The sequence below is a fragment of the Trichomycterus rosablanca genome, chromosome 18 (assembly GCF_030014385.1).
Source record: "Trichomycterus rosablanca isolate fTriRos1 chromosome 18, fTriRos1.hap1, whole genome shotgun sequence".
NCBI classification, from domain to species: Eukaryota; Metazoa; Chordata; class Actinopteri; order Siluriformes; family Trichomycteridae; genus Trichomycterus; species Trichomycterus rosablanca.
Window position 1 is genome coordinate 18,799,373 of NC_086005.1, and position 243,793 is coordinate 19,043,165.

General features: G+C 40.6%; 6 protein-coding genes across 13 annotated transcripts; 2 read left to right on the forward strand and 4 right to left on the reverse strand.

Moving 5' to 3' along the window:
- The first annotated feature begins 5,483 nt into the window (after positions 1 to 5,483).
- zfyve16 (zinc finger, FYVE domain containing 16) lies at positions 5,484 to 50,595 on the forward strand. Of its 6 annotated transcripts, XR_010015220.1 has the most exons (20): positions 5,484 to 5,602; positions 9,770 to 9,868; positions 13,555 to 15,527; positions 15,689 to 15,785; positions 23,896 to 24,072; positions 26,916 to 27,061; positions 30,143 to 30,353; positions 31,703 to 31,828; positions 31,930 to 32,085; positions 34,202 to 34,426; positions 35,646 to 35,728; positions 38,640 to 38,744; positions 38,856 to 39,006; positions 39,959 to 40,039; positions 40,482 to 40,647; positions 43,789 to 43,894; positions 44,003 to 44,170; positions 46,356 to 46,635; positions 50,177 to 50,246; positions 50,323 to 50,595. XR_010015220.1 is itself a non-coding variant. In XM_063013673.1 (18 exons), the coding sequence occupies exons 2-18, from the start codon at positions 9,799 to 9,801 to the stop codon at positions 46,512 to 46,514; spliced, it is 4,200 nt and encodes a 1,399-aa protein (XP_062869743.1). In that variant the 5' UTR covers positions 5,484 to 5,602; positions 9,770 to 9,798; the 3' UTR covers positions 46,515 to 46,667. The 6 variants fall into 6 exon arrangements, 5 of the variants coding, with proteins under 5 accessions (XP_062869743.1, XP_062869744.1, XP_062869745.1 ...); XM_063013673.1 differs by lacking the exons at positions 50,177 to 50,246; positions 50,323 to 50,595 and having other exon boundaries at positions 46,356 to 46,667; XM_063013674.1 differs by lacking the exons at positions 50,177 to 50,246; positions 50,323 to 50,595 and having other exon boundaries at positions 31,706 to 31,828; positions 46,356 to 46,667.
- Positions 50,596 to 56,594: 5,999 nt separating this feature from the next.
- ankrd34ba (ankyrin repeat domain 34Ba) lies at positions 56,595 to 58,142 on the reverse strand. The gene has a single exon (XM_063014610.1). It carries the CDS (start codon positions 58,140 to 58,142, stop codon positions 56,595 to 56,597), a length of 1,548 nt encoding a protein of 515 aa, XP_062870680.1.
- Positions 58,143 to 72,250: 14,108 nt separating this feature from the next.
- On the reverse strand, positions 72,251 to 80,865 carry ube2l3a (ubiquitin-conjugating enzyme E2L 3a). The gene is made up of 4 exons (XM_063013999.1): positions 80,777 to 80,865; positions 77,409 to 77,504; positions 75,143 to 75,329; positions 72,251 to 73,085 (listed from the first exon to the last, which is right to left on the reverse strand). Exons 1-4 carry the CDS (start codon positions 80,801 to 80,803, stop codon positions 72,931 to 72,933), a joined length of 465 nt encoding a protein of 154 aa, XP_062870069.1. The 5' UTR covers positions 80,804 to 80,865; the 3' UTR covers positions 72,251 to 72,930.
- Positions 80,866 to 97,385: 16,520 nt separating this feature from the next.
- Positions 97,386 to 99,050, forward strand: hic2 (hypermethylated in cancer 2). Its single transcript, XM_063014484.1, has one exon. It carries the CDS (start codon positions 97,386 to 97,388, stop codon positions 99,048 to 99,050), a length of 1,665 nt encoding a protein of 554 aa, XP_062870554.1.
- An 18,057-nt stretch (positions 99,051 to 117,107) lies between these two features.
- pi4kaa (phosphatidylinositol 4-kinase, catalytic, alpha a) lies at positions 117,108 to 209,056 on the reverse strand. 3 transcript variants are annotated; one of them, XR_010015219.1, is made up of 56 exons: positions 208,957 to 209,056; positions 200,991 to 201,107; positions 199,272 to 199,365; positions 199,094 to 199,182; positions 195,354 to 195,426; positions 194,952 to 195,214; positions 193,370 to 193,436; positions 192,088 to 192,239; positions 190,262 to 190,327; positions 190,091 to 190,187; positions 185,975 to 186,166; positions 183,257 to 183,357; positions 182,746 to 182,875; positions 182,529 to 182,658; positions 181,160 to 181,255; positions 179,616 to 179,799; positions 175,886 to 175,986; positions 171,944 to 172,112; positions 168,959 to 169,009; positions 168,752 to 168,860; positions 168,167 to 168,303; positions 165,978 to 166,111; positions 165,784 to 165,866; positions 164,325 to 164,395; positions 164,008 to 164,132; positions 158,238 to 158,319; positions 156,993 to 157,076; positions 156,776 to 156,865; positions 156,535 to 156,654; positions 153,655 to 153,747; positions 153,392 to 153,548; positions 152,300 to 152,427; positions 151,981 to 152,139; positions 147,508 to 147,659; positions 147,281 to 147,388; positions 146,894 to 147,114; positions 144,737 to 144,898; positions 143,670 to 143,749; positions 141,140 to 141,339; positions 139,823 to 139,913; positions 136,017 to 136,184; positions 134,006 to 134,059; positions 133,790 to 133,910; positions 132,248 to 132,377; positions 132,074 to 132,144; positions 130,548 to 130,620; positions 130,362 to 130,432; positions 127,906 to 128,006; positions 127,710 to 127,814; positions 125,827 to 125,952; positions 125,587 to 125,707; positions 122,864 to 123,023; positions 122,077 to 122,166; positions 120,672 to 120,755; positions 118,843 to 118,974; positions 117,108 to 118,335 (listed from the first exon to the last, which is right to left on the reverse strand). XR_010015219.1 is itself a non-coding variant. In XM_063013669.1 (55 exons), exons 1-55 carry the CDS (start codon positions 209,050 to 209,052, stop codon positions 118,923 to 118,925), a joined length of 6,288 nt encoding a protein of 2,095 aa, XP_062869739.1. In that variant the 5' UTR covers positions 209,053 to 209,056; the 3' UTR covers positions 117,108 to 118,922. The 3 variants fall into 3 exon arrangements, 2 of the variants coding, with proteins under 2 accessions (XP_062869739.1, XP_062869737.1); XM_063013669.1 differs by having other exon boundaries at positions 117,108 to 118,974; positions 146,987 to 147,114; XM_063013667.1 differs by having other exon boundaries at positions 117,108 to 118,974.
- Positions 209,057 to 214,247: 5,191 nt separating this feature from the next.
- Positions 214,248 to 243,452, reverse strand: slc25a1b (slc25a1 solute carrier family 25 member 1b). Its single transcript, XM_063013652.1, has 9 exons — positions 243,187 to 243,452; positions 231,505 to 231,612; positions 228,825 to 228,924; positions 227,432 to 227,570; positions 226,846 to 226,930; positions 223,779 to 223,883; positions 223,544 to 223,659; positions 222,249 to 222,322; positions 214,248 to 215,079 (listed from the first exon to the last, which is right to left on the reverse strand). Exons 1-9 carry the CDS (start codon positions 243,296 to 243,298, stop codon positions 214,965 to 214,967), a joined length of 954 nt encoding a protein of 317 aa, XP_062869722.1. The 5' UTR covers positions 243,299 to 243,452; the 3' UTR covers positions 214,248 to 214,964.
- Between the last annotated feature and the right edge of the window lie 341 nt (positions 243,453 to 243,793).

Sequence of the window (243,793 nt, forward strand, 5' to 3'; positions counted from 1 at the left end):
TCACTCAGTAATGTGAACCGGTTCACTTGAGACCAATCCCCCCACCCGTCCAGAGGTGGAAAGTAACAAATTACTGTAATTGAGTAGTTTTTTTGTGTACTTGTACTTTTTACAGTAGATTTTACGACCAGTAATTTTCATTTTACTTAAGTATGTTTTGTATTAGGAATTGTTATTCGCTACATTTTAAATAACATCCGTTACTGAGTAAAAAAAAAAACGCTAAAAAAAATAGCGTCTGGGAAACTGCTGCAGTAAATTCTGCGATGGAGAGTCGGATCTTTTGGCTCGGTTCCTTTTAAAGAGCCGTTCAAAAAAATGGCTCTTCATTCTTTTGTTCAGGCAGCGAGAGGCGAAACTGTAACTATAATACAGCCCTGATATTAATATCAATGATGAACAATCATCTAATTTAAACAACACTTAAATGAGAAAAAAAGATTGTTGTCAAAAGTATACAAATTTACAACAAGTATATTTTAATAACAAAAATAGTTTAAAATAATTGCAATAAATCATCTGTTGTAAAACTTGTAGCCAGACTGGGCTTACATTTCATTTCATAACATTCCGCTCGGTAATACGTGATAGAGAAAAAACTACAGGGAAGAGACATACTCGAATTTCCCCCATGGGGATCAATAAAGGAATCTTATATTATACTGTGTTTGCATTGCATTTAGTTTCAGAAAAATCCTCTCATTTCTGCTAAGGCCCAATTGGTGGATAAGAAGTGCACACAAATAATATATATATATATATATATATATGGTCTGTACTAAAATGACACATTACACATCCCTAAATGTTGTATCAACATGTTTTTTCTACTATGTTTAAATAAAAAACAACTATTGTGCGATTTATATCCACTTGTCACCCTCTCCTGTTAAAAAAAGTACAAAAAAAAAAGAGTACATTTTAAATGAGTTACTTTTTACTTAGTAGATTTTTAAACTAGTAACTTTACTTGTACTAAGTAAAAATTCATTAAAGTAATAGTACTTTTACTTGAGTATAATATTTTAGTACTCTTTTCACCTCTGCATCCGTCCAATAAATAAAATAAATTCCAACTGTAAGGATCCACAAACACAATATTAGGTTACAGATATTTATTTAAAATTTTAACTTTTATTTAAATTCCACTCACCAAAAAAACAAACAAACAAAACTTAAACACAAATAACAACACATGGAAATATGCAATTCAATTATAAATTAAAATTCTCATTAAATTAGATTAAAATATATTAAATGTAGTCAGACGACTCATAGGATTCCTGATTCAGTTCGAAGATTCGAATCATTAACCCGGGTGATTCAGGAACCGCCCAGCTCTATTAGACAAGACTTAAGGCCCAAAGTGAACATACATGATACGTTATGTACACGCAACATAAAAGGTTTACATGTATTTAAATGTGTTCACCTTACCTGTAAACTGTTATTAATACAACAAATAACTGCAACCCCAAATCAGAAAAAGTTGTGACAGAATGGAAAATGCAAATAACAAATGGCAAAAAAAACACACAGAGTTTCTTACACTTACTTTAACTTTTATTTCATTGCAGACAGTACAAACATGAGATATTTCATGTTTTGTCTGCTCAATTTCATTTCATTTATTAATAAACATCCATTCCTGCATTTCAGGCCTGCAACACATTCCAAAAAAAGTTGTGACAGTAAAGCATTTACCATTTTGTAATGTGCAGCGTGTGGTTTTGCATTGTCTTGTTGAAAAATGACATCTTGAAGGCAGCATCTGTTGCTCTAAGATCTCAATGTACTTTTCTGCATTAATGCTGCAATCACCGAAGTGTAAATGACCTTTGCCAAGGGCACTGACACAGCCCCATACCATGACAGACCCTGGTTTTTGGACTTGTTACTGATAACAGTATGGATGGTACTTTTCGTCTTTGGTTCGGATCACACACCGTCCATTTTTTCCAAAAAAGACCTGGAATGCTGATTAATCTGAGCACAATACATGTTTCCACTGTGTGATGGTCCATCCTAGATGCCTCCAAGCCCAGAGAAGTCGACGCCACTTCTGGACATGGTTAACATAAGGCTTTTTTTTGCACAGTAGAGTTTTAAGTGGCATTTGTGCATGTAACTCTGTATTGTAGTGCTTGACAAAGGTTTGCCAAGTTTGCCCATGTGGTTATATCAGCTATTGTTGAGTGGCGGTTCTTGATGCAGTGCCGTCTGAGGGATCGAAGATCACAGGTGTTAAGCTTAAGCGTGTGCCCTTGGCCTTTATGCACTGGAATTTCTCCCAATTCCTTGAATCGTATGCACTGTAGAGGGAGAAATATGCAAATCCCTTCCAATCTTTCTTTGAGGTACATTGTTTTTAAACATTTCACTAATGTTCTTACACATTTGTTGACAAACTGGAGATCCTCTGGCCATTTTTACTCAACAAAGACTCAGCCTTTCCTGGATGCTGCTTTTGTACCAAACCATGATTACAATCACCTGTTGACATCACCTGTTTGTAAATACATCATTATTTGAGTTTTTTCACCTAATTACTAGCCCTCAATTGTCCAAGTCCCAACATTTTTTGGAATGTTATGCAGGCCTGAAATGCAGGAATGGAGGTATATTAACAAATGAAATGAAGTTGAGCAGACAAAACATGAAATATATCAGGTTCATCCTGTCTGCAATCACATAAAAGTCAAAGTAAATGTAAGGAACACTCCATTTTTATTTTATTTGCGTTTTCCATACTGTCCCAACTTTTTCTGATTTGGGGTTGTAATTTCACAAGCTTTTAGTTACTGAGAATAAGAGAATCAGTGTTGGACATCGTTCAGATAAAAACTTGTTTTTTGCTTTATGTTAACCCTTGCGTTTTGTTGATATTGACTGCACTGCCTTGTTCTTTTGGGTTCTAGAGACCCCAGTGTTGTGTTGTGTAATTAAATTACATTGATCATTTATTTATTTATTAGGATTTTAACATCATGTTATACACTTTGGTTACATTCATGACAGCACCGGTAGTTATTCGTTTCACAAGATTCATCAGTTCACACGTTTTTAATGTCATAGACAGTCACGGACAATTTTGCATCTCCAATTCACCTCACTTGCATGTCTTTGAACTGTGGGAGGAAACCGGAGCTCCCAACGTAAACATGGGGAGAACATGCACACAGAACTCCACACAGAACTCCACACAGAAAGGACCCAGACCGCCCTACCGAGGGATCGAACCCAGGACCTTCTTGCTGTGAGGCAACAGCGCTACCCACTGAGCCACCCTACCTCTTTTCTTAAATCCATAAAATTAACTCAGTGACTCAGATTAACCCGAGTCCATAAAATGAACCGAATTTACCACCACTAGTTTGCACTGGTTTGAACTCAAGTGAACCGGATCACATTAGTGAGTGACTCAGATTAACCCGAGTCCATAAATGAACCGAATTTACCACCACTCGTTTGCACTGGTTTGAGAGCCTAACGATTACGTTTGTGGATGTGGGCGTTCCATAATCCAGAACCAAAATAGGACGGTACAGTAAAAGAGATAAACGAATCTTCACAAAGAGGATTGTCATTGACAAAGATTACGTGCAAGACTAAAAACTTTGTTTGCTTTAGCTGTTACAATTGTGTCCCATTTTTACGTAGCATGTTGCACCAACATCTGTGACCGTCAAATTATGAGGGCACTTTTCGTGATTTTTGTGTAGGAGCATTTTATGCATATTACGTGTGGTCATACACATCAGGTTATGTGGATGCGCTGTTTGGGTTCATTGCAATTCCACGAATCACTGATGAGTTGCTGTTTTTGATGTGATTCTCCTGCTTTAAATTGCAAATGGCGGAAAGGTAAACAACGTAACTAGGATGACGTTAGGTTTCACCCCGCCCATCGGCTGCTTGCGTCACAGGTTCGCTGGTTCCAGACAAGCAAGATTTTAGAGCCAGAGCGGCTCCAATGTTTTGACCGAGAACCTGTGATTTTGCGTTTTTTTCTGTTTTATATTTATACAACCTAAAATCAGAAGTTAGGACAGAATGGAAAATGCAAATAATAATTAAAAAAACACAGAGTTTCTTACATTTCCTTTTCTTTCTTGATTCTTTCATTTATTAATAAACATCCATTCCTGCATTTCAGGCCTGCAACACATTCCAAAAAAAAATTGGGACAGTAAAGCATTTACCACTTTGCAATGTTGCCATTCCTTTTCACCACACTTAAAAGACATTTTGGCACCAAGGACACCAAGCGATTTAGTGTTTCAGGTTTTATTTTTTTATTTTGTCCCATTCTTCCTGCAAACACGTCTTAAGATGTGCAACAGTACGGGGTCGTCGTTGACGCATTTACAGTTTCAAAATTCTCCACACATTCTCTGCAGGCAGGCCAGTCCAGTACCCGTACCCTCTTCTTCCGCAGCCATGCCTTAGTAATGTGTGCAGCATGTGGTTTTGCATTGTCTTGTTAAAAAATGCATGGACATCCTTAGAAAAGATGACATCTTGAAGGCAGCATCTGTTGCTCTAAGATCTCAATGTACTTTTCTGCATTAATGCTGCAATCACAGAAGTGTAAATGACCTTTGCCAAGTGCACTGACACAGCCCCATACCATGACAGACCCTGGCTTTGGTCCAAAGCACACAGCATCCATTTTTTCAACAAAAAAAAAAAGACCTGGAATGCTGATTCTTTTGACCACAATTACACGTTTTCACTGTGTGATGATCCATCCTAGATGCCTCTGAGCCCAGAGAAGTCGACGCCGCTTCTGGACATGGTTAACATAAGACTTCTTTTTTGCACAGTAGAGTTTTAAGTGTTTTTTTTTTTTTTTGGTTATATCAGCTATTGTTGAGTGGCGGTTCTAGATGCAGTGCCGTCTGAGGGATCGAAGATCACGGGCGTTCAGCTTAAGGGCGTTCCTTGAATCGTTTATTGATATTATGCACTGTAGAGGAAGAAATATGCAAATGTCCTCCAATCTTTCTTTGAGGTACATTGTTTTTAAACATTTCAATAATTTTCTCACACATTTGTTGACAAACTGGAGATCCTCTGATCATCTTTGCTCATCAAAGACTCAGTCTTTCCTGGATGCTGCTTTTGTACCAAACCATCATTACAATCACCTGTTTGAAATCACATAATTATTTAGTTTTTTCACCTCATTACGAGCCCTAAATTGCCCCCGTCCCAACAAGTCTTGCAGGCCTGAAATGCAGGAATGGAGGTATATTAACAAATGAAATTAAGTTGAACAGACAAAACATGAAATATCTCGGGTTTAAACTGTCTGCAATCAAATAAAGGTCAAAGTAAATAAATAAGGGGTACATTTATTTTAATGAAGATGTACAGTATAAAGTCAGAGAACGTTTAAATCTCATTAAAAGATGTACTGTGTCTTTAAGAGAGTTTTAGCAGCGTACACACCGGCGCACAGCGGCAGTACTGGGCTCGAATATTGTCGTGGAAGAAAATGATTGTTTAGACTTGCTTTCGAATTCTTCTCAGTTCAATAAGCCAACTGGATCAGAATAACACCCTAAAGAATGAAGACCGAACTATGAAGCTTTTTATGGTAGATAACACACACAAACAGACATGTCTGCTCATTTTACTGGGATTTAGTTGTTAGCTATCCAGTAGAAGCGCCTGAGCTGCTAGGCTAGTTAGCCTTTTACCCACGGTTAAACTGTACAGAAAACATTTAACTGGTTCACCAGCGGCAATTTATCTTAACCTATAGCTCTGTGTATTTGTAAATGTTAAGCTAATAAAGATGATACATTGTGCTACATTTGTTAGATATATCTACTCTTAGCAACTAACTAGCTACTAGAAGGTCCTAGCGATCGGAATTATTCTTATCCTAACCGCACAGCAGTGTTCCATAACACCAGGTACAGGAATACAGACTGGCTAGGTAATGGAAAAAACATTAATTGAAACTACAGTTTCGTGATAAAATGTTAACACTTTAAGGGTACCCAGTAAAAAGTCTTTAGAACTCAGCTGCCAACTAATTTCGGTGTTAGTGTAATGTTTACTTTTTTGCATGGCAGCATCTTAATTGACTGTAGACAGTGTCACTTGTGTTTAAGCAGCTCATTATTAATAACAAAGCTATTTTCAATGGTTAATTTTACTATCTTGTCAAATATCTTTAAAACACAAGGTCACAGTTTGGGTTTTCTTCTCTACCTTTGCAAGATACCACTGTTCCATGTACTATTTTGTAAAGGTATGCAGAAGAAATATACACAGTCTAGGACATTGTGTATATGGACATTTGAGCTTTCTTTGAACAGTATTGAGAGATGGATCGTATGTAACTAAACAAAAACATGTTAAAAATGACTTTTAAACACAAGTTGTAAAATGTAATGAACAAAAATGGAAACGTATTGTGAGGAAAAAGTTAGGACACCCCCACATTTATTACCACATCAGCTGCAATGATTAGACCATCGTTAGAGGACATTGGAGTTTTATTTAAACCTCAGACATTAGTTTGGTTTGCTCTTGATTGTTGAAGTGAGTGTTATCACCATGGTGAGATCTAAAGAGCCCTCTGAGACCTTCAGAAACAAGGTTGTAGATGCATATGAGTTTGGGAAGGGATTTAAAAAGATATCAAAACAGTTAGAAATCAGCCGTTCCACTGTCCGGAAAATCATTTACATGTGGTGAACATTTAAAACAACTGCCAACATGGCCAGGTCAGACCGTCCTAGCAAGTTCAGCCCGAGAGCAGATCGCAAGATGCGTAAAGAAGTCTCCAATAATCTTACAATGTCATCACGAGACCTACAGGTAGCTCTTGCCACAGTTGATAGCAAGGTACATGCATCTACCATCAGAAAGAGACTGCACAAGTTTGATTTTCATGGGAGGTCTGCAGGGAGGAAACCCTTGCTGTCGAAAAAAAAAAAAAAAACATCAGGGCAAGACTAAAGTTTACCAGAAAACTCCTAGACAAAGACCAGGACTCCTGGAACAATGTGCTTTGGACAGATGAATCCAAAGTTGAATTATTTGGGCACAGTAACAGAAGACACACAAACCAAACACAGCATTTGAGCACAAGAACCTCATACCAACTGTGAAGCATGGAGGTGGAAATGTCATGGTTTGGGGCTGCTTTGCAGCAGCAGGGCCTGGCAAGCTCTCCATTATAAAAGCCACAATGAATTCTGGGATGTATCAGAGAGTGCTTAAGGAAAATGTAAGACCATTTGTCCAAAAACTAAAACTAAAACTGAAGCGGAAGTAGACCATGCAGCATGACAACGACCCAAAACATTCCAGTAAATCCACCAAGGAATGGCTCAAAAAAAAAAATGGAGAGTTCTGGAATGGCCAAGTCAAAGCCCGGATCTTAATCCTATTGAGATGCTGTGGTGTGATTTGAAACGGGCTGTGCATGCAAGAAACCCCTTAACCTTACACAGCTGATGAAACTCTGCATGGAGGAGTGGGAAAAACTTTCTCCCAGTCGATGTCAGAGACTGGTAGATGGTTATAGGAAACGTCTAATTGAGGTTATTTCAGCCAAAGGGGGGAAATACCAGCTATTAGGGCATAGTGTGTCTTAACTTTTTCCTCACAAAACATTTCCATTTTTGTTCATTACATTTTACAACTTGAGTTTAAAAGTTAAATTTTTAACATTTTATTTGTTTAGTTTTATAAGCTCCATCTCTCAGTACTGTTCAAATGAAGCTCAAATGTCCATATGTTTAAATATGTTCAAAAAGACAACGGTTCTCATGGGGTGTCCTAACTTTTTCACATGACTGTATATGAGCCACTATGTTAAAATAGTGTCACTGCTTTAGAAAGTTTAACAGTTACTATATACCCGACTCCCTTATTATACAGAGTGGTGAGTGAGCAACCTTTAGAAAAAGAGAAAGATGTGGAACAAGATGCTGTGCCATGAAGTTTATTTTCCACTTTACTAACCTCATTAACTTTTATTGTTTGTACTTGTTGTGCATGGTCTTTAGATTGTTGTCTTGTTGCGTTACCCAGTTGAGCTATAGCTTCAGGTTGCATACTGACAAACATTTCCATCAGGATTTTATGATAGAATTAATGGAATTTATGGTAGAATTCAGTCACTCATGCTTTAAATCAGCAAAGTATTGCCACACTGTCATTAACACCACCATATTTAGTTGTTGATCTGATTTTCTTAGTATGTTTTATAAAACAATTTAACCAAATACAGTATAAACTATTGTTAGGCTCCATATAGGCTGTGGAACTATTTATTCAACTAAAAATGTCAAAATATTCCAATTTTTGGACACTTGTCTAATGAGTATAAACCCAGTTTGACCCCTCTCCCCCAGACATGGCCAACTGTGTTATTTCAATGACCTACCAGGTCTGTAGCATTGCTTAGATAGATACACCTTATATATATATTTTTATGATTAGTTAGCAAAAATCAGTTTTTGGCATTAATAATGATGCATGCATAATTAATATCTAATGACTGCCAATAGGACAGGTTCATTTCACACGTTTAAAAAAGCTTAATGCAGCATTTAGCTCCAAAACCTGAACAATGTTATTGTCTGTGAGTTTGTGGCAAGATTGTTAATAAACTAGTTTAAAGCATTTCTGGTGTCTGCATTAAGTGTTAATTAATTAACTTAAATTTGAAATGTCTACATATTTATGCTGACTTTATGCTCCATTTTATTTACAACCCCAAATCAGTTGGGACAGTATGGAAAATGCAAATAATAAAAAACACAGAGTTTCTTACATTTACTTTGACTTTTATTTGATTGCAGACAGGATGAACCTGAGATATTTCATGTTTTGTTTGGTCAACTTCAATTTACGGTATTTCATTAATGCTGCATCACAAAAGTGTAAATGACCTTTACCAAGGGCACTGACACAGCCCCATACCATGACAGACCCTGGCTTTTGGACTTGTTGCTGATAACAGTCTGGATGGTCTTTTTTCGTCTTTGGTCCGGAGCACACGGTGTCCATTTATTCCAAAAAAGACCTGGAATGCTGATTTATCTGACCACAATACACGTTTCATGTGTGATGGTTCATCCTAGATGCCTCCGAGCCCTGAGAAGTCGACACCGCTTCTGGACTTGGTTAACATAAGGCTTCTGTTTTTGCACAGTAAAGTTTGAAGTGGCATTTGTGTATGTAACTCTGTATTGTAGTGCTTGACAAAAGTTTGCCAAAGTAATCCTTCACCCATGTGGTTATATCAGCTATTGTTGAGTGGCGGTTCTTGATGCAGTGCCGTCTGAGGGATTGAAGATCACAGGCATTCAGCTTAAGCTTGCGCCCTTGACCTTTACGCACTGAAATTCCTCCTGATTCCTTGAGTCGTTAAAAAAATGATGATATGCACTGTAGAGGGATAAATATGCAAATCCTTTCCAATCTTTCTTTGAGGTATATTGTTTTTAAACATTTCAATTATTTTCTCACACATTTCTTGACAAACTGGGGATCCTCAGACTCAGCCTTTCCTGGATGCTGCTTTTGTATCAAACCATGATTACAATCACCTGTTTGGAATCACATCATTATTGAGTTTTTTTTACCTCATTACTAGCCATAAATTACCCCCGTCCCATTTTTATTGTATTTGCTTTTTCCATACTGTCTCAACTTTTTCTGATTTGGGGTTGTAAGAAAACATAGCATACTTCTATATAAGTATTTTACCTTAATATTTCTTTCTTTCTTTCCACAGGGGTAGGCAAAGCATATTTTACCCCTAGGATGGACAGTTACTTCAAAGCTGCTGTATGTGACTTGGACAAGCTCTTGGATGATTTTGAATCAAATACAGGTAAAAGCATTTACCTTTTTGTACTACGGCTACATTTGCACCCTTGGACTACTGTAATAACTGATCAAATTATACAGCAAGGCTTTTTTGCAGTGTCTGTGATCTTGTTACGAGAATGCATGTATTTGCATACGTATATTTGCATGAATTGTTGGAAGTTTCACAGTTAAACAACAATGATGATAAGAGTTCCATTGGGAGCGGCGACCTGTTGGTGAGCGAAAATCAGGGTGTGAACTAGGCATTATACACCGATGAGGCATAACATTATGACCACCTCCTTGTTTCTACACTGTCCATTTTATCAGCTCCACTTAACATAAAGAAGCACTTTGTACTTCTACAATTACTGACTGTAGTCCATCTGTTTCTCTACATACTTTTTTAGCCTGCTTTCACCCTGTTCTTAAATGGTCAGGACCCCACAGGACCACTACAGAGTAGGTATTATTTGGGTGGTGGATGATTCTCAGCACTGCAGTGACACTGACATGGTGGTGGTGTGTTAGTGTGTGTTGTGCTGGTACGAGTGGATAAGACACTGCATTGCTAATGGAGTTTTTAAACACCTCACTGTCACTGCTGGACTGAGAATAGTCCACCAACCAAAAATATCTAGCCAACAGTGCCCCGTGGGCAGCGTTCTGTGACCACTGATGAAGGTCTAGAACAGGGGTGTCAAACTCATTTTCACCGAGGGCCACATCAGCATTATGGTGGCCCTCAAAGGGGGCCTGTAACGTATCCTGCTGTGATTTCAGTCACATTGCTGTTTTTCTTGGAGGCTGAATTCTGCATTTATATTGTTCTACTTTACCACAGACACGGCCTCATAACACAAGAGACGCACCGGTTTCTCTTCCTGAAGCACAAACTTGTTTTCACTTTCATTAAATTTCCTCCTCATGCTTAATTTTCTTACTTATCTTCTTGTACATTTTAGGATCATGTGTAAATATGTGTAACATCATCTACTGGCGGGCTGTGTCACTTTGCAGGTCACAAAATCAGCCTGCATTTTGAAAGATGCAGTTTATTTAGGATTTTACAGTGTATTTGTAAGACAATCATTCTGCCCTCAGTAATAGTTTATCCCCCTTTCTCAGCTAGCTAGACAGACAGACAGACAGACAGACAGACAGCTCCCTTCAGAATACAGTCGGTTTATTTGCTCCCCAGCTGTGTGCATCAAAATGAAGTAAAAATACAAACAATAAAAACAATAAAGAACTTAATACAGTAAAAGCACACAGCTGTAGTCAAGTGTTACATCTGGTACAATATGAGATTTAACCAAACGTAAAATAACGAGTTAAAATTGTGTGTAAAGATACTAATTGCTATAGTAACAGTAACAACAGTATTTAATTACGGTAAATTTGTAACTAAAACGCTGTGATATACTCACTAAACATTTACTAACAACTGAGAATATAAACGCCACTACTTACAGACAATGCTTGGGTATTATATTGCAATATAATTATTTGTATTTATTTATTATTGTTTACATTACTGACTACGCTACCCCGCGTTCTTTTGCCATAAAAGTCACATGGCTTCTTAGCGAAGGTTAAAGTTAGTTGCCATGACTACGATGTCACGTTGTCTCTTAAAGGCGCAGGAGCGCATTAAATTATAAGCGCGTCTCTGTAACGACTCGAACCATCACAACAATCATAGTCGTTTAAGCTCTCGCGGGCCGGATCAAATGACGCGGCGGGCCGGATCTGGCCCGCGGGCCGTGAGTTTGACACCCCTGGTCTAGAAGATGACCAACTCAAACAGCAGCAATAGACGAGCGATCGTCTCTGACTTTACATCTACAAGGTGGACCAACTAGGTAGAATTGTCTTAATAGAGTGGACACGGTATTTAAAAACTTAAATAATACCTGCTCTGCGGTGGTTATGTGGGGGTTTTGACCATTGAAGAACAGGGTGAAAGCAGGCTAAAAAGTATGTAAAGAAACAGATGGACTACAGTCAGTAATTATAGAACTACAAAGTGCTTCTATATGGTAAGTGGAGCTGATAAAATGGACAGTTGAAACAAGGAGGTGGTTTTAATGTTATGCCTGATCGGTGTATGCAAAAAGTTCTCTAGGCTTGAGCTTATCTCAGATGGACCAACAGACGTCAACATTCCTTTGTCCCAACTTGTGTTGCACGTATCAACATTTAGATTATTTGGAAATGTCTTGCTCTGGTGCTCAAAGGCAGATGGTTTTGCCCAGTTTTCCTTAAAAAATATTCAGTAGCCCAGTTTTAGCATGTATTCATATAATATATTAAACGTTTTGTACGCCAAATTAATTAACATTTTATTAATTTTCTCAAGGCTAATTTAAAAAAAAAAAAGACATTTATCATTCACCACAGATTACATTGATATATTTTGCTAGTTTGTCATAGGTGGAAACATGACCAATATTTATGTAACATCTTGCAGATTGATACTAATAAGCAAAGATTGTTACCATGATAGACCTGGACACACATTGATTGTGTGCCAAGCTGAGGGTAACTGAGTTGTCGCTATAGATTTTTTTAGCACTGGATTGTGCAGCTTTAGATGTCAGCTGAGAACTCTGATTAGTTTCTTAGCCATCTCACTTAACATCAATGGGATTGACTAAAGCCCAATCCAGACAATGCCCAAGTTGACTGATAGTCTGGTTATTTGGAGATCTGGGTATTTCGATCCAAGGTAATTCTTTTAAAATAATGTGTCTTTTCTATTAACTGTTTAGACTGGAATTAGTGGTAAGAGTTCAGTTTTGATGAGTGCTAAAATGTTCTTGTAAATGCTGCCTAAATCATTCATATACGCCAATCAGCCATAACATTAACACCACCTCCTTGTTTCTACAGGCACTGTCCAGTTTATCAGCTCCACTTACCATATAGGAGCACTTTGTAGTTCTATAATTACTGACTGTAGTCCCATCTGTTTCTCTGCATGCTTTGTTAGCCTCGTTTCATGCTGTTCTTCAATGGTCAGGGCTCTTCCAGGACCACCACAGAGCAGGTATTATTTAGGTGGTGGACTATTCTCAGCAGAGTTTTAAACACATCACTGTCACTTCTGTACTGAGAATAGTCCACTAACCAAAAATATCCAGCCAACAGCGCCCCGTGGGCAGCATCCTGTGACCACTGATGAAGGTCTAGAAGATGACCCAACTCAAACAGCAGCAGTAGATGGGTGATTGTCTCTGACTTTACATCTACAAGGTGGACCAGCTAGGTAGGAGTGTCTTATAGAGTGGACAGTGAGTGGACACTATTTAAAAACTCCATCAGCTCTGCTGTGTCTTATCCACTCATATCAGCACAACACACACTAACACACCACCAGCATGTCAGTGTCACTGCAGTGCTGAGAATGATCCACCACCTAAATAATACCTAATCTGTGGTGGTCCTGTGGGGGTCCTGACCATTGGAGAACAGGGTGAAAGCAGGCTAAAAAGATATGCAGAGAAATAGATGGACTACAGTCAGTAATTGTAGAACTACAAAGTGCTTCTATATGGTAAGTGGAGCTGATAAAATGGACAGTGAGTGTAAGGAGGTGGTTTTAATGTTATGTCTTGGAATTGTACTATTATACCATTAGATCTAATTAAAATTATCTCTTGTGACTATTGAAATTCATACATTATGTTTTTGCTTTGTTTCCAGAGGAGGCTGAGAATACAACATTTTTTAATTCTGCACATCAGGACCAAACCTTGTACCCTTATCATGGTTTGAACTCCAAGCACTTTATTCCAGAGCCATCCACAGTTTCACAAACTCCTCCTGATGTCAATGCCCTGCATTATGGTCCATCTACATCTAGTCATGATCATGGCCAAATAGCCCAAGACACAACAGAAAAGCTATTGACTGGTGTTGATCTTCTGTCATCTGTCGATAATAGAGCTTCAAAAAGTTTGACACCACCTTGTCCAGACAGATCTTTGAAACCTGTATGTGACCTTGTTAATGACACAGGAACCGCTAGTCTTCCAACAACAAACAGTCATCATGATTTTAAAGAACTAGAGAATGCTGAGGAAAAGGTTGAAGAAGAGCTTTTGGTAGATTTTAATAGTCCGGCTGTATCATCTCCAGGAAATGTGTTTAAACATGTTCATGAGGAGTTACAGGAGTTGGACTCTAGTGGTCACTTTGATGGCCCCTCAAACTGCCTTAGTTTGCTGGATGTCATATTACCTGCAGCTGTGGACAGGACTGTTGAAGGTTTTTCAAATAACCTAAAACCTTTAGAGAGTAATGAAGAGACGCCTTCAGTTCCAGAGTTAACTGACTTATCTCAACTTCACAGCATTTCCCACAGCTCTTTTGAAGCTGAAATAACCCCTGATAGTTTAAATTCCTCAAGTTTAACAGAGGAAAAAGCAACTGTTGATGTCGGTCCAAGGTTTCCTACCTCAGCAAATGTGGAGTACTCTGAGGATGACAAAAGCAGTGACCACAAAGAGCCCTCCATCGTTCCTAAAGGCGAGTCTTCTCTGTCCTGCTCCCCCTTAGCCGTTTCTGTGAATGGATCTTTTGTGCCATCTTTAGATTCTCAAGAGACCACACAAGTTGAAACCAAAGACAAGATTGAAACACATGAAGTGACAGAAGACCATATTGTTGCAGATGATGAAATTAAATCGTCCCTATGTACAAAATCAGATTTGTCTCCAGAGGATGACCCTGAACTGGTACAAATATTGTCAAACCCAGACGGGCCAGCTGCACTTTTGACTCAGCCCCCTGAAAAAAACTTTGAATGCACTTTATCTGTTTCAGACGTTACCCCTTTACCTGATGGTAGTCAGTCTCCCAGCTGTGCAAGGAGCCCTGACTACCATGTAGAGTTTGACCTTACCAGTGATTACCTTCCTGAAAGTGAGCAAAATATGATATCGGTGACTGATGAAGAACTAGATGCATATTTAATGGGTCAAACAGAAACGAATACATCTGGGATGTCTGCTGAAAAATATGTAGACAATGGCTTTTCAGAACTCCATGAGACATTAGAGGGAGAGTTACAGAGCTGTCCAGTAGACTCATTTGCCTCACCTGAAAGTGATAGATCTTTTTGCATGTTAGAAGAAAGTGAAGGTTCCAGTGTTTCCTCCTCATCTCAGGATAGTAGTCCTCTGAAAGCAGACAGTACTACACAGTCAGTTAATACACATGACATACCCAGTCCCACTGCAATACAGTCACAATGCAATTCAAACCAACTACCATATTACGGAGGAGCACGTCCAAAACAGTTGTCCAGCCACACAAGAAGACCAATAATCCAACAGCATACTAGCCAATCTAAAGAGAATTTGTCAAGTTCTGAGGATGAGAATGCTTCTCCAGTATCTCCCATAGTCAGACTGGCTCCAAGTCAGAGTGATAGTAACCCTGAATGTCCTGCCAGTGAGCATTACAATGACATTTATGACCATGAAGAATTATCAGAGCCACCTCCTTACCCAGGGGAAGGAACAGCTACACTTGATCAGTCAGGAACAGATGATGGAGGTCTTGGTTCAAAGCAGCCACCCTGGGTTCCTGACTCTGAGGCTCCTAACTGCATGAAATGTGGACAGAAATTTACTTTTACCAAAAGAAGACATCACTGCAGAGCATGTGGAAAGGTAAGTTAGTTTCCAAATTGGCCATATTTGCCTGTTGTGGTTCCTCCAGTGTAACTTCATTAATGTAAATAGCCTGAACATGCACTATGTAAAACTCTTAGACAGACCAAAGTTTGAGTGAGTATTGAGTATCATTTACTGACTAGGCTGTTTGATTTTAGGTGTACTGTGCCAGTTGTTGCAACCGTAAATGCAGATTGAAATACTTGGACAAAGAAGCCAGAGTTTGCGTGGTCTGCTATGAAACCATACAAAGAGGTAAGTGCTTCCCATGTCATCATTTACTTCCACGGAAGCGAGCCTGCATGACCTGCGTATACAAGTACTTGGATTGTTTAAAGGTCTAAATTTAAGTTGTATGTAACTTATAAAATTGCTTTTTGCTGAAATAGAAAAAAAAAAAACTTTTGTTTGCTGTGAGTATGGTGTGGAAGGAAAAGTGAAGTGTATAATCTAAAAGAATGCTCATATTATTTATTCTTATTTAGTCAATACGATCATTTTATTGAATTTTATTAATGGGAACATTTTAATATGCTTGGTTCATGCATGGTTGTGTGTAATCAAGAAAAATCAATGTTTTTCTTGATTACTAGGGTGAGAAGAATAGGCATTTATATCTGTCATTTATTATTTTACTGATTATCTCTTCATCATGGCACCTGTTAGTGGGTGGGATATATTAGGCAGCAAGTGAACATTTTATCCTCAAAGTTGATGTGTTAGAAGCTGGAAGAATGGGCGAGCGTGAGGATTTAAGCGAGTTTGACAAGGGCCAAATTGTGATGGCTAGACGACTGGGTCAGAGCATCTCCAAAACTGCAGCTCTTGTGGGGTGTTCCCGGTCTGCAGTGGTCAGTATCTATCAAAAGTGGTCCAAGGAAGGAACAGACGATCCAACAGACGAGCTACTGTAGCTCAAATTGGTGAAGAAGGTAATGCTGGTTCTGATAGAAAGGTGTCAGAATACACAGTGCATCACAGTTGCAGGGCTGTTTTGGCAGCAGTCCTATGACCACCGATGAAGGTCTAGAAGATGACCGCCTCAAACCGCAGCAACAGATGAGCGATCGTCTCTGACTTTACATCTACAAGGTGGACCAACTAGGTAGGAGTGTCTAATAGGGTGGACAGTGAGTGGACACGATATCTAAAAACTCCATCAGCGCTGTTGTGTCTGATCCACTCATACCAGCACAACACACACTTACACACCACCACCATGTCAGTGTCACTGCAGTGCTGAGAATGATCCACCACCTAAATAATAACTGCTCTGTGGTGCTCCTGTGGGGGCCCTGACCATTGAATAACAGGGTGAAAGCAGGCTTTAAAAAAGTATGCAGAAAAATAGATGGACTACAGTCAGTAATTGTAGAACTACAAAGTGCTTCTATATGGCAAGTGGAGCTGATAAAATGGACAGTGAGTGTAGAAACAAGGAGGTGGTTTTAATGTTATGGCTGATCGGTGTAAAAGGAGCAACAGAACAGTTTTTAGGTGGCAACGAATAACTAAGCATAATTTACAATAAACATTTTGTATACATGAGCTTCATAAACTGTTTACTGGCCAGAAATCCATGTACATTATTTGGATTACTCATAATCTGATTATGATTATCCAAATTAAGAAATATGAAGTATGCTGCTGGCATTTACATTTAAATGGGCAAATTGCAGCAAGAACCAATAATAAGAAATAATAAGATTATTAGTGTGTGTGTGTGTGTATACGTACTAAGTGAAGCCAGTTTTCTTTGGAGTTGTTTTGTAAAATGGGTTTGCACAAAAAGGAATAAAATAAAAAATAATATGTACCCTCTGCCCCCTAATTAAACAGCATTTACTGCATAAAAAATCTAATAGAACGGTTTCCTTTTAAATGTAAATAGGGACGGGGAGGAGTTAGTGCATGAGGTCATTTGCACATAAAGGCAACTCATCATCAATGTGTCAGCATCAGAGAGAAAGAGGCAGGGACTGATTTGTTGGTCAGATCCTTCGGGCACAGGTTGTCCTTGACTGTGTGTGTGTGTGGCGAGCACAGTGTTCTCAGACACAGCTTCGACTTTGAGCACAGATGTATGCGCGCTCACTCACACACACACGTTCACCGCTCTCTTCAGGAGGCATACGTCACCTCTTTCTGTATTCTTCGATCTCCTCTCAGTCCTGTGTGGCCATTTCTAGACACACGTCTATTTTTTGGTGTGTATTTCATGGACAAAGAAAGGTGGACACTTGTTTGTTTTCGTGCGAGATAGAGCTGAAACAGACGGGAGCACGGCATGAAAGTGGTCTGCTCCCTATCTGAAACAAGAGTCCTAAGGCGTAAAGATGCCTGCTCGCTCCCTCACTTTCTCGTTCTCGCTCAAGCCTGGCTCTATTCAGGCTGAAAAACTCCAAGGAGATTGAATTTACCACATGAGACTTTGCTAAGATGAGAGGAATTTTAGGCTCATGTTTAAGGTAAGGCAAATTGAATAGCATCAAAACAGTTGGTAAATCGATTCTGCTGTTTGCTATTTGCATTTGTAATAGGCAGATCTAGGCTTTATGACTAAATCTTATCCAAACGTCTTCGGTTACTGATTGAGTTTGGGACACTGTCAGATTTATACCAAGGCTGAAGGACATGCAGAGACCTTTAGTAACTCTGACTTAGCTCGTCATCACTATTAGTCATTTGGCTGGCTGGCTGACTGTGTGGTAAACCTTGTTGTGTTTTCATTCGTACACCTGGCTTTACATGTTCACTTGAATCAAAACCAGTGCCACCATAATCAATCAATGAGGTTCTGTGATACTTAATCAATAAACCGCAAGGAGAGACTTACTCAGCATTTTTCTTAGAGTCAGCAGCTATGGGGGCCACTGCTGGCACTCTGTGTTCTCTTTGAACTTTTACTTACCTTAATGCATAATCAAGTGCTGCGGTCTGCAGTGGTTTAATATACTGTACAGTCTGTACGTGATGTCTGTCAATGTGTTGAAGATTTAGGGTAACTGTTTACACTAAAGGGTTACAGTCAGAGTAAACCATCTTTATTGGGATTTATAGATCATTGATGGAAAGCCAGTTCTGACATTACATACAACTATAAAGCAGAAAAGGTTGGGACAGTATGCAAAATGCAAATAAAAAAGTATCGCAGTGTTTCTTGCATGTACAACCCCAAATCAGAAAAAGTTGGGACAGTATGGAAAATGCAAATAAAATAAAAATGCAGTGCGTTTTTTTTTTATTGCAGACAGTTTGAACCCGAGATACAGTATTTCATGTTTTGTCTGCTCAACTTCATTTCATTTATTAATATACCTCCATTCCTGCATTTTAGGCCTGCAACACATTACAAAAAAAGTTGGACGGGGGCAATTTAGGGCTAGTAATGAGGTGAAAAAACAATGATGTGATTCCAAACAGGTGATGTCAAGAGGTGATTATATCATGGTTTGGTTACAAAAGCAGCATCCAGGAAAGGCTGAGTCTTTGATGAGCAAAGATGAACAGAGGATCTCCAGTTTGTCAACAAACGATGGCACTGCATCAAGAACCGCCGCTCAACAATAGCTGATATAACCACATGGGTGAGGGATTACTTTGGCAAACCTTTGTCAAGCACTACAATACAGTTACATGCACAAATGCCACTTCAAACTTTACTGTGCAAAAAAAGAAGCCTTATGTTAATCAGAAGCGGCGTCGACTTCTCGGGGCTTGGAGGCATCTAGGATGGATTATCACACAGTGGAAAAGTGTATTGTGGTCAGATAAATCAGCATTCCAGGTCTTTTTTGGAAAAAATTGACGCTGTGTGCTCCGGACCAAAGATGAAAAGACTCCAGACTGTTATCAGCAACAAGTCCAAAAGCCAGGGTCTGTCATGGTACGGGGCTGTGTCAGCGCCCTTGGTAAAGGTCATTTACGCTTCTGTGATGCAGCATTAATGAAATGAAATGAAGTTGACCAAACAAAACAAGAAACTTTTTTTATTATTTGCATTTTCCATGCTGTCCCAACTTTTTCTGATTTGGGGTTGTACTTAGATTTTTATTTTGTGGCGGTCTGTAAGAAATTTGCATATTTCTCCCACTACAGTACCTCTATAATACCATGAAATGGTTCAAGTAATCTGGGGGAAAGGCAAGGCAAGCCTTAGCTGAACATCCATAATCTCTGATCCATCAGACAGCATGCATCAAAAACTGTCATTTATCAATAGCTGATATAACCACATGGGCAAGAGATTACTTTAGCAAACATTTGTCAGGCACTACAATGCGAAGTTACAGTCACAAATTATTGACATTTCCTTTGGGATTAATAGACTGATCTATCCAAACGTCACTTAAAACATTGCATAAAAAAGCCTTATATTAACTATGTCCAGAAGCAGTGTTAGGTTCTCTGGGCTTGAGGCATCTGGGATAGACCATGACACAGTGGAAACATGTACTGTAAAAAATTAAAAGGACCATCCAGACTTTAACCAGTAACAAGTCCAAAAGCCAGGGTTTGTCATGTTGTTGGGTTGTGTCAGTGCCCTTAGCAGCGTATATGCAAAGAACGCTGTGACGCATTAATGCTCTGATGGTAGCATTAATGCAAAGAAGTACATTGAGATTTTAAAGCAGTATGTGCTGCTGTCAAGACGTTATCTTTTTCAGGGACGTCCATGCATTTTTTTTAACACGAGAATGCAAGACCGTATGCTGCTTGCATTTCAAAGGCATGACTGGAAGAAGAGGGTACAGGTACTGGACTGGGCTGTCAGAGAGGATGTGTGGAGAATTAATAAGCAAAAAAAGCGGCAATGACAACCCTGTACTGTTGCACCCCTTAAGATGGGTTTGCAGACAGAATGGGACAAAATAACATCTGAAACACATCATTGCTTGGTATGCTCGGTACCAAAACATTCTTTAAGTGTTGTGAGAAGGAATGGCAATGTAACAAAGTGGTGAACACTTTACAGTCACTACCTTTTTTGGGATGTGTTGCAGGCCTGAATGCAAGAATTTATTCCAAGTTGACCAGACAAAACAAATTAATTAATGGGACATTCTAAGATTGTTAATTATTGGTTAACCATTGACTAATGATAGCCAGCAATTGGGTGAAAGTGTGCATCTTTATTTTATTGCCATGCACTAAAATAAAATTAGATTCTGTTTTTCTGTTTTTCAGGATTGAGTTATACACCGATGAGGCATAACATTATGACTACCTCCTTGTTTCTACGCTCACTGTCCATTTTATTAGCTCCACTTACCATATAGAAGCACTTTGTAGTTCTACAATTACTGACTTTAGTCCATCTGTTTCTCTACATACCTTTTTAGCCTGCTTTCACCCTGTTCTTCAATGGTCAGGAGCCCCACAGGACCACCACAGAGTAGGTATTATTTAGGTGGTGAATCATTCTCAGCACTGCAGTGACAATGACATGGTGGTGTGTTAGTGTGTGTTGTGCTGGTATGAGTGGCCACTATTAGACACTCCTACCTAGTTGGTCCACCTTGTAGATGTAAAGTCAGAGACGATCGCTCATCTATTGGTGCTGTTTGAGTTGGTCATCTTCTAGACTTTCATCAGTGGTCACAGGACGCTGCCCATGGGGCGCTGTTGGCTGGATGTTTTTGGTTGGTGGACTATTCTCAGTCCAGCAGTAACAGTGAGGTGTTTAAAAACTCCATCAGCGCTGCTGTGTCTGATCCACTCATACCAGCACAACACACACTAACACACCACCACCATGTCAGTGTCACTACAGTGCTGAGAATGATCCACCACCCAAATAATACCTACTCTGTAGTGATATTGTGGGGGTCCTGACCATTGAAGAACAGGGTGAAAGCAGGCTAAAAAGTTATGTAGAGAAACAGATGGACTACAGTCAGTAATTGTAGAACTACAAAGTGCTTCTATATGGTAAGTGGAGCTGATAAAATGGACAGTGAGTATAGAAACAAGGAGGTGGTCATGGAATGTTATGGCTGATCGGTGTATCTGGGAATGTTGCAATTTTTTCTGTTATCGTCGTAAGTAAGAGGTATTTGGGGTGAAAAATGAGTTGAGAATGTACTCATTTGAAATTAAGTAATTGTTCCTTGTTTAATTTTGTAATACTTTTTTAGATGTTACAACTACATAAATTTTAATGTTTGAATTAAATAAAGGGCAAGAAATGAAAATAGTTTTCATATAAATATAATATGTACAAGTCCACTTCCAAAAGTTGATCTGTAATTTAAAACAATACAAAAATTATACATAATCAACTTTTTTGTAGATACAATAGATATAAAACTCTACACACTCCTGTTATTATTATTATTATTATTATTGTTATTATTTGAAATCTTCTCTGGGTGCGGAGTAAATTGGGTTGTGTGTTTTCCTACATTTATATCATTGTTCTGCTTAAAGTTTAAATTGATAAAAACCAAATTAAATATACATTTTGTGACGTAAAAAAATGAGACCAGGATCATTAGAGAATTAGAGAAATGTTTACTAATAATGATCCTTAAAGAAAGATTGAAAGGAATTTGCATATTTCTCCCACTACAGTATCTCTATAATACCATTAAATGGTTCAAGGAATCTGGAGGAAAGGCAAGGGTGCAAGCCTTTCAGTCAAGCTAAAAAACTAATTGGAATCCGTTTTTGGCAAAAAAATAAGAACATTGAGATTTTAGAGCTATGAGATATGACAGCAGTCTTTTTGGGTAGGAGTCTATCAGCATGGCACATCCTGCCTTGGCACTCTGCCCACTTTTCCTTGCAAAAGTGCTCCAAATCTGTCAGATTGTGTGGGCATCTCCTGTGCACAGCCCTCCTCAGGTCACCCCACTGATTTTCAGCTGGCTCTGGCTGGGCAATTCCAAAACTTTGATCTTTGAAACCATTCTTTTTGTTGTGTTGCTGCCATCCTAAAAGGTGAAATTTCTTTTTAGCAGAGATCTGAAAGGTTTGTGCCTAAATTGACAGATTAATCCACAGCTGAGGGAACACAGCTTGAAAGCATAACCCTGCCACCACCAGGCTTCACTGGGTATAGTGTTCCTTTGGTGATGAACAGTGTTGTTTTTACACCTAACATACCTTTTGGAATTATGGCCAAAAGTTCAGTCTTGGTCTCATCAGACCATAAAATAGGGAATAGGCATAAACATAGTGCAGTTGTAGCCTAGTGAAAAAGGTACTGGACTAGTAATCAAAAGGCTGCTGGTTTAAGCCCCACCACTGCCAGACTGCCACTATTGGGCCCTTGAGCAAGGCTCTTAACCCATAGTTGCTTAGATTGAATACTGTCACAGTACTGTAAGTCGGTTTGGATACAAGCATCTGCTAAATGCCGAAAATGTAAATGTAAAATAACACTATGAGAATATTATTATTATGAACCGGTGGCACACGAGACTGGCGGAGGACGCGGCAGGCATCCGCGATTGAGCTGTGGTCCACTAAGGGGAGGGGCGCGTGGCGAAAGCCGTGCTTGGCATCCGTGCTCGAGCCGTGCCTTATCCAGGGGAGGGGGAGTGGCGGAAGCAGCGCTTGGTACACGCGACCGAGTGCTGTTCTACCAAGGGAAGGGGGGCGTGGTGTGAGGGGGGGCGCAAGTCGTGCTCGGCACACGAAGCGGGGCGCATGCCTAAAAAGGTTGAAAACCCCTTGTCTAGAAGATGACTATCTCAAACAGCAGCAATAGATAAGCGATCGTTTCTGACTTTACATCTACAAGGTGTACCAACTAGGTAGTAGTGTCTAATAGACTGGACAGTAAGTGGACACACCACCACCATGTCATTGTCACTGCAGTGCTGAGAATGACCCACCACCTAAATAATACCTACTCCGTAGTGGTCCTGTGGGGGTCCTGACCATTGAAGAACAGGGTGAAAGCAGGCTAAAAAGTTATGTAGAGAAACAGATGGACTACAGTCAGTAATTGTAGAACTACAAAGTGCTTCTATATGGTAAGTGGAGCTGATAAAATGGACAGTGAGTGTAGAAACAAGGAGGTGGTTTTAATGTTATGGCTGATCGGTGTATGTTGCTGCAAAATGTTCATGTTCTGGGGTCATTGGACAACTAACTCACACCAATACGTGATAGGCAATTAAACTTAAATATGCTGGTACTATTGTATGTGCGAAACATTCTATACTAATGCAGTTTCTGTGATAACACAGTGTAACTGTTTGCCTCTAGTTTCTATGTTGTACATCACTTGTGAATTTTTTATTTCACCTAATGTCTTAGCTACATTGACAAAGCACTCACATTCATGTATGTGTTTTTGGTCTTTTTTTTTTTTCTTTTTTTTTCTTTTTTTTTTTTTCTTTTTTTTTTTTTATAGCTCTGGCCCTTGAGAGAATGATGAGCCCTACCGGGTCTAGTCCTAATCCCAATATTCCATCAGAATACTGCTCTACGATACCTCCTATGCAACAGGCGCGAGCAGCTGGCACCCTCAACTCTCCACCACCTACTGTCATGGTGCCGGTTTCCGTTCTTAAGCATCCTGGCAATGATGGTATGCACCTAGGTTTATTTACTTTTAATAGGCAGATAAATTAGTGTTGGGGATTGTGTTTACCAGAGACCTCCTGAACCTTTTTACATTTTCTAAGTTAAAATCTCAAACACACTGAACACTGCACATAATTACCTTAATTTCAGTTCCAAGTTCCAACACTAAAAAATGTGAAAAAGGGGGTAAACGTTGTATTGTATACATTGTACAGTTCTGTGTATGTAACTTTCAGTTGCATGTGGTTATGAACTTTGCCAAGAACAGATTGCTGCGAACCAATATGATATACACTGATCAGCCATAACATTAAAACCACCTCCTTGTTTCTACACTCACTGTCCACTTTATCAGCTCCACTTACCATATAGAAGCACTTTGTTGTTCTACTATTATGACTGTAGTCCATCTGTTTTACTACATGCTTTGTTAGCCCCCTTTCATGCTGTTCTTCAATAGTCAGGACCCCAACAGGACCACTACAGAGTAGGTATTATTTGGGTGGTGGATCATTCTCAGCACTGCAGTGACACTGACATGGTGGTGGTGTGTTAGTGTGTGTTGTGCTGGTATGAGTGGATCAGACACAGCAGCGCTGCTGGAGTTTTTAAACACCTCACTGTCACTTCTGGACTGAGAATAGTCCACCAACCAGAAATATCCAGCTAACAGTGCCCTGTGGGCAGCGTCCTGTGACCACTGATGAAGGTCTAGAAGATGACCAACTCAAACAGCAGAAATAGATGAGTGATCGTCTCTGACTTTACATCTACAAGGTGAACTAGGTAGGAGTGTCTAATAGAGTGGACAGTGAGTGGACATCCAGCAGCGCTGCTGTGTCTAATCCACTCACACCAGCACAACACACACTAACACACCACCACCATGTCAGTGTCACTGCAGTGCCGAGAATCATCTACCACCTAAACAATACCTGCTCTGTGGTAGTCCTGTGGGGGTCCTGACCATTGAAGAACAGGGTGAAAGCAGGCTCAAAAGTATGCAAAAAAACAGATGGACTACAGTCAGTAATTGCAGAACTACAAAGTACTTCTATATGGTAAGTGGGTCTGATAAAATGGACAGTGTGTAAAAACAAGGAGGTGGTTTTAATGTTATGGCTGATCAGTGTATGATATCAATATTTGTTTTAATTTAAATGTCTATATAAATTACTCAATTTTTTAGTTTTATTAAATTTTTTAAGGCCCACAGGCACTGCATGGTGACTAAATGTAATTGCCTGATTTACGTTTGACAGATCTGCACTGGAGCAGAAAGGCATGTGATCAAAATGATGTAATGCTCCATGTGATCGGTTGCTTTTTGTAACTTTTTCCAACCCCCTCAGCTGACAAACCACAAACCAGTCAGAATGGCCACTCTTCCCCACTCCTAAGTTGTGGTTCTAGCAAATCCATTATTTGCTTTATTTTTGCCCAAACAAGGTTGAAGTAGTAATTAATTTCCAACATTGTTTCAGTTTAAATAGACTAGTTCACTGTCTTTTTTTCCATTTCTAGAGCAGCCAAAACCTCGGACATCATGACAGCACTAATTATTCATTGAACTCACTGCTAAATATTAAACTGCAACTGCTATTATTTGTGAACTGTTTGTAATTTTTTTAAATCTAAAGACATGTAACTTTAACCCAGGGGTTGGCAACAGCAATATGAAAGCACTGTTAGACAATCAATTGTGCTGCCACATAATGTTTATAATTCTGGCAAAGTAAACAAGCTATTTGGGTATGAACGGCACCTGAAAACCTGTCTGCCAGTGAAAAACACTCTTTACCAAAACACAAAATATGAAATTGCCAGCTGCTAAGCATTACCTACACTGATCAGCCATAACATTAAAACAACCTCCTTGTTTCTACACACACACTGTCCATTTTATCAGCTCCACTTACCATATAGAAGCACTTTGTAGTTTTACAAATACTGACTGTAGTCCATCTGTTTCTCTGCATGCTTTGTTAGCCCCCTTTCATGCTGTTCTTTAATGGTCAGGACTCTCCCAGGACCACTACAGAGTAGGTATTATTTAGGTGGTGGACCATTCTCAGCATTGCAGTGACATTAACATGGTGGTGGTGTTTTAGTGTGTGTTGTGCTGGTATGAGTGGATAAGAACAGGGTGAAAGCAGGCTAAAAATATGTAAAGAAATAGATGGACTACAGTCAGTAGTTGTAGAACTTCAGAGTGCTTCTATATGGTAAGTGGAGCTGATAAAATGGACAGTGAGTGTAGAAACAAGGAGGTGGTTTTAATGTTATGACTAATCAGTGTATAGTCTCATTATAACAGTTTTATCTGATTAGATAATGCTATGTTAGTTGATGCTATGTGGCATCATGATGGCACTCTCAATACTGACTGCAAACTAATAATGGCCTGGGTTTTTACTACTGTATTGACAGTTAACATGTGCGTCGGTTTAACCAATGGACTAGGTGCGGTTTTTTGTTTTTAAATTATTTTTTATTTTTGAATTTTTACCTTTTCTCTGAATTTTTCAATTGTAACTCTCATGCATCCTCTCCAACAATTGCACATTTACCTTTTCTTTTCACCTGCCAGAGATTGGGTCATACATCACATATGGCGTATCGGCCATTTCTCATCCAAGTGCCTTGTCCAGCCAGTATAGACCATAATTGCCGCAGCAATTAGAAACCCATTCAATCAGCTCTCTCCTTCACACATGCAATCATGTCAGTGTAGGTGCCTGGCAAGTTGATAGCACAGCTAATAATGTCCTCTTAAAGTAGGTGTTTCCTTTAAAACAGCTACGTCACTTTTGTAATATACATTTGTTTGTGTGTTTTTGCAAATAGGATTTCCAAAAGAACAGAAACACGTCTGGTTTGCTGATGGAATTCTACCTAATGGTGAGGTTGCAGATACCACCAGACTCTCCAATAAATCACACAGATCCTCACAGGAGTTGAGTCCAGTTTCGCCAGACCCTCCAACGGTACAAGTAAAGCAAGCTGTGCAATCCTACAACAATTGTTTTTTTGGGGGGTGTTAAGAGAAGTTAATACAATCTCTGCGACAAACAAAACCAATATTTATGTAAATCTTAATTCACACATAATTATATATAATAGTTTTTTAGCATGTACAGGAATTGTGGCATGTACAAATGTCTGGACAAAATTTTTGTTGTTGGCCCTCAATTAATTCATCATTATTAGAAAAACGTTTGAAATAGATTAGGGCTGCCACTAACGACTATTTTTCTGTTGATTAATCTATAGACTATTTTATCTATTAATTTTCCTCCAAAAAAATGTAATTCAGAATCTCATTTAAGCTTCTTTTTTTTAACAACGAACTGTATGGCATAATTATATGGCACAAAACTAAATGTAAACAGAGTTTATGTCCATATTATTAAATTCTCAAGTGCTACATATTCAACAAAGTGCAACATGTGTTTATGGCAGTCCATACACAAAGCAAAGTGCTTAAACTAATAGCAGAAATAAAATAGTTACAGGTGGGCACGTCTCATTAAGTCAAACGTACACTAACGACAGAATGAGCCCAGATTCTAACCTACACATTAACTCAAAAATTACTTCACATTCTAAGTGATGTAAACAAAGTGGTAAGTGTTTCACATGAGACGCTTTTTGTGTTTTGTGCGCTGCGGCAACTGCAAAAATTGCAAACCCAATGCAGCAAAGTGCGCAGCGTCTAACTGAACGTGCTAAGGAATACAGTATTCCAAGATCTCCGCGATTAAGAAGCGTAATGAAACAATATAGAAGTAAAAGTTTTGCCATGTCTCATGCGCCTGAACTGAACTCGGTATTCCAAGTTCTCCACAATTTGTGGTATGACATCAAAGCTTTGCACAGTGTACAAACCACCTTTTTGTTTTGTGCCAGTTTTAAGTATTCCCAGACTTTTAATGATTTGGGTCTTGGAAAACTTTTAGCTTTTCTTTGAAAGCTCTCTTCAATCGGCCTCTGACTGCTGCAGACGGCATTTTTAAGACTGCGCTTAATGTCGCCAACCAGTAACTGGACCAAATACGACTTAGGTCATGCGGCGTGTAGCAAGTAGTGCTGAGGGAATCATATGAACGGTTATATGAATGGAAACACTGTAGAAATGAAAAAGGATCTTTTATAAACATCGACTTAAAATATTGATGTCGACGTCATTGACTAGGTCGACCAATCGCGGCAGCCCTAAAATAGATTATCATTATTTTAGGATCAGTAGTTGCACAAGCCTCTGCAATTCTCTAAGATGACAAAAATCTTAAATTTTTACAGCATACACCTGTGTCTTCAGGAACTGGTCAAATGCGGTGTCCAGAGTTTTAAGTGCACATAATTATTGTTCCCCCAATATTAGTGCTTTCCTTCTAATCCACTGATAAGGTAATGTCATCAAACCAGTGACACACCAACTGTTAATTGAGAAATGTTGTCTTGCACTTACCATTTGAATGGTTCCTCATTTTTTAAAGGGAAAAGTTAAATGACTTCTGACCTATTCCCCACCCCACAATTAAGTCTGGTCCTTTTAAATGCAGTTTATTTTTCATTGATCAGTGTCTGAATTTCTGCTTTAATTTACAACCCCAAATCAGAAAAAGTTGGGACAGCATGGAAAATGCAAATAATAAAAAACACAGTTTTTTACATTTACTTTGACTTTTATTTGATTGCAGACAGTTTGAACCCAAGATATTTAACGTTTTGTTTCTGCTCAACTCTATTTCATTTGTTAATGTACCTCCATTCCTGCATTTCAGGCCTGCAACACATTCCAAAAAAAGTTGGGACGGGGGCAATTTAGGGCTAGTAATGAGGTGAAAAAACTAAATAATGATGTGATTCCAAACAGGTGACGTCAACAGGTGATTATAATCATGGTTTGGTACAAATGCAGCATCCAGGGAAGGCTGAGTCTCAACAAATGTGTGAGAAAATGACTGAAATGTTTAAAAACAATGTACATCAAAGAAAGATGGGAAGGGATTTGCATATTTCTTCCTCTACAGTGCATAATATAATTAAATGATTCAAGTAATCGGTCGGACTTTCAGTGCATAAAGGCCAAGGGCGCAAACTTAAGCTGAATGACTGATCTTTGATCGCTCAGACGGCACTGCATCAAGAACCGCCACTCAACAATAGCTGATCACATGGGTGAGGGATTACTTTGGCAAACCCACTTGTCAAGCACTACAATACAGAGTTACATGCACAAATGCCACTTAAAACTTTACTGTGCAAAAACAGAAGCCTTATGTTAACCATGTCCAGAAGTGGCATCGACTTCTCTGGGCTCGGAGGCATCTAGGATGGACCATCACACAGTGGAAACGTGTATTGTGGTCAGATGAATCAGCATTCCAGGTCTTTTTTTGAAAAAATAAATGCTGTGTGCTCCGGACCAAAGACAAAATCATTATTTCACAAATCATATATAGCCTAAATTGCCCCCGTCCCCCGTTTTTTGGAATGTGTTGCAGGCCTGAAATGCAGGAATGGAGGTATATTAACAAATGAAATATCTTGGGTTCAAACTGTCTGCAATCAAATTAAAGTCAAAGTAAATGTAAGGAACACTGCATTTTTATTTTATTAGCATTTTCCATACTGTCCCAACTTTTTCTGATTTGGTGATGTCATCAAATAGAATTGCAGCTTAATAGATGTTTTAATAAAGCAATAAGCCACGAGAGACCGTGCGTTACTGTGATTTTTAGCATGGGGAATGACGTTTGTACAATAAATACAACAATGTTTAATTCATAAATGTATTTATTGTGTATAAACTTACAATAAAGCATTCTTCCGCGACGCCAGGTAGTTCGATTAACAGTGTTGCTAGGCAACATGAGGGCGAAAATAACATTAACTTTTTCTTTTCAGTGGCGTAATAATATAGAATGATGTGAGGTGGTCCTGGGTGTGCGTTTATCGGGGATTTTACAACGGCTTCGAACGCGGCTCAGCCAATCAGATTTTAGGACCGGAACTATCCGTTTTATGAATTATGTTTAACTCCAAAAGAAATTTTTTTTTTTCTTTAGCCTAGTGGCAAGATCCCAGAATGCAGCGAGGGTTTGATGAGTAATCCAGAAGGTTGTGCAGAGATGAGACACAAGGCACTCAGTGGGCCCTGGGACTATGCACTGCTTTGTGGCTTGGGCAGCTATGTGCCGAGAACAGCATCTCTTTTGCCTGAGGATGATGAGGGTCTGCCGCCACTGCTAATAGCTACTGGAGACGAAGATGACAGTGGTAGGGAAATCTATTTTTAAGCCTGTCGTGTATTTTTTTCTTTACATATTTTTAAATTTATTAACTAAATTCAAAGACCTTAGTTTAAAAAATATACATTATATGAGCAAAGGAAAGGCTCATTTCAGTCCCTTCCCATCTCTTGCAGCTTCAACAGTCTCCATTCTTCTGGTAATCTTTTTAATTAGTTCAGTACAAAGTGTAGTTGAGGTCAGAGCTCTGTGCAGACCACTGGGTTCATCCCCACCAAAAATAATGTCCACATACTTTTGGCTATATAGTATACAAATTTAACAATGCAAGCATGAGTCTCCTGCAATTAGGGACTGCCATTTAAACCATGTCATACTATTTCAATAACCAATTCATTAAAGGCAAGCGGCACGGTGGCTAAGTGGGTAGCACTGTCGCCTCACAGCAAGAAGGTCCTGGGTTCAATCCCCAGGTGGGGCGATCCGAGTCCTTTCTGTGTGGAATTTGTATGTTCTTCCCGTGTCTGCGTGGGTTTACTCCGGGTGCTCCGGTTTCCTCCCACACTCCAAAGACATGCAAGTGAGGTAAATTGGAGATACTAAATTGTCCATGACTGTGTTCGATATAACCTTGTGTGAACTGATGAACCTTGTGTAATGAGTAACTACTGCTCCTGTCATGAATGTAACCGAAGTGTAATAACATGATGTTACCTGACAAAAGTAATGGAATTATTTCAAATGGGTTTTCGGCCATTCTTGCTTGAAACTAGAACTTACACATACACTGTCTGTTGTTGCTCATGCAGAATGAGGCCTGGCATAGTCTTGCAGAAATAACTGTGGGCATAACAGGAAACCCCTTTGCTTTTTGGGCAGCATATGTTTTCATAAAATTTCATAAAATGTGGAAGTACTCCCAAGCTCATGTGGCAATTTTTTTTATTTTTATTTTTTTTTTATTTTTTTTTTACAGAAGCATTTTAAGTTCTACCAAAGGAATGTTCACATGGGTTGGTCCTCTGAGGAATGTTTAACTGAATCCAGGGTTTAGTAATAGCGCTTTTAACAAGCACTGCTTGTGTCAATACTGTATACAGAAAGCAAGTTCTTCCTTTAAAACAGTGGTTCTCAAACTTTTTCTGTCATGCCCCCTCATGGAAGATGAAACATTTTCCCGTATATCCCCCCCCCCCAGTCCCAACAAAAATTGGCCTAGTTTAACTTTGTAGTTGAAATAACGGAAAGGTCATGCAAATTTTGTTTTTTGCCAGGACTGAGGCTGCTAAATATTCCTTAAGGCATCTAATCAGATTTTTGTAAATTTAGCTATTTATTTCTAGGGTGTGTAAATGTTTATGCTTTACCCTTATATAGCAGATCTGTTAGTGGAGGAGCGCCCAGCTGCTTGCCAGATAATGCTGCTTTTGGAAGAGGGAGGTCCGAGACCCTTGACGTTCGTGCTCAATTCCAACCTATTGGTCAATGTCAAGCTGGCTTCTTGTAAGCGTTCTGATAACTAAAATATAAATGCTATTATGATTTAACCAATGTTGGTTTAACATTTGTGTGTGTGTGCGTGTGTGCCTGTGTATCCATGTTAGATTGTGGACAGAAATGCTGGTGTTTGAGCTCCAATGGTCTGCAGGCCGTAGGTCAGAGAGAGCTGGTGTTTATTATTGAGCGACTTCCTGAGGAGAACGTTTTGCCTAAAGATATCTTCGGTCTCTATATAAACATATACCAAGATGCTCAGAAAGGTAATTCAGGAGACTCGGATAGTGGGTGGGAATTCAGCTAGGTTTGAATAATTGAAAAAATTGATTAGTAGTATCAGAAGTATTAGAATCTTTATTATTCGCCAAGTACCGTATGTACAAGGAATTTATTTTGGTGCAGGTGTCAACATATATACATTATATATATATATAAACGTATAATATGAACAGTACAGCATCAGGCAAAGTGTGCAATGAGGATGTACAGTACGGTACACTGACAGATTAAGTAAAAAATAAAAAAGGTATAATACATATAAACAGAATAAAATAAACAATATAGCAGCAGCATGAACAGTACAGCATTAATGTGTTCAATGAATGTGTACAGTACGGTACACTGACAGACCTCAAGTAATTTAAAAAAAATTGTGCAATAGAGATTATTAGGTAAGTAGGTAAGGTGCATATGTGCATTGACTGTATAAGGAAAAAATGGGAAGTAGGAAGCACTATTAAAATGGAGGGATGTGGGAGTAGTCTTTGTTTAGTATGCTAATGGCCTGGGGAAAGAAGCTGTGGAGGTGGCGGTTGGTTCGAGTCTTTAATGCTCTCAGTCTCTGTCTCCGCTGAGATGAGATTCTCTGGAAAAATGAGTGACCGGGGTGTAAAGAGTCTACCATAATCTTCCCTGCCCTCTTTCTCATCCTAGAGGAGTTTAGATCTTCAAGGGTGGAAAGACGACAGCCGTTAAGTATATTAAGTATAAAAACTAAAAAATAATTGAATAGACATCCAACAGTCATGTGTAAAAAAAAAACCTACATTTAACAGCACTAATGCAGTAATAGAATCACATGAACTGTTTAATAAGCCTAGGAATAAGTGGTTTAATAAGTCTGAGAAAATTGTTTTGCACATTGTACTAGTCAGTTAGGTGGTTGCTCAAGTACTTGTAGGGCCTGTCAGGATCTTAAGTCAGTTTGTTGTTAAATTATTGAGTTTGTGGATTTAAATGCTTGAGTCATGTTTGTGTTTACAATAATATTTTTATTTTGTAACCAAAATTATGTCTGGGAGCTGATCGGCTCTGCTTTTATCGGCTTCACTTACCATATAGAAGCACTTTGTAGTTCTACACTTACTGACTGTAGTCCATCTGTTTCTCTGCATGCTTTGTTAGCCCCCTTTCATGCTGTTCTTCAATGGTCAGGACTCTCCCAGGACCACCACAGAGTAGGTATTATTTGGGTGGTGGGTCATTCTCAGCAATGCAGTGGCACTTACATGGTGGTGGTGTGTTAGTGTGTGTTGTGCTGGTATGAGTGGATAAGACACAGCAATGCTGATGAAGTTTTTAAACACCTCACTGTCACTGCTGGACTGAGAATAGTCCACCAACCAAAAATATATCCAGTCAACAGCGCCCCGTGGGCAGCGTACTGTGACCACTGATGATGGTCTAGAAGATGACCAACTCAAACAGCAGCAATAGATGAGCGATCGTCTCTGACTTTACATCTACAAGGTGGACCAACTAGGTAGAAGTGTCTTAATAGAGTGGACAGTGAGTGGACACGGTATTTAAAAACTCCAGCAGCACTGCTGTGTCTGATCCACTCATACCAGCACAACACACACTAACCAACCACCACCATGTAATTGTCACTGCAGTGCTGAGAATCATGTACCACCTAAATAATACCTGCTCTATGGTGGTCCTGTGGGGGCCCTGACCATTGAAGAACAGGGTGAAAGCAGGCTAAAAAGTTATTTTGAGAAACAGATTGACTACAATCAGTAATTGTAGAACTACTTCTGTGCTTCTGAAGTGCTTCTGTATGGTAAGTGAAGCTGATTAAATGGACAGTGAGTGTAGAAACAAGGAGGTGGTTTTAATGTTATGAATGATCAGTGTATAATGTTTTGAATTGCATTGCTTTAAATACAAATATTTGTTAGCTATTGTTAGCTACAGTATGTATTGTAAAAGTATATTCAAATGTAGTTAAAAATGTAGTTGTAAATTGGCAACCCACTTTTCTAGAGTGATTGTTAGTCTTACCTTACACACTGATATGATCACATCAAGTATCTCATATTTTCTAGACCATATGTACTAATAAATGTTGTTCATGTTTTTATCCCAAAATTGCAGGAAAATACATTGAAGAACTTGGCAACGTGACATTTTCAGACAGTTTTCTGGGCAGTAGGGATCATGGTGGCTTCCTCTTCTTCTCTCCAAGCTTTCAGCCTCTGGATGAGCTTGCTCTGCCTCACAGCAGCTTTTTGTGTGGTATCCTTATTCAAAAACTGGAGGTACCCTGGGCCAAAGTGTTTCCCCTCAGGCTGTTGCTTAGTATAGGCAGAGAATACAATGGTAAGTTTCCTGGGTTTCCCATGTTGACTTTTCATTTTGGGTGGAATTTTTTTATAATGTTTGGATATTTTTAATTGTTATTTTAAGTTTGTAATTTCTGCTGCACGTCTAGTTTTGATCCAACACTTTATTGCTGGAAAACAATGTACTGTAAAATAGAAAAGTGGATTGGAGAAAGACATAAAGCCACCAAATTCACCATTTCTCATGCAAATAATGGGAAGAAAACAAGTTCATATTGACAACCCCAATTGAAAAAAAAGTTGGGATAGTATGGAAAATGCAAATAAAAAAACAGTTTTTACATTTACTTTACTTGTGTTTAACTGACTTATTTTATTGCAGAAGGTGTGAACCCAACTTCATTTAATTTGTTAATATACATCAATACTTGCATTTCAGGCATGCAACGCATTCCAAATCATCCCTCTGGACATGTTTTACATAAGGCTCCTTTTTTGCACAGTAAAGTTTAAGTGGCATTTGTGCATGTAACTCTGTATTGTAGTGCTTGACAAAGGTTTGCCAAGTAATCCCTCACCCATGTGGTTATATCGGCTATTTTTGAGTGGCGGTTCTTGATGCAGTGCAGTCTGAGGGATCGAAAATCACGGGTGTTCAGCTTAAGCTTGCACCCTTGACATTTATGCACTGAAATTCCTCCCGATTCCTTGAATCGTTTAATGATATTATGCACTGTAGAGGGAGAAATATGCAAATCCCTTCCCATCTTTCTTTAAGGTACATTGTTTTTAAACATTTCAATCATTTTCTCACACATTTGTTGACAAACTGGAGATCCTCTGATCATCTTTGCTCATCAAAGACTCAGCCTTTCCTGGATGCTGCTTTTGTACCAAACCATGATTACAATCACCTATTGACATCACCTGTTTGGAATCACATCATTATTTAGTTTTTTCACCTCATTACTAGCCCTAAACTGCCCCTGTCCCAACTTTTTTTGAATGTGTTTCTGGCCTGAAATGCAGGAATGGAGGTATATTAACAAATGAAATGAAGTTGAGCAGATAAAACATGAAATATCTTGTGTTCAAACTGTCTGCAATCAAATAAAAATCAAAGTAAATGTAAGGAACACTTTTTTTATTTTATTTCTGATTTGGGGTTGTATATCTGTACATATGTTGTTGGTGACTTTTAACCTTGCTTTTGACCTCAAACCTATTCTTAATTTTGTTTTGTTTTGTACCTCCAGTGTATCCCTGTCCCCTGGTTAGTGTCCGGTTCAGTGAATCTGTCTTCAGGGAGACTGGCCATACCATCATGAATCTACTTGCTGTATGTAACACATTGACTGCTTATTACCTCACATATTTGGTGTTTTCACATTACACATCAAAGTGCCTTTTATTTTAATATAAAGTACTCGTCCATTTACCACTTGGAAGTTTCTGCATGTAGTGATGATCAGTTGCAGTCACCATTAAATGCTTTCGTTGATTCTACAGTCTCAAGTGTGGCACTACTCATTTTAATAACCGTTGTGTAATTACCGGTTTAAAATTGAATGCTAATTTTGTTATTATCTTCTTTCTTTGGAAATGAAAACGAATGCTGAGTCCGAAATCGCAAACTTAAACAGTACGTACTAGATTGGAGACAGTGCGCACTGCTCAGCCGGTAAAGCAGTACGCTTTTTCAGTACGTAAGTGTGCAGCATGCACGCAACGTCATATTTACTACGTCTGCCATCCTACCAACGTCACATGATTCAATTCAATTCAATACAACTTTATTGTCATTATACAATACAGGGTTGTACAGTATAACGAAACACCGTCAGGCTACATCTCCAGTGCAGACAACGAAAGACAATAGGGGAGAGGGGATGGGGGAGGTTAAAAAAAAAAGGTGCATACATAAGGTGCTTAGACAAGGTGCAACGACAAGGCAAGATGCGTAGGTGCATAGACAGGACAGAGGTAGTGAATTAACGATTAGCAGCTTAGGTTTGAGTAAACAAAGTCCAGTTAAAGTGCAAGTGCAACAAAGGTACAGTCTTATGAGTTTATTGTGCAGGGTTGGATAGTGACAGTCAGAATTGTGTATGTTATGTTCTGGTAGATGTTGCAGGAGTGACCAGTTTAACTGCTCTAGGATAAAAACTGTTCTTAAGTCTGGTGGTTCTGGCTCGGATGTTCCGGTACCTCTTCCCAGATGGCAGTAGCTGGAACAGGAAGTGGCAGGGGTGTTTGGGGTCAGAGGAAATATTCCTGGCTTTCCTCAGACATCTTTTGCTATAAATGTCCAGCATGGGTGGGAGTGTGGTTGCGGTGATGTTCTGGGCAGTTTTCACCACCCTCTGAAGAGCCTTATGTTCAGCAGCAGTGGCACTGCCAGACCAGATCGTGATGCAGCTTGTCAGTATGCTCTCCACAGTGGATCTGTAGAAGTTACAGAGAAGCTGCTGTGGCAGGTTAACTCTCCTCAGCCTTCAAAGAAAGTGGAGACGTTGTTGTGCCTTTTTGACAACGTGTGATGTGTTGAGTGACCAGGTGAGATCCTCAGCTATGTTGTCCCCTCGATGCTCAGTGGTGTGTGCACTCTACTCCCCAGTCTGAAGTCAATGACCATCTTCTTGGTCTTGCTAACATTGAGGGAGAGGTTGTTAGCAGTGCTCCACTCTGTGAGCATCCTCACTTCCTCCCTGTACGGCCTCTCATCATCGTTGGTGATGCTTGATGCATGACGTCTCATCGCCACAGTTATAACAATTTTAAAATCTGACAAAATTAATTTTGTAGTTCTCCACAAAGCTACTCATAACGTTATTCAGGGTTGTACTTAATTATAACATTTTTAATGTTTGTCTTACTCTGCTTTCCGCCCATCTTTCTTCTTCGCTACGAACGCCTTTGCAGCTCCAGTTGAATTATGGGATAGATCATTGGACAGTTAGTGTGCATCGTTTGCATACTCAAAAATTGCTGCCCAAGACAGTAGGTCATTCGGGTGCTTTTTGCTTACTGTTTAATGTGTACTACGTATTTGGACATAACCGCTCTCGCGTAATGCTTTCGCGTACTGTTCAGTAGTGGTGGGCGGATCGATCCAAATATCGATATTATCGATACCAATGTTGGTATTGGTATCGGATCGATACTAGTGTGATGGGATCAATACTTTAGTTTCTCCCGTTTCGTCAGAAAGTAAAGACCATGTCTGGACAGACTCCGCTCCTCTCACATCTTACATGCACACCCTGCTCCTCCCTTCCTGCTCTGCTGTGTTTTGTTGTGGTACCATCACGCTGTTATAATCCTAACATGCATCAGTACATTGGTAGGCATTGGAAGATTGTAAGTATTTTAATACTTTGCTTTGCAGATACAGAAGGGGCGATTTTATGGAAATAATAGTATAAACTATATGTACGTAAAGTACAGAATGAGAGCTCTTTTCTTTTGACTTTGTGCTTATAAATGTCAACAGAATAGCATCAATTTTTTTTATTTTAAATTAACAAGGACACGTGTATTCGGTCACTTAAAAATTTACAAATGTATTCAGCCAGCAAACACAACTATTCATTAGCCGCTTGGTGGTGATAAGCCATGAAACAACTGAATTTATTTACGACCCTACTGAGAGCTGCTACTTACAAAAATGTATGTATTACAATAATACCCTTAAAGGTCATGAAAATTCATTCAGATTTAGCAATTTGAAGATGCATCTATCTTAATTATTAAAAAGTATTGGTATCGATATCAGCGATACTGGCCCTGTATTTACTTGGTATCGGATCGATACCAAATTTTGCAGTATCATACACCACTACTGTTCAGTATGGAAGTATGCGATTTCGGACACAGCTAAAGTTTTACACACACTCCAAGTTATTCATTGAGTTTTTTGCACATTACATGCCATTGTAAATTTATGACTGTGCACTAGTTAATCTTGGGAAGCATTTGGCCATTAACCATTTGTACTCTTTGAAAATAAACCAGCTTCTTGGTTGATCTGTCCTATTTTAAAGCTCTTAAATATGTAAAGCATTTAATACTCAATAATAACTTAATACTCACTTAACATCTGGTTGTTTTATGTGTTATGTATCTGGATTTATATTATGATGTATTAAATGTATTCATACAATGTATGAATTGGTTATCTATTGTCAATTTCAGTGGTATGATTTGAAAAGTATTGCTGTTCTAACTGGAATACATCTATTTTGAGACAGGATCTGAGGAACTACCAGTACACTGTGCCCATAGTCGACGGTCTGCGGATCCACATGGAAGTTGGCAACAGCTATATTGACATACCCAGGTCAAAGTGTAATGAGGTAATACTCCGAAAAATTAAATTAATTCATGCCTTACACATTCATTTCATTTGTTTGAAAGTGTTCTGAAACGTATCAGTGTTTGAATTGAAAGGCTTTTGTCATTTGCAGATTCTGAAGGTGGTTAATTCCTCCAATGAGCATGTGATAAGTGTTGGAGCCTGTTTTAGCACTGATGCAGACTCACATTTGGTCTGTGTTCAGAATGAGGATGGAAGCTACCATACACAAGCCATTAGTGTTCTGGGAAAGACTCGGCAAGGTCAGCTGTTTTTTAAATTTACTCTGATCAGCCATAACATTAAAACCACCTCCCTGTTTCTACACTCACTGTCCATTTTATTAGCTCCATTTACCATATAGTAGCACTTTGAAGTTCTACAATTACTGACTGTAGTCCATCTATTTCTCTACATAACTTTTTAGCCTGCTTTCACCCTGTTCTTCAATGGTCAGGACCACTACAGATTAGATATTATTTAGGTGGTGGATCATTCTCAGCACTGCAGTGACACTGACATGGTGGTGGTGTGTTAGTGTGTGTTGTGCTGGTATGAGTGGATCAGACACAGCAGCGCTGCTGGAGTTTTTAAATATCGTGTTCACTCACTGTCCACTCTATTAGACACTTCTACCTAGTTGGTCCACCTTGTAGATGTAAAGTCAGAGACGATCGCTCATCTATTGCTGCTGTTATCTTGTAGACCTTCATCAGTGGTCACAGTACGCTGCCCACGGGGAGCTGTTGGCTGGATATTTTTGGTTGGTGGACTATTCTCAGTCCAGCAGTGACAGTGATGTGTTTAAAAACTCCAGCAGCGCTGCAGTGTCTTATCCACTCATACCAGCACAACACACTAACACACAACCACCATGTCAGTGTCACTGCAGTGCTGAGAATGATCCATCACCCAAATAATACCTTTTCTGTAGTGGTCCTGGGAGAGTCCTGACCATTGAAGAACAGCATGAAAGGGGGCTAACAAAGCATGCAGAGAAACAGATGGACTTACAGTCAGTAATTGTATAACTACAAAGTGCTCCTATATGGTAAGTGGAGCCAATAAAATGGACAGTGAGTGTAGAAACAAGGAGGTGGTTTTAATGTTATGGTTGATAGGTGTATATGTATCTACAAGGTATTTGCATATTTTATTTTAAAATAGGTTTAATTTAGGTTAAACCTGTTTAATTTTGTGACTTAATTTTTGCAGTGACTGGAGCGAGCTTTGTGGTTTTTAACGGTGCTTTAAAGGCCTCTTCAGGATTTATTGCCAAATCCAGCATTGTCGAAGGTAAAAATTTAAAGAATAATTCTACCAGCACAAACAATCAAATTATAGCTAATACTAATATGAATATTATGGATGAGCTCAAATCTTTGGGTTCTTCCACATGCCTAGTCTGCTATTGGGTGTTTAGTTTTGTACACTGGCCGGTTAATAGCTAAGATTAAAACTCTTAGGGCTCAGATCTTCATGTTTTAAGCTCACAATGTCTCACAAGATCTCCACATCCTTTAAAAGAATGGTTCATTTGAGTGTTTATTAATTTTTTTCTGGTATAATTTGGAACTTTACCACATGACTTTATGGGATTATTTGTGCTCAAATATGCACTAATATTGTTATTGTAAAATTTGACAGTATTGAAGGGACCTTATGATTATGACTTTTGACTTACATAGTTTTTAAAACCTTTTTTAACATTATTGAGTTGCTGCTCTTTGTTATTTAGATGGCCTAATGGTTCAAATTCCACCGGACACCATGGAGGCTTTACGACAGGCCCTGAGGGATCAGACGAACTTCCAAATCACCTGTGGAAAAGCTGACACTGCAGTGGAGGACAGAGAAAATGTCAGCATACGCTGGGTGGACTGGATGCCTCCTGTTAATAAAGGGTAATGTAAATAATCCGCTGAATTTAAAACAGATCAATACTAATTAAGAGCTTTGGGCAACCATGATTGTTGGATCCACTTAACAGTCTGATTTAAAATTAATGATATGAGCAAGAGTCATTTAGAGTACTGTTTTAAACCTTATCTCTGTCAAACCAACTGTAAATGATTTGTCATATCCAGAGACAATAGTACCAAATAGATACAGTGGTACCTTGAAACTCAGTCAGTTGGTTTTCTGAGTGGTGTCGAGTTTAAACGGCGTTGAGTTTCAAGGTATTTTTCCCCATAAGGATGTATGGGAAATTTGTTAATGCGTTCCATGGTCCTGTGGAACATCATATACACTGATCAGCCATAACATTAAAACCACCTCCTTGTTTCTATACTCACTGTTGATTTTATCAGCTCCTCTTACCATATAGGAGCACTTTGTAGTTCTACAATTACTGACTGTAGTCCATCTATTTCTCTACATACTTTGTTAGCCTGCTTTCACCCTGTTCTTCAATGGTCAGGACCCCCACAGGACCACTACAGAGCAGGTATTATTTAGGTGGTGGATCATTCTCAGCACTGCAGTGACAATGACATGGTGGTGGTGTGTTAGTGTGTGTTGTGCTGGTATGAGTGGATCAGACACAGCAGTGCTGCTGGAGTTTATAAATACCTTGTCCACTCACTGTCCACTCTATTAGATACTCCTACCTAGCTGGTCCACCTTGTAGATGTAAAGTCAGAGACGATCACTCATCTATTGCTGCTGTTTGAGTTGGTCATCTTTTAGACATTAATCAGTGGTCACAGAACACTGCCCATGGGGCGCTGTTGGCTGGATATTTTTGGTTGGTGGACTATTTTCAGTCCAGCAGTGACAGTGAGGTGTGTATAAACTTCAGCAGTGCTGCTGTGTCTTATCCACTCATACCAGCACAACACACACTAACACACCACCATCATGTCCACCATCACCGTCAGTGTCACTGCAGTGCTGAGAATGACCCGTCACCCAAATAATACCTACTCCGTAGTTGTCCTGTGGGGGTCCTGATCATTAAGGAACAGCATGAAAGGGGGCTTACAAAGCATGCAGAGAAACAGATGGACTACAGTCAGTTATTGTAGAACTACAGAGTGCTTCTATATATGGTAAGTGAAGCTGATAAAATGAACAGTGAGTGTAGAAACAAGGAGGTGGTTTATGGCTGATCTGTGTATACTTTAAGCGAAATCTTTATCAGTTGAATGATTTAGCAAATAAACAATGAATATGAATAATATAGTATTTTATGGAAGCAGGGTATTTTGGTAATACTGCCATTTCACAGCTATTTAATCTCTTTATAAAGTTGCTGATCTTATAACCATTTTGGAGTATTATGTCAGAGCAGCAAACCTGCCTGGCTGTGAGAGAAATCCAAAATTTTAACCAGAGGCCTTAGTGCAATGAAGAAAAACCTTCATGCTACTGCTAAAGACTTACAGAATGAGATGATGAAGGCTAATCTGTATAAGTGGCACCCACTTAACAACCAAGGACCTCACTGTCAGATTCAACGACTCGCACCACTCTTGATCAAGAAGCAAGTGCTGACTGGAATATGCCAGAAGGAATTTAAATAGGCCTGCAAAGTACTGCGACACAGTTTTATGGAATGACGAATCAAAACTGGAACTGTTTGGCCTTTCCTGCAAATATAGGTTGCACCGCGTAGCATTAAAATGCAAAATTAAGAAATATTTTTATTCTTAATATAGTTTTGATGCATTAAAAATATTAACACGTAAGGAAGGTTTATTTAATAGGATACTGTATGTATTAACAAAATTTTTGCTTAATTTCATGCATTTAAAAATACACTACATTGCCAAAAGTATTCACTCACCAATCCAAATCATTGAATTCAGGTGTTCCAATCACTTCCATGGCCACAGGTGTATAAAACCAAGCACCTAGACATGCAGACTGCTTCTACAAACATTTGTGAAAGAATGGCTCGCTCTCAGGAGCTCAGTGAATTCCAGCGTGGTTCCGTGATAGGATGTCACCAAGTACAGTTGTGAAATTTCCTCGCTACTAAATATTCCACAGTCAACTGTCAGTGGTATTATAACAAAGTGGAAGCGATTGGTAATGGCAGCAACTCAGCCACAAAGTGGAAGGCCACGTTAAATGACAGAGCGGGTCAGCGGATGCTGAGACGCATAGTGCGCAGAGGTCGCCAACTTTCTGCAGAGTCAATCGCTACAGACCTCCAAACTTTGTGGCCTTCAGATTAGCTCAAGAACAGTGCATAGAGAGCTTCATGGAATTGGTTTCCATGGCCGAGCAGCTGCGTCCAAGCCTTACATCACCAAGCGCAATGCAAAGTGTCGGATGCAGTGGTGTAAAGCACGCCGCCACTGGACTCGAGCAGTGGAGACACTCTGGAGTGATAAATCACGCTTCTCTGTCTGGCAATCTGATGGACGAGTCTGGGTTTGAACGGTACATGTCTGACTGCATTGTGCCAAGTGTAAAATTTGGTGGAGGGGGGATTATGGTGCGGGGTTGTTTTTCAGGAATTGGGCTCGGCCCCTTAGTTCCAGTGAAAGGATTATTGCTTAATGCTTCAGCATAACAAAAGATTTTGGACAATTTCATGCTCCTAACTTTGTGGGAACAGTTTGGGTATGGCCCCTTCCTGTTCCAACATGACTGCGCACCAGTGAACAAAGCAAGGTCCATAAAGACATGGATGAGCGAGTTTGGTGTGGAAGAACTTGACTGGCCTGCACAGAGTCCTGACCTCAACCCAATAGAACACCTTTGGGATGAATTAGAGCGGAGACTGCGAGCCAGGCCTTCTCGTCCCACATCAGTGTCTGACCTCACAAATGCGCTTCTGAAAGAATGGTCAAAAATTCCCATAAACACACTCCTAAACCTTGTGGAAAGCCTTCCCAGAAGAGTTGAAGCTGTTATAGCTGCAAAGGGTGGGCCGACATCATATTAAACCCTATGGATTACGAATGGGATTTCACTCAAGTTCATATGCATGTGAAGGCAGACGAGCGTATACTTTTGGCAATATAGTGTACCTGTCACATCATTGACCATTGTTCTAAATATGTAACCCTGTATTTTTGTTGCATTTTCAGCATCACCAGCCCTATAGATGGGAAATCCTTGGAGGGCGTGCCTAGTGTCCGATTTCAGCAGGACTCTGAGTTTGAGATGGATGGGTGGACCATCAGGTGCACAGAGGTAAGTCCTCAAAGTAGCAAACTTTACAAGCCCTAATAACACATAACCAAAACCTACCATGCTGCAGACTTACTAAACTGTTCTTTTATTCCCCTTGCTTCCCACAAGGTCTTTCACCTTCTAAAGACCCCAGACTTGAGCATTCTGTCATCCTGCTCTCAGTTCCAGAGAGAGATAGCTACTGCAGTCAGCGCAGCGCTGTGTCCACACCTCTCTGTCCTTGTCACAAGTGGAATCAACCATCTTGCACTCAGAGTCTCAACTGATACTGACATGGTAACTCATTGTTTTATTAAAGTATTAAAGTAGTTGCTTTTTATTGCACTAATTTTTGTTTGATGTAACATTATATACCATATTTTCATCACCATCTATATTAATCAATTTGTTCTATTAGAACACCGATCAGCCATAACATTAAAACCACCTCCTTGTTTCTACACTCACTGTCCATTTTATCAGCTCCACTTACCATATAGAAGCACTTTGTAGTTCTACAATTACTGACTGTAGTCCATCTGTTTCTCTGCATGCTTTGTTAGCCCACTTTCACCCAGTTCTTCAATGGTCAGAACCCCCACAGGACCACCACAGGTGGTGGATCATTCTCAGCACTGCAGTGACACTGACATGGTGGTGGTGTGTTAGTGTGTGTTGTGCTGGTATGAGTGGATAAGACACAGCAGCGCTGATGGACTTTTTATACACCTCACTGTCACTGCTGGACTGAGAATAGTCCACCAACCAAAAACATCCAGCCAACAGCGCCATGTGGGCAGCGTCCTGTGACCACTAATGAAGGTCTAGAAGATGACCAACTCACACTGCAGCAATAGATGAGCGATCGTCTCTGACTTTACATCTATAAGGTGGACCAACTAGGTAGGAGTGTCTAATAGAGTGGACAGTGAGTGGACACGGTATATAAAAACTCCAGCAGCGTTGCTGTGTCTGATCCACTCATACCAGCGCAACACACACTAACACACCACCATGTCAGTGTCACTGCAGTGCTGAGAATGATCCATCACCTCAATAATACCTGCTCTGTGGGGGTCCTGACCATTGAAGAACAGGGTGAAAGCAGGCTAAAACAGTATGTAGAGAAACAGATGGATTACAGTCAGTAATTGTAGAACTACAAAGTGCTTCTATATGGTAAGTGGAGCTGATAAAATGGACAGTGAGTGTAGAAACAAGGAGGTGGTTTTAATGTTATGGCTGATCAGGGTCAGTTTCATCAACAATAATAGCTTTTGTTACCTGAAAATTCTGGTGTGACTGTTACAGTCTCTTGAATTGAACTTCATAGATAATTATTTGTGTGTGTGAGTGTGTAAGACAACCCCAAATCAGAAATATTGGGACATGGAAAGTGCAAAACCCAGTGTAAACCCAAGGTAGTCAAGTCATGTTTTGTGTGGTCAACTGCATTCTATTTGTTGACATAGAATGTCTGTATGTGTCATGTACACCGATCAGCCATAACATTAAAACCACCTCCTTGTTTCTACACTCACTGTCCATTTTATCAGCTCCACTTACCATATAGGAGCACTTTGTAGTTCTACAATTACTGACTGTAGTCCATCTATTTTTCTACATATCTTTTTAACATGTTTTCACCCTGTTCTTCAATGGTCAGGATCCCCACAGGACTACCACAGAGTAGGTATTATTTGGGTGGTGGATCATTCTCAGCACTGCAGTGACAATGACATGGTGGTGGTGTGTTAGTGTGTGTTGTGGTGTCCACTCTATTAAACACTCCTACCTGCTTGGTCCACCTTGTAGATGTAAAGTCGGAGACGATCGCTCATCTATTGCTGCCGTTTGAGTTGATCATCTTCTAGACCTTTATCAGTGGTTACAGGATGCTGCCCACAGGGTGCCGTTGGCTGGATATTTTTGGTTGTTGGACTATTCTCAGTCCAGCAGGGACAGTGAGGTGTCTAAAAACTCCATTAGCGCTGCTGTGTCTTATCCACTCATACCAGCACAACACACACTAACACACCACCACCATGTCAGTGTCACTGCAGTGCTGAGAATGATCCACCACCCAAATAATACCTACTCTGTGGTGGTCCTGTGGGGGTCCTGACCATTGAAGAACAGTGTGAAAGGGGGCTAACAAAGCATGCAGAGAAACAGATGGACTACAGTCAGTAATTTTAGAACTACAAAGTGCTTCTGTATGGTGAGTGCAGCTTATAACATGGACAGTGTGTGCAGAAACAAGAAGGTGGTTTTAATGTTATGGCTGATCGAAAGTCGCTATTTCCTCCCATTCTTGCTTAGTGTAACAATTTAGTTCAATACGAAATATTTGAATACCACCTTAAGTAAATGTATTCTGGGATTTATTTAAAAACATGTTTAGTACAATGAAATAAATAAAATAATATTGTCAGCCTATAATATAAAACATTTATTTTTATTTATTTTGCTTGTTTTCTAGGTTGAGTACCAAGCTGGCTCAGGTGGAAGCCTGCTTCCGCAGAAATACATGAACGAGTTGGACGGGGCACTTATACCTGTTATCCACGGTGGAAGCTCCTGTGTTCTGCAGCAAGCAATGGATATGGAGCTGCTGTTCTACATCTCACAGAGAATTTGATCTGAAGCAAATAGTGCAATGGCCTCAAATGCCGGGGATATTCGTTAATTGGATACTAAAATTGGAGCACACTATTGATAAACTCTCACAAGATATGCAGTGGAAGACTTCCTGTGTGTGGGTATATATTAAAATGATGTCTGTTAAAAATGCCATTGGATTGTAATGTGTAAATTTATGTAAAATATATATTCTTTCTTTGTATGTGGTAAAAATAAGAATAAGAATTTTTGCCTTACTGAATCTGGAAAATGCTCGGTTCCCAAATCCAGGTTAAGTTTTCATTGCTCATCTTTTTGAGTACAGCGTATCATGGCCTGCCACTTTTTCCGGGTGTGTACAGTACACAGGAGTTTTAAGCTCCTAAATCTGTTTAAAATATGTACATAATATCATCTTTTGGTTCTTTTAAGCTGTAATTAAGCTTAAAGACTATTTTTGAAATAGTTTCACATGTTGAATAAAAGTTATATTTTTGATAGGCCATTATTTTACTTTTGCATCTCATTGCTGAGAGCTAATTTTACTTCAGCCACTTGAGGTTCATCATTTTGTATCACTCATTCATAATATGTGGTTAAATAAATTAAGTCTAACAAAATAAACGCTAATTATAGAAGTTCATAAATGGCTTAAGAATGTATGATGCTTTCTCTTGCATTTGTTTTTTTTTATTTTATTTATGCATTTTCTCCAATTTTTTACCAATTTAGTGTAGTCAATTTGTCCTCCACTGCTGGTGGATCCCTGATTGCAGTCGAGATGGGTATATTGCTGCTCACGCCTCCCCCGACCCGCGTGCAGCCCTTACCAGAACCCTTTTTCACCTATGCACTCTGCACAGGTGCCCCTCTATCTGCCAATCAAGTCGAGTCAAGTCAAATTTATTTAGCACTTTTTACAATGAACATTGTCTCAAAGCAATTTTACAGAATGCAGGACCAACAGACAAAAAAAACCCCTATTGAGCAAGCCGAGGGCAACAGTGGCAAGGAAAAACTCCCTTAAAATTACAGGAAGAAACCTTGAGAGGAACCAGACTCAGCAGGGACACCCATCCTCTTTGGGTGGCCTGGAGGATAATTTAAATAAAATAAATAGGATTTACACAAATCATACAAACACAAAATTAAATTGAACTGAAAGTTGTTACTAGCAAAAAATAATTGGAGTTTTTCATTGTTCAGTCTAGTCTGTGATAAAGTCCATTGTAAGTTCTGGACATTTCCCGTCCCATCTAGTAGGAGCAGCATTGTTGGTGCTGCAGTCTCGACTTGCAGTCGTTAACCTCGAGAGGGTAAACAGGTTTCCATCAGAACCACCTCGGGGAGAAGGTGTAGTTACAATGTGAAATCGTTAAGAGTAAAATGTCAAGGTCCTTACACAACGTTTGAAGAGCCCACCCACATAGTCCGGTCATCCCACCCCTAGCAGAACCGTGTCTGCTGCAGGCACTGCCAATTATGCCCGCTAGATGACGCCCAGCCGACCGGTGGCAACGGCGAGTTCCGAACCGAGGAGTTCAGAATCTGTGAGCTGGTGTGCTAGCGGAATATCCCGCTGTGTCACCTGAGCGCCAAAAGTACATTTATTTTTTTTTTATTTTTTTTTTTCTCCCCTAATCTAGTCATGTCCAATTACCCTGATTGCATCATCTATACTGATCTTCGACCCTTCACCGCTGACCGAGGACGCCTCTCAACTGACACATGCGGCACGTACAGTCAGTACAGACTGCATTTTTCACCTGCACGAGTCGAGCTCATACACTGATGGGCACTGTGTACATCAGCGCTATTCCTCAGCCCTGTGCATCAGTCAGCCAGCAGGGGCCGCAGTTGCACCAGTTATGAGGACCTATGATCTGACTTTTTACTCCTAACCCTGAACAACAGCCAATCGTTGTTCATGCTGCCGCCCAGCCCAGTCGGAAAGGCAGAGCTGAGATTCGATACAATGTATTCGAAACCCCAACTCTGGTGCGCTAGCGTACTTTACCGCTGCGCCACCTGAGCGGCCCAAAAGTACATTTCTGTAAGAAACACGTAAAATGTTACTTTTGGTTTACTTGGTTTATAAATGAAATTATATTATTAAAAATTGTAATACAATAATTATGAAAATGACATGGGCCATATTCAACCTACCAACTAATGAATACTAATGTATCTTTAAATGTAAAATTGTACTAATATTTAATCATAGTAAAATACCCTAGATTTTGTCACAGCAAGATCCCACAGGTGGCATTTACTTTACGTTCTGTTGTTCTACAACTAAAAAGATCAATCTAAACATGTCTTTTCTAAATATAACTGGATCTATGACTAAGTTCACACTGCAAGATTAAATGCTTAATTCTGATTTAGATTTCATATTAGCATTTGAACGTGCACTGTATAGTAATTGCTCTCATAATATTTACACATCCTCAAACAAAATACACCTTCAAATGTTTTGCATCTATTATTGTTTCTTGAGTTTCCTTTCTTTTAGTTTCCTTTCATTAAGAAAAATGTTTTTGAACCTTTTGTCTGACATCACCCTTGGGATAGTATTTTTAAATAAATGCATTATTTAAAGCATATTTTAATTATACGCTATACATATGATTTGCTTGATTTATGTTAAGTAATATTGTTATTAAATATTTAAAAAATAAAGTGTCATTGTAATATAAAAGTTTTATGGCATTTGTCATTCCATTTTATTAGCTAGCCAGCTTATGATAATTTTGTCTTTATGTTACGTAAGTGCTAGTATAAAATTACATGCTTATGCCAAGTTCACACTACACGACTTTCCAAGTCGTCAGGTCGCTGTACAGTTCACACTACACGACTGGATCTCTTGTAATCGGGAGTCTTTCAAGTCGGTGTGGCTTTCACACTACTCGACTGATCGGCGACAGGGGGTTTCACACTACACGATCTATCACCAACTGGAATCACAGGCGAGCTTCTCTGGTCTCCCAAACTACGTTTTGTCACGAAAACGAATGTGAGAAGTGACAAGGGGTTAAGTGATACCATGTCCAAAATACAACAAGTAGCGAGCGATCAAAGTTGTTTGTGCGCTGATGTGAAGCGTAAAAGCGAAGAGAAAAATAAATGAATCTGAGTGGATTTGGCAACGCGACCAGCAGGGATTGTTCTGTTCTGTAGAGAGTTGGAGGTTAATAAATATTTTATTTATAAATATATATAAAAATGTTTATAATGCAGTGTTGGTATTATGGTTTGGCGTGGACGATAAGTTCACAAATATTGTAAAGCTTGTGTGTGTGCTGATGTATTCTGATAGAAACTATATTATCCTCCTCACCACACTCATTGCCAGTCGCAACCGACTGATCCAGATATTCAACATGCTAGAAATCAGCTGCTCGGATCGAGTTGTTAAACAGTTCACACATAGCGATTGAGAGCCGAGTTTAGATCGCCGAGCGAACGCCAAGTTGCTCCCGAGCTGCCACGTCTAGCGCCGACCAGTCGGCGAGTGAAAATCGTGTAGTGTGAACTAGGCATTATTTAATGTTCTAACATTAAATATTTGGGTTATTGAAAGCCAAAAGCTGTTTTCATTCTTTTTTAATGCATTTGCTCCCTTTTTCTCCCAATTGCATTATGCTTCCTCTCTACTGGGGCTGACCCCTGATTGAGGAGAGCGAACAGACACACGTCCCCTCCGACACGTGAGCATTAGCCGACTGCATTTTTTCACCTGCACAAGGTGAGTTTTATATGCAGATCAGCCTTGTGCACAGAGAGACACACCCTGATCAGCATTGTTCCTTTTCTCTGTGCAGACGCCATCAATCAGCCAGCAGTGGTCGTAATTGCATCAGTTATGAGGTCCCTATCCGGCTTCCTATCCAGCCGAACGTTGTTCATATAGCCACCCAGCCCAGCCGGATGGCAGAGCTGAGATTCCAAATCAGCTCTGGTGTGCTAGTGTATTTTACCGCTGTGCCACCTGAGCAGCTAGCTGTTTTAATTCTTGACTTTTCCTTATGAATAAAGCTGACCTGTTGCAAGAATTCGAGTGCAAATATATATCTGTACTATGTGTTGAAGTTTACTGGCCGCAAAAATTAAATTAAATTAAAAGAAACTGTGTGTACAATGGGAGTAAATATATGCTCTTTAATGGTATTAATTACCAAAACAAGTGGTTTTGTACTTCTTTTTCACCACAGTATATCTAAGGTTTTATCTCTTTGTGGTGTATCTTGCATCTCTCTCCTATGTAAGACACAACACACACACACAATCCCTACGTAAGAAGCACACACAGGACTCCCAATTATCTCAACTGTGCACATTTAAGTCACGTACACAATGGGTCTGTCTGAAAACCTAGAGCTGCCTTGCTGCCTACTGCCTAAAGTAGGTTTAAAGCTCTCAGCAAGCAGCACACAATGTTGGGATCAATTCTGCTTGAGATCAGTCTATATCAGAGGTGTCAAACTCATTTTCACCGAGGGCCACATGGTGGCCCTCAAAGGGCCGATTGTAGTGTATCCTGCTGTGATTGCAGTCTGCCTTTTAAGTCTTAGACAATTTGTTGTTTTTCTTGGTGGCTAAATTCTGTGTTTGGTGTCATAATGCCAAATGTATACTTCTTAAAGCACAAACTTGTTTTAACTTTTCCATCTTTCATTAAATTACCTCCTTCTGCTTCAGTTTTCTCTTCTTGTACATTTTGGGATTATTTGTAAATATTTCTTGACATCATCTAGTGGCGGGATGCGGTCACTTTGCAGGTCACAAAATCGGCATGCATTGTGAGAGATGCAGTTTATGTACGATTTTACAGTGTATTTTAAGACAGTTGTTCTGCCCTCGCCAAGTTTTCACACTTTCTCAGCTAGACAGACAGACAGCTCCCTTCAAAATACAGTTACATCGGTTTTATTTGCTTCCCAACTGTACACTGTGTGCATCAGAATGGAGTAAAACTGGAGTAAAATGCAGGTGTCCCACTAAATTATAAGTACGTCTCTGTAACTACTCAAACCATCACAACAATCGTACATCTTTCAAGCTCCCGCGGGCCACATAAAATGACCTGGGCCGGGTTTGGCCTGCAGGCCTTTAGTTTCACACCCCTGGTCTATATGATATAAATATCACAAATATGTAAGTCTGGTTGCAAGCCTTTTTTAGGATTTTGTGGCTTTAGCATACAACAGTAGGAGCCATTATGACAATTGGAGCAGACATGGAACAGTAGTAATCTTTTCAAATCGTGCAGTGGGCGATTGTCATGGTATGCACCCCCATACCATGACAGATGTTGGCTTTTGTATCTTTCACTGATACTTGTAACAGTCTGGATGGTCCTTTTTGTCTTTGGCATAAAGAACTCTGTTGTTTCTGAAAACCAGCTGAAATGTGGACTCATTTGACCACAGCACATTTCCATTGTCTGTTAAGATGGTCCTGGATCCAGATAACTCAGCAGCTTTTATAGAGAATTGATGTACGACTTTCTCTTTGTGTAACAGAGTTTAAGGTCGCATTTCTTGATGTAGCAGCGGACTGTGTTGAGTATCAATGGTTTTCTAAAGTATTCCCGAGCATGTTGCTGTATTTAGCATATTAGCATAAGTCGTCTAAGGGTCTGAAGCTCACACAGTTTCAAACAGTGGTTTCTGTTATTGCCCTACAGAGCCGGAGAGTTCCCAATATTATGTATGTTTTCACAATGTTATGTATGGTAGACAGTAAAAATGTTCTTCTTGAATTGACTTACAATTCTCTCATGACATTTGGCACAAAGTGGTGAGGTCGCTCCAAAAATGATGAAGACATGAAGAAAATAAGTCTGGGAGGCTGTCAAGAGGCCAACAGCTGCAGCTATTTCTTGCAAGTACTGGTTGTGTACTACATGGTATGAAATGGTGTATGGACAGAAGTATTGGGCCACCTGTACTAATAACAGTCAGTGATGGCTTCCTTTTTCTGACACACCCAGGTAGTTCAGCCAATGTTCCTTTAACTTGGAACTAGCAAACTATGCTTAACTGTATCTCAAGAGACATTAGGGCCTTTGCAATCTTTTGTATTCTTTTCCTTGTTTGTGCAAGTCAACTACCTCTTCTCTTAATTTTTTAGAAAACTCTTTTGAGGTAGCAATGTATATACAATTAAACAGCAGAGATGGGGACTTGAGTCTTGTTTCAAATGACTCGGACTCGACTCATAAATGACTCGTAAACAACAAGAGTCCCTAGCATCAGCATGTGTTAACATGTAGTTATGTGTGACAATTATATATATATATATATATATATATACAGTATATATATACTGTATATATATACAGTATATACAGTGAGGAAAATAAGTATTTGATCCCCTGCTGATTTTGTAAGTTTACCCCCTTACAAAGACTTGAACAGTCTATAATTTTTATGGAAGGTTTATTTTAACAGAGAGAGACAGAATATCAACAAAAAATCCAGAAAAAAAACATTAAATAAAAGTTATAAATTAATTTGTATTTAATTAAGGGAAATAAGTATTTGATCCCCTACCAACCAGCAAGAATTCTGACCTCCACAGACCGGTTATGTGCACAAAAGGCACACAAATTAGTCCTGTCCCTGTATAAAAGACTCCTGTCACAGAATCAGTTTCTTCCGTTCAAATCTCTCAACCACCATGGGCAAGACCAAAGAGCTATCAAAGGACGTCAGGGACAAGATTGTAGACCTGCACAAGGCTGGAATGGGTTACAAGACCATCAGCAAGAAGCTTGGTGAGAAAGAGACCACTGTTGGTGCGATAATTTGAAAATGGAAGAAATACAAGATCACAGTCAATCGCCCTCACTCTGGAGCTCCATGCAAGATCTCACCTCGTGGGGTAAGAATAATTCTGAGAAAGGTGAGGTCAGCCCAGAATTACTCGGGAGGAGCTTGTCAATGATCTCAAGGGAGCTGGGAGCAGAGAAATGCTGGATATGACCCCAAGAACACCATCCCCACTGGGCATTTCTCTGCTTCCAAACACGGCGAGTGGAGTTGATGCCAAAGAGCTCAATTTTGGTCTCATCTGACCATATCACATTCTCCCAAGCTTTCTCTGAATCATTCAGGTGTTCATTGGCAAACTTCAGACGGGCCTGTACATGAGCCTTCTTGAGCAAAGGGACTCTTTCTCACCAAGCATCTTGCTGATGGTCTTGTAGCCCATTCCAGCCTTGTGCAGGTCTACAATCTTGTCCCTGACGTCCTTTGATAGCTCTTTGGTCTTGCCCATGGTGGTCGAGAGATTTGATTGGAAGAAACTGATTCTGTGACAGGAGTCTTTTATACAGGGACAGGACTAATTTGTGTGCCTTTTGTGCACATAACCGGTCTGTGGGGGTCAGAATTCTTGCTGATTGGTAGGGGATCAAATACTTATTTCCCTTAATTAAATACAAATTAATTTATAACTTTTATTTAATGTTTTTTTTTCTGGATTTTTGTTGATATTCTGTCTCTCTCTGTTAAAATAAACCTTCCATAAAAATTACAGACTGTTCAAGTCTTTGTAAGGGGGTAAACTTACAAAATCAGCAAGGGATCAAATACTTATTTTCCCCACTGTGTGTATATATATATATATATATATATATATATATATATATATGTATATGTATATATATATACTTGTTATTATTATGAATATTCTGCTCTATAATGATGCTCTGGCCGTCTTAACCCGCAACACACACAATGTTACAGCCAGCTTCCAGCGTAGTGATGAAGCGTCGCTCCCTACTCCCTAAACAGTTTGAAGTTCACTTCATTTAAACATATTCGTTACCTTTGGATTGGAATCTCACCTAAAATGGTGGAATACCCTACGTAGTGCACTTCACAGGAACAACTGGCTCCTTTGAATTTTTAGAAATTTAAGAAATGCTGTTATTTGTTTATTTATTTATTCAGTTTGCGTCACACAGATGATGTTCTTTTGCAATTAAAACAAAACATATCAGTTTAAGCCTTTAATTGGTACCTTCTTGTTATGGAAATTACATTCATTTGCACAATGACTAGGAAAGTAAAGGCACTAAGTAAAACAGCAAAATACAGTCGCTAATCTGTTGTTGTTTTTATCTGAACTTACATATTATTTGTTTATTTCTACGCTACATTTCCAGTATATGTTTTATATTGACTCGTGACTTGACTCGGACTCTAGTCTAAAGACTTGTGACTTGACTTGGACTCGTATTTTGTGACTTGTGAACATCTCTGCCTTGTACTGAACTTTCAACTGCAAACCAGTCCTTTTAGCCAAGCCAGTCCATCTTAAGTTTGACACCATACTACCAAAGGCATCTCTGGGAATATTCAAGGTCTTGGAAATGCTATAGCCTTAGAGCCATTGCCCTTCTGGTGCAATGAAATGATCTCCTCTCTCAGATTCTGTGACAGCTCCATAGTTTTCAGCACGGATGCAACACACCTTGAACACTTGATCTCTGGGCTTTGTCTGTATAACACATCCTAGCTGAGGCAAATTAAGGGCTGTTGTTGAATTCCCAATGGTTTAATTATGTTTTACAGATCAGCAGTAGGTGCTACGATCAGCAATATTATGTAAGGGTTGAACAATCGTGACATGGCAGTATTAATAAAGCATCCTGCTACTTTAAAATATTACATCATTAATTTTCTTTCTTTATTTACTGTGTCATTCAACTGGTGGCTTAAATAATTTAAATGAGCAAAACATAGCTCTGCAAAAACATGGTTAACAAGCTACACAGCCATAGCAAACACCTTAAACATCCCAGTTAGTATTATTGGTATAATAACCTGCAAGTAGAAATTGCACCATGCAATGTTTTCACAATATTTACAACTACATTTACAGCATTTAGCAGACATCCTCATTCAAAGCATCTTACAACTCTGACTAAATGCAATGCAAGCAAGTAAGGTTTACCAGGGGGCACAACAGCACCCTTCAAATCATAATCCAGTACCTTAACTGCTGAGCTGTCACTGCCAATATGGCGTGACATAGGCTAATAATATGGAAGGGTAATGAAATGACAACACAAATGTCTCTTGAGTTGCAGGCAACCTTAAAGCAGCAGAAACAACAGGTTAATAAGTAACAGTTAGCAATCCATTTAAACAGAACCATTTCCAGTCCTACATTCCATACAAATCTAGGTGTACGAAAAAGCATTTAGACATATTTGGCACTTAAAAAAACAATATACTTAGGTTAATAATTTATTGTAATTTGGTGACAGAACAGTTGCACATATACTGATTGACCATAACATTAAAACCACCTTCTTGTTTCTACGCTCACTGTCCATTTTATCAGCTCCACTTACCATATAGAAGCACGTTGTAGTTCTACAATTACTGACTATAGTCCATCTGTTTTATGCTGTTCCTCTATGGCCAGGAACCCCAGCACTGCAGTGACACTGACATGGTGGTGGTGTGTTAGTGTGTGTTGTGCTGGTATGAGTGGATCAGACACAGCAGCTCTGCTGGAGTTTTTAAATACCATGTCCACTCACTGTCCACTCTATTAGACACTCCTACCTAGTTGGTCCACCTTGTAGATGTAAAGTCAGAGACGATCGTTCATCTATTGCTGCTGTTTGAGTTGGTCATCCTCTAGACCTTCATCAGTGGTCACAGGACACTGCCCACGGGGTGCTGTTGGCTGGATATTTTTGGTTGGTGGACTATTCTCAGTCCAGCATTGACAGTGATGTGTTTAAAAACTCTTATCCACTCATACCAGCACAACACACACTAACACACCACCACCATGTCAGTGTCACTGCAGTGCTGAGAATGATCCACCACCCAAATAAATACCTACTCTGTAGTGGTCCAGACCATTGAAGAACAGCATGAAAGGGGGCTAACAAAGCATGCAGAGAAACAGATGAACTACAGTCAGTAATTGTAGAACTACAAAGTGCTTATATATGGTAAGTAGAGCTGATAAAATAAACAGTGAGTGTAGAAACCAGGAGGTGGTTTTAATGTTATGGCTGATCAGTGTATACCCAATCATTATGTTTATCAAACATTCCCTTAAATTACCACAGCTGTTTCATTTGCTCAGTCTGCATAGAGTGCCTTCTCATCAGCATTCTTCTGGTCTTTGGCAATCCAGGAGGAGCAGAGGGAAGATACTGCTTTATCACTGACACTAAACCACATGTTGGCTTATTGCTGGAGGCTGATGGTACTGGAGATTGATGATTTAATGGTGGAAGGAAGCTTGGTCGAGGGTTAAACAATGAATCTGTTTGAAAAGCTTCTGATTTATTTATTTCTGGGTTTACTGAAGGTATTTTCTGTGCATTTATCTCAAAAGGCTCCCGTGAGCTTGCCAGAGTCGAGGCGAGTGAGGTCACAAGCTGCGTTTTCTCACTCTGTCTTTTACATTCTCCTGGGTAGTCGCCCGAGACCGAAAGCTGAGAATCAGAGCCGTAGTAGTCCAACCCAAGCTTTCGGCGTTGGATGATTTTGCAGAGACTGGACACTGCAAGATCAGGGAGGGTCTTATCTGGGCCACTTTCAGGGGTTGTAAACTCTGTGCTTTCTTTTGAGTTTAGATTTGGGTGGGAGAGAGAGTGGATTGAAGATAAACCATCAAAGGACATGTTACGAGACAATACCCTGTCAGGTTTTAAACCTTTATCATCACTTGTAGTGTAGTTTTCTTGAAGCTGAGTCTGGATCAAACAGGTTGCTCCTTTTAGGTCAGCACTGCAGTGACGTAAGAGAGGAGAACCAAAAGCCAGTGTGTCCATTCTGAAAGCATTTTGTTCTTCAGGTGTTATGTCAGGCAAATCTTCTACAGGCCAATTATTTTGGGCTTGGTTTTGGGCTAGAAAAGATTGAGGGATCTTCAGCCAGGGTTCTGAGTGTAGTCTTTGTAGTCTTTGGAACTTGTTTACTCTCCTATTTACTAAAGGTGACTGGTAAACAGAAGAGCTTTTCTGAGAGCTGGCCATGATCTGAAGCTCATGAAAAGAAAACATATCCTCTGTGGGGCTGGATGAGAGCGTCTCTTGGGGTGATGTGCTAAGGTGAATCTCAGAAGGAGAAGCACAGGACATCTGTTCCTCTGTCATTGGAGGAACTTTAAGATACTGTTTGGCCATCAGCCTACCACAGGCAAGTCTTTCTGTGGTGATGATGATGACCTCTTTACCTCTTGCTTTAAAGGAGTCCATTAGTAGCTTTAGTGTTATCTCATCACTACAATTGATGGCATGGATCAGAGTCGACAAGCCACTGTGATCCTCCAGACAGGGATCAGCTCCACTACTCAGGAGCAAGGACACTACCTCAGGTCCAGCTTGTACTAGGCAGGCATGCATTAGGGCTGTCTTACCACTTTTGTCCTGTATATTTGGATCTGCACCGCTTTCCAGAAGATAAGCGATCATCTTTGCCCTGGGAACTCCCTGGTTGTCAGTGTTTTTAGATTTACACGCAATTATCAGCGGTGTCTCGCCAAGCTCATTGCTCTCATTTATGTAAGCCCCTCCCTCCAGAAGAAGGCGGGTCAGGCGGAGACGACCCTGGTAGACCGCTTTGATCAGCGAGTTGTTGTTTGTGACAGCTGCCATCATGGTGCCTGAGAGAAGAGTTACAGTGTTTAGTATTGTTACCAAATCAGTGTATAAAATCAGTTAAAATAAACATCAAAGTAGTATTGTTTTCTATGGGTAAGAAGCTTTTACCTCTCAACGACCAGTTATAGCACAAAAGTTTGGTTTGCAAGGAAAAGCTAAACACCGGTGATCTCAGATCCCTTAGATGGCACTGCATCAAGAACTGTTATTCATCAATAGCTGATATACACTGATCAACCATAACATTAAAACCACCTTCTTGTTTCTACACTAACTGTCCATTTTATCAGCTCCACTTACCATATAGGAGCACTTTTTAGTTCTACAATTACTGACTGTAGTCCATTTCTTTCACTACATACTTTTTTAGCCTGCTTTCACCCTGTTCTTTAATGGCCAGGACCCCCACAGGACCACTACAGAGCAGGTATTATTTAAGTCGTGGATCATTCTCAGCACTGCAGTGACACTGACATGGTGGTGGTGTGTTAGTGTGTGTTGTGCTGATATGAGTGGATCAGACACAGCAGCGCTGCTGGAGTTTTTAAGTGCCGTGTCCACTCACTGTCCACTCTATTAGACACTCCTACCTAGTTGGTCCACCTTGTAGATGTAAAGTCGGAGACGATCGCTCATCTGTTGCTGCTGTTTGAGTTGGTCATCTTCTAGACCTTCATCAGTGGTCACAGGACGCTGCCCACGGAGCATTGTTGGATGGATATTTTTGGTTGGTGGACTATTCTCAGTCCACTAGTGACAGTGAGGTGTTTAAAAACTCCATCAGCATTGCTGTGTCTTATCCACTCATACCAGCACAACACACACTAACACACCACCACCATGTCAGTGTCACTGCAGTGCTGAGAATGATCCACCACCCAAATAATACCTACTGGGGGTCCTGACCATTGAAAAACAGCATGAAAAGGGGCTAACAAAGCATGCAGGGAAACAGATGGACTACATTCAGTAGTTGTAGAAGTACGAAGTGCTCCTATATGGTAAGTGGAGCTGATAAAATGGACAATGTGTGTAGAAACAAGGAGGTGGTTTTATGTTTGTATGTTATGGCTGATCAGTGTAACCACATGGGCAAGGGATTACTTTGGCAAACTTTGTAAAGCACTACTGTGTGCTGTGGTTAATTTGCCCAGTAGACAAAAAGGACCATCCAGACTGTTATCAGGGACAAGTCCAAAAGCCAGTGTCTGTGATGGTATGGGGTTGTGTTAGTGGCCTTGTACTTGGCAAATGTTAAGAACAAAGATTTTAATGACCTGTTTATATAATGATTTAAGTGGCTTCACAGCCACCTTACTAGCCTGTGACCAACAGGATATACAGTAAAATAAATGAGAAATAATTATTGTATTTATAAAGGTGCTTCCGCCATTAGTGATGTTCTGATATATCTAAAATGTGCCAAGTTGTTTTCATTTTAAACTATAATCCAGTCTGTGCCACCATGGAGAGTGTGTAATGGACTAACTTAGAAAGAAGAATTTGATTAACTGTATCAAAGGCCTTCTGGAGATCAAGAAAAATTGCCCCAACCATGCCTCTTTTATCCAATTTAGCCTTGAACGTTTCAAGAAAAATAGCAACATGCTGTAGAATGATTTTTTTCTGAAACCAAATTGCATGGGATGCAGTTGTCCTTCAGAATCAAGATGTGCTATCGGTTGCTAAGTGACAAAATCTTCTAAGCCGTTAAAAACAGCAGGGAGAATACTGATTGGTCTAAATTGTTAATGTCCTATTTATCCTGATTTATGAACAAAAGTTACTATTGCATGTTTAAATATTTTTTGGAAATTTACTTTCCTGGATTGATTGATTCACAATATAAGGGACTGTGGTAATAGGTTATTTCTACAACCCAAAACCAGAAAAGGTTGGGATAGTATGGAAAATGCAATTAAAATAAAAATTTACTTTGACTTTTATTTGATTGCAGACAGTTTGAACCCAAGATATTTCATGTTTTGTCTGCTCAACTTCATTTCATTAGTTAATAAACATCCATTCCTGCATTTCAGGCCTGCGACACATTCCAAAAAAAAAGTTGGGACGGGGCAGCTAAGGGCTAGTAATGAGGTGAAAAAACTAAATAATGATATAATTCCAAACAGGTGATTATAATCATGATGATTTGTACCAAACCATGATTTGCATATTTCTCTTTCTGCAGTGCATAATCCTCAGACGGCACTGCATCAAGAACCTCCACTCAACAATAGCTGATATAACCTCATGGGCAAGAGATTACTTTGGCAAACCTTTGTTAAGCACTACAATACAGAGTTACATGCCCAAATGCCACTTAAAACTTTACTGTGCAAAAAAAGAAGCCCATGTCCAGAAGCGGCGTTGACTTCTCTGGGCTCAGAGGCATCTAGGATGGACCATCATTCAGTGGAAACATGTATTGTGGTCAGATGAATCAGCATTTCAGGTCTTTTCTGAAAAAAATTAACGCCGTGTGCTCTGGACCAAAGATGAAAAGGACCATCCAGACTGTTATCAGCAACAAGTCCAAAAGCCAGGGTCTGTCATGGTATGGGGCTGTGTCAGTGCCCTTGGCAAAGGTCATTTACACTTCTGTGATGGCAGCATTAATGCAGAAAAGTACAATGAGAACTTAGAGCAACATATGCTGCCTTCAAGATGTCATATTTTCCAGGGGTGTCCATGCAAGACAATGCAAAACCACATGCTGCACACATTACAAAAGAATGGCTGCAGAAGAAGAGGATACGGGTACTGGACTGGCCTGCCTGCAGTCCTGACCTGTCCCCAATAGAGAATGTGTGGAGAAAAATGAGACAACGATGACCCTGTACTGTTGCACATCTTAAGACGTGTTTGCAGGAAGAATGGGACAAAATAAAAGCTGAAACATTAAATCACTTGGTATCCTCGGTGCCAAAACGTCTTTAAGTGTGGTGAAAAGGAATGGCAACATTACAAAGTGGTAAATGCTTTACTGTCCCAACATTTTTTGGAATGTGTTGCAGGCCTGAAATGCAGGAATGGATATTTATTAATAAATTAAATTAAGCTGACCAGACAAAACATAAAATATCTTAAATGTATCCTGTCTGCAATGAAATAAAAGTCAATGTAAGAAACTCTGTGTTTTTTATTATTTGCATTTTCCATGCTGTCCCAACTTTTTCTGATTTGGGGTTGTACTGTATATACAGTATCTTAAGATGGAGCATATCAATTCCAAAGTTTGCTTTTAAAAACACATTTTAGCAATCGAATTAATAAAATATTTATTGAAATTACTTGCCACTTTCAGACTGACATTAAAGTATGCTATTTAATTTAAGCTGTCTTCCCCACTCTTTACTTTACCATATTTTACCATAACATTTTACTGTTACCTTTTGCATTTTTAATTAACTATTGGCAACTGCCTAGCAACACCTTAACAACAACCTAGCAACAGCTTAGCAACCTGTATATACATTGGAAACTGCAACACCTTAGCAAGTACACAACAATTAAACAGCTACCACCGCAACCACCTAGCAACACCTTAGCAACCACATGGCATCATCTCTTTAACCACAACCTCTTACCATAGAAACTGTCTATATGGCAATACCTTAGCAACCACCTAGGAAAACCTTAACAACCAATGTGTACACCTTGGCAACCACATAGCAACACAGCTTTTACAGAACACACACATAATCACATGTCTGAGCAAAAGTATTCAAACCCCACGTATTCAAACCCCACCACACATACAATCATCTATCTCAGCAAAGTATTCACACACCCCCATTAAATACATACTTGCACACACAATATCATAAATCTCACCAAAGGTATTTAACCCAACATACTCTTGGTACAGTTGCTGAGCTGCAATTACACTTGCATTGTCTTCAGGAAATGCATGTTTTTAGTTTTTCATAGTTTTGACCTACACATGTTTATTTCTTTTTTCATTCTCCCCTTGTTTCTTTACCTGACACCCACCAAAATTCAAGTTCACCATGGTGCAGGTCATCAAGGTCTAATCCACAGTCATACTGACTTACACTTCTTAATTTCTCCTTTTTTCATCCTTCGTTTCTCCCATTCACCCACATTCATTTTCATCCATGCCCAAGCTTCATTTTGTAGTCCTTCAGTGCATGTCAACAAGCTCTAATCCACAGCTATACTGACCTGCACTCTATTTCTCTGTTCTCCCATTCATTTCCATTCATCACAAACCCACTGACATTACACATACATATACACTGATCAGCCATAACATTAAAACCATCTCCTTGTTTCAGCGCCACTTACCATATAGAAGCACTTTGAAGTTCTACAATTACTGACTGTAGTCCATCTGTTTCTCTACATACTTTTGTAGCCTGTTTCACCCTGTTCCTTAATAGTCAGGACCCCCACAGGACCACCACAGAGCAGGTATTATTTAGGTGGTGGATCATTCTCAGCACTGCAGTGACAATGACATGGTGGTGGTGTGTTAGTGTCTGTTGTGCTGGTATGAGATCAGACACAGCAGCCCTGCTGGAGTTTTTAAATACCCTGTCCACTCTGACACTCCTACCTAGTTGGTCCACCATGTAGATGTAAAGTCAGAGACGATCGCTCATCTATTGCTGCTGTTTGAGTTGGTCATCTTATAGACCTTCATCAGTGGTCACATGACGCTGCCCACAGGGCGCTGTTGGCTGAATATTTTTGGTGGACTATTCTCAGTCTAGCATTGACAGTGAGGTGTTTAAAAACTCCAGCAGCGCTGCTGTGTCTGATCCACTCATACCATCACAACACACACTAACACACCACCACCATGTCAGTGTCACTGCAGTGCTGAGAATCATCCACCACCCAAATAATACCTACTCTGTAGTGGTCCTGTGAGAGTCCTGACCATTGAAGAACAGCATGAAAGAGGGCTAACAAAGCATGCAGAGAAACAGATGAACTACAGTCAGTAATTGTAGAACTACAAAGTGCTTCTATATGGTAAGTGGAGCTGATAAAATGGACAGTGAGTGTAGAAACAAGGAGGTGGTTTTAATGTTATGGCTGATTGGTGTATATTCAGTCATATGTCTCACCAAAGGTATTTACACACCCACTAAATACGTACTTACATGTACACAATTACATATCTGAGCAAAAGTATTAGTGTTAACCTTTTAGGGTTAGCTTATTCTGCAAATGCTCGGTGAGTAGTGCTGTCGCCTTGCAGCAAGAAGGTCCTGGGTTCAATTCCTAGGTGGAGTGTTCTGGGTCCTTTCTGTATGGAGTTTGCATGTTCCCCCTGTGTCTGTGTGGGTTTCCTCCGAGTGCTTTGGTTTGCTCCCACAGTCCAAAGACATGCAGTCAGGTTAACTGGGATGCTAAAGTCCCCCTAGGTATGTGTGTGTGTGCCCTGTGATGGTGTTTCATGCCTTTTGCATAGTGAATCTGACCCATTGTGACCCTGAGTAGCATAAAGCAATGGTAAAACAGACTATAATAATTAAGAACGTGCAAGCTACAGCGTGAATGTGAGTGTAGCACAGTTCCTGTAAAAACTGTCTAAAATAAACTAACCACATGTTGCCAGATAAACTGTTTACTATGAATTGTCACTTGCTATGACAAAAAGGTGTGTCATTATTTATGTGAATTGGACAGCACCTGGAAGCACTGTGTGCAAAGGGGAAGCATGCCTCTGTCAGTGCACTTATTATTTGCAGGAAGTCACACACGTACACATCTACTTACCCATTCATTCCTAGGCGCACCAAAGAGAGGGGTACCCAAAACAACCCAGGACCCTAAGAACCAATTTCCATGTGGCACCTACATTACCAGTTGTGCTACTGTGTTGCCCTTTACCCATCCATACATAAATACTGGGCCACATTAAACATGCAAACTAATAACATATTTCTGCAGATACAGGTTGGTTTAGGTTTAGTAACACAAATGAGTGTTTAGTTACCCAGATGTTCAATAAAAATAAAGAACTTAATTATGGAAAAATGCAATGCGCAATTAGATTGTATGGAAAGTAGAGAAGCCCTGCTTATTAGTGGTGTGTATTTAGTTTCCATGGAGCATGTGTATTGCATAAGTGTGGCAACTTCTGGCCTTGTCAGCAGGTTCTTCTACGCCCCACTGGAAAAGGTTTGAAGGCTAATTTTGTATTGGAAGTATCAGCAAGAATCATACAGGCAAGTAAAGAGGTTACTTAAAAAGGTTCAAGTACCCCAGTGCATTTTTTGTTCCATTTTTATATATGTTAAGTAAAAAATAAGATATACAGATATATCAGCAACACTTCTAGCACTGTGGCAACAGTTTAGGTCTTTTTGGTTGGCATGACTGTGCCCCTGAGGCAACATCAGAAACATCAGTGGCCTAAACAGAGCCCTGGTCTTAACACCAGTTAACAGTTTAGAAATGAACTGGAGTGTTGGTTGTGAGTCAGGCCTTCTTAAATAACATCAGTGCCCAACTGAGACTTTAGTGCTTTTTAGACTAAATGGGCACGAATTGCCACTACAACACTACACAAGCCTTTCCAAAGAAATGGTAGCTGGTACCGTTGCAAAGTCAAGCCCAAATTCATATGGTTTGGCAATATGGTTAGATGTCCACATACTTTTGGCTGTATAATTAGATTTAGCTAAGACTCCAGCACTGTAGTCACGTATGTACTTGAAAAAATGGGGGAAACGTCTGTTGGCTGTGCACAACGTGTTAAAATGCATGTTTAGTGTGCACTTGAGATTCTGAAGAGGTTGCAGAGTGTTTCTATTCCCATCATGGTACAGCTTTTCATAACATTTACAATACTCTCAGCTTACAAAACCAGGACTAAAGAAAAGTCATTGTTTTACATTGTTTAACTACATTCTTGTTTTAAATCATTCTATTTATCAAAAGATGAAGTAAAATTTGTTTATGACAAGTAACCATGACATAAGTGTTAGATGCATGTTGTAGCACTCACCCCGTGATCTAGTGAAGAAATGTAGTTGTAGTGATATTCTGTTAGTTGATTTAAATCTGGTTGGTCGGGCTGGTTGACTGTTCAGTTGAAGCGAGAGGGACCGTTGATAACAAGTGTAACGTTGGTCAGATCTGAGCGACAATGAGGAGATTACTCACAGAGACGCTGTTTGGGAGGGAGAGGAAGAAAGAGAGCTTACTACTACACATACAAGATCTTGATTTTCCGACATGAACACATCATAAATCATTAATGTCCTTGACAATTTGTCCATTTTACATCAACATTTTTTTAAATGATTTATTACAGTGCCTTTAAAAAGGTTACTTCTAAAATGATGGTTTTGGGGCCCAAAATGTTATTTCTGTTGACCCAGAGCACGGTGGGAGCCCAAAGTATTTATTTATTTATTTTTATAATGCATTTTCTCCCAATTTTATCCTGATTTAGCGCACTCAATTGTGTCTTTCCCTGCTGAGAGATACCAGATTGCATCCGAGGAGAGCACATCACTGCCAATTATGCCCGCTAGATGGCGCCCAGCCGACCGGTAGCAACACCTAGTTTCGAACCAATGGCGTGCAAGCGGAATGTCCCACTGCGCCACCTGGGCGCCGTTAATTTTATTATTAATACTAATATTAATTATAATACTGCTAATGTTAATGTTAAAAACTTAATAACACCCCTTGTAATTTAAGTCTAACTTCAATCTCATTTGATACATTTCCATGACAACCCTGTCATTTTGTTGACAGCAATAATAAAATTGTAGATTAGTGGTTTTCACTTACTTCAGATGAATAAATAATCAAAATTACATTATTATAGAATTCAAACATTTTAGAGATAATAATAATAATAATTTAATAATTTAATCATAGGGAAGCACAGATGTTGATTATACAAGACCATCTCAGTGATAATACTTATGATGCTCTTAAACTCAATCTACATAAAGAACTGAAGAAATTATGAAACAACAGCCGGACTTCCAATGCCAGACTGCAACTCTGAACTAGAACTGTATAAAATGACTACTGTAACAACTATATCTAATGGAGTTGCAGAAATCAGTGACTGTGACTGATGGTGATCAACCATATTCAAGCTATTATACACTGATCAGCCATAACATTAAAACCACCTCCTTGTTTCTACACTCACTGTCCATTTTATCAGCACTTTGTAGTTCTACAATTACTGACTGTAGTCCATTTGTTTCTCTACATACTGTTTTAGCCTGCTTTCACCCTGTTCTTTAATGGTCAGGACCCCCACAGGACCACCACAGAATAGGTATTATTTGGGTGGTAGATCATTCTCAGCACTGCAGTGACACTGACATGGTGGTGGTGGTGTGTTAGTGTGTGTTGTGCTGGTATGAGTGGATAAGACACATAAATGCTGATAGAGTTTTTAAACACATCACTGTCACTGCTGGACTGAGAATAGTCCAACCAAAAATATCAAGCCAACAGCGCCCTGTGGGCAGCGTCCTGTGACCACTGATGAAGGTCTCTAAGATGACTAACTCAAACAGCAGCAAAAGATGAGCGATCGTCTCTGACTTTACATATACAAGGTGAACCAACTAGGTAGGAGTGTCTAATAGAGTGGCCAGTGAGTGGACACGGTATTTAAAAACTCCAGCAGCGCTGCTGTGTCTGATCCACTCATACCAGCACAACACACACTAACACACTACCACCATGTCATTGTCACTGCAGTGCTGAGAATCATCCACCACCTAAATAATACCTGCTCTGTAGTGGTCTTGTGGGGGTCCTGAACATTGAAGAACAGGATGAAAGCAGGCTAAAAAGGTATGTAGAGAAACAGATGGACTACAGTCTGTAATTGTAGAACTACAAAGTGCTTCTATATGGTAAGTGGAGCTGATAAAATGGACAGTGCGTGTAGAAACAAGGAGGTGGTTTTAATGTTATGGCTAATCGGTGTAACTTACCAAACATCACAAAGACAGTAACAGTAGATGGGGAATAAACCTGATAAAATGTAAGACATTATAGTTCTGATTAACTTGACCAATGCCATCACTATGACAACCATCCACAGAAAGGAAGGCTACCGGAGTGCTTTTCATTGTGGGCTGTTCACAAAGAACCAGACATTAACTGACAAACACTGACTGAAAGGCTGCTCAGCCTACATGGCTGTGTACAGTCCCAAAGAGCACAGTCAAATGGATAGCATTTAAAAACATATTAAGAACATGTTAAGAAAAGACATGCAAAGTCACACTTTCGCAGGAGTATATGTAGGCACAACAAACTTTTTGCCCCCTAAATATGGAATGATGTAATCTCCTTAATAAATATTAAGTGGATGTGGGTTTTCCACTAAATGGAGCAAATTGAATTGTAACACATCAAGGTACCGTGCCATTACAATGTGTATTTTTAAAAACCTCAATTATAATATGATAATGTATGCATTAGCATATTTATAAGCAGAAACTGTCCAGTGTTGCAAATGTTCTCCTGATAATCCTGTGTGGAGCACTGTAGGGAAAAGAGCCTTCTTCAGAAGAGTTTGTGCATGTGCATGTTATTTGTGCAAGTAACATTTTAAATTAGCCCAAATTGATTATTTTAAATACAATATTTTGTAAACATGTACCTTACAGAAATGTAAATAAAGATCATTTTAGTGTTCTGAATACTTAACATAACTGTCCATTTGAGTGAGTTTAGTTCAGGGTGCCACACAGTCACACATTCACTAACACACACCTAGGGACAATTTACACCAGCCAATTTACCCTCTACCCTCTATATTTTAGGGAGGTAAGAGGAAACAGAAGTACCAGGGATAAAACAATGTTGACATGGAGAAAACACACAAAAACTCCACTTACTCCATTTGATCAGCTCCACTTACCATGTGTAGAAGAACTTTGTAGTTCAATTACTGACAGTTGTCCTTGTACATCTACAAGGTGGACCAACTAGGTAGGAGTGTCTGATAGAGTGGACAGTAAGTGGACACAGCATTTAAAAACTCCAGCAGTGCTGCTGTGTCTGATCCAGTCATACCAGCACAACACACACTAACCCACCACCACGTCAGTGTCACTGCAGTGCTGAGAATCATCCACCAGGGTCAAAGCAGGCTAAAAAAGTATGTAGAGAAAGTGCTTCTATACAGTAAGTGGAGCTAATGAAATGAACAGTGAGTGTAGAAACAAGGAGGTGGTTTTAATGTTATGGCTGATCAGTGTAAATTGTATAAGGGATTGAAATTTGTATCAGTGGTAGAATTGATGGACGGTTTTCACTCCAATGCTTTTTTGCTGTTAATGATGGCATACTTTTCTTCATAATCATTAATCATTTAAAGGACATAAGAAGAGGGCAAATACTTTTTACGCCACTATATGCACATTTACACAAGTGCACACATGAACCAGGATAACTGTTATAAAGAATCATAAAATATATTAATCTTAGCAGTGCTATCGGCCGGCCGGACGTCTGCATTGATATCATTGGCTATGTCTGTGGTGAAGGATAGCCAAAGCCCCCACAATTAGATTATTATATGTCTCTTGCTCAATGTTTCCCAACAAAAAGAGACAAGCTCCGACCCTGACCATGAATAAAACGTTCTTAAAATCACTATTTGCTAACCACCGTCTACAGAAAGCTGCTTCAGTGATTGGTTAAATGTTGTAAAGAATAATGCTACCAGGAGATGGTGATAAATTACCAGTTTTAAGTCACAATATGAGCCTGAAACACAATTCGAGCAATTGAGGGTTAAGGGGCCCAACAGTGGCTACTTAAACTGGCAACCTTGTGATTACTAGTCTAGTACCTTAACCACTGAGCTACCGCTGCCCTTTAGTGATTTAGATTCAGTGGCTAGGTGTTCAGCAAGGCTGTGAACTTAATTTGTGACAAAATACTCCAGGGTGACTTAAGGTTTATTAGCTAATATGTTACCAGCCCCATATTTTTTTATGTTTAACAGTACGCTAATCTATAACCACAATAACCAAAATCAATAATCACATTAAATTCTTAAATAAAACGTAAACCTTAAACTATTCAATTATGCAAATAAAATAAAAATGCAGTGTTCCTTACTTTTACTTTACCTCCATTCCCGCATTTCAGGCCTGCAACACATTCCAAAAAAAGTTGTGACGAGGCCAATTTAGAGCTAGTACTGAGGTGAAAAAAACAGGTGATTGTAATCATGGTTTGGTACAAAAGCAGCATCCAGGAAAGGCTGAATCTTTGATGAGCAAAGATGATCAGAGTATCTCCAGTTTGTCAACAAATGTGTGAGAAAATGATTGAAATGTTTAAAAACAATGTACCTCAAAGAAAGATTGGAAGGGATTTGCATATTTCTCCCTCTACAGTGCATAATATCATTAAACAGGAGGGTTTTCAGTGCGTAAAGGCCAAGGGTGCAAGCTTAGGCTGAACGCCCGTAATCTTCCATCCCTCAGACAGCACTGCATCAAGAACCGCCACTCAACAATAGCTGATATAACCACATGGGTGAGGGATTACTTTGGCAAACCTTTATCAAGCACTACAATACAGAGTTACATGCACAAATGCCACTTACAACTTTACTGTGCAAAAAAGAAGCCTTATGTTAACCATGTCCAGAAGCTGTGTCAACTTCTCTGGGCTCGGAGGCATCTAGGATGGATCATCACACAGTGGAAACATGTATTGTGGTCAGATGAATCAGCATTCCAAGTCTTTTTTGGAAAAAATAGACGCCATGTGCTCCGGATCAAAGACGAAGAGGACCATCCAGACTGTTATCAGCAACAAGTCCAAAAGCCAGGGTCTGTCATGGTATGGAGTGTGTCAGTGCCCTTAGCAAAGGTAATTTACACTTCTGTGGTGGCAGCATTAATGCAGAAAAGTACATTGAGATCTTAGAGCAACATATGCTGCCTTCAAGACGTCATCTTTTCCAGGGAAGTCCATGCATTTTCAACAAGACAATGCAAAACCACATGCTGCACACATTACAAAGGCATGGCTGCGGAGGAAGGGGGTACGGGTACTGGACTGGCCTGCCTGCAGTCCTGACCTGTTCTCAATAGAGAATGTGTGGAGAATTTTGAAACGAAAAATGTGACAACGACGACCCCGTACTGTTGCACATCTTAAGACGTGTTTGCAGGAAGAATGGGACAAAATAAAAGCTGAAACACTAAATCACTTGGTATCCTCGGTGCCAAAACATCTTTTAAGTGTGGTAAATGCTTTACTGTCCTAACTTTTTTTTTAGTGTGTTGCAGGCCTGAAATGCAGGAATGGATGTGTATTACTAAATGAAATAAAGTTGACTAGACATACTGTCTGCAATGAAATCAAAGTAAATGTAAGAAACATTTGGGGTTGTAATTTCAAAAGACTTTACCAAACTAACGCACCATTATTTTTCACTTATTATTGTCAGCCAAGGAATATAAATATAGGTTAAATGTTATATTTCTGTTGTATGAGATTTATATTTATAGTTCCTGTATAATATTTTTTCTTTACCTCTGTATTTTAGTTATAGGTTAACACCCAGAAAGCAATGTTGTAATCAAGAGAACACTATACACACTGAAGTATAGAGGTGGGAGTATCATATTGTTAGTGTTAACTAGGGATGTAACGATACACTCTACCCACTCTACCCCTCTGCTGTTTAAAGTGAATATCGATTCATTTTACATGTCAAATCGATTTGAATCGTGGAATTTTTTAATCGGTTATTAACTGTCTTGTAGCGCATTGTGCAATGTCTAGTGTTAACTGTAACCTGTTTCTAAGGACAGTGTGACTAATCATTTCTTTCGGTAGATCAGAAAAAAACAAAATCAGATATACATGTCATTTATGCAAACTAGTCTATCCAGACGCTGTTACTTTTGCATTGCTTGTACAATAATGAAAATTGTAGTTTGTATAGCTTAGTTAAAGTACAGTAGACCCTTGAGTTACGAACGGTTTACCATACGAACATTTCGGGTTACGAACAATCTTTTTCAACTTAATGTACGAACAAATTTCGGATTACGAACAGAAATTCACGAAACACATGACTTTACAAACAAGTTGACTCCAACCGTCTCTCTCTATATATACATACAGTGAGCGAACATTCGAACAGCGGACGGTGTTTTCTTTATATTTTGTAAAATTCAATATTAAAATGTCCCCAAAGAAGGTTGTGTTGTATAATTACTGCTGCCAGTAGCTGTCACTGTGTATCAGACAGAGGGGACAGTGAGAGAGAAGAAGGAATTCGGCCGAGTAAAGTATTCTTTTTTTTGTGCAATTACACCTACAAAATACATTACTATTAAAATAAAGAAGGAAATAATAGAGAAATATGAGTTATTGTTGTTTCTGGTAGATACATTTTATAAAAAAAAAAGAAGGAAATGTATTATGGTGTATGTGCCAGTGATAGCTCAGTGGTTAAGGTACTAGACTAGTAAACAGAAGGTTGCCGGTTCAAGCCCCACCACCCCCAAGTTGCCACTATTGGGTCCCTGAGCAAGGCCCTTAACCCTCAATTGCTCATCATGTTCTGCTCATTGTGTAAGTCGCTTTGGATAAAAGCGTCTGCTAAATGCTTAAAATGTAAATGTATGGTACAGCACACGCACTGTACTGAAATGTGGTGTGTGTTTTATGTACAGTACTACTGTGTATTGTTTATTACATTAATGTCTATTCTATAACTTAAGATTTAAGGGACAATATACTTGTATTTACAACAAAAAAGACCTTTTAAGACATTAAAAAAATTAGGTAAGGGGGTGGTTTAGGAGGTCTGGCATGGATTAATTCCCTTTACATTATTTCTTATAGGACAAATACAGTAGGTTTAACTAACGAACATTTTGAGCCCTTTGGAACCAATTAAATTCATAAGTCAAGGGTCTACTGTATAGAATTGCTCAAGAATCCACATTAGCCAAACAAATCCAGTTTCTGTCACAAAATGTTTCCCACCTCAAAAAAATATATAACCGGGTGACAAGATGCTGAACTTGCAAGATGCTTACAGGAAGAAATCAATCCACTAACAGCTCACACAAATAAAAGAATTAAGTCAGACGTGTTTTTGTTTCTTTTTATAACATCATAAACATATTGATAACAGTGACTACTTTGCAGTTTTGAATATTGTATGAGTTACAGAGGTTATGAAAAACATAACACCTTATTCCACAGAACAGTGCAACCTAAGCAGAAACAAACGAATAAAAAGAAATATAAAAGAAATGGATGCCACACACCTTTAGAATCTCAATACATTAAGCGCACCTATCATTTAGTGAATGAATTTTGTGTTTGAACAAAGACATTTGTGGAAAGATTGAAAAGACATCATATAATCAAGATCACTTTAGTTATCAGCTCTGGAAAAAAAAGTCAAAAATCGATTGCACAGCAGGTGTTATGACCAGTACACAGCTCTGTGCAAATTAAGAACAAATTAAAAAGAACAGCATTTACCCCCACCCTCAGCGCACAATTCTTGCCCCCCAAGTAAATTTACACTTGTATTTGAATCACATCTGCTTAATAAAAAAATTCAGCCATCCAGTTGACACCCAAAGGGCAAGCAGAATCTACTCAGAAATGTTCTGTAGCAAGGTCGAAATACTTTGGGGGTGCTCTGCTCCAAGCTCCGAGAGGGTGCTGCAGGTTTCAGTGAGAGGGTGTAGGTAGAGGCAGAGGTTTTGGAGATTTGGAGGGTTGGGCAAAGGAGTGAGAGGAAATCCCACTCAGATTATTAGTCCACTGGCCTCTTTTCACCATGTTTCTTTGTAAACTCTTCTGCATTTTTAAAGAATTTTTTTCGGTCTTTCGAGTATTCCTCTGCTAGGTCAGCCCTCAGTGGGTGCTCTGGCTGAGGGTCATTGACAAGAGCGATGAGAGACTGGATTACTAATTTAGGAAAAAAAAAAAGAACAACATTAATCAATGAAAACATAAAGATAACAATGTCTACAGGCAAAAGCAGTCTATGTGCATTTAAAATTTCACCCTTATGGATGTAACATTTGAACTGACCTGTAAACTGTCTTACTGTCTACACAAACTAAGCATCAGTTAAGCCGTTTATATATTTGTTTGTCTGACCTTTAATGAAATATGGGGTGTGTTCGAAAAACTAGTGAGCTCTACATAGACAGCATTTTACGTCATCCTACGTGCGCTCCCGAGAAGGAGGCTGTTCGAAATCCTAGTTGCCTTAATATCCTCACTAGTAGGTATCTTAAAAGTTCAACGCTATTTTGACTCAGGAACGAGTGAGCATCCGATGCTGCCTTAGCGGTGAAGGCAATTAACGTCATGTTTTAAACTTTTGGTTACATTCATGACAGAAACGGTAGTTACTCATTACACAAGGTTCATTAGTTCACACAAGGTAATATCGAACACAGTCATGGACAATTTTAGTATCTCTAATTCACCTCATCTGCATGTCTTTGGACTGTGGGAGGAAATCGGCGCACCCGGAGTAAACCCACGCAGACATGGGGAGAACATGCAAACTCCACACAGAAAGGACCCGGACCTCCCCACCTGGGGATCGAACCCAGGACCTCCTTGCTGTGAGGCGACAGTGCGACCCACTTAGCCACCGTGCCACAAATTCGTCAGCGAATTTAATTGTTTTCAGTACACGGAGGGAAATGTTTGTTGACATGCTAGCGTGTTGAGCCACCACATCCCATTTGTTTGAATGGCATGAGGCTAACTGTGTTAGCTTAGTTAGCGAAAACTGATGTAATCACTGTCTGAGTAGCACGTTCGAATAACCTGCCTTATACGTAAGTCGATGACTTATTAGAATCCTCTCTACTTAGACAGCTGCCTATGTAGGCAGTAAGAGAGCAAGGCAGCTCACTAGGTTTTCGAACACACCCATGGAGTAAAAGATATAACAACTTAAAAGCGTTATGAACTGAATGAAAACACTAAGGAAGAAAAACTTACAGCTTCAGATATTAACACAGTGTTTTTCAACACAAAGATATGGCATTAAATGTGATTTTGTGTTGTGAGTATGAACACAGAATATAACAAACAGCCATAACAGACTACAGAAATCAGGTAAATGGTTCATTTTTATTATATATTTTGCTTATGCATTTTCTCCCCCTTTTCTCCCTTTTAGCGCGTCCAATTGACCGATTGCGTCATGCTTCCTCTCCACCAATGTCGATCCCTGCTCTGATTGAGGGGAACGAAGCTAACCCACGCCCCCTCCGACACGTGGGCAGCATGCCGTATGCTTCTTATCACCTACACTTTGACGAGTGCAGTGCAGTGCAGCTCAGTGTTGTGTACGGAGAGACACACCCTGAGAGCATTCTTTTCTCATCTCTGTGCAGGCACCATCAATCAGCCAGCAGAGGTCATAATTGCACCAGTCATGGGAGAGAGACCAATCCAGCTTAGTCCCGCCCATATCTGAACAACAGGCCAATCGTTGTTCATGTGGCCGCTCAGCCTAGCAGACAGGCAGAGCCGAGATTCGATACGATACGATGTATTCGAGATCCCAGCTCTGGTTCCAGTGTGTGTTTTTACCGCTGCGCCACCTGAGCAGCCCTGGTTCATTTTTTATTAAAACAGAAATAGAAACTAATAGTATTTTTATTTTGTGATGGTCGATTCCCTCCGACTAGCAGACTAAACCCTACTTCACATTTACCTAAGTGGGCTGGTGGATAATTCCCAAGATATGTGTAGTCATTGCCTGCCGCAATGGGCAAACAAATGCACAAGAAATAGGGCAATACCTACATCTTTCATTGAAGTGAACTCAAGAGAAAGGAATGCCGTTTATCACAAGTAAACAGCCAAATATGTGTTTGACTAAGAGTCAATAACTTTTCATTTAAATTCAGACTTAAATACTGTTTTTTAGTGTAATGTTAAAGTTTACAATATTCTGTTTTTTTTATACTTTATAAACTGCTGCACCAGTTTACCTTGATCAGTTTTTGTTGCTGGTTTCCAGTTTTCAGCACTTATAACTGGCAGGCAGACCTGGCCTTTCTCATCAATGTTCGGGTGGTAAATCTTAGTTTTGAATGTGATCTTTGGGGGTTTAAATGGATACTCAGCTGGGAATATGATCTCAATCCGAAATGCACCTTTATCGTATGGAGGATTGTCCTGAAAAAAAAAACACAAACAAAAAATATAAATACAATTTACACAACAGTTCCGACCTTACAATCTGATTGGTTGAGAGGCGTCCTAACCGTGCTGATATTCGTGATAACAGCACGGTGTTTTCACACCACAACTGTATTACTCTGCTGACGCGTTGCCATTAACGACAAGCTTCATGCACACAAACGCGCACGCAGGCGACACAGCCTTTTTTCCCAAATCGCGTTTTAAATCCGTTATCTGATATACAATCTAGCGCAGGGGTTTTCAACCTTTTTGGACATGCGCCCCCCTTCGTGTGCCAACCGCGAACTTGCCCCCTTCGTGTGCCAACCGCGAACTTGCACCCCCCCCCCCCCCCCCCCCCAAGTTGCGCCACGACACCCTCCCCTTCATCAACCACCGCACAGACATCATTGAGAAAGCTCCTGACAAGCTAAAATAACGTAATCAACGTTGTGCACATCATACATACGATGCAATTTTGCTGATTGAAAATATTACTTTAAAAAGATAATACAGCCCGATCCCATCAGAGCCGATTCTATCAGCACATTATATAAATTCGTGGTTCACTTTGGTAAATCGTAAGCGGTTCTTGCTTTTTGAGAGCAGAAAACGTTACTTCACAGAGTCAAGCATAGACAAAAGTTCATCAATTACTAAGTTGGTTAGTTCGGGATCATCTGCTCTGACTGACAGAAAACGTTTAGCTCCACAGGCAGAACGAATCTGAGTCGGCTCCCGCTCTGTGGTAATACTCAGTATAATTAAGCCTGAGCTTTTTAACGTAAGTGAGTCACACAAAATGTTCTGCAGTAGTTGGTGTTTATTTACAACCGCAACATTATTTTATTATAACATAACAGTAAACACGGAGAGATGACTGAGAAAAGAAACTTACGCTGCGCTTAAAATGAATCGACTCTTGAATCACATATCGATACTGTGAACAGAGCATCTCTCTTAAAGAAACACACACGTCCTATAACAGCAGTCGTTGCTTTTGTCACCGGTTTATTTTCACTGTTAGCCCTATTTTGAAGGTTTTTTTCAAACTGAACTGAATAACATTAAACGTGCGTGTGTGCGTGGTCAGTTAGAGTAATGAAATATGTCTCCCGTGGGTGAAAAATGAACTGCTTTAGTTTTAGAAGTAAAAAAATCTCATAATGCCACGCCCCCCGGTCAGGCACTCGCGCCCCCCCCAGACAAGTACTTGCGGCTCCCCGGGGGGGCGCACCCCACAGGTTGAAAACCCCTGATCTAGCGCACTGTGTAGGGAACATAAATCAACTGTCTAATTCACTATCTAGTGCACTATGTAGGGAACACATATCCATGATCTGATACACAATCTAGTGCACTATGTAGGGCACATTAATGTGTTTGTAATGCAAACAGTTAGCTTAATAGCCCAGTTAGCAGCTCCTAGAAGTTCTGTTATCACCCATATCCTTTGGTGTGTGCGAGAGTTTTTTTATTTCTTTTTTTCCCTTCGGAGGTTCTTGCCCTCTTCTTCTTGTTCTTACCTCCCTGAAATGAGTTTTTGCAACTTGGGATGTCTGCTTTGTAGTGTTAAACTTTATATTCGTTGTGGAACTACTTTTTGGCGGAAGGTATTATCAATATTAAAGCATATTTATTATGAAATTCAGGGCTTCTTTGATTTATTTTCTTTCTTTATTTTGTAAAAACTGTTGTATAAAAGCAATAGAACACTTGAGGTCGTGTGTTATCACAAATAACATCACGGCTGTGATGATCTACGGCACTCGCCTTCGGCTCGTGCCTGCGACGAATCGCAACCGTGATGTTATTCGCGATAACACACTCCCTCTCGTGTTCTATTGCTTAATTATAAAGCATAAGTCCGTTACACATCTTTAAAACCAGCAGCTGTGGCACTTTCTAATAGCTTATTGACAAAAAGGTGTAATGATATTTTTAGGTCAAGTTTAAACAAATGATCTGTTATGCAAAATCAAGTCAAAATCACAAACAGTCTACTCCTAATCCTCTCAATGTGTTTAACTGTTTCAAATAATACAGAATGAAAAGTATGATGAGCTTACTTACTGGAACAATAAGCCCTTGCCAAGTCAGTATGTTCGACTCATCAACTTGGATGTTACGGAAGTTTTTCATTCCAGACTTGCGGATTTCATCAAGTTCCTGTAAAACAAAGTGCACACTTCTGAAGTCTGAATCAACCCTTTGTGTAATCTTAACGTCATACATACTCCCTTGTCCTAAGGGTAAAAATTGACCCTCCCCCCCTTTACTATTGTTGTTTGTTTATTAGGATTCTAACGTCATGTTTTACACTTTGGTTACATTCATGACAGAAACAATGGTCACTCATTACACAAGATTCATCAGTTCACAAGGTTATATCAAACACAGTCCTGGACAATTTAGTATCTCCAATTCACTTCACTTGCATGTTTTTGGACTGTAGGAGGAAACTGGAGCACCCGGAGGAAACCCACACGAACACAGGGAGAACATGCAAACTCCACACAGAAAGGACCCGGACTGCCCCACCTGGGGATCGAACCCAGGACCTCCTTGCTGTGAGGCGACAGTGCTACCCACTTAGCCACCGTGCCGCCCCTCCCGCCCTTTACTAAACCCCTAAAATAAATGAATGGCAACCTGTCATTCATTACTACTTTGAGAATATCTGGAGTCACTAGTTATCACATTTAAGCTGAAAAATCATAATTTAGGGGATATGACGGTTTGTTTGTTTGTTTATTAGGATTTTAACGTCATGTTTTACACCTTTGGTTACATTCATGACGGGAACGGTAGTTTATCTTCACACAAGGTTCATCACTTCACTGGACTGTGGGAGGAAACCGGAGCCCCCGGAGTAAACCCACGCAGACACGGGGGGAACATGCAAACTCCACACAGAATTTAACAAAGCACCCAGTCAGTTTGGTAAACAGACAACTAAAATGTAAACATTTTTAATGATAAAATATCAAATGATCTAACAAGGTCACAGTGCCCCATAAAGTTATCTAACATTAACTATGCACATTTGCTTGTGTAGTGCAAACAAATACTGAAGGAGCAACTATAAGTGGTAAAAATAGGAGATGTTAATGTTTGTTTATTAGGATTTTAACTTCATGTTTTACACTTTGGTTACATTCATGACAGAAACAGTGTTCACTCATTACACAAGGTTCATCAGTTCACAAGGTTATATCAAACACAGTCATGGACAATTTAGTATCTCCAATTCACTTCACTTGCATGTTTTCAGACTGTGGGAGGAAACCAGAGCACCCGGGGGAAACCCACGCGGACATGCAGAGAACATGCAAACTTCACAGAGAAAGGACCCAGACTGCCCCACCTGGGGATCGAACCCAGGGCCTTCTTGCCGTGAGGCGACAGTGCTATCCACTTAGCCACCGTGCCACCCCTCCCCCCTTTACTAAACTCTTAAAATAAATAAATGGCATTCATTTGTCATTCATTACTACTTTGAGAATGTCTGAAGTCACTAGTTATCAAATTTTAAGTTGAAAAATCATCATTTGGGGATATGCTGACGGTAAACACATTGGTTGGTCATTTTAGACCAATAAACAGAAGGTTATTGTCGTCACTTGAACAATTAGTTTAAACGTTTAAATTACCTTAACTGCAGAATAACAAAAATAAACATAATTTAACAAAGCACCCAGTCAGTTTGATAAACAGACAATTAAAATGTAAAAATGTAAGTTTTTAATGATAAAATATCAAATGATCTACCAAGGTCACAGTGCCCCATAAAGTTATCTAACATTAACTATGCACAATTGCTTGTGTAGTGCGAGCAAATACTGAAGGAGCAACTATAGGTGGTAAAAATGGGAGGGCTTTTTTTTGTTTGTTTGTTTTTAAAGAATGTTAATGTTTGTTTGTTTGTTTATTAGGATTTTAACGTCATGTTTTACACTTTGGTTACATTCATGACATGAAACGGTAGTTACTCATTACACAAGATTCATCAGTTCACACAAGGTTATACACGAACACAATCTTGGACAATTTAGTATCTCCAATTCACCTCATTTGCATGTTTTTGGACTGTGGGAGGAAACCCACGCGGAACGGGGAGAACATGCAAACTCCACACAGAAAGGATCCGGACTGCCCCACCTGGGGATCGAACCCGTGAGGCGACAGTGCTACCACTTAGCCACCGTGCAACCTGTCATTCATTACTACTTTGAGAATGTCTGGAGTCACTAGTTATCACATTTTAAGTTGAAAAACCATCATTTAGGGGATTTTTTGAAGTTTTTAATGATAAAATATCAAATGATCTACCAAGGTCACAGTGCCCCATAAAGTTATCTAACATTAACTATGCACAATTGCTTGAGTAGTGCCAGATGGTAAAAATGGGAGGTTTTTTTTTTATAATGTTAATGAAAAAAGATTACCTAGTACAGTAGGTGTATGTTTTGTTGTAAACAGTATTTATCAGAATAAAAGTGAAATCAGGGTAGAACAGATCCCTGATTAAGAAATCAAGCTAGTTTCGTTTTCACGAATTACAGGAACTGGAGCCTTTGACAATCAATCGGAAAGTAGAAAATGACTCAGAACTTTCCCACACTTAGAGAATTTCAGGGATAAAACAAACATGCAAGGTCCTTTTTTTAACCGTATCTGGGTTAAACTATTATTTTTACATATTGATCAAGGTGCATTAAACCCAAAGTCTTAATGACTTCCTGCTTCTGTTCAGCCAACAATGTTAATGTAAAAAGGTGGTGCTAAAGCTATACGAGTGCCAAATTACTCATTATAAGGACATGAAATCAATTGTCTGTTATGTTTGAATGTGTGAAAACCAAATATTATTTAAGACAAGTCTTATGTTTGGTGAAAAGTCAAACGTAACCAGCTAGTGATTCCTATCGCTCGGAGTCAACTCGGAGTCGACTCCCATTTTAAGGAATCAAAGTTTCAGATTTTAGGTTTTTCGGGTTTTAAACTAGAGAACTATTTATTCACTAACTAAACAGTTAAAATTAATTCAAATAGTTTAACCTTAATGTTCATTTATATTGAAGAAAAAAATATAACGTAAACCAACGCCCATAACCGGTACAGTGTTGAGTACACTGGGTTCTCCTTTGCCGGCGGCACTGGCAGACAGACATTTTCATTCTCGATAGCGCTCAGGCTTTCCGTTAGCAAGCAGGCTAACAGGCTAACTAACTACTTAGCTGGATTGTTGGCTAACTGCGATTAAATTGACTTGCTTATTAGGTCCGCTCCTTCATTCTGCTAATTCTCAGTTAAAAGGTTTTAACATTTGGTCTAAATTCGACACACGCTTCGTTTCGTCCGTGTGTTGAACCAAACAAACCAGGTGATTTATATTTCTTATCTATCATCAATACTGTAGAATTACTCAGGATATTTACCTTATGCAGCCTCCTGCTTGCCGCCATCTTGGACTAGATGACTAACTACCCACAATGCCCTTCGGTAGCAATAGATTCTGGAAAACCCCTTAACGCACACGCGCACTGTTAGGCCGTGTCTCTATGCACATACTACCTTACTAAATAGTGGACAACAACCCACGGTGTCGCTGCGATTTTAGCATACTCTGTAGTACGTATAGTATTCGGTTTGGGACCCAACCATTTAGGTATAGTTGCCTGATCGGCTAGCACACTTTAACCCCTTCACACTTGTGTTATACTTTAGAGTAGGAAAACAATTCACAGTATTCTTTTTTAGCAAGTTTATAAAAATAGAAATATATTATGATTATTTTATTTCAGCTGACATTAAGCACTGAATAATTTTAATAATTTTGTTATAAAGCAACACCCATTTAAAAACTCGTGGACTCATCTTGCTGTGTACACCAGATATGCTTTATATTGGTATAGAAATGTAATTATTCTATAAATCTATTTTACTACAGTTATTTCTGATTATAACAAATCAGTAAAGTACTAATATAATACATATACACCGATAGTTCTACAGTTACTGACTGTAGTCCATCTGTTTCTCTGCATGCTTTGTTAGCCCCCTTCCATGCTTTTCTTCCATGGTCAGGACTCACCCAGGACCACTACAGAGCAGGTATTATTTGGGTGGTGGATCATTCTCAGCACTGCAGTGACACTGACATGGTGGTGGTGTGTTAGTGTGTGTTGTGCTGGTATGAGTGGATCAGACACAACAGCGCTGCTGGAGTTTTTAAACACCTCACTGTCACTGCTGGATTGAGAATAGTCCACAAACCAAAAATATCCAGCCAACAGCACCCCATGGGCAGCGTCCTGTGACCACTGATGAAGGTCTAGAAGATGACCAACTCAACAGCAGCAATAGATGAGCGATCGTCTCTGACTTTATGTCTACAAGGTGGACCAACTAGGTAGGAGTGTCTAATAGAGTGGACAGTGAGTGGACACGGTATTTAAAAACTCCAGCAGTGCTGCTGTGTCTGATCCACTCATACCAGCACAACACACACTAACACACCACTATCATGTCAGTGTCACTGCAGTGCTGAGAATCATCAACCACCTAAATAATACCTGCTCTGTGGTGGTCCTGGCCATTGAAGAACAGGGTAAAAGCAGGCTAAAAGAGTTTGCTGAGAAATAGGTGGACTACAGTCAGTAATTGAAGAACGAAGAATAATGAAGAACTCCAATTATTTTTTTGCTAGTTATAACTTTTAGTTCAATTTCATTTTGTGTTTGTATGATCTGTGTAAATTATATTCATTTAAATTATCCTCCAGGCCACCCAAGAAGAATGGATCCCTGTTGAGTCTGGTTCCTCTCAAGGTTTCTTCCTGTAATTTTAAAGGAGTTTTTCCTTGCTACTGTCGCCCTCGACTTGCTCAATAGGGGTTTTTGGTCTGTTGCTTTGAGACAGTGTCAATTGTAAAAAGTGCTATACTAATAAAATTTATTACTTGACTTGAGAGTTAAAATAAAAATAAGCTGGGAGAACAGCAAAAGGTGGGAAACGGTTATTATTTTGGTTCTGATGTCCACAAACCTTTGTCCATATAGTGTATGTAGATTTTCAGACTTTTATTGTCATTTGTGTTGAGACTAATTAGAACTAATAACTGACAAAATCAGTTGCTATTTTACCGATCAGCAATAACATTAAAACCACCTCCTTGTTTCTACACCCACTGTTCATTTTATCAGCTCCACTTATCATATAGGAGCACTTTGTAGTTCTACAATTACTGACTGTAGTCAATCTGTTTCTCTACATATCTTTTTAACCTGCTTTCACCCAGGACTTTAGTTAGTGTGTGGATGTTTTAACCTGCTTTCACGCAGGATGTTAGTGTGTGTTGTGCTGGTATGAGTGGATCAGACACAGCAGCACTGCTGGAGTTTTTAAATACCGTGTCCACTCACTGTCCACTCTATTAGACACTCCAACCTAGTTGGTCTACCTGGTAGATGTAAAGTCAGAGACGATCACTCATCTATTGCTGCCATTTGAGTTGGTCATCTTCTAGACCTTCATCAGTGGTCACAGGACGCTGTCCACGGGGTGCCGTTGGCTGGATATTTTTGGTTTGTGGACTATTCTCAGTCCAGCAGTGACAGAGAGGTGTTTGAAAAACTCCATCAGCATTCGTGTGTCTTATCCACTTATACCAGCACAACACACACTAACACACCACCACCATGTTACTGTCACTGCAGTGCTGAGAATGACCCAGCACCCAAATAATACCTACTCTGTGGGGGTCCTGACCATTGAAGAACAGCATGGAAAGGGGCTAACAAAGCATGCAGAGAAACAGATAGACTACAGCCAGTAAATGTAGAACTACAAAGTGCTTCTACAGTATATTGTAAGTGGAGCTGATAAAATGGACAGTGAGTATACATACATTCGTTACAGCTCACCATTCTCCACGATTAAAAGTCTGTCCAGCAGGTGGCGATAAAACATTTTGCCATGACAATCTATAACGCGTAACGCCTAGACAAATCCCATGTGATAGCGGACTGTCCCGTCGTGCCACCTGGGCACATTCCTTTCAAAATGCCAAACATCACAAAATTTGACAGACATAAAATCACAAGGGCGGCACGGTGGCTCGGTGGGTAGCGCTGTCGCCTCACAGCAAGAAGGTCCTGGGTTCGATCCCCAGGTGGGGCAGTCCGGGTCCTTTCTGTGTGGAGTTTGCATGTTCTCCCCGTGTCTGCGTGGGTTTACTCCGGATGCTCCGGTTTCCTCCCACAGTGCAAAGACATGCAAGTGAGGTGAATTGTAGATACTAAATCGTGCAAGGCTGTGTTTGATGTAATCTTGTGAACTGATGTATCTTGTTAAATGAGTAACTACCGCTTCTGTCATTAATGTAACCAAAGTGTAAATATGACGTTAAAATCCTAATAAACAAACAAACATAACATCGCAATTTTGCATCAGTAGGGCCAATCTTAAAGGAAAATCAGCAAACAAACAAAATACTCAAGATGTGGTATTTAGGCTGTTATAAAGAAATTTAAAAAAACAGGAAAAGTCAATGACAAAGGAAATGACTGAAAGGCCAAGAAAACTTTCTAAATCTGATTAGAGAGAATCTTCTATGAGAGACTGGAACAAGTCCAGCAAGGACCTGGCTCAGCATCTGGCAGCTTCAATCGGGATGTTGTAGAGTCCAAATGCTTGATCAGGAATGATCTTTTTGGAAAGGTAGCAGCCAAGAAACCACTTTTACAGAAGGGGAACAGGGTGAAAGGGCTAAGATATGCAAATGCTTACAAAGATTGAGCATTTTGGGTTGGATTGACATGCTCAAGCAAATGACCGAACGTAATACCAGTTATTAGGCTGAGTGATGTAAAATACACAGCATGTGTACACAACCTTACTATGATACATTTCGGGGGTAAGAGCTTATGTTTGGTTTTCTTTCTTCAGTCATCCATTTGTAAATACAGTAGACCCTTGAGTTACGAACCGTTTACTATATGAACATTTCGGGTTACGAGCGATCTTTTTCAACTTAACGTACGAACAAATTTCGGATTACGAACCAAAATTCGTGAAACACGTAACGTCACGAACAAGTTCACTCCGACCGTCTCTCTCTCTCTCTATATATATATATACAGTGATTGAACATTCGCACAGCGAACTGTGTTTTTCCGGTGTTTTCTTTATATTTTGTAAAATTCAATATTAAAATGTCCCCAAATAAGGTACAGAGAAAGCATAGTGGTGAGAAAATGATTCTATTACTATTTGTTGTTGAGTAATTACTCCTGCCAGTAGCTGTCACTGTGTATCAGACAGAGGGGACAGTGAGTGAGAGAGAAGAAGGAAGTAAAGTATTCTTTCTTTCGTGCAATTACACCTACAAAATACAATACTATTAAAATAAAGAAGGAAATAATGGAGAAATATGAGAGTTATTGTTGTTTCTGGTAGATACATTTTATAAAAAAAGAAGGAAATTTATTATGGTGTATGGTACAGCACACGTACTGTACTGAAATGTGATGTGTTTTTTATGTACAGTACAGTACTACTGTGTAATGTTGTTTATTATTGTTTATTACAGGAATGTCTATTCTATAATTTAAGATTTAGAGGAAAATAGACTTGTATTTATAACAAAAAAGACCAATTAAGACATTAGAAAGGTTAGGGGTAAGGGGGTGGTTTGGGAGGTCTGGCACAGATTAATTCTGTTTACATTATTTCTTATGGGAAAAATAGCTTTAACTAACGAACATTTTGACTTAAGAACAGCCCTTTGAAACCAATTAAATTAATGAGTCAAGGGTCTACTGTACTTTCAAACTGTTAAGGTGTTCATGTGCCAATTTAACAAAACATGACTTTCTAATAATGTCCTCTAGGTGGCACAAAAGTACACAGCATAAACTCCGGTCTCAACATTATGTACAGCTGTAATCTGAAATAGCGACTTTGCTTTAATTTTTTAGTTAAATGATACAGCAAACGAACAAAGGAAATGAATGGTGTGGTATATTAGAGTAGGAGGATATTTTGGTTATTTTTGTCACTGCTGTGCCAACAAAGCCACTGTCGCCCTCGGCTTGCTCAACAGGGGTGTTTGGTCTGTCGGTCCTGGATTCTGTAATGTTGCTTTGAGACAATGTCTATTGTAAAAAGTGCTATACTAATAAATTTGACTTGACTTAATACCGCCATGTCACAATTAATGAACTCCTACATAATATTGCTACTCTCAAAACCTACTGCTAGTCTGAATGATCTAAAATTGGGTACACCATGATTAAACTATTCACTCACTTTCTTTACCGCTTATCCAGTTAGGGTCGCGCGGGGATGGAGGGGTGCTGGAGCCTATCCCAGCTTTTCAATGGGCGCAAGGCACACAGTAACACCCTGGACAGGGCGCCAGTCCATCACAGGACAGACACACATACACACACCCATTCACCTACAGGGCAATTCAGTGTCTCCAATTAAACTGCACGTTTTTGGACTGTGGGAGGAAACCGGAGCTCCCGGTGGAAACCCACACAGACAAGGGATCACCAGGCGGGGCTGTCCGGGTCCTTTCTGTGCGGAGTTTGCATGTTCTCCCTGTGTCTGCGTGGGTTTCCTCCCACAGTCCAAAAACATGCAGTCAGGTTTATTGGAGACACTGAATTGCCCTATAGGTGAATAGGTGTGTGTATGTGTGTCTGCCTTGCGATGGACTGGCGCCCCGTCCAAGGGTGTTTCTGTGTGCCTTGCGCCCATTGAAAAGCTGGGATAGGCTCCAGCACCCCTCTGTGACCCTAATTGGATAAGTGGTTAAGTCATAAATAGGTTTACCATGTCAAAAATGTAAGTCGGTGATGTTTAGAGAATACAGATTTTATAAATATTTTTAGCATTTTTATTTTTTAATTGACCCATGTTACTTCAGACAACAATAAGGTGTTATAAACAATTAATAGTCTTGTGCGCTATTGTAAAATTAATTGTATTTAATTTATCTTTATTAATATACTTTATATATAATCTATAATGAAGACTTAATTCACTTAATTTACGAATAAATACTTGTTTTGTGTTTCACACCATGTATCAGTATTGATAAGGTATTTAGTAGTGTTGGCCCATGTCTTTCACACTACTTATAAGAACAGTCTTCTAGGGCAAGTTCTACAGGCCACACCTGATTGCATACATGCAACCGACAGACAGACAGACAGACAGACGGACTGATAGACAGACAGATGGTTCCATCTTTGCATTATTTAATGATTGTAGAACTATATTGTATTTTTCTATGAGACTAATGAAGTGGGTAGAGATCTGCATTGGTAAACATGACCAGCTCATAAAAGTGAATAAGGACACTTGGACACTGTCGCTGTCTTTCTTTCGTGTGTGTGTGTGTGTGATTGAAAGTTAAAAGGTTGTTTGTTAAATTTTTTTCTTTTACAAAAATGTCCCTGGATTGGGTATTTAGTAAATAACAAATACTGGTCTGGACCAGCTAATGTTGTTTTGGTATTAATGGTTATGTCTTTCACACTACTTGTAAGAACAGTCTTCTAGGGCCAGTTCTACAGGCCGCACCTGATTGCATACATGAAACCGATAGACAGACAGACAGACAGACTGATAGACAGATGGTTTCATCTTTGCATTATTTAATGATTGTAGAGCTATATTGTATTTTTTTTATGAGGCTAATGAAATGGGTCGATGTCTGCATTGGTGAACATTAGCAGCTCATATAACTGAATAAGGACACTTGGACACTATCGCTGTCTTTCTTTCTTGTGTGTGTGTGTGTGTGTGTGTGTGTGTGTGTGTGTGTGTGTGTGTGTGTCTTTTTTCCTCTACTGTTTTTATCTTGGTCTAGGGTATGTAAATAGATGTATTGTGGATTGTAAATTTGCAGTGTTTACTGGACCAGCTAATGTTGTTTTGGTATTAATGGTTATGTCTTTCACACTACTTGTAAGAACAGTCTTCTAGGGCCAGTTCTACAGGCTGCAACCGATAGATAGATAGATAGATAGATAGATAGATAGATAGATAGATAGATAGATAGATAGATAGATAGATAGATAGATAGATAGATAGATAGATAGATAGATAGATAGATAGATAGATAGATAGATAGATAGATAGACAGACAGACAGACTGATAGACAGATGGTTCCGTCTTTGCATTATTCAATGATTGTAGAACTGTATTTTTCTCTGAGGCTAATGAAATGGGTCGAGATCTGCATTGGTGAACATGACCAGCTCATTTAAGTGAATAAGGACACTTGGACACTATTGCTGTCTTTCTTTCTTGTATGTGTGTGTGTGTGTGTGTGTGTGTGTGTCTGTTTTCCTGAAACAGAGCAGTCCCAATGTTGTTGATGTTTTTCTGTCCTTTACTTATGTTATGCACACTGGTTACTGTCAAGAAATGATGTCACTTATGATGTCTAATGATAGAAATGTGGTGAGTTTTCCCTCTACTGTTTATCTTAATCTAGGGTATGTAAATGGATGTGTTGGTGGGTTTGTAAATTTGCAGTGTTTACAGCCTAAATTGGTTTGATTACATCTGACTTTGCTATTTAATTGAGACTAAAAGTTAAAAGGTTGTTTGTTGAATGCTGGTCTGGACCAGCTAATGTTGTTTTGGTATTAATGGTTATGTCTTTCACACTACTTGTAAGAACAGTCTTCTAGGGCCAGTTCTACAGGCCGCACCTGATTGCATACATGCAACCGATAGACAGACAGACGGACTGATAGACAAACAGATGGTTCTGTATTTGCATTATTTAATGAACTATATTGTATTTTTCTCTGAGGCTAATGAAATGGGTCGATGTCTGCATTGGTAAACATGACCAGCTCATATAACTGAATAAGGACACTTGGACACTATTGCTGGCTGTCTTTCTTTCTTGTGTGTGTGTGTGTGTGTGTGTGTGTGTGTGTGTGTGTGTGTGTGTGTGTGTGTGTGTGTGTTCCTCACCCCCTCTTTTTCTGGCTTTTATTCAAATTTGGGTCAGGGGTGAGGATTCTTCACGTCACAAGCTTGCAAGATGGCGCTGGCAGAGCTGTGAGATGAGAAAACAGGATGGCTGTGTGAAGCGCTTCGGTCTATTTATTAAGGTATAATATTCGTTTTTTTTAATTATCGAAACTTGATTGTGTTGGGGATATTATCTGTGGTGGACGCGTTTTTTTTAAAGACTGTTTACAAAAAAAGGAAAGAAAATGTTTAAGGTTCTTAAAGTGCATTGATTACGGTGAGAGTGTGTGTGTATCTACTGGAGCTTCTCTTGTTTAGTGCTTAACACCAGCCCAGCCTGGAAAGGGGCAATGTGCTGTTCAGTGGCTTATGTTATATTTGCCTTAAAGCTAAAACGCTTTATACGCAGTATTAATTAAAACAATTCAGTTGCTTTGGAGCTTTCTGCGTTTTATTAGACCTAAAAATACTATAAAGTGAAATCATAAAATACGAATCAGAGATTGGGTGCCTTGGCACACTGATGTTTGTCGCTCCGTATACGAACGGAATTCCAGTTTATTTACATTTGCTTTGTTTACATTATCGCTAATGTATTATTTTTGTACAGCTTATAGCGCTAATATAACTAATATAGCTAATATATGAGCTATTAAAGGTGTACATGAGTATTAACAGAACTTTGTGACCAGTTTAGGCATAGAAGCACAAATGTAGCAGAAACCGTAGTCTCACTCAATTTCATAAGGATTAAGTGCACAAGTTTTTGGGGCATTTGTGAAACAAATATAGTTGCTGTTATCCAAAAGCCACTATTGTGTTGCTATGCTTGTGTAAATGAATTACACATGATATGAAGTACTTTATAGTATCTAGTGTTACTGCACTGCAACTAAAACCCTAGTGTTCGAAAATGCCATCAATCTTTACCATTGATAAACGTTACAAAGTCTAATAGTACATCTGGTCTAGTTTAACAGACTCTTGTTTTCTACCTTTCCTTTAAATTGATTGGATTTCTTGACTGAACCTTTCAGCTCATCTGGTTTAATGGCTGGGGGACTGGGGGAAGGGGGTCTTGTTTTACAGTGCTCAGTGTGAACAAATGTACTGCACATCCTTCAGGTAGTGATAGTACTCTACTCATGTGTGACAGTTTTCCTGAAACAGAGCAGTCCCAATGTTGTTGATGTTTTTCTGTCCCTTACTTATGTTATGCACGCTGGTTACTGTCAAGAAATGTGCAAAAAGTATGTTATATAAAATGATAGCTATGTGTCACTTATGATGTGTAATGATAGAAATGTGGCGAGTTTTCCCTGTACAGTTTTTATCTTGGTCTGGGGTATGTAAATGGATGTGTTGGTGGATTGTAAATTTGCAGTGTTTACAGCCTAAATTGGTTTGATTACATCTGACTTTGCTATTTAATTAAGATTGAAAGTTAAAAGGTTGTTTGAAAATGTTCTGTAATGTTAAAAGATTGGGTATTTAGTAAATAACAAATGCTGGTCTGGACCAGCTAATGTTGTTTTGGTATTATTGGTTATGTCAAACAATTGACTGCTATAAAAATGTTGAACAATGTAAAGGGTCTGTTTTTTCCTCTTTGGTAATTGATCAATTTTATTATGTCAATATTGTACATTTAGTGCATTTCTTAATGAAGGCAACTGCATGAATAATATAACTACACATTCTGCTCTTATGCAAACAGAACCTGTTTAGTTTAATTTAAAAGCATGTGTCAGACATACATGTATTGCATTGTTACACTGTGTTGCTGATGCCTTGTTGTGGATGAAAAAACAGCACGTTGTAAGTTTAACTGTGTCATTTGATTGCGTGACGACAGTTTCCAAATTTCCATTATTGTTAATGGTAGATAAACCCATACATTTTTGCTTGTTTAGTTGTTTGTGGTTACTGGTGATGGTGATATTGGGGATATTGGCAACCCACCAGGGCGTGACGTCACATTCCAAACCTCTATAGCTGGTTGAGCTAAGTAAGCCAAATTAGTAAGGCAGAGAAAAGTCAGATTTTATCCATACAGCACCTCAAATATGTGTGAATATGGTTAAGTGTTTTAAAATATCACATCGTAGAAAACTAACAAACAAAGGTTAATTAACAATTTACATTTTGTTTGTGACTTGCATACTTCCTCCTGTTGCCTAATGCGTGCCAGTGTTTGTAGAGCATGTTGGGGTGTGTTGCTTTGAAAGAGTACCCCCCTTGCCCTGTACATCTTTCCCAGCATGATTGTTGTAGCCAGGAGAGAAGAGTTGCCCTTGCCCTGTAACATTTTGACCGTTACTTGTTGAAGATTGCTTGCAGCATTTGCATTGAGATGCACAGATTCATTATGTTGTTCTCACCATGTGACTTGCTATGACGGCGCTAATAAAATGCTCTTCAGCTGTATCCATACCAGGGATCAAGCCCTAAAGAAGTTAGGATTAAATATAGGATACAGCTAGTTTGTCGATAATTGCTGTGTGTTATGGGCAGAGAAAGCCGCTCTTAAGCCTTTGGCTTTTTTCCTAATCTCAAAGCATTCAGTATTATCTGTATCTGTATAACATAGTAATGACTTACAGTGAAGAGAGGTAAACACAACCTGTAGTTTGTCAAATGATGTTTAGCATTAGCACTGGTTTTGTTGTAAGTCAGTAATCATGAGAGTACTTTAATAGCTGTGTAATTAAGGCCATTGTAGTGCATAGAGTATATTTTAATATTTATATTTTAAAGTAAAATGAGATTGGGCAATAAGGTATGATTTCTGGCATTGTTAAGGTAAAGCGTTTTGAATTATTTGATTCTAACTAGAATTATAACTTAAATTTGGTTTAATAATGTATTTATTTACTTTTATTACCAATCTTAGGTTTGCATATCAAGCTGGTAGTGACAACCCCATCCAACCTTCCCTCCGTCAGGCATGGTTAAGTCTGTAGGATGCTTGGCTGGGTTGGTAGTCCTGTTGCCAATTTCTGAACCACATATATTAAAAGCCAGTTTTGTAAAGGGATAGAACACTCATGTCTTTGTGTGGTTATTATATGCCTTTGTGTTTAGTAATAAAAGGCTTGGGCAGTAGGATTCTATAGGGGTGTGTAGATTGACTTTAAATGTAAATGTTAGCCAATTGTTCAGCCGTCTTTCAAAACAGTTGCACAAGTGGTCTTTAACAAACACAATAAATTGAGCCTTAAGGGTTTTTTGCCATTGAATAATTATGTTTACAAGGCTAATTAAATTTCTTGCCAGACCTGTTTTTGTGTACTTTGGCTTTTTTTCTTTAAGTAACAATCTCTCTGATTAGACCAGTTGTTTCATCTCTGTGCTGGTGCAGACCTGTTCAAGGTTTGGAATGTCTACGGACCAATAAAATGAGTCAGCAACACCTTATCAATACGTGCATGCTACTCAGATAAGTGTTCTCTCTTCTACCTATCTTTGCTTCTGGGCTCATTTCTTGGCAGGTAGGTTTTTGTTCTGTGGCCAGACAGATGTCGTTCGCTGTTATCTAAGTAATCCTTAAACGGAGTCCCTATGCTTTAGGGCAAAAAGCATGTTTTGAAAGGCTGTACCTTTTTGACTTGGTTTAGTGTGTGATCCCCCAGTGGTTTAGTGTGCACACAGCCATACAGAAGTGTGTGTACTCTGGTCTAATTTACATTTATAACATGTAGGAGATGTTTTTATCAATTGCAATTGAATACAGTGCAGATAAATAAGCAATGGGGCCTTGCCCAATAGTGGCAACTTGCCATTGCTGGGACTTAAACCAGCAACCTTCTGAGTAACATCCGATTGAACTGAACCTATTCTCATTTGGTCCACTTACACATACACTGTGGCACGGTGGCTCGGTGGGTAGCACTGTCGCCTCACAGCAAGAAGGTCCTGGGGTCCATCCCCAGGTGGGGCGGTCCGGGTTCTTTCGGTGTGGAGTTTGCATGTTCTCCCCGTGTCTGCGTGGGTTTCCTCCCACAGTCCAAAGACATGCAAGTGAGGTGAACTGGAGATACTAAATTGTCCATGACTGTGTTCGATATAACCTTGTGAACTGAAGAACCTTGTGTAATGAGTGAGTAACCGTTTTTGTCATGAATGTAACCAAAGTGTAAAACATGACGTTAAAATCCTAATAAACAAACAAACTGTAAACATCTCAGAAAATAGAGGTTATTTACAAACACACAGGATACCAGTTGACCACCATCACACTTTTTTTTGTTCTGCATAGCTTTCCTGCAGGGCTCAGTTACTATAAAGAAGGGTTGGCCTTTATCGTGTTTCATTTTTTTTTTTCTTGGTTTCTTTCAAATACAAACTTTGAATACAGCTGGAGTCCAGTATAGCAATTTCTTTGTCCTTGTGCTGTGCTGCTTTCTCGTTTTCCAGAAAAGAGTCATTTTGTTCTGTGTAGTTGAATCGAAATGAAAAACACAGCATAGCTCTAATAAAGCTGTACACTATATGTCTAAAAGTATGTGGTCACCTGACCAATATAAGAGGATCTGACTCACAGTTGACATGCCAAGTTTCTCTACACCAAATCCTGGAAGCATAAATCAGAAAAAGTTGAGACAGTATGGAAAATGCAAATAAATAAATTAAGGACCTGTGATCTCTGAACGCATCAAGAACGATCATTCATCAGTAGCTGATATAACCACTTGGGCAAGGGATTACTTTGGCGAACCTTTGTCAAGCACTACAATATGGTGTTACATGCAAAGTAGAAGCCTTATTTTAACAATGTCCAGAAGTGGTGTCGAGTTCTCTGGGCTCGGAGGCATCTGGGATGGACCATCACACAGTGGAAATGTGTATTAGGGTCAGTCAAATCAGTATTTTAGATCTTTGGACACTAGATGGTCTTTTTCGGAGCACACAGGCTGTTATTAGTAACAATTCCAAACCAATTCTGATATGGCATGGGGTTGTGTCAGTGCACTTGGCAAAAGTCATTTACAATTCTGTGATGGCAAAAATAATGTAAAAAAACAAAATGAAATTGCAATTTTAGAGCAACATCCATCTTTTTTCCACAAGGCAATGCAAAACCACATGGTGCACACATTATAGAGACATGGCTGTGGAATACAGGGTACAGGTACTGGACTGGCCTGCATGCAGTCTAATAGAAAATGTGGAACAATCACAACCCTATACTGTTGCACACCTTAAGACGTGTTTGCCAAAAGAATGGGACAAAATAACACCTGAAACATTTAATTGCTTGATATAATTTGTGCCCAAATGCCCTTTAAGTGTTGTGAGAAAGAATTGGCAACATTGCAAGATGGTAAATGCTTTGCTGTCCCAACTTTTTTGCCATGTGTTGCAGGCCTGAAATGCAGAATGGATGTTTATTGACAAATAAAATAAATGTGACAAGACATAAAATGTCTTATATTCATACTATCTGCAATTAAATAAAAGTCAAAGTAAATGTAAGACACATTAAAAAAAAACATCCCAACTGGATTAGTGCAAAGGTGTCATCATTTGTGTCATTTATAGTTTTAATGTAATTACTATTATTGTAAAATAGAAAAAATGTAGTTGATGTGTCCAAATTTGCAAGATGAGCCAGTGTATTATGGTTAAGTACCTTAATTTTAGCAAGCCTGTGGGATTGGACCTTTTAGGCTTCTTTAACTGTTGTAGGTAGTAACATGTACAGTGGGGCCAAAAAGTATTTAGTCAGCCACTGATTGTGCAGGTTCTCCTACTTAGAAAGATGAGAGAGGTCTGTAATTTTCATCATAGGTACACTTCAACTATGAGAGACAAAATGAGAAAAAAAAAATCCAGGAAATCACATTGTAGGATTTTTAAAGAATTTATTTGTAAATTATGGTGGAAAATAAGTATTTGGTCAATAACAAAAGTTCAACTCAATACTTTGTAACATAACCTTTGTTGGCAATGACCGAGGTCAAACGTTTCCTGTAAGTCTTCACCAGGTTTGCACACACTGTAGCTGGTATTTTGGCCCATTCTTCCATGCAGATCTCCTCTAGAGCAGTGATGTTTTGGGGCTGTCGCTGGGCAACACGGACTCCACAAATTTTCTATGGGGTTGAGGTCTGGAGACTGGCTAGGCCAGTCCAGGACCTTGAAATGCTTTTTACGGAGCCACTCCTTCGTTGCCCGAGCGGTGTGTTTGGGATCACTGTCATGCTGGAAGACCCAGCCACGTTCCATCTTCAATGCTCTCACTGATGGAAGGAGGTTTTGGCTTAAAATCTCACGATACATGGCCCCGTTCATTCTTCCCTTAACACGGATCAGTCGCCCTGTCCTCTTTGCAGAAAAACAGCCCCAAAGCATGATGTTTCCACACCCATGCTTCACAGTAGGTATGGTGTTCTTGGGTTTTTCTTCTTCCTCCAAACACGACGAGTTGAGTTTTTACCAAAAAGTTCCATTTTGGTTTAATATGACCACATGATATTCTCCCAATCCTCTTCTGGATCATCCATATGCTCTCTGGCAAACATCAGACGGGCCTGGACATGTACGGGCTTAAGCAGGGGGACACGCCTGGCACTGCAGGATTTGAGTCCCTCTCGGCGTAGTGTGTATACTGATGGTAGCCTTTGTTACTTTGGTCCCAGCTCTCTGCAGGTCATTCATCAGGTCCCTCCGTGTAGTTCTGGGATTTTTGCTCACTGTTCTCATGATCATTTTGACCCCACGGGATGAGATCTTGACCCCAAGAGAGATTATCAATGGTCTTGTATGTCTTCCATTTTTTTACAATTGTTCCCACAGTTGATTTATTCACACCAACCTGCTTGCCTATTGCAGATTTACTCTTCCCAGCCTGGTGCAGGTCTACAATTTTCTTCCTGGTGTCCTTCGACAGCTCTTTGGTCTTGGCCATGGTTGACTGTTTGGAGTCTGACTGTTTGAGGCTGTGGACAGGTGTCTTTTATACAGATAACGAGGTCAATGTGATTTCCTGGATTTTTTTTTTCTCATTTTGTCTCTATTACACCTGTAATACCAATAATGTTGCCTGTTATTGGTGTTAGCAAGTCTTATCTATTGATCGGTTCTTGTATTAATAGGTCTTGTGGAGGTTTCACAACCATTAACAGCACTTTTTGCTAAACGACTTAACCTTTATCCCTTGCATTGCCAAGATTCTGTTACAAGTTAGGGCCTGCTTATCCAGTTGAAGGGTTGCTGGCTTACCTGTTCCCACCACACCCTTGGTGATCCCACTGGTTCGGGTTTCATGTTGTCCTTCATGCAAGCCAGTCAGAAACAGCCACTGGCCTCCACTTCCCAACCCCCAATCCCTCAACAAAGAGACTGACCCTGAAGGCTGGCATTAATGACTGGTGGCAGCAACGTTAAGAAGAGGAACAATGTTTCTTAATGCATGGGTTTTCTTATGTATGCTGTGTATTAGCCAGTTAAAGGGGATTAACCCAAATGTAAAATACAATCCCAAATCAGAAAAAGTAGGGACAGTAGGGAAAATGCTAATGCTTTATTTCGATGACTGATCAACTTCATTTCATATGGTAAAATACATCAATTCCTGCAATTTATTCCATTAAAAGGACCGAGGCAATTTAGTGCTAGTAATGAGGTTAAACTAAATAATGTAATTTTAAACAGGTGATTGTAATCATGATTTTATATAAAAGCAATATCCAAGAAAGGAATCTGTAGGAATTTCATTGCATAAGGGCAAGGGTGCAAACCTAATGCCAAGTTCACACTACACGACTGGATCTCTTGTAATCGGGAGTCTTTCAAGTCGATATGGCTTACACACTACACGACTGATCGGAGACTACACGATCTGTCACCAACTAGAATCGCAGACGAGCTTCTCTGGTCTCCCAAACTACGTTCTGTCACGAAAACAAATGCAAGAAGTGACAAGGGGTTTAATGATACCGCATCCAAAAATGCACGTCAACAAGTAGCGAGCGATCAAAGTTTGTGCGCTGATGTGCACCGTAAAAGCAAGTAGGAAAAATAAATGTATCGGAGTGGATTTGGCTTGGATTGTTCTAAAGTGAGTTGGAGGTTAATAAATATGTTTTGCAATGCAACGTTGGTATTATGTTGTTTTGTAGAAATACTGTAAAACTTGTGTGTATGCAGATGTATTCCCTCACCCCGTATCTTGCGTTCTCATTGGCTGTTCGACACAGCACTCATTGCCAGTCGGGCAACTCGGATCCAGATATCTGGGAAGCTAGATATCTCTCGTCGGTCGAGCGCAGATCAAGTTGTTGAGTAGTTCACACATAGCGATTGAGAGCCGAGTTTCGAACGCCGAGCGAACGCCGAGTTGCTCCCGAGCCGGCAAATCTAGCGCCGACCAGTCGCCGAGCGAAAATCAGGGCAAGAATCGTGTAGTGTGAACTAGGCATAAGCTGAACACCCATGATCTTTGATCCCTCAGACGGCACTGCAATGTGCTACAGACCAAAGACCAAAAGGACCATCTAGACTGTTATCAGCAACAAGTCTGTCTGAAGTCCTGACCTGATCCCAGTAGAGAATGTGTGGAGAATTTTGAAACGGAAAAAGCACACTTTAAGACGATGCCACCTGTGCCAATCTGTGCCACAATGTTATAAAAATGTGAGAAGGAATAGCACACATTCTTTTTATTTTCATAATGTTTCAATTTTTTTCCAAGTTGGGGTTGTTCATTATACATAATGACTGGTAGCTCACAGTGTTTGTGCCATGCAAGTTTGTGCTTTAAGGATTTCATTATAAAACTGTTTATTGTTTTTTTTTTTTGTTTAGCTTAAATGGTAAAATACTAAAATAGTACATTAATGTAGTGTAATTTTATTAAAATGCATGCTCAGTAAAAATTAAGAATTCTCTAATCATATTGCTATTTGTAATACCCTAGTTAAAAGCAGGTCCTCATTGTACATGTTGCATGAAATGAAGAACACGGTCTACTTACATTAGTTTAATGTACTTCTTATTTATATTTTTTCAGGTTTGTTGGTGCAGAAAACTTGCTGGAAATGGAACTGCCAAATCATGCCAAACAATTGCTGCTGCAGCTGAACCAACAAAGAGCCAAAGGTTATCTGTGTGATGTAATTATAGTAGTCGAAAATGCCCTCTTCCGGGCACACAAAAACATCCTGGCAGCCAGCAGCATGTATTTTAAGTCCCTCATCCTTCATGACAACTTAATTAACCTCGACACGGATATGGTAAACCCGTCAATTTTTCGGCAGGTACTGGACTTTATTTATACTGGCAAGCTTTTGTCTTCAGATCAGGTCAGCGACCACAATTTTAACGCTCTCTTAACGGCAGCAAGCTACCTCCAACTGCATGACCTGGCTGCTTTCTGCAGAAAGAAGCTGAAGCGCAATGGCAGATCCCTCCACAACAAACCCACAACCCCTACCAACGGAAGAACTTCTAAAAACCAAAGGTTGTCCTCGACACACTTCACACCAAACCAAATTTCAGGGTTCAAAGACATTGAAAAAACAAAGAAACATGATGACATACTCAAAGATGACTTGTCAGAGGATGAGGGTTTTGTCAGGAACGCTCAGTGTGCAACCTCAGCGAACTCTCTTAGTCCCTCTACTAGTAAGAATGGAAGCAATGGACCAATTATCAACAGTGTTGGCCTCCTTGAGCTTGGCCTGGACCTTTCCAAAAAGAGCCCATGTGGAAGCACAGTCACTGAAGAAGTAAGTCCCAGCAGCATCCTACAAGAATCGCCTCAATCTGCCTCAGAATCCATAGCCAACAGTGCCTCGTTTGATGATATTACCACCAACCCACAACACCTCACTAGCTCAGAGCCTATGGAAATGGTTGAAGATGGAGACACTGAAGAAAGTCGTCAGCATTCTCCAGACTCCGATCAGCAGAAAAACTCCCAGTTATCACAAACAAGGTGGCAGACAAAGGGTGAGCTCAACCAAGCTGCTTTGCCCAATGGAGTCGACAAAAGGCGGAATGTTGCTGGTGGAAATGTCAATCCAGACAACTCGATCCAGTGTAAGGAGGAGGAGGAAGGCATTGAAAATGGCCATGAACAGAGTGAAGAAAGTGGCCATAGTGAGAATGAAGGTGGACGCAACAGTGCCAACTATGTGTATCGGCAGGAGGGCTTTGAGCCTGCCCTCTGTGACAACCTTTATGTCTGTATCCCATGTGGTAAAGGTTTTCCTAGCTCAGAGGAGCTCAATGCCCATGTCGAGAAACACACGGAGGAAGAGCTTTACATCAAAGATGAAGAAGATACCTATCCAAAGGAGGACGAGGTGGAAATTGAGGACCTGTCAGCTCAGATGGTTCAAGTACCTGGCATGGATTCTCGCCGCTTTAGCTGTACGGTGTGCAACAAGAGCTACAAGGATCCGGCCACGCTTCGGCAGCATGAGAAGACTCATTGGCTCACACGGCCGTTCCCCTGTAACATCTGCGGTAAGATGTTCACACAGCGTGGCACCATGACACGACACATGCGCAGCCACCTGGGCCTAAAGCCATTCGCCTGCGAGGAGTGCGGCATGCGCTTTACACGTCAATACCGACTCACGGAGCACATGCGCGTCCACTCAGGGGAAAAGCCCTATGAATGTCAACTTTGTGGAGGCAAGTTTACTCAGCAGCGCAACCTCATCAGCCACTTGCGAATGCATACCTCCCCATCATAAGCCAAAGAAGTATGGACTGAAAACCTCAAGCAAAAAAGATTTCAATATACTGCACATCTCTGTTCTGTGAAGATGGCTACAGAAGGCTGATTCAAATAAGTATTTACTCTTGATCAGAATTACCGGAGTAGCAGTTTCAAACATTAACCCCAACTGTGGAACGACTTGCCTTTTCAGACAAGTAGTATGATTTTATAACGTTTCCCCCCCTAATGCTGTGAATGTATGATTAGGGTAAATATGCTGTTTTAAGATTCTTTAGGATCGCCAGACCACTTCAGAACATCCTATGCATTGGTTTTATGTTCCTCTTCACGTCCTCTTAATATTTGTCCCAAAAATAAGTCTTAATGGTTTAGTAAAAGAATAGTGGTAGTTCTGATAGTAGACCAAAGAATAATTAACCGTTATTTAGCCTCTACTGACTTAAATATACTTTTACCTCAGAAGTAGTTTGAAATTGATGTAGACTTCCATTGTCTACAATTTGCTTCTGGTCATAAAGGTTTGATCAAGGGCTCACATCACAGGAGGGTGCAACTGGGAGTAATGCATAACCACTAATCTAACTAAAGCTAATTCCAAGTTTTCTACTCTGTACCGGGGTCATCGACTTTTTCAGTCTTGACGGGGGTACAGGGTTGTTCAAAGCTTTTGTATTGTAGCATACTGAGGTATCTTAGAACATGCAAACAGTTTCGCAACCAAAAGGTTTTATTCTAGTTTGTTTATTTGGATTTCTGCACCTGGGTATGAATATGAGTGGTTCTGAATATATTTTAAAGCTATATTTGTTTACTCGAATAATATATTGGGGGTTTTCTCAAAAGAAAGAAGCCAAAATGAATGGTACTTTTTTGATAATTATGCTTTAGTGTTTAAACTGGAAGTTGTTTTGATATTTCTTTGGGATAATAGGGAAGGGTTTAAAAAGGTTTAGATGATTTGGGTGATTGTAGGGTTTGTTTTGATACATTTTGACCTTATGTTTGGTCTGTACTGTTAGTCAGTTTTCACTGTAGTTTTCCCTTTACTAAAAGGACAAGTCTGTTTTACAGTCTTGTCAACATTGCTACCTCTTAATTCTTAAGAACAATACACGAATGACACATGGACGGTCTGAGTGTGTGTGTGTGTGTGTGTGTGTGTGTGTGTGTGTATGTGTGTGTAAAATTGTTAAATCTTCCCAAATGGTTTTAACCTGCCCATCTTTCAACAAAGGTTTTAAGTTTGACAACGTTTTAACATAAATCTTAGACGTTAGATTGATTGCATGTATTTAAAGTTCTTTGTTTTATGTATTTTAAATCCAAAGAGAAAATTAGTAATAAAGAGAATAATTGCTTTTCTGTAGAATATCCCTACCAAAGTTTAGATTAAGTATGGAAAATAACAATGCAAAAGAAAGGTATTATATATTTTTAGTTGACTGTAAAAAGCAATGATGTAAAATGTTAGTTTGAACTGGACATTGTTTAAAAAAAACTGATTGTAAAACTTCTGCTGATTGGTGGGCTGGTGGTTAAGAGTTTATGAAGTTTACATTAGTCGCTTAAGAAGGTCAGGGTTGATCTGTTACTTTCCCCCCCTCCCTTCAGATGAACTTTGTGTAAGAACTTTCAGAAGGACTAATTTATTTTACTTCAGACCAAAAATGGCAAAAAAACAAACAAAATAAGCAGAAAATGTTGTATATTTTTGTTATATGTCCACTATTTTTGGAAAGTTCATTCTTTAAAGGAATTGATACACTGGATTGCATATACACTGATCAGCCATAACATTAAAACCACCTCCTTTTCTACACTCACTGTCCATTTTATCAGCTCCACTTACCATATAGAAGCACTGTGTAGTTCTAAAATTACTGACCGTAGTCCATCTGTTTCTCTACATACTTTTTTAGCCTGCATTCACCCTGTTCCTCAATGGTCAGAACCCCCACAGGACCACCAGAGAGCAGGTATTATTTAAGTGGTGGATGATTTTCAGCTTGCAGTGACAATGACATGGTGGTGGTGGTGTATTAGTGTGTTGTGCTTGTATGAGTGGATCAGACACTGCATTTAAAAACTCCAGCAGCAATGCTGTGTCCACTCACTGTCCACTATTAGACCCTTCTACCTAGTTGGTCCACCTTGCAGATGTACAGTCAGAGACGATCACTCATCTATTGCTGCTCTTTGAGTTGGTCATCTTCTAGACCTTCATCAGTGGTCACAGGACGCTGCCCACGGGGTGCTGTTGGCTGGATATTTTTGGTTGGTGGACTATTCTCAGTCCAGCAGTGACAGTGAGGTGTTTGAAAAACTCCATCAGCATTGCTGTGTCTTATCCACCCATACCAGCACAACACACTCTAACACACCACCACCATGTCAGTGTCACTGCAGTGCTGAGAATGATCCACCACCCAATACCTGCAAAAATACCTGCTCTGTAGTGGTCCTGTGGGGATCCAGACCATTAAAGAACAGAGAAACAGATGGACTACAGTCAGTAATTGTAGAACTACAAAGTGCTTCTATATGGTAAGTGGACCTGATTAAAATGGACAATGTGTGTAGAAACAAGGAGGTGGTTTTAATGTTATGGCTGATCGGTGTATGTTCAGTTAAAATCTTTTTAGCTACGCTGGTATCTTGATGCTTGATGAGTAGCTATTTACTCTGTTGATAAGTATTGTATTCATTTTTTTACAGAAACTATGTAGGTTCTCAATGTTCCAGATAGTTGTGTTAGGTTTTTACATACTATTACATCTATTAGCATACGTACACTAACAGAAGTTAATTCATTGTAAATTCCTTGGTTCACAGCCAGTTCCAGTGTATTGCATTCCATTTGTAACTCTTAGCCTGCTCAGTGCAAATCTTAACAGCATTCCGTTTAGATTTTTTTCTGTTCTTGTTCTTACTCCAAAGCCTAGTCTGAGCTTTTCTAATGTGCAGCTAATGTTCTGTTAAATGTGTACACAGTTTTTCCTGGAATCATTTTTTTTTACACTGGATGCCTTACTGAGTTTTTATTGTTGCCATTGACACTGCAAATTATTTGGTCTATAGCTCTCTATTTCTAGCGTTGTACTGTTCGTTTCATGTAAGCTAGAAGTGTTAAAGTAAAAAGTAAAGAGGTTGATGTTAGCTTAATCAGTAAAAAATTTCCCTTTCTTTGAACCACTATTAAAAAAAAAAAAAGCTTAAATATAACCCCACCCTAATGTGAACATACTCATAAACCCTCAGTTAAGGCCTACTCCTTGACGCTTTCCTAATTTGCAGAGGATTCCAGGAAAAAAGTTGCCATAACATTAAAACAAACTCCTAGTTTTTACACTCACTGTCCATTTTATCAGCTCCACTTACCATATAGAAGCACTTTGTAGTTCTACAATTACTGACTGTAGTCCATCTGCATCCTTTGTTAGCCCCCTTTCATGCTGTTTGTCGTATTATGTAGGTATTATTTAGATGGCGGATCATTCTCAGCACTGCAGTGACACTGACATGGTGATGGTGTGTTAGTGTGTGTTGTGGATCAGACATAGTGTCCACTCACTGTCCACTCTGTCTAGTTGGTCCACCTTGTAGATGTAAAGTCAGAGACGATCGCTCATCTATTGCTGCTGTTTGAGTTGGTCATCTTCAAGACCTTCATCATTGGTCACAGGACGCTGCCCACAGGGCGCTGTTGGCTGGTGGACTATTCTCAGTCCAGCAGTAACAGTGAGGTGTTTAAAAACTCTTATCAGCTTTGCTGTGTCTTATCCACTCATACCAGCACAACACACACTAACACACCACCACCATGTCAGTGTCACTGCAGTGCTGAGAATGATCCACCACCCTAATAAAACTTGCTCTGTGGTGGTCCTGTGGGGGTCCTGACCAATAAAGCAGCATGAAAGGGGGCTAACAAAGCATGCAGAGAAACAGATGGACTACAGTAAGTGCTTCTATATGGTAAGTGGAGATGATAAATTGGACAGTGATTGTAGAAACAAGGAGGTGGTTTTAATGTTATGGCTGATCGGTGTATATATCAGCACTTAACCAGTTCAGCATCACTGTAGAGCAGCACTGGCATGCACGGCTATGTGTCGTTGAACCGACTCAAGCATTTGGAGCTCAGAAAAGATCAGAAAAAGTATTGCAAAGTTTCAAACTGTGACAATAATATTTGTACTTTAAACTTCAGGGATTGTTCTACATATTTTGAAGTGTGGAATGTTCAAGTACATTTGTATGACTGTCAATACTGTGTTAATTTCTGTATTTTAGTGAAAGAAAAAAAAACACACAAACACTAGTTTCCTACAAAATAGATTAAAATGGTTTTGTCATTTCAAACATACAGAAAAGGCAAAAAAAACAAAAAAAAACAAAACTGAAAAGGCAAAGATGTACTAGAAAGTTTTACTTTTAAGTTTCAGAGTGTTTTAGAACAAATATAGTAAAGTGTATAAACAGAAGATATAGCTCATACCCAAATTGTCAGACTATTTTCTAAACCAAAGCACATGATGGACATGATGTACTGTTTACATACACTTACAGTCTCTGACCTCAGGAGAGGAGAGGCTGGTTTGAGCATGATTATGTGTCCGATTCTTCTTTGTGTCTTAAGCCGAAAGCATTGCTCAATGTGTCTTACTTTTGTAGAAATATCTGCGTAATCTAAAATGTTTGAGAAATATTCCATGTACACCCTGTGTTGGCTGCTAGGTTCTTTTTTTTTTTTTAAGGTCCGACCACTCATAAGTAGGTGTGTCTGATGTGTTTTAGATGACTTAATGTATTAAATCATATCTGTTTATGTTTGTCAAACATCTTTGTAGAAATAGAAGCCACACAGACATCATTTACCTCGAAACATGTAGAGCTTTACATTTTTAGTCTACTGTTTTTTTTTGTTTGTTTTTTTTGTTTTCTTTAATTGTTAAACCATGTAAAAGTAGCTTTGTCTGACTGGCCTCTCCTCCAATCTGCATCGGTGCAAACACTTCTTGACAGTGTTCAGTTTTTTTTTAGATGTCTTGTCATTGATGAATGTATTTATTTTTGATCCTGTCTTCACTTTTGATAAAGGGTTCACTTTGTGTGAGACACTTTTATTGCTTAAAAACAGAAAGAAAAAAAAAAAATCTCACAGATGTAGGTGTGAGGAATGTAATGGTCCCATGAAGAGCTCCTGTTTGGGCTGGATTGGATCCTTTCTGATCCTTTTTCTACTTAAAAGCATGCATGTTCATTTTGCGGGACTTTAGACGTGAAGGCTTTTTTTGAATTCTTGTCTGTACACTTCTGTCAGTATAAAACGGGACCTTTTGAAGTCAGTGTTTTTTTTGTTTTTTTTGTTTATTGAAAGCAAAGGTGTTGTCATGTGATCATGGTTCAAGGCTCATAGTGGATTTTGTTTTCTGTATTTCTTTGGAAGGTGCCAAGGGGGAAATCCCATACCCAACTAACCAACAAGACCAAAGCTTTTGTAAGAGTTCAGTTAAAGCAATAGGCATGCACACCGCTTGTGTAATTGAAGATGGAATAGAAGCTTTATGAAATGCACTTTGCTTGTTAACAGTGAGGTCCCATGACTGAGCTCAGTTGACCCGCTCAGCTTAGTTGCAAAGATCAACTCAAAGATTTTTTCATTTGCTGCTATAATAATAATAATATGAAGCCTTTTGAGTCAGTGCTGAATATGTAGTATTGTCAAACATTTTGCTCTTTCTTATAGTTAAATGTTGACCCACCACTTGGACCTCAGTTTACCAAACTTATGCCTAAGTAAACCAAAGCCAGCTTTGCAAACCTTTTGCGTGAATGCTGTATCTCTGCTGCCTACGGATATTCAATCAGCCAGTATTTAGTCTCTTCTACCACTTCTTGCCCACTCCAGACTCTTTGTACGTCTTCAAATTCTGTGTACAGCCTAACAGATCTTTCTCGATATATAATATACACTACCAGTCAAATGCTTTCAAAGGTTCTTTTTTTCAGTTCTTTTACCACCACTTTATCCAGGTCAGGATTGCAATGGGGCTGGTAAACAGCAGAAATACATCCCAGACAGGATGCCAATCCATTGCGGGCTTTAGCCACCCAGCCACTGCTTATCATGTCTGTGTAGGTTGCTCCTGCTGGCTTTAGCTGGAGTTCTTTTTTTTTTTTTTTTTTTTTTTTTTCTCCCCCAGTTCTTTTACCACCGCTTTATTCAGATCAGGATCCCAGTGGGGTCGGTAAATGGCAGGAGTTCTTTTACCACCACTTTATCCAGGTCAGGATTGCAAAAAAAATGAAATGGCAAGTTGCTCCTGCTGAGATTCAAACCCAGATCTCATGTGTTGCAGCGCTGCTGGTGGTAAAAAAAAATTTGAATGGAAAAAGTTCTTTTATAAATGATGTATATGTCAAACTAAAGATTTATAGTGTACAGTTATGCAATTCAAATATAAAAATCTAATAATTCTATTAAAATTTTACATTTAATTTCTTTAAAATTGGCATGATGGTTCATGTACAATGATTTTGGTGATCACATGTAATGCGACTGGGTGGGTAGCACTGTCACCTCACAGCAAGAAGGTCCTAGGATCGATCCCCAGGTGGGGTGGTCCGGTCCGGGTCCTTTCTGTGTGGGGTTTACTCCGGGTGCTCCGGTTTCCTCCCACAGTCCAAAGACACGCAAGTGAGGTGAATTGGAGATACAAAATTGTCCAGGACTGTGTTCGCTATATCCTTGTGTGAACTGATGAACCTTGTGTAATGAGTAACTATCGTTCCTGTCATAATTGTAACCAAAGTGTAAAACATGACGTTAAAATCCTAACAAACATCGGCTGAGCACTTGTTGGCCTATTTACCGTTTTGACTGGTAGTGTGTCCATTTGAGCATGTTGTGTACCTCAAATGTACTGCAGCAAATATTTGTTTCTATTACTACATTTTTAGCCTTGAACATAGTTTGCTGACAACACCATGGTTTCATGTTTCAGTTCCTTAAGAGTTTGTGTTCAGGCAGGGCTAAATAGAGCACAAATTTTGTCATGCGAATACACAACGATGTATAGAGGCGATCATATCTCAGCGTTCTTTACAGTCTGAATGTACAGCTATGAGAAGTCATTTTAGAGTTATTAAAATCTTGATCAAAATGTGGATGTCTTTGGTGCCTTTTTGTGTGATGCATTTATTATTTGCACCTTTTTAAAGCTGCAGTATGTAACTTTAAATCTGAAGCACCTCATGGTGCTTTGCTGTAATGAAGTCTTCTTGTTTGAAGGATTTTAATAGTAGAGTAACCTAACACTTTTCTTGCATTGTCGTCAATGCAAATAGAAGCACTTTGTAGTTCTACAATTACTGACTGTAGTCCATCTGTTTCTATGCATGCTTTGTTAGCAACCTTTCATGCTGTTCTTCAATGGTCAGGACTCTCCCAGGACCACTACAGAGTATTGCTTGGGTGTTACTTGGGTGGTGGATCATTCTCAGCACTGCAGTGACACTGACATGATGGTAATGTGTTAGTGTGTGTTGTGCTGGTATGAGTGGATAAGACACAGCAGCGCTGCTGGAGTTTTTAAACACCTCTCTCTCACTGCTGGACTGAGAATAGTCCACCAACCAAAAATATATCCAGCCAGTGGGCAGCATCCTGTGACCACTGATGAAGGTCTAGATGATGACGAACTCGAACAGCAGCAATAGATGAGCGATCGTCTCTGACCTTACATCTACAAGGTAGACCAACTAGGTAGGAGTGCCTAATAGAGTGGACAGTGAGTGGACACGGTATTTAAAAACTCCAGCAGAGCTGCTGTGTCTGATCCATTCCAACCAGCACCATGTCATGGTTGCTGCAGTGCTGAGAATGATCCACCACCTAAATAATACCTGCTCTGTGGTGGTCCTGTGGGGGTCCTGACCATTGAAGAACAGGGTGAAAGCAGGCTAAAAAAAAAGTATGAAACTACAGTCAGTAATTGTAGAACTACAATGTGCTTCTATATGGTAAGTGGAGCTGATAAAATGGACAATGAGTGTAGAAACAAGGAGGTGGTTTTAATGTTATGGCTGATCAGTGTATTTATTGATTTGCCACCTACACAAGATAATAGTACAAATCACAACTGGGGTTTCAAAATGTTACGCATGCTGCTTGTAATAAGCACGTGGTCATAATCTTTCCACCCAAAAGTAACACACAAACTGTTTCAATTTTAATTCATCACATATAGAGCCTAACCAACAACACATTCTGTTATGCTGAGGATCATGGTTCAAACTGGCAGTGTGGGGTCACTGCTGATTGATGAGGAGTGGGTGAGAGGCAAGCCGCCCCAAACCAGTCATGGCACAAGCCTCCGTCTGCCATCTGGGAGCCCCCCTTTCACAGCTTCACCAAGGAGGGGGCCCACCCATCACTCCTTTCCCTCATTCCATTCTTAGTGCACACCATTTTTCCTCTGTCCTCTGCAGCGCATTTAGACCGGCCCTCTCCCTTTGTCTCCCCTCTCAAGCTTGCCAGTGTGTGTCAAGAGGCCAATGTGCACCTCCCTACCTCAAGGGAATAGAGGGTTGGCATTTTTATGGCCCTTGTGTGCCTGATTCCACGGGGCCATTTAGCTCCGCCTCGAGTGGTGTCACATGCCAAATGACCCTGAATGGGGTCAGTTTCAGGCACAATGACTAGTATGTTGATGCTGCCTCCCCCTCCTCGTTCTCCTCCCATCTGCTAAGTATAGATTAACTATAGCCACATCTGCGAGGGGTCCAAATCACATGCAGATCTTGCAGAACGCCACTGAACGCATGAAAGGCAATTCAGTTGTCAGATGCCCTTGGTTTTTTTTTTTTTCTTCTTCTTTCAAATGTGGCATCTGCTGCCTCATGCAAATGTGCTCTTCACATTTGAAAATGGGCAAGCTTGCCAGGTGGTGCCACAGCTAATCACCTAACATATTTGAAACACCCCCACTCCACTTTAATTTAGAACTTAGAACAGTGTCCACACTGACCAACAATTTTTTTTCTCCCTTTCTAGGCTGTCTTGCATGAAAAGTAAATAGTTTTTTTATTTTCCTTTTTGGATGAGCAGTGTTTCACCAGGTGTCTGCTACATCAGTACAGCAGCTGCCTCTCCAACGCTGGATTAATTCAGAAAGGGGGCTGCTGGGGGTTACCATGCAAGCTTGTCCAGCAGTATTGAATCTATTCTTTTCTGTTTCTTTCTTCTCTTTTGCACTGAGCTGAATGTAACGGTCCAGTTTGACCATGCTGACTGCCAAAGCCCAAAAGAAATGGCACTACAGGTGGCTGGCACAAGGAGTGTGCACATTTAGCATATTGATTCTTTCACATGGAACAGTACAGGAGCACTCTCACAGAAAGGAAGGGGGGGGGGGCGGGGGTCTGCACTTCTCCCTCTATTTGCCCGGTGCCATGGCACTATAGAAAAATAGGCTTTGGGATGAGGCATAATAGGCTTCTTTTCTGAAGCTGAAGGGGAAAGGCCACAAAAGGCTGGGCATAAAAGATTCGGAATCTGACATCTGGTTTTCTTTTTTTCTTTCCCTTTCTGCCAAGCACTTCTGGATGGCATGGCTAGATGTGAAGAAAGTGGTTTGTTGGATAAATGTTTTAGCTGGCTGAAAGATCTAGAACAGTGCTTTAAGAAAAGTATTCAGTCCCTCAACCTACTGTTATATTTGATTGTCTTAGATAGCACATTTATTAATATAAAAAGGGACATTAAGATTTAAAACAGATTTACAGTGAATTTTAAAAGTATACAGAGTTGACTTTGTGTTGACTGTGAGTTTGATTATTGCCATTTTACTCAATAATCTACACCTAATCATTTATAATAAAGCAAAAATGTATTCTAAACGTAATTTAAAAAATGAAATCTCTTATATGCAAAAACATTTAGACCTTTTATGCTGTAAGTCTTCCTGAAAATATTTTCACACTTATCACACTTGTATGTTGGCAGTTTATCCCAAATTTCATGGTAGATCCTCTTAAGCTACATCACACTGAATGGTGAGTGTCTGTGAACTGCCTTTCTTAACCATTTTTACCAGTCAATCTACTATATTCAACTACACTGATCAGCCATAACATTAAAACCACCTTCTTGTTTCCACACTCACTGTCCATTTCATCAGCTTCACTTACCATATAGAAGCACTTTGTAGTTCTACAATTACTGACAGCTTTGTTAGCCCCCTTTCATGCTGTTCTTCAATGGTCAGGACTCTCCAAAGACCACTTTAGAGCAGGTATTATTTAGGTGGTGGATCATTCTCAGCACTGCAGTGACACTGACATGGTGGTGGTGTGTTAGTGTGTGTTGTGCTGGTATGAGTGGATAAGACACAGCAATGATGATGGAGTTTTTAAACACCTCACTGCCACTGCTGGACTGAGAATAGTCCACCAACCAAAAATATCCAGCCAACAGTGTCTCATGGGCAGCGTCCTGTGACCACTGATGAAGGTCTAGAAGATGACCAACTCAAACAGCAGCAATAGATGAGCGATAATCTCTGACTTTACATCTACAAGGTGGACCAACTAGGTAGGAGTGTCTAATTGAGTGGACGGTGAGTGGACACGGTATTTAAAAACTCCAGCAGCGCTGCTGTGTCTGATCCACTCATACCAGCACAACACACACTAACACACCACCACCATGTCAGTGTCACTGCAGTGCTGAGAATGATCTACCACCCAAATAATACCTGCTCTGTAGTGGTCCTGGGAGAGTCCTGACCATTGAAGAACAGCAAGAAAGGAGGCTAACAAAGCATTTAGAGAAACAGATGGACTACAGTGAGTAATTGTAGAACTACAAAGTGCTTCTATATGGTAAGTGGAGCTGATAAAATGGACAGTGAGTGTAGAAACAAGAAGGTGGTTTTAATGTTATGGCTGGTTTTTACATGGGTGATCCAGGTTTTAAATAAATCTTTATCTTCAATAAATAGATCATTTACAAGCTGCATTTTTGTTTTATGTCTTTATTTTATATTCAAATTAGTTGTAATTGCTAAAACATTTAAATATGATAAATATGACAAATTAGCAAAAGAGTAGAAATCAGGTGAAGAGTAAAAATGTATTTACAGCAGTGTATACTGGGATTTTAGAGAGACACATGCTGTCATCAAGGCACTGTGCCATTAAAAAGAGTAAATAATAGAAAATGTGGTGTCTCAACTGTTTCTGTGTTGCAGGCGTGAAATTCTAAATTTGTTTAATGGTCGTGATGGGGCTTCAACCATCAACCCTCTGATTACTAGTCCAGTACCTCCAGTACCCATCTAGCAACCACTGTCCTACTGTAGTAGAATGAGTTTTACTAATCTTGAAAATGTGATCTAAGCTGCATGATTACAATTTAGAGGAAATAGGTTCCCTTCTTAGTACAATTTTTTAATCAAGTCCTGTCAACTGCATTTGATTAACTGAAATGGGTCACTGAGACAGAGAGGCTCTGTGTATGCAGATTAAAGTGGGTTCAAAAGCGAAATGACCTTAATACTCGCATGCATAAGTACACCAGTGCCGCATCCAAATTCAGCAACCGCTTCAAGCCCATTCATCACTGTCAGCTTGTATTAGCTCCATGTACGTGAGGGAGAGCAGGCCTTGTGATAAAACTAGTGCCACCTCCATCCAGCTTATAAGAGATCAGTAACAGCTTGCTTTAATAATATATACACTGATCAGCCATAACATTAAAACCACCTCCTGGTTTCTACACTTACTGTCCATTTTATCAGCTCCACTTGCCATGTAGAAGCACTTTGTAGTTCTACAATTACTGACTGTTTCTCTACATACTTTTTTAGCTGGCTTTTACCCTGTTCTTCAATGTTCAGGACCACCACAGGACCACTACAGAGTAGGTATTATTTGGGTGGTGGATCATTCTCAGCACTGCAGTGACACTGCCATGGTGGTGGTGTGTTAGTGTGTGTTGTGCTGGTATGAGTGGATAAGACACAGCAGCGCTGATGGAGTTTTTAAAACACCTCACTGTCACTGCTGGACTATAGAATAGTCCACCAACCAAAAATCTGTGGGCAGCGTCCTGTGAGCACTGATGAAGGTCTGGAAGATGACCAACTCAAGCAGCAGAAATAGATGAGCGATCGTCTCTGACTTTACATCTACAAGGTGGACCAACCAGGTAGGAGTGTCTAATAGAGTGGACAGTAAGTGGACACAGTATTTAAAAACTCCAGCAGTACTGCTGTGTCTGATCCACTCATACCAGCACAACACACACTAACACACCACCACCATGTCATTGTCGCTCCAGTGCCGCTCTGATTTGAGGAGAACGAAGCTAACCCACGCCCCCTTCAACACGTAGGCAGCAGCCGTATGCATTTTGTCACCTACACCAGACGAGATCAGCTGCGGATCAGCTCTGTGTACGGAGAGACACACCCTGATCAACGCACTTCTTCTCCGCCAATGTGCAGGTGCCATCAATCAGCCAACAGAGGTCATAGTTGCATCAGACATGATAGAGTCCCTATCCGGCTTAATGCCCCACCCCTGTATGAACAACAGGCTAATCGTTGTTCATGTGGCTTCTCAGCCCAGCCGGCAGGCAGAGCTGAGACTCGATACAATGTATTCGAGATCTCAGCTCTGTTGTGCTAGCGTGAACGGCATTTGCACTGTTTTTTAAGGTCTAATAAAATTCAGTTACATGTTGGCCCAGATCCCAGAAACAGATCTTTTTTAGACAAGAATTTAGAATTTGTTGCCTCATCAGATGGCATTGTGTGTATACTATCAACACATCCAGTCTAATATCATAAACTGGAGAGCTGGAAAGCTTCCTTTTTGGAGAATGTATTTATTCATTAGGATTGTAACGTCATGTTTTATACTTTGGTTACATTCATGACAGGTACTTACAGGTTACACCTAACTGTAATTCATCTGTTCAAGTTCAACGTCAAACACTGTCGCAGGCAGTTTTGTATCTCAGCAGCTTTCAAAAGTAAACCCACACAGACACAGGGAGAACATGTTTGTTCCACACAGAATTGACCCTGACCATTCAACCTGGAAATCGAACCCAAGACTTCTTACTGTGAGGCAACCGTGCTACCCACCGAGCCACTGTGCTGCTCCCCAAAAAATAAATGAATGAATCACGATGACACCACATTTAATGAGTAATCATTAATAAGGTCCAAACATTGGAAACACCCCCCAGAAATGTGCATGGGAATAAATAAATGCATATTTCCTAATAGCAGCACTAACGGTAGTTTCTTGTAGTTCAGGTATTGAATATAGGCTTAAAAGACTTTAATGAAAGCCAGACATAGATCTAAAACAGCAATGGGTGCTAACAGGCAGCCATGCTGAGTTACCCACCGACAGTGGTCCGAGGACGGACAAACCACAAACTGCCGACAGGTTGTTGGGCGGCCAAGACTCATTGACAATCTCTCAATTAAATATTAATGAAAGCAAGGCAAGCAGTAACCAAGTAACCAGAGGACATGAAGGCTATGGCATCTGGTACCACAGTGGCTAAAATTGCAGATAATTTTAACACTGGCCTGTGACCATGCAACCCAAAGGTTTGATGCAGTGTTTATTGTAACACATTCACCCCAGCACCAGTGCAAGTGCCCATGCGGAACACCTGTCCACTGTGGAAACCAACAACGATCGAGCACACAGGCATCAGAACAGGACATTGAACCAGTTAACAGGTCTGTACTGGTCCAACAAATTCTGTTTTTCAAAAATCTTGTGGATGGCAGGACGTGTGTTTATCGTTTAGTCACAGAAAAGATGGCACCAGGATGCATAGTAGGTCAATTTACCTGGCAAAGTACAGAAGTTGAAGGACCTGGTGGTAATCTCCTGGTACCAAATACCAACTTAGCTTCAGCTGTCTTGTGGATTCCATGTCTCAGTCAGTGGGTCTGTGTTGTTTTGGGTTATCATGTATAGGGATAGAAACACTATGTCCAAAAGTATGTGGACACCCCTTTTAATTATTAAGTGTTAAAACCACTACCATTGGTGAAGGTGCATAGAATCAATTATCTAAAACAAATAAGCTTCCATGTGGCAACAGTTTAGGAAAAGATCTTTCCAGTTCTAGCATGACTATGCAGTTATGCAACAGAAAAAGGTCCAACAAAACCTGGTTTAATCAGTAGTGATTGCACAGAACCCTGATATTAACCTCAATAAGCAGTTGTAGCCTAGTGGTTAAGGTACTGGACTAGTAATCGAAAGGTCGCTGGTTCAAGCCCCACCCCTGCCAGGTTGCCACTGTTGGGTCCTTGAGCAAGGCTCTAAACCTTCAATTGCTCAGACTGTATACTGTCACAGTAAGTCGCTTTGGATAAAAGCGTCTGCTAAATGCCGAAAATGTAAATGTAAAGGTAAATGTAAGCAGCTATGAAATGGAATGCTAATTATGAACTAGGCCTTTTATCAACATTGCCTGACCTCAATACCTTTTTCACTGAATGGGAACAAATTCCCACAGACATTCCTCAAAAATCATGGTTTTGGAATGACCAGCAGCTTATGGTAAAGTGTCCATATATCTTTAGCTGTATTTATATGAATATAGTAAAATTCCCCCAAAATACTACATCGCTTGTGAGAAGTCTAGCGCTCTAGAAGCATCGCTAGCCCTGAGATAAGCTGAGGACCGAGTGCCTGGGGAGGGGGATGCGTTCTGAAAATTGCCTTGTCGTGAACGAATGGGCATGTTTGAGAAAATGGGAGAATTCAGTGGGAGTACCTATTACTGCTGCATACACGTTTACACCCCCTACCTCTTATAGCTGTATCAAGGGAGCCAGTTACCATGGCAATGCTGTATTTAGGCCTAATGTATAGATGGAGGTGAAATTCCAAGAGACAGTGTAGGCTTCTGAAGGACCACCAGTACTCTCTCTCACAATTCTGAGATGGAACAACCAGGGCCCAAAGGCTTCACCTTTTGTACGTGTACTGGTTCAAAGATGAGGGGGAAAAGGGAAATAGAGGAGTGAAGTGGAAAAAATGTAGCCTTTGGAGATTGGAAGAGGTGTGTGAGTGGGGAATACACACTGCTGCTGGTGAATTAATGAGTTTTTGTATTTCTACATTGAAGTCCATAGAGGAAACAGCTCTTCATGGATGACCTCAGCATTTCTAGGCCACACTGCAATCTCTTAATGAAATATTAATGGAAGCAAGGCAAGCAGTGACCAAACAGACCTTGTCGGACCTGGATACAAGCAGATACAATCAGGCCTCCAGAGAAGCACTGATCTTGTGTTTAGACTAGGGCTGGCTCGATACCACTTTTTTATGTCCAATACCAATACTGCAAATTGAGTATCTGCCGATACCGATATCAATACGATACCATCATTTCTCCTCTCAAACAACTAAGCAGTAATAATACATGTCTTAATGCACCATGGTTAAAGTAGCTATCTAAATAACAATGCTCAGACTGTGAAACATACTGTATATTCTAAAGGAATAAATACAGAACCTACAACATCACACTATTTTCACTAGTATATTCCAAAGTGTCTACAATTGGAAGATGTGGATGTCAATCAAACGCGATGGACCAATTAGAATAGACGCAGAGTTCAGATTTTTTCGGTAAAGTTCTGTCACGTTTTTAGATTATTAAAAACCAAAGCGTGCTTATTAAAAAACCTGCTGGATTTTGAAGAGGAAAACGGGAAACGGTGTAGTTTGGTTCATTTAATAACACTAATGGATTAGTTGGTGAGAGAACTCCAAGCCGGGACAAAACCGATTTATCCAAGTCCGATTTATAATTTATAAAGCGATTTATAAAGCGATTTTTATTGTGTTTAAACTGTGTTTTTAGATGTGGCAGTAGTAGATGATTTTTAAAATGCTAAAAGTTTAAGTAGATCAGTGTGTTTTAATTTCTGAATGGCTGTTGCGGATGAGTTATAGATCAGTGGCACATGCTAATGATGTCATCAAGAGTGAGTGACAATAAACAACACTTGTCATGTAATGTGAATTACAGTGGGGCCAAAAAGTATTGTCAGCCACTGATTGTGCAGGTTCTCCTACTTAGAAAGATGAGAGAGGTCTGTAATTTTCATCATAGGTACACTTCAACTATGAGAGACAAAAAGAGAAAAAAAAAACCAGGAAATCACATTGTAGGATTTTTAAATAATTTATTTGTAAATTATGGTGGAAAATAAGTATTTGGTCAATAACAGAAGTTCAACTCAATACTTTGTAACATAACCTTTGTTGGCAATGACAGAGGTCAAACGTTTCCTGTAAGTCTTCACCAGGTTTGCACACACTGTAGCTGGTATTTTGGCCCATTCCTCCATGCAGATCTCCTTTAGAGCAGTGATGTTTTGGGGCTGTCGCTAGGCAACACGGACTTTCAACTCCCTCCACAAATTTTCTATGGGGTTGAGGTCTGGAGACTGGCTAGGCCACTCCAGGACCTTGAAATGCTTTTTACGGAGCCACTCCTTCGTTGCCCGATCGGTGTGTTTGGGATCATTGTCATGCTGGAAGACCCAGCCACGTTCCATCTTCAATGCTCTCACTGATGGAAGGAGGTTTTGGCTTAAAATCTCACGATTACATGGCCCCGTTCATTCTTCCCTTAACACGGATCAGTCGTCCTGTCCCCTTTGCAGAAAAACAGCCCCAAAGCATGATGTTTCCACCCCCATGCTTCACAGTAGGTATGGTGTTCTTGGGTTCTTCTTCTTCCTCCAAACACGACGAGTTGAGTTTTTACCAAAAAGTTCCATTTTGGTTTAATCTGACCACATGATATTCTCCCAATCCTCTTCTGGATCATCCATATGCTCTCTGGCAAACTTCAGACGGGCCTGGACATGTACTGGCTTAAGCAGGGGGACACGCCTGGCACTGCAGGATTTGAGTCCCTCTCGGCGTAGTGTGTTACTGATGGTAGCCTTTGTTACTTTGGTCCCAGCTCTCTGCAGGTCATTCATCAGGTCCCTCTGTGTAGTTCTGGGATTTTTGCTCACCGTTCTCATGATCATTTTGACCCCACGGGATCGAGGGAGATTATCAATGGTCTTGTATGTCTTCCATTTTCTTACAATTGCTCCCACAGTTGATTTATTCACACCAACCTGCTTGCCTATTGTAGATTCACTCTTCCCAGCCTGGTGCAGGTCTACAATTTTCTTCCTGGTGTCCTTCGACAGCTCTTTGGTCTTGGCCATGGTTGAGTTTGGAGTCTGACTGTTTGAGGCTGTGGACAGGTGTCTTTTATACAGATAACGAGGTTGAACAGGTGCCATTAATACAGGTAACGAGTGGAGGACAGAAGAGCTTCTTAAAGAAGAAGTTACAGGTCTGTGAGAGCCAGAAATCTTGCTTGTTTGTGGGTGACCAAATACTTATTTTCCACCATAATTTACAAATAAATTCTTTAAAAATCCTACAATGTGATTTCCTGGATTTTTTTTTTCTCATTTTGTCTCTCATAGTTGAAGTGTACCTATGATAAAAATTACAGACCTCTCTCATCTTTCTAAGTAGGAGAACCTGCACAATCAGTGGCTGACTAAATACTTTTTGACCCCACTGTATATATATATATATATATACTGTCATACGTAACTAATGTTAACACATGCTGACGATAAGGACTCCTGTTGTTTACGAGTAATTTTTTTGTCATGAGTCGAGTCATTTGAAATGAGTCCGAAGTTGCTGTGTGTGCGACTTACGTGCAACTTGGACGCAGACTCGAGTCCCCATCTCTGCATGAATGGCTGTGTCTGAGGGACATCAATGCACTCTTAGTGCCAGCCCCAAGCCTAGATAAAAGCATCTGGCATAAAAACTGTGCCAAATCTGATATGCAGATCAGAACAAACTCTAAAAATAGGAAAGCAGCTGGAATTAAAAAGAAAAAGAATATGTTGTGCACACATGGTGACCATAAACTAGAATTAAACTAATCAAAACATTTCCAGTAAAGTACAATTCAATGACACCTGCATCAGTCATCATCTAGATCATTTAATTATCCCACAAATTATACCACATATACTATTACATAATATATACATACATGAAATAAGCTTCAGCAAGCTCTTGTATACTACAATGATTCTCTTTATAATGTCAAATGATTCAACACATACTAATAATCAATTCCAATCAACACTGATATAAATACATTTCCTGAAATAAGACTTCAATATATTTAATTTGATCATTTAAGATCTGCAGGCCAAGATCTGCAACAAGCTGAGCTGAAACTTAGGAAGTTTGCCATAACATTATGACCACCTCCTTGTTTCTACACTTACTGTCCACTTTAGTAGCTCCACTTACCATATAGCAGCACTTTGTAGTTCAACAATTACTGACTGTTGTCCATCTGTTTCTCTACATGAAAAGGGGGCTACCCTTTCATGCTGTTCTTCAATGATCAATACTCTCCCAGGACCACTACAGAGCAGGTATTATTTAGGTGGTGGATCATTCTTAGCACTGCAGTGACACTGACATGGTGATTGTGTGTTAGTGTGTGTTGTGCTGGTATGAGTGGATCAGACACAGCAGCGCTGCTGGAGTTTTTAAACACCTCACTGCCACTGTTGGACTGAGAATAGTCCACCAACCAAAAATATCTGGCCAACAGCGCCCCGTGGGCAGCGTCCTGTGACCACTGATGAAGGTCTTGAAGATGATCAACTCAAACAGCAGCAATAGATGAGCGATCGTCTCTGACTTTACATCTACAAGGTGGACCAACTAGGTAGGAGTGTCTAATAGAGTGGACAGTGAGTGGACATGGTATTTAAAAACTCCAGCAGACACACATTAACACCACCATGTCGGTGTCACTGCAGTGCTGAAAATGATCCACCACCTAAATAATACCTACTCTGTGGTGGTCCTGACCATTGAAGAACAGGGTGAAAGCAGGGTAAAATAAGTATGAAGAGAAACTGATGGACTACAGTGGAGCTGATAAGATGGACAGTGAGTGTAGAAACAAGGAGGTGGTCATAATGTTATGTCTGATCGGTGAACAGTGGACAGTGTAACATAAGCTTACAATATTTTGTTTTTTTTAAACCAGGGTAAAATAGTGGTGTGTTTTACACTATATATCTGCTGATCCTGGTCACTGAATCACAGTCTTGGGATATAGTAATAGGAACCCAATCTACAAAGCTCCCCCAGATGCAGTTCTTGTGCTGACTTGGAAGAACGTGCTGCAACCAAGAAAAGAAAAATTTCAAATGTTTATGGAACTTGCTTGTTCCACAAATGACTGGTATGCACTTTAATTAATGGTGTGTCTATATACTTTTGACCATTTTGGGAAAGTACCAACATGCAAAAATGCTCCTGTCTTTAGAACCAATTTTGACCTAATAATGCACTTCCAGGGCACATTATAGGAGTGCATTAAGAAATACATGAATCTGATGCTCAGGTCATCAAGATGCTGATAAAAATACAGTCCTAAATTTCCAAGTACAGTTCAGAATGTAGCAATACACATTTAAAATGGAATGATAACTAAAATAAAAGGAAAAGCTATATTAAGACTGAGTGCACTATTACAGTGTACACTTTAAAAAGAGATAAAATTACACATACAGCATTTTGTACAGCAAATGACAAAATTTCAGGTCCAGGAAAAAAAAAAACAGCTGCATTTTACAATGATTTTCACTGTGACTTGGACTAGGATTAAATAAAGTGCTTGTCCTCACAGATAGACAGTATCTGATATAGCCATGGGGGTCACAGAAACAGGTACTAGGGAAGCAAAAGAGGACCAGGTGTCATGCCATTAGTATGGGATCTGGTTCTGGTAATACTGTAGCATGTCATAGGTTTTGCTCCTGGAACAGAAAAAAGTGCAAAGACAAGTTAACATAAATAAAATAAACTAATACAATAAACTGGTCTAATCATTTTTTAACACAGACGTGGATTGTTTTCAAGACATAAATGCAGTCTCTAGTGCCTGGAAATCTGTCCTCTGGAAATACAACCCCAAATCAGAAAAGGTTGGAACAGCACGGAAAATGCAAATAATAAAAAAAAAACACAGTTTCTTACATCTACTTTGGTTTTTATTATATGAACCTCGGATATTTCATGTTTTGTCTGATCAATTTAATTTATTTTATTAATAAATATCCATTCCTGCATTTCAGGCCTGCAACACATTCCAAAACAAGTTGGGACAGTAAAGAATTTAGTGTTTCAGCTTTTATTTTGTCCCATTGTTCCTGCAAACACGTCTTAAGATGTGTAACAGTACGGGGTCGTTGTTGTCACATTTTTCGTTTTAAAATTCTCCACACATTCTCTATTGGGGACAGGTCAGAACAGCAGGCAGGCCAGTCCAGTACCTGTACCCTCTTCATCCACAGTCATGCCTTTGTAATGTGTGCAGCATGTGGTTTTGTATTGTCTTGTTGAAAAATGCATGGACATCCCTGGAAAAGATGACGTCCTGAAGGCAGCACATGTTGCTCTAGGATCTCAATGTACTTTTCTGCATTAATGCTGCCATCACAGAAGTGTAAATGACCTTTGCCAAGGGCACTGACACACCCCCATACCATGAAAGATTCTGGCTTTTGGACTTGTTGCTGATAACAGTCGGGATGATCCTTTTCGTCTTTGGTCCAAAGCACACGGTGTCCATTTTTTCCGAATGCTGATTCATCTGAACACAATACACGTGGTCCATCCTAGATGCCTCCGAGCCCAGAGAAGTGAACGCCGCTTCTGGACATGGTTAACATAAGGCTTCTTTTTTGTACAGTAAAGTTTAAAGTGGCATTTGTGCATGTAACTCTGTATTGTAGTGCTTGACAAAGGTTTGCCAAAGTAATCGCTCACCCATGTGGTTATATCAGCTATTGTTGAGTGGCGGTTCTTAATGCAGTGTCGTCTGAGGGATCGAAGATCACGGGTGTTCAGCTTAAGCTTGCGCCCTTGGTCTTTATGCACTGAAATTCCTCCCGATTCCTTGAAACGTTTAATGATATTATGAACTGTAGAGGGAGAAATATGCAAATCCCTTCCAATCTTTCTCTGAGGTACATTGTTTTTAAACATTTTAATCATTTTCTCACACATTTGTTGACAAACTGGAGATCCTCTGATCATCTTTGCTCATCAAAGACTCAGCCTTTTCTGGATGCTGCTTTTGTACCAAACCATGATTACAATCACCTGTATTTAGTTTTTTCAAATTATTACTAGCCCTAAATTGCCTCTGTCCCAACTTTTTTTGAATGTGTTGCAGGCCTGAAATGCAGTAATAAAGATATATTAACAAATGAAATGAAGTTGAGCAGACCCAACATGAAATATCTTGGGTTCAAACTGTCTGCAATCAAATAAAAGTCAAAGTAAATGTAAGGAACACTGTATTATTTTATTTGCATTTCCATACTGTCCCAACGTTTTCTGATTTGGGGTTGTAATTTTTACTCATTTATAAAAGTAAAATCAACAGAAATATTCACCTTTAATGACCAAAATTTTAAATGTAAAACAAGTGAAAGCAGTGAGTGTGTACCTGCTGCTGAGGAAGCAGCGCTCGATGACTTTGATCATAAATGCTGCAGCCTCTTTTTCACTCATGTTGGGATTAAACCTTTGCCTGTAACATACAAACAACACATATTCATAGTTTTTGTTTTACACCATATGGCCAAAGGTTTGTGGACAACTGGGACAAAAAAAATCATTGTAGTACATAATACGAAGTTAATTTCTATTTGGTATTATAGTAGTTTCCATTCCTTTGGGAACCGAGCCCGTCAGTACAGTACAACCTGTGTTTATCTGTTTATCTATACAGATCACATGGCTATAGGCCAAGTGGACACCAACATGGTTGATTAAACAGCATAAATTGAACACACAACATATTCAGGCAGTTATGGTCTTTACTCTGAAGCAGGGGTTTTTAACCTGTGGGGTTTACTTCTAAAACTAAAGCAATTCATTTTTCACCCACATGAGACATATTTAATTAGTCTCACTGACTACGCACACACATACGTTTAATGTCATTAAGTTCAGTCTGAAAAAAGGACTGTTGGCTAGCAAAACTTAAAAATAAGGCTAACAGTGAAGATAAATCGGTGACAAAAACAGTGACTGTTGTTATAAGACATGGGTGTGTGTGTCTTTAAGAGAGGTATATAGTGGGAGATGCTCTGTTCACAATATCACTGTAAGTGAGTCAGGAGTCGATTCTTATGAAGCAAAGCTCTCCGTTTTTACTGTTATGTTTATGCATTTGTCTTCCCTTTTTTTCTCCCTTTTAGCGCGTCCAATTGCCCGACTCCACTAATGCCGGCCACGGCTATGATTGAGGAGAACGAAGATAACCCACGCCCCCTCCGACACGTGGGCAGCATGCCGTATGCATCTTGTCACCTACACTCTGACGAGTGCAATGCGGATCAGCACTGTGTACGGAGAGACACACCCTGACAGCACTCTTTTCCCATCTCTGTGCAGGCGCCATTAATCAGCCAGTAGAGGTCGTAGCTGCATCCGTCATGAGAGAGTCCATATCCAGCTTAATGCCCCACCCCTATATGAACAACAGGCCAATCATTGTTCATGTGGCTGTTCGGCCCAGCCGGCAGGCAGAGCTGAGACTCCATACAATGTATTCAAGATCCCAGCTCTGGTGTCCTAGTGTGTGTTTTTACCACTGCGCCACCTGAGCGGCCTTTACCAAATATTATTTTATACATATTTATGTATCTCACTTTTCATTTATGGTCTGTTGCAAACTATTGAGTACATTTTACTACTCTCTGTATGTTTAAATGTATTTACATTTAAGCACCTGATGTAGAATAAATAGTGACTAGGTAGAGGGGATTTCCTAATTTTTTGGCCACATGACTACAGTGGACACCTGTAAGGTTGATTAAACAACAACGAGTGGCTACACAACATACTTGAGCAGTTTTATGGTCTGTCCTCTGAAGCATGGAAGGCCAGTGTCCAGCATCAAGGTCACCAAAGACACTACAGCATCCATATAGGGCCTAAGATGAGATAAAGAAGGGAGGGATAAAACAGAATGAGGAGAAAGAAAGTGAAAAGCTGACACCTTTATAATATAGTGTTGATCTGTCTATATATTATCTATACATACTTACATCGACCAGGCATAACATTATGACCACTGACAGGTGACGTGAATAACACTGATTATCTCTTCATCATGGCACCTGTTAGGGGTGGGATATATTAGGCAGCAAGTGAACATTTTATCCTCAAAGTTGATGTGTTAGGAGTTTGACAAGGGCCAAATTGTGATGGCTAGACGACTGGGTCAGAGCATCTCCAAAACTGCAGCTCTTGTGGGGTGTTCCCGGTCTGCAGTGGTCAGTAGCTATCAAAAGTGGTCCAAGGAAGGAACAGTGGTAAACCGGTGACAGGGTCATGGGCGGCCAAGGCCCACTGATGCACGTGGGGAGCGAAGACTGGTCCGTGTGGTCCGATCCGACAGACGAGCTCATGTAGCTCAAATTGCTGAAGAAGTTAATGCTGGTTCTGATAGAAAGGTGTCAGAATACACAGTGCATCGCAGTTGCAGGGCTTTTTTAGCAGCAAAAGGGGGTAGGAAGGTGGTCATAATGTTATGCCTAATCGGTGTACATGTATGCTTAAAAAGCCCTAACTCTTAACCTTACACCTCATACCTCCTAGTCTAAAATATTCACAAGGCGCATGTCTCACCTTACTGCAAGATATCCACGCACACACATCTCCATGAACCACTTAAATGGAGTGGCCTCCATTTTGCCTCCCATGATCATCACCATTTCATCAGTCAGCTTGATGTCTGGTTCCCAGCCCAGGTTCCCTCCTGGAGAACTCTCGAACATGAAACCAAAGTCTACAGTCACCAAAAAAATGAAATTTATTTAATAAAGGTTATTGGTTCTCATTTTCTTATTTACACTATACAGCCAAAATACACCGATCAGCCATAACATTAAAACCACCTTCTTGTTTCTACACTCACTGTTCATTTTATCAGCTCCACTTACCATATAGAAGCACTTTGTAGTTCTACAATTACTGACTGTAGTATATCTGTTTCTCTACATGCTTTGTTAGCCCCCTTTCATGCTGTTCTTCAATGATCAGGACTCTTACAGGACCACCACAGAGCAGGTATTATTTAGGTGGTGGATCATTCGCAGCACTGCAGTGACACTGACATGGTGGTGGTGTGTTAGTGTGTGTTGTGCTGGTATAAGTAGATCAGACACAGTGGCACTGCTGGAGTTTTTAAACTGTGTCCACTCACTGTCCACTCTATTAGATTGCTATCTTAGTTGGTCCACCTAGTAGATGTAAAGTCAGAGACGATCGCTCATCTACTGCTGCTGTTTGAGTTGGTCATCTTCTAGACTTTTATCAGTGGTCACAGGACGCTGCCCACAGGGCGCTGTTGGCTGGATATTTTTGGTTGATGGACTATTCTCAGTCCAGCAGTGGCAGTAATGTGTTTAAAAACTCCAGCAGCGCTGCTGTGTCTTATCCACTCATACCAGCACAACACACACTAACACACCACCACCATGTCAGTGTCACTGCAGTGCTACGAATGACCCACCACCTAAATAATACCTACTCTGTGGTGGTCCTGACTATTAAAGAATAGGGTGAAAGGGGGCTCACAAAGCATGCAGAGAAACAGATGGAATACAGTCAGTAATTGTAGAACTACAAAGTGCTTCTATATGGTAAGTGGAGCTGATAAAATGGACAGTGAGTGTAAAACAAGGAGGTGGTTTTAATGTTAAGGCTGATCGGTGTATATGGGCACCTAATAACGAATTTGTTTAAAAAACATGGGCATTAATTGGAGTTGACCTTCCCCACCACTTTATTTAAAGGGCTTTTCACAAAATTATGTTTATCTGGAATTGTGCCCATTCAGTCAGGTTTTCAGAGAGGCTGAGGTCAGGGTTCTGTGCAGGACACCGAACTCGTCAAAACACGTCTATATGAGCCACAGTAAAGAGCCTTCCCCAGACAGTTGCCACAAGGCTGGAAGCATGTTGATTGTATATAGATAATCTAGATACCTCACAGCAATGGGTGTGGCCTAAACACTGTAGTATTTATGGCAAAATGCACCCAGCTTGATTTACTGATCCTGTTGCTCTAAATTTTACGATGATCTCATCTTGAACATGTCCTGCCATAAAGATACAGATCTCAGCGTTCCAGAACATGCTAGGCATACGAGCCTCTAAAGGAATAACGTAATCACACATTCCTCTATTCATCATTTATTCACAGGACTTTTGTAAGACGCTATATGATGTACTAGCTTCTGTACTGACACCCAAGTGGTGGAACGAACTTCCTCTGTCTGTCCGAACAGCCGAGTCTCTCAGCGTCTTCAAAAAATGCATCTCTTTACTAAGCACTCAAGCTGAGAACTAACATGTACATACTAACGCTCTTATTAATTTCTTATTTGTTCTTAGAGGGTTTCAGCAGATTTGTGCTCAGGACTGTTGTCTACTTAAACTAGAGTAGTGAAATGTTTACTGTGGAAGCACTTCTGTAAGTCGCTCTGGATAAGAGCGTCTGCTATGTATAATTTGTAGGACAATAGCATCAGTATCCTCTGCTTTCTTAGGGAGAGAGAAGATATCTCCTTATCACTTAGGAGTATAAGTGTGAAAAACAAAGATCTGCAAGTTGAGCATCGGACAGTCCATCAATAAGCACTGATCACCAACTGATCCTGAATCGATTTCAGGTAGGTAAGGTAATTTACACTTCTGTGTGTGAGTACATTGAGATCTTAGAACAACATATGCTGCCTTCAAGATGTCATCTTTTCCATGCATTTTTCAACAAGAAAATGCAAAACCACATGCTGCACACATTACAAAAGCATGGCTGCGGAAGAAGAGGGTACGGGTGCTGGACTGGCCTGCCTGCAGTCCTGACCTGTCCCCAATAGAGAATGTGTGGAGAATTTTGAAACGAAAAATGCGACAACGACGACCCCGTACTGTTGCACATCTTAAGACGTGTTTTCAGGAAGAATGGGACAAAATAAAAGCTGAAACACTAAATCACTTGGTATTCTCGGTGCCAAAACGTCTTTTAAGTGTGGTGAAAAGGAATGGCAACATTACAAAGTGGTAAATGCTTTACTGTCCCAACTTTTTTTGGAATGTGTTGCAGGCCTGAAATGCAGGAATGGATGTTTATTAATAAATGAAATTAAGCTGACCAGACAACATGAAATATCTCAGGTTCATCCTGTCTGCAATGAAATAAAAGTCAAAGTAAATGTAAGAAACTCTGTGGTTTTTTATTATGTGCATTTTCGGTGCTGTCCCAACTTTTTCTGATTTGGGGTTGTACAAAAAATAGGTGGTTTGCAATAATGTAGGTTTTTTAATGTTTTAGAAATTCAAACAGACCAATGTGGATCAGGTGGCCTTTGCTATCCAGCATGATGTTGCCGTTGTGCCTGTCTTTAATTTGCAGCAGGAAGAGGAGCAGGCTGTAGGCAGCCATGCTGCGGATGAAATTATACCTGGCCTGTCGGACACAGAAAACAGACAACACTATTAAATGACCAGATATTAAAAGAATTTTTGTACATTTGTCAAACACTAATATTCATTCACGTTATTTAAAATGCAATAAGAATTAATCACCTGCTGGAAGTGCAGAGTGGACTCATCACCGTACCGGTTCCTGAAGTAGTCGTACATGCCAAAGTCGGTCAGCCTGCCCAGCTGATCCCGAGACTTACAGTTTGGGATGCACTCAATTACACCACACTGCAAAAAAAATCAACATTAGAATGAATAAATATCCAATCATTTTTGCAGGCACTCTGACTAATAATGTTGTGCTTGTGTTTAGTAATGAGCTGAATGCATAACTAAATAAAGGTACCTTGCCCTTATATACTGGGACATGATTAGGAACATGATGTTTCCTTTATTTCAGTGGTTTCTGTCATACTGGGTTCAAACCTGTTTGGCAAGTATGCTAGACATTTCTGGATGGTATGAGACAGGTGTGCGACTTTCCACTATGTGGCTGGGCACCCCATTCCAAAACCATCAACAGCTATAGTAGCCTCTGCTCTTTTGGACACGCCTTTCACAATGTTTTGCATTAATATATAATTGTGAGGTCACAATTTGGGAAGTGATGTTTGATGTTCTGGCTACCAACGTTCTGGCTACCAACTATTATTTCAATTCATCCTCAGTGGGGTTAAAGTCAGGTTCTCTGATCAGGCTACTGGAGTCAAACTACACTATACTGCAAGTATTCGCTCGTCTGCCTTCACACACATATGAACTTGAGTGACATCCCATTCTCTATCCATAGGGTTTAATATGATGTCGGCCCACCCTTTGCACCTATAACAGCTTTAACTCTTCTGGGAAGGTTTTCCACAAGGTTTAGGAGTGTGTTTATGGGAATTTTTTACCATTTTCCAGAAGCGCATTTGTGAGGTAAGACACTGATGTGGGACGAGAAGGCCTGGCTCACAGTCTCCGCTCTAATTCATCCCAAAGGTGTTCTATCTGTGCAGGCCAGTCAAGTTCTTCCACACCAAACTCGCTCATCCATGTCTTTATGGACCTTGCTTTGTGCACTGGTGTACAGTCATGTTGGAACAGAAGGGGCCATCCCCAAAGTTGGGAGCATGAAATTGTCCAAAATCTCTTGGTATGCTGAAGCATTAAGAGTTCCTTTCACTGGAACTAAGGGGCCGAGCCCAACTCCTGAAATACAACCCCACACCATAATCCCCCTTCACCAAACTTTACACTTGGCACAATGCAGTCAGACATGTACCGTTCTGCTGGCAACCACCAAACCCAGACCCGCTCATTTTACGTGGCTAACACTTCGTGGCTGAGTTGCTGTCGTTCCCAATCGCTTCCACTTTGTTATAATACCACTGACAGTTGACTGTGGAATATTTAGTAGTGAGGAAATTTCACGACTTGGGTTGTTGCACAGGTGGCATCCTATAACGGTACCACGCTGGAATTCACTGAGCTCCTGAAAGCGACACATTCTTTGTTTGTAGAAGCAGTCTGCATGCCTAGGTGCTTGGTTTTATACACCTGTGGCCATGGAAGTGATTGGAACACCCGAATTCAATGATTTGGATGGGTGAGTGAATACTTTTGGCAATATAGTGTATGTCTTTAAGGCCTTGCTTTACAGGGGAACAGCTATGGTTAAACAGGATGAAATCTGTTAGGAGTGGGGTTCACATACTTTTAACCATAAAAATGTTCCTATTCCTTATAGGGAAAACAGAGGAAGCTTTAGGCACAACCACATCTTAGTGTTTGACTACATTCATGGTAAATTCTGTAAATGGTGACTCCTGTTGAAAAACATCTGCGTAAGCCCTCAAGGGATCAAACATGTGAAAGCCGACAAAGGCTTACAATCAACCGACAATAAAGACAAAAGCATGATCATTGGAATAAAACTTAACACACAGCCCTCAGAAGTCATTTAACCAAGCATGCACTGAATAGAGCACTGCAGTAGGACTTACCCCAGGTGCTGTGGCAACCACTCTGTAGGGGAACACAAACAGGTCCAGTCCCACCAGCTGGAAAATGTTCTTAAAGAGCCCGATGATCTGCAGCGCCAACATGTCCTGTCACAGTAAGTTTTTTCATTATTAAACCTCTACTATTAAATCCTTTTTTGAAGAGCTTACGTCTTGAGCTGCTTGGATGGAGACTAACCTGTCTGCAGTCATCCCCTACTTTAAAGATGGCTGCCTGCCAGCACACCTTCTCTGAGTCTTCGTCACCATCTTCTAAAGAATCAGAGGGGCATCGCAGACCTATAATGACAAATGAATAATATTTACATTCGGGCACAGCTGATACAAAGACTACACTCACTGTCCATTTTATCAGCTTCATTTACCATATAGAAGCACTTTGTAGTTCTACAATTACTGACTGTAGTCCATCAATTTCTCTACATACTTTTTTAGCCTGCTCTCACCCTGTTCTTCAATGGTCAGGACCCCCAAAGGACCACCACAGAGCAGGTATCATTTAGGTGGTGAATCATTCTCAGCACTGCAGTTACACTGACATGGTGGTGGTGTGTTAGTGTGTGTTGTGCTGGTATGAGTGGATCAGACACAGCAGCGCTGCTGGAGTTTTTAAATACCGTGTCCACTCACTGTCCACTCTATTAGACACTCCTACCTAGTTGGTCCACCTTGTAGATGTAAAGTCAAAGATGATCGCTCATCTATTGCTGCTGTTTGAGTTGGTCATCTTCTAGACCTTCATCAGTGGTCACAGGACGCTGCCTACGGGGCGCCGTTGGCTGGAAATTTTTGGTTGGTGAAGTATTCTTAGTCCAGCAGTGACAGTGAGGTGTTTAAAAACTTCATCAGCACTACCATGTCTGATCCACTCATACCAGCACAACACACACTAACACACCACCACCATGTCATTGTCACTGCAGTGCTGAGAATGACCCACCACCCAGATAATACCTACTCTGTAGTGATCCTGGGAGAGTTCTGACCATTGAAGAACAGCATGAAAGGGGACTAACAAAGCATGCAGAGAAACATATGGACTACAGTCAGTAATTGTAGAACTACAAGTGCTTCTATATGGTAAGTGGAGCTGATAAAATGGACAGTGAGTGTAGAAACAAGGAGGTGGTTGTAATGTTATGGCTGATCAGTGTATATCAAGGGGGCTCAAAAATATAAAAAGGTAAATGTTTTATTCTACTCATTATCGCCATCTTTTGGAATCAGCTTGACGTCTTTATTATTCACTTATAGTACACTACATAGCCAAAAGTATTTGGACACCTGACCTGAGACCTCAAGTTTGAATCTAACCTGTGCTATCGACCAGGCAAGAAATGACTGACTATGTCTTGAGGGAGGGTATGGTCAAACGAGTTTCCTTATTACTCCTGCAATCACAGCCTTTGCTGGCTGGAACTGCACTAGGGATGGTTGACAACACAGATCCTACCAAGAGCACAATGTAGAAAATGCTTAATATGGAGATAAACAGATAAATGATCTGTTAATGTGTCCACTGTTAAAACAAACTCTAAACTCTCTAGAGTCTAGCAACTCTAAACTTTTTTCATAGCCAGATACCACAAACCCAATGAAAGCCAAGGTGTTGACAAAAATGCACAGCAAAAATTGCACTCTACATACAGTCAAGCCAGAAAGTCTGCACACCCCTTTCACCTTTAATAGATTGAGTTAATTTGTTGCACAGAATTCTACACAAAATAGCCCACAATGACAAAGTAAAAGCAGGTTTTTAGATTTAGATTTTAGATTTGTGCTAATTTATTAAAAATCAAAATGTAAAATATTATATGTACACAAGTGTGCACACCCTTTGATATGACACCCAAAAGTGAGCTGCGGTGCATTTTGTTTTCACTGATGCTGCTTGAGATGTTTCTACAATTTAATTGGAATCCACCTGTGGTAAATTAAATTGATTGGGCATGATTGGGGATTGCCAACACCTGCCATCCCAGTGATGCCTCAATTGGTCAACGTGTGAAACTCACAGAGGTTCATTTGGAGCAGTTGTAGCCTAGTGGTTAAGGTGCTGGACTGGTAATCAAAAGGTCGCTGGTTCGAGCCCCACCATAGCCTCTGTTGGGCCCTTGAGCAAGGCTCTTAACCCTCAATTGCTTAGACAGTATACTGTCAGTACTGTAAGTCGCTTTGGATAAAAGCGTCTGCTAAATGCCTGCAGACCTCAGAAACAGGATTGTGTCAAGGCATAGATCTAGAGAACACCGTACAGAAAAATTGCTGCAGCTTTACAGGTCCCAAAGAGAACAGTGGCCACCATCATTCGTAAATGGAAGAAGTTTGGAACCACCAAAAATCTTCCTAGACCTGAGCAATCGGGGAAGACGGGCCTTGGTCAGGGAACAAAGGAGTGGCTTCGGAGAAAGTCTGTGAATGTCCTTGAGTGGCCCAGCCAGAGCCCAGACCTAAACAAACATCTGTGGAAGGATCTGAAAATAGCTGTGTACTGATGCTCCCCATCCAACCTGACGGAGTAATTATTGGCGATTGTGTGTAGATGTTTGAGTCATATGGCATCAATGTAAAAAAATTCTATGATTATTTGAGTAAAAATCACAAGAGATCAATCACTTGCAAAAGACTAAATACCTTCTTTCTCAAGTTCACTCACTCCACACCGCTTAACTTTGAATCTTGCCAGATAAGGAGCCTTGGCAGCACTATGAAAGTAAAGAACACATGAAAAAAGGACAATGTAATTCGTGTACATAAATATTGGCAATATAATTAGGTGTGCTATTACAGTAATAATGAATAATCTTTCTGATACTTCACCTCTGCATAGGAGTTCCTGACTTGTAGTCAATATCTAGAACAATGGCTTCAGGATTGCTTGGTAAGTAGCAGCCTGGAAGAGCAAAAACAACAATAAAAAGGGAAAGATAAGAGACTTTATAGTGAGCACAACTTCATATAAATGTAATTCAGTTTAATTCAATTCAATTAAATTTAACAAATACAAATTATATAGAACTTAGATTAATGTAAAAAAAACAACAACAAAAAAAACAAATACAGATGAATTACAGAAGAATACAATAAAAAGTATGTTCCAGAAAAGCAGAGCAATTGTTCAAAGAATTTAAAAAGCACAGCCGAACATAACACTGATTATCTCTTCATCACGGCACCTGTTAGTGAGTCTTTGATGAGCAAAGATGGCCAGAGGATCTCCAGTTTGTCAACAAATGTATAAAAAAAATATTTAAATGTTTTAAAACAATGTACCTCAAAGAATATTTGGGATTTGCATATTTCTCCCTCTACAGTGCATAATATCATTAAACGATTCAAGGAATTGGGAGGAATTTCAGTGCGTAAAGGCCAAGGGAGGAAGCTTAAGCTGAACGCCCGTAATCTTCGATCCCTCAGACGGCACTGCATCAAGAACCGCCACTCAACAATAGCTGATATAACCAAATGGGTGAGGGATTACTTACTTACTACTTACCTTTGTCAATCAGTGCAATACAGAGTTACATGCATAATTGCCACTTAAAACTTTACTGTGCAAAAATGAAGCCTTATGTTAACCATGTCCAGAAGCCACGTCGGCTTTTCTGGGCTCTGAGGCATCTAGGATGGACCATCACACAGTGGAAACGTGTATTGTGGTCAAATGAATCAGCATTCCGGGTCTTTTTTTAGAAAAAATGGACGCTGTGTGCTCCGGACCAAAGACGAAAAGGACCATCCAGACTGTTATCAGCAACAAGTGCAAAAGCCAGGGTCTGTCATGGTATGAGGCTGCCCTTGGCAAAGGTCATTTACACTTCTGTGATGGCAGCATTAATGCAGAAAAGTACCTGTCCCCAATAGAGGATGTGTGGAGAATTTTGAAACAAAAAATGAGACAACGACGACCCCGTACTGTTGCACATGTTAAGACGTGTTTGCAGGAAGAATGGGACAAAATAAAAGCTGAAACACTAAATCACTTGGTCTCCTCGGTGCCAAAACGTCTTTTAAGTGTGGTGAAAAAGAATGGCAATATTACAAAGTGGTAAATGCTTTACTGTCCCAACTTTTTTGTAATGTGTTGCAGGCCTGAAATGCAGGAATGGATAATAATATAATTAATAAATGAAATGAAGTTGAGCAGACAAAACATGAAATATCTCAGGTTCATCCTGTCTCCAATTAAATAAAAGTCAAAGTAAAGGTAAGAAACTCTGTGTTTTTTTTATTATTTGTATTTCCCATGCTGTCCCAACTTTTTCTGATTTGGGGTTGTACATAAAAAAGTTAGGTCCAAATTAAATAGTGAAGCACAGTTGAACTAAATAAACAAAAAACTTCACCTGGCTGAACTGTGATTTCAGACAAGGCTTTCAGACAAGCCCTTTTTCTTTCCTCTCCTTTTGGAACCGGCCTGACCAAAAGAAAGTGGATAAGTTTACACATTGTACAGTATACTAAAAATTACAGCTGAATACAACAATTATTAGATCACTAATTAGTGCAGGGGAGCTTACTTTATGATGGCAGAGACATTAGTGATCTTGTTGAAGAAGTCAAACTCGCGCTGGTAGAAATCTTTGGCTGGGCCGGACAGAGAGCCTATGATTTCCTCCATCATCTGCTCTAGCAGCTCGCCAATATCCGCTGTATACCAGAATCAGAAAAAAAAACAAGAATAAACAAACAAAATTAGTTATTTGTATCTAATAAATACTGAAGGTTAACGGCCGCTCAGGTGGCGCAGCGGTAAAAACACACGCAAGCGCACCAGAGCTGGGATTTAGAATACATCACATCGAATCTCAGCTCTGCCATCCGGCTGGCCTGAGCGGCCACATGAACAACAATTGGTTTGTTGTTCATATAGGGGTGGGGTATTAAGCCGGATAGGGACTCCTCGTAACTGATGCACTACGATCTCTGCTGGCTGATTGATGGCGCCTGCACAGAGGCCGGATGGCAGAGCTGAGATTCGATATGATGTATTCGAAATCCCAGCTCTGGTGCACTAGCGTTTAATTCCCTAATTCAATTTCTCTGCTGCTTGCACCAATCACATGCTGGCCAAAAGGAGCCACGAACTAGGACATTCACCCTCTGACGTGTGCAAATGTGTGCATTCTCAGAGAACAAACAAGCACGCCATGCCCAACGCAGGTCCTCCACTACTCATGCTGGCACCTCAACTGGACAGCAAGACGCGTTTTTGATGCCGCAATCAGGAAAATCCCCGTCCGACCTTTGCTCTCTTAAACACAGCCAACCGTGTCTGTTAAACATACGACCACCTGGGGATCAAACCCAGGAGCTTCTTGCTGTGAGGCGACAGTGCTACCCAATTAGCCATTGTGCCACCCACAACAATATGTAAAAACTGCTAATGAACCAGAGTTTTGTTGTTTTGGTTTATTTATTTCTATAAATATATATTTTTTTCTCCCACATTAGCGCATCCAATTTCTGCCCGTCAATCATCCTCTCACTAATGCTGGTCCCTGCTCCTGATTGGGGAGGATGAGGCTGCTCCACGCCCCCTCCGACACGTGCACACCATTCGAACATCTTATCACCTACACTTGATGAGTGCAGTGCAGTACAGCGCTGTGTACAGAGAGCCACACCCTCTACCGCACTCCTTTCCCATCTCCGTGCAAGCGCCACCAACCAGCCAGCAGAGGTCGTAATTGCACTCGTCTGAGAGAGAGTCCCCATCCGGCTTAATCCCACCCCTATCTGAACAACAGGCCGTTGTTCATGTGGTTGCTCAGCCTCAGCCGGCAGGCAGAGCCGAGATTCGATACAATGTATTCGAGATCCCAGTTCTGGTAAACAGCGTGTGTTTTTACCGCTGCGCCACCTGAGCGGCTATTTATTTCTATTTTGCATTTTCCCCTTTTCCTAGTAATCAAGTCATATCCAATTCCCAGATTGTATCTTGAGCTCCCTCCAACACAGAGACATTTTGTTTCTGCCGAGCCGGGGAACAGCATAGCTGGGATGCTGTGCCACCAAGCACCAGCGTTTTATTGTTTGTGACCACTTTATGATGCACTTACGATCTTTCTGGTGCGCCTCTTCATCCAGGTAGATGTTAGTCTTCATATTCCAGATAAACTGGTGTGCAAGGAGCTGGGACTTCTGTGCAGCCCACAGAATGTATTCACGCACATAGCCCATCTGTTTTGGAACAAAGAGGAATGAATGTTACGCCTGATGAGAAAGGTGTTATGGTTCTGCTTACAAAAGTAGTGAGCTGGTTTCAGGTGTTTTACCTTGTCATACCGGAGCGCTTGCACAATTTGAGGAATGTAGAACAGAATTGCGTCCTGTCAAAGAGAACAAAGCAAAGGTGCCACTTTATTTACAAGTGAGAATATTTATTGAAGTATCATTACCAAAAAATAGTAGGACTGGTTAGTATGATGACTTGTGCTTAATGCCTAGTTCACACTGGTTCACACTCGGAGGCAACTCGGTGAAGTGTGAACTGCTTAACAACACAAAATAGCCCACAGTGACAAAGTAAAAGCAGGTTTTTAGACATTTGTGCTAATTTTTAAAAAATTTAAATGTAAAATATCATATGTACACAAGTGTGCACACCCTTTGATATGACACCCAAAAGTGAGCTGAGGTGCATTTTGTTTTCACTGATACTGCTTGAGATTTTTCTACAATTTAATTGGAGTCCACCTGTGGTCAATTTAATTGATCGGACATGACTGGGGATTGCCAACACCTGCCTATATAAGGTCCCACAGTTGACAGTGCATATCAGAGCAAACTACAAGCCATGGGGTCAAAGGAATTATCTGCAGACCTCAGAAACAGGATTGTGTCAAGGCATAGATATGGAGAAGGGTACAGAAAAATTGCTGCAGCTTTACACATCCCAAAGAGCACAGTGGCCACCATCATTCGTAAATGGAACAAGTTTGGAACCACCAAAAATCTTCCTAGAGCTGCCCACCCGACCAAACTGAGTGATCAGGGATCAGGCCTTGGCCAGGGAGGTGAGCAGGAACGCGAGAGTCACTCTGACAGAGCTCCAGCGTATCCTTGTGGAGATGGGAGAACCTATCAGAAGATCAACCATCCAGGCAGCACTCCACAAATCACGCCTTTATGGTACAGTGGCCAGACGGAAGCCACTCCTTAGTAAGAAGCACATGACAGCCCGCTGGAGTTTGCCAAAAGGCACCTAGAGGACTCTCAAACCATGAGAAACAAGATTCTCTGGTCTGATGAAACCAAAATGGAACTTTTTGGCCTGAATACTAAGCGTCACGTCTATGAAAACCAGGCACCGCTCATCACCTGGCTAATGCCATGTCATGATGTTTATCAGCTGCGGGACCGGGTTGACTAGTCCTGATAGAGGGAAAATGAATGCAGCTAAGCACACCGAGATCCTTGAAGAAAACCTGCTCCAGAGCGAGGCAAACACACAGCCAAGAGCACAAAGGAGTGGCTTCAGAGAAAGTCAGCCAGAGTCCAGACCTGAATCCAATCGAACATCTGTGGAAGGAGCTGAAAATGGCTGTGTACCGACGCTCCCCATCCAACCTGACGGAGCTTGCAAGGATATGCCAAGAGGAATGTCCAGAAACAAGTGTGCCAAGCTCGTAGCTTCTTTCCCAAGACGCTTGAAGCTGTAATTGCTGCCAAAGGTGCATCAACCAAGTATTAGGCTACAGATGTGTACAGATATGTAACCCCTGAATAAACCATTTTTCTCAGTAAAATAAAATTGCATATTTTCTAAACCCTGGTTTCACTTGGTAATTATTGGTGATTGTGTGCAGATGTTTGAGGCAAAAAATGAACTCAATCTATTATAGAATGAGTCTGTAATGTAATAAAATGTCGATAATGTACTCTAGTACATTGATATTTAATGATTGCAAATGCTGAAATATAGATATATATGTAGATATCCTTTATTTGTCATATATACATATACACATGAACATCGTATGGTGCCCCTGGAGCGGACAGGGTTAAGGGCCTTGCTCAAGGACCCAACAGTGGCTGCATAGCAGAGCCTGGATTTGAACCGCCAATCTTCCAGTTGATAGCCCAAAGCTATACCCACTAGGCTACCACTGCCCCATATAAAATAATAATATCAAACACTCTGTCATCCTGGTCTGTAGTCATATGTTTGTTAACATTATCTAACACTATAGGCTTATCCCTGCAATAATAATGTACCAATAAATTGTGTCCTATTTCACATATATGTTACTAGTGGAAAGACATTGACAAATTACATGTACGTACTGGAGGAAAAGAGCGTAGCACTTTGACCCCATACTGGGCGGTAAGTGGATGAGGAGGATACATGCTGGAGAAATAGGACAGGCCCGTGGGGGGGTCAGCAGGTGCCCAGCAAAGGATGTGGCTCAATTCAGGTGAGTCGGCGTCAATAGTGTGCCAGGTCACAAGGAACTGCAAATTTACAATGACAAGAGGAAAAAAAGTCAGCAACAGTCAGCCAGATCTTTCAAATCCTTCATTCTGACTTAGGCATTACACCGATCAACCATTACATTAAAACCACCTTCTTGTTTCTACACTCCTTGTCCATTTTATCAGCTCCACTTACCATATAGAAACACCTCGTAGTTCTACAAATACTGACTGTAGTCCATCTGTTTTTCTGCATGCTTTGTTAGCCCCCTTTCATGCTGTTCTTCAATGGTCAGGACTCTCCCAGGACCACTACAGAGTAGGTAATATTTGGGTGGTCATTCTCAGCACTGCAGTGACACTGACATGGTGGTGGTGTGTTAGTGTGTGTTGTGCTGTATGAGTGGATCAGACACAGCAGTGCCGCTGGAGTTTTTAAACACCTCACTGTCACTGCTGGACTGAGAATAGTCCACCAACCAAAAATATCCAGCCAACAGCACCCTGTGGGCAGTGTCCTGTGACCACTGATGAAGATCTCAAAGATGACCAACTCAAACAGCAGCAATAGACGAGCAATCGTCTCTGACTTTACATCTACAAGGTGGACCAACTGGTTAGGAGTGTCTGATAGAGTGATAGACAGTGAGTGGACACGGTATTTAAAAACTCCAGCAGCGCTTCTGTAACACACCACCACCATGTCATTGTCACTGCAGTGCTGAGGTGGGGGTCCTGACCATTGAAAAACAGGGTGAAAGAAGGCTAAAAAGATATGTAGAGAAACAGATGGACTACAGTCAGTAATTGTAGAACTACAAAGTGCTTCTATATGGTAAGTGGAGCTGATAAAATGGACAGTGAGTGTAGAAACAAGGAGGTGGTTTTAATGTTATGGCTGATCAGTGTATATTTGCTGCTTTTACTGCAAGGTACAGTGTATCACAAAAGTGAGTACACCCCTCACATTTCTGCAGATATTTAAGTATATCTTTTCATGGGACAACACTGACAAAATGACACTTTGACACAATGAAAAGTAGTCTGTGTGCAGCTTATATAACAGTGTAAATTTATTCTTCCCTCAAAATAACTCAATATACAGCCATTAATGTCTAAACCACCGGCAACAAAAGTGAGTACACCCCTTAGTGAAAGTTCCTGAAGTGTCAATATTTTGTGTGGCCACCATTATTTCTTAGAACTGCCTTAACTCTCCTGGGCATGGAGTTTACCAGAGCTTCACAGGTTGCCACTGGAATGCTTTTCCACTCCTCCATGACGACATCACGGAGCTGGCGGATATTCGAGACTTTGCGCTCCTCCACCTTCCGCTTGAGGATGCCCCAAAAATGTTCTATTGGGTTTAGGTCTGGAGACATGCTTGGCCAGTCCATCACCTTTACCCTCAGCCTCTTCAATAAAGCAGTGGTCGTCTTAGAGGTGTGTTTGGGGTCATTATCATGCTGGAACACTGCCCTGTGACCCAGTTTCCGGAGGGAGGGGATCATGCTCTGCTTCAGTATTTCACAGTACATATCGGAGATCGTGTGTCCCTCAATGAAATGTAACTCCCCAACACCTGCTGCACTCATGCAGCCCCAGACCATGGCATTCCCACCACCATGCTTGACTGTAGGCATGACACACTTATCTTTGTACTCCTCACCTGATTGCCGCCACACATGCTTGAGACCATCTGAACCAAACAAATTAATCTTGGTCTCATCAGACCATAGGACATGGTTCCAGTAATCCATGTCCTTTGTTGACATGTCTTCAGCAAACTGTTTGTGGGCTTTCTTGTGTAGAGACTTCAGAAGAGGCTTCCTTCTGGGGTGACAGCCATGCAGACCAATTTGATGTAGTGTGCGGCGTATGGTCTGAGCACTGACAGGCTGACCCCCCACCTTTTCAATCTCTGCAGCAATGCTGACAGCACTCCTGCGCCTATCTTTCAAAGACAGCAGTTGGATGTGACGCTGAGCACGTGCACTCAGCTTCTTTGGACGACAAACGCGAGGTCTGTTCTGAGTGGACCCTGCTCTTTTAAAACGCTGGATGATCTTGGCCACTGTGCTGCAGCTCAGTTTCAGGGTGTTGGCATCTTCTTGTAGCCTTGGCCATCTTCATGTAGCGCAACAATTCGTCTTTTAAGATCCTCAGAGAGTTCTTTGCCATGAGGTGCCATGTTGGAACTTTCAGTGACCAGTATGAGAGAGTGTGAGAGCTGTACTACTAAATTGAACACACCTGCTCCCTATGCACACCTGAGACCTAGTAACACTAACAAATCACATGACATTTTGGAGGGAAAATGACAAGCAGTGCTCAATTTGGACATTTAGGGGTGTAGTCTCTTAGGGGTGTACTCACTTTTGTTGCCGGTGGTTTAGACATTAATGGCTGTATATTGAGTTATTTTGAGGGAAGAATAAATTTACACTGTTATATAAGCTGCACACAGACTACTTTTCATTGTGTCAAAGTGTCATTTTGTCAGTGTTGTCCCATGAAAAGATATACTTAAATATCTGCAGAAATGTGAGGGGTGTACTCACTTTTGTGATACACTGTATATACAAGGTAATCAGACAAGATCATACAAGTAACACTTCGGAAAGGTTCCACAATTAGCAGTTTAACTGGTAACTGGTAACTGGTAAGGTCTTAATCTTTTGTACTCAAGCTTAATAACCTCACTAGTTGTCACCAAAGGATATTATAAAAAGGTTCAGGACGTCAGTGGAAATTAGGATACTATACCCAAATGTTTCATGCCAAATGACTGAAGCCACCAGTTATTGTGTCAGTTCTTAGATCATTTCAGTCTCTCGTTGGGCGGCACAGTGGCTAAGTGGGTAGCACTGTCGCCACACAGCAAGAAGGTCCTGGATTTGATCCCCAGGTGGGGCGGTCCAGGTCCTTTCTGTGTGGAGTTTGCATGTTCTCCCCGTGTCTGCGTGGGTTTATGCCGGGTGCTCCGGTTTCCTCCCACAGTCCAAAGACATGCAAGTGAGGTGAATTGGAGACACTAAATTGTCCATGACTGTGTACCGTTCCTGTCATGGATGTAACCAAAGGGTGTAAAACATGACGTTAAAAATCCAAATATGTTTGCTTGTTTATTTGGATTTTAACGTCATGTTTTACACTTTGGCTACATTCATGACAGAAACAGTAGTTACTCATTACACAAGATTTATCAGTTCACACAAGGTTATATCGAACACAGTCATGGACAATTTTGTATCTCCAATTCACCTCACTTGCATGTCTTTGGACTGTGGGAGGAAACCGGCGCACCCGGAAAAAACCCATACAGACACGGGGAGAACATGCAAACTCCACACAGAAAGGACCCGGACCGCCCCACCTGGGGATCAAACCCAGGACCTACTTGCTTTGAGGCGACAGTGCTACCCACTTAGCCACCGTGCTGCCCAAAAATTCTAATAAACAAACAAACAAACTCTCTCATTGATTATTGGAGCTGAGTTTATTTGCTGATCAAATGGAGGCTTGAACACCTCCATAACATTTGGTGGCAGCTGGAAAATCAAGCTTAAATACTTCAGTGTGCATTTAGCATTACATCCAGCTTTTGAGTATTTGCACTGGTCATTTTATGCTTGTTTACACAAAGCTTTGTCTATTTGCCTTTGAATGGATCTCACCTTGACTGCCTCTGGAACGTCACTGACTGCACCTGGGTCTAGCCGAACCAGCCTGGTCACTTCGGCCACAATGGCATCTGTGTTTTTAAACCTGAAAATCAAGATAAAATGTTAACAAAACATGATGACACAAAACCAGCTTGTTCCTGTCATATTATTTCAGTTAAATACAATGTCTTTTCGTCCAAACTATTTTGGAGCATGGAAAAAATACCAACTAGGAGATCCAAGAAGCTATTAGAGATGTATTTACATACTTGTGCCATATACAGTGCCTAAGAAAAAACTTTGTAATGTTGCCATTCCTCATCACCACACTTAAAAGACGTTTTGGCACCGAGGATACCAAACAATTTAGTGTTTCAGCTTTTATTTTGTCCCATTCTTCCTGAAAACACGTCTTAAGATGTGCAACAGTACGGGGTCGTCGTTGTCACATTTTTTGTTTCAAAATTCTCCACACATTCTCTATTGGGGACAGGTCAGGACTGCAGGCAGGCCAGTGCAGTACCCGTACCTTCTTCTTCCGCAGCCATGCCTTTGTAATGTGTGCAGCATGTGGTTTTGCATTTTCTTGTTGAAAAATGCTCTAAGATCTCAATGTACTTTTCTATGTCCGGATAACAGTCTGGATGGTCCTTCTGGCCTTTGGTCACACACGGCGTCCATTTTTTCCAAAAAAGACCTGGAATGCTGATTCATCTGACCACAATACACGTTTCCACTGTGTGATGGTCCATCCTAGATGCCTCCGAGCCCAGAGAAGTCGATGCCGCTTTTCAGTAAAATCAAAAAATTCAGTACATTTTTAAGTGGCATTTGTGCATGTAACTCTGTATTGTAGTGCTTGACAAAGGTTTGTCAAAGTAATCTCTGAAGATTATGGGCATTCAGCTTAAGCCCTTGGCCTTCACGCACTGAAATTCCTTAAAACGTTTAATGATATTATGCACCGTAGAGGGAGAAATATGCAAATCCCTTCCAATCTTTCTTTGAGGTACATTGTTTTTAAACATTTCATAATTTTTTCACGCATTTGTTGACAAACAGGAGATCCTCGGGCCATCTTTACTCATCAAAGCCTTTCCTGGATGCTGCTTTTGTACGAAACCATGATTACAATCACCTGTTGACATCACCTGTTTGAAATCACATCATTATTTAGTTTTTTTAACCTCATTACTAGCCCTAAATTGCCCCCGTCCCAACTTTTTTGGAATGTGTTGCAGGCCTGAAATGCAGGAATGGAGGTAAATTCACAAATGAAATGCATGTGTATGTGCATACTGACTGCATGACCGCATGTGCATTATATACCTGGCTGGTAACTGCAATGCAAAATAGGGAGAAATGCTCCAGGCCAGGTTGACATTGTCCTTCCACTGCTTTTCAGTCAGACTGATGTACTTGGATCTCCAGTTGTTTATGCTGGTCTCTACTGATTGCTCAGTAGAGATGGACAGCTCCTGGACAGACAGTGGGTTGTACCAGGTGGTCAGCCGCTCAATTTCACTTGCCTGGATTGAAAAAGATGGAGAGAATTAAAGGCTTGGTTTGCTGAAACTTGCTAGCAGGGTTAACAATAAATTGATTTATTAATTTTATTTTAATAGGATTTTAACATCATGTTACACACTTTGATTACATTCATCACAGAAACGGTAGTTACTCATTACAGGTTCATTAGTTCACAAGTTTAATGTCAAACACAGTCATGGACAATTTTGTATCTCCAGTTAACCTGACTGCATGTCTTTGGACTGTGGGAGGAAACCAGAGCTCTCGGAGTAAACCCACGCAGACACGGGGAGAACATGCAAACTCCAGCCCCACCTGGTGATCGTACCCAGGACCTCCTTGCTGTGAGGCGACAGTGCTACCCACTGAGCCACCGTGTTCAAAACATTGGATTATACAGCTTGTATGGTGCAGCAGTCAAGCGCTTCAGCTGGTGATACTTCCAAGACCTAACCTGGTTATTTGAGGTGTCACGTTATGGCACGCTACAGACAAAACTATGTGACATAGGTTCATATGGGGATTCATATCATGCACCAAGAGTCACATACTAATCTCGATTGTACCCCGTCTCTGTGATCAGCCATCGACACCCAGCAGAGGTCATAACTGCAGCACTTATAAGGAATCCCCTCCAGCATTCCCACATGTGAACGAGCCAATGGTCTATATACAGGGGTTGGACAAAATAACTGAAACACCTGTCATTTTAGTGTGGGAGGTTTCATGGCTAAATTGGACCAGTCTGGTGGCCAATCTTCATTAATTGCACATTGCACCAGTAAGAGCAGAGTGTGAAGGTTCAATTAGCAGGGTAAGAGCACAGCTTTGCTCAAAATATTGCAATGCACACAACATTATGGGTGACATACCAGAGTTCAAAAGAGGACAAATTGTTGGTGCACGTCTTGCTGGCGCATCTGTGACCAAGACAGCAAGTCTTTGTGATGTATCAAGAGCCACGGTATCCAGGGTAATGTCAGCATACCACCAAGAAGGACAAACCACATCCAACAGGATTAACTGTGGACGCAAGAGGAAGCTGTCTGAAAGGGATGTTCGGGTGCTAACCCGGATTGTATCCAAAAAACATAAAACCACGGCTGCCCAAATCACGGCAGAATTAAATGTGCACCTCAACTCTCCTGTTTCCACCAGAACTGTCCGTCGGGAGCTCCACAGGGTCAATATACACGGCCGGGCTGCTATAGCCAAACCTTTGGTCACTCGTGCCAATGCCAAACGTCGGTTTCAATGGTGCAAGGAGCGCAAATCTTGGGCTGTGGACAATGTGAAACATGTATTGTTCTCTGATGAGTCCACCTTTACTGTTTTCCCCACATCCGGGAGAGTTACGGTGTGGAGAAGCCCCAAAGAAGCGTACCACCCAGACTGTTGCATGCCCAGAGTGAAGCATGGGGGTGGATCAGTGATGGTTTGGGCTGCCATATCATGGCATTCCCTTGGCCCAATACTTGTGCTAGATGGGCGCGTCACTGCCAAGGACTACCGAACCATTCTGGAGGACCATGTGCATCCAATGGCGGTGCCGTGTATCAGGATGACAATGCACCAATACACACAGCAAGACTGGTGAAAGATTGGTTTGATGAACATGAAAGTGAAGTTGAACATCTCCCATGGCCTGCACAGTCACCAGATCTAAATATTATTGAGCCACTTTGGGGTGTTTTGGAGAAGCGAGTCAGGAAACGTTTTCCTCCACCAGCATCACGTAGTGACCTGGCCACTATCCTGCAAGAAGAATGGCTTAAAATCCCTCTGACCACTGTGCAGGACTTGTATATGTCATTTCCAAGACGGATTGACGCTGTATTGGCCGCAAAAGGAGGCCCTACACCATACTAATAAATTATTGTGGTCTAAAACCAGGTGTTTCAGTTATTTTGTCCAACCCCTGTAGGTGCCTCGTGTGCCAGTAGCAGAGCTGAGATTCAGCTTGTGAGTTTGAAATGTCAGCTCTGGTGCACTAGTGTGTTTTACCACTGCACCACCCACTACTTTATCCTGGTCTTGGTCGCAGTGGGAACGTTTTCTCTAGAAGCACTATGCACAAGACAGGAATACACACCAGAGAAGGCACCAATCCATCCTGGGGCTATGGCCAAACCCCACACAGACATATCCGCTGCTCCACCCAAGTGTCAAGTACTACTGTCTGTTAACTAAGGCAGAGTATGTTTGCCTTTTCTGACTTAAGTAAAGCTAACATTACAATTTTTGAGTAATTAATATAGTAACCCAGGCCACTCTGAACCACTTCTTGGAGTGATTTTGATTGGACTGACCGAGTATTTCAGAAACCTACCAGTAAAGCTAAAAGGAGGGTTCTGCGCTTCATGTAGTACTTGTGGAGTTGAGTGCCTCTGTTGCTCTTCTTTGACATTCCTGTGCCAAAAAAAAAGGAAAAGAGGAAAAAGAGAAGGTAAAGTAATGCTAATTACAAATGGTTGCTTTGATGGTAACTGCTAAGCTATAACATTAAAACCACCTCCTTGTTTCTACACTGTCCATTTTATTAGCTCCACTTACCATATAGGAGCACTTTGTAGTTCTACAATTACTGACTGTAGTCCATCTGTTTCTCTGCATGCTTTGTTTGCCCCCTTTCATGCTGTTCTTTAATGCTTAGGACCCCCACAGGACCACTACAGAGCAGGTATTATTTAAGTGGTGGATCATTCTCAGCAATGCAGTTACACTGACATAATGGTGGTGTGAATTGATAAGACACAGCAGCGCTGCTGGAGTTTTTAAATAGCGTGTCCTCTCACTGTCCACTCTGTTAGACACTCCTACCTAGTAGGTCCACCTCGTAGATGTAAAGTCAGAGACGATCGCTCATCTATTGCTGCTGTTTGAGTTGGTCATCTTCTAGACTTTTATCAGTGGTCACATGACACTGCCCACGGGGTGCTGTTGGCTGGATATATTTTTGGTTGGTGGACTATTCTCAGTCCAGCAGGGACAGTGAGGTGTTTAAAAACACCAGCAGCGCTGCAGTGTCTTATCCACTTATACCAGCACAACACACACTAACACACCACCATCATGTCAGTGTCACTGCAATGCTGAGAATGATCCACCACCCAATTAATACCTGCTCTGTAATGGTCCTGGGAGAGTCCTGACCATTGAAGTACAGCATGAAAAGGGGCTAACAAAGCATGCAGAGAAACAAATGGACAACAGTCAGTAATTGTAGAACTACAAAGTGCTCCTATATGGTAGGTGGAGCTGATAAAATGGACATCCCCAAGATGTAGTTCAGACAGAAACACAAAGCTCCTCTTAACCATTCTGGACATCTTAAACAGACAAGAGCTCATTACATTTCTTGGGAATGTGGGACCTAATGCAATTACCCAATTTTACCTGATTTCTTGGAAGTGGTGGACATTCCACTGGACAGTGGGTAGGTGTTGATCCAGCCTTGTGTGCTCTGCTGCCTGGTACCCACTGACATGGTGTCCATGGTGTTCCTGGGGTCAGTTGCAGTCATTACAGACAGGCTGTTCAGCGACGCATCCTGGTTGTCTGGTAAAGTCAAGCAAAATGCCCTTTAGTGTACATCTCTATTTTGCTATAATTATTATTGTATTTTTTGTATCAATACTTTTTCCAGCACATTTTACTTCGGTCCTGTTCTTACTTGTACAAAAATTCTATAATGTTTGCACTACAGATAATACATTTCAAGCTTTTTAGTGATATTTTAATTTGTCAGTAGCACAACACACAGATGGAGGGTATTTAAGGGGGCAGGTGATGTCTAAATTAGTTCTCTACTACTGAAATGGCCATGCATTTTTTATGAGCGTGCTAATGTGTGGATGAAAGAATGCATCTACAACCCCAAATCAGAAAAAGTTAGTGCAGTTAATGCAGTGTTCCTTACATTTACTTTGACTTATTTGATTGCAGACAGTTTGAACCCAAGAAACTTCATGTTTTATCTGCTCAACTTCATTTCATTTGTTAATAAACATCCATTACTGCAAAAAAAGTTGGGACGGGGGCAATTTAGGGCTAGTAATGAGGTGAAAAAACGAAATAATAATGTGATTCCAAACAGGTGATGTCAACAGGTGATTGTAATCATGGTTTGGTACAAAAGCAGCATCCAGGAGTCTTTGATGAGTAAAGATGATCAGAGGATCTCCAGTTTGTCAACAAATTTGTGAGAAAATTATTGAAATGTGTAAAAACAATGCACCTCAAAGAAAGATTGGAAGGGATTTGCATATTTCTCCCTCTACAGTGCATAATATCATTAAACAATTCAAGGAATTGGGAGGAATTTCAGTGCATAAAGGCCAAAAGCAAGCTTAAGCTGAACGCTCGCGATCTTCGATTCTTCAGATGGCACTGCATCAAGAACCGCCACTCAACAATAGCTGATATAACCACATGGGTGAGGGATTACTTAAGCAAATATTTTGTCAAGCACTACAATACAGAGTTACATGCACAAATGCCACTTAAAACTTTACTGTGCAAAAATGAAGCCTTATGTTAACCATGTCCAGAAGCGGCGTCGACTTATCTGGGCTCGGAGGCATCTAGGATGGACCATCACACAGTGGAAATGTGTATTGTGGTCAGATGAATCAGCATTCCAGGTCTTTTTTGGAAAAAATGGACACCGTGTGCTCCGGACCAAAGACGAAAAGGACCATCCAGACTCTTATCAGCTACAAGTGCAAAAGCCAGGGTCTGTCATGGTATGGGGCTGTGTCAGTGCCCTTGGCAAAGGTCATTTACACTTCTGTGATGGCAGCATTAATGCAGAAAAGTACATTGAGATCTTAGAGCAACATATGCTGCCTTCAAGACGTCATCTTTTCCAGGGACGTCCATGCATTTTTTAACAAGGCAATGCAAAACCACATGCTGCACACATTACAAAGGCATGACTGTGGAAGAAGAGGGTACGGGTACTGGACTGGCCTGACTGCAGTCCTGACCTGTCCCCAATAGAGAATGTGTGGACAATTTTGAAAAGAAAACTGTTGCACATCTTAAGACGTGTTTGCAGGAAGAATGAGGCAAAATAAAAGCTGAAACACTAAATCACTTGGTATCCTCGGTGCCAAAACGTCTTTTAAGTGTGGTGAAAAGGAATGGCAACATTACAAAGTGGTAAATGCTTTACTGTCCCAAGTTTTTTTGGAATGTGTTGCAGGCCTGAAATGCAGGAATGGCTGTTTATTAACAAATGAAATGAAGTTGACCAGATATAACATGAAATATCTTAGGTTCATCCTGTCTGCAATGATTATTATTTGCATTTTCCATGCTGTCTGAACTTTCTCTGATTTGGGGTTGGTTAGCAAGGGTGGCGCAGGAGGGAGAAGGTGGGGGGCGGAGCCAAAACTCAATTCCAAACAAATTGATGAATCGGCGGCCACTGTGAGCAAGTCGTGCATTTTTAAGAGCAGGCTTCAAATTTGCGCTCGGGCAAATTGGAACTGCGTTGGCATGCTCCGGAACGCACTGCGTGTTGGCACAGTCGGAGCAAGGCAGGCTTACTTAAGATCGATATCGGAGAGGTGCTGGAAACAATTAGCGATCCGAAAATCCCGGCGGATAAGGAGCTTTGCGGAGGATTGGCTCCAGGCTCACCAGGTGGCACGAGCTGGTTAGCAGCTAGGTACTTCTTATCCGAGAGGATGCTCGCGTAGAACTTGATCATGACGCTGATGTCCTCCCGCAGACGCTTGTCCGCCTGAGTGGGGAACTTGGACGCCACACTGAAAGCAGAAAAGTAGCAGGGCGTAAAAACTGCTCCCAATAAAGACATTCATAAAGACGATAGTTCAGTTTCCAGATGATCAGATTCACTAGGCTTAAAGAGTGTATTGAGATATGATGATTAAATCCTTGTTAGTCTTTTTGAAAGAAAGAATATAGACATACCTAAAGTAATCAAAAGCAGTGGAGTAGATCTTTTCTCTGAGCACATTGCGGATAGTGGCATTGCTAACTACATCAGAATGAAGCAGAGACAGGCCAAGTGTCAGCAACCTGCAAACAAATAACAATGGATTTCCACTTCATTTATCCCTAGATTTTTTGTTCATGGAATACAAAACAAAGCATGGAATTAACTAGAGGTAGAAGATGGACAAAAACAAGCTGTAAACCTGAAGCGGGGTCCGATGGCTGCTACATGCCGGTTCATGTTGCTTTTTGAGCCGCCCACGGTGAGGGAGAGCGACCTCTGCATCAAGCTGCTGAAAATCTCCACCTGATCAGCACTACAGTACTTTGCGATCTCAAAGCGCTGGACAAGGAACTAAAACAACCAAAAAACATTCAATTAAACAAAAAACATATATGACCAAAATAATCAGTCTATAAAAGTAGTATATAGTATACTAACATAAAAAAATTAAGTACACACACATACTGTATATACTGTATATATACAGTGTATCACAAAAGTGAGTACACCCCTCACATTTCTGCAAATATTTCATTATATCTTTTCATGGAACAACACTATAGACATGAAACTTGGATATAACTTAGAGTAGTCAGTGTACAGCTTGTATAGCAGTGTAGATTTACTGTCTTCTGAAAATAACTCAACACACAGCCATTAATGTCTAAATAGCTGGCAACATAAGTGAGTACACCCCACAGTGAACATGTCCAAATTGTGCCCAAATGTGTCGTTGTCCCTCCCTGGTGTCATGTGTCAAGGTCCCAGGTGTAAATGGGGAGCAGGGCTGTTAAATTTGGTGTTTTGGGTACAATTCTCTCATACTGGCCACTGGATATTCAACATGGCACCTCATGGCAAAGAACTCTCTGAGGATGTGAGAAATAGAATTGTTGCTCTCCACAAAGATGGCCTGGGCTATAAGAAGATTGCTAACACCCTGAAACTGAGCTACAGCATGGTGGCCAAGGTCATACAGCGGTTTTCCAGGACAGGTTCCACTCGGAACAGGCTTCGCCAGGGTCGACCAAAGAAGTTGAGTCCACGTGTTCGGCGTCATATCCAGAGGTTGGCTTTAAAAAATAGACACATGAGTGCTGCCAGCATTGCTGCAGAGGTTGAAGACGTGGGAGGTCAGCCTGTCAGTGCTCAGACCATACACCGCATACTGCATCAACTCGGTCTGCATGGTCGTCATCCCAGAAGGAAGCTGACGCACAAGAAAGCCCGCAAACAGTTTGCTGAAGACAAGCAGTCCAAGAACATGGATTACTGGAATGCCCTGTGGTCTGACGAGACCAAGATAAACTTGTTTGGCTCAGATGGTGTCCAGCATGTGTGGCGGCGCCCTGGTGAGAAGTACCAAGACAACTGTATCTTGCCTACAGTCAAGCATGGTGGTGGTAGCATCATGGTCTTGGGCTGCATGAGTGTTGCTGGCACTGGGGAGCTGCAGTTCATTGAGGGAAACATGAATTCCAACATGTACTGTGACATTCTGAAACAGAGCATGATCCCCTCCCTTCGAAAACTGGGCCTCATGGCAGTTTTCCAACAGGATAACGACCCCAAACACAACCTCCAAGATGACAACTGCCTTGCTGAGGAAGCTGAAGGTAAAGGTGATGGACTAAACCCAATTGAGCACCTGTGGCGCATCCTCAAGTGGAAGGTGGAGGAGTTTAAGGTGTCTAACATCCACCAGCTCCGTGATGTCATCACGGAGGAGTGGAAGAGGATTCCAGTAGCAACCTGTGCAGCTCTGGTGAATTCCATGCCCAGGAGGGTTAAGGCAGTGATAATAATGGTGGTCACACAAAATATTGACACTTTAGGCACAATTTGGACATGTTCACTGTGGGGTGTACTCACTTATGTTGCCAGCTATTTAGACATTAATGGCTGTGTGTTGAGTTATTTTCAGAAGACAGTAAATCTACACTGCTATACAAGTTGTACACTGACTACTCTTAGTTATATCAAAGTTTCATGTCTATAGTGTTGTCCCATGAAAAGATATAATGAAATATTTGCAGAAATGTGAGGGGTGTACTCACTTTCGTGATACACTGTATATACCGATCAGCCATAACATTAAAACCACCTCCTTGGTTCTACACTCACTGTCATTTTATCAGCTCCACTTACCATATAGAAGCACTTTGTAGTTCTACAATTACTGACTGTAGTCCATCTGTTTATCTACATACTTTTTTTAGCTTGCCTTCACCCTGTTCTTCAATGGTCAGGACCACCACAGGGTCATTCTCAGCACTGCAGTGACAATGACATAGTAGTGGTGTGTTAGTGTGTGTTGTGCTGGTATGAGTGGATAAGACGCAGCAGCGCTGATGGAGTTTTTAAACATCTCGCTGTCACTGCTGGACTGAGAATAGTCCACCAACCAAAAGTATCCAGCCAACAGCGCCCAGTGGCAGCTATAGACGAGCAATCGTCTCTGACTTTACATCTACAAGGTGGACCAACTAGGTAGGCGTGTCTAACAGAGTGGACAGTGAGTGGATACGGTATTTAAAAACTCCAGCAGCATTGCTGTGTCTGATCCACCCATACCAGCACAACACACACTAACACACCACCACCATGTCAGTGTCACTGCAGTGCTGAGAATGATCCACCACCCAAATAATACCTGCTCTGTGGTGGTCCTGACCATTGAAGAACAGGATGAAAGCAGGCTATAAAGGTATGAAGAGAAACAGCTGGACTACAGTCAGTAATTGTAGAACTACAAAGTGCTTCTATATGGTAAGTGGAGCTGATAAAAAGGACAGTGAGTGTAGAAACAAGGAGGTGGTTTAAATGTTATGGCTGATCAGTATATATTTATATATATATATATATATATATATATATATACAGTGTATCACAAAAGTGAGTACACCCCTCACATTTCTGCAGATATTTAAGTATATCTTTTCATGGGACAACACTGACAAAATGACACTTTGACACAATGAAAAGTAGTCTGTGTGCAGCTTATATAACAGTGTAAATTTATTCTTCCCTCAAAATAACTCAATATACAGCCATTAATGTCTAAACCACCGGCAACAAAAGTGAGTACACCCCTAAGAGACTACACCCCGAAATGTCCAAATTGAGCACTGCTTGCCATTTTCCCTCCAAAATGTCATGTGATTTGTTAGTGTTACTAGGTCTTAGGTGTGCATAGGGAGCAGGTGTGTTCAATTTAGTAGTACAGCTCTCACACTCTCTTATACTGGTCACTGAAAGTTCCAACATGGCACCTCATGGCAAAGAACTCTCTGAGGATCTTAAAAGACGAATTGTTGCGCTACATGAAGATGGCCAAGGCTACAAGAAGATTGCCAACACCCTGAAACTGAGCTGCAGCACAGTGGCCAAGATCATCCAGCGTTTTAAAAGAGCAGGGTCCACTCAGAACAGACCTCGCGTTGGTCGTCCAAAGAAGCTGAGTGCACGTGCTCAGCGTCACATCCAACTGCTGTCTTTGAAAGATAGGTGCAGGAGTGCTGTCAGCATTGCTGCAGAGATTGAAAAGGTGGGGGGTCAGCCTGTCAGTGCTCAGACCATACGCCGCACACTACATCAAATTGGTCTGCATGGCTGTCACCCCAGAAGGAAGCCTCTTCTGAAGTCTCTACACAAGAAAGCCCGCAAACAGTTTGCTGAAGACATGTCAACAAAGGACATGGATTACTGGAACCATGTCCTATGGTCTGATGAGACCAAGATTAATTTGTTTGGTTCAGATGGTCTCAAGCATGTGTGGCGGCAATCAGGTGAGGAGTACAAAGATAAGTGTGTCATGCCTACAGTCAAGCATGGTGGTGGGAATGCCATGGTCTGGGGCTGCATGAGTGCAGCAGGTGTTGGGGAGTTACATTTCATTGAAAGACACATGAACTCCAATATGTACTGTGAAATACTGAAGCAGAGCATGATCCCCTCCCTCCGGAAACTGGGTCGCAGGGCAGTGTTCCAGCATGATAATGACCCCAAACACACCTCTAAGACGACCACTGCTTTATTGAAGAGGCTGAGGGTAAAGGTGATGGACTGGCCAAGCATGTCTCCAGACCTAAACCCAATAGAACATCTTTGGGGCATCCTCAAGCGGAAGGTGGAGGAGCGCAAAGTCTCGAATATCCGCCAGCTCCGTGATGTCGTCATGGAGGAGTGGAAAAGCATTCCAGTGGCAACCTGTGAAGCTCTGGTAAACTCCATGCCCAGGAGAGTTAAGGCAGTTCTGGGAAATAATGGTGGCCACACAAAATATTGACACTTCAGGAACTTTCACTAAGGGGTGTACTCACTTTTGTTGCCGGTGGTTTAGACATTAATGGCTGTATATTGAGTTATTTTGAGGGAAGAATAAATTTACACTGTTATATAAGCTGCACACAGACTACTTTTCATTGTGTCAAAGTGTCATTTTGTCAGTGTTGTCCCATGAAAAGATATACTTAAATATCTGCAGAAATGTGAGGGGTGTACTCACTTTTGTGATACACTGTATATATCTTCCTCTACAGACACAGATCACACCTTAGGGTAAACAAAGCGCCCTATTCCTTTCGCCTATTACAAAACAGCAATGGGGTGCCAAGGACCTACTCTACTCCTTATTGCAACTGTATCTAGAACTAACGATGGCACCACTGACCTCAATCCAGATGTAGTGGGGGATGACGTCAGGTGGGCATGGCATTGGTTGACTCTCCTCAGACGCAGCCAGTGGATCAGCTTCTACTTGAGAATCTGAAAACAGCCCCATCTTTAACTCCACAGTCATCTGCCAAGCGCCTGCCATCTCCCGCATGAACTGCAGCCAGAGAACAGAATTACAAGCGTCAAGAGATCATAAATGATATACTATATCAGAACCATAACAGTTGAGCTAAAACTGCCTGATAAATGGGCCTTAACATGGTTTAACAAGGTGGAACACTTCATTAATTCTGACAGAAGGAAAAAGTTCTTACCGGGACCTCCACTCCAGTCCGAGCTGCCAGAAGCCATTCCCAGCAGGCTATAGCTGTCTCCATGCCATTCTCAGTAAACATCTTTAGTGGGGACCAGCACAGGTGATGCAGAAGCTGTGGGTCACAGTCTGCACCCAACAAACAATACTTAATTCCATTATACAAAATGAACATACGGTAAAAAACATGATCTTGTATAATTATATACACCGATCAGCAATAACATTAAAACCATCTTGTTTCTACACTCACTGTTCATTTTATCAGCTCCACTTACCATACAGAAGCACTTTGTAGTTCTACAATTACTGACTGTAGTCCATCTGTTTCTCTATATACCTGTTTAGCCTGCTTTCACCCTGTTCTTCAATGGTCAGGACCACTACAGAGCAGGTATTATTTAGGTGGTGGATGATTCTCAGCAGTGCAGTGACACTGACATGGTGGTGTTGTGTTAGTGTGTGTTGTGCTGGTATGAGTGGATCAGACACAGCAGCGCTGCTGGAGTTTTTAAATACCGTGTCCACTCACTGTCCACTCTATTAGACACTCCTACCTAGTAGGTCCACCTTGTAGAGGTGAAGTCAGAGACGATCGCTCATCTATTGCTGCTGTTTGAGTTGGTCATCTTCTAGACCATCAGTGGTCACAGGACGCTGCCCACAGGGCGCTGTTGGCTGGATATTTTTGGTATGTGGACTATTCCCAGTCCAGCAGTGACAGTGAGGTATTTAAAAACTCCAACAGCGCTGCTGTGTCTTATCCACTCATACCAGCACAACACACACTAACACACCACCACCATGTCAGTGTCACTGCAGTGCTGAGAATGATCCACCACCCAAATAATGCCTACTCTGTAGTGGTCCTGTGGGGGTCCTGGCCATTGAAGAACAGCATGAAAGGGGGCTAACAAAGCATGCAGAGAAACAGATGGACTACAGTCAGTAATTGTAGAACTACAAAGTGCTTCTATATGGTATGTGGAGCTGATAAAATGGACAGTGAGTGTAGAAACAAGGAGGTGGTTTTAATGTTATGGCTGATCAGTGTAATTATATATAAGATGGGATGTAAGCTGGTGTGTCATGCCTTTGGAACTGATGAGAAGTGCTGCCAGTTTGAACATGGCCTCTGTAAACGCTTGTGGTTGCCCCCCTTCCAAAGCCTCATTCAGCTGCTGGATCATTAACTTATTCAGGTCAGAGGTGCTGTGCGTGGCCTCCGAAAAGTTGATCATTCCTGCTACCTAAACGGTAACCATACAAAGACTGTAACTGCAGATTTCTGTATCACTAGTAAGCAATCATCCAATAATACTGGAGCCAACTGATTGAGATTGAGATTATACACACCTCTCCAGCATATCGATTCCTCAGGTTCAGTGAGGCCATAAAGTTGGAGTAATCTTTCTTAACACACGCCGGGCGTTCTGTGAGCTGAGTGGTCTGGAAAGGAAGCAGAAATATTATCAGACATTCATGCCTACTGTTCCTCAATTTCAATAATTAATGTTTGCTTGATGTCTGAGAAACAGGGAGATGGCAGAGATTAGCTGATACACTAACACTGGGTGTATTTTACTTTTGAGTCACGTCAAGTGAAATGTATTTGTATAACACCTTTTACAATGGACACTAGGGCTGGCTCGATACCACTTTTATGTCCGATACCTATACCGCAAACTGAGTATCTGCCAATACCGATACCAATCTGATAACGTAATTTCTCCTCTCAAACAACTACGCAGTAATAATACACGTCTCAATGCACCATGGTTACTAGCTACCTAAATAACAATGCTCAGACTGTGAAACAAATATTCTAAAGGAATAAATACAGAACCTACAACATCACTCTTATGCAAAACTGCTGGTTTTATTGTAACTTTTACACATAAAACATGTAGCAGCATTTTTGGTTTCACTTACTTTCAAGCAATCAAATGCGATGGACCAATTAGAATTGACGCAGAGTTTTCCGTTAAAGTTCTGTTAAGTTCTTAGATTATTAAACCCTGCTGGACTTTGAAGAGGGCATCTGTGGCTAAACGGGAAACGGTGTAGTTTGTTTTATTTCATAACACTAATGGATTAAGAGTTGAGGATGTGAGATATCTCCAAGCCGGGACAAGATAGGTTTTCTTTATCTCAGGTGAGCAATTTATCATTAATAGTGTTTAAACAGTGTTTTTATGAGGCAGTAGTAGATTATTTTTTTAAATGCTAAAAGTTTAAGTAGATCAGTGTGTTTTAATTTCTGAATGGCTGTTGCAGATGAGTTGTAGATCAGTGGCACATGATGCACCTTGTTACGGCAGTTGCCAAGTGAGCTGGCAAATAAACGGCACTCTGTTGGAACGTATCATCATGTGTTATTTGTTTTACACACAAACAATGGCCTTATTTACATTAAGTGTTATTTACATTAAGTGTTATTTACATTAAGCAACAGTATTGGATCGGATTACATGTTTTTTCCTTCCGATATCCGATCCAGTGATTTGGGCCAATATCAGGTTGATACCGATACAGAGTATCGGATCGCTGCCAGCCCTAATGGACACGGTCTAAGAGTAACCAAGGGTAAAAGTGGCAAGAAGAAAACACTTGAGAGAAAGACTCAACAGGACCCTAGAGGATAATGTTTTTCAGTAGTATTTGATTAAAGACTCCTAAACCATAACTGTGACCCTGTGCACAAAGTAAGGTCCATAATGACATAAAATCCAGCTTCCTTTTATTAAGGAAATAAATATTAAAGCTAGTTTTAGTTTAATTAGGGAAGTGGTAGCTTAGTGTTTAAGGTACTGGACTAGTGATCAGAAGATTGCTGGTTTAAGTACCACCACTGCCAATGTTGGGCCTTTTAACCCTCAACTGCTTGCACAGTATCATAATTGTAGGTCACTTTGGATAACAGCATCTGCTAAACCTATAAATGTCATTTATATTCAGGCATTGGTAGTTAAATCACTGGTCGCTGGCCCCTGATGACTTCTGGACAAGGCCCTTAACCCTCAACTGCTTGAAATTAGCAACTGTAAGTCATTTTAGATAAGGTGTCTAATTAATTAAGCTAAACACCCGTGATCTTCGATCCCCCGGAAAGAACTGAATCAAGAACCGCCACTCAACAATAGCTGATATAACCACCATCAAGCTCTACAATACAGAGTTACATGCACAAATGCCACTTAAAACTTTACTGTGCAAAAAAGAAGCCTTATGTTAACCATGTTATGTCCAGAAGCGGTGTTGACTTCTCTGGGCTCTGAGGCATCTAGGATGGACCATCACACAGTGGAAACATGTACTGTGGTCAGACGAATTAGCATTTCAGGTCTTTTTTGGAAAAAATGGACGCTGTGTGCTACGGACCAAAGACCATAAGGACCATCCAGACTGTTATCAGCAACAAGTCCAAAAGCCAGGGTCTGTCATGGTATGGGGCTGTGTCAGTGCCCTTGGCAAAGCTCATTTACACTTCTGTGATGGCAGCATTAATGCAGAAAAGTACATTGAGATCTTAGAGCAACATATGCTGCCTTCAAGACGTCATCTTTTCCAGGGACGTCCATGCATTTTTCAACAAGACAATGCAAAACCACATGCTGCACACATTACAAAGGCATGGCTGCGGAGAAAGAGGGTACGAGTACTGGACTGACCTGCCTGCAGTCCTGACCTGTCCCCAATAGAGAATGTGTGGATATTTTGAAACGAAAAATGCAACAATGATCCCGTACTGTTGCACATCTTAAGACGTGTTTGCAGGAAGAATGGGACAAAATAAAAGCTGAAACACTAAATCACTTGGTATCCTCGGTGCCAAAACGTGTGGTGAAAATGAATGGCAACATACAAAGTGGTAAATGCTTTACTGTCCCAACTTTTTTTGGAATGTGTTTCAGGCCTGAAATGCAGGAATGGATGTTTATTAATAAATGAAATGAAGTTGAGCAGACAAAACATGAAATATCTCAGGTTCATCCTGTCTGCAATCAAATAAAAGTCAAAGTAAATGTAATAAACTCTGTGTTATTTTTATTCTGATTTGGTGTTGTAAATGCAAAAGAAAACAATCATTTTTGTCTTTGTTTTATATAAACTTTGTCTGAAAATTAGGAGGGGGAATCATGCAATGTTGGACTGCATGTACTGTGTACACTTCATACAACCGTTTTGATTTGATTGTGTTAGCATTTGCTCTGCTGAGAAGGACTAAACACTTACTCCCAGAGCCATGCTCGGTCTGTTGAAGCCAGCGAAATGCAGGATGCTCTCCGTTGCCATAGCGAGGCCTGTGTGCTGAGACAGACCCGATATCCAGTTCTGGTGCTTGTTCAGGTACTCCTGTAGTGGGCACACATGTATTAGAAGCGTGCACAACACACAGCTCTACACACCACTTAGGATCCTGTAGGCAAAGTAAAATCCTACTTGACGACAGTCTTGATTTTTAATCCCGGCTCACCTGTAGATGGGATTTGGTGACTGATGGCGCCCATTTCATAGCCTCCTTCATGATCTCACCACAGCGGGCAGCAAAGTCTTTTACAATGCTCTGTACAGGGACACATTAGCAGGTTCTTGACTAGTTTAATAACATGATAATATTAAAGAAAGATGACTATAAGCAAACAGTTTACTTTTACTGACAAATTTTGTCAACTGCAATCTCCGATACTAACCTCTCTGGCTTCGTGAGTATCAGGAACAGTGACAAAATAGGGAGTATCTGGGATGTTATAATATGGCTGATCTTTGTGAATGTCCTGCGAAACAAAAGAGATAGATAGATAGATAGATAGATAGATAGATAGATAGATAGATAGATAGATAGATAGATAGATAGATAGATAGATAGATAGATAGATAGATAGATAGATAGATGAAATTCCAAATTAAAATTCTATGTAATAGATACTGACAATATATCAAGAACAGCAATAACACCGATCAGCCATAACATTAAAACCACCTCCTTGTTTCTACACTCACTGTCCATTTTTTCCGCCTCACTTACCATATAAAAACACTTTTTAGTTCTACAATTACTGACTGTAGTCCATCTGTTTCTCTGCATGCTTTGTTAGCCCTCTTTCATGCTGTTCTTTAATGGTCAGGACCCCCACAGAGTAGGTATTATTTAGGTGGTGGATGATTCTCAGCACTGTAGTGACACTGACATGGTGGTGGTGTGTTAGTGTGTGTTGTGCTGGTTTGAGTGGATCAGAAACAGCAGTGCTGCTGGAGTTTTTAAACACCTCACTGTCACTGCTGGACTGAGAATAGTCCACCAAGCAAAAATATCCAGCCAACAGCGCCCTGTAGGCAGCGTCCTGTGACAACTGATGAAGGTATAGAGGATCAACTCAAACAACAGCAATAGATGAGCAATCGTCTCTGACTTTACATCTACGAGGTGGACCAACTAGGTAGGAGTGTCTAATAGAGTGGACACGATATTTAAAAACTCCAGCAGCGCAGCTGTGTCTGATCCACTCACACCAGCACAACACACACTAACACACCACCACCATGTCAGAGTCACTGCAGTGCTGAGAATGATCCACCACTCGAATAATATCTGCTCTGTAGTGGTCCTGGGAGAGTCCTGACCATTAAAGAACAGCATGAAAGGGGGCTAACCAAGCATGCAAAGAAACAGATGGACTACAGTCAGTAATTGTAGAACTACAAAGTGCTTCAAAATGGTAAGTGGAGCTGATAAAATGGACAGTGAGTGAAGAAAAACAAGAAGGTGGTTTTAATGTTATGGCTGATCAGTGTATATGTTGATACACAAAAGAAGCCTGAAGTCATGTTTAACCAGCCACTTAAAATTAATAAAGATCTTAGTACTGACTTTAAGCAAACCCAAACTACTGGGTGAAGAGAAAAGGTACTCTGATGGCTGCTGATGTTTTACTCACAGCGCTGAGGGAGAGAGACAGGGTCTGCAAAATGTCCAGCATGGTCTTCAACACACGGCCACTCCACAACAAGTGAGGGAAGCTAATAATTATAAGGAAAAAAATATATATCAATATTGGTATTGATGCATACATTTGTAAGTGAATTGCTTCAACACTACTGAACATTTACAAACTAGTAATTGGATCAACTGCTTATAATAAACTGCTCTGAAGCAACAGCAGTCAAGATACAGTCAAGCCGAAAAGTCTGCACACCCCTTTCAGCTTCTTCAGGTTTTATTACATTACAGACTCATTCTATAATAGATTGAGTTCATTTTTTGCCTCAAACATTTACACACAATCACCAATAATTACAAAGTGAAAACAGGGTTTAGAAAATATACAATTTTATTTTACTGAGAAAAATGGTTTATTTAGGGGTTACATATCTGTACACACCCTTAGCCTAATACTGGGTTGATGCACCTTTGGCAGAAATTACAGCTTCAAAACATCTTGGTAAAGCAGCTACAAGCTTGGCACACTTATTTCTGGACATTTTTGCCCATTCCTCTTGGCATATCCTTGCAAGCTCCATCAAATTGGATGGGGAGCGTCGGTACACAGCCATTTTAAGCTCCGTCCACAGATGTTTGATTGGATTCAGGTCTGGGCTCTGGCTGGGTCACTCAAGAACATTCACAGACTTTCTCAGAAGCCACTTCTTTGTTCTCTTGGCTGTGTGCTTCGGGTCATTGTCATGTTGGAAAGTAAACCGCCTCAGTCTGAGGTCCAGAGCGCTCTGTAGCAGGTTTTCTTCAAGGATCTCGGTGTGCTTAGCTGCATTCATCTTTCCCTCTATCAGGACTAGTCGCCCCGGTATTGGTATTCAGGCCAAAAAGTTCAATTGTGGTTTCATCAGACCAGAGAATCTTGCTTCTCATGGTTTGAGAGCCCTCTAGGTGCCTTTTGGCAAACTCCAGCGGGCTGTCATGTGCCATCTGGCCACTCTACCATAAAGGCGTGATTTGTGGAGTGCCGCCTGGATGGTTGATCTTCTGATAGGTTCTCCCATTTCCACAAAGATACGCTGGAGCTCTGACGGAGTGACCCTCGGGTTTCTGCTCACCTCCCTGGCCAAGGCTCGTCTTACCCGATCGCTCAGTTTGGTCGGGCGGCCAGGTCTAGGACGATTTTTGGTGGTTCCAAACTTCTTCCATTCACGAATGATGGTGGCCACTGTTCTCTTTGGGATCTGTAAAGCTGCAGCAATTTTTCTGTACCCTTGACACAATCCTGTTTCTGAGATCTGCAGATAATTCCTTTGACCCCATGGCTTGGAGTTTGCTCTGATAGGCACTTTCAACTGTGGGACCTTTTATAGGCAGGTGTTGGCAATCCCCAATCGTATCCAATCAATTGAATTTACCACAGGTGGACTCCAATTACATTGTAGAAAAATCTCAAGCAGTATCAGTGAAAACAAAATGCACCTCAGCTCACGTTTGGGTGTCATATCAAAGGGTGTGCACACTTGTGTACATTTGATATTTTACATTTTGATTTTTAATAAATCAGTACAAATGTCTACAAAGCCTTAACATTATATACATTCGATTTAAAATCATTCCAAAAACATAATGCATTTTTCTTGTATACAGAGATACACCATACAAATACACCAAAACATGTTCCATTTATTGAGTTTAACCCATGATGTATAAAATTAATCAATTAAATAAATGCGTTTCCAGCATACTGAAGAGGGCAATTTTCTGTTTCAGTTTGTTTCTGCCTGTTTACTAGGTGATGTCCATACCATTAGGACATGGTTTGTTAAGTTTGGAGTAAAAAAAACTCAAGCGACCTGCAGAGAGCCCCGAGTTCGACACTCCTGAACACCTTTGGGATCAGTTGGAAATTCCAAAACTAAGTCTTTTGGTCCAACATCAGCAAGCCCGGAGTGGCTAATCGGGAGATTCGGGAGGATTCCCGATGGGCCGGCTCATGTCAATCTGGAGTTTGGGCCGGTTGGGAAAAATAATTTTGACACTTATCTGTCACTTATCTACGGAGCCCCTTAGGGGTCACTAAGGGAAAAAATATATATGAAGAGCGTAATCCGTACCCTCGGTTTAGTAATCCGTACCCTCGGTTTAGTAATCCGTACTCTCGGTTTAGTAATCCGTACCCTCGGTTTAGTAAACCGTACCCTCGGTTTAGTAAACCGTACCCTCGGTTTAGTAATCCGTACCCTCGGTTTAGTAAACCGTACCCTCGGTTTAGTAAACCGTACCCTCGGTTTAGTAATCCGTACCCTCGGTTTAGTAAACCGTACCCTCGGTTTAGTAATCCGTACCCTCGGTTTAGTAAACCGTACCCTCGGTTTAGTAAACCGTACGCACAGATTGTCTGCGCTACAAGTTTTACTGTGCGCCCACACCCCGTTTTACGGTAATACAGTTGCGAAGCATTGAAGAGAATAAAGCATCTTTTTACAGCTGGGGTGATGGGATAGCAAACTTATTAAAAAGTCAAATCAAAATCTTATCAAATGCCACCCACACAATCATAAATAACACGAGTACTCATCTTGTGATTTTGAGACTATTTTACCATAGGAATTTAGAATAATAGGATTGCAAACAAACGTAAAGTGAAATGTACAGAATAAATGAGCCTCATAAAGTCAGTAGGTAGAAGCAGAAGTATTCTTCAAGAGTAAGGGGCTCCGTAGTAAAATTATGCAAATGGTTAATTTTAAAATTCCATTAAAACAAGTCGAATTGCTATAGACCAATTTTAAAGGTCTAATGAAATAAGCAAATCAAATTATTATCAATTCACCGCATCAGACTCTTGAAGAATACTTCGACTTCTACTTACTGACTTAATGAGGCTCATTTATTCTGTACATTTCACTTTACGTTTGTTTGCAATCCTATTATTCTAAATTCCTATGGTAAAATAGTCTCAAAATCACAAGATGAGTACTCGTGTTATTTAATTGACTTTTTAATAAGTTTGCTATCCCATCACCCCAGCTGTAAAAAGATGCTTTATTCTCTTCAATGCTTCGCAACTGTATTACCGTTAAACGGGGTGTGGGCGCACAGTAAAACTTGTAGCGCAGACAATCTGTGCGTACGGATTACTAAACCGAGGGTACGGATTACTAAACCGAGGGTACGGTTTACTAAACCGAGGGTACGGATTACTAAACCGAGGGTACGGATTACGCTCTTCATATATATTTTTTCCCTTAGTGACCCCTAAGGGGCTCCGTACTAAGGGGCTCCGTACTTATCTAATCTTATTCTTGCATTCATTCTCCATTCGTCTGACAGCGCAGCCCCTACACAGCAGTACATTAGATGGGTTCTACCATCTGAGGGAATCCCCCCCTCCCACATGTTTAAGTTGGTTTGGCCCATGAGGCGTCTTTTCTGGAGCGCCAGTGTTACAGTAAATATAGCAACAGAATAGCGCAAGTCGGTGGTGATGGAGGGCAGGAAGAGGCCAGGTGGAGCCGAAAAGACCAGGAAAAAAAAAAAGAAAGGCATTGGAAGAAGATGCTGCCAAATGTGCCAAATTAACAGACCTGTTTTCCAGGTGACAGACCCCATGCGGCCGGTATTGCGCAACACAGCCAAGTCAACTTAGCGTAGTTTATTTTGTAGAACCCAATACACACCATTAATCACAAATATCCAGTTTCAAGCTAAAATTAATAAACATAATTTGAAGTGTGATATATTAAATAGCCTAACTCATTAATGGAATGTTTTTGTTCCGACGCTACTGTACTGTAGTTATTTAAACTAAGATAGTTATTTGTAATGTAAAATATAACGTAGAGAATATACATGATATATGTTAAATTGTTCAGACATTCATAAAGATGTCAGCACGATAGCCTATTTAATTTTAACAAATGAAGACAAATAGCCTAAATCACTATCAATTTTACACCATCATAATAAAGGCTAAATTGTTTAAAAAAAAAAAAAAAAAACTTCAAGCATGTTATGTTATTCAGCAAAATAGGCTAACCCTTAATGAAATGGTTTTTTTTTAGCCTCAGAGCAGCAGATAAGCCATGTCTCATGTCTATAGACAATGACACCGTTATTAATAAAGTGCTCTGCTTAGGAGGCTTTTGATGCTGTAGGTAGCCTACTAAATAGTGAAGCTACTTAAGAGTTTAGTGTAAACCTAACAATAGAGCACCTCTGTTAAAAAGACAAATGCAATTTTAATTTTTATTTCAACTTATTGCTCATGTACAAATGTAAATACTTTTTCATCTTTATCACATTTTTTACCTTTTAAATCTTTATCTGATTTAAATTTGAATTAAACATGTTTAAGTGAAGTGTTTTTTGTTAACTTACCAACATACACCTGAACTTATACTCAATAAAAAGTCATTGTAAGAGCTAGCTGCTGTTTCATTTATTCAAATTTTTCCTCTGTGGAAAAAGTGGGCCGGGTTTGGGCATGAAACTCCCGGGCTGAAAAAGGGGCCCACTCCGGCCCTGAACATCAGTGCCTGACCTCAGAGATGTTTTCTTTACTGAAAGTGCACAAAAATATCCACAGGCACATTCCAAACTCTTGTGAAACTCCTGCTTAGAAGGGTGGAGGTTGTTCTAGCTGCAAGGGGAAAAGCTGGGGGTTTGAAATGAGATGGCCAACAAGCTCCTGGTCTGGCATGCACAAACTTTTGTGCTCAGCAGTTAAAGCAGTGTGGCAGTAAAATGTTGCAAATTCAGTCACACTGAACAGTGGTTGGCCTCAAGTGTAAACTCCTTTTGACTGAACACAATATACACCGATCAGCCATAACATTAAAACCACCTCCTTGTTTCTACACTCACTGTTCATTTGATCAGCTCCACCTACCATATATTAGCACTTTGTAGTTCTACAATTACTGACTGTAGTCCATCTGTTTCTCTACATACTATTTTTAGCCTGCTTTCACCCTGTTCTTCAATGGTCAGGACACCCACAGGACCACCACAGAGTAGGTATTATTCAGGTGGTGGATCATTCTCAGCACTGCAGTGACAATGACATGGTGGTGGTGTGTTAGTGTGTGTTGCGCTGGTATGAGTGGAGTTTAAAAATGCCGTGTCCACTCACTGTCCACTCTATTAGACACTGCTACCTAGTTGGTCCACCTTGTAGATGTAAAGTCAGAGACAATCGCTCATCTATTGCTGCTGTTTGAGTTGGTCATCTTCTAGACCTTCATCAGTGGTCACAGGACGCTGCCCATGTGGTGCTGTTGGCTGGATATATTTTTGGTTGGTGGACGATCCAGCAGTGACAGTGAGGTGTTTAAAAACTCCAGCAGCGCTGCTGTGTCTTCCACTCATACCAGCACAACACACACTAACACACCACCACCATGTCAGTGTCAGTGTCATTGCAGTGCTGAGAATCATCCACCACCCAAATAATACCTACAGCATGAAAGTGGGCTAAAAGCATGCGGAGAAACAGATGGACTACAGTCAGTAATTGTAGAACTACAAAGTGCTTCTATATGGTAAGTGGAGCTGATATAATGGACAGTGTGTGTAGAAACAAGGAGGTGGTTTTAATGTTATGGCTGATCGGTGTATAAGATCAAATAAGTTATAACCCCCTTAAAATGATACAAACCAACCATGTGGAAGGTTGTGCAAATGAGCTGAACAATGAAAGACTGAAGTCATGACCAGATCAATTGAATTGCAAATTTGTGGAAAGCTTTGAAAAAGACTTGTATTCTTACGTTTCAGCCAGGCCTGACAGGTATTTGTCAGCAACCCGCCTGATCCTTTTGTGAATGTGGTTGAAATTGATCAGCAGAAACTGAGCATGCCGCTCCAGCTCCTCTTCATGAGCCTTTGTCTTGGGCTGAGAAGAAGAATCAAATAATGAGAGACCAACATCAGCAAGAAGCTTTGCAATCAGGACAGTGCTAGATCAGTGGTTAAGGGAATCGAACCCAGGACCTTCTTGCTGTGAGGCCACAGTGCTACTCACTGAGCCATCGTGCCGCCCCCATAAATGTAAATAAAATCAAGACACCACAATCACACATCCTACCTTGTCTGCCATCATTTGAAGGAAGACCTCAAAAACCTTGTCACTCACTGCAATGACACACTGCATCATCCCTGAGAGAATAAAACCAAACAAGGTGAATATACAACCCCAAATCAGAAAAAGTTGGGACAGCATGGAAAATGCAAATAATAAAAAAACAGAGTTTCTTACATTTACTTTGACTTTTATTTGATTGCAGACAGGATGAACCTGAGATATTTCATGTTTTGTCTGCTCAACTTCATTTAATTTATTAATAAATAAACCCACTGAGTAGCCTCTTCTTCTGCAGCCATGCCTTTGTAATGTGTGCAGCATGTGGTTTTGCATTGTTCTGTTGAAAAATGCATGGACGTCCCTGGAAAAGATGACGTCTTGAAGGCAGCACATGTTGCTCTAAGATCTCAATGTACTTTTCTACATTAATGCTGCCATCACAGAAGTGTAAATGGCATTTTCCAAGGGCACTGACACAGCCCCATACCATGACAGACCCTGGCTTTTGGACTTGTTGCTGATAACAGTCTGGATGGTCCATTTGGTCTTTGGTCCGGTGCACACAGTGTCCATTTTTCCCCCAAAAAAAAAAGCCTGGAATGCTGATTCATCTGACCACAATACACGTTTCCACTGTGTGATGGTCCATCCTAGATGCCTCAGAGCCCAGAGAAGTCGACGCCGCTTCTGGACATGGTTAACATAAGGCTTCTGTTTTGCACAGTAAAGTTTTAAGTGGCATTTGTGCATGTAACTCTGTATTGTAGTGCATGACAAAGGTTTGCCAAAGTAATCCCTCACCCATGTGGTTATATCAGCTATTGTTGAGTGGTGGTTCTTGATGCAGTGCTGTCTGAGGGATCGAAGATCACGGGCATTCAGCTTAAGCTTGCGCCCTTGGCCTTTACGCACTGAAATTCCTCCCAGTTCCTTGAATCGTTTAATGATATTATGCACAGTAGAGGAGAAATTTGCAAATCCCTTCCAGTCTTTCTTTGAGGTACATTTCAATCATTTTCTCACACATTTGTTGACAAACTGGAGATTCTCTGATCATCTTTGCTCATCAAACTCAGACTCAGCCTTTCCTGGATGCTGCTTTTGTACCAAACCATGATTACAATCACCTGCTGACATCACTTGTTTGGAATCACATAATTATTTTGTTTTTTCACCTCATTACTAGCCCTAAACTTTTTTTGGAATGTGTCGCAGGCCTGAAATGGAGGAATGGATGTTTATTAACAAATGAAATGAAGTTGAGCAGACAAAAAATGAAATATCTTGGGTTCAAACTGTCAGCAATCAAATAAAAGTCAAAGTAAATGTAAGGAACACTGCATTTTTATTTTATTTGCATTTTCCATACTGTCCCAACTTTTTCTGATTTAGGGTTGTAATGTTCTTTATAAATGTTGGTCTATGCATGAATAATAATTATGTTAAAAAGACTCTGTTCTACCTGACTTGTCTTTCTGTATGGCTCGGTCCTCAAAATAACGGAACATCACCTGGAAGCGATCTGAATCCAGAGCGCGCAACATCCTGCCATATCGGGGAAAAAGTCATTATTAGATGGTGACATGAAAGCAAGAAGATCATTATCATAAAACTTAAGTCAACGTACTACTAATTACTACCATATTACCCAATTACCTCATATATTCCAGCCGGTAGACTGACAGCAGGTAGGTAGACATAGCAAAGTCCAGCTTATTGATGAGCGCTGCTACTTCAGGTGGAGGATCCAGCAAGTTAATAATGGTGCTTCTCAAGTCATTTAACTCGGCCTGTAAGTAAATAAACATCTTAAATCTCATAGAAAAACTATTAGGTAAAAGAGAACATTTATACACCCCACATCTAGGGCTGTGCGATATGACTAAAAAAGTCATATCTCGATATGCTTTTGAGAAGTGGCGATATACAATACGATATAATGAAAACTTAAAGTACAATGGCAGGCCACTGTCCGTATTTTAACTTATTTTGTTTATAAGTTATCTTAAACACACAAAACATTGTAGTTCTGATACATTTTGACAGATTTACAGTGTTTATATTTTGTATTATTACAAGGCTGTATTTATTAATATTGACAATATTAAACAAACCAGCAGAATCTCACAATCACATTCATGCTGAGCATCAAAAACAAAATCCGAAAAAGTTCAATATTTAATAATGTTTTGCTATGATTGCAAAGTGAAAGTGCATGGTAAACAGCAGCATAAAATAATAACCGCTGCTTACCTAAGCTTCTTTTCTTCAAATTTAGACCAAATCTATATCCGTGTGTTGTTCCATTAGGGATATAATCTACTTTTTGTCTTCTTGGAGGCCATCTTGTATGTTTCCAGAATATATAAATCCATTTCCAACTGTGTTTGTCCACCAAACTAACAAAATCAACTTAGTAGGATAATTTATTCTCTATGCTTTCGCGGTAAAAAGCTGTAATTCGTTCACTAAACTGTCACTTATACAACAACCAGTGAAGAGAGAGATTGAAATTCCGCCCAAAATCTGAATTCGGAAGCTCTGATTGGTTTATACATCTGAATCTCTTTAACAAATAAACTCTTTCATGGAGTTGTTTACGCAAAACGAATGAATCTTTACCATAGATAAGAGCACACCTCCCTGATTTGATTCCAATGAATAATTCGTTTGAAAAGAGTCATTTCTGACTCGTTGACTCAGTGATTCAGTTTACATGTGTGTGCGTGCAAGAGCCCATCCGCTCTGTTTTAAATGTTCTCAAATGGTAACCTGTGTATCCTAGGCATACTCGATATATCGAATATGGTCATTTTCAACATCGTGTAAAAAGTAATATCGAATATATAGATATTTGCGATATACCGCCCAGCCCTTCCCTCATCATAATCAGGTTCAGGTACTTCAGCAACATACATCGCTGAGGTAGATACAATTAGTTATATAAAATGAGTTACAACCATTTAGGTGCTTTAATGGCACAGCAATAAATGGAGCTTGTTTACTATTGTGTTTTTGGCCAGTTGGTCGTCTACACAGACATGATTGGCTATGTCGGAAAGGAACAGGGAGGACCGAAAAGCCTAGCCATTTTTTTTTTTTTCCTTTTTCTCCCCCTTTAGCGCATCCAATTGTTCAATTTGCATCGTGCTTCCTCTCTGTCTATGCCGAACCCTGCCCTGACCGAGGAGATCGAAGCTGACCCATAATCCCCTCAGAATCATGGGCAGCAGTCGGATGCATTTTTGCCACCCACACATTGATGAGTGTGGCGCCACCTACCGTTGCATGCGGAGAGACACACCCTAAGAGCACTCTTTCCTCATCTCTGTGCAGGCGCCTCTAATCAGCCGGCAGAGGTCGTAATCGCATTCTGACAAAGAGAGACCCACATCCGGTTCTTTGTCCCACCCCCAACTGAGCAACCGGCCAATCGTTGCTCATACAGCCACTCAGCCTCGAACCGGTGAAGCAGAGCTGGATTCAATACAAGGTACTCAGAATCCAGCTCTGGTCTTTTTACCGCTGCGCCACCTGAGCGGCAAGCCTAGCCATTACTGAGGTGCATTTGTCAATGTGCTCTCAGTGCCAGTTCCAAGTCTGAATAAATGTGAGGAGGGTTGTGTCAGGAAGGGCATCCGGTATTTAAAAAAAACAAAAAACCTGTGCCAAATCAGGTATGCAGACCAATATGATCCACTATGTCGAACCCTAAAATAATTACATCCGTCCATAAAAATTCACAGGTTTCACAATTGGTAAATAAACAGCTATTTCTGAAGATTTGCAGCATACCACGAAAAAACACTAAAAATGTGTTTTAAAATGTACTAAAGTTAGCTTACTGGAGTAACTGTGTCATTCTTCAGAGCCGAGTTATACTGCAATTCAAAGCGTAGGGGCTCTCCACTGGGAAACGTCAGCAGGGGGGACTTGGTAGCAATTTCGCAAACACCTTCATACCACTCCTCTGGCCATAAACCTGAAAGTGATATTACAGTGATATTATAATTGTTAAGAAGTGCTCCGTCAACATTTTTTTAATGTTTCCTCCCGATTTAGTGCACTCAATTTGTCTTCCGCTGCTGAGGGATACCCGATTGCATCCGAGGAGAGCACGTCGCTGTACACGCCTCTTCCGACACGTGCACAGCCCCCTCCTGTTCTCGCCCCTGCATTCTGCACAGGCGTCTCTTTCGCCAGTCAGGGTCCTTACACAGCGTATGAAGATCCCACCCCACACATAGTCCGGCCCCCACCCTGCAGATACGGTGGCCAATTAGTATCTGCAGCAGGCACTGCCAATTGTGCCTGCCAGATGGCGCCCAGCCGACCGGTGGCAACGCCGAGTTTCAAACTGTCAACATTTAAAACACAATGGTTATTTACAGCAAAGTCTTAGCAAGCTCTGTCATACAATAAGAACTCACCTGAGCCCTCTACAGCAAAGCCCATGACTACTGAATAAAGCCAGAAGTCTCGGAAAAGCTTCTGCAGCCTCGGTTTAGCCTCTTTTATTGGTGGCAAACGTTTGGCTAGCTGCAAGGTAAATGAAGGTAATTTATTAAAACAGAAAACATGCCCTTCTGTGTCATTAGCTCACAGCCAATGTAGATTATTTGATAGGACTATCTTACCACAGCAATAACAGGAATAAGCACTCCTAGATTGCCAGCACTGCTTGAGGCCTAGAAAGAAAAGAAAAGCTAATTACATTAAAAGTATAAAACTAAATTGGTTTTTAAAACTAAGTTGGGACATTTAATAAAACCCAATAAAAAGAAGAATGTGTTATTTGCTAATTCTCTTGAATCTTTATTTATATGACAAAAGTAGAAAGAAAAGATGTTCAATGTTTTTACTGATCAACTTCACTGCCTGGATGACAGTGTGGCTTACATCAATCAGCCATAACATTAAAACCACCTCCTTGTTTCAACACACATTGTCCATTTTATCAGCTCCACTTACCATATAGAAGCATTTTGTAGTTCTACAATTACTGCATGCTTTGTTAGCCCCCTTTCAAGCTGTTCTTCAATGGTCAGGACTCTCCCAGGCTCACTACAGAGCAGGTATTATTTGGGTGGTGGATCATTCTCAGCACTGCAGTGACACTGACATGATGGTGGTGTGTTAGTGTGTGTTGTGCTGGTATGAGTGGATAAGACACAGCAGTGCTGATGGAGTTTTTAAACACCTCACTGTCACTGCTGGACTGAGAATATTCCACCAAAAATACCAAAAATATCCAGCCAACAGCGCCCTGTAGGCAGCATCCTGTGACCACTGATGAGTCAGAGGGCTTAGTGCAGATGTAAATCTGAGTGTCATCTGCATACCAGTGAAACTGTAGTCCATGCTGTCGAATGATGTCACCAAATGGGAGTAGATAAATTATAAAAAGAAGGGGGCCAAGAACCGAGCCCTCAGGGACACCAGAAGAGAGAGAGAGGACATCAGACCTAAAACCGCCTATCGAGACAAACTGTTGCCTACAGGTGAGATAGGATCGAAGCCATGCTATTGCCATATCAGTTATACCAGTCCAGGTCTCCAACCTATGCAGCAGAGTATCATGGCAGACTGTGTCGAAAGCAGCAGTAAGATCAAGGAGAATGAGTATGTTCACTAGACCAGAGTCGACTGCCAGAAGTAAGTCGTTCATGACCCTTGTCAGTGCCGTTTCCGTACTATGATTTGCCCTGAAGCCTGACTGAAATTGCTCAAAAAGGTTATTGGAAGTTAGGTGTTCTTTAAGTTGAGCAGAGACTACACGTTCAAGAATCTTACTAAGGAAAGGGAGATTAGATATGGGCCGGTAGCTGTTAAGATCGTCCGGGAGCGAGACCAGGCTTCTTTAGGACTGGAGTTATAGCGGCCAGTTTTAAGCTAGGAGGCACAACACCAGAGCTGAGGGAAGAATTTATAATGTTGGTGATTAGTGGACAAAGTGATGCAAAGCATGCTTTTACCAAGGGTGTAGGCAAGGGATCAAGAATGCAAGTAGTAGATTTGGAGCCCTTAATAATTCTGCTAACTGTATCTTCATTTATAGGGTTGAATGTGGGCAAGCAGTTAATAGCCGGGGGACCGGCTAATGTAAGAGAAGTAGAACAGATAATAGCCTCGAGCTCAGAGTAAATGTTGTCAATCTTCCTTTGGAAGAATGCCAGGAACCCAGTACAGAGGGTTGATGAAGAGGTTAATGGAAAACTACTAGCAGGCTGCAGTAGTTTATTAATGGTGGCAAAAAGAGCTCTTGGGTTCCCCTGGCATTTGGTAATGGTAGACGAGCGAAAGTCAGCCTTTGCCTTAGTTAGAGCATTTCTATACTGCAGGATATGATCTTTGTAAGCAACTGCATGAACTGTCAAGTTAGTTTTTTTACTAAGTCGCTCCAACTGACGACCTCTTGCCTTCATGGACCTAAGCTCCTGTGTAAACCAGGGGGCAGAGTGGCGGAATGTCACAACCCGAGTTTGTAGCGGGGCATGCTGGTTGAGTGTAGCTGACAGGATATTGTTATAATGTTGAACCAAGCCTTCAGATGAAGTTAAGGTCAGCGGAAATAAAAACTGGTCAAGGGTATTTGAAAGGTCAGTTGGACTGACTGTTCTAGTATTCCGGAAAGTGATAGTGCGAGGATTGTGTGTTCTTTTACAATGAAAGGCTAATGATAGTTCAAAGTGAACAGCACTGTGGTCAGAAATATGATAATCAGTAACATGCACATTGGAGGGAGATACACAGGGAGTGGTGCAAAGAAGGTCAAGGATATGACCCTTATTATGAGTGGGAGTGGCTACATGTTGGGTGAGATTATAACAATGCAGCAGGTCAAGGAAGTCCCTGGCATGTACGCACTTATTAGAGTCAACATGAATATTGAAATCACCTAGCACTATTATTGAGGGAAACAGAGGAGAAAGCAAAGCGAGCAATTTGGACATTTCAGACAGAAAATCAGAAACAGAGTTAGATTTAGGTGGACGATAAACCAACAAAATCAACAGTGGTAAAGACCCTGCTATTTTTAGAGCAAAGCATTCAAATGAGTTTGTGGGATGGACAGACACTATTTTGACCCTGTGCAAAGAGCGGTAAAGTACTGCTAGTCCTCCTCCTCGACCAGAGGTGCGAGGCTTATCAATGTATTGATAACCCGATGGTGTAGCATCATTCAGAGCTAGAAATTCACTTGGTTGCTGCCAAGTTTCCGTTAACAACATGAAGTCAATTTTCTTGTCCAGAATGACTTCAGATATACAAGCTGATTTATTGTTGAGAGAGCGCACATTAAGTAATGAAAATTTAGTACATAATGGCAGGTCATTCATAGGAGAGCAAATAAAAGCTTTAGGGAGTTGAAGCAGCAGTGAATGATTGATGGAGATGATTGATGTAAAGCCGTAAATGTGGTGCTAAACTTGTTTTTATTTGCTGAACAATACAAAAAATGGATTATTTTAATGCCTTTAAATGACCAGTTTACAGAAACATTCATTAATCTTATTTCGATTAATTTGCATTTTCTATATTTTACTTATGTAACCTGCAAAACATGCCATTATATTTTGGCTTGCAAATTAAAATCATATGCAAAGTCGTGCTGTGTATACCTTAAGTGCTGGACCTTTCTCACTTGCTCGCTCACTGGCACGTTTGCCCTCGAGGCCCAGCTGCACAAACAGCTCCAACAGGTTCACAAGTAACTCGTCCACCATCTGCTCCGCCTGCAAGTTAGCCGCAATGTTGGCCAGGGCGTTGATCACAGCCAGTGAGCAATGTCTGCAAAAGTCAGAACATCACTGTTTAAAAAAACATAGCGAGTAGGTATCTAAACTGATCCAATAGACTAAATCGACTATTATTATACTTATTACATTTTACAGTATTAATATCTAAATGTTTCCAAAATAGAGTGACAAAGTGAGAGATTATCAGGTCACAGAATGTCCTTAAAAAGTCAAACTATCAACCTTATTATAAAGGTTTTCTTTTATAATAAATAAGTATGCAAATTATGCCATTTTTTTTCTTTTATGCATAATAGTATTATTTTTTGTCTAATCTAGTCGTATCCAATTACCAGATTGCATTACGCTTCCTTTCTACTGATGTTAATCTCCACCCTGGTTAAGCAGAGCTGAGACTGACACAAGCCCCCTCTGACACTCCAGATGTTCACAAGACACAAAATACGAGTCCGAGTCAAGTCACGAGTCTTTAGGCTAGAGTCCGAGTCAAGTCACAAGTCTTTAAACTGGAGTCCGAGTCAAGTCACGAGTCCTTAGACTAGAGTCCGAGTCAAGTCACAAGTCTTTCGACTAGAGTCCGAGTCAAGTCACAAGTCTTTAGACTAGAGTCCGAGTCAGGTCACAAGTCTTTATACTAGAGTGCGAGTCAAGTCACAAGTCTCTAGGCTAGAGTCCAATTCAAGACACAAGTCTTTAAGCTAGAGTCCAAGTCAGGTCACAAGTCTTTAGGCTAGAGTCCGAGTCAAGTCACAAGTCTTTGAACTAGAGTCCGAGTCAAGTCACAAGTCTTTGAACTAGAGTCCGAGTCAAGTCACAAGTCTTTAGACTAGAGTCCGAGTCAAGTCACGAGTCTTTAGACTAGAGTACAAGTCAAGTCACGAGTCAATATAATATACACAAAACATATATTGGAAATGTAGCGTAGAAATAAACAAATAATATGTAAGTTCAGATACGAAACAACAGATTAGCGAATGTATTTTGCCATTTTACTTAGTACTTTACTTTCCTAGTCATTGTGCAAATGAATGTAATTTCCGTAACAAGAAGGTACCAGTTAAAAGCTTAAACTGATACGTTTTGTTTTCATTGCAAAAAAAAAAAGCGCAATAAATCACGGCACAGCGGCCAAAATCCAAAACACAGCAAAAAAAAAAATCATAACCACTGCTTACCTTAGCTTATGTTCTTCCAGATGCTATTACATTTATAACCGTGTGTTGTCCCATTAGGAATATAATCCGTTATTTTGTAAATGTGTGCTTATAATTAAAAACCTCCAAACTTTTCCCGGTTGTGAAGTAAAACACTAACTCGTTAGAAAGCCAATCAAGTGTTTCATTGACACATCATCTGTGTGACGCAAACTGAATAAATGCACATAACAGCATTTCTTACTGAAAATTCAAATCAGAAGGTCTGATTGGTTCAGAAAGCGGTCTTTCAACCATTAGCGTCAATTCTTAAAAATGTTCAAATGAAGTGAACTTCAAATAGAATTGTCACACATAACTAATGTTAACACATGCTGACTCTAGGGACTCTTGTTGTTTACGAGTCATTTTTTTGCGAGGTATGAGTCAAATCCGAGCACCCCCTCTCTGGTGTGCAGTAGCCGACTGCATCCTTTCCAGTTGCACAAGGCTGCTGGACGGCAGAGCTGAGTTTCGAACCGATGAGTTCGAAATGTCAGCTCTGGTGTGCTACCGTTTTTTTCCGTTACAGAGCACAACTATTATGTTAGTTTTAGCTGGAAGTTCAGCCACTATTGTACAGCGATGCTCTATTAATTTGCATTCTAGACAGTAAAATCCATTGTGGCCTGAGGTTTTGAAAAAAAGTGTTCCCCCTATAGTGACCCCGCTCTCCAGATGCGAGGCATGGCATGCCTGCCTGCCCATTAATCATGTGACACTAGCCAGTCTCAGATCTTAATCACACTGATCTGCTTAATTGAACTGTGACCTATCTTTAAAGGGCATTCTCGTCTCAGTCTTCCAGGCTGGTGGCCATCAGCTTATAAGCGAGACTGAGTTAGTAGGAATTAATTAGCCATGTCTACATTTGGGAGGGAGGGAGCTTTCAAAGGGAGCTTTAGACAATCCCTTGCAACTTTAGTAGCTGATCAAAACAATGGAGACTTACTAGGACTGGCTCGATACCACTTTTTCATGTCCGATACCGATACGGCAAATGGAGTATCTGCCGATACCGATACCAATCCGATACCGTCATTTCTCCTCTTAAACAACTAAGCAGTAATAATACATGTCTCAATGCACCATGGTTAAAGTAGCTATCTAAATAACAACGCTCAGATTGTGAAACAACATCACACTTATGCAAAACCGCTGTTTTTATTTTAACTTTTACAAACAGAACATGTTTAACAAGTGTCTACAATTGGAAGATGCGGATTTCAATCAAACACGATGGACCAATTAGAAATGACGCAGAGTTGAGATTTTTTCATTAAATTTCTGTCACGTTTTTAGTTTATTAAAAACCAAAGCGCGCGTATTATTAAACCCCGCTGGATTTTGAAGAGGAAAACGGGAAACGGTGTAGTTTGTTTTATTTTATAACACTGATGGATTAATCGTTGAGGATGTGAGAGATCTAGGATAGATTTTCTTTATCTCAGGTGAGCGATTTATCATTTATAAAGTGATTTTTATTGTGTTTAAACAGTGTTTTTAGATGTGGCAGTAGTAGATGATTTTATTGTGTTTAAACAGTGTTTTTAGATGTGGCAGTAATAGATGATTTTATTGTGTTTAAAGTGTTTTTAGATGTGGCAGTAATAGATGATTTTATTGTGTTTAAACAGTGTTTTTAGATGTGGCAGTAATAGATTATTTTATTGTGTTTAAACAGTGTTTTTAGATGTGGCAGTAATAGATGATTTTATTGTGTTTAAACAGTGTTTTTAGATGTGGCAGTAGTAGATGATTTTTTAAAATGCTAAAAGTTGAAGTAGATCAGTGTGTTTTAATTCTGAATAACTGTTGCGGATGAGTTGTACATCAGTGGCACATGTTAATGATGTCATCAAGTTACGGCAGTTGCCGAGTGAGTGGCAATAAACAGCACACTGTTGAAACGTATCTTCGTGTGTTATTTGCTTTACACACAAACAATGGCCTTATTTACATTAAGTGTTATTTACATTTAGTGTTATTTACATTAAGTGTTATTTACATTAAGTGTTATTTACATTAAGTGTTATTTACATTAAGCAACAGTATCGGATCGGATTACACGTTTTTATTCTTGTGATATCCGATCCAGTGATTTGGGCCAATACCGGACCGAAACTAATACAGAGTATCAGATCGGTGCCAGCCCTAAGACTTACTATATTTTATGTTCAGCTGGTTGTAATTTATAGGCTGGGCTACATCGCTGTATTCTTCATCATAGGCAATTGACTGTGAAATCCTGCTGATTTGAGCCTCTATTAAACCAGTGGTCACCAACCATTGGGCCGCGGACCGGGCTATTTATTATCAGGCCGCGCAGAAAGAATGAATAATTAGAGATCGCTACAAAAGCAGTTTTCACTGCTTCTATTTCAGGTGTTGTTGTCTTAATGTTTAGTTGCAGCAAAACCAGCTCATTGTACATCGTTTCTGAGCAATATTATTAAATAATATTAAATAATATTAAATCCTCCCTTCCCTGCTGGTCCGTGAAATTATATCTTATATGAAACCAGTCCGTGGTGCAAAAAAGGTTGGGAAATGTTGTATTAAACTGTTATTAAAGGCAAGATGCTGGATGACGGAGTGTCATGTAAATTACCTGTATCCATGATCTTTGTAGTCTTTGGTAGAATACACCATTGAGCTGGCTTTCACACTTATTTGCTGAAACAGGTTCCAGACCTCTTGGTATATGTATTGCTAAAAAATGATCGATAAATAATTACTTACAATTTAGCTGCATAAATAATTGAAGCTTGTGGCAAGACAGCATTTTAGAACACTTAAGACGGAAAGCCATGATTTGCCATCAATCATCACTCTTATTTCAGACCAGCCATTACAAAGCACTTTACCAAATTCCACAGTGAAAGTAGTGCGCTTAGACGTCCTTGTTAAGCTCAGGAAGAGAAATCTGCAAGATGTGGTATGAATGTTCAGCCCTCTAGTCACACATAACCCAAAATCAGTTGGGACAGTACGGAAAATGCTAATAAAATAAAAATGCAGTGTTCCTTATATTTACGTTGACGTTTAAAAACAATGTACCTCAAAGAAAGACTGGAAGGGATTTGCATATTTCTCCCTCTACAGTGCATAATATCATTAAACGATTCAAGAAATCAGGAGGAATTTTAGTGCGTAAAGGCCAAGGGCGCAAGCTTAAGCTGAACGCCTGTGATCTTCGATCCCTCAGACGGCACTGCATCAAGAACCGCCACTCAACAATAGCTGATATAACCACATGGGCAAGGGATTACTTTGGCAAACCTTAAAACCTCTTAAAACTTTACTGTGCAAAAAAGAAGCCTTATGTTAACCATGTCCAGAAGCGGCGTCAACTTCTCTGGGCTTGGAGACATCTAGGATGGACCATCACACAGTGGAAACATGTATTGTGGTCAGATGAATCAGCATTCCAGGTCTTTTTTGGAAAACAAAAAAAAACGCTGTGTACTCCAAACCAAAGACGTAAAGGACCATCCAGACTGTTATCAGCAACAAGTCCAAGGGTCAGGGTCTGTCATGGTATGGGTCTGTGTCAGTACCCTTGGCAAAGGTCATTTACACTTCCGTGATGGCAGCATTAATGCAGAAAAGTACATTGAGATCTTAGAGCAACATATGCTGCCTTCAAGACATCATCTTTTCCAGGGACGTCCATGCATTTTTTAACAAGACAATACAAAACCACATGCTGCACACATTACAAAGGCATGGCTACGGAAGAAGAGGGTACGGGTACTGGACTGGCCTGCCTGCAGTCCTGACCTGTCCCCAATAGAGAATGTGTGGAAGAATGGGACAAAATAAAAGCTGAAACACTAAATCACTTGGTATCCTCGGTGCCAAAAACGTATTTTAAGTGTGGTGAAAAGGAATGGAAACATGACAAAGTGGTAAATGCTTTACTGTCCCAACTTTTTGGAATATGTTGCAGGTCTGAAATGCAGGAATGGATGTTTATTAATAGATTAAATGAAGTTGACCAGACAAAACATTGTCTGCAATAAAATAAAAGTCAAAGTAAATGTAAGAAAGTTTTTTTTATTATTTGAATTTTCCATGCTGTCCCAACTTTTACTGATTTGTAAATGCCAATGTCAATGACAATTGCTACAGACAATGCACATTTTAAAGGTATTAATTTCTGTATATCATGTATGTCTGATTATTCAAGAGTATGTCTTGAATAAATGCTCTGTTATATACTGTACAGTACACTACAAATACTGAAGTATGTGACCTTTTAAGTTTCATATTTTGGTTGGACTATTTCAGCCCCACCCAACATCTGAAAATAATTTTCATAAACCATCACCAACAGTAAAATATGCAGCACTAAATAGCTAACCTCTTTTTTGCATGGCAGCATCATGAGGCGCCCCTTTCCAACAGAAGTTTGTCATGTTTTTGACTTACTAGTGTTGTCGGTCATTTTTAATAGTAATTTTAAAGTGGAAATGTTTAAAAGTAATATAAGCTCAGCCTAAAATTAGTAAAGCATCAAAGCTCATGAAAAGAGGCTGAGATTTAAACTCCGCAGTGGTGTCCTAGTGTGTCAGACTGTGGCACCACCCAAATTTGACTGGCCTGAACAGAGCCTTAACCTTAATTCCATTCAATATATTTGGGATTAACTAAAATGTTGACACTAGTGTTCTTGTGGACTGATTTTGCCTCAAACATCTACACACAATCACCAATAATTACAAAGTGAAAACAGGGTTTAGAAAATATGCAATTTTATTTAGGGGTTACATATCTGTAACCTTTGGCAGCAATTACAGCTTCAAGGCATCTTGGGAAGGAAGCTACGAGCTTGGCACACTTGTTTCTGGACATTTTTGCCCATTCCTCTTGGCATATCCTTGCAAGCTCCGTCAGGTTGGATGGGGAGCGTAGGTACACAACCATGTTCAGCTCCTTCCACAGAGTGGATTCAGGTCTGGGCTCTGGCTGGGCAACTCAAGGACATTCGCAGACTTTCTCCGAAGCCACGCCTTTGTTGTCTTGGCTGTGTGATTTGGGTCGTTTTCATGTTGGAAGGTAAACCTTCACTCCAGTCTGAGGTCCAGAGCGCTCTGGAGCAGGTTTTCTTCAAGGATCTCGGTGTACTTAGCTGCATTCATGTTTCCCTCTATCAGGACTAGTCGCCCCTGTCAAGCTGCTGAAAAACATCCCCACATCATGATGCTGCCACCGCCATGCTTCACTGTAGGGATGGCATTAGCCAGGTCTGGTTTCCTCCAGACGTGACGCTTGGTATTCAGGCCAAAAAGTTCAATTTTGGTTTCATCAGACCAGAGAATATTGTATCTCATGGTTTGAGAGTCCTCTAGGTGCCTTTTGGCAAATTTCAAGCGGGCTGTCATGTGCAGTCTGGCCACTTTACCATAAAGGCGCGATTGGTGGAGTGCTGCCTGGATGGTTGATCTTCTGATAGGTTCTCCCATCTCCACAAGGATACGCTGGAGCTCTGTCAGAGTGACCCTCAGGTTCCTGCTCACCTCCCTAGCCAAGGCCCGTCTTCCTCGATCGCTCAGTTTGGCCGGGCGGCCAGGTCTAGGAGGATTTTTGATGGTTCCAAACTTCTTCCATTTACGAATGATGGAGGCCACTGTGCTCTTTGGGACCTGTAAAGCTGCAGCAATTTTTCTGTACCCTTCTCAAGATCTATGCCTTGACACAATCCTGTTTCTGAGGTCTGCAGATAATTCCTTTGACCCCATGGCTTGGAGTTTGCTCTGATATGCACTGTCAACTGTGGGACCTTATATAGGCAGGTGTTGGCAATCCCCAATCATGTCCAATCAATTGAATTTACCACAGGTGGACTCCAATTAAATTGTAGAAACATCTCAAGCAGTATCAGTGAAAACTAAATGCACCTCAGCTCACTTTTGGGTGTCATATCAAAGGGTGTGCACACATTTTGATTTTTAATAAATTAGCACAAATGTCTAAAAACCTGCTTTCACTTTGTCATTGTGGGCTATTTTGTGTAGAATTTTGTGACAAAAATGAACTCGATCTAATATAGAATGAGTCTGTAATGTAATAAAACGTGGAGAAGGTGAAAGGGGTGTGCAGACATTTCAGCGTGACTGTATATAAAGGCTATACTGTACGGTATGGTGGTATTTGAAAAATCCATACGGTATGTACCATCATACCGCCCAGCCCTAATTGCAGCATAAAGATATATTTATATTGGGTGTCCACAAACCTTTGGCCATACTCATGTACCTCTACACACTGGTTGTTATCTCCTAATTCCCAAAATCTTATTAATCGTATTAATGTATTAATGTGCAATAAAAACTCACATTTCCAGTGATGATCATGCAACCCAGCTGGTCAATGATTAGGACATCAAGCTGTGAGGGTGGCTGGCAGAACTTCTGCTGTAGAATCTGCAGAATGGGTTCCATGACCTTTGGTGTATCCCTTAGAGCAACTGCGATGTGCCCCAGTGCCCGAATGGTATGGTCTGGAATAAGGTGAGCATCCCTAAAAAAGAAGACATATTAAAAATGTTATTTAAAGAAGGTTATGACCAAATTAGGACCACCCATCGTGCATGGCAATGAATATTTCATAACAGTTGTGTGTGTCACAGTCAGGGATATTTCATGTTGGGCTGATGGTTGCTGCTTGTAATACACTTGTTAAATGAAGCAAATATGGGCAGCATAAAGACCTGTGTGACTTTGATAAGGGCCAAGTCATGGACCAATAAGAGCTGATGTTGCTCGAATTGCAGATCACTTCAGTACTGGTGATCCGGAGAATGTGTCTCAACACACAGTGCATCAAATCCTTCTGTCTATGGGGCTACACAAGCATGCATCTTAAGTGGGTGGTCCTAATGTTTTGGCTCACTTTGGTTGTACAAACTGAATGTTTTCATAAACCCCCGGCTTTTTAGAATCTGAACATATTCACTAGATCTTACAGTCTAAGCACCAGACACTTAAGCAATAGAACACGAGAGGGAGCGTGTTATCGCGAATAACATCACGGCTGTGATCTGGTCGCAGGCACGAGCCGAAGGCGAGTAGATCATCACAGCCGTGATGTTATTCGCGATAACACACGACCTCAAATGTTCTATTGCTTTTATACAACAGTTTTTACAAAATAAATAAAGAAAATAAATTAAAGCCCTGAATTTCATATTAAATATGCTTTAATATTGACAATACCTTCCGCCAAAAAGTAGTTCCACAATGAATATAAAGTTTAACACTACAAAGCAGACATCCCAAGTTGCAAAAACTCATTTCAGGGAAGAAGGCAAGAACCTCCGAAGGGAAAAAAAAGAAATAAAAAAACCTCTTGCACACACCAAAGGATATGGGTGATAACAGAACTTTTAGGAGCTGCTAACTGGGCTATTAAGCTAACTGTTCGCATTACAAACACATTAATGTTCTCTACATAGTGCACTAGATTGTGTATCAGATCACGGATTCATGTTCCCTACATAGTGCACTAGATAGTGAATTAGACAATTGGTTATGTTCCCTACACAGTGCACTAGATTGTATATCAGATAACGCATTCATGTTCACTACATGGTGCACTAGACAGTATATTAGACAATTGATTTATGTTCCCTTCACAGTGCACTAGTGCGCTAGATTGTGTATCAAATAACGGATTTAAAACGCGATCAGGAAAAAAGGCTGTGTCGTCTGCGTGCACGTTTGTGTGCATGAAGCTTGTCGTTACTGGCAACGCGTCAGCGGAGTAATACAGTTGTGGTGTGAAAAGGCCGTGCTGTTATCACAAATATCAGCACGGTTAGAACGCTTCTCAACCAATCAGATTGTAAGGTCGTAACTAACTGTTGTATAATATGACGTACTTGTCGTTTTCCTGTGAGATGTAGAGACGGTTGGAGAGACTGGCAAGGAACGCCTCCACTATTACAGAGTCCATAGTGAGACCAGCTTTCAGGCACCTAGGTGATCAGAAGATATGAGAAAGAACATTTATGTGATGACATTGATTAATGACAAAGTGAGATCGTGCATGACTCGTTTGACAGGTCTGGTGGGGAGCAACTCCAGTCACAATTTATTTTTATTTACTGGGTACAAATTTCTATAAATACACTCCAAAATCTTTAAAAAGGCTTCTATTTTTTGTTCTGGATTTTGGATTCCTTTACTACCCAATCCAGTCTATTCCAATTCCGACTGTGAATCCACTGGTATTTATTTGCACAACCCCTGATCTCATCAAGGACAGCCAATGTGTGTCCGAGTCTTATCATGTGCCATGTATACATGTACACCGCCATATAAGGCATAACATTAAAACCACCTCCTTGTTTCTACACTCACTGTCCATTTTATCAGCTCCACTTACCATATAGAAGCACTTTGTAGTTCTACAATTACAGACTGTAGTCCATCTGTTTCTCTACATGCTTTGTTAGCCTCCTTTCATGCTGTTCTTCAATAGTCAGGACTCTCCCAGGACCAATACAAAGTAGGTATTATTTGGGTGCTGGACCATTCTCAGCACTGCAGTGAAACAGACATGGTGGTGGTGTGCTAGTGTGTGTTGTGCTGGTATGACTGGATCAGACACAGTAATGCTGCTGGAGTTTTTAAACACCTCACTGTCACTGCTGGACTAAGAATAGTCCACCAACCAAATATATCCAGCCAACAGCGTCCCGTGGGCAGTGTCCTATGACCACTGATAAAGGTCTTGAAGATGACCAACTCAAACAGCAGCAATAGATGAGCGATCGTCTCTGACTTTACATCTACAAGGTGGACCAACTAGGTAGTAGTGTCTAATTGAGTGGACAGTGAGTGGACACGGTATTTAAAAAACTCCAGCAGCACTGCTGTGTCTGATCCACTCATACCAGCACAACACACACTAACACACCACCACCATGTCAGTGTCACTGCAGTGCTGACAATGATCCACCACCTAAATAATACCTGCTCTGTGGGGGTCCTGTGAGGGTCCTGACCATTGAAGAACAGCATAAAAGGGGGCTAACAAAGTATGTAGAGGAATAGATGGACTACAGTCAGTAATTGTAGAACTACAAAGTGCTTCTTTATGATAAGTGGAGCTGATAAAATGAACAGTGAGTGTAGAAACAAGGAGGTGGTTTTAATGTTATGGCTGATCAGTGTATAGCCATTAGGCAGACTGTAGTATCCATGCTATCCACAAAGATACAGTACCTTTCGCCAAAAGCTGCTTACCTGCAGATGTTGTCTATGGAGATGTCTCTGAGCTGTTCATACATGGACGGCTGACTTTTCTTACTGGCAAGAGCACTGAAGGTAGACTGAGAATGCTCATTGGTCACATGAATCTTTATATCTCCGGTTCCTTTTTGGTGGGGGAGAGGGGGGATAGAGTTAATCTTAAAGTCAAACTTGCAGCCACTATTGTCAGAGCAGAGATAGTGATGCTTACCACTGGCATACTGGCTATGGTATTTGTAGAGCTTGACCAGAACAGGCGAGGGCACCACCAGGAAGTCTCTCAGTGACATGGTGACTGAGTGGGCCACCACTGGAAAACGCTCACACAGCCTACCAAGACCCTGAAACCATAAAGTTTTAGCACATTTATTACATGCCTATCAGTGGTACTATTAGATGTGTTTAGGGAAAAACACAGGTCCAATCTCCCTTTGTGAATGTAGAGTTGACTAATCAATTAATTGATTAATCAAAATAGATGTCAGTGGCAGTCCTAATCATTATCATCCCTACTACATTACATGAAAGAAGGAAACACACTAGATTGAAGTACTCTTTCACCACTCCTGCAGGTGTATTGATCAGACAATATGAGTCAATGTTGCAGCAGAATTAGGGCAATTCCCCTACCTGCCTTTCCTCCCTAAGACACTGCCAACTGTGACTGTGGAGAGCCTGTACTAGTGGTTAAAGTCTGTATGCATTTACAAATTAGTACTAACCTGCAGGCAGCAGATGAGCAGCGGCATGTGAGCAATGATGATCTTACTGGACGTCTTGGACTGCAGCTTCTCAGACAGCTTGGTGCAAAGATTCTCCGCACCTATTTAAAATGTTATTCAACTGAAGTTGTACTGTTTTCCAAAAAAAAATACACATATACACCAATCAGGCATAACATTAAAACCACCTCCTTGTTTCTACACACATTGTCCATTTTATCAGCTTCACTTACCATAGTGAAGTTCGTAGTTCTACAATTAATGACTGTAGTCCATCTGTTTCTCTGCATGCTTTGTTAGCCCCCTTTCATGCTGTTTTTCAATGGTCAGGACTCTCCCAGGACCACTACAGAGCAGGTATTATTTAGGCGGTGGATGATTCTCAGCACTGCAGTGACACTGACATGGTGGTGGTGGTGGTGTGTTAGTGTGTTGTGCTGGTACGAGTAGATAAGACCCAGCAGCGCTGATGGAGTTTTTTAACCCCTCACTGTCACTGCTGGACTGAGAATAGTCCACCAACCAAAAACATTCAGCCAACAGCGCCCTGTGGGCAGCGTCCTATGACCACTGATGAAGGTCTCAAACATGACCAATTCAAACAGCAGCAATAGATGAGCGATCGTCTCTGACTTTACATCTACAAGGTGGACCAACCAGGTAGGAGTGTCTAATAGAGTGGACACTAGGGCTGTCGCGGTGAAAGAATTTCCCCTTGCGATATTCAACCTGTCTCAATATCGCGGTATGCGGTTATATCGCCATTTTTATTTTATTTTTTTTTGAAAATTACTTAATTAATCTGGATTTTAGAGCTATATAAACAAGCTTTATTGTTAGGCTATGATTCGGTATATTATTGCTTTATAATGACAAAGATGAGACAGCTTTAAGACCAATGAAATGCGTGTTTAATGTTAAATACAGAACAGAGCAGGGATGCGCGTCTTTTCTCTATTAAAAAAAGGTTTAAATTTAGCTCCTAGGCTAGATATGCACTGTGAAACGAAAAAAAAGTGTTTAGGCTAAATATTTTAAATGCACATCTAATCAAAATATGTTAAAAAAACCTGCGTTATCATGCGCGCTAGAAGAACCAACACGTTCATCTGATGTGGTTTAGAGAGAATCTGAGTGGGGTAGGGATGTTTCCCTCGGTACTAAAACTCTCTCTGATGGGGCTCGTTACACTAATACACGTGTACTGTACCTGCATGCGACTTTACAATGCGACAAACTATCTATTTAGTAGGTATAATTAACATAACAATATATACTACATTTCAAGTTATTATTCGTTTCAATACATTTTTATTCAACGAAAAAATACATTTAAATCATTCCAGCAAGACCAGCAAGAGAATATTTGCAGGCTGCAATGCCATATTAACCGTCATTAAGTGTTTTAGTTCACCAAGGCTGTTTGAATATAGTCTAAATTACAAGTATTTATTGAGTGTGAACTCAATTTGGTCATTAATAAACTTGCCTATAATTCCTGTTGCGATTGTTTACATTTTAAAACACAAAGCCTGACACTCAGCAGCAACGCATGCGAACAGGTTGCGGGAAAATGTCGCTCTTAGCTCATTTTCATTATGAATTCATTTAACATTTATTACGCCCGAATGTAAGCGTAAAACAAGATGGACCCTGCAACAAAATAAAAATAAAAAAAAGAGAAGAAAGAAAGAAAAAACGTGAACACCGCGGTGTTGCGGTTGCTTGGCATGCCCTGCGGTTGGCTGGTCTATACCGCGATATTTCAAAATTGCGGTTAGCGCGACAGCCCTAGTGGACACGGTATTTAAAAGCTCCAGCAGCGCTGCTGTGTCTGATCCTCATATCAGCACAACACACCCTAACACACCACCACCATGTCAGTGTCACTGCAGTGCTGAGAATGATCCACCACCTAAATAATACCTGCTCTGTGGTGATCCTGTGGAGAGTCCTGACCATTGAAGAACAGGTAACAAAACATGCAGAGAAACAGATGGACTACAGTCAGTAATCGATAAAATGGACAGTGAGTGTAGAAACAAGGAGGTGGTTTTAATGTTATGGCTGATTAGTATATACAGTATATATGTATATTACAATGTATTTTAGTACCTAGACAGACTGATAGTACACACCATAACGACTGGGTGGCACATTGGTATAGCACACCACTTTAGAGTGTTCAAACTCCCTACTGGACTGGTCCAGAAGCCCGTGGGGAAGTATGGGGATTGGAAGTCACATGGAGCATAGAGTGGGTCTTGATACATTATTTTGGCTCTGTGTGGAAACCCAACACTGGGAGGTGAAAAGAAGTGGACACAGGTTGGACATGTGTTGAAGGGGCTTTGTGATGATCAGAATCTCTCTAATCACTTTTATGTGTTGTGCAAGCAGCAGTGGATTCACAATCAGGAATTAAATATTAATATTGGGAGATAAGGATGGGGGGGGTCAAGTAAATTTATTATATAGCCAAAGGTATGTTAACACTCCTTTCAAGTATTGAGTTTAGTTCTTCAAGCCACACCATTTGCAAAGAGGTGTATAAAATCAATATTGTGTATGCAATTTGGGCAAATTTAGGCATTTTAGTGAAAACTGGGCCAAACTTAATGTGTGCAAGCATGTGAAATGTTACAATCCATTGTAAAAGGCCATCAATTCTATCAATAACCTCATACGGTATCACTGTCAAGAATAAGCTGTATTTACCCTGTTCCTCTGTGACGGCCCACACCATAAGGTCCACACAGGCAGCATTAGCCTGGCAACGCAGTTTCAGTGGGTTCAGCTCGCTGTGCAGACACTCCACATCATGCAGGATGCGCTGCAGCTCTGACTGGCTACTGCTGAACTGTTCCAGCACAAAGTCGTGGACCTCCTTAACAAAAGACGTCTGCAGATCTGCATGGAAAAAAGGTTTAATTGTTTGGTGTAATAAAGTGCTGAACAAAAACTTCACTATAATATTAAAGTAGTTCCTTTAACATGGGTTAATAACACACTGTGTGTGGCCAACTGTTTTACTCTTAATAGTTGTGTAACATTACCTAGAGTATATTTAGGAATTATTTCTTTGGACATGACTTTGTGTGTACAATATTGACATTGAATATACTGATATAATCGCCATTTTTACCATCAATCTACACTTAATTACCTATACTTTTTTTGGTCCACATACAGTCAAGCCAGAAAGTCTGGACACCCCTTTCACCTTCTCCACATTTTATTACGTTACAGACTCATTATATAATAGATTGAGTTCTTTTTTGCCTCAAACAGCTACAGACAATCACCAATAATTACGATTATGTGAATTCATCTTAACCTCTATCCACCCCCAACCTGCTGCTGAAAAACTGCCACCACCATGCTTCACTGTCAGGATGGCATTAGCCAGGTAATGAGCGGTGCCTGGTTTCCTCCAGAAGTGATGCTTGGTATTCAGGCCAAAAAGTGCCTTTTAGCAAACCCCAAGCAGGCTTTTATGTACCTTTTACTAAGGAGTGGCTTCTGTCTGGCCACTCTACCATAAAGGCATGATTTGTGGAGTGCTGCCTGGATGGTTGATCTTCTGATAGGTTCTCCCATCTCCACAGGGATATGCTGGAGCTCTCTCAGAGTGACCCTCGAGTTCCTGCTCACCTCCCTGACCAAGGCCCGTCTTCCCCGATCGCTCAGTTTGGGTTTAGTCCATCACCTTTACCTTCAGCTTCCTCAGCAAGGCAGTTGTCATCTTGGAGGTTGTGTTTGGGGTCGTTATCCTGTTGGAAAACTGCCATGCGGCCCAGTTTCAGAATTCTCTGTTTCAGAATGTCACAGTACATGTTGGAATTCATGTTTCCCTCAATGAACCGCAGCTCCCCAGTGCCGGCAGCACTCATGCAGCCCAAGACCATGATGCTACCATCACCATGCTTGACTGTAGGCAAGATACAGTTGTCTTGGTACTCCTCACCAGGGCGCCACCACACATGCTGAACACCATCTGAGCCAAACAAGTTTATCTTGGTATTGTCAGACCACAGGGCATTCCAGTAATCCATGTTCTTGGACTGCTTGTTTTCAGCAAACTGTTTGCGGGCTTTCTTGTGCGTCAGCTTCCTTCTGGGATGACGACCATGCAGACCGAGTTGATGCAGTGTGCGGCGTATGGTCTGAGCACTGACAGGCTGACCTCCCACGTCTTCAACCTCTGCAGCAATGCTGGCAGCACTCGTGTCTATTTGTTAAAGCCAACCTCTGGATATGACGCTGAACACGTGGACTCAACTTCTTTGGTCGACCCTTGGCGAAGCCTGTTCCGAGTGGAACCTGTCCTGGAAAACCGCTGTATGACCTTGGCCACCGTGCTGTAGTTCAGTTTCAGGATGTTAGCAATCTTCTTATAGCCCAGGCCATCTTTGGGAGAGCAACAATTCTATTTCTCACATCCTCAGAGAGTTCTTTGCCATGAGGTGCCATGTTGAATATCCAGAGGCCAGTATGAGAGAATTGTACCCAAAACACCAAATGTAACAGCCCTGCTCCCCATTCACACCTGGAACCTTGACACATGATGCCAGGGAGGGACAACGACACATTTGGGCACAATTTGGACATGTTCACTGTGGGGTGTACTCACTTATGTTGCCAGCTATTTAGACATTAATGGTTGTGTGTTGAGTTATTTTCAGAAAACAGTAAATATACACTGCTATACAAGCTGTACACTGACTACTCTTAGTTATATCCAAGTTTCATTTCTATAGTGTTGTCCCATGGAAAGATATAATAAAATATTTCCAAAAATGTAAGGGGTGTACTCACTTTTGTGAGATACTGTAAATTGTACACTTTCTGAATATTGAATATACAGTGCCTTGCAAAAGTATTCAGCCCCCTTGAACTTTTCAACCTTTTGCCACATTTCAGGCTTTAAACATAAAGATATGAAATTGTAATTTTTTGTGAAGAATCAACAACAAGTGGGACACAATCGTGAAGTGGAACGAAATTTATTGAATATTTTAAACTTTTTTTAGAAATAAAAAACTGAAAAGTGGGGCGTGCAATATTATTCAGCCCCCTTGCGTTAATACTTTGTAGCGCCACCTTTTGCTGCGATTACAGCTGCAAGTCGCTTGGGGTATGTCTCTATCAGTTTTGCACATCGAGATACTGAAATTTTTGCCCATTCTTTCTTGCAAAACAGTTCGAGCTCAGTGAGGTTGGATGGAGAGCGTTTGTGAACAGCAGTTTTCAGCTCTTTCCACAGATTCTCGATGGGATTCAGGTCTGGACTTTGACTTGGCCATTTTAACACCTGGATAAGTTTATTTGTGAACCATTCCATTGTAGATTTTGCTTTATGTTTTGGATCATTGTCTTGTTGGAAGATAAATCACCGTCCCAGTCGCAGGTCTTTTGCAGACTGCAACAGGTTTTCTTCCAGAATGGTCCTGTATTTGGCTCCATCCATCTTCCCATCAATTTTAACCATCTTCCCTGCTGAAGAAAAGCAGGCCCAAACCATGATGCTGCCACCACCATGTTTGACAGTGGAGATGGTGTGATCAGGGTGATGAGCTGTGTTGCTTTTATGCCAAACATAACGTTTTGCATTGTGGCCAAAAAGTTCGATTTTGGTTTCATCTGACCAGAGCACCTTCTTCCACATGCTTGGTGTGTCTCCCAGGTGACTTTTTATAGATATCTTTGAGAAATGGCTTTCTTCTTGCCACTCTTCCATAAAGGCCAGATTTGTGCAGTGTACGACTGATTGTTGTCCTATGGACAGATTCTCCCACCTCAGCTGTAGATCTCTGCAGTTCATTCAGAGTGATCATGGGCCTCTTGGCTGCATCTCTGATCAGTCTTCTCCTTGTTTGAGCTGAAAGTTTAGAGGGACGGCCGGGTCTTGGTAGATTTGCAGTGGTCTGATACTCCCTTCATTTCAATATGATCGCTTGCACAGTGCTCCTTGAGATGTTTAAAGCTTGGGAAATCTTTTTGTATCCAAATTCGGCTTTAAACTTCTCCACAACAGTATCTCGGACCTGCCTGGTGTGTTCCTTGGTCTTCATGATGCTCTCTGCGCTTTAAACAGAACTCTGAGACTATCACAGAGCAGGTGCATTTATACGGAGACTTGATTACACACAGGTGGATTCTATTCATCACCATCAGTCATTTAGGTCAACATTGGATCATTCAGAGATCCTCACTGAACTTCTGGAGTGAGTTTGCTGCACTGAAAGTAAAGGGGCTGAATAATATTGCACGCCCCACTTTTCAGGTTTTTATTTCTAAAAAAAGTTTAAAATATCCAATAAATTTCGTTCCACTTCACAATTGTGTCGCACTTGTTATTGATTCTTCACAAAAAATTACAATTTCATATCTTTATGTTTAAAGCCTGAAATGTGGCAAAAGGTTGAAAAGTTCAAGGGGGCTGAATACTTTTGCAAGGCACTGTAAGTAAGAAAAACCAAGTAACAACCACTCCCACTGCTAACAGGTGAAAATTCGTTAAATAAAATAAAAAATATGAGCTTTTAAATTTGTAGCAGCAGTTTAGCCCTTCTCTGTTGCAGCATGACTGAGACTTGTGCAAAAAACAAGGTCCATAAAGACATGGTCGGCAAGTTTGGTGTGCCAGGCCTTCTCTCTCAACATGTATGATGCCTATAGATTTGGAATTGGATCTACAGTACACTTATGGGCAAATGTGCACATACTTCTGGACATCAAGTGTACCTCCAAAGCCCATGTATAATATACTGTACAATATCCCTACTTCTATGCCTACACTTGTGTGTAATTAATTAATTAATTTGTTCTTACCTTTCGTATAGTACATAGTGTCTCTCAACATTTTAAATATGGCCACATACAGAGGGTCACTGAAGGTTTTGTAGAAGAGATTAAGACCTGGATTGCCCTGTAATAGACAGCACACATCAGAGAGTGATCCAAGATGAATTCATGATTAGTAAAAATGACTGGACACATTACTTCCAAAACATCCAACATGGTTTGATCCAACTTCTTCAAAAACGTCTCAGCGACAAACTGCTCGACCTGTTCACACAGAAAGAGAAGCATGACTATTTTACAATTTTCTGATAATTTGGTTATCGGGTTACTAAAGACGCCTGCAGCAATTTCCAAAAAGATGTAAACAACGCTCCTATTATTAAGTTTAGTGTTTCAGCCACTAAGAATCGCCAAGAATTTAAAAACAGCTGTATAAGATGAATGTTATGCTTTCAATTTTGTGTCAGGAGTTTAAGAAAAACACTTTCCTGTTTCAGCATGGTAAGGTGTTTACATACTTTTGGGCATATAGTGTATGTATAACACTTGTGGGAGGCATAAATTTTGTAGAATGGTAGAATAAAATGGAAAAGTATACATACAACACTGACTGCGAGCAGTTCCTTGTTATGATTATTTTCGACCCTAGGGAATGCAGGACTTCTTAAAGCATGAATGTATTTTTTTTCATTAAATGATTGAAATGCAAGGGGCCCAGGTGGCGCAGCGGGATATTCTGCTTGCACACCGACGCCGAGATTCTGAACTCTGGTTAAAAACTTGGTGTTGCCTCCAGTCGGCTGGGCACCATAATTGGCAGTGCCTGCAGCCAAGTCAAGTCAAGTCAACTTTATTTATATAGCGCTTTTTACAATAGACATTGTCTCAAAGCAACTTTACAAAATCCAGGACCAACAGATACAAAAACCCCTGTTGAGCAAGCCGAGGGCGACTGTGGCAAGGAAAAACTCCCTGAAAATTACAGGAAGAAACCTTGAGAGGAACCAGACTCAGCAGGGCCCATCCTTCTTGGGTGGTCTGGAGGATACTTTAAATAAATAGGATTTACACAAATCATACAGCAGATACTAATTGGCCACCGTATCTGCAGGGTGGGGGTTGGACTATGTGTGGGTGGTTGGGTCTTTATACGCTGTATAGGGACCCTGATTGGCAGAAGAGACGCCTGTGCAGAATGAGGAGGAGAAGAGGTGAGCGTGTACAATAACATGCTCTCCTTGGATGCAATCTAATATCTCTCAGCAGCGGAAGACAAAAATTGAGTGCGCTACATTCAGAGGAAAATGGGGAGGAAAAAAACATAAAAAATAAAATAAAAAAAAGATTGAAATGCACAGCACTCAATTGGTGCTGCAGTCTAAGGGACAAGCCCACCACTGCTAAAATCCAAATTTAAATTTAAGCTGTGCTACCAATCAACCTGGGCTCAATTGGCTGTGTTTATTGGGCCGGGGCTGGAGAGGAGGGTTGGGGGTTGCAAAAAGTATGCAGACACATCTTCTAACTATTGATGTATAAACAATTATATCAAAGCACAAAGCATACCCTAAAGACATGGTTTAAAGAGTTTAGCGTGTCAGAACTCCAGTGGTCTGCACAGAGCCCTGACCTTAACCCCACTGAATAATAAATTTGAACTATTAGGCCAGTCTTCATTAGTGCCTGTCCTCACTAATGACTTAATGGTTACAAATGCATTTTAAAAGGAAAGCAGGTTGTTACTGTGACCATTCCTATAGGATACGGAGGTTATAGAACTTTAGCACCTATATGTTTCCCTATTGTCCAGGAATGTCCAGCAAGCTCACAGTCAGGCATACACATACTTTTCGCCATATCATGTACCTATAAAGTTCATGTACGCTTACAATTATTATCCTATTGTTGCAGTAATAAATAATATAATTGGAGTGAATTGGTCGGAGGTAGGATGTCAAGTAGGGAGGGCATGTGGTAAAATAGGATGCCAGAAAGGTCTCCAAGTAAGAAGCCCAGGAACTGACCATCTGAAGAAGGTGTCTCAGCATGTCCAAAGGCATGTCGAAACACTTAGTGCTGCTGCCAGTGAAGAGAGGTGAGACAGAGAAGCTGGAGCTGATAGTGGAGAAGTAGTAGTCCGGGTCCACAGCACTACCATCAGGGAGGTATGATCCAGCTACATGCACACAGCACAAATGCACACACAGTCATTATAACAGTTATGGATTGGATTTTAATGCTTTCACATGAGCGTAGTGAGGAGGTTATAGTAAAAAGTAAAGACCAGAGGGACACCATCATTATAATTCTGAAATACTATAATATATACACCAATCAGCCATAACATTAAAACCACCTCCTTGTTTCTACACTCACTGTCCATTTTATCAGCTCCACTTACCATATAGAAGCACTTTGTAGTTCTACAATTACTGACTGTTGTCCATCTGTTTCTCTGCATGCTTTGTTAGCCCCCTTTTAACCTGTTATTTAATGGTCAGGACCCCCACAGGACCACCACAGAGCAGGTATTATTTAGGTGATGGATCATTCTCAGCACTGCAGTAACACTGACATGGTGGTGGTGTGTTAGTGTGTGTTGTGCTGGTATGAGTGGATCAGACACAGCAGTGCTGCTGGAGTTTTTAAATACCGTGTCCACTCACTGTCCACTCTATTAGACACTCCTACCTAGCTGGTCCACCTTGTAGATGTAAAGTCAGAGACGATCGCTTATCTATTGCTGCTGTTTGAGTTGGTCATCTTCTAGACCTTCATCAGTGGTCACAGCACGCTGCCCACGGGGTGCTGTTGGCTGATATATTTTTGGTTGGTGGAATATTCTCAGTCCAGCAGTGACAGTGAGGTGTTTAAAAACTTTATCAGCGCTGCTGTGTCTGATCCACTCATACCAGCACAACACACACTAACACACCACCACCATGTCAGTGTCACTGCAGTGCTGAGAATGATCCAACACCCAAATAATACCTGCTCTGTAGTGGTCCTGGGAGAGTCCTGACCATTGAAAAAGGTCAGCATGAAAAAGGGCTAACAAAGCATGTAGAGAAACAGATGGACTACAGTCAGTAATTGTAGAACTACAAAGTGCTTCTATATGGTAAGTGGAGCTGATAAAATGGACAGTGAGTGTAGAAACAAGGAGGTGGTTTTAATGTTATGGCTGATCGGTGTATGTTAATAACAGGAGAGTCTTACACTATAAACTGGCTAATAAAATGTGGGTAAACCTGACACATAAACACTGTAGAGTTCTCATTTACATGGATGATTTTCAAATATTACCTTCAAAGTAAGGAGCAGATGGGTCAGCAGGAGAACTTGGAGGCAAGGCTGCACGCTCTGGACTGGCCTGTTACAAAAATGGTAGAATATCATCACTACTATGATTAAATAATCATTTTTAAACCCAGTAGTCTATAATATCTTTCAAATACGTACAGCAGGAATGTTTTACTGATGCTGTTTATACACACAAATATAGAACCTACAACCCCAAATCAGAAAAAGTTAGGACAGAATGGAACATGCAAATAATTACATTTACTTTGACTTTTATTTGACTGAAGACAGGATGAACCTGAAATATTTCATGTTTTGTCTGCTCAACTTCATTTCATTTATTAATAAACATCCATTCCTGCATTTCAGGCCTGCAACACATTCCAAAAAAAGTTGGGACAGTAAAGCATTTACCACTTTTGGAATGTTGCCATTCCTTTTTACCACACTTCAGGACTGCAGGCAGGCCAGTCCAGTACCCGTACCCTCTTCTTCCACAGCCATGCCTTTGTAATGTGTGCAGCATGTGGTTTTGCATCGTCTTGTTGAAAAATGCATGGACGTCCCTGGAAAAGATGACGTCTTGAAGGCAGCATATGTTGCTCTAAGATCTCAATGTACTTTTCTGCATTAATGCTGCCATCACAGAAGTGTAAATGACCTTTGCCAAGGGCACTGACACAGCCCCATACCATGACAGACCCTGGCTTTTGGACTTGTTGCTGATAACAGTCTGGATGGTCCTTTACGCCTTTGGTCCGGAGCACACAGCGTACATTATTTTTTTCAAAAAAAGACCTGGAATGCTGATTCATCTGACCACAATACACGTTTCCACTGTGTGATGGTCCATCCTAGATGCCGCCGAGCTCAGAGAAGTCGACGCCGCTTCTGGACATGGTTAACATGAGGCTTCTTTTTTGCACAGTAAAGTTTTAAGTGGCATTTGTGCATGTAACTCTGTATTGTAGTGCATGACAGAGGTTTGCCAAAGTAATTCCTTACCCATGTGGTTATATCAGCTATTGTTGAGTGGCGGTTCTTGATGCAGTGCCGTCTGAGGGATCGAAAATCACGGGCGTTCAGCTTAAGCTTGGGCCCCTGGCCTTTACGCACTGAAATTCCTCCTGATTCCTTGAATCGTTTAATGATATTATGCACTGTAGAGGGAGAAATATGCAAATTCCTTCCAATCTTTCTTTGAGGTACATTATTTTTAAACATTTCAATTATTTTCTCACGCATTTGTTGACAAACTGGAGATCCTGCTTTGGTACCAAACCATGATTAGAATCACATCATTATTTAGTTTTTTCACCTCATTATTAGCCCTAAATTACCCCGTCCCAACTTTTTTGGAATGTGTTGTAAGCCTGAAATGCAGGAATGGATGTTTATTAACAAATGAAATGAAGTTGAGCAGACAAAACATGAAATATCTTGGGTTTGAACAGTCTGCAATCAAATAAAAGTCAAAGTAAATGTAAGGAACACCGCATTTTTATGCTATTAGCATTTTCCATACTATCCCAACTTTTTTCTGATTTAGGGTTGTACATTTCGCCACTAACTGGCTAGACCATACCTGCTGGGAAATGCTGGAGACGCTGCTAGTTTTGCGGCGCAGCGTGTCACCTTGACAGACGGTCAGCAGAGAACTGGGCAGGATAGAGCGGAAGTCGTTGAACGAGCGGCGCCGTACTGACTCTGTCTCCTCTGTGGCGGCCACAGGCTGAGCCAATGTCCGTGGGAACAGCTTGGATAGCAGCGGCTCATCTGTGATGCTGTAGCGCCCAGATGCTCGCACCACACCGAGCAAGCATGGCAAAGTGTATCTACACAGGTACTCTGGTGAGGATGTTTAACATTTTTAATAGACTGAAAATATGACTTGAATGAGAATGCTTTATTAAAATGTATAAAGTGTACACCAGTGAGGAGTTCAAGTTATTTTGGGAATGTGAGGTGTGGTTGCACCTATACACACCTTTGTCTTGGTCTTCAGGATTCCGACACAGTTCAAGAAGAACCTGCATAAGGTCCATCACAGCCTCCAAAATCTGTACAAGGCATTTCACACAAAATCAGTTCTCAATGTCACGCACTACTGTTCATCAACCATCTCTCGTGCATCCACCTCAACCATCCAGTTAAGGCCGAGCCGAGACATTTTTCAGTTTTACATTTAGTCCCCATATACACTGATTAGCCTTATTTCTACACACACTGTCCATTTTATCAGCTCCACTTACCATATAGAAGAACTCTGTAGTTCTACAATTACTGACTGTAGTCCATCTGTTTCTCTGCATGCTTTGTTAGCCCCCTTTCATGCTGTTCTTCAATGGTCAGGACTCTTCCAGGACCACTACAGAGCAGGTATTATTTAGGTGGTGGATCATTCTCAGCACTGCAGTGACACTGACATGGTGGTGGTGTGTTAGTGTGTGTTGTGCTGGTATGAGTGAATAAGACACAGCAGCGCTGATAGAGTTTTTAAACACCTCACTGTCACTGCTGGACTGAGAATAGTCCACCAACCAAAAATATCCAGCCAACAGCACCCTGTAGGCAGCGTCCTGTGACCACTGATGACGGTCTAGAAGATGACCAACTCAAACAGCAGCAATAGATGAGCGATCATCTGACTTTACATCTACAAGGTGGACCAACTACGTAGGAGTGTCTAATAGAGTGGACAGTGAGTGGACACTGTATTTAAAAACTCCAGCAGGGCTGCTGTGTCTGATCCAGTCATACCAGCACAACACACACTAACACACCACCACCATGTCAGTGTCACTGCAGTGCTGAGAATGATCCACCACCTAAATAATACCTGCTCTGTGGTGGTCCTGACCATTAAAGAACAGGGTGAAAGCAGGCTAAAAAAGTATGTAGAGAAACAGATGTACTACATAGTGCTTCTATATGGTAAGTGGAGCTGATCAAATGGACAGTGCATGTAGAAACAAGGAGGTGGTTTTAATGTTATGGCTGATCAGTGTATGTATAAATGACAAATAAAGGCATTCTTCTTACTATTATTTAACTATTGTTAAAACTAGACATTGTGGGTTAACGACATCCTTTGGCTTCCCACAGATATCAATTCATCCTGATATGCTGTGCTTTAGCGGTCCAAGTTTTGTGCTCTTCAAACCAAGTTCTGCATTTCTGTTTATTGGCCACTGACTGAAGGTTTCAGAATTGAAACTTCTGGCACTGAATTACAGCTTTGTTAAACTCATGACATCAGCACTGTGGTTATTTTTGTGACTGCACAATTTTTTATTAACCATCCTGTAAAGCAGGGGTTTTCAACCTGTGGGGCAACATTACGAGATTTTTGTTACTTGTAAAACTAAAGCAGTTCATTTTTCATCCACAGGAGACATATTTGATTAGTCTCGCTGACAACACACGTTTAATGTTATCCAGTTCAAACTTAAAAATAGGGCTAACAGTGAAGATAAATCGGTGACAAAAACAACTGCTGTGTGTCTTTAAGAGAGGTGTATAGTGGGAGATGCTCTGTTCACAATATCGCTATAAGAGATTCAGGAGTCGATTCGTCGATTCATAAGTTTCTCTCCTCATTCAGCTCTCTGTTCTCACTGTTATTAATAAATGCTGCGGTTTCAAATAAACACCAGATACTACAGAACATTTTGTGTGACTTGCTTTCCTTACAGGTCGGAGGCTTAATTAAACTGGCCATTACCACAGAGCGACAGCAAAGTCAGACTTGCCCGTGGAGCTAAAAGTTAGTTCCCCTAAGTTTTCTGTCCGTCAAAGAAGAGTATCCTGATCTAGCAATCTTATCAGTTGATGTACTTTTGCCTCTACTTGGCTCTGTGAAGTAACATTGTGTGCTCTCATCTAGGGGTGGGCGATATAATATCGTTCACAATAATACCGGTACAGTTACCGGTATATGATTTTTGCCATATCGCGATATTGTTAGCAAACGAGTGTCACTCGCTCCTCAAGCGCGTAACAGTGAAATAATGGCGACCAATTTTAGTCCCTAAAAGGGGAGCTACATCACTAGTGTGGAAGGTTTTCGGATACAGAAGGTCAGACTCCAAACAAATGACTGTAATTTGCAAAACGTGCAAAAATACTAAGCACCCGCGTGAGTACGAGGAGGGTCAGTCACTGCGTGAGTCAGAGAATGATGTGAGGCCAAAAACTGTGTCTGTGAACGAACATAAAATACACAGGTTACCATCTGAGAACGTTTAAAACACAAAAGCGCTAAGCGAAACGCTTTCCTTCGCATATGAGCAAGGAAACTGAATCACTGAGTCAATGAGTCAGAAACGACTCTTTTCAGATGAATTATTAATTGGAATCGAATCAGAAAACTGTGCGCTTATCTATGGTAAAGATTCATTCGTTTTTGCTCACTCTGTGGGCAAAACAACTCTGATTCAAGAGATTCAGATGTATAAACCAATCAGAGCTTTCGAATTAAAATTTTGGGCGGAATCTCTCTCTTCATTGGTTGCTGTATAATTGACAGATAAGTGAACGAATTACCAGTTTCAGCTTTCAACCGTGACAGCCGAGAGAATAAATTAAGTTAAATGATCTAAGACGGTTTTCATTAGTTCGGTCTGGAAATATACAAGATGGCCTCCAAGGTACGCTGCGGTTATAATTTTATACTGCTGTGTGGTTGATCTGGGTTGCGGTGCTGCTGTTTACCATGCGCTTTCATTTTGCAATGATAGCAAAGCATTATCAAATATTAATTTTTTCAAATATTAATGTTTTCGGGATTTTTTCGATGCTCATTTATTTGAAGTAAAACAGACAACATAAATGTGATTGTGAGATTCTGCTGGTTTGTTTAATATAAATGTTGTCAATATGAATACAAATACAGGCTGTAATAATACAAAATATAAACACTGTAATTAGTCAGAATTTATCAGAACTACAATGTTTTGTGTTTTTAAGAAAAAGTGTTCTTATATATCGCTAGTGAATATCGTTATCGCAAAAATATCCCAAAATATTGTGATATTATTTAAAGACCATATCGCCCACCCCTACTCTCATCTACGTCAAAACAAGGATCGCATACGTTTTACGACTACGGCTGTATTATCTTTTTGAAGTAAATATTTCAATCAGCAAAGTTGCATGATGTATGATGTGCACAATGTTAATTATGTTATTTTAGCTTGTCAAGAGCTTTCGCAATGGTTTCTGTATGAGGGTTGGTTGGGCGCAAGTTCGAGGTCAGCACACGAAAGGGGGCGCATGTCCAAAATGTAAATAAGTATCAACCCCTGTCAGTAAGCTTTGCCTTGTGGTGCACTGTTTGACGTTCGTCGTCATGACTGTTGAGACCATTTTTAGTAACTGATGCACCTTCAGTTTGATAATCAACTATTTTGCCCCTTTAAAACACTGTTATTTGAACATATCAAAGTGGACACAGTTGTTTGGCAAATAATCTTGCATGGCCAGTCTAAAGACTGTTGATGTCTGTTGGCGAGTTTTAGATGGACAGGAGATAGCATGGGCACTCTGACTGGTCTGTGATTAAGCAGCCCCATACACAGAAGTGGCACATTCACTTAATCCCCAGGATTAGCCTTTATGTCGTCTGGCATCAATTATTCTTGTAACTCACCGGTGCTGTGATTATCCGAAATGGCACTTTGGTATCCCTACTAATAAAATCTGAATTAACTGCAGCAGTGAACGTACCTGAATCCGCAAGGACTCATCCCTCTGAGCGACATCAGAGAGCATAGTCACCAAGCAAAAGCAGAAGTTCTCAGCAATGGGGAGAGTTTCTACCAGAACGTAAAAAAAAACAGTCAATCAACTTTCATTTGAAAGGATCATTAAAAAAATTTTATTAGGTAAAGACTGAGGCCTTTACCTTTCCCCTTCCTCTCGGAACTTTCTTCAATCCATTGTACTCTTGGCAGTCCCTTTAACAATCCCAGCAAGTATGGAACAATTGTATCTTTGTGCTGTAAACAAACAAAAAGACCGAGGTAAAAGCTTAAGCACCTTTATCTACAGGCAATTTAACAGGTAGGGTCTAGGTGTAAACACAAGCCAGAGGCTAAATCCTTATATATACTCATATATAAAATCATTATATAATGGTAAAATACACATCTGATGAATTTACATCTAAAATCTTAATAATTCCAATCACATGGTACAACCTCAAATCAGAAAAAATTGGGACAGTATGGAAAATGCAAACAAAATAAAAATGCAGTGTTCCTTACATTTACTTTGACTTTTATTTGAACCCAAGATATTTCATGTTTTGTCTGCTCAACTTCATTTCATTTATTAATAAACATCCATTCCTGCATTTCAGACCTGCAGCACATTTTGGGCTAGTAATGAGGTGAAAAAACTAAATAATGATGCGATTCCAAACAGGTGGTGAGTCTTTGATGAGCAAAGATGATCAGAGGATCTCCAGTTTGTCAACAAATGCATGAGAAAATGATTGAAATGTTTAAAAACAATGTACCTCAAGGAAAGATTGGAAGGGATTTGCATATTTCTTCCTCTACAGTGCATAATATCATTAAACCATTCAAGGAATCAAGAGGAATTTCAGTGCGTAAAGGCCAAGGGCGCAAGTGTAAGTTGAACGCCTGTGATCTTTGATCCCTCAGACGGCACTGCATCAAGAACCGCCACTCAACAATAGCTGATATAACTACATGGGTGAGGGATTACTTTGACAAACCTTTGTCAAGCACTACAATACAGAGTTACATGCACAAATGCCACTTAAAACTTTACTGTGCAAAAAAGAAGCCTTATGTTAACCATGTCCAGAAGCGGTGTCGACTTCTCTGGGCTCAGAAGCATCTAGGATGGACCATCACACAGTGGAAACGTGTATTGTGGTCAGATGAATCAGCATTCCAGGTCTTTTTTGGAAAAAATGGATGCTGTGTGCTCCGGACCAAAGACGAAAACAACCATCCAGACTGTTATCAGCAACAAGTCCAAAAGCCAGGGTCTGTCATGGTATGGGGCTGTGTCAGTGCCCTTGGCAAAGGGTAATTTACACTTCTGTGATGGCAGCATTAATGCAAAAAAGTACATTGAGATCTTAGAGCAACATATGCTGCCTTCAAGACGTCATCTTTTCCAGAAACGTCCATGCATTTTTCAACAAGAAATAAAATATCTCAGGTTCATACTGTCTGCAATAAAATACAAGTCAAAGTAAATATAAGAAACTCTTATTAGCATTTTCCGTGCTGTCCCAACTTTTTCTGATTTGCGGTTGTATTTTTGCTTGTGGCACTGAGGTGTTTAAAAATCCCATTACAAAACAGAGTACCATGTCATTACCATGTTAGTGTCAGTGCAGTGATGAGAATAGTCCACCACCCAAATTACATGTGATTATTGGTGGTACTTTAAATGTTTCTATCTACAGAGCAGCATATGGGCAATAGTCAGTAACTGTATACCCATGGATAGCTCATAAAATGGTCAGTTTAGGGTGCATTCATCTTTACACAGTCTGTATATGCTCCACCTCGGTCTAATGTCTCCTAAAGCACTGTAAAGAATGAGTAATATGGCAGTAGTTCAAGTCAAAAAAGATTTAAACCTGCAGCTCAGACTCCACTAAGAAGATACCAAGTGCAATCACAGCATCTCTTCTCCTCTCATCCAGCTGAAAGACGCCCCGGAAATCCACTGGACACATGCATTGTAATTTCTGGACCTAAAAAGAAATTCATTAATTTATTGGTTAGTCAGCTGATCAGATAGGCATTGTTAATGAATTACATACTAGGTATACACAACACATACTTGTGGTACACAGTGTACAGAAAACGTTGTTACAGGATGGCAAAGATACCCAGCGGACATACTACTTAAAACAAAGGTATGCATCCAGAGCTACACTATATGGCCATACATAGGTGAACACATACATTATATAATAGTTCAATATACTGGTGCAGAATGCATTATATGCTGATGCAGTATACAGTGGTGCAGAATGCATTATATACTGGTGCCATATACAGTGGTGCACTGAACATTACATACTAATACAGTATACACTGAAGCAGCATACATTCTACTCTGAGGTAACATACAGTGTTGCAGTATACATTATATACTGGTGCACTATACATTATTTAGTGGTGCAGTATACAGTGGTGCAGTATACATTATTTACTGATGTAATACTCACTGGTGCAGTATACATTATTTTTGGTGCAGTATACAGTGGTGCAGTATACATTATATACTAATGCAGTAAACAGTGGTGCAATATACATTATGTACTGTTCCAATATACAGTGGTGCAGTATACATTATTTACTGATGTAATACTCACTGGTGCAGTACACATTATTTTTGGTGCAGTATACAGTGGTGCAGTATACATTATATACTAATGCAGTATACAGTGGTGCAATATACATTATTTACTGATGTAATACTCAGTGGTGCAGTATACATTATTTATTGGTGCAGTAAACAGTGGTGCAATATACATTATTTACTGATGAAATGCTCAGTGGTGCAGTATACATTATTTTTGGTGCAGAGTACATTATTTTTGGTGCAGTATACATTATATACTAATGCAGTAAACAGTGGTGCAATATACATTATATACTGTTCCAATATACAGTAGTGTAGTATACAATCTATACTGAGGTAATATACAGTGGTGCAGTATACAATCTATACTGAGGTAATATACAGTGGTGTAGTATACAATCTATACTGAGGTAATATACAGTGGTGCAGTATACAATCTATACTGAGGTAATATACAGTGGTGTAGTATACAATCTACAGGGGTTGGACAAAATAACTGAAACACCTGGTTTTAGACCACAATAATTTATTAGTATGGTGTAGGGCCTCCTTTTGCGGCCAATACAGCGTCAATTCGTCTTGGAAATGACATATACAAGTCCTGCACAGTGGTCAGAGGGATTTTAAGCCATTCTTCTTGCAGGATAGTGGCCAGGTCACTACGTGATGCTGGTGGAGGAAAACGTTTCCTGACTCGTTTCTCCAAAACACCCCAAAGTGGCTCAATAATATTTAGATCTGGTGACTGTGCAGGCCATGGGAGATGTTCAACTTCACTTTCATGTTCATCAAACCAATCTTTCACCAGTCTTGCTGTGTGTATTGGTGCATTGTCATCCTGATACACGGCACCGCCATTGGATGCACATGGTTCTCCAGAATGGTTCGGTAGTCCTTGGCAGTGACGCGCCCATCTAGCACAAGTATTGGGCCAAGGGAATGCCATGATATGGCAGCCCAAACCATCACTGATCCACCCCCATGCTTCACTCTGGGCATGCAACAGTCTGGGTGGTACGCTTCTTTGGGGCTTCTCCACACCGTAACTCTCCCGGATGTGGGGAAAACAGTAAAGGTGGACTCATCAGAGAACAATACATGTTTCACATTGTCCACAGCCCAAGATTTGCGCTCCTTGCACCATTGAAACCGACGTTTGGCATTGGCACGAGTGACCAAAGGTTTGGCTATAGCAGCCCGGCCGTGTATATTGACCCTGTGGAGCTCCCGACGGACAGTTCTGGTGGAAACAGCAGAGTTGAGGTGCACATTTAATTCTGCCGTGATTTGGGCAGCCGTGGTTTTATGTTTTTTGGATACAATCCGGGTTAGCACCCGAACATCCCTTTCAGACAGCTTCCTCTTGCGTCCACAGTTAATCCTGTTGGATGTGGTTTGTCCTTCTTGGTGGTATGCTGACATTACCCTGGATACCGTGGCTCTTGATACATCACAAAGACTTGCTGTCTTGGTCACAGATGCGCCAGCAAGACGTGCACCAACAATTTGTCCTCTTTTGAACTCTGGTATGTCACCCATAATGTTGTGTGCATTGCAATATTTTGAGCAAAACTGTGCTCTTACCCTGCTAATTGAACCTTCACACTCTGCTCTTACTGGTGCAATGTGCAATTAATGAAGATTGGCCACCAGACTGGTCCAATTTAGCCATGAAACCTCCCACACTAAAATGACAGGTGTTTCAGTTATTTTGTCCAACCCCTGTATACTGAGGTAATATACAGTGGTGTAGTATACAATCTATACTGAGGTAATATACAGTGGTGCAGTATACAATCTATACTGAGGTAATATACAGTGGTGTAGTATACAATCTATACTGAGGTAATATACAGTGGTGCAGTATACAATCTATACTGAGGTAATATACAGTGGTGTAGTATACAATCTATACTGAGGTAATATACAGTGGCGCAGTATACAATCTATACTGAGGTAATATACAGTGGTGCAGTATACAATCTATACTGAGGTAATATACAGTGGTGTAGTATACAATCTATACTGAGGTAATATACAGTGGTGTAGTATACAATCTATACTGAGGTAATATACAGTGGTGCAGTATACAATCTATACTGAGGTAATATACAGTGGTGTAGTATACAATCTATACTGAGGTAATATACAGTGGCGCAGTATACAATCTATACTGAGGTAATATACAGTGGTGTAGTATACAATCTATACTGAGGTAATATACAGTGGTGTAGTATACAATCTATACTGAGGTAATATACAGTGGTGTAGTATACAATCTATACTGAGGTAATATACAGTGGTGTAGTATACAATCTATACTGAGGTAATATACAGTGGTGCAGTATACAATCTATACTGAGGTAATATACAGTGGTGTAGTATACAATCTATACTGAGGTAATATACAGTGGTGTAGTATACAATCTATACTGAGGTCATATACAGTGGTGCAGTATACAATCTATACTGAGGTAATATACAGTGGTGCAGTATACAATCTATACTGAGGTAATATACAGTGGTGCAGTATACAATCTATACTGAGGTAATATACAGTGGTGTAGTATACAATCTATACTGAGGTAATATACAGTGGTGTAGTATACAATCTATACTGAGGTAATATACAGTGGTGTAGTATACAATCTATACTGAGGTAATATACAGTAGTGTAGTATACAATCTATACTGAGGTCATATACAGTGGTGCAGTATACAATCTGTACTGAGGTAATATACAGTAGTGTTAGTATACAATCTATACTGAGGTCATATACAGTGGTGCAGTATACAATCTATACTGAGGTAATATACAGTGGTGTAGTATACAATCTATACTGAGGTAATATACAGTGGTATAGTATACAATCTATACTGAGGTCATATACAGTGGTGCAGTATACAATCTATACTGAGGTAATATACAGTGGTGTAGTATACAATCTATACTGAGGTAATATACAGTGGTGCAGTATACAATCTATACTGAGGTAATATACAGTGGTGTAGTATACAATCTATACTGAGGTCATATACAGTGGTGTAGTATACAATCTATACTGAGGTCATATACAGTGGTGCAGTATACAATCTATACTGAGGTAATATACAGTGGTGCAGTATACAATCTATACTGAGGTAATATACAGTGGTGCAGTATACAATCTATACTGAGGTAATATACAGTGGTGTAGTATACAATCTATACTGAGGTAATATACAGTGGTGTAGTATACAATCTATACTGAGGTAATATACAGTGGTGTAGTATACAATCTATACTGAGGTAATATACAGTAGTGTAGTATACAATCTATACTGAGGTCATATACAGTGGTGCAGTATACAATCTGTACTGAGGTAATATACAGTAGTGTTAGTATACAATCTATACTGAGGTCATATACAGTGGTGCAGTATACAATCTATACTGAGGTAATATACAGTGGTGTAGTATACAATCTATACTGAGGTAATATACAGTGGTATAGTATACAATCTATACTGAGGTCATATACAGTGGTGCAGTATACAATCTATACTGAGGTAATATACAGTGGTGTAGTATACAATCTATACTGAGGTAATATACAGTGGTGCAGTATACAATCTATACTGAGGTAATATACAGTGGTGCAGTATACAATCTATACTGAGGTCATATACAGTGGTGCAGTATACAATCTATACTGAGGTAATATACAGTGGTGCAGTATACAATCTATACTGAGGTAATATACAGTGGTGCAGTATACAATCTATACTGAGGTAATATACAGTGGTGCAGTATACAATCTATACTGAGGTAATATACAGTGGTGCAGTATACAATCTATACTGAGGTAATATACAGTGGTGCAGTATACAATCTATACTGAGGTAATATACAGTGGTGCAGTATACAATCTATACTGAGGTAATATACAGTGGTGTAGTATACAATCTATACTGAGGTAATATACAGTGGTGCAGTATACAATCTATACTGAGGTAATATACAGTGGTGTAGTATACAATCTATACTGAGGTAATATACAGTGGTGTAGTATACAATCTATACTGAGGTAATATACAGTGGTGTAGTATACAATCTATACTGAGGTAATATACAGTGGTGCAGTATACAATCTATACTGAGGTAATATACAGTGGTGTAGTATACAATCTATACTGAGGTAATATACAGTGGTGCAGTATACAATCTATACTGAGGTAATATACAGTGGTGCAGTATACAATCTATACTGAGGTAATATACAGTGGTGCAGTATACAATCTATACTGAGGTAATATACAGTGGTGCAGTATACAATCTATACTGAGGTAATATACAGTGGTGCAGTATACAATCTATACTGAGGTAATATACAGTGGTGCAGTATACAATCTATACTGAGGTAATATACAGTGGTGCAGTATACAATCTATACTGAGGTAATATACAGTGGTGTAGTATACAATCTATACTGAGGTAATATACAGTGGTGTAGTATACAATCTATACTGAGGTAATATACAGTGGTGTAGTATACAATCTATACTGAGGTAATATACAGTGGTGTAGTATACAATCTATACTGAGGTAATATACAGTGGTGCAGTATACAATCTATACTGAGGTAATATACAGTGGTGTAGTATACAATCTATACTGAGGTAATATACAGTGGTGTAGTATACAATCTATACTGAGGTAATATACAGTGGTGCAGTATACAATCTATACTGAGGTAATATACAGTGGTGCAGTATACAATCTATACTGAGGTAATATACAGTGGTGCAGTATACAATCTATACTGAGGTCATATACAGTGGTGCAGTATACAATCTATACTGAGGTAATATACAGTGGTGCAGTATACAATCTATACTGAGGTAATATACAGTGGTGCAGTATACAATCTATACTGAGGTAATATACAGTGGTGCAGTATACAATCTATTCTAAGGTAAAATACAGTGGTGCACAACGCATTATACACTGGTACAGTATACCGTGATGCAGTATAGATTACTGGTTCAGAATAGAGCGGTACAGTATAGATTATATACTGATGCAATATACAGTAGTGTAGTATACATTATATACTGGTTCAGTATACAGTAGTGCAGTATAGAATAGAACAGAGTATAGAATACCAATTTCGTTGTGCAAGTGTACAAGTACAATGTGCAATGATAAAGGATTCGTATTCGTATATACTGGTATAGTATACAGTGGTGTAGTATATGTTATATACTAGTTCAATATACAGCAGTGTAGTATAGATTATATAATGATGCAGTATACAGTGGTGCAGTATACATTACATACTGGTTCAGTACACAGTGGTGCAGTATAGAATGTATAGTGGTGCAGTATACAGTAATGCAGTGTAGATTATATACTGGTTCAGTGCACAGTGATGCAGTATACAGTATATACTGGTTCAATATACAGTGGTGCAGTGATACAATCTCAGTATAGATTGTATACTACACCACTGTATATTACCTTAGTATAGATTGTATACTACACCACTGTATATTACCTCAGTATAGATTGTATACTACACCACAGTGGTGCAGTATAGATTATATACGGGTGCAGAATGTATTATATGCTGGTGCAGTATACTGGTGCAGTATGCATTATATATTGGTTTAGTATACAGTGGTGCAGTACAGAGTATATACTGGTGCAGAATGCATTATATAGTGGTGCAGTATACAGTGGTGCAGTATGCATTATATACTGGTTTAGTATACAGCGGTGTAGTACAGAGTATATACTGTTGCAGAATGCATTATATACTGGTGCAGTATACAGTGGTGCAGAATGCATTATATACTGGTGCAGTATACTGGTGCAGAATGCATTATATACTGGTTTAGTATACAGTGGTGTAGTACAGAGTATATACTGGTGCAGAATGCATTATATACTGGTGCAGTATACTGGTGCAGAATGCATTATATACTGGTTTAGTATACAGTGGTGTAGTACAGAGTATATACTGGTGCAGTATACAGTGGTGCAGTATGCATTATATACTGGTTTAGTATACAGCGGTGTAGTACAGAGTATATACTGGTGCAGAATGCATTATATACTGGTGCAGTATACAGTGGTGCAGAATGCATTATATACTGGTGCAGTATACAGTGGTGCAGTATGCATTATATACTGGTTTAGTATACAGCGGTGTAGTACAGAGTATATACTGGTGCAGAATGCATTATATACTGGTGCAGTATACAGTGGTGCAGAATGCATTATATACTGGTGCAGTATACTGGTGCAGAATGCATTATATACTGGTTTAGTATACAGTGGTGTAGTACAGAGTATATACTGGTGCAGAATGCATTATATACTGGTGCAGTATACTGGTGCAGAATGCATTATATACTGGTTTAGTATACAGTGGTGTAGTACAGAGTATATACTGGTGCAGTATACAGTGGTGTAGTACAGAGTATATACTGGTGCAGAATGCATTATATACTGGTGCAGTATACAGTGGTGCAGAATGCATTATATACTGGTGCAGTATACAGTGGTGCAGAATGCATTATATACTGGTTTAGTATACAGCGGTGTAGTACAGAGTATATACTGGTGCAGAATGCATTATATACTGGTGCAGTATACAGTGGTGCAGTATACAGTGGTGCAGTATGCATTATGCTAGTGCTGTTTGCAGTTTACATGATGTTCAGGTGCAGTGTATATAAAGCGATGGCATTTTAAACAGTCCATGTCTAATGTAAAATATGTAATGATTACACTAGCTGTGAATAAATTATGCTAGCTACAAGTGACAGTGTTGTCCTTTTTTAAAAACACGGTGACACGCAGGACACAGACGATTTTTCGTACAGACAGATTTGTTTGTTTATTTTGATGTACATTGTGACAGCTGACACTCGGATTTGTAATAAAACATTAACGATAACCGGTTAGCTGTAAGGCCTGTCAGCTGTTTTTAACGAGTTTCCATTAAGTTCAGTTTAATCGATTTCGCTAGTATATAAATCTATAAATCTAAATCTTATAATCTATAAAAAAAAGATGATTAAATAAACCCGTAGCGGAAGCGACAATAAAGCACATAAAAACGTTAAAGTCGCTAAACACGTCTTATTTTGACACAGCCAGTTCGCTAGTAAAAGTGTCGGAAGTAGTTATTAGCATGCTAACTTGTTAGCCTGTGCGACCCGTTGAAATGTTTATATTGTGTTACCTTATCAATCGGAGCTGGTCGATGCGCAGCCAACGATCGAGCTAAAGATAACACAGTGTCAAAATAGAATCCTCTCGATCCGCCTTTTGCAGCCATTGTTCTTTATTAAATACAGTATATTTAGTAGCAATTCATTTTCAAGTACGGGTGCTGATCATCCTGTAATGACAGAACCAGCCGCTACGGGAAGCCGGACAGGCCAAACCTTACAGGTACTCAAACGATGCGGTTCACATAACTCACGCGAAGTGCAGTCAGCAGCACAATTTATTAACATTATTAACACAAGAGCAATGACAGATTTTGCTATACATAATACAAACACTTAGGACAGTCAGGTATGTGCTTTGGATTTTACCACAATTGAGGGTGAAGACATGACAGTGTCTAATTTGAGGGATTCGTATCGTAGTGTATGTAAGGGGTCCCAGCACCATAAAGCTACTACAGAGCCAACAGCTACTCCTTGTGGACAAGAGTATGAGTGCATGAAGTCTAAAACATCCCAATAGCATCTCATAATGTATAGCTTCTCATTTTTATTAGCATTATAAACATACACCGATTAGGCATAACATTATGACCACCTTCCTAATATTGTGTTGGTCCCCTTATGCTGCCAAAACTCCACTAGACCCTTGAAGGTGCGCTGTGGTATCCAGACATCCCAAGTTGCAAAAACTCATTTCAGGGAGGTACCCCCGGACCCCATAATGTTATGCCTGGTCGGTGTACACTATTAATAGTGGACTATCAACTGATAAGCCAAAACATTAGGACCACCTGCTAAACGTGCTGTTAAAATTGCTCTGACCCGCAAACACGGACTCCACAAGACAGCCCTTCTGTTGGTCCACACCAGACACTACAGCCTTTATGTTTCTTAGCATCAATACGTTTTGGCCACCCAACAACCACTGTGAGTACTAACCATGGCAGCATGTGGGCATTTCTATCTGTTTGTGACATATTTAACGTCGTTTGGCCATAACAATTTGACCCCTATCAAATTAAGTCAAGTCTTGTTTGCCCATATCTCCTTTATCCAGCATGTGTATTACAAGTAACTATTATCAGTCTAATATGTAATATATTCCCGACCCTGGCATTTTGGTCTTGTTATGAAATAGGCATTGCAATGCACATTTTTGGAAAGTTAAATGTTTTGGCTCATCAGTGTATAATATTTGAAGTTGGCTCATTTTTTGCTGCAATAACCATAATATACCTTCATTCCTGCATTTCAGGCCTGCAACACATTTCAAAAAAAGTTAGGACTTGTGCGTAAAGGCCAAAGGCACAAGCTTAAGCTGAATGCCCGTGATCTTCGATCCCTCAGACGGCACTGCATCAAGAACCGCCACTCAACAATAGCTGATATAACCACATGGGTGAGAATTACTTTGGAAAACCTTTATCAAGCACTACAATACAGAGTTACATGCACAAATGCCACTTAAAACTTTACTGTGCAAAAAAATAGCCTTATGTTAACCATGTCCAGGAGCTGCGTCAACTTCTCTGGGCTTGGAGGCATCTAGGATGGACCATCATTGATAAATCAGCATTCCAGGTCTTTTTCCAGACTGTTATTAGCAACAAGTCCAAAAGCCAGGGTCTGTCATGGTATGGGGCTGTGTCAGTGCCCTTAGCAAAGGTCATTTACACTTCTGTGATGGCAGCATTAATGCAGAAAAGTTTAAAGTGCTCCTATATGGTAAGTGGGGAAGGAAGTGGTTTTAATGTTATGCCTAATTGGTGTATATAGAAAATAAAAAATTGCACTTTGATATTAAGGGTAGAACTGACTACACAATTTCTGATAAACCATCACCTTTAGTCAAAACACACACAAAACACACAGATTACTCTCCAGCCCCCAAGATTTATTAAGCATTATAACATAATCTAAAGGCACAGTGTATGATAAATTAAAAGCCAACAACAATACAAACTATTGGTGATGCTTTCAGTCTAGGATAAGTATAATTGTATCTACTATTATCTACTTACATTTAATATTTAGTCCTAAGTTAGGAAAACATTGGTCAAAGATATCTATAATTTATCATTATCATTTTAAACCTGATATACAACAGCAACATGTAAATGAGCTGTCTGAAACATTACAAAAAATAAAATCTACAGATTAACACATATTGTAAGGCATATACATTTTGACACCACAAGTTACAATATATTAATTAGGCACAAATATTTTTTCACAGACAAGGACTGAACACAGTGTTATGCTCACACATCACTAATCACATCAAGTAGCACAAACATCTAGAGTTCTGTATGCCTTTCGGTTTTTGTTTGCCATAGATACAATTTTATTACATGGATATACAAAGCTGTGAAAATGGAGATGTCATCATTCTAATAGCCTCCACCACTGTGTAGTAAGTACAGACACAACACACTAGTTAATTTAACAAAGTTACACCGATCAACCATAACATTAAAACCACCTCCTTGTTTCTACACTCACTGTCCATTTTATCAGCTCCACTTCCCATATAGGAGCAGTAGTAGTTCTACAATTACTGACTGTAGTCCATCTGTTTCTCTGCATGCTTTGTTAGGCTCCTTTCATGCTGTTCTTTAATGGTCAGGACCCTCCCAGGACACACTACAGAGTAGGTATTATTTAGGTGGTGGGTCATTCTCAGCACTGCAGTGACACTGACTTGGTGGTGGTGTGTTAGTGTGTGTTGTGCTGGTATGAGTGGATAAGACACAGCAGCGCTGCTGGAGTTTTTAAACACATCACTGTCACTGCTGGACTGAGAACAACAGCACCCCAGTGATGAAGGTCTAGAAGATGACCAACTCAAACAGCAGCAATAGATGAGCGATCGTCTCTGACTTTACATCTAAAAGGTGGACCAACTAAGTAGGAGTGTCTAGTAGAGTGGACAGTGAGTGGACACAGTATTTAAAAACTCCAGCAGCGCTGCTGTGTCTGATTCACTCATACCAGCACAACACACACCATGTCAGTGTCACTGCAGTGCTAAGAATGATCGACCACCTAAATGATACCTGCTCTGTGGTGGTCCTGTGGGGGTCCTGACCATTGAAGAACAGGGTGAAAGCAGGCTAAAACAGTATGTAGAGAAACAGATGGACTACAGTCGGTAATTGTAGAACTACAAAGTGCTTCTATATGGGAAGTGGAGCTGATAAGACGGACAGTGAGTGTAGAAACAAGGAGGTGGTATGGGTGTATCTATCCCATATATCACCCCTAAAAGTGTAAAAAAGTTATTGCCCCTGGCGACTTAATCAACCAGCTAACTAAATGTGTCTGTTAAGCCAATTGTGATACTGGGGACATCTCTAGCCACATCATCCACACAAAAGAGACAAGACAACACAGGATTCATGGGAGTATATCAAGGATAGGTATGCTTTGAAACCTGAAACATGCAGTTTATAAAACGTTAGCAGCATATCTGTTTGGATTTGTTATGCAGAAAAGCGGGACTAAGTTCATCACAGTGATTTAAAAGGCTATCTGGTTAAAATCATGGCTGCTTTAATTGGTTCGGCCAAAAAGGGTGTTATGGCTGTTTGATAACTTACACAAATGGATTTGTGCTACAGTTTTCTTTTGTGTGATATGGTTTGTTTACTTATCTAAAATAAGTTTGTGTGGCATACAACACACCACAGCAATGTACACAATGGTATTTATGCTTCGTGAAATAAGGGAGACAATACGGTGGCTAAAATTTGTAGATATGTCTCCCTGTTGTGTATTTAAGGATTGATTTTTTTCGAGGTAGAAAAGGATAAATCAGTGGCATGATGAAGAAATTAAAGCAGAGTACCATGTAAGGCATTTTCAGATCTGGAAACAGTTTTTCGATCTTCTTAGCATAAATAAATATATGTAACTTACAAAAAGCCAAAATCAGCTACGTGACCTGCATCAGCTTGTCAGTGGTACTTTGTTTTGACTTTGGCTGCTGGTATAAGTCTCGTCCAAAAACTTAAATACAACAAGAAATAAAAATCTGAATCTGCATAACGGACAGGCGGTAACATTTGGCATTGTTGGCAAAGTTACTGGCAAAACGTTTTTATACACAAAGCTACACGCTGATCATTAGTACTAGTGAATACTGGTCAGGCACTTAAAGTAATACAATATATATTCAAATAATGCCGAATCCATTTCAAAGTGCATGTATTTACTGGTGATACTCAGATTGCAAGGTTTTGGTGGTGTGCCAGGATGGTTCGGTGTTGTGTCTTTGGATCTTTGGATCAGAGAGCTTACTGAGTTAAGAAGGCAGATCCTTATACAAGCAAAGTCTTGAAAAAAAAAGCTCACCCAAACAGGTGAAAACCCAGGTGTAACCCAAAAATGCCATGTTTGTGTAATAGAGCTAATACTAAAATTAATTAATTTAATTATTATTATCACCATCATCATGATTATTATTTATTATTAATAATAAAAGGCCAAAATGGGCAATTTAGCACTATGGAAACAATCCAAAATAGGTTTTGTATTGATTATTCCTTTATTAAGCACTGCATAGACTGATCATCCATAACATTAAAACCACCTTCTTGTTTCTACACTCAGTGTTCATTTTATCAGCTCCACTTACCATATAGAAACACTTTGTAGTTCTACAATTACTGACTGAAGTCCAACTGTTTATATGCATGCTTTGTTAGCTTCTTTCATGCTGTTCTTCAATGGTCAGGACACTTAAATGGTCCCAGGACCACCACAGAGCAGGTATTATTTAGGTGGTGGATCATTTTCAGCACTGCACTGACACTGACTTGGTGGTGGTGTGTTAGTGTGTGTTGTGCTGGTATGATGGAGTTTTTAAACACCTCACTGTCACTGCTGGACTGAGAATAGTCCACCAACCAAAAATATCCAGCCAACAGCGCCCCGTGGGCAGTGTCCCGTGACCACTGATGAAGGTCTAGAAGATGACCAACTCAAACAGCAGCAATAGATGAGCGATCGTCTCTGACTTTACATCTACAAGGTGGACCAACTTGGTAGGAGTGTCTAATAGTGGACAGTGAGTGGACATGGTATTCAACTCCAGCAGCGCTGCTGTGTCTGATCCACTCATACCAGCACAACACAGACTAACACACCACCACCATGTCAGTGTCACTGCAGTGCTGAGAATGATCCACCACCTAAATAATACCTGCACTGTGGTGGTCGTGTGGGGGCCCTGACCATTAAAGAACAGGGTGAAAGCATACTAAAAAAGTATGTAGAGAAACTACAAAGTGCTTCTATATGGTAAGTGGAGCTGATAGAATGGACAGTGAGTGTAGAAACAAGGAGGTGGTTTTAATATTATGGCTAATCAGTGTATATTAGTGTCATATTCTAGCCTGGAAAAATAACACTCATTTAGCTTGTTCATGTTCAACTCTTGTGTCCTTAAAACGTTATTATTGAAAGAATGTGTAAATGACTTAGTAATAGCTATAGATCAAGTGTAATTAGGTGTATCTGCTGCTACTGCAGCTTCTTGCAAATAAGAGTGAAGACTCCTTGACAGAATATCAAAAAATCAGACAGTGGACGTAAACTGATGCATCTGAACGTTCGTTTGGCACTTGGAAAGGTAAGAATAAAAAAAATCCCATGAGTAAAATTACTAACAAAACCATGTTACTAAAATGGCATGCTAAAACCATGAGGTACAGCTTGATCCTCTTTGTTCTTGATTAAAGCCAAATGTTTAAATGACGTTCCTCATTAAGCATTCAGCTTTTCAAAAACTCTACCAGATCAAACCAACCCTTGGAGTCAGGAATGTTTTCTCACACATCACATTAATTGAGGAAATGTTTTCTTGGTCTTGATAACATCAGGAAAATTTCACACATCAGCAGCTCATGAGATGTTGTTTGGCCACTTGTGAGCACCTACTGACACCCTTCCAGCTTCAAGATGACACTGGGATCATGTGAAGGTCAGGCTGTGCTCGGCGTGCTCCCTCTCGGCATTAATCGGTCTTCCACACTACGTTGAGAACCTTCACTACCTCTTCGTAGATCACGAACACAATGGCCACATCCAAGCACACTCGCCCAAGTCTTGGAATAGTGCCTTTGTAAAACCTGAAGCACAGAAGCACAGAGACAGGGTTTGATTAGGAAATATTTCAGCCACAGAATGAGTATATGGAGCTCATCTCGAACTGTGCGGTATGTTTTATACACTCAAGTCGGAAAGTCTGCACACCCCTTTCACCTTCTCCACGTTTTATTACACTACAGACTCATTCTATAATAGATTGAGTTAATTTTTTGTCACAAAATTCTACACAAAATAACCCACAATGACAAAGTGAAAGCAGATTTTTAGACATTTGTGCTAATTTATCAATCAAAAATCAAAATGTCAAATATCATATGTACACAAGTGTGCACACCCTTTAATATGACACCCAAAAGTGAGCTGAGGTGCATTTAGTTTTCACTGATACTTCTTGAGATGTTTCTACAATTTAACTGGAGTCCACCTGTGGTAAATTCAATTGATTGGACATGATTGGGGATTGCCAACACCTGCCTATATATATATATATATATATATATATATATATATATATATATATATATATATATACAGTGTATCACAAAAGTGAGTACACCCCTCACATTTCTGCAAATATTTCATTATATCTTTTCATGGGACAACACTATAGACATGAAACTTGGATATAACTTAGAGTAGTCAGTGTACAACTTGTATAGCAGTGTAGATTTACTGTCTTCTGAAAATAACTCAACACACAGCCATTAATGTCTAAATGGCTGGCAACATAAGTGAGTACACCCCACAGTGAACATGTCCAAATTGTGCCCAAAGTGTCAATATTTTGTGTGACCACCATTATTATCCAGCACTGCCTTAACCCTCCTGGGCATGGAATTCACCAGAGCTGCACAGGTTGCTACTGGAATCCTCTTCCACTCCTCCATGATGACATCACGGAGCTGGTGGATGTTAGACACCTTGAACTCCTCCACCTTCCACTTGAGGATGCGCCACAGGTGCTCAATTGGGTTTAGTCCATCACCTTTACCTTCAGCTTCCTCAGCAAGGCAGTTGTCATCTTGGAGGTTGTGTTTGGGGTCGTTATCCTGTTGGAAAACTGCCATGAGGCCCAGTTTTCGAAGGGAGGGGATCATGCTCTGTTTCAGAATGTCACAGTACATGTTGGAATTCATGTTTCCCTCAATGAACTGCAGCTCCCCAGTGCCAGCAACACTCATGCAGCCCAAGACCATGATGCTACCACCACCATGCTTGACTGTAGGCAAGATACAGTTGTCTTGGTACTTCTCACCAGGGTGCCGCCACACATGCTGGACACCATCTGAGCCAAACAAGTTTATCTTGCTCTCGTCAGACCACAGGGCATTCCAGTAATCCATGTTCTTGGACTGCTTGTCTTCAGCAAACTGTTTGCGGGCTTTCTTGTGCGTCAGCTTCCTTCTGGGATGACGACCATGCAGACCGAGTTGATGCAGTGTGCGGCGTATGGTCTGAGCACTGACAGGCTGACCTCCCACGTCTTCAACCTCTGCAGCAATGCTGGCAGCACTCATGTGTCTATTTTTTAAAGCCAACCTCTGGATATGACGCCGAACACGTGGACTCAACTTCTTTGGTCGACCCTGGCGAAGCCTGTTCCGAGTGGAACCTGTCCTGGAAAACCGCTGTATGACCTTGGCCACCGTGCTGTAGCTCAGTTTCAGGGTGTTAGCAATCTTCTTATAGCCCAGGCCATCTTTGTGGAGAGCAACAATTCTATTTCTCACATCCTCTGAGAGTTCTTTGCCATGAGGTGCCATGTTGAATATCCAGTGGCCAGTATGAGAGAATTGTACCCAAAACACCAAATTTAACAGCCCTGCTCCCCATTTACACCTGGGACCTTGACACATGACACCAGGGAGGGACAACGACACATTTGGGCACAATTTGGACATGTTCACTGTGGGGTGTACTCACTTATGTTGCCAGCTATTTAGACATTAATGGCTGTGTGTTGGGTTATTTTCAGAAGACAGTAAATCTACACTGCTATACAAGTTGTACACTGACTACTCTAAGTTATATCCAAGTTTCATGTCTATAGTGTTGTCTCATGAAAAGATATAATGAAATATTTGCAGAAATGTGAGGGATGTACTCACTTTTGTGATACACTGTATATATATATACAGTGTATCACAAAAGTGAGTACATCCCTCACATTTCTGCAAATATTTCATTATATCTTTTCATGGGACAACACTATAGACATGAAACTTGGATATAACTTAGAGTAGTCAGTGTACAGCTTGTATAGCAGTGTAGATTTACTGTCTTCTAAAAATAACTCAACACACAGCCATTAATGTCTAAATAGCTGGCAACATAAGTGAGTACACCCCACAGTGAACATGTCCAAATTGTGCCCAAATGTGTCGTTGTCCCTCCCTGGTGTCATGTGTCAAGGTCCCAGGTGTAAATGGGGAGCAGGGCTGTTAAATTTGGTGTTTTGGGTACAATTCTCTCATACTGGCCCACTGGATATTCAACATGGCACCTCATGGCAAAGAACTCTCTGAGGATGTGAGAAATAGAATTGTTGCTCTCCACAAAGATGGCCTGGGCTATAAGAAGATTGCTAACACCCTGAAACTGAGCTACAGCACGGTGGCCAAGGTCATACAGTGGTTTTCCAGGACAGGTTCCACTCGGAACAGGCTTTGCCAGGGTCGACCAAAGAAGTTGAGTCCACGTGTTCGGCGTCATATCCAGAGGTTGGCTTTAAAAAATAGACACATGAGTGCTGCCAGCATTGCTGCAGAGGTTGAAGACGTGGGAGGTCAGCCTGTCAGTGCTCAGACCATACGCCGCACACTGCATCAACTCGGTCTGCATGGTCGTCATCCCAGAAGGAAGCTGACGCACAAGAAAGCCCGCAAACAGTTTGCTGAAGACAAGCAGTCCAAGAACATGGATTACTGGAATGCCCTGTGGTCTGACGAGACCAAGATAAACTTGTTTGGCTCAGATGGTGTCCAGCATGTGTGGCGGCGCCCTGGTGAGAAGTACCAAGACAACTGTATCTTGCCTACAGTCAAGCATGGTGGTGGTAGCATCATGGTCTTGGGCTGCATGAGTGTTGCCGGCACTGGGGAGCTGCAGTTCATTGAGGGAAACATGAATTCCAACATGTACTGTGACATTCTGAAGCAGAGCATGATCCCCTCCCTTCGAAAACTGGGCCTCATGGCAGTTTTCCAACAGGATAACGACCCCAAACACAACCTCCAAGATGACAACTGCCTTGCTGAGGAAGCTGAAGGTAAAGGTGATGGACTAAACCCAATTGAGCACCTGTGGCGCATCCTCAAGTGGAAGGTGGAGGAGTTCCAGGTGTCTAACATCCACCAGCTCCGTGATGTCATCATGGAGGAGTGGAAGAGGATTCCAGTAGCAACCTGTGCAGCTCTGGTGAATTCCATGCCCAGGAGGGTTAAGGCAGTGCTGGATAATAATGGTGGTCACACAAAATATTGACACTTTGGGCACAATTTGGACATGTTCACTGTGGGGTGTACTCACTTATGTTGCCAGCTATTTAGATATTAATGGCTGTGTGTTGAGTTATTTTCAGAAGACAGTAAATCTACACTGCTATACAAGCTGTACACTGACTACTCTAAGTTATATCCAAGTTTTATTTCTATAGTGTTGTCCCATGAAAAGATATAATGAAATATTTGCAGAAATGTGAGGGGTGTACTCACTTTTGTGATACACTGTATATATATACAGTACCGGCCAAAAGTTTGGACACACCTTCTCATTCCTGTGGTTTTTCTTAAATTTTTTTTAAATTTTCTACATTGTAGATTAATACTAAAGACATCCAAACTATGAAGGAACACATATGGAATTATGTAGTAAACAAAAAAGTGTTAAACAAACCAGAATATGTTTTATATTTTAGATTCTTCAAAGTAGCTATCTTTTGCTTTAATGACAGATTTGCACACTCTTTGAAATTTTCTCAACCAGCTTTATTAGGTTTCCACCTGGAATGGTTTTCAATTAATGTTTGTGCCTTGTCTAGAGTGAATTTTTGGAATTTGTTGCTTTTTTAATGTGTTTGAGACCATCAGTTGGGTTGTGCAGAGGTAGAGTTGGTAAAATATAAAACATATTCTGGTTTGTTTAACACTTTTTGGTTCACTACATAATTCTTCATAGTTTGGATGTCTTCAGTATAAATCTACAATGTAGAAAATAAAAATAATCAAGAAAAAACATTGAAGAGAAGGTGTGTCCAAACTTTTGGCTGGTGTGTCCAAACTTTTGGCCTGTACTGTATATATATATATACAGTGTATCACAAAAGTGAGTACACCCCTCACATTTCTGCAAATATTTCATTATATCTTTTCATGGGACAACACTATAGAAATAAAACTTGGATATAACTTAGAGTAGTCAGTGTACAGCTTGTATAGCAGTGTAGATTTACTGTCTTCTGAAAATAACTCAACACACAGCCATTAATGTCTAAATGGCTGGCAACATAAGTGAGTACACCCCACAGTGAACATGTCCAAATTGTGCCCAAAGTGTCAATATTTTGTGTGACCACCATTATTATCCAGCACTGCCTTAACCCTCCTGGGCATGGAATTCACCAGAGCTGCACAGGTTGCTACTGGAATCCTCTTCCACTCCTCCATGATGACATCACGGAGCTGGTGGATGTTAGACACCTTGAACTCCTCCACCTTCCACTTGAGGATGCGCCACAGGTGCTCAATTGGGTTTAGTCCATCACCTTTACCTTCAGCTTCCTCAGCAAGGCAGTTGTCATCTTGGAGGTTGTGTTTTGGGGTCGTTATCCTGTTGGAAAACTGCCATGAGGCCCAGTTTTCGAAGGGAGGGGATCATGCTCTGTTTCAGAATGTCACAGTACATGTTGGAATTCATGTTTCCCTCAATGAACTGCAGCTCCCCAGTGCCAGCAACACTCATGCAGCCCAAGACCATGATGCTACCACCACCATACTTGACTGTAGGCAAGATACAGTTGTCTTGGTACTTCTCACCAGGGCGCCGCCACACATGCTGGACACCATCTGAGCCAAACAAGTTTATCTTGGTCTCGTCAGACCACAGGGCATTCCAGTAATCCATGTTCTTGGACTGCTTGTCTTCAGCAAACTGTTTGCTGGCTTTCTTGTGCGTCAGCTTCCTTCTGGGATGACGACCATGCAGACTGAGTTGATGCAGTGTGCGGCGTATGGTCTGAGCACTGACAGGCTGACCTCCCACGTCTTCAACCTCTGCAGCAATGCTGGCAGCACTCATGTGTCTATTTTTTAAAGCCAACCTCTGGATATGACGCCGAACACGTGGACTCAACTTCCTTGGTCGACCCTTGCGAAGCCTGTTCCGAGTGGAACCTGTCCTGGAAAACCGCTGTATGACCTTGGCCACCATGCTGTAGCTCAGTTTCAGGGTGTTAGCAATCTTCTTATAGCCCAGGCCATCTTTGTGGAGAGTAACAATTCTATTTCTCACATCTTCAGAGAGTTCTTTGCCATGAGGTGCCATGTTGAATATCCAGTGGCCAGTATGAGAGAATTGTACCCAAAACACCAAATTTAACAGCCCTGCTCCCCATTTACACCTGGGACCTTGACACATGACACCAGGGAGGGACAACGACACATTTGGGCACAATTTGGACATGTTCACTGTGGGGTGTACTCACTTATGTTGCCAGCTATTTAGACATTAATGGCTGTGTGTTGAGTTATTTTCAGAAGACAGTAAATCTACACTGCTATACAAGCTGTACACTGACTACTCTAAGTTATATCCAAGTTTCATGTCTATAGTGTTGTCCCATGAAAAGATATAATGAAATATTTGCAGAAATGTGAGGGGTGTACTCACTTTTGTGATACACTGTATATATATATATATATATAGATATAGATATAGATATAGATATATATATATATATAGATATAGATATAGATAGATAGATAGATAGATAGATAGATATATATTCTTTATTTGTCATATACAGTATACATATACAGACGTACAGTACAATGAAATTCTTTCTTCGCATATCCCAGCCTGTTTGAAAGCTGGGGTCAGAGCGCAGGGTCAGCCATCGTACAGCGCCCCTGGAGCAGACAGGGTTAAGGGCCTTGCTCAAGGACCCAACAGTGGCTGCATAGCAGAGCCTGGATTTGAACCGCCAATCTTCCGGTTGATGGCCCAAAGCTCTTCCCACTAGGCTACCACTGCCCCACAGTTGACAGTGCATATCAGAGCAAACTCCAAGCCATGGGGTCAAAGGAATTATCTGCAGACCTCAGAAACAGGACTGTGTCGAGGCATAGATCTGGAGAAGGGTACAGAAAAATTGCTGCAGCTTTACAGGTCCCAAAGAGCACAGTGGCCACCATCATTCCTAAATGGAACAAGTTCTGAACCATCAAAAATCCTCCTAGACCTGGCCGCCCGGCCAAACTGAGCGATCGGGAAGACGGGCCTTGGCCAGGGAGGTGAGCAGGAACCCGAGGGTCACTCTGACAGAGCTCCAGCATATCCTTGTGGGGATGGGAGAACCTATCAGAGGATCAACCATCCAGGCAGCACTCCACAAATCACGCCTTTATGATACAGTGGCCAGACGGCACATGACGGCCCGCTGGAGTTTGCCCAAAAGGCACCTAGAGGACTCTCAAACCATGAGATACAATATTCTCTGGTCTGATGAAACCAAAATTGAACTTTTTGGCCTGAATACCAAGCGTCACGTCTGGAGGAAACCGGGCATCGCTCATCACCTGGCTAATGCCATCCCTACAGTGAAGCATGGCGGTGGGAGCATCACCATGGTTGATACCAGAGATTACATATTGCAGCAGCAGCGTAAACAGATCCAGTCCAACCTTTCCTCCCTCAAACACTGCCAGTTGTGTTTGTGTGGACACCCGGGCAGGTCAGTGGCTCTGCTGAGCCAGTCTGCAGTGGTGCGCTGACTGCTGCGTCACCCGAGTGCCCAGACACTGGCATTTGTGTACACAGTGAGACCGCATTACCCGATTCCCCTGAACACCTCATTAAAACCAACAAGTACTAGCTTTTTGTGGGCCGAAAATGCAAAAGAAAAATTTCAGGTCTCCATATACTCTGGCTAATGTATTACTGTGTAGTTGTAGCGTGGTCATAATTTACTTACGCTGCTGGCCCTTCATGTTTCATAATCCTGATGGCACAGTCCATAGTGTTCTTGTATTTGTGAGATTCCAGGCCCTGTACATAGACACCAATTACAAATCACAAATTATTTATTTGCAGTACAGTCTTAATAGACATAAGCACAAAGCAATTACAATTGCACATTCTATAAAGCTATAAAGTATTTTATCTTCATAACTGTGCTTGCAAATCTTTGTAATTGGCTAACTGTCCAATGTACACATTGTATAAACTTTTAAAATGCTTTCTAAAGCTCCAACAAAATGCTATGATTAGCTCCATGGTGACTTATAATGTAAAACCGTCACTGTTCATCGTTACTGGCTGCATTTTTTTACAGCTGTATTTTTTGTACAACCCCAAATCAGAAAAATTTGCTAATATACCTCCATTCCTGCATATCAGGCCTGCAACACATTCCAAAAAAAGTTGGGACAGGGGCAATTTAGGGCTAGTAATGAGGTGAAAATCTAAATAATGATGTAATTCCAAACAGGTGATGTCAACAGGTGATTGTAATCATGGTTTGGTACAAAAGCAGCATCCAGGAAAGGCTGAGTCTTTGATGAGCAAAGATGATCAGAGGATCTCAAGATTGTCAACAAATGTGAGTAAATTATCGAAATGTTTAAAAACAATGTACCTCAAAGAAAGTTTGGTATGAGTGGATATTCCACTCAAGGAATCAGGAGGAATTTCAGTGCGTAAAGGCCAAGGGTGCAAGCTTAAGCTGAACGCCCGTGATCTTTGATCCCTCAGACGGCACTGCATCAAGAACCACCACTCAACAATAGCTGATATAACCACATGGGTGAGGGATTACTTTGGCAAACCTTTGTCAAGCACTACAATACAGAGTTACATTCACAAATGCCACTTAAAACTTTACTGTTTGCAATCCTGTCTGCAATCAAATAAAAGTCAAAGTAAATGTAAGGAACACTGCATTTTTATTTTATTTGCATTTTCCATACTGTCCCAACTTTTTCTGATTTGGAGTTGTACAATCATGACAAGTAAATGCTATATAAGTATTCAGTATTTGTATAAGTATAATTGTATAAGTATTTGTTTATTTGAGTGTGGAAAACACAGTAAACAACATCTACAGCAAAAAAAACCCCTCCTTCTCCAAACTCTATTACTCTAAACTTATAAGCAATTTTGACTATAGTCATACTAATTTATGAACAGAGGTTTCACAATACATCATCACTGACATTACCATCTGGTAAGTGTGTCTATGACTGATAAGATAATATAATAAACACACACCTGCATTCGAGTCTTAATCACATCAAGCGGCGTGTTACCAAACACACTGGCAGCTCCAGCTATGGCTCCAAATATTCCAGTCACCAGAGGGTTTATGGGTTTGTTGGGGTTGTCACCTGGTTTTAAAACAGGATAAAATCAGTATTTATTTAGTCATGCTTCTTGACAATCTTGAACTAGATATTGGAATGCATTTGTACTGTGAATTTCATGAAGTACTTAAATCAATACAGACCCTTGTACCAGTTCCTAAGGGAGGTCATGACGTAGAAACGAATAGCCTGGTTTGATCCTTGCTTCAATACTGTCGCCGTCAATCCCTGATATGTTCCCTTTAATCCTAAAAAAACCAACACAAAAAAGATTTAAAAAATCACCCAACATGAAAATCCAGTATGTTCAGTCAGCAGTCATAATGATCTGTTCTGTTCGTTCTAAAATTAGCTCTCCTAGCTTATTATATCTGATAAGTGTTTAAGTGGACGTGTGGTCACCAGGCCTGGTAAGCAGACATGTGATAATCACTTGACAGCCCACTGTTAGTGAATAAATACACTGATCAGCCATAACATTATAACCACCTTCTTGTTTCTACACTCACTGTCCATTTTATCAGCTCCACTTACCATATAGAAGCACTAGATTTACTGACTGTAGTGTAGAAACAAGGAGATGGTTTTAATGTTATGGCTGATCGGTGTACATGGCTTTAATTCTTACAGTGATTTACTGGATGTAATGTTGTATTGTAAACCAAACCTATGAAATGTCATGTTTACTGGTAATATATTTGCTTTAATAAGCAAATAAACAGCCAACTGCTAATTAATGAGATGACTTTACATGGTACATCTACCACAGTGGTGCAATTTGTATGTATGATTTATACACTACTGTGAAAAACCATTTTGCCCCTCCCCTGATTTCTTCTATTTTGACCCTCACCCCTGATTGAGGAGAACGAAGCTAACCCACGCCCCCTCCGACACGTGGCCAGCAGCCGTATGCATTTTGTCACACACACTAGGCGAGTGCATATATGCGAATCAGCCTTGTGTACGGAGAGAGACACCCTGATCCGCACTCTTTCTCCGCCTCTGTGCAGGCGCCATCAATCAGCCAGCAGAGGTTGTAGTTGCATCAGTTACGAGGAGTCCCTATTCGGCTTAATACCCCACCCCTATATGAACAACAGGCCAATCGTTGTTCATGTGGCAGCTCAGAAATCCCAGCTCTGGTGTGCTAGTGTATTTTACCACTGCGCCACCTGAGCTTATAAATGACCACTGCTGCTTTGTCACATTGCCAGACAGGTTCTAATGTTAAGTGATTCTTAATGGCTAGTGAAACTGAACCCAACTGTCAATTGCATTTGGTTAACTAAGGGGGCAATTACTTTTTCACATAAAAGACTCATTTAGCCAAGATTGGTCAATGTTTGCTACTTTATTAAAAAAAAAAAAAAAAAAAAAAAACAGTGTAAGCACAAAAACACTTTAAGGACAAGACTTCTCAATGCATTATAACAGAATTTTTTTACACTCTATAGCCCTGAATATTATTAAAAATGTAGAAAAACGGAGAGCCACACCCTGATCAGCATTATTCCTCGACTCTGTGCAGACGCTATCAACCAGCCAGCAGAGGTTGTAATTGCATCAGTTATGAGGAGTCCCTATCCACAGGGCCGGAGTGGGCCCCTTTTTCAGCCCGGGAGTTTCATGCCCAAACCCGGCCCACTTTTTCCACAGAGGAAAAATTTGAATAAATGAAACAGCAGCTAGCTCTTACAATGACTTTTTATTGGGTATAAGTTCAGGTGTATGTTGGTAAGTTAACAAAAAACACTTCACTTAAACATGTTTAATTCAAATTTAAATCAGATAAAGATTTAAAAGGTAAAAAATGTGATAAAGATGAAAAAGTATTTACATTTGTACATGAGCAATAAGTTGAAATAAAAATTAAAATTGCATTTGTCTTTTTAACAGAGAGGTGCTCTATTGTTAGGTTTACACTAAACTCTTAAGTAGCTTCACTATTTAGTAGGCTACCTACAGCATCAAAAGCCTCCTAAGCAGTGCACTTTATTAATAACGGTGTCATTGTCTATAGACATGAGACATGGCTTATCTGCTGCTCTGAGGCTAAAAAATAACATTTCATTAAGGGTTAGCCTATTTTGCTGAATAACATAACATGCTTGAAGTTTTTTTTTTTTTAAACAATTTAGCCTATATTATGATGGTGTAAAATTGATAGTGATTTAGGCTGTTTGTCTTCATTTGTTAAAATAAAATAGGCTATCGTGCTGACATCTTTATGAATGTCTGAACAATTTAACATATATCATGTATATTCTCTACGTTATATTTTACATTACAAATAACTATCTTAGTTTAAATTACTACAGTACAGTAGCGTCGGAACAAAAACATTCCATTAATGAGTTAGGCTATTTAATATATCACACTTCAAATTATGTTTATTAATTTTAGCTTGAAACTGGATATTTGTGATTAATGGTGTGTATTGGGTTCTACAAAATAAACTACGCTAAGTTGACTTGGCTATGTTGCGCAATACCGGCCGCATGGGGTCTGTCACCTGGAAAACAGGTCTGTTAATTTGACACATTTGGCAGCATCTTCTTCCAATGCCTTTCTTTTTTTTTTTTTTTTACCTGGTCTTTTCGGCTCCACCTGGCCTCTTCCTGCCCTCCATCACCACCGACTTGCGCTATTCTGTTGCTAAATTTACTGTAACACCGGCGCTCCAGAAAAGACGCCTCATGGGCCAAACCAACTTAAACATGTGGGAGGGGGGGATTCCCTCAGATGGTAGAACCCATCTAATGTACTGCGGTGTAGGGGCTGCGCTGTCAGACGAATGGAGAATGAATGCAAGAATAAGATTAGATAAGTGACAGAAAAGTGTCAAAATTATTTTTCCCAACCGGCCCAAACTCGAGATTGACATGAGCCGGCCCATCGGGAATCCTCCCGAATCTCCCGATTAGCCACTCCGGGCTTGCCTATCCAACTTAATACCCCACCCCTATATGAACAACAGGCCAATCGTTGTTCATGTGGCCGCTCAGCCCAGCCGGATGGCAGAGCTGAGATTCGATACGATGTATTCAAAATCCCAGCTCTGGTGCAACCCGTCCACTTGTTTAAACTGTTTTTGGAAATAATGAACAACCTTTTGAAAAGAATGTGTGTGTGTTACTACAGACCAAAAAATCTGATCTAATGAGTATAATTTCCAGTAGGTAGCAGGTAGAGGATAATGATACAAACCTTGTGTTCTAACTATTTCTCTAACACCATGAAAAAAGCCTCGGTACTTGGGATTTGCTGAGGTCTGATCATGGATAAATTTGACCTAAAATGTGAGGAAAAGAAATAGAGTTTAATAATTCGAATCATGTGTAAAATCACAGTTGTAAAACGACAGTTTAGTTTGTTTGAAGTCATATTTATGTTAAGTAAACGCACATTTTCACTCATTTTTCACTTGTTTAGTCATCTTAAGTAATTGCTTTGTTCTTTAGGGCAAGCCGTAGCCTAGTGGTTAAGGTACTGGACTAGTAACCAGAAGGTCGCTGGTTCAAGCCCCACCACTGCCAGGTTGCTGCTGTTGGGCACTTGAGCAAGGCCCTTAACCCTCAATTGCTCAGACTGTATATTGTAACTGTACTGTAAGTCGCTTTGGATAAAGGCGTCTGCTAAATGCCGAAAATGTAAATGTAGGGGTTGTAGGGGTCACAAGCAGTGTTTCTCGCCACAACCCTAACCAGGATAAAGCAATAGTACAAAAGAAAAAGGAATGGGACTGCTGAGAATGGCAATGATCTGTAACCACTAACCACATCATCTTACACACCTTTATCGTCTCCATAGGACAGACTACAACTACCGCCTCTGCTACCCCAGCGCCCAGTCCGCAGATCAGGCCTTGGGTACTGTCCAGCTTCCCAGACTCATCCCTCATCTTGTTACTGAGGAACTCAAACATCCCGAACCTAACGAGAAAGCAGAAAATGTGCATGAAATGAGTGACAAAAGTCTGTCAAATCAGTAATCAAAACTCTATTCAAGTCAGACAGCTAATACAGTTCCCACTGTAAGATACACCGATCAGCCATAACATTAAAATCACCTCCATGTTTCTACACTCACTGTCTATTTTATCAGCTCCACTAACTATATAAAAGCACTTTAGAGTTCTACAATTACTGACTGTAGTCCATCTGTTTCTATACATACTTTTTCAGCATGCTTTCACCCTGTTCTTTAATGGTCAGGACCCCCACAGGACCACCACAAAGCAGGTATTATTTAAGTGGTGGATCATTCTCAGTACTGCAGTAACACTGACATGGTGGTGTGTTAGTGTGTGTTGTGCTGGTATGAGTGGATCAGACACAGCAGCGCTAATGGAGTTTTAAAATGCCGTGTCCACTCACTGTCCACTCTATTACACTCCTTACCTAGTTGGTCCACCTTGTAGATATAAAGTCAGAGACGATCGTTCATCTATTGCTGCTATTTGAGTTGGTCATCTTCGAGACCTTCATCAGTGGTCACAGTACGCTGCCCACAGGTTACTGTTGGCTGGATATATTTTTGGTTGGTGGATTATTCCCAGTCCAGCAGTGACAGTGAGGTGTTTCAAAACTCCATCAGCATTGCTGTGTCTTATCCACTCATACCAGTACAACACGCACTAACACACCACCACCATGTCAGTGTCACTGCAGTGCTGAGAATGATCCACCACCCAAATAATACCTGCTCTGTAGTGGTCCTGACCATTGAAGAACAGGATGAAAGGTGACTAACTAATTGTAGAACTACAAAGTGCTTCTATATGGTAAGTGTGTATATATGGTAATGTGTATAGCATCAAGGAGGTGGTTTTAATGTTATGGCTGATCGGTGTATAACGGTGGTAGCATCATCTTACAGAAACATTTCTGGGCAGCAGGGACACATTTTATTTTCATGTTTTACCACTGCTCTATTCTGGTCAGGGTCACAGTGGGTCCAGCTTCTCTGGCATCACTCAGCAATGCAGCAACACACCCTGGACAGGAGGCCAATCAATCACTGTGCCTCGGCCATCTGTCCCCCACCTCCCCAAGGACATAGCCAATCATGTCTGTATATAGACGTCGGACCAGGTAATAGCACCACCGGGGATTCGAACCCTGTTTGTTAACATTATATACAGTAAACATTGTTTCCTGTTAGAAGAGACTAAATGAAATGGTTACCTTACTGCTGCTTTGGGAATAGAGCCATAAAGTAATGAGCTGAGGCCACGATACAGGCCCTTGACCCCATGACTCTGTACGGTCTGCTTGACACAATCACCTGTACAAGAAAACAACCAGAGATAAATGACTTTTAGCCAAAATTAATTTAGCATGAACGACACATATACACCGATCAGCCATAACATTAAAACCACCTTGTTTCTACACTCACTGTATCAGCTCCACTTACCATATAGAAGCACTTTGTAGTTCTACAATTACTGACTGTAGTCCATCTGTTTCTCTGCATGCTTTTAAGCCTGCTTTCACCCTGTTCCTCAATGGTCAGGACCCCCACAGGACCACTACAGAGCAGGTATTATTTAAGTGGTGGATGATTCTCAGCACTGCAGTGACACTGACATGGTGGTGGTGTGTTAGTCTGTGTTGTGCTGGTATGAGTGGATCAGACACAGCAGCACTGCTGGAGTTTTAAAATACCATGTCCACTCACTGTCCACTCTATTAGACACTCCTACCTAGTTGGTCCACCTTGTAGATGTAAAGTTGATCGCTGAGAAGATCGCTCATCTATTGCTGCTGTTTGAGTTGGTCATCTTCTAGACCTTCATCAGTGGTCACAGGACACTGCCCACGGGGCGCTGTTGGCTGGATATATTTTTGGTTGGTTGACTATTCTCACTCCAGCAGTGACCGTGAGGCGTTTAAAAACTCCATCAGCACTGCTGTGTCTGATCCACTCATACCAGCACAACACAGACTAACACACCACCACCATGTCAGTGTCACTGCAGTGCTGAGAATCATCCACCACTTAAATAATACCTGCTCTGTAGTGGTCCTGTGGGGGTCCTGACCATTGAGGAACAGGGTGAAAGCAGGCTTAAAAGCATGCAGAGAAACAGATGGACTACAGTCAGTAATTGTAGAACTACAAAGTGCTTCTATATGGTAAGTGGAGCTGATAAAATGGACAGTGAGTGTAGAAACAAGGAGGTGGTTTTAATGTTATGGCTGAAAGCTTATCTTGCGAATGTCCTGTGGTTTAAACAGTTAATGATTGTTTTCTGTTGTGAACCCTCATTCAAAAGCTGGTCAAATAGAACACCAGTAAGCATGACTGGTCTTTTGGCTCACTGTCCCAGCAAAGCACATTTCCCAAGTGGATAAATAGTGCCAGCGAATATGAAAGAGTGAAGCTACCTTCCAAAGTTCAGGGACTATGAACCTCTGATATAGCTGTGATGCATGCTGGAGATAAAAGAAGGTAAAGGTCTCCAACAGCATGACCCGGGCACATTTAAATACTACAAACAGTTACTGCTACTTGTATGTTCAGGCCATACGTTTTCTATATTATACTCACTCACTTTCTTAACTGCTTATCCAATTAGGGTCGTAGGGGGGTGCTGGAGCCTATCCCAGCTTTTCAATGGGCGCAAGGCACTGTGTGAAGAAACCAGAGCTTCCGGAGGAAACCCACGCAGACACGAGGAGAACATGCAAATTCCACACAGAAAGGCCTGGGGATCGAACCCAGGACCTTCTTGCTGTGAGGCGATAGTGCTAGCTACCGAGCCACCGTGCTGCCCATATGTTATACACTGATCAGGCATAACATTATCACCTGTCCATTTTATCAGCTCCACTTACCACATAGAAACACTTTGTAGTTCAACAATTACTGACTGTAGTCCATCTATTTCTCAACATGCTTTGTTAGCCCCCTTTCATGCTGTTCTACAATCATCAGGACTCTCCCAGGACCACTACAGAGTAGGTATTATTTGGGTGGTGGATCATTCTCAGCACTGCAGTGACACTGACATGGTGGTGATGCGTTAGTGTGTGTTGTGCTGGTATGAGTGGATCAGACACAGCAATGCTGTGGATTTTTTAAACACCTCACTGTCCCTGCTGGACTGAGAATAGTCAACCAACCAAAAGTATCTAGCCAACAGCACCCCGTGAGCAGCGTCCTGTGATCACTGATGAAGGTCTAGAAGATGACCAACTCAAACAGCAGCAATAGATGAGCGATCGTCTCTGACTTTACATCTACAAGGTGGACCAACTAGGTAAAACAGTGAGTGGACAGTGAGTGGACATATTTAAAAACTCCAGCAGCGCTGCTGTGTCTTATCCACTCATACCAGCACAACACACACTAACACACCACCACCATGTCAGTGTCACTGCAGTGCTGAGAATGACCCACCACCCAAATAATACCTGCTCTGTGGTGGTCCTGTGGGGGTCCTGACCATTAAAGAACAGCATGAAAGGGGGCTAAAAAAGCATGCAGAGAAACAGATGGACTACAGTCAGTAATTGTAGAACTACAAAGTGATAAAATAGACAGTGAGTGTAAAAACAAGGAGGTAGTTTTAATGTTATGGCTGATCAGTGTACACTATACAGCCAACATTATGTGGATACCAGATAAAAAGCCTTTTTGACATCCCATTCCAAAACCATCAGCAGTTTATTAAAACTGCTATCTTTCTGGTTGGGCTTTTCCACAAGATTTCGGACTGTTTGTGTGTGGGGAATTTGTGGCCATTCATTTAAATGAGCATTCGTCCGGTCAGTTACATCTTAACAAAGATCATGACCAAAACACCTGGACTCCAGGAAAAGCTGGTGTTATATAGAGAGAGTTCAAGAAATGACGCACCAATCCCTTTGAAGCGTGGTGGGTTCGCCCTTTCGTCCAACTGCAACTGTGTCTTCACATACTCTGTTGGAAATGTGATGCAGATCTCAATCCCTCCGGCGAGTCCACCTGTGAAAACAGAGGCACGGATTTAATCTTGCGGCTGTTCAAACAGTTCAAATTTGTGTCAGGTTGTAAATAATGTAAATAGGATTTAAAAAGGATAAAATTATTAATTAAGAAACAAAGAAAACCAAATGCTTGGGTGGCGTGGCAAAATAACACGCTTGCTCAATACCACTGGGATCTTAAACTCTCAACTTTACACTTACAGTAGTGACCATATACACCGATCAGCCATAACACTAAAACCACCTAGGGACCACAATGGAAATAAGTCTACGGATTTTTTGTGTTATCCCTGACTGTTTCAGTTTCTTATAAGAGGCATTGCATGGTTCATGTGGTTCAAAAATGGTTCAATAAAATCAATCAATCAATCAAACCTCCTTGTTTCTACACACATTGTCTATTTTATCAGCTCCTGTAGTCCATCTGTTTCTTTGCATACTTTTTTGCCCCCTTTCATGCTGTTCTTCAATGGTCAGGACCCCCACAGGACCACTACAGAGCAGGTATTATTTGGGTGGTGGGTCATTCTCAGCACTGCAGTGACAATGACATGGTGGTGGTGTGTTAGTGTGTGTTGTGCTGGTATGAATGGATCAGACACAGCAATGCTGATGGAGTTTTTGAACACCTCACTGTCACTGCTGGACTGAGAATAGTCCACCAACCAAAAATATCCAGCCAACAGCACCCCACGGGTAACGTCCTGTGACCACTGATGAAGGTCTAGAAAATGACCAACTCAAACAGCAGCAATAGATGAGCGATCTTCTCAGCGATCAACTTTACATCTACAAGGTGGACCAACTAGGTAGGAGTGTCTAATAGAGTGGACAGTGAATGGACACGGTATTTAAAAACTCCAGCAGCATTGCTGTGACTTATCCACTCATACCAGCACAACACACACTAACACACCACCACCATGTCATTGTCACTGCTGTTCTGAGAATGATCCACCACCCAAATAATACCTACTCTGTAGTGGTCCTGGGAGAGTCCTGACCATTGAAGAACAGCATGAAAGGGGGCTAAGAAAGCATGCAGAGAAACGGATGGACTACAGTCAGTAATTGTAGAACTATCAAGTGCTTCTATATGGTAAGTGGAGCTGATAAAATGAACAGTGAGTGTAGAAACAAGGAGGTGGTTTTAATGTTATGGCTGATCGGTGTACAAAGCAAGCAATTGAGAGTTAAGGGCCTTGCTCAGGAACCCAACAGTGGCAGAGCTAGTAACACTCCAATTAAGTGTTGGAGAAAATTTTAGAATTTTTAGTGGAATTCAAATGGAAATGTTATTTTATTTGTTATGTAAATTTATAGGTTCACCGCAGTGAGTTAGAGACGCCATAAGGTCTACATAATTGTATTCACACATGCACAAACTTGACAATATACACCAATAAGGCATAGCATTATGACCACCTTCCTAATATTGTGTTGGTCCCCCTTTTGCCCTGACTCGTCGAGGCATGGGCTCCACTAGACCCCTGAAGGTGTGCTGTGGTATCTGGCACCAAGATGTTAGCAGCAGATCCTTTAACTCCTGTAAGTTGTGAGGTGGGGCCTCCATGGATCGGACTTGTTTGTCCAGCACATCCCACAGATGCTCGATTGGATTGAGATCTGGGGAATTTGGAGGCCAAGTCAACTCCTCAAACTAGTTGTTGCGCTCCTCAGGGTGCCTTATCCTGCTGAAAGAGGCCACAGCCATCAGGGAATACCGTTTCCATGATGGCTGTACATCGTCTGCATCAGTGCTTAGGTAGGTGGTACGTGTCAAAGTAACATCCACATGGATGGCAGGACCCCAGGTTTCCCAGCAGAACATTGCACAAAGCATCACACTGCCTCCGCCAGCTTGCCTTTTCCCCATAGTGCATTCTGGTGTCATGTGTTCCCCACATAAGCAATGCACACGCACCCGGTCATCAGCATGATGTAAAAAAAAATGTGATTCATCAGACCAGGCCACCTTCTTCCATTGCTCCGTGGTCCAGTTCTGATGCTCACGTGCCCATTGTTGGCACTTTCGGCAGAGGACAGGGGTCAGCATGGGCACCCTGACTGGTCTGCAGCTATGCAGCCCCATACGCACCAAACTGCGATGCACTGTGTATTCTGACACCTTTTTATCAGAACCAGCATTAACTTCTTCAGCAATTTGAGCTACAGTAGCTCGTCTGTTGGATCGGACCACACGGGCCAGCCTTCGCTCCCAACGTGCATCAATGAGCCTTGGCCACCCATGACCCTGTCTCAGGTTTACCACTGTTCCTTCCTTGGACCACTTTTCATAGATACTGACCACTGCAGACCGGGACACACCCCACAAGAGCTGCAGTTTTGGAGATGCTCTGACCCAGTCGTCTAGCCATCACAATTTGGCCCTTGTCAGACTCGCTCAAATCCTCACGCTCGCCCATTTTTCCTGCTTCTAACACATCAACCTTGAGGATAAAATGTTCACTTGCTGCCTAATATATCCCACCCACTAACAGGTGCAGTGATGAAGAGATAATCAGTGTTATTCACTTTACCTGTGAGTAGTCATAATGTTATGCCTCGTCGGTGTACAATAATAATGAAATTGATTCGAATATTCATTTCAATGAATAAATGATTCCTCTCGGCTACTCTCGTTACGGGTTGCCACAGCAGATCATTTGATAGCGTGTTTAATTTGGCACAATTGTTACACTGATGCAACCCCCCTATTAATCAGGGAATGAAATGGCACCAAGTACAACGATATGTGTCCCCTAAATGGCTGGGTTCATGTACCACCATATGCCTTCTGTATTTCTAAACCCAGCCCTGGATTCAAACTCATGGAATTTCAGTAAGTAATTTGATTTTTAAGGAATAAAAAGCCAATGGAGTGTAAAATTGAATTGTGGCTTGGTTTAAGCTTGATAAAATAGCGCCACTGCCTAAAAAATGTAAAGTTAAGTGTCTTCAGTGGTATTTTAATAATCTAAAGAACCTTTAAAACTCTTAATGGCAGTGCTTCTGTATATGTTATAGCTTGATCACAACTGTCTGAAGCCTCCTTAAAATTTCTTAGCCCAGCTGAAGAGCAGACAGCGAGACTGCCTGCTATTGGCTCCTGTGTTCTCCCCACTGAGCCTCCCACTGGCTTCTCTCCATGTAAGCAGGGGTGTGTCTGCAAGCCCCAAGTCCTGCTGCTGTACAGTTTACAGAAACGACTAGGTTGTGCCACATTGACATATACACTGAATAGTTGCTTTGCAAGCCTGTTAGGACACTGCACCAGGTAATGACACACTGCATTCTCAAACAGGTTCTCATTATCCAACCACACAAACGCATGCATGTTATTTTCTCACAGACGTGAATGGACTGAGATCAGACTAAAATCATGCATTGTTGGAATTAAGACCCAACTCTACACACACTGTCCATTTTATCAGCTCCTCTCACCATATAGAATCACTTTGTAGTTCTACAATTACTGACTGTAGTCCATCTGTTTCGCTACATGCTTTGTTACCCGTCTTTCATGCTGTTCTTTAATAGTCAGGACTCTCCCAGTACCACTACAGGGTAGGTATTACTTAGGTGGTGGATCATTCTCAGCACTGCAGTGACACTGACATGGTGGTGGTGTGTTGTGCTGGTATGAGTGGATCAGACACAGCAATGCTGATGGAGTTTTTAAACACCTCACTGTCACTGATGGAATGAGAATAGTCCACCAACCAAAAATATCCAGCCAACAGCGCCCTGTGGGCAGCGTCCTGTGACCACTGATGAAGGTCTAGAAGAACTTAAACAGCAGCAATAGATGAGCTTTCATCTCTGACTTTACATCTACAAGGTGGACCAACTAGGTGGGAGTGTCTAATAGAGTGGACAGTGAGTGGACACGGTATTTAAAAACTCCAGCAGCGCTGCTGTGTCTGATACACTCATACCAGCACAACACACATTCCATGAAGCTCTCTACGCACTGTTCTTGAGCTAATCTGAAGGCCACATGAAGTTTGGAGGTCTGTAGCGATTGACTCTGCAGAAAGTTGGCGACCTCTGCGCACTATGCGCCTCAGCATCCGCTGACCCCGCTCTGTCATTTTACATGGCCTACCACTTCGTGGCGGAGTTGCTGTCGTTCCCAATCGCTTCCACTCTGTTATAATACCACTGACAGTTGACTGTGGAATATTTAGTAGCAAGGAAATTTCACGACTGGACTTGTTGCACAGGTGGCATCCTATCACGGTACCACGCTGGAATTCAGTGAGCTCCTGAGAGCGACACATTCTTTCACTAATGTTTGTAGAAGCAGTCTGCATGCCCAGGTGCTTGGTTTTATACACCTGTGGCCATGGAAGTGATTGGAACACCTGAATTCAATTATTTGGATGGGTGAGTGAATACATTTGGCAATATAGTGTATAGCAAGTCATGAGTCGAGTCTGAGTCATATGAAACGAGCCAGAGTCGAGTCTGAAGTCACTGTGTGTGTGACAAACCCATCTCTGGTTTATGGTAAAATAAGAAAAAAGATGTCCAGCAACAAAATTTTGGAGAAACTCTGTCCATTTACTCAACAGGGGTCTAAATCCACTTGACGCACCTAATACGTCAAATAAGTTTTATTAGGAGCATCTGTTTGCTCATGTTTACGGACATGAGCAGTAAAATCTGGTCTATGCTTCCCTTAAGCTTACAGATGGTTGGATAGGCACTTTGGACACTTGTAAAAGTTACTCTTTAAAACAACAGTGTCCAAAATACATCCCCACCTCTGCAATGATTGACCAGGAAAGACGTGTGAATGGGTATGGGTGGGATGTGATGAGCACATTTGATAAAAATAGCTTCTCAAACTGTAAAATACTGTAACAAGTAGTGTGCCAACCAGTCATTTATCTACAACTTTGAGCTGAAGTCAAATTCTGATGAATTACGTTAGGTATGACATTACATTGATTTCAATGCTTTTAATGCTAGTTGGGTCCTGTGAAGAACTGGCTGGAACAGGTTGCGTCAGGTTCACTTTCACCGGGAAACACTGGGAACAAGACAGGAATACCCTGTATACCATGTATGTAGACCCCCAACTGATCGAAGCACTGCTTGGGAATTCTAACCCTTGATCCCAGCGATAGTGGGCTAGTGTATTTTACAGCTGCGCTATCCAAACACCTCACTGAAGAAACATTTTAAAACGCTATTATTAGGCCGCTCAGGTGGCGCAGCGGTAAAAACACACACTGGAACCAGAGCTGGGATCACGAATACATCGTATCGAGTCTCAGAAGTGTCTGAGTGGCCACATGAACAACGGTTGGCCTGCTGTTCAGATAGGGGTGAGATATTAAAGCCGGATAGGGACTCCCTCAAAACTAATGCAATTACAACCAATGCTGGCTGATTGATGGCGCCTGCACAGAGACGGGAAAAGAGTGCTGTCAGGGTGTGTCTCTCTGTACACAGTGCTGAGCTGCACTGCACTTGACAAAATGCAAACGGCTGCTGCCCACGTGTCGGAGGGGGCGTGGGTTAGCTTCGTTCTCCTCAATCAGAGCGGGGATCGGCATTGGTGGAGAGGAAGCATGACGCAATCGGGTAATTGGACGCGCTAAAAGAGAGAAAAAGGGGGAGAAATTACTCTGCATTACCTAATTACTCTGCATTCACAAAAATGTAAACGCTTCAGGAATTCCAAAGGTCATTTCATGTGGCATTTTCAGCCGCCTTATGACACAATGCACAAGCTTCATCCCAAATGTAACAGGAAAACTAGCTAAAACGTGAAAACTGAACAGTGGCTAAATTGGACAATTTAAATGACCTTTTCAAAAAAGGAAAGACTAACTACAATGCAAACATTCATTGCACCTTTAGTGCGTCTACACAGACACGATTGGCTATGTCTGAGGGGTGGGATGGCTGAATAATCTAGCTATTGGGTCACCTACTTTGCAATTCATCCACATATAGTTCAAGAAGGCTGAGGTCAGGATCTTGTGAAGGCTACTGGAATTTATTCAACACCTCATCAAACCCTGGTTCACTGACCTTTGTTTTGTGCATGGGACACACAGCTGAAACAGGCAAGGGCCTTCCTCAATCTGTTGCTGCAAAGTCAAAATAGTTATATACACCGATCAGACATAACATTAAAACCACCTCCTTGTTTCTACACTCACTGTCCATTTTATCAGCTCCACTTACCATATAGGAGCACGTTGTAGTTCTACAATTACTGACTGTAGTCCATCTGTTTCTCTGCATGCTTTGTTAGCCCCCTTCCATGCTGTTCTTCAATGGTCAGGACCCCCACAGGACCACCACAGAGTAGGTATTATTTGGGTGGTGGATCTTTCTCAGCACTGCAGTGACACTGACATGGTGGTGGTGTGTTAGTGTGTGTTGTGCTGGTATGAGTGGATAAGACACAGCAGCGCTGATGGAGTTTTTAAACACCTCACTGTCACTGATGGACTGAGAATAGTCCACCAACCACAAATATCCAGCCAACAGCGCCCCCTGTGACCACTGATGAAAGTCTAGAAGATGACCAACTCAAACAGCAGCAACAGATGAGCGATCGTCTCTGACTTTACGTCTACAAAGTGGACCAACTAGGTAGGAGTGTCTAATAGAGTGGACAGTGAGTCGACACTGCAGCGCTGCTGTGTCTTATTTACTCACACCAGCACAACACACACTAACACACCACCACCATGCCAGTGTCACTGCAGTGCTGAGAATGATCCACCACCCAAATAATACCTACTCTGTAGTGGTACTGGGAGAGTCCTGACCATTGAAGAACAGTATGAAAGGGGGCTAACCAAGAATGCAGAGAAACAGATGGACTACAGTCAGTAATTGTAGAACTACAAAGTGCTTCTATATGGTAAGTGGAGCTGGGTGTAGAAACAAGGAGGTGGTTTTAATGTTCTGGTTATGCATATGGTGAATTGGCTACTTCAAATTGCCCCTCATGAGTGAGTCAGCGTGTAGGCGTCTGCCGCTCCCTGCAGTGAACCGGTGCCCCAGCCAGAGTGTTTTTCTGCATTGTACCTGGTGTTTTCCAAACCCTCCATGACTTGAATCAAAATGAACCTTGTAGTGAAAATGAATGAAATGACTGAAGGACAAATGAAAGAAAATAATCAATGAATTGCTGTGATCAGATCTTTAGTCTATTTCTAAACCCAACCAACAACCTGTTTTACACGTTTGTTTACTCAAGTGAGAAACCCGAGGCAGAACAGATGATGAAAGCTGAAATTCTTGTTTTCTGACAATGTTATCTAAGCTAACTTGTTGTTTGTCCTGTAAAGGATTTCACTCATATGATAATCTCAGTAGAGCTGGTTAATCAAGTTTTAGACAGGTGCTGCATTTTAACAAGCTTCAGAATTTAAGGGGGATGACAAGCTCACAATTCTTTTGCCTTTTGTCTTATTTATTATCTGAATCTGACTATCAGTGCAAGGGCAAAGGTCAGAGACACGTTAATCTTGCAACACACATCGATTTAGGTACGAGAACTGGTACCATACATCAAAGTCCAACGTTTAGCTTCAAAATGATGTCTCTAATGCTGGTTCCATTAAGGACTGGTATAGGAATTGGCAGGTTTAACAGTAACACAGCCCTGCAGGACCAGCCAGTGGGTTTGTTGTAATTATTTGAATGTGTACTTGTAATTCAGCAAAGCATGACTTTGCTTTTAAATTGCTGAGTGACTAGTTCATTTAGTGCACCATAAAAACACGTTTTTTTTAGGAATAGAACCCTTACTTACAAGTATGATCTGTTGGTACTTAATTGGATATTAGAAAATGTAATTGGACAGTTTTAGAAAAAGTTGGGACAGTATGGAAAATGCAAATAAAATAAAAATGCATTGTTCCTTACATTTACTTTGACTTTTATTTGATTGCAGACAGTTTGAACCCAAGATATTTCATGTTTTGTCTGCTCAACTTCATTTCATTTATTAATAAACCTCCATTCCTGCATTTCAGGCCTGCAGCGCATTCCAAAAAAAGTTGGGACGGGGGCAATTTAGGGCTAGTAATGATGTGAAAAAACTAAATAATGATGCGATTTTAAACAGGTGATCTACAAGCACTACAATACAGAGTTACATGCACAAATGCCACTTAAAACTTTACTGTGCAAAAAAAGAAGCCTTATGTTAACCATGTCCAGAAGCGGCGTCAACTTCTCTGGGCTCAGAGGAATCTAGTATGGGCCATCACACATTGGAAACGTGCATTGTGGTCAGATGAATCAGCATTCCAGGTCTTTTTTGGAAAAATTGGACGCCGTGTGCTCCAGACCAAAGACGAAAAGGACCATCCATACTGTTATCAGCAACAAGTCCAAAAGCCAGGGTCTGTCATGGTATGGGGCTGTGTCAGAACCCTTGGAAAAGGTCATTTACACTTCTGTGATGGCAGCATTAATGCAGAAAAGTACATTGAGATCTTAGAGCAACATATGCTGCCTTCAAGACGTCATATTTTCCAGGGACGTCCATGAATTTTTTAACAAGACGATGCAAAACCACATGCTGCACACTGTACTGTTGCACATCTTAAGACGTGTTTGCAGGAAGAACGGGACAAAATTAAACCTGAAACACTAAATCACTTGGTATCCTCGGTGCCAAAACGTCTTTTAAGTGTGGTGAAAAGGAATAGCAACATTACAAAGAGGTAAACGCTTTACTGTCCCAACTTTTTTTGGAATGTGTTGCAGACCTGAAATGCAGGAATGGATGTTTATTAATAAATGAAGTTGAGCAGATAAAACATGAAATATCTCAGGTTCATCCTGTCTGCAATCAAATAAAAGTCAAAGTAAATGTAAGGAACACTGCATTTTTTATTTTATTTGCATTTTCCATACTGTCCCAACTTTTTCTGATTTGGGGTTGTACAATAAAAGCAATTAAAGGGGCCTAACACTGGCAGAATGACGAGCCAGCAATACGGTCCAGTAGCTTAACCACTGGGGATTCCGCTATGCCCTCTTTATTGCTCCACCACTTGGGAGTGCACCTCGATCAGAGTAGGAGTCAATGTCATCTGGTCTTTAAGGGTAATTCTGCAATGTTTTAAAATCATAAACTTAATTAATTGCTTAAAACGAGCATTATTATTCACACTGCTACACTGAAATGGGTACACGGTGTAAAAGTGCCATTTTTCAAATCCAAGTATCCTTCATGTCGCCCGGTCCTGCATATGAAATGTGCAATCACTTAAATAGACTATTAAACAGGTCAGAGTCAAAGATTCTGCTGACTCATGTGGCTGCAAAATTACATTTATAGCAGTATATCCTTTTAGCTAATAAGAACATCTGAAATAACACAATAGATAAGACAGCTAAGACTCACAGTACATCTTTTTATTAGCACATGTGGCAAAAGCTGGATCGAAGCCAAAAGATAATAAACCTTATGCTACCTTATGCAAACTTAGTGATGCTACTCTGAGCGCTTGTGATTATATTTTCAACCAAGCATTTAGGAGAAGCAAAAAATGTGGAAAAAGCATGACAGACCCAAGTAACAGGAAAATACTTCATTCATTCCTGGTCAGGGTCACGGTGGGTCCAATTTATTGGGCAAAATAGGGGAATATCCTAATTAGAAATTTTAGCAGTTATATAATTAACTTTATGCTGCCAAATATTAAAAGCTGTGCTCAGGTGGCACAGTAGTAAAATATGTTAGGCCACTGCTGCTGAGATCTGGGGTTCAAAGCTATACAATGCCAATAGCTGGTCAGGCATCTACACAGACATGACTGGCTATGTCTTGAAGGGGGGTGCACTTTTCACTTTTCTGTACTCTCTTAGTGTCAGTCCCAAGGCCCGGATAAAATAAAGAGGGTTGTGTCAAGAAGGGTGTGCAGACCAGAATAATTCACTGTGGTGACCCTTCCTCGATGAATATTGGTATTTGGGCCAATACTGGTATGATCTGCTAGTACCAGATCACATTTTTAATTGAACCTGATAAGTCTATTCCGATTAGGTTACAACACAACACATCTACAACACAGAACACCAATTTAACAGAATTTGTTGATGTTTTACACTAACTTGCTTATAATCATATCAAGGTACAAAAATAAGACCACACGCTGGCTGAGGAGGGCTGCGACTTTCACCCATCCCCGCTGTACCATGCACTGAGTCATACACCATGAACTCCCCAACGAATACCCCAACACTAGTATTAAGCCCATTCAAATGTGCATGTTTTAATGCCTGGCGAGGTCAATAGCACAACCTAGGATTTGACACTGGCACAATGAATTGCTTCAAACTATCCAAAAACAAGCTATTATTTGAGACAATACCTGTCCTGACACCAAACCTTAGTGTTGGATCCATGCAGTAATGACAACATACACTGATCAGCCATAACATTAAAACCACCTTGTTTCTACACTCACTGTCCATTTTATCAGCTCCACTTACCATATAAAAGCACTTTGTAGTTCTACAATTACTGACTGTAGTCCACTATTTCTCTACATACATTTTTAGCCTGCTTTCACCCTGTTCTTCAATGGTCAGGACCCCTACAAGACCACTACAGAGTAGGTATTATTTAGATGGTGGATCATTCTCAGCACTGCAGTGACACTGACATGGTGGTGGTGTGTTAGTGTGTGTTGTGCTGGAGTTTCTATATACAATGTCCACTCACTGTCCACTCTATTGGACACTCCTACCTAGTTGGTCCACCTTGTAGATGTAAAGTCAGAAACGAGTGCTCATCTATTGCTGCTGTTTGAGTTGGTCATCAGTGGTCACAAGACGCTGCCTATGGGGTGCTGTTGGCTGGATATTTTTGGTTGGTGGACTATTCTCAGTCCAGCAGTGACAGTGAGGTGTTTAAACCAGCACAACACACTAAGGTATGTAGTAAAAACAGGTGGATTACAGTCAGTAATTGTATAACTACAATTACAAAGTGCTTCTATATGGTAAGTGGAGCTGATAAAATGGACAGTGAGTGTGATCAGCCAGGCAGTACAGTTATAAACCGTGAATTTTCATGCTGCTCCACCTAGGTGTGGTATAGAGATCATTGCCATCTGGTGTCATTATCATACACTGACAGAAAATATAGATATGCAAAATGCTTCATAAATAATAATAATAATAATAAGAGCATTTCATCTGTGCAGGCAGAAATACCAGATTCATGGTGTTCATACAGATCAGAGCACACTTGCAAGATCCGATCCAAGTTTCAAAGCCTTAAAGAAAACATCAAGCATTAAAAAATGAACTCACACCCTTTTTACACACCAAGTTTACATGCTGGACAGATCAGATCAGATCAGATCAGATCACACACAGGTAGATACTTGCCTGTAATGTGGTGCTTAAGTGAGCAGCTCCTGTTGAAAGCAGCAGTGTTATTAGACAGATAGATGCTTTATTCATCCTGAGGGATACAACGTGGCTCTGTGTGTGTGTGTGGCTCATTAAACCTGAATACAGAACCCGTTTTCAAAACCCACACTATGTTAGAACTTGATTTAAGGTAGCTCACCTGCTAAAATGGCTTTTCCAGGGTGAGTCAGTTTGGCTTTTCCAGCCGGGGCGGCTGCAGCTAAACAGTGCGGCCGGTAAAAAGGACTCACGAATCTCGGTTCTCCTGACATGTTGAGTCGGTACGGTACTAATGCACGGTTCTTCGTTCACTTTATCGTTTATTCTCCAGTGCAGGTCTCTCACACACTCCCAGCCGTCCACACACAACACGGATGAGGTGGGTTTGACAGCACAAAGTTTCCTGGTTCCTGTCAGCGTTGGAAAAAAGGCCGAACATCAGGCGTGTGGGCGGAGCTTCTGCTCTGACCGGCGTAGCACCATATTAGACACAAACAAAACCGTTTAAGGTGGAACGGAATTGTTTTCCACACACGCCCTGAGTAGCGCCGTGAGCACAGAAGCTAGCAGCACCACATATCGACCAAACATTAAATGTACAGTTTAATGTTTAGTTTTAACGTTCAGTTCCACTTACCATGTAGAAGCACTTTGTAGTTCTACAATTACTGACTGTAGTCCATTTATTTCTCTGCATGCTTTGTTAGCCCCCTTTCATGTTGTTCTTCAATGGTCAGGAGTTGGTCATCTTTGAGATCTTCCTCAGT

Excerpts from the sequence above, each read along its gene's own strand:
- ube2l3a (XM_063013999.1), bottom strand. The coding sequence starts at position 80,803 with ATGGCGGCAAGCAGGAGGCTGCATAAG. Across the intron at positions 77,505-80,776 it reads CAAGCAGGAGGCTGCATAAG|GAACTTGATGAAATCCGCAA; the intron begins GTAAATATCCTG and ends TTTGTTTTACAG. Across the intron at positions 75,330-77,408 it reads GGCAAGGGCTTATTGTTCCA|GACAATCCTCCATACGATAA; the intron begins GTAAGTAAGCTC and ends TTTTTTTTTCAG.
- hic2 (XM_063014484.1), top strand. The coding sequence starts at position 97,386 with ATGGAACTGCCAAATCATGCCAAACAATTGCTGCTGCAGCTGAACCAA.
- zfyve16 (XM_063013673.1), top strand. The coding sequence starts at position 9,799 with ATGGACAGTTACTTCAAAGCTGCTGTATGTGACTTGGACAAGCTCTTG. Across the intron at positions 30,354-31,702 it reads TGGAGACGAAGATGACAGTG|CAGATCTGTTAGTGGAGGAG; the intron begins GTAGGGAAATCT and ends ACCCTTATATAG. Across the intron at positions 34,427-35,645 it reads TATAGGCAGAGAATACAATG|TGTATCCCTGTCCCCTGGTT; the intron begins GTAAGTTTCCTG and ends TTGTACCTCCAG.
- pi4kaa (XM_063013667.1), bottom strand. The coding sequence starts at position 209,052 with ATGGCTGCAAAAGGCGGATCGAGAGGATTCTATTTTGACACTGTGTTA. Across the intron at positions 175,987-179,615 it reads GCATGATCATCACTGGAAAT|CAATACATATACCAAGAGGT; the intron begins GTGAGTTTTTAT and ends ATCATTTTTTAG. Across the intron at positions 156,655-156,775 it reads TCACCAAATCCCATCTACAG|GAGTACCTGAACAAGCACCA; the intron begins GTGAGCCGGGAT and ends TGCCCACTACAG.
- slc25a1b (XM_063013652.1), bottom strand. The coding sequence starts at position 243,298 with ATGTCAGGAGAACCGAGATTCGTGAGTCCTTTTTACCGGCCGCACTGT. Across the intron at positions 227,571-228,824 it reads ATTCCCAAAGCAGCAGTAAG|GTTCGGGATGTTTGAGTTCC; the intron begins GTAACCATTTCA and ends CTTTCTCGTTAG. Across the intron at positions 222,323-223,543 it reads TGATTAAGACTCGAATGCAG|GGCCTGGAATCTCACAAATA; the intron begins GTGTGTGTTTAT and ends GTCTATGTACAG.
- ankrd34ba (XM_063014610.1), bottom strand. The coding sequence starts at position 58,142 with ATGATGGCAGCTGTCACAAACAACAACTCGCTGATCAAAGCGGTCTAC.